The sequence below is a fragment of the Mesocricetus auratus genome, unplaced genomic scaffold (genome assembly GCF_017639785.1).
Source record: "Mesocricetus auratus isolate SY011 unplaced genomic scaffold, BCM_Maur_2.0 Super-Scaffold_100008, whole genome shotgun sequence".
Taxonomy (NCBI): domain Eukaryota; kingdom Metazoa; phylum Chordata; class Mammalia; order Rodentia; family Cricetidae; genus Mesocricetus; species Mesocricetus auratus.
The window spans coordinates 57,410,897-57,696,338 of record NW_024429192.1 but is presented as its reverse complement, the minus strand read 5'-3'; the positions used below and the strand labels follow the sequence as shown (position 1 = coordinate 57,696,338).

The 285,442-nt window shown below is 44.1% G+C and overlaps 2 protein-coding genes and 1 pseudogene across 9 annotated transcripts in view; all 3 read left to right on the top strand.

The window, feature by feature from the left end:
* The first annotated feature begins 57,952 nt into the window (after positions 1 to 57,952).
* Positions 57,953 to 179,359, top strand: Znf148 (zinc finger protein 148). Of its 6 annotated transcripts, none has more exons than XM_005071540.4 (9): positions 57,956 to 58,156; positions 100,835 to 100,916; positions 107,415 to 107,550; positions 113,678 to 114,026; positions 138,981 to 139,106; positions 149,763 to 149,886; positions 151,016 to 151,099; positions 172,369 to 172,487; positions 172,734 to 179,359. In XM_005071540.4, the coding sequence occupies exons 4-9, from the start codon at positions 113,694 to 113,696 to the stop codon at positions 174,330 to 174,332; spliced, it is 2,385 nt and encodes a 794-aa protein (XP_005071597.1). In that variant the 5' UTR covers positions 57,956 to 58,156; positions 100,835 to 100,916; positions 107,415 to 107,550; positions 113,678 to 113,693; the 3' UTR covers positions 174,333 to 179,359. The 6 variants fall into 6 exon arrangements, with proteins under 6 accessions (XP_021083691.1, XP_005071597.1, XP_040606816.1 ...); XM_040750882.1 differs by lacking the exon at positions 57,956 to 58,156 and adding an exon at positions 58,684 to 59,011; XM_040750883.1 differs by lacking the exon at positions 57,956 to 58,156 and adding an exon at positions 74,868 to 76,185.
* An 11,041-nt stretch (positions 179,360 to 190,400) lies between these two features.
* The window catches only part of Slc12a8 (solute carrier family 12 member 8), a 153,524-nt gene continuing 58,482 nt past the window's right edge, over positions 190,401 to 285,442 (top strand). The window contains exons 1-6 of one of the 3 annotated variants that reach the window (XM_040750885.1): positions 190,401 to 190,435; positions 191,205 to 191,294; positions 210,774 to 210,920; positions 215,423 to 215,614; positions 223,306 to 223,537; positions 265,648 to 265,761. In XM_040750885.1, the coding sequence (XP_040606819.1) occupies positions 191,247 to 191,294; positions 210,774 to 210,920; positions 215,423 to 215,614; positions 223,306 to 223,537; positions 265,648 to 265,761 (733 nt within the window). In that variant the 5' untranslated portion in view covers positions 190,401 to 190,435; positions 191,205 to 191,246. Of the gene's footprint in view, positions 190,436 to 190,467; positions 191,295 to 210,773; positions 210,921 to 215,422; positions 215,615 to 223,305; positions 223,538 to 265,647; positions 265,762 to 285,442 lie in introns of those variants that run through there. The other 2 variants (XM_040750887.1, XM_040750886.1) reach the window with 2 other exon arrangements.
* Positions 244,616 to 245,296, top strand: LOC121141958 (annotated as a pseudogene).

Below are 285,442 nucleotides of genomic sequence, written 5' to 3'. Positions count from 1 at the left end.
AGATAACTTTGGTAGAAGCAAAAGTTATCTGTGTGGATACACATTTTCTTCCTATGTGTTCTAACCTCTTGATTAGCAAAATACCCTTATACATGGAAGTTAAAAGTCACAAGCCTAGGTTTGGATTATAGCTCATTATAGAGTGCCCACCTTCATGTGTGCAAGGCCTTGGCTTTGGTTACTATAACACACATATGTCGCACCTGTTGTGTAGCCTGCATCCGAGAATGTAGCGAGGTGGTCGGGATAGATGACACAGAGACCGGTCGGTTGCTTTAAGAAAACTTTATGCTTCCCAAGTTGGTTTAGGAGCACCCCAAGTCCGCTTAGAAGAGAAGTCTCCCCAAGAAAAAAACGCTTCCCTTTTTAAGGACTTCTGCTATCCATCAACATACAATTCTCCAACAACTCTCCCAGACTTCTCACCCTCCTGGCTGGTGGTTTAATCTCCGCCCCAGAATCGGGGAGAAACAGCAGGGGGAACAGGAAGAAGCATCTAGCCGTAGGGGGTGTCAAAGTCATGGTGTTTCAGTGAGCCAGCCCTTATCTGAGCCCTATCAAGAGCTTTATAGCACTGAATTGTTTTCAGTAAACATTATCTCACAGCTGCCTGCTCCCAGGCCGAAGGGGAAGTGGGTCTCTGCTCAAGGTCTGGTGTCCCCACTCACATATATATATACACACACACACACACACACACACACAGAGTAGATGATCTCACTGTGGTGGCCCACACCTATAATCTCAGCACTTGGCTGGTGGGGGCAGGGAACACAAGTTTGAGGCTAGCCTGGGCTACATTGTACATTCCAGGCTAGCATGAACTACAAAGTGAAGTCTTCCCCCAGTAAGCAGTCTCTTTCCTAAACTGACTTTAACAAAATGTGATAGATTTATGGTATGTGCTTTGAAGGAATTAAAGACAGATGTGGTGGTGTGTACCTTAAATCCGAGCTGCACAAGGCTGGAACAGTAGGAGCCCTTCAGCCCAGGACTCAAGGCCAGCATAGCCAATGTACTAAGTTAAGACTCAACCTTAGTTCTTTTTAAATGTCTGTTTATATGTATGTGATGTGGGTTAGGATAAAATGTAACTTTTTCTAAAACATGCAAACACTTGATTGTATTGACTGGGGACTCTGTTACTCAATTTTACAGAACTCGTAAAAGGATTTTATGATAGAATTTATTTTATATTATCTAGAGAAAATAATTTAGGGTGGAGGATGTAAGCGTTTTGACTGATCGGATGGGACAGATATTCTGGCACTCGGTAGTCACAGAATACTGAGCGTTATACAGCAGGAGAAGGTTTTCCCAGCGAAGTTGCTACAGTTCAGCTCTGCTCCGGGGAGAGTGGACAGTGGGGTGTGACAACTCTGCTCTGCCAAGGGAAGGTTTCCTCAGCAAAAGTGTTACAGCCCCGCTTGCTCCTCCGCAAAAGATCTTCACCCAAAGCTCGTGGAAGGGTTTATTGCAAGGAAGCAGCCGGACCTGCCAAGCTGAACGCACACAGGGTTTATATAGGGATTCTTGGGGACGGGGGAAGTTTTTCCAGGGTAGGAATGAGTCAGATTTCAATGCTAAGCTCAGACTGGCTAGAGCTCCTGCTCATGGATTGGTTAGTTTTCTGCACAGGGTTAGGATCAGATTTGGCTCTAATTTTAGGGACAAATTTCTTTCATTGGCTCTGATTCCAGGGACAAAGTATGTTTCTTTGGCTCTGCTCAAGGTGTGTTTCTTTGACTGGTCATTTTTCCCTGGAGAGGAAACAGCTCAACAGGTAAAGCTGCTGCCACCAAGCCCACCAGCCTGGCTTTGATCCTGAGACCCATGTTGAGGAAGAAGAAAATGACTTGTGTAGATTGTCATCTGACCACCACATGAGTGCCATGACACACACACACACACACACACACACACACACACATGCACAAATGCATGTAAGGGTAGAAATGGTGACTTGCATTCAACAGAAGAAGTCTTCAGGAGCCATCAGGAGTGGATACATGAATTAGCGACTGCTATGAAATACTGTGTTAGTTCCCCAACATTAATGTGCTTATGAGTCATGTGATCTAGGTGAAATCTAAATTCTGATCTAGTTATTTGCAATGGGACCTGGGAGTGCTTATTAAACTGAAGATTGATTTTGCCTAGTCTGGCAGGCCGGAGGTCTTCTGGTTTCTTGGTACCTGCACACATGAGGCAGATTCACACAGAGTTTTGTTTTTAGATTTATTATTTTATTTTTTATATGAGTGTTTTGCCTGCAAACTTGTGTAGCATTTGAATGCCTGAAGCATTATTTCTGTGAATGTGCTTAATGATGTTTCTAGAAATTAACTTGGTCATTAGACGGAGCACAGAAGGGACACCCACCTCAGAGTGGGTGAGCAGCGTAGCCATATCTGTTGAGGGTCTGGGTACGACAAAAGGCTACTCTCAAAAAGTCAAACCACCAGTGTTGATGAGGGTGTAGACAGACTGGAACCTTGGGGCACCAGTACAGGAATGTGAAGTGAAACCTGACTGTAGTTTTTTTTTGTTTTGTTTGTTTTTGTTGTTGTTCTTTTCTCTGTGGGGGCCTGCCACAGAGAATAAATACACCATCTTATTCTTTTCTTACGAATGCCTGGCCTTTGCTTGACTGTTTCTAGCCAGCTTTTCTTATTTTGGGGGAGTGGGGGACAGGGGGTTTCGAGACAGGGTTTCTCTGTGACTTTGGAGGCTGTCCTGGAACTAGCTTTTGTAGACTAGGCTGGTCTCGAACTCACAGAGATCCGCCTGCCTCTGCCTCCCGAGTGCTGGGACTAAAGACTTGCACCACCACCGCCCAACCCAGCTTTTTTTTTTTTTTTTTTTTTTGGTTTTTTCGAGACAGGGTTTCTCTGTATTGTTTTCGAGGTTGTCGGTCCAGCCTGGCCTCGAACTCACAGAGATCCGCCTGCCTCTGCCTCCCGAGTGCTGGGATTAAAGGCGTACACCACCAACGCCCAGCCCAGCTTTTCTTAAGTTATCCCATCATCTACCTTTTGCCTCTGGGCTTTTATCTTTCTCTTATATAACTTCCTTCTTACTCTGTGGCTTACAGTGTGTGTAGCTGGGGGCTGGCCCCTGGTGTCCTTTTCTTGCTCTTCAGCATGCCAGTCCTGCCTGTTTCTCTCCTGCCTAGCTATTAGACCAATAAAGTGTTTCAGACAGGCAAAGTAGAACAGCTTTGCAGAGTTAAATAAATGCATCATAAAAGAATGTAGCCATCTTTGCATCATTAAACAAACATTCCACAGCATAAATGAATGTAGTACACCTTAAAATCATATTCCACGCCGGGCGGCAGAGACAGGCGGATCTCTGTGAGTTTGAGGCCGGGCCAGACCCACAGCCTCCAAAACAATACAGAGAAACACTGTCTCGTAAAAAAAAAAAAAAAAATCATATTCCACAACACCTGACCTCTGGTGTAAAACAGTGTGGCAGTTCTCTTCCAAATTAAAACTAAGCCGGGTATGTCTGCACATGCCTGTAATCATGCCCGCTAGAAGGGGGAACAGGAAGATCTGGAGTTCAGGGTCATCCTCAGTTACATAGCAAGTTCAAGGCCAGCCTGGGTAGCTTGAAGTCTCAAACCAAAACAAAAGTTTTTTTCTCTTTGTGTTTTTTTTTTGGGGGGGGTGGAGGTTTGGGACACGACAGTGTTTCTCTGTGTAGTCACAGCTGTCCTGGAACTCACTCTAGACCTGGCTGGCTTTGAACTCCTTAAGAGTTGGGATTAAAGCACTGCCCAGCCTCAAAACAAAAGTTTTAAAGTAGAGTCACCAGGCTGGGGGATGTGGCTGTGCTGACAGAGAGCTCGGAAGCTCTGAGTCGATCCCTAGCACTGAAACAGCTGACCTGGCCTGTCATCGCAAGCTTGGGAGGTGACGGCAGGAGGATCAGGAATGCAAGGCCTCTTTGGTCACTTAGTAAGTTTGAGGACAGACTGAAGTGCACAAGACGACCCTCCCTCAAGGGAAAAGAAAACTAGAACCACCATATGATCCAGTATTGCCATTTCTGAGTAAATACTTGAAAGTATGGAAAACAGGGTTTCAAAAGATGCATGTACCCATGCACATAGCAACAGTGTTTAGTAGCTCATACATGGAAGCAACATACCTACTTACTGATGGACGAATGGACTTTAAAAATGAAGCGTGTGCATATAATGGAGTGTCATATACCCTTAGGAAGGAGAGAGATTCTGACACATGCTGTGAGGTGGGAACACCTTTACTGCATTACACAGTATTAAATAAGCCACAGATAGACAAACACGGTGATCACAGTTATGTGGCATTGAGAGTATCCTAACCGCAGGAATTAGAAGGGTGCTTTCCAGGACTGGAGGCAGAATTTCAGATTAATAAAGTGGAAATAAGTAAATATTGCCATCATTATATGAATGTAAGCAATGCCACTGAGTGTACAGTAAGATGATTAAAGTGATTTATTAAAAAAAAAAAGTTGTGCATGCAGCTTGATGCTGTTGGAGGACCTAGGTTGCTAACAGGTTGTTAGGTGTGTTGTTCAGAGAGGAGTCTGTGTACATAGTCCATGCAGGTAAGAGTCTCAGGTGCCAAGTGCATTGTTAAAAGCAAAGCCCAAACCAAGTGCAGCCCCAGGTTACTGAGCTACTCCCTATGTTCTTGTTTCACTGACTTGACTACAGTTATGTGTGTATGTAAGTGTAGAGAAAGAGAAAGTTGATTTTTATATCTATATCCCTATCTAGGTTTATAGTAATTAGATTTATGTCACATATTACACCTCATTAGAGCTGTCACATCAAAAATACTGGCCAAGCACAAAGAGAACACCAGCACTGTCCCTTTGGCTGTGTCTGGGTGCAAACAACTGGAGAACAGTTGACTTCATTGCCCATATCTGGGGCAGCTCAAACAAGGGCTAATTCTTTTTGTTTTTGTTTGTTTGTTTTTTGGTTTTCAAGATGGTTTCTCCCTAGCCAGGCGTTGGTGGCGCACGCCTTTAATCCCAGCACTCGGGAGGCAGAGGCAAGCGGATCTCTATGAGTTCGACCAGTCTGGACTACCAAGCGAGTTCCAGGACAGCCTCCAAAGCCACAGAGAAACCCTGTCTCGAAAAAAGGAAAAAAAGAAAAGAAAAGAAAAGATGGTTTCTCCTGGCTTTGGAGGCTGTCCTGGAACTCGATCATTAGACCAGGCTGGCCTCAAACTCACAGAGATCTGCCTGCCTCTGTCTCCCGAGTGCTGGGATTAAAGGCGTGCACCACCAATGCCCGGCAAGGTCTATTCTTGATCTTGACTCAACAAAACCTTCCACCTCCATCGCTTTCCATTGACCAACAGATCCAAAGAGCAGTGACGGGTTAGAGCTTCAATTCAGAACTTACTGAACCCTGAGGTAGAACCACTTCTTACAGAGAAAGAAAGGATCCCAGAATCTTCAGAGGCCTAGATACAATTTCCTCTCATTCTAAAGACAACCACGACCAGGTGTGTTGTTCACACCTGTAATCTCAGCACTAGAAAGGATGGGGTGGGAGGTTCATCCAGAGTTCATGGCTAGTCTGAGCTACAGAGTTAGACCCTCTCAGTCTCAGTCAAGAGGCCAGTAGCGAGGTGCAGGACCTATTTGGATCAATAACTGGGCTGTTCATAAGACTCAGGGAGGAAGAACACTTGAGTCCAACCTAGGCAACATGGTTACATCCCTTCCCCCTCCAAAAACAAAACAAAACAAATAAAAAGCCATGAGAAACTAAGACTAGAAGGGAAATATCTTGTTTGTGGTTGCATAGCCAGTCGCACAGATTTCCAAGTTCTGGGTAGGCTGCTTCTCTCCGTCTCCTAAGCCCTCGTGGCTTTCCCGAGTGTCTGTGGTTGTGGCTTCCATTTCCTCTCAGTAACTCGGGAGGGACCTAAGAGGGATGAAGTGAGGCCCTGAGCTCGGTGGAGGTTACTCTGAGACTGCTGTATGGGAAGGACTCTGGGAAACAAGGCCTAAAAGAGGCCTGAGATGAACGCCGCTGCCCTAGTTTCCCAGTCTAAATGTTTACGGTTGCAGATTCCTCTCCAGTTTGTTCCCAAACATGAGCTGGTATATGTGACACCTGGCATATGAGCAAGGTGACGGCCTTTTACCAGGTGTCTAGAGTAGCCTGCAAGTATGGAAAGAGTTCAGTTGATGGGGGATGTCCTTCTGGAGTCTGTGAATATGTGTTTCTCTTATTGGTTGATGATAAAGCTGCTTCGGCCAATGGACAGGCAGAATTTAGCTAGGCGGGAATTCCAAATAAAGAGGCAGGGAGAGGAAAGAGAAAGGACAGATGCCATGTAACCACCGGTGAAGCAGGACCCCAGGGGATCACTTAGGTAAGCCACAGCCTCATGGAGTTACATGGATTAATAGTAATGGGATAATAATCAGGAGAGAGCTAGCCAGGAAGAAGCCTAAGCCAATGGCCAAACAATTATAAATCAATATTAAGTTTCAGAGTGGGTTTTTTTTTCTGAGACAGGGTGTCTCTGTATTGTTTTGGAGGCTGACCTCGAACTCACAGAGATTAGAGTGGTTATTTCTTAAGTGGCTGTGGGACCCAGTGGGCTGAGGAAAATTGGTCCAGTAGGACCAAGATGATGGAAAATTTCCTTCAACATTCAATGTATAACATGTCCTGTGTGTGTTTAGGTTGCTATAGGGGATCAGGGCATCCTGTAGGCCATTTCATAAGTTTCTAAACTGAGGGGTTCAAGTACTTACTGAAATTTGTTTTGTTCTACATCATCTATCAATATAGTATAGATGTATCAAAATCTCCCATGCCCCCAGATGTCGTGTACATCTGTCATCTTAGTAGGGGGTGGGTGGGTGGCTAGAACAGAAGGATCAGCAATTTGAGGCCAGCCTGGGCCACACAGTGAGACTCTGTCTCAAAAAATAATGCTCCTATCCTACATCAATCCGGGTTGCTCACTTTCCCCTCATTTTGTCAAGTTCTCTATTCTACCTTTTAACCTACCTTACATGTAGATACCTGTCCTGGTTTGCTTCCTGTTGCTGTGATAAAAAACACTGGCCAAAAAGCACCTTGGGTGTCACGCCCGCCTCGACCAGCAAGGAAGACACAACGCCCAGACTCTTCTTTAAGCAGTTTATTCAGGAACCTTGAACAATCTTCTTCTCCCGGGGAGCGCCAGGGAGCCCCAACCCACAGCTTAAAAGCCCTTGGGCGGCCAACCCCAGTATGCCACGTGGAACATGCAGATAGGTCCACGTACGCAGAAGCAAGCCTGATATCCAGCCTTAACCAAATACAGGTGTTGTTTATCACAGAGAGCACTTGCTGTCGGGCTAGCAGAAGACAGAAGCCAGCGCCATCTTAAGGGTGCGGCACTTCGCAGCTCTCTACACTTGGGGAAGGAAAGTGTTTACTTGCTTACAGGTTTCTGTCCATTGTCAAGGGACATCAGAGCAGGAACTCAAGGCAGGAACCAGCGTAGAGGCAATGGAGAAACGCTGCTTCCTGGCTTGTAGTCTCACGGTCAGCTACCTTTCCTATACAGCCCAGGCCCTACCCAGAGATGGCGCCACCCACAGTAGGCTGGGCCCTCCTACATCAATCGTCAATCAAGAAAATGCCCCCAGGCCAATATGATGGAGGCAATTCTGGAATCCGCATTCCCTCTTCCCAGGTGTGTCAAGCTCACAACTAGAGCTGTGTTCCCGTGCTGAATCTGGAGCTCACTCATTTGGCTGCATTGCTTGGTTCCTGAGCTCTGGAGTCCATCTGTCATTGCCTCCTCAGCAAGGGGACTGTTAAGTACACATTGCCATGGCAGCTTTTTGCACGCTGGTCCTTGTGTCTGTGTGGCCAACACTTTACTGACAACTACAGCCACACCCCTTGTCTTTGTCAGAGTCTTCTGTAGTCCAGATCCTCCCATCGCAGCCTTCAAGTTTACACGTATTCACAGGTGTGTGCTGCCGTGCCCAACTCATCTATGGAGTTGGTAAAATTTTAACTTTCAGTTGCCTGCTGCTGAGGTATTTGTTCTAAAAACCTTCCAGTAGTTTTACTTAGTCCTCCTGCATCATCCGGGCACCTCTCTCCCAGTGCTGTGGCCCTGGCTGATTTTCTCTGTATTTCTGCTATCACCTGTTAGACCTGCCCCGCCCTCTCGATTTCTCAATCTCTCTCACCTCAGATCCACAGAGCCTGACTAATATGGGCCTGTGCTCTGTGACATCATCAGGCAGCTCACAACTGTCTGTGACTCCAGCTCCAGGAAATCTGACACCCTCACGCAGACATACATGTATGCAAAACACCGAAGCACATAAAAGAACAAGTAAATGAAACAGCTGGAAAACATTCTAGGAGGAGAGCAAGTCTCCAAAAAGATCAATAGTTACAGCACAGTGGGCTTTGGTTGACCATTAGTTCGTTTGATTGTAACAACCTCCACCCCTGTATAGTTCCTTTTCTATTCTAAGATACTGAAATCGAGAGAGAAGACCCCTGTCTGGCTGGTTACCTTACTCTCTTGTACAGTTCCAGGATTCTAGCCAAGGCAAGGGATTCGGGTGGATGCCCCAGATGGTCAGCCCTGCACTCTAGGAATATGCCACTAGGTGGCAGGAGAGCCAACGGACTTGAGTGGACCCTCTGAAACTTTTTTTCTTTTTTCATAAAAGTAGCGCTGACTTCTATTCTGTGGCTAAAACTAGATTATTCCATAAAATAAACTTTAACCAAACAACCACATTCCTTGAAATAAAAAGATAAAGTAAACAGACCTTTAAACTTGAACCTTTCTGCCTAGATTTCAGCAATGTAATTACTCAGATTCCCCCTGTGTCCTGTACTGGCTCAACCGCAGTGACACTGGCTGTGAGATGGCCCTCCCCTGGGAGACTGCATCAGAATCTGGATACAGGATGTAGACAGCGGGGGCATGGAGGGTAGTAAAGCCTTGCCTTGCAAGAGGGTGAGGGTATGTTTGCCTGTCTTCTAAGGTGGGCTCCCAGATTCGGGAGAATCACAACTCATCACACACCCAACCACCATTTCTGTGAGGGAGTACATGAGGTCTTCTGATCTAAGCATTTGCAAGCCCCCCATTCCTTCATTCTCCCAAGTGGGGCATGTAATTCTTCTCCCTTTGAAGTAGTTGTGAAAGGGAGCCAGCGATCGTGGCATATGGGCATATTCCCAGCCGGGGCCGTGACAAGACCCCCTTCTGGGAATGATTGGAGCATGGATCAATGGTAGAGAACCTGCCTAGCATATATGAAATAGGAAATATTGGGTTTCTTACTACACGATCACACACACACACACACCACACACAGCTTTCTTCATGCCTGGTCTTTCCACCTTTATGTGGGTTCTGGGGATCAAACTCAGGTCGTCAGCCTTGTACATGAATGTTTTTACCCATTGAGCCATCGCCCTGGCCGTCCTTTCTTTTTAGCATGGGGATCTTTTTAGCATGGGTGTTTTGCCTGCAGTATCCATAGAGGCCAGAAGAGGGCATTGCATCCCCTGGAACTAGAATTACAGAAGCTTGTGAGCCAACATGAGGGCTCTGGGAGCTGAGCATGGGCCCTCTGGAAGAGCAGCCAGCACTCTTAGCAATTGAGTCATCTCTCCAGTCCACATCTAAATTCTAGAACTGCCTCATGGCCAAAGCAGAACATGGAGAGGGGGTTCCTAACGGCCCACTATACCTTTCTCCTGTCTGGACACTGTGGCCTTTAACTCCAAGCTGTTCTCTGGGCGTTCCAGGCTGTGGGAGGACTACCCAGGCCACCTGGGAAAGGGCTCTTTATCCCTGAATGGGGGTGGTCCTGAAGTGGTACCAGAGTTAGGGCTCATTTCATCTTTTGTTTGTTGTTTTGCTTTTCCAGACAGGGTTCCTCTGTGTAGTCCTGGCTGTATGGGAACTCACTCTGTAGACCAAGCTGAGAGATCCACCTGCCTCTGCCTCCCAAGTGCTGGGATTAAAGGTGTGCGCCGCCGGCGCCACCGCCACCACCACCACCACCACCACCACCACCACCACCACCACCACCACCACCACCACCACCACCACCACCACCGGGCTAGAAACACTGCTTTTTTGAGGACTTGAAAGAAATACCTCATGGTGGCCCACATAGGGCTGTTTGGAAACGCGAACCCAACCTAGGAGGCTGGTGAGTGTGGGTTCCATTTACTTGCAACTGTGAGTTGACATTAATTTGTAGATCCCCCATTTGGGGCCCTAACTAGGCATACACAAAATAAAATGATGTAATTAGTATCAATATCTGCAAGTACTCAACTAACTCAGGGAATGGGTGGGAGAGTGGTAGGGACTTGAACACTCAGTTTTTTCCCAGCATCAAGGCTGAGCTGCAAAAAGGCTTGGCCACAAATAGCTCAGGGCCTTGTGCAGTGAAGATGGTGCCACACCTGGTCACACCACAGCTTCTGCTCACCCTGGGTTGACCCCTACTTTTTAGAAAGCCCTAGGCCCCTTCCCAATGCTTCATTACCTGAGCCCTGGGACAGCTGAGAACACCAGGCTTCAAGGTGGGGACAGTGAGCCCTGGGGGGATGACTCCAGGTTGGAGTGTCTCAGAATCATGGGGTGTGGTGGGGGCATCTTTTGGAAGTTCTTCATCATGAGCCAGCAGAGAAGAATCTAGAGAAGGGGGTGTTTGGGAGGTGAGCTCCATCTTCCACTTTGATGTGTTTTGAATCTTTTAAAAAGAATTTATTTAACTGGGTGGGGTGGCTCACGCCTTTAATACCAGCACTTGGGAGGCACAGGCAAGTGGATTTCTGTAAGTTCAAGGCCAACTTGGTCTACATAGACAATTTCAGGCCAGCCAATGCTACATAGTGAGACCATATCTCAAAATTATTTATTATCATTATTTTATTGTGTGTGTGTGTGAACTACAGCACACATACAAAGATCAAAGGACAATGCTGAGAGTCAGTTTTCTCCTACCATATGGATCCCAAGGATCCAACTCAGGTTGGCATGCATGGTGGCAAGTGTCTATCCCCTGAATCATCTTGCTGAATTGTGCTTTGTTTTTGTTTTTATTTATTTATTTACTATGTATACAGTGTTACACCTGCACACCAGCAGAGGGCACCAGATCTCATTACAGATGGCTGTGAGCCACCGTGTGGTTGTAGGGAATTGAACTCAGGACCTCTGGAAGAGGAGGTGCTTCTAACCTCTGAGCCATCTCTCCAGCCCCATGCTTTGGTTTTAAATATGCCCCCAAAGGCCCATGTGCCAGAGGCTTGGCTGCCAGCCATGGCAGTCACTACCGGGGGTGGTAGAACCTCTAAGACAGCCAGCCATTCTCAACCTGTGGGTCACTTCCCCCTCGCCAACCCTCTATCTCCAAAATTATTTACATTACTATTCACAACTGACGGGGAAGTCCTGTGTTTATGTCAATAAAGCTCTGTTGGCCAATAGGGAACCAAGATAGGTGGGACTAGGAGTCGAGGAGGACTCTGGGAAGGAGAAACACAGGGAGTCACGATGTAGCCCACCAGAGAAGTAAGATGTCCAGAACTTTTCTCCGGTAAGAGAAATACTTAGATTAACAATTATGGGATAAATACTTAAGGCAGAGCTAGCCAGTAAGAAACAAGCAAGGCCAACAGCTTCATAATTGATACAGCCTCCTGTGTGTTATTTGGGGACTACAACTCGGCAGAGCCCAGGTGATTGGTGGGGAAAAACCAAAGCAGCTAGCAAGGAAAAGGCTTCACTCTACATACAACAGTGGCAAAATTACAGTTGTGAAGTAGTAACAAAGCTAATTTTCTGGTTGGAGGTCACCACAACATGAGGAGCCGAATTAAAAAAAGGGTCGCAGCATTCGGAAGGTTGAGAACCGCTGCTCTAAGAGGCGGGCCCTAGTGGGTGTGCACCCTGTAAGGGAATGTGGGGACACTAGCCCCCCACTCCTTCCTGGCTCCCAGGGGGGGACAGACCTCCTTTGGTACATGCTCTGCTGGGTGCTGTACCGTGCACGACAAGCTCACAGTGACCGGCATCCATGTGTCAGAGAACCCCTTTCCATCTGTTAGATTGTTTTCCCGGTGACGAGATGAGAGGCTGTTAACGCCCACCTGGAGGTAGTGAAGGCGAAATAATGACAACTGGACTAGCGAAGTCAGGCCAGCTGGGCCTTGTAGGGCAGCAGACCCCACCGCCCACCTCCCCACCCAACACCCTGACCCTCCTCCACGGGCTCAGGCAGCTGCAATGGTCCCAACCCTGTGCTATTCTGAGTGCCCAGGAGACTGAAGGAGGCAGCGTGTGGGGCTCTACACCAAGCCATCCTGGCATGATAGAGGTAAGTCTGTCTAACCCTTACCGGACTGGAAGTGATCTTCGATCCGGCGATGCTCAGGTCTGTTCTGTTCTCTGGAGACAGGCCCCAGGAGCTGTGCATTTGAAGAACTCCATGGTCAGGCTTGTAGTAGCATCTTGCCTTGCCAGTGAATTTGCAGTGGTGGTAACACACTTTGGGCATGGTTTCAGGTGCAGATGTGACCCATTATAAGGTAGAGGAGGGGCCGGCTCGAGCTCCCTTGGGTTGGGGAGAGCATCAGAAGGACAGAGACTGCAGGAAGACCTCATAGTTAATGGTAACTCTTATCTGTGTAAATGCTTCCTAATAAATACTGACTTCACATCTATTTTGGGTCTGGTAGACTCATTTAAACTCTGTCTTCACAGGCCGACATCAGTTGTTTCTGGCTTGCTTTCCTGAACTTTAGTTTTCTGTTCTGTTAAAAGGAGGAGAGCTGGGCGGTGGCATGCAGGCAGATCTCTGTGAGTTCGAGGCCAGCATGGTCTATAGCCCAGCATTCATAGCACATTTGCAGACACTTTCTCGGTGGGATCTGTGGCCATCCTGCATGCCCATCCACCCTGAGTGTGTGGAGGAAGGGATGCTACCCCCTGCCTGACCTTGTGGAAAGACCTCCATGGGAGAACCTAGCAAGAGCTCCAGTACAGGTTACAGCAGAGCCACTACCAAGTTGGTACCTTAAGGCAACCGTCCCCATAGACTGGCTCATGGTCACACTACAAATGGCTCACTCACATTTTGGCTAGGTCTTCCGGGATTGTTGGCAGAGGGCCTTGAACCTCCTCTATCTGGCTTCTTTGCCGTCCCCCATCATGGAGACTGTGGTTCCCCAGGGAGGAAAGGAGGCATCCAGCCCTCAGTATGTCCAGAACTTGTACTCGGTCACTCCCACCTGATGATGGTCTGGCAGCCACAGTGGAGCGCGGAGTCAAGGGGATGGCGTTGTAAACTGGATAGCTTCTCAGCTTGCCCTGCAGGGAGGGAAGGCAATGATGGCAGGTGTCTTTGCAGAAGCTCTACCCACTTCAAGACCTGTGAAGCTGGGGGCGTAGGAACCTGCGATGTGAGGCCCTTCTCCGGTGTATCACAGACAGATGAGCTGACTTGGGGCTTTGGGGAGCAGCCAGACTCTTGGGGAGACATGTCTTAGGACCACCACATACCCAGTAAGAGGAAGTGTGCTCTTTCTCACAGATCAAAAAGTGGGCCACAGCAGGCATGGCTGTTCCCATTTGTAACAGCAACATTTAGGAGGCTGAGGCAGGAGGATTGCTACAAGCCTAAGGCTAGCCTGGTCAACATGTTGAGTTCCAGGCTGGTTGGACCCAATCTCAACACCTTTATCCCTTTAAAAAAAAGTGGCCAGGAGTGGTGGCACATGCCTTTAATCCCAGAACTAGAGAGGCAGAGGTCGGTGGCATCACGGAGAGTTGGAGGCCAGGCAGAGTTGCACAGTGAGACCCTGTCTTAAAAACAAAACCAGGCCAAGCAGATGAGCAAGCCCCCAATGCTCTAACAGCAGCAAGGGGAACATAAAGATGTCACAGGGGACCATCAGAATACCAAGATCCCTAGAGCCTAGGGATGGGAGTCTCTGAGCCCTGTTTTGTTTGGTTAGGACAGGGTCTGTCTATGTAGTCCTGCTGTCCTAGAACTCACTATATAGATCAGGCTGGCCTGGAACTCACAGAGATCCACCTGTCTCTGCCTCTAAAGGACTGAGATAAAAAGGTGTGTGCTGCCATGCCCATCAGGAAGTCACCTGTAATTGTCTCCCATCATTCAAAGCCCTCCTCCCCATACAGGGTGGAAACGGCCATGGAGTGGGCGTGGTAGGGGAGAAATGGGTTGGTTTCATTGAAGTGTCCTCCTCACAGCAGCACTGACACTAGTGCTGTGTCCTGTTCCGCACGGTTCTGGAAGCCTGTGTGGTGATATTTCGTTTATACTCTAATAAATAAAGCATGCCTGAAGACTAGAGGGTGGAGCTAGCCACAGTTAACTGTAGATGGAGGTCTGCATGGACAGACAGCAAATGATATGGCTGGGTGGAGAGGGAAGAGAGAAGGCACGAGGAGACAGGAGCCCAGTCTCTGGGAAGTTACTGAGGTAAGGCATGGCTGTGGCTTGCTCCTTCGTCTCTCTGATCTTCCAGCATTTTCCCCTGTGTCTGACTCTGGGCTTTATTAATATTAAGACCTATTAGAACTCGTGCTACCAACCTGACTGGGGCAACACAGGCAGGAAGAACAGGCACAGAGAAAGGCTGGGATTGAGTGGGCTGTGCCCACTCTGATGGAGGGTACCTATTACGCAATTGGGAAACTCAGCAAGTTTATTACCTACACTGGAGGAGAGGGGAATTGACTCTATGAGGTCTCTCTAGGAAGGGAGGAGGAAACTGTGCTCATGCTTTCTGCACACACTGTCAATGTTCATACTGGGACAGAGGGAAGGCTTTGTCATGGATGTGAGACCTTAGTGTCCTTAACATGGCTGTGCGCATGTTAATAACACATTCACTCAGGAGCTCATTTGCTGCTTGTATATTCTGCTCCTCACACCTAGTGCTGGCCCCAGGAAGTGAGAAGACCTTCATTTAAACCAGACAGAAGGGTGACTTCGTTGCATGTCCACATTATGCAAGGGCAGAGGACAACTTGCAGGAGTAAGTTCTCTCCTTCTACCGTGTGGGTTTTGAGGAACAAATGGAGATCATGAGACTTGGCGCTAGGCACTTTTAACCACTGAGCCATCTCACTGACTTGGTGAAGTTCCCGACTTGGTCACTGTGCTGGCTACCGTCCTGTCAGCTTGACACAACTGAAGTCATTCGGGGAGTGGGAGCCTCAACTGAGAGAATGCTCCCACAAGACTTGCCTGTGGTGTGTGTTTTGGATTGATGATGATGTAGGAGAGTTTAGCTCACTGCGGGTGGCGCCACCCCTGGTGTGGTGGGTACTATAAGAAAGTAAACAATGGGGCTGGAGAGGTGGCTCAGAGGTTAGGAGCACTGGCTGCTTTTCCAGAGGTCCTGAGTTCAACTCCCACCAACCACATGGTGGCTCACAACCATCTGTAATGACATCTGATGCCTTCTACTGGCGTGCAGGGATACATCAGACAGAACATGATATACATAATAAATAAATCTTTAAAAAAAAACAAAGGAAGAAAGAAAGAAAGCTGAGCAGCCAGGAAAGGAGAGCCAGTAAGCAGCTCTCCTCCATGGCTCCCTGTCTCTAGGCCCTGACTTCCTCAGTGATGAACTGTCACCTGGAAGTGTAAAATGAAATAAACCCTCCTTCCCAAATTGCTTTTGGTGTTGTATTGCAGCAATAGGAACCCTAACTAAGACAGTCACAAATATGCATGTCTGTCATATAGTAAATGGATGATGCTACTGCAACCCCCAGAGTCCAAAGGCCCAGTGTGACACACCCATTGTACCAAAGCTTGAGCAGGCCATTTGTCCCTAGTTCCTTTCCCTGCTTGGTGGGGGCGGGGGTGGTCACCAGGGTGTTCATCCAGATCCCAAAGATGGAAGGACTTTTATTTCCCAGCAGAGCCGAAGAGACAGTGGATAGGAACCATTTCCAGCCCTTCTAAAGCTCCCGTCCTGGCCTGGAGATCGCTTCCGGTGCTGTGGGTCTCTTGCTGGTACCTGGAAATGGCCCATCGTAGGCTGTGATTTGGCTTCTGCTGTGTTGACTGCTGAGGGGGAGACAGGTGTGGGGAGCTGATGGTGAGGGAATGCCCACTATATGAGGGAAGTGCAATCCAGTAACTCTGTGTGCAGAGTCTCTTCATGGGGAAGGCTGGGCCGGCTGGCAGCCCTGGACTAGGATCTCACAAGTTCTGAATCCCTGGCTGGAAATCCACCACCACTAATGTAATAAGCCAATCAAACCAAATTATTAAATGCAGATTTAATGAACAGAGCAAAGCAACTCCTGGGTGACCCTCACGTGGCAAATATGGCTACCAGGTCTTAAGTAGTCCATAGACATAGTCTTGAGCAGCCCCCAGGGGAGGAGCTGACCCTTGGCAGGCTTTCTGAGGGGAGGAGCTGCTGCCCGGTGGGCTTTTGAAGAGGTGGGATTTGGAATGGGAGGAGTGAGACCTGAGTGTGGAATGGATCCCCAAGGTGGAGATCCCCAACATTTATCTCTTTAGATTTCCCCACTGCACAGGTGGGTACCACCCTGGCTGCCTCCAAGTCAGTTCAAGGTTATAACAGTGCGGCCGACAGAAAGAAGTGAATTTCTCACTGCTGTGTGTGTAGGGCTCCATTCAAAAGTTCTGTTTCCCAGCTGAAGGACTTCTTCCTCCTGTGGGACTAGCCCTGAGAATGACACCATCTCAGGGGAATCCTAGGAAGTCAGAGCAGACAGAAAGTGAGTTGAAGAGTTTAATGACAGGACCAGGTAGAAAGGTTGGTCAGGGTTAGCAGATACCAACAAGGAGCCGTGAGAGTCCTAGCACATGAATTGCCATACTTAAGCTCGCAGGGACAGGACAGGGTCAAAGTCAAGATTTGCTGAGAATTCCAGGAACAGGAGAAGGCCACCCAGCATTTGTGAAGTAATGTGACCACTAGGATGCAGATGACATGACTCTGGGTAAAATTGCCCTCTGGCAAGCCTATAGATGTGAGTCTAATCCTCAGGACTAGGTAGGAGAGAGCCAACCCCAAAATTGTCCTCACCTCCACACCCATGCTGGGATGAACATTTCCCATTAGAACATAAACATATGCAAAACAAATCACATGTAATACAAATTTGTCTTGAATTTTAATTTACACAATGCTCTGCATGTATTCCTGCATGCCAGAAGAGGGCACCAGATCTCACTGCAGATGGCTGTGAGCCACCATGGTTGCTGGGAATTGAACTCAGGACCTCTGGATCTCACTGCAGATGGCTGTGAGCCACCATGGTTGCTGGGAATTGAACTCAGGACCTCTGGAAGAGCAACCAGTACTGTTAGCCTCTAAGCCACCACTCCAGGCCCCTAGCTAGGGGAAGGCTTAAGTGACTCTTTAAAAATGGTATGGAAGAGTTCAGCTTAATCCATCTTATTATTTGGGGGTCTGATGTGTAGCTAGCACACTTATTTTCATGGCTTGCTGACGGGGAATATTTTTTAAGATAATTAGGCTACTGTGGCCATTCAGAGGCTCTGCTGGGGAAGAGGGGGCCAGCATCAGCTCTAGGCACTTTATTTTAGAGGCAGTTTGTGTTTTCATTTGCTGCACTATTTGCACTCCCAGAGTCTTGTGAAAAAGTGGCAGAGCTCTAACTTCAGGAGGGTGCATCCTCACTTTGAGTCTCGCGTCTATTCAGTGACAGACACCTGTGGACAGCCCAGGTCATCCCAAAGAGGGTCTGCTCAGCGCCCTTCCTTCCTTTCCCCTGGAGCTGTCTGCACCACGTGCATGCAGTACTGACGGAGGCCAGAAGAGGGCGCCAGATCCCCCTGGAACTGGAGTTACAGACACTCCGGAGACCCCATAAGGGCGCGGAGGAAGGGTCCTCTGCAAGAACATCCAGTGTTTCCAATCCCACAATGCTCTTTTCACACCCAAAAGTCTTAGGCAGAGAAAAGGCCCACGTGATAGGGACTGAGCAGTCTGACTCAATGACTCAGCGTGTAGAAGTCGTTAGCACATGTCTTATGCAGCGCCTGTGTCAAATGGGAAACTGCAACCCTCTCATTCAGAGCCTTGTCATTTGAGTGAGGTCAGCCCTGCCCAGTGCCACCCAGAGATTCTCCAGAGGACATCAGGTAGGTGACAACTGGTCAGAAACCCTATGGCTTAACAGCTCCTTCTTGAATAGTAACTATTGGCCATTACCCATGCTGCCACTCTGATGTTTATACCTGCACGGAGCAGGAGCTGGCTGTGCTGTCTGGGTGTGAAGTCCAGCTCACAAATGCTACTGAGGACAAAAAAAAAAAAAAAAAAAACCAAATCCACGTGGCCTGCTCCTCTAGATGTCAGGAGAATGTACAATGTTCTGTTCCAAGACAGCTAAAACCAATGGAAAAAAAGCAGTTTCGTCCCCTGGAGTCCTGGCCGAACATCAAGTTGCCATGATGCGTCTGGGGAGGTGGAGGTGGGGGACTGGAGGGGACGGTCCAACATTGCCTGCCAAGGGATGCTCAAATTGGATAAACACAGCCCAACCTCTTGGAGCATCAATTTTGGTCTAAGTTTTAAGGAAGAAAACACATTTTTGCTATAAACACATTATGAAACTGACTGTAAAACCTACATGGCTTTTTAAAATATAAATTGTAAATTTTAAAAGACATTTTTAGCTTACAGCTGGCCTTTTGGGGCTATAACCTCTCCTCCTCTGCTTCCAGTTTGGGTGCCTGTAAGGGTGCTTTCCCGGCAAAGCTGAGGGGGCAGGCTCTGGGGAAGGGCCTTGGAGGTGGAGGAACTCCAGGGTAACATTGATCTCCCACCCCAGGGGGGGCACATAAACTCTTGCCTTGCTTAGGAGCTGATGTCTCACTGTGAACTTTTGGGCGACTCCACTAAATGGGTTCAAGAGGGCTTCTTTATAAACTGTCATAGATGGTCCTTGGCGTCCCTCAATGTCCTCTCTACGAGGAGTTGTGTTATAAATTCCCCCTTGATTCCAGATCTCTGCTACAGCTGCCTCCACACCGTGAGTTAGAATTCTTTGTCTCAACTGGACAATGAAAATTATGTAACTCACTGTGTTTTCTTTCTGCTTCCTTGCCAGGCAGCTTGGAACGAAACTTCCAGTTTTAAATACGTTCAACCCTGTGCCAGAGAAACGCACACCCCTACCACCATCGGGCAGTTTGTCCCCTGCCACCATCGGGTGGTTTGTTCCCTATGTACTAGACGCGGCTCTAGTCTGTAAATTGCTGGTGGGAGGTGCGGGCGGCAGGCTTTTTAGTGTAAATACGCTTCAATGAACTTTTAAAAGAAAATGGTAAGTTTATAATAAAAATTCAGATACATGACCAAAAGCTCTTAAGGAAAGCTAAGGCAGAAGTCAAGCCTCGCCGGGCGTTGGTGGCGCACGCCTTTAATCCCAGCACTCGGGAGGCAGAGGCAGGAGGATCTCTGTGAGTTGGAGACCAGCCTGGTCTACAAGAGGTAGTTCCAGGACAGCCTCCAAAGCCACAGAGAAACCCTGTCTCGAAAAAACCAAAAAAAAAAAAAAAAAAAAAAAAAGCCAAGCCTCAGAGAATACCTTCTTGTCCCCTACCCTCACCCCATATAGTCCTGTCTGTCCTTGATGTGTAACCCTGGGTGGCTTTGAACTCGGTTCTAAATCTTTAGCTCCAAAGTACTGAGATTATAGTCCTCACGCCTGCTTTATGTGGTGCTTTATGTGAAGCCAGGGTCTTGTGTGTGTGAGGCCAGAAGCTTGCCAATCTAGTCCCTGAGTTTTTTTTCAAATGGAAAACTTGTGTAGATTTAAAAGGTTTTTTTTTGCATGTCAGGCAGTGGTGTTCCTTGCCTTTAGTCCCAGCACTTGGAAGGCAGAGGCAGGTGGATCTCTGTAAGTTTGAGACCAGCCTGGTCTACAGAGTGAGCTCCAGGACAGCCAGGGCTACACAGGGAAACCCTGTCTCAAAAAAATTTTTTTTCAATTATAGAGAGTACTGAAGCCAGGTGGCACACACCTTTAATTCCAGCACAGGCAGACAGATCTCTGTGAGTTCAAAGCCAGCCTGGTCTACAGAGCTACTTCCAGAACAACCAAGGCTACACAAAGAAATCATGTCTTTTTTTTTTTTTTGGAGGCAGGGTTTCTCTGTATTGTTTTGGAGCCTGTCTTGGAACTCGCTCCGTAGACCAGGCTGGTCTCGAACTCACAGAGATCCACCTGCCTCTGCCTCCGAGTGCTGGGATTAAAGGCGTGCGCCACCACCGCCTGGCCAAGAAATCGTGTCTTAACCCCCTCCCCAATACTTGGATGACTGCCTCTGTGTGTACCTTCCTGAGTGGTATTTTGTGGGGGCAGGGACGATGGCTCACTGGGGCACCCAGTTCCCAGACCCACACCAGAGCCTACAGTCTCCTGAACTCCAGCTCCTGGCATGTGGCGTTGCCATCTTCGGCTTCTGTGTGCTGCTCACATGTACACACGTAGACAAAACACTGGTATCCACAAAACAGGAATAATACATGTTTTCAGAACTCTTAAAGCCCATATGTTTCTGAGCTAGGGTGCAGCTCTGTCAGTAGACCATTTGATGGTATGAACACATGAATCTTTGTGTTCAGGCCCATGGCCACCTAAACCCCAGGTGGTGGTGCCTGGAACCTCTCTCAGCCCTTGTGAGGGCTTCCCCAGTTACATTCTGAGTTTGAGGACAGCCCGGAATACGTAAGACCTTGTCTCAAGAGGTGGGCAATGTTTCTAGAAGTTCACTTCATCTGGTGTTAATATTCTCTCTCTCTTATTTTTTGTTTTGTTTTTCGAGACAGGGTTTCTCTGTATTGTTTTGGAGGCTGTCCTGGAACTCACTCTGTGGACCAGGCTGGCCTCGAACTCACAGAGATCTGCCTGCCTCTGCCTCCCGAGTGCTGGGATTAAAGGGGTTCGCCACCACTGCCTGGCTAATATTTTCTTTTTAAATTTTTTTCACTTTGATTTTATGTGCATGTGTGAGTTTGCATGTATGAAGATGTACTAGTTCCATGTCTGGTGTCCATGAAGAGGCTAGAAGAGGACCCTGGATGACCTGGAACTGTAATCACAGGTGCCTCTGAACCACCATCTGGCCCAAGTTACTGTCAGGACAGTCAGTGGCTCTCACTAAGCAATTTCTCAGCCCCAGTGTCAATGTTTTCAAAGGCAGACTAGTTTGCCGTGTCTGTGAGGATCTTTGGGTTCTAAGAGACGTACAGCACATCTACATACATGTATACAGACACTCATATGTGAATATGTTTACACAGAGAGACAGACAGATAGATAGACAGACAGACAGAAGACTGGCTCTGACTGCCTTACCTTCTGCCAACTAACACTTTACCATGCAATCTGGTCACACACCCAGCTTCTTACCATTTTTGTTCTTGTTACAAAAACCCAGGTCCTGTTGTTGGCCATTATATCCAACAGAGCCTTTTAGTCTTTGTCTTTTTTTTTTTTTTTTCTTTTTTTGGTTTTTTGAGACAGGATTTCTCTGTGTAGCTCTAGCTGTCCTGGCACTGGCTCTGCACACCAGTCTGACCTCGAACTCAGAGACATCCGCCTCCCCTGCCTCTGTCTCTCCAGTGCTGGGATTAAAGGCGTGAGCCACCACTGCCCGCTGTCTTTGTCTTTCTTAATCTCTTGGGAATATTCGATTGAGTTAGTCACAAATACTTTAGGAAGTGAGAACAGTATATTCCAAGGCCTGATTGTGCCCCAGTGCAGGGAACACTCCAGAGAGCCTGTGGGCGCTCCTCGGAGTTCCCCCTGCTTGTCCCTGGCCTTGGCAGATGTGTGTCCCTGGGCTCGGTCCAACCTCTCTGGTTACTCCTTCTAAGGGCTTATTTCGTTGACTATCTCCTAACATTGGCTCCCTCCTCAGGGGTCTCTGCTTGGCTCCTTCCCTTCTCCCTCCATATGTTCTTTCTAGAAGATCTTTGCTCATTTTTCAGGGGCAGCCCTGTGAGGGCTAACATCGATTGCCAGCTTGACCGAATGTAGACTCACCTATGTGTCAAATCCCTGCACATACCTCTGAGTTTCTAAATTGGGTTGGTTGTGATGGGAAGCCCCACCTAAAGGTGGGTGACACCGTTCCACTGGCCTGGACCCTGGACCGAATGAAAAGGAGAAGGCAACCAAAGGCAGCCTTCATCTCTCTGCTTCCTCTCAGCGATGACTAAAGCAACTAATTCAAACCCATCCTGAGGGACGCCCAATGCAGGCCCCTGGCTCAGATGCCCAGCAGGGGCCCTGACCCACACACTGAACGTTCCCACTCCAATTTTGTAGGGACTTCATAGGCACATTTTGTAGGATTTCTCAGGGACCTGGAAGGCTGTATCACTCTACCCATTCATGCATCTTTCTCTTGCGTGTGCTCTTTGGTACCACTGACTACTAAAGTCAGAGGAAGGGAGCCAGCTTTGACCCCCCCATCCCTGTCCCCACACAGCATAAGACAGCTCTTCTAAGAGGAAGCTGATTCTGGCTGGCTTCTTCACACCTCACCACTCGCACGCTCTTCCAGTGCACGCTCTTCCAGTGCAACGAGCCTTATTCACCCGAGCAGTTGAATGGCTTCCCAAATAGTCTTCCTACTAATTGCGATGAACTCCAATCCAATGTGCACTGAACTCTAGATGTCTTCTTTTACATCAAGGGGAAGAATAGCTTTTGCCTTGACAGCCCTTAACCCTCTCCCTGTACCTTTGCTGTCTTAGCCTAACTTTTTATTTTCTGATCTCACAGTTCATGTCACTTTTCCAGCTTCGTCTTTGTGGTCACATACTTCCTTATCAACATAGTCTTTTCTCTAATACCTAGCACAGAAGCTTGAAACTTCATATTTAATTGTATTTTCCTGTTAGATCATAGGGTACACGAAGTTATACAATGTTTTGACTTGATTCTCTGTTAGGCACCATGCACCTCAGCACTGTGTAATAATCAACAGATGATAAGTAGGCACTGAATCCGGGACCAGGTGCATACGGGTGTGTGTACTTTGTGTTGTTCATAGTGGTGAAGAAAACAATTCTGGGTAAAGCATAACTTTCTTAGTTTTGTGTGTGTATGTGTGTGCCTGTGGCTATTTGTGTATGTGTGCTCATGTCTCTGTACGTGCCTATGTGTGTGCCTGTGTGCATTTGTGTATGTTTTTGCCTGTGTGTATATATGTGTATGTGTTTCCGTGCACATGTGTGTCTCTGTGTGTATATGTGTATGTATTTCTGTGCATGTGTGTGTATTTGTGTATGTGTGTCTGTGTATGTATGCATGTATGTGTGTGTGTTTCTGTGTGTATAATGTATATGTGTTTGTGTGCCTGTGTGTGTGTGTCTCTGTGTGTATATATGTGTATGTGTTTCTCTGTGTGTGTGAGTGTATATGGGTGTGTGAGTGTGTGTATGTGTGTGAGTGTATGTGTAAATGTGTGTTGTGTGAGTGTGTATGTGATTGTATGTGTGAGTGTGTATTTGAGTGTGTGAGTGTACATGGGTGTGTGAGTGCGTGTATTTGAGTGTGACTGTGTGTATTTGAGTGTTTGTGTATGTGCGCGCGTGCGTGCTCAGGTGTAAAGCCATATATTTAGAATTATCCAGCAGGACTGAGTTTAGATGAACTTCATTTTGTTGGCCACAGGCTCTTGTTCTCCTTTTCCTTGGCGTTTGTAGTCTCCGGTAGACACCCATTTACTTGGTCCTTTTTCTGCTCTGCCTCTTTTCATTGTGTTTTATAAAAGACACATATTTTTGCCTCTCTGACAATGATGCCAAATGATTCCCTATCGTTTTCTTCTTGTGTCTTGCCCCCCCTTTTTTGGGAGGATTTCCCTTCCTCTTATTCTTTAGGGAGAAAATGACCTAATCCTTCTTCTATTTGGTAACATTTTTCTCACAGGATCCATCCTCCTCCATTCTGTGGGATAAGCAAAACAGAGTTATCCAGCTTGGCCTCTCTTGCCTGCTTGAAGCATATACTATTCTTTCTCTAGATCAGCTGTGTAGGAGAGGCTAGTGTGACTGGTTCGCCATCAATTTCTGAATTCTACAGGACAGCAATTGAACTGCATCGCTAACATGATGTCTTTGGCTCCTTCCACCAGTCTTTGACTTCTATAATCTCATCTGCTATATAATTCAATTCCTTTTCTGTTAGGGAAAGGAACTAGGGCTTACAGGGGACAAAGGTGGTTCTGGTCCCTGTAAGAAGTAAGCAAGATAAATCTGAACATTTTTCTGCTGGCTGGTCATATGTCAACTTGACAGACAAACTAGAGTTATCTGAAAGGAGGGAGCCTCAGTTGAGAAAATGCTTCCGTAAGATCTGGCTGTAGGGCATTTTCTTAATTGATGATTGATGGGGGAGGGCGCAGATCATTGTGGGTAGTGCCATCCCTGGGCTGGTGGTGCTGGGCTCTATAAGAAAGCAGGCTGAGGAAGCTAGGGGAAGCAAGCCAGTAAGCAGCACTCTCCATGGTCTCTGCATCAGCTCCTGCCTCCAGAATCCTGCCCTATTTGAGTTCCTGTCCTGACTTCCTTCAATAATAGAAGTACTGTGGAAGTAAGCCAAATAAACTCTTTCCTCCCCAACTTTCTTGTTGGTCATGGTATTTCATCAAAGCTATAGAAATTTTAACTAAGACAGTCTTCTTACACCAGAAGGGCTCTTTTGACTAACAGTGGATAATCTTGAGGTCAAATGTAGTAGATTCGAAACATATCAGATAATTTGTCCTGCACATCTGACCCCACCCAGACAACTCTAATCAGGTGGCCAATTATATTGAGAGACAAACTTTTTTTTTTTTTGGTTTTTAAGACAGCTTTGGAGCCTGTCCTGGAACTCACTCTGTAGACCAGGCTGGCCTTGAACAGAGATGCTTGTCTCTGCCTCCTCAGTGCTGGGATTTAAGGCATGTACCACCAAAGCCCAGCTGAGAGACCAACTCTTTATATTGACAGCTGCAGATAAAGGTGAGAACCCTAGGAAACCACATACAAAGAGCGGGGAAGTTTCTCTTTAGAGCTACAGTTCCTTTGTAATGACAGATGAGTAAGGAGGACAGAATGCGATCCCCAAAGTCTTAAGGGACTTAGGTTTTGATCATCAGTAACCATCAATGTTGGGCTGGGGACAGATGGCAAAACACTTGCCTGACATGCTGAGGTTGGTCCTGGGGACTCAAGAACTACTCAAGAGCTGGGTGTTGGTGGCGCATACCTTTAATCCCAGCACTCAGGAGGCAGAAGCAGGCGGATCTCTGTGAGTTCGAGACCAGCCTGGTCTACAAGAGCGAGTTCCAGGACAGCCTCCAGAGCCACAGAGAAACCCTGTCTCGAAAAAACAAAAACGAAACAAAAAAAGACTGTAACTGCTAGGACTCTGGTTCCATAGAAACTGTGAGATGATAACTGTATTTAAACTGTGTCGTTTCATGCCACTATTAGTAGTTTCTCCTCCTCCTCCTCCTCCCCCTCCTCCTCCTCCTCCTCCTTTTTGTTTGTCAAGACAGGGTTTCTCTCTGTATCCTTGGCTGCCCTGGAACTCAATATGTAGACCAGGCTGGCTTCAAACTCACAGAGATCTGCCTACCTCTGCCTCCCAAATGCTGGAATTAGTGATATGTGCTACCACACCTGGCCAATTTTGAGGTCTAATTTCTTACACCACCATGGTTGAGTCAGACAGAGGTTGGGTGAGTGCCTGGTCTGCCTCTCCAACCCTCCAAAGGGTTGGAACAATCTGGAGGAGACTGGAATTTTCTAAACACACAAGCACTTTCCACAAAGGGCAGGGTGTACATCTCAGAGCTAGTAACAAGCTGGGTAATTGTGATCTGTAACAATGGCCCTTTGATTAGGGATCCACTACAGCACTTCCCAGAACACTAACCTGCAGTTAGCAACACAGTTATCGTGGCAGGCCAACTTGACTTACTATCTCCTCTTCTGGTCTGCCCACCTGTGGAGATGGGGTCCACCTGGAGCAGCCAGCCTTCTGTTGTAAAATGACACAGAGCAGGGACTTCTCCAGAGCCATTCCTAAGACGAGCACCTATGCACCCTTATTTTGAATCCCAGCCAGAGAAGGTGATAAACATGGGGACTGACATGTGACCATTTGCACGCACATGTCTACCGGCACATCCCCACTGAGTCACAGTGGGTTCCTTCCATCAGGAAATGAATGGAGGCTGGAAGGGAAAACTTCTTCACTGTGCTAGCCAGAGGCGCGCCTCTGCCAAGTCCTGTGCTCAGAGCCAGCTAAAGACAGAGCTAGAACACACTAAATAGAGCACTCCCTTTTATAAACAGGCCTCTCCCCTGAAGGTCACATGAGAGTCCCCAAGAAAGGTGAGAGGACAGACTCTGTTCACTGAATGTCACACTCTGTGTCCCAAGAATGGATTTCTGCTCTTTGTGGTGTGTGTTAAGCCCTGGGTCTCAGAGAATGCAGCTTGTGGGTTTTTTTTATATTTTTTCACCCAAATTTTATATTTCTCTAATGACTGAGTGCTCCCACACATGACTAGCTTTTTTTGTTTGTTTGTTTGTTTTTTTGAGACAGGGTTTCTCTGTGGCTTTTGGAGGCTGTCCTGGAACTAGCTCTTGTAGACCATGTTGACGTTGAACTCACTGAGCTCTGCCTGCCTCTGCCTCTCAAGTGCTGGGAATAAAGGTGTGCATCACCACTGCCCAGCAATTTTTTTTTAGAATAAAGTCATAAAATTCCTAAGCAGCTTTCTTTTCAGAAGAGAGAAACAGGGTGACATTTGACAGATAGACACAGCAGGGTGTTATTGGTAAAACCAGAATTATGCAAGGGTGGGGATCAGACTTGAGACCTTGGGTGAATATAAGATTTGAGAGGGGCTTTCTGGGGCAGGAAGGGAGTGAGAGTGCATTAGTCCAGCTGAGGGCCTGGAGATGTGGTTCAGTGGTTAAGCATGCTTACTGCTCTTCCAGGGGAGGTGAACAGGCTCAGTTCCCAGACAACTCGGAGGCTCACAACCATCTGTAACTCCACTTGCAGAGAGCCAAGGCCCTCTTATGGCCTCCTCGGGCACTACACTCATGTAGTTCACATACAGACATGAAAGCACATCCTCATACACATAAAACAACAGTGGCAAAAAACCCTTAAAAATAGAGTGTAAGGCCAGGTGGTGGTGGCACATGCCTTTAATCCCAGCACTCGGGAGGCAGAGGCAGGTGGATCTCTGAGAGTTTGAGGCCAGCCTGGTCTACAGAGGGAGTTCCAGGACAGCCAGAGCTATACAGGGAATAACACAAAAACAAAAAGGGGGTTGGGGTGGGGAGGAACACTAGAGTCCATCCCTCTCTTCCTGACTGGAATACAAAACGACCAGCAACCGCACACTCCTGTCACCATGACTCCCAGCCGCTGTGGCTGCATCCCTGTCTTAGTTACTTTTCTAGTTCTGTGATAAAACATCAGAGCCATGGAAGTACAGAAGGAAGGGTCCGCTTAGGGCTTACAGTTCCAGGAGAGAGTTGTCCATGGCCATCACACTGGTGGGGTGTGGCAACAGGCAGGCAACTGGAGCTGGAAACTGAGAGCTGAGGGCTCACATCTTAAACCACGAGAAGGAAGCAAAGAGAGCAAGCTCTCAAAGGCAGCCCCCAGTGACACACTTCATCCAGCAAGGCCACACCTCCTAAGCCTCCCCAAACAGTGCCACTAACTGCAAGTATTCAAATGTCAGGACCTATGGGGGACATTCACATCACCACAATCCCCCCAAAGCGTAAACAAAACCACACCTTTCCTTCAGTTGATTTAGTCAGGGTTAGGGTTACAACAATGGGAAAACGAATGTGTTTGGAAATCCTAGTTCCAGCGAAGCCTCTTTGTGAAGGGACCTGTAGTGATGCTGGGGCTGAAAGAGCCTGGAGCCCAGGGACTTCACCAGGACAGAGTCCAGACTGTTGTGGATTGACTCTGGAATGTCCCCCAGAGACTGGTGGTTGGAATGCTTGTTTCCCTTTCTCTAGAAGGCTGTGCAACTTTTAGGATATATGAACCTTGCTGGGGGAAGGAAGGAATCTTGTTGTTTGAGACAAGGTCTCTGTGGGGAGTGAGTATATGGTATACGTGTGCATTCATGACACCAGCACAGCCATGTCAAAGACCTCAATGGCTCGGGTCTGTGGTAGTGCAAGCTTCTCCCGGTCCCAGAACAGATGTTAATACGTGTGCAGAAGGGATGAACCACAACACCTCCTCCTCCCATATGATTGCAGCCTACCTGAGCTGCTCCCTACAGAGCAGCTGACATACCTCCTCATTCAGCTGTGGGTAACAAATGGGGAGAGTTTCTGGGCCCATGGCCCACCTGACCCCAGATTTTCTGTGTCTATCATTTCTTCATTTCTGGTTGCCCAGCAGGTTCAGTCCCAAAGCCATTCAGGTCTCATTATGTAATCTTTTTTGTGGGGAGGGTTGAGACAGGGTTTCTCTGTGTAGCCCTGGCTGTCATGGAACTCGCTCTGTAGATCAGGCTGGCCTCAAACTCAGACACCTGCCTTTGCCTCCTGAGTGCTGGGATTAAAGAGGTGCACAACCATGCTGAACTAAAGATGGCCTTTGAAGGTTTTGGTCCAGGGCTTGGTTCTAGCCATTTTCTGCTTCCTGGTCCACCACAGTGTGGAGCTCCCCGGCCCCATCACAGACAAAGACTCAGCTGTGCCTCTCCTACTGTGGTGATGGTATGCCCAACGTTCCCTTTGAATTGACAGCCCCGGCTCCTTAAGACTCAGGAAGGGAGGCTCGCTAAGACTCAGGAAGTTTGAAAATACAGATCCACTGAAACAACGAGCCCAAATTAATCTCTTCCTTAAGTCATGTCTCTCCTGTCTTTGGGTCACAATGATGCCAGAGTAATGAATTCAGTCTGAGTATTTAGTTAGCCATGTAAAATACTTATTTGTTTGTTCTATGTGTGCAGGTGTGTGAGTGAGTGTGTGTGTGTTTGAGACCAGCCTGGTCTACAAGAGTGAATTCCAGGACAGCCTTCAAAGCCACAGAGAAACCCTGTCTCGAAAAACAAAAACAAACAAACAAACAGAAAACCCATCTGAGGCTGAGGGCATAATTTGATGACAAAATGCTACTTAATCATGTGCGAGGCCAGGGTTCTGTCACAGCACAGAGAAAAAGGAGGAAGTGGAGGCAGATGTGAGGAGGCAGGAGCAGACGTAGCTGTGGGAAGACACAAGAAGGCCTGAAGATGTGGTTCAGTTGGCAGAGGGCTTGCCTAACAGGCACAAAGGCCCTGGGTTCAGTCTCTGGCATCACAGAAAACAGGTACGGTGGATACCTATAATCCCGGCACTCAGAGAAGTGGGGACAGGAGTCTTACAAGTTCAAGGTTTTCTGAACAGACATCTGTTCCTGAATAGTATTTTGAAATGAATGCTACTAATGTTCTAGAGCCAGGGTAAACTGGCTGGTCTGATGGGAAGTCTGAGAGGAAATGTGTCAAGCAATGACCCTGTCCCTTCTGGAGGGGACTCCCCCTCCCGTGGCTGCACACAACAAACACTCAGGGAATTTTAAGGAGTATCTATGCCTGAGCCTAAGCCAGCTCAGCTAAATTGGTTATCTGGGTAGCTGGGAATGTGTATGTGTCACCTTTTTTGAGAGCTCTTGGAGATACGGGATGGGCACTTCTGGCTTACCCTGTTCTAGAATGACCTAAGCTGCTCTAGGCAGACTAGAGATAGACCTCGTCTTCCAGAGCAAAGGCAAGTTCACAGGGATGCCTATGCATGCCAAAAGGATGACCAAGCTAGCCGGTAAGTTGGTCAGCAAAGTCTAAACTTCAAAAGTTCAAGTCACTTTCCCTATAGCTAGGAACCTTTAAGATGTTAAAAAGCAAACCTTTGTGCTCCAAAGCAGCTTTGAAGTTTAAAAATGTAAAGCAAGCGGGCCATCACCCTATGGAAGGGAACATTTGAAATTCCTGGAGAGCTTGTCAGGATTTCAAAGGATAATAATAATAGGTGAAAACTGACTGATGTCTCGAAGCAGGGAGGCAGTGAGGGCTAACAGGACAACAGTCACCCAAAACCTCCAGGTCTCACTGTCTTCTCATAGAAATAGACAGTTATAGGACTGGAAGACCAGTCTCCCACCAGACAAGAAAATTGTCCAGAATGACTCCTCTGCAGGGTAAGATGAGACATGCAGAAAAAAAATCTCATTAAAGAAACCTTTAATGTCCTCTTAAAATGGTCCACACAACTTGTGTGACAGTATTCCTGAGGAGACATGAACAAACGTCCCAGTTAGGGAACCAAGGATAGAGCAAAGTACAGATACCACCACAGACCAGCTTAGTGAACCAGTGAGTTTTACTGGGATTGCATAGAAGAACATGGGTGAGGGGTTATGGATAGAAGCAAAAATGACTCAAGAAACTGCATCATCAGAGCCCACCCCAGTGTGGATGCAGGCTCATGAAAGCTGTAGGGCTCTGTACCACCTGCAGGCAACTCAGGAGGCTGGAGAGTATCCTCCAGGTAGTTCAGTTGGTCTGAGCCTCTTCTAGACAGGTTGTCCTCTCTGAGTGTCTCTCAGCAGCCCTCACGGCTTGCATTTGCTTGGGGGTGGCTACTGAATCTAGTCAGTTTCCGGGACTTCCTGAAGCATCTAGGTGTTCACGTCCTCTGCTTAATGGGCTTCTGTGTGGGATGGAGTGCTTTCACCTTCCTGTAAACATTCTGTATCTTAGCTTCAATAGAGATGGAAGGGTTTAATCTTGGAGGAAATTGCTACACAATACCCCACAAATAGAAGTGGGTGATGTAAGAAGAGTCCTTTAGGGTGCTCTCAAAGTCCACAATTCTGCCCTCCTCCTGTGTTTTGGCACCCTTGCATCTACAAACCCTCTGTCTTCTGGTTGGCTTTTTGCTTCCTTCTTGATAAGATGGTTTACAGACTCCTTGCTTCCTGGTGTTCTGTCCAATCTGTCGGTGTGCTTCTTAAAATCTGATACCCAGAACCAAACACTGGGTATGAAATGTCAGATGCACTGGGTGATGGGACTTAGACACACGAGCATCTAAGGTTTGCTTCTCTGTAATTAGAAAGGAAGCCAACCCCAGGCTGGGTCAGCCCTGGGCCAGTGGCATGGACAGAGGCAGGCTTTGAGAAGGCCACACTCAGGGAGAGAACATAGCTATAGGGTCAGAGAAGAGTGGGAAGATTTAGCTCCAATGGGTAAGGTTGTTGCGTTCAGAAAGAAAGGAATGTTGCTATGACAGTGGACTCCTTTACTTTTCATTAGTAAACTCACTGAAAATGTGTGTCAGCTCAGGTATAGTCTATGAAGATGAATACGAGGAAGGTCATAGGAGGAAGAGAGAGAGCAAGAGAGCGAGAGAGTGCACTAAGTGAGAAAGTAACTCCTGTTTCTTGGGCACAAACAGCTCTATTGATCTTGCTATGGTGTTGGCTGAAAAGTCAGAGGCTTTGATGTCAAACCAGAAATGATACAGAGTCACTGGCTGGTCCCTAGCCAGAAACTGGTAGAATATTCTAGAAGGCAGGCAGGGACTGAGAGCAATCATGGACATTGACCTTGGTTTCCTGATCCCCTGCCTGGAACATTGGGAAGCTTGGTGTTCTGGGAGAGCAGGTCAGAGGCCAAGGTAGTATCCCCCAAATATTCACCCATGCCACGCCTCTTGGAGCAGGACGGTGGGTCTCTGCTCACTTCTTTTTGTCTTGTGCCAGAGAGTCAGGGTTCTAAAGGATGCTCTAGAGCAGTGGTTCTCAACCTTCCTAATGCTCACCCTTTAATACAGTTCCTCATGTTGTGGTGACCCCCAACCCTAAAATTATTTTTGTTGCTACCTTGTAACTGTAATTTTGCTACTGTTATGAGCCATAATATAAATACCTGTGTTTTCAGATGGTCTTAGGTGACCCCAAACGGTCGAGACTCACTGCTCTAGAGGGTGTCCTACCTGCTAGGCACAGTGCCACACACCTGTAGCCCCAGCACTTGGGAGGTGGAGGCAGAATGATCGAGGAGTTCAAAACAGCTACATAGCAAGTTCTGGGCCAGCCTGGGCTATGCAAGATTCTGCCTTGAAAAAACAAAACAAAACATAGCAAAGAAGAGAATGTCTCATTTGGACAAGAGGGAGATTTCTGAAGGCTGTGGGCCAGAGGCAGCTCTGACATCTGAAGGAAGCTGCCTGGAGAGCTGGCAGTCCCACACGAGGACAAAAGCAAAGACTCTGTCCCTGAAACGGAGGCAGACAGCAATGCAAAGGAAAGGTGATGTCATCATTTGGCTTGCTCAGAATTTCTGCCCTTTGAAAACTGAACCTGGTGTCCTGAAGATGTGCGCATCTTCAGAAAGAAGGACCAGGCTTCAGAGAGCAGCTCAGGAAACAGTCTCCAGAGGTCCCTGGGATAGGGACTGTCCCACAGGAGGGCGCCTCTGAGTCCATTAGGTAGCAGCTAACCACTCTTTGCCGTTTGGTTTATATTTAGTCTCTAACACATCGACATTTTGTCTTATTTTATCTTATCTTTTGGTTTTTCAAGACAGGGTTTCTCTGTATGACTTTGGAGCCTGTCCTGGAACTTGCTCTGTAGTCCAGGCTGGCCTCGAACTCACAGAGATCCACCTGCCTGGGATTAAAGGCATGCACCACTTTATAATATGAGCGTTCCTGGTTTTGTGAATGGCCCGTGATGGGTCAGGCAGCATTTGATACACTCTCCCTCCAGGTTCACTGCCTTCCTGGAAATAGTCTCCTAAGATGAAAAGGTACAGACGAGAAAGACATGTAAATCAAGGACAGGAGTGAACTGGCGATGAGAGGAGTTTGTTTGTTTCTGAGATACCCGAGCGTCTCAAAACCAAACAAAACAGGGTCTGTGGAGGCTTAAACCACAACGGTGGTTGCTTTCAACCCTGACAACCTGGGTTCAGTCCCCCAACCCACATGATAGGACAGAACCAGTTCCTGAAAGTTGTCCTCACACCTCCACACACATTCACATTCATGTCCACAGACACACATGCAAAATACATAAATAGACATAATAATAAAAATAGATGTAAGGGGCTGGAGAGATGGCTCCGAGGTTAAGAGCACTGGCTGCTCTTACAGAGGTCTTGAGTCCAATTCCCGGAAACCACACGGTGGCTTACAACCATCCATCGTGGGATCTGATGCCATCTTCTCTCTGATACCCTCTTCTGCCATGCAGGCATACATGCAAATTGCATATCATACATGGATAAATCTTTAAAAAATAAATAAATGTAAAATCACACAAACATCACAAAAAGGAAAAAAATACAAAGGACTTCTATCAAAGGTTGGTCACCTTTTGGAGAGGGAAAAATACTACAGCAAGCTCAGCCTATTGTTTAAATCTTCCCCCATCACCGTGGACTTGAACCAGTGCCCTTTCCAATCACTCCCACTGAACTACCGCCCTAGGTGGTACCACAGCTTTAACCGCGGGGAGTGGGCATTGGCCACACGGATCCTCACAATCTCTAAAAACACATGGTCCAAATGCTGCCCAGAAAATCCACACTGCCTCAGTAATACCAGGCTCACGTTTGAGAGAAGGAAGCAGGCTTGCAAATGGAATCCGTAGGAGACTAGTGTCAACCCAAAGGAACAGTGTGTTTGAGGAGGAATTTAAATGTGCTGAGCATGTGCGCCTGTTCAGAATCACAGAGAACGAAATGTGTTTGTTCATTCATTCATGCATGCGCTCGTTTAACAAATATTTATTGAGGGTGACTCTGTGTCCACAGAGACTGTTTGGCTATCAGGTTAGAAGCGGCTCCCCCATAGGCCTCCAGCTCTGTAGAGGAGGTCCTGGACAAAGATGGCAACCTCCATGTGAGGAAATGCAGGCAGGTGACCTCGAATGCATGACTGTGATTAGAACACCTGAATTCAGGCTGGCTCAGTGTTCCCACTCTTTAAATCCAAATGTCTCCATCTCTCTCTCTTTTTTTTAATGATTTATTTATTTACTTTTTTTTTTGAGATCAGGTTTCTGTTAGGATAAAACACGAGGGGAACCTTGGTGGATTTCATGGCAGGTTAGGGTGACTAAGGCGGAGGACAAACATGTCAGGCAGACAAAGCTTAAGTGACAAGGTTTATTAGAAAGGGGAGGGAGGGGGGAGGAAAGAGAAAAGAGGTAAAGAGACACAGAGAGAGGACAGAAGAGAAGAGGGAGACAGGAAAAGTCCTGTCTGCCCCAGGGGAACCGCAGGGAAGGTGAGGGGTGGTGGAAAGAGCTTAATTGGGGGGTCTTTCTTTTAAAGGGTCCTTTGCACCTGTGTGCAGACTAAGCAACCGTGGAACCCTGGGCCGACCAGGGAACTGCCTGAGTGCATTCTGCCAGGTGACAGGCAGGCCAGCATGATGCCTGAATCCTTACAGTTTCTCTGTGTAGCCCTGGCTGTCCTGGAACTCGCTCTGTAGACAGACAATGCTGGCCTCAAACTCAGAGATCCACCCACCTCTGCCTCCTGAGTGCTGGGATTAGAGTTTTGTGCCACCACCACCTGGCTTAAAGATTTATTTTATTTTTGCTTTGTATACCTGTGTGTGTGTCTGTGAGTGAGTGAGTGTGTGTGTGTGTGTGAGAGTGTGTGTGAGCGTGTGTGGGTTTGTGTACCTGTGAGTACAGCTGCCCTCAGAAACTAGAAGAGGGTGCCGGATGCAGTTATAGGCAGTTAGTTGGGAGTTTCGCAACATGTGTGCTGGGAACCAAACCCTTTGCAACAGCAGCGGGTTAGTTCTCTTAACCAGTGAGCCATCCCTCCAGCCCCATCCCCATCTCTAGCCTCACGAAAGGCTAACCTCTCCAAGCACATCTTCAGTCCCTTCTCATTCTGTCTTCTCTGATGCCTTTCTCTACCCTTGCTGATAGAGTCTGGTCTCTCCTCTCTCTTCATTCCTCCACTGCACTCCCCCACCGCGACCTCTGTAAACATTCCTAGTCTCCACTCCTCTTTTCTTACACAAACAGCCTCCTATTCTGCACTCTTCAAACCTCCGCCTTTTTCTACTTCCAGTGGCAGCTGGCTTGCTCTGATGTGTCTTTACTGCAGTTCACTCCATCCTTCCGGCAGACTCCGCAGACCCTCTCAGTGACACCAACATGGCTTCCAAGGAGAGAACATTTCCCGTAGCTGTCATTCTCCTCTTTTTTTGGGGGGGGTTTACGAGACAGGGTTTCTCTGTATTGTTTTGGAAGCTGTCAGTCCAGCCTGGCCTCGAACTCACAGAGATCTGCCTGCCTCTGCCTCCTGAGTGCTGGGATTAAAGGTGTGCGCCACCACTGCCAGGCACCAAAAAAAAAATAATAATAATGTTTAAAAGATGGAATATGGGATGAAAAACTTGGAGTGTGGGACAGGCATGATGGAGGATGCCTTTAATCCCAGCGCTCAGGAGTCAGGGCTGGTGGATCTCTATGAATTCAAGGTTAGCCTGGTTCACACAGCAAGTTCTATGCCAACCAGGGTTACAAAAGTGAGACCCTGACTTTGAACAATTATTAAACAAATCCTTTCTTAATGTAAGCTGTCCCCCATAGGCCATGGGTTTCAATGCTTGGTCCCCAGTTAGTGGTGGTGTTTGGGAGATTTGGGGGCTGGTGGGTGAAGGTAAGATGCTGAAAGCAGGCCTTTTTTTTTTTTTTTTTTTGGTTTTACGAGACAGGATTTCTCTGTATTGTTTTGGAGGCTGTCGGTCCAGCCCAGCCTCGAACTCACAGCGATCCGCCTGCCTCTGCCTCCCGAGTGCTGGGATTAAAGGTGTGCGCCACCACCGCCCCGTTGAAAGCAGGCCTTTGGGGCCATAGATTCCCTCTGCTGCCGGGTAGCATTCTGCCCCCGTATGAGTCACCACTGTAAGTCCCAGCCACCACAGGCTAATCCTCTCCAGCCACCATGCCTTTCCCACTGTGACAGACTGAGCCCTTTGTAGCTGAGAACCAAAACAAAGCTCTCCCCCTCACCTTCAGCTGCTCCTGTCGGACAAGAAAGCTGACCAACAACTCCTACAACATGGCCCCACCCTCAGCTCCAAACTGGCTGTCCTCCACTGTAGTGTGCGAGAAGCATACGTCCCACTGAAGAGCAGTTCAGATCTTCAGCAGCTGCAGATCTAGTCCCAGGCATTCCTCTCCCTGGGCCCCTGTAGCACTCGCCATAGACCACCTTTTCCCCCTCCTGATGCACACGCGAATGCACACGCCTGGCCTGATCACCCTCCACTTCCCTGGCTGCTACTCTTTGCTGATGTCAGTGGCTTTCCCTGTGTCATGCCCCCACCCCCACGGCCTCTCTCTGTGGACTCCCTCCTCTACATTATGTGCCCATCTGTGGGAAACTGATTCCTACTCACAACCCTAATTATTCTTTAGACTTCACTAACCCTGCCTCGTGCCTGCTCCCGGACAAGGGTAGAATACAGATCACAGTCAGGCCTGCAGGTGAGGATTTATCTGGGGTTAGAGATGGCTCAACAGTTAAGAGCACTTACTGCTTTTCAAGAGGACTGGAGTTCAGTCCCCAGCCTTCACTTCTGAGGCTCACAACCCTGTAACTCCTATAACTTGGGGGAGCTGACACTCTCCCCCGGCCTCTGAGGGCCACACATGTGGCAGACACATAAATACAAATGAATCATTTTTGGAAAGACTCTTAAATGGGGACTGGAGAGACGGCTCAGTGGTTAAGAGCACTGACCACTCATCCAGAGGACCTGGGTTCAGTTCCCAGCACCCACATGGCAGCTCACACCCGTCTGCAGCTCCAGTTCTAGGGGCTCCACACCCTCACACATATGTGCAGGCAAAACACCAATGCAATACAATATAAACAAATTTTAGAAAAGGTCTCAGCCAGGCAGTGGTGGCACATATCTTTAATCCCAGCACTCGGGAGGCAGAGGCAGGCGGATCTCTGTGAGTTTGAGGCCAGCCTGGCCTACAAAAGCTAGTTCCAGGACAGCCTCCAAAGCCACAGAAAAACCCTGTCTCGAAAAACAGAAAACAAAACAACCCCCCAAAAAAACAAAAACAAAAAAACAAAACAAAAAAGAGAGAGAGAACCTGGCCCCCAGTGCCACCACGGGACAAGGTCTCCACATACTGCATGAAACATTGCACTAAGAAATTACTGAGGTTGGGAGTCTAGTTCGGTTGGGAAGTGTATGGTTAGCATTAAACACACACACACACACACACACACACACACACACACACACACACACACACACACGCAGAGCAATACAATGCAAATGTAATGGGCATTCTATATTTTGGGGGCCAACCATAACCAGGAAGGGAGGAAAGGCAGTGAGGGTGACAGGCTCTATTCTAGAAGAGGGGGAAGCAGGGACAACCATGGGCGCCCGCTTGTGAAACAAATGAGATTTTTGTGGAGAGCCAGTTTTAGTAAGCACGGCAGCTGGAGTCCGAGGCTGGGAGCCATTCAGGGCTGGGGATTGTTTTCTCCTTTTCCTGCCTGCTTTAGCGATCGGACCTGGCAGAGGCCTCCACATCCCACTGACCTCAGAGAATGGTGCTCTGCACGCAGTCCGCATTCATTTGCTCTTTGAAGGACCTTCTGAAGAATGGACACCGAGGGGGAGAAGACACAGACATATATGCCATGAAGAGCCTAAAGTATAACCCAATCTGGGCCAAACGTAGCCCACAGGATCCTAAAAATGAGACACGTGGGCACCTCCAGCCTCTAATTACAAGGCAAGGATGACGCAGGTTGGCTGAAGCCTGGGCTGAGACACACAAAGCCTGCAGCCTCTTTCTTTAGGGGAGGCGGGGGTGCCGGCCCTCTGGAGAGCAGAGAGCCGGGCAGTGGTGGCATGCGTGTCATCCCTGTCATTGTGAGCATGGATGTCTCTACCTATCTACTGGAGTGCGTTGCTATTGTTATAAGATTTCTAAGCACTCAAAATGGCCTGTGTTTCATAAAATGAAACCAAAACAAAGGAGCTTCACATTGCTAGACATTAGGGAGAATGCAAATTAAAAGTGTATTACAAGCGGGCTGTGCTCTGATCCTGCAGTCCCAGCAACCGGAAGGGGAAGGAAGAAAGGTCACTTGGGCTGGAAGTTCAAGGTCAGTCTAGCTGACTACTTGTCTCAAAATTGAGCCAGGCTCCGGGTAACACGTCTGTAATCCCGGCCCCGGGGAAGGGGAGATAAGAGATCCCTGGGGCGTTTTGACTGGCCAGAGTAGCTGAATCACCCAGCTCCAGGCTCAGTGAGAGACCCTGTCTAAAAAACAAGGTGGAGCTGACCAGACGGCTCAGCAGGTACAATGCCAGCTACAAGCCTGGCAAGGGGCGGTCCATCCCTGGACCCACATGGTAGAAGGAGGGAACCAGCTCCCGCAGGTTGACTCTGGCCTGTTCACATCACAACCTCCCTTAGGATACCGTTCAATCCACTGTCTAGAATGACTAGCATTGGAATATAAAGTAGGCCGGGCGTTGGTGGTGCACGCCTTTAGTCCCAGCACTGGGGAGGCAGAGGCAGGCGGATCTCTGTGAGTTCGAGGCCAGCCTGGTCTACAGAGTGAGTTCAAGGACAGACTCCAAAGCCACAGAGAAACCCTGTCTCGAAAAAAAGAAAGAAAGAAAGAAAGGAAGGAAGGAAGGAAGGAAGGAAGGAAGGAAGGAAGGAAGGAAGAAAGACAAACAGAAAGAAAAAGTAATTTTCATTAAGGAAACTTCTCTTTGCAACAGATGGAGACCACTACAGAAAACCATGATCAATCAAAATGCAGAGTTGAGGAGCCCAGTCCAAATGGTTACATCTACAAAACAACTATAACACCTAAGGCCCAAGGACCATGGTGGAAGAGGAGGCAGAAAGATTGTAAGAGCAGAGATTTTGCTATACCCAGAGAGTCTCACCAGCATGACTGCCTGAACATGAGCTAAACAGGAACAACACCAATAGACATGCTAAAGTAAATGGGGGTCTCTGGGGAGAGGCCCACATCGTCTTCACCCTACACACAGACACACAGGCACCTAAGGAATGTTGAGAGCAGGAGAAATAGTCTTCCCCGTAAAGAAGCACACTGATTAGTTATCCAATACCAAATGGCCAGCCCTGAAAACTTGTGTACTAGCTAGTTTTATGTCAACTTGACACAAGTTAGAGTCACCAGAGAGGGAGCCCCAATTGAGAAAAAGCCTCCACAAGGTTGGGCTGTAGACAAGCATGTAAGGCATTTTCTTAATTAGTGATTAATGGGGAAGGGTCCAGCCCCTTGTGGGTAGAGCCATCCCTGGATGGATGATGTTGGGTTCTAAAAGAAAACAGGCTGAGCAAGTCATGGAGAGCAAGGCAGTAAGCAGCTCTCCTCCATGGCCTCTGCATCAGCTCCTGCCTCCAGGTTCCTGCCCTGCTTGAGTTCCTGTCCTGACTTCCTTCAATGATGAACAGTGATGTGGAAGTGTAAGCCTAACCCTTTCTCCCCCGGTTGCTTTTGATCATGGTGCATCATTGTAGCAACAGCAACCCTAACCAACTATGTTTGCTTGCTTGATTTAGTACGACTCCACACCCTCCTGCAGAAGTCAGGCTTTTGACCTTGCTAAAATACTTTGAACTGAGTGGTCACCTTCCCAAGACCTCAGATCTGTTTCTTACAATAGTCACAGCATTTTTTTTTAAATAAAGCTGAACATACCTTAACATAGGATTTATTCTCTATACATTAAATGTCATAAATCAACTTTAAAAGTGTATTTTATGCTTATTTTTGTTACGCACATATGTGTGTGTGTGTGTAAATGTGTGCTATGTGTACATGAGTGTCCGTGGAGGCCAGAAAAGTGTATAGATCTCCTGGGACTAGAGTTACAGGCAGTTGTGAGCTGCCAGATATGAGTGCTGAGAATTGAATTCGGACCTTTTAGAAGAGCAGGAAGCATTCTTATCCATTAGGCCAACTCTCCAGCCCTGTAAAATGGATTTTAAAAAACTCTAAGGTAGCTGGCATGGTGGTGCAGGCCTATAATCCCAGCACTCAGGAGATGGAAGCAGGAGATTCAAAAAAATCAAGAGTTTGATGGGGGATGGTTCTTCTGTATGCTGTGAATATATGTTCTCTTATTGGCTGATGAGTAAATGCTGATTGGCTAGTAGCCAGGGAGGAAGTGTATATGGGGCTACCACATAATTAATTGTAATTAATATAAGCCTCTGTGTATTTATTTGGGATTATACGGCTGTGGGACCAGGAAGGTGATAGCTACCTAGCAAGTTTGAGACTGGCTTGGGATTTATAAGATCTGTTTCAAAAAACATGTAAAAGATATAAACTTATACATTTATATATATAATTTATATATTTCTTTGACTTACATTTCTATTGAAAACTTATTCCTTTTTATATACTTTTAATGAAGTTACATAATTCTACTTAAAGCTTTATTTTTAATTGTGTGTGTGTGTGTGTGTGTGTGTGTGTGTGTGTGTGTATGTACATACATGCATTCCACAGCACATTGTAGAGCTTAGAGAACAACTTTTGGAAGTTAATTTCTTCTTCCATCATGGCTTGCAGGGCTGGAAGCCTGGTCTACAGAGTGAGTTCCAGGACAGGCTCCAAAACTACACAGAGAAAACATGTCTTGAAACCCCTCTCCCCCCAAAAAAAAACAAAAAAGAAAAGAAGAAAGTTCAATATGTCTTTAAAATATCCAGTGTTGTACCTGTGGGCTAAATTTTTTTAGTGAGTTAAATACTTCTTAATTCAAAACTGAAAAGTCAGAATATAGTTAGAGTCTTATCTGAGCAAACCAAGATCCAGTAGAGTAAAACGAAACCCCTTAACTCAGTGTCCAGCACCTTGGACTTGCTCATAATCTTCTGGCCTTCACAGGACTTGGGGTGCTCTTCTACTCCCGCTCTGCCATCCAGAACACACAGCTATGTTATCAGTTCAGGTTACCTCCACTCTGCACATGTCACTGTCCTTGGTGGTCATCCAACAGTCCTGGCATTTACAGTATCCTGGGGCCTCCATCGTAACTGAGCTGTATCTTTATCCATGGTTTCTTCTAGCTCCTCACAATGCTGAGACTCACTCACTCTCCATAACCCTTTTATTGTTTCAAAACCAGGATGTGGGAGGCTCATACATTGCCAAGTTTAGCTTCCAACTTGAGATGCAAGATTGACACCCTCTGGACTACACCTTCCATGTACTAACTCTGAGGAAGAATTTTCCCTCAACTATGTAGTTTTTTAAACAATCAGTTGTTTTTTCAGCTCCAGCTAACCAGCATCTGTTGTCCATGGCTTCGTTTCCATGGGTTTGTAATCGCCATAGCGTCTTTCTTCCCTCCAAAAGTTCACAAGCCAGGCCTCCATTGTTTGCATCTCTCTCATCGTTCCTATCTCCAAAGCTTCTACAACAGCTCCTTAAGCTCTGAGCACTCAACAGTTCTAACCCAAACTTCCAAATGCTTCCATACCCTTTCCAAAGCAACATGCCAGTCTCTATCACAGTGATACCCCACTTTTCTGGTACCCCGTGTCTGCCCTCGTTTGTTTTCTGTTGCTGTGATAAACCACCAGCAAAAGCAACTTGAGGGATGAAAAGGCTTATTTGATGTATAGGTGATAGCCCATCATTGAAGGAAGCTAAGGTAGGAGAAACTCAAGGCAGGAACGTGGACACAGAAATGAAAGCAGAAGCCATGAAGGAATGCTGCTTGCTGCCTAGTTTCCTCCAGATTGCTCAGCTACTTTCCTTACGCAGCCCAAACCAGCACCACCCACGAGGACTTGGTCCCTTGTACATCAATTACTGATTAAGAAATGCCTCAAACCAGGCGGTGGTGGCGCACGCCTTTGATCCCAGCACTTGGGAGGCAGAGGCAGGTGGATCTCTGTGAGTTCGAGGCCAGTCTGTTGTACAGAGCTAGTTTCAGTACCACCAGGACTGTCACACATAAACCCTGTGTCCAAAAACAAACAAACAAAAGCAAAAACAAAAAGCCTCAAACTGGGTGGTGGTGGAGCACACCTTTAACCTCAGCATTTTGGAAGCAGAGGCAGGTGGATTTCTGTGAGTTCAAGGCCAGTCTGATCTATAAATCTAGTTCTGAGTTCTAGAACTGCCAGGGCTACACAGAGAGTAACTCTAGACTTGTGTCAGACTGACAGCTGAAGTTGACGATGACACAGTCACTTTCCCTGAACTTTAAAAATCACCCTTCAATCTGTCCTTTTCTCCAGCCTTCATCATAACGCACCGGCCTGGCTCCCGGAGGCACTCACCTCAAGCTTCAACAAGCTTCGCCCCATCACATCCCTGGACACCCTGACACAGTGTTCTCTGGGAAACTCCACTGGAGTCTCTACCAGAGGATGGTCCCTTTGCTGTACACTCTGAGACTCCGTGGTCTAGAGGTGGATTTCAAGTTTTACCCTTATAATGGGCAGTGGTGGCAAACACGGGTGGGTTTCTGAGTTGCAGGCCAGCCTGGTCTACAGAGCAAGTTCCAGGACAGCCAGTGCTACACAGAGAAACCCCCGTCTCAATAAACAGACAAAAATAAACAGTCAAATTTCACCCTCCTTTGCTGAGTGACCTTGGGCACATTCCTTACTTTCTCTTGACCTCTTTCCTCACCTTTCACATGGTGGTGAATATTAGTTTTAAATGAGGTTATATAGGTCAAACATGCAGCACTGTTAGCTTGGGCAAGTAAGGCCCTAAGAGATGGATCCTATCCCAGATTCACCAGTGATTTCCTCCACACCTTATGAAGTAGCCATTCAAGTGATTACCTCAGAACACAGTGTCTGCAATGCTCGGCCTTCTTGCTACACTTTGTTCCTTGCGCCTGGTCTAGTTCTGTCAGGCTGTCTCCTCTGACTCCCACACCCTTACTACGGGCTGCGTGAGTGTGAAAGACCCTGTCCACTGCTTCACCTTGGCCGATGGGACCATCAGGGTTGTGGAAAGCTGCAATGTTGTAGGTTAGGAGACAAAGTCATTCTGGGCGTCATTGGACTGATGCTGGCCACTTGCCTTCACTTGTATCTGGGTTAATCTTCCTGTAGCTAATGAACAAATTTCACTAAGCTAGACAGACCTCTAACCGCTGTCATCCCCAAAGCTAAGAACAGATGAATGGTAGAGATCTTTTGCTCTACTGTAGCTCATCTTGCTGATGTCCCACAATGTAGTTGATAACTGCATTGAATTATGACTTTCTATCATGAATTCTGTGACAATAAGAGCTCATATAACCCAATTGTATGATAAAACATGTCATTCAGGGGAACTCCAATCTGTGTCCCTGGACCATGACCACTCACTCATATGTGACTTGGAATAAAGCTACTTTTTTACTTAAACAAAGTCACAATTTTATTTTATTTTCATTCTTGTTGGAGTCAGATCACTATTTTTGCATCAACACTAACTAGACCCCACAGTGTCTTTTCCTCTAGATTACCTCCTTATAACTCTTGCCCCACCCTCTTTCCCATGAAACCTTGACTTTGATTCAATGTGACTGTTCATGCCTCCCATATGACAGGAAGCCTCAGAGAGCAGCCACAGAAACAATACACAAAGACAGCTCCAAACCATGCCCTAAGAGTCATCAAAGCTCCCCTTAATTTCTCCCTCCCTCCTTCCCTCCCTCCCTCCTTCCCTCCCTCCCTTCCTTTATTTCACATGCACATAGAGATCAAAGGATAGCCTTGAGTCTCATACTTAAGAGCACCATCTACCTCCTTTGAGACAGTGTCTCTCATTGGCCAACAGCTCACCAATTAGGTTAAACTGGCCTGTCACCAAACCCCAGGGATCTCCCCATCTCTACCTTTTCAACACTGAGTCACAAGCATGGCATTTTTTTAAAATTATTTTTTTAATATTTTATTTATTAATATTATGTATCCAATCTTCTGCCTGCGTGCCAGCAGAGGGTATCAGAGCCCATTCAAGGTGGTTGTGAGCCACCATGTGGTTGCTGGGAATTGAACTCAGGACCTCTGGAAGAGCACTCAGTGCTCTTAACCGCTGAGCCATCTCTCCAGCCCATGGCATTTTTTATGTGCGTATTGAACTTGGGTCTTTGTGCTGCCGGAGTGAGCCACTCCCCCAGGCATTAATCTCTTACTTGTGTATGTTTGACTCCATTTATGCTAACTCTTGTTTAAACTCTAGAAAATTTCTGCCATATTATCTCCACTTCTCCGGCTGACCTTCTCACTGAGAGGTGAGCGAAGTTCCCATCATCCACCTACCTGCTGGCCCCTCTGCAGACTCCTGTACTCATACCATGCTCCATTCCAACCACTGGTTTGTACTTCTACGTGAACTTGTGTCCTATTTGCTTTCTTGAAGAACTTGTGTTCTAATTAATCAATTGATTAATTGATTGCAGTACTGTGCATTAGACCTAGGGTCTTGGGCTTGCTAGGCAAGCCCTTTCCTTTAAGCTAGTCCCAGCCTTCCCCCCTTTTATTTGTTTGTGTATGATACACATTTGCATGGAGAGTGTGTGTGTGAGTGTGTGCCTGTGCATGCACAGCCAGTGCTCTTAACCACTGAATCATCTCTCCAGCCAACCCTTCCCCACTTTTAAATCACACCTGAGTTTACAGGCCTAACAAACTCCCCTCCACATGGGGCTAGTCACCAGAACAAACAAACAAACAACAATAGCAAGCTTCTCTCAGTCCCAACATCCTATAAAGGGTTGGAGACTTAAATACAACAAAAACATCTTGAAATACTGATTTGATGAGTTTCTGAGTTGATAAATGCATCCATATTTGCATTCGCAAGTGGGTAGCACAATCCTGACTCCACAGAGGTTGAGTTTCCTACCATCCAGACTCTTGTAGACCTCACTTCATGGGCTGCCTGTCTGTCCCAGGAAATTCTAATCCAGGAAGACTAGACTAGCAATTGGCATCTGAAGTGGGGAGAAGGGGGAATCTCTGTGGCACTAAGCCCATGGATTGTGAGACCTGGCCGTGATAGGGTCAGAATTGAAGTTTGGAATACCTACCTGTTACCTACCAGGAATACCTACCAGGGAGAACGACTACCTGGTGTCAGAGAATTGGCTGTTGTGGGGAAAACCTTGTACAGTTAGTGTTCACAAGGTTCTGTGTATAAATGTACTGAAACAGGGTGTCTTATTAGAAAACTGGGTGACAGCCAGGCAGTGGTGGCTCACTCCTGTATTTCCAGCACTCCGGAGACAGAGGCAGGTGGATCTCTGAGTTCAAGGCCAGCTTGGTCTACAAAGTGAGTTCCAGAACAGTTAGAGCTGTTACACAGAGAAACCCTGTCTTGAAAAAGAAACCAACAAACAATCCATAAAGCCAAAAACAAAAAAACAAAACAAACTAGGTAACAAAAGTATTTGTTTTAGTTTGATTTTGTTTGTTTGCTTGTAGATGGGGATCTCTTTAACAACCCCAGCTGTCCTGGAATTTGAAACGTAGACCAGGCGGCCTCGAACTCAAGAGTTCTGCCTGCTTCTGCCTTCTAGTGCTGCCTTTCTTTCTGAAAGGGTCAGCTATGCCCCCTTGCCTTCCTAACTCCCTGTCTCCTCTTTCTTTCTGAAAGGGTCAGCTATGCCCCCTTTCCTTCCTAACTTCCTGTCTCCTCTTTCTTTCTGAAAGGGTCAGCTATGCCCCCTTGCCTTCCTAACTCCCTGTCTCCTCTTTCTTTCTGAAAGGGTCAGCTATGCCCCCTTTCCTTCCTAACTCCCTGTCTCCTCTTTCTTTCCCCTGCAGCTTTGCCTCTGCCATCTCTTACCTCTGCTGTTTCGTAAGGTTCTCTTTGTTTCCACTCTCAGATCTCTTTCCAGTCTCACCCATTCCAAGCCACATGGAAGCCAGTGACCCTAAATTTACTGCTGCATCTTTTGCTCACCAGTCCACATACTGAAGTGCCTCCCTGATGTCGCCACCTGGTCTGTCTTACAGGATCCTCAGACACAGCATGTCCTAACCTGAACTTGTACTTCCCTCACACACACTCCCACGCCATCCTCCCACATTGTCCGTCTCCACAAACCACTATTGCTTAGTTTGTTCACAACAGAAAGCTTTTTGGGCATTGCCTTTTGTTTATTCGACAGTATTTACTGCAGGGTGTTGTGGTGCATGCCTGCAATCCTAGCATGTTCCCGGGAGGCATAGGCAGTATACACATGAGCCTGGTGTATACAGTGAGACCTTATATTACACACACACACACACACACACACACACACACACACACACACACACACACAAACACTCAGATTCATCAAGCTATAAGGTGCCATGTGGTGCTCCAGGGTCAAGAAAAGTGACATTCCTGTGGGGAGGGAGACAATCAGGGAAGCTATATTGCCTGTCAGAGTCTCTGTATCCTTCCATCCATCTCCCAAGAAGGGCTATTGAGGAAAATTGAGCAGGTGCCGGGATGGGATGGAGCATTCGTTACGGCATCAGGCAGATGGTAAGAAAAGACCTCTTTAAAAACAAGAGACTTTAAAAGGCCAGGAGGACTGTTTCGGCACCAAAGGAAGAGTTCCTTCAGAGGCCTTGACCAGGACCCTAACGGGGGACTTGAGACCTGCAAGGTGGTCTGAGTGGCTGGACAGAGAGAAACTTGGTATGTCTAGATCATGCACAGCTGCAATTATTGCAAGGAGTTGGGGTTTTACTCTGAGTACTACAGGGACCTGTGGGAAGGTTCCACTCAGAGGAGTCACGTGATCACTCTGGCTACTATGTTTAGCTCAAGCTGGAGAGAGAGTGTCCCTGTTCTGTTTTTATGTCTCAGTCCTTGGTCTATTTTTCTCACCTGTTTGTTTCACCTCTTGAATATGCAGAGAACCATCTGCTTCTCCCAATTTCTGTTGTCACTTCTCAAGTCAAACCAGCCACATCTCTCTCTCTTTTTTTTTTTAATTCATTTAGGTATCACTTAGGGACCAGCTATGGTATTCCAGGCTTGGGAGCTTTGGACACAGCAATGACAAAACAGACTTTGTGGCACCTGTGTTCTACCTTGAATGTATTTATTATTGTTTCCTTTTGAGATGCAGCCCTAGATGTCCTGGAAAGTTCACTATGTAGACCAGGCTGGCCCCAAACTTGCAAGAGTTTGCCAAATGCTGGCATTAAGGCAGGTGCCACCACACCCAGCTTGAATTCACTTTTAATTTTTTGTTTTTTTGAGACATGTTTCTCTATTTAGTTTTGGATGCCCTGAAACTTACTCTTTAGACCAGGCTGGCCTCAAACTCACAAAGGTCCACCTGCCTCTGCCTGTCAGGTGCTGGGATTAAAGGTGTGCACCACCACTGCTCAGCCCCTAAATTTATTATTTTTTAGAGCTTGCCATCTCTTACATTGCTTAGGGCTTTATTTGGTCACTTGCTCAAGGTAGCTCTTCCTCACCCAAGTGGAAGCTTTAGGGCTGGGTGTAACATAGCGGGAGATCTTTGCACGTGTGAGGTCTTACTTAGTCCCCAGCACCAGAATGGGAGTACAGACCCAGCCACAGTATCTAGCTTGTTCACCATCTAGAACCTCAGGGTCTTGAACAGTACTAGCTGAATGAATAAATGAGTGAAATACTGCAACAGTCTCCTAAATGATCTGACTCTAATAACCTTAAACTTTCTTTGTGGGACCAGACAGATGGCTCAGCAGTTACATGCAGCTGTTGCCAAACCCAAGGGCCTACGTGCAATCCCTAGAACCCACATCACAGAAGAAGAGAATCAGTTCCAACAAGTTGTCTTCTGACTTCCCCATGTATACTGTGGAGATCCTCCTGCCTCTGCCTCCCGAGTGCTGGAACTAAAGGCGTGTACCACCACTGCCCAGCAAATAAATTCTTATCCCATCATTTTTAATGCACCACATATGTAACTCTTCCTACCTCTTGAATAGATTCTGAAGTATCTGCAGGTCCCCGAATACAGTGCATGTTTCTGGCTCTACGCAGGCCGTTTCTCTCCAGAACGCCACCTACCGCTCTCTTTCAGGTCTCAGCTTCAATGTCACCTTGGGGAAGCTGTTCTGGCGCTGGTCTGGCCGGTGTCCGCCCCCAGCACCCTGTGCTCATCCCTGGGTTAGAGTGTATTTCCTGGACTAAATCACATGCTCTATCCCTCCAAGTGGACACTGCCGTTTCTTCTTGTGGTAGAAGAATATTCTATTTGTCAAAGCATTTCTAGCCTCAATTACCAGACGTTCAATAACAAATTGTTCTGTAAATCAAAGAACAAATGAGTTCTTGGTGGAATTATTCTCGTTAGCACTACCACACCCCCGGCATTCAGGAGGCATTCAGGAACTACTGCTGAGCGCTTGACAGATTTGAGTCCTCACTCTCCTGCAAGCGGCCTTACGAAAATGGACGGTGGTCTCTTGTTCCGATGTATCGTGCTCTGTGGCTTGAACAGAGGTCAGGGATGGAGTAAAGTGTGGTCCTGCAGCCTGAAACCTGTAGGTTTCTCCGTGTGCGAGCCTGCCATGGCAGCGGGTGGGAAGCAGCAGCAGATGGATAGACAGTCTCTGCATACCTCTTACATTTGATTTCACAGTAAAGCCAATGCTTCCTGTGTGCACTCAAGTGCAGGGAATGTTACTGTTACCTAGAATCAGGCTTTTATACTATTGTTCCTTCTGAGGTGATTTGTGGTAATGGCGGTGATGTGCCTCGGATAGCCAGTGAAGGAAGCAGAGGTTTGTATGTTTCTTCTCTGTGGTGGTTCTACAATCCGGCATCTGGGGGGATGTGGAATAAATGATTCCACAGATAACTGACCTTTAGTTTCATAAACATTAAAATATTAAAAAAGTAAAAAAGATGGAAAGGTTCCCAGTATGCTGCACTCTTACATTGACTTTCCAAAACAAAATGTTCCAAATATTAGATTAACTATCCTTGCTGACTGGGCTATGATTGTATACTCCAGCCATTTGCAGGTCATATCAGTCTTTGCTAGAGAGGACATTCTGGATTGGACATGTGCAGTCAGATGACATGTGGCCTGAGGCCAGGTGGGTAACGATTTTAGCAGTAACACTGAAACTTGTGTCTTTACTGTTGTTCAGGACAGGCTCTCTATCGCCCAGGCTGTCCAGGAATTCATTCTGCCCCCCAGGCTGGTCTTGAGCTTCCAGGGATCCTCATGCCTCAGCTGTCAGAGTTAGGGATTCTAAGTGTGAGCCATCACACTTGCCTGACAGTTTTTCTTTCCACAAACCAAATAAAACCTCAAACCAGCTGATTTCTGAGCTTTTCTCTGTGCACCCCTCCTTTTGGTAAGGGAAGAATAAAGCTTATATAGATGCATATTTTCCAGAAAGGGTAAAATGGCTGCCTCCAGGAAGCAGCATTTATTAAATAGAAAGTGAGTCACTTCATGGGGTGTGTGAAAAGGGATTTATTTACCTTGAGGTTTAGACACTTTAAATCCTCTTTGTCTCCTGCCTCAGTCTGCGAGTTTAGTCTGTCTTCTCTGAACCCTAGCACTGGAGGACTTCCTGGCCTGGGGTTTTAGGATTTGGGGCACTGGAGTAAACCAGGCAGTGTTTGCTCTACCCCTGGGCTGCACTCCCAGCCCAGCTCTCCAGTTCTCAGTGTGGCTACAGAATTCTCTTTAGGAAGTAAGGAATGTTGCTGTTGGGAATAACCAGCCAATGAGTGAGAAGTGAAAATAGCCAGCACTTCTTCCTGAGCCCCCTCCCTGCCCATCCTTTGCCTCCACGTCTTCCTGTGTCCCTTGACATCGTGTTGCCGGCTTCAGTATAACCTAGTATGTCCTTTACCCTTTTTAAGTGTCTTTTCACTATCTTCATGTGGACTTTTACTAAATACTTAAATGGAATACTGACTGGTACAAAGTATTTTTTTTTCAAACCAACCAGCCTTTGTATTGAACTAAACAAGTTTAGTAAGGGTGGTTTTAATATGCTTTGATACTTTTTTATTTTAATGATTTATTCATTTACTATAGTGTTCTGCTTGCGCACCAGAAGAGGGCACCAGATCTCATTATAAATGGTTGTGTGATACTATGCAGTTGCTGGGAATTGAACTCAGGACCCCCAGAAGAAAGCCAGTGCTTTTAATCTTTGAGCCATCTCTCCAGCCCACTTTGATACTTTTTTAAAGACAGGGTTTCTCTGTGTAGCTCTGGTTGTCCTGGAACTTGCTTTGTAGGTCAGGATGGCCTTGAACTCAGATATCCACCTGCCTCTGCCTCCTGAGTGCTGGGATTAAAGGTGTGCACCACCATCGCTTGATAATACTTTTTAAAAATTTTATCACTGGGACCTGATGGCTACCAACCTGCTAAAGAATTTGAGCTCTAAACTGGGTGGTCTACAAAGCTACACAGAGAAACCCTGTCTGGAAAAAAAAAGATTAAAAAAATATGCTATAGGTACAGTGCAAGACACCTTGTTTATTCTCCACCTAGCTTTTCCCAATGATATAGCATAAAACTCCAGAAAGACATCAAAATTAACAAATCGACAGGAGCATATAACTGTTAATTAGTCCACAGAACTCTTCCGTATCTGTGACCTTTTAACCCATGCACTTCTACATGTGTGTTTAGAGTTTACCTCTATTCCTGTGTGTAGATCTGTGCTTCTGTCCCTACAACAAAAATACAAAACCACTCCTTGTCGGACATGGTGGTGCATGCCTTTAATCCCAACACTCAGGAGGCAGAGACAGGCAGATCTCTGTGAGTTTGAAGCTAGCCTGGTCTACAGAGCGAGTTCCAAGACAACCTCCAAAGCTACAGAAAACCCTATCTCAAAATACAAAAGCTATGCTTTGTGTCTCAACTTTTTAATGTTTTTCTTCTATCTCTGTGTATGATGGGAAGTGCCGTCCATGCCATGCCACCCGTGTGGCTGTTAACTTTTTAACTTCTTCTTCTTCTTCTTCTTCTTTTTTTTTTTTTTTTTTTTTTTTGGTTTTTCGAGACAGGGTTTCTCTGTGGCTTTGGAGGCTGTCTTGGAACTCGCTCTGTAGACCAGACTGGCCTTGAACTCACAGAGATCCTCGTGCCTCTGCCTCCCGAGTGCTGGAACTTTTTAACTTTTTCTTGTATCTGTGTGTGTAATGGGAAGTTCTGTGCTTGCCATGTTACCCTTGTGGCTGACAGATGACAACTTTGTGGAGTCCATTCTCTCTTTCCACCAACATGTGGATTCCAGGGATGAACTCAGGTCACCAAGCCAGCACAGCTAACCCCTGTACCAACTTACTAGCCCGTAAATCTCTTGTTGAGATGGTGCCAGGATCTGTCTGTTAAATGGATCAATTACTCTTGAGAGGCGGTAGAAATTCAGCTGAGGTTCAGGAGCCACACAGGCAGCAAGCCCAGCAGGTGAGGTGAACGGAGTGAGGCAGATGTGGAAACAATTGATAGTGAAAGGATGAGAAGAGGCAGGATTTGCTGAAGGAGGCAGAGGCAGGAGGCTCACGAGAAGAGGCAGCACACTCCAACTGGTCCAAAGATCACAGCCACTAGTCACTCAGCACCAGCTGAAGATGAAACTGGGAATCTGAGGGTGAATTAGTAACCTAAAAAATGTGTATCAGTGTTTTTGCCTGCATGTATGTCTGTGTGAGGGTGTCAGATCTTAAGAGTTATAGACAGTTGTGAGCAGCAATGTGGGTGTTGGGAATTGAACCTCAGTCCTCTGGAAGAGCAGTCAGTACTCTTAACCACTGACCCATCGCTCCAGGCCCAAATTAGTAACTATTTATTTCCTTTTTTTTTTTTTCTGCTGGGCTAAATGGTTCACGCCTTTAGTCCCAGCACTCGGGAGGCAGAGGCAGGTGAATCTCTGTGAGTTCCATACCAGCCTGGTCTATAAAGTTCCAGGATAGCCAGGGCTATTACACAGAGAAACCTTGTCTTGAAAAAAACTAAAACAGAAAACAAGTTCTCATGTAGTGCTGGCTGGCTTAAAACTTGCCACAAACAACAACTGACCTAGAACATTTGGTCCTCCTGCCTGCACCTCCCAGGTTCTGGGTTTATAGGTGTGCACCAGCACACTCAGCGTTTGTTTGTCTTGAGAAAGCCCCACATAGCCCAAACTGGCTATGAACGTTTGATCCTACTGCCTCCGTCCCCCAAGTGCCATGATTATAGGCATGTGTGGCTATGCCCAGCTTTCACTACACTTCTGGAGACTACAAAAACATGTCAGAGGAAATATGTCTTTGGGCTACACTCAGCCTGCTGACACCAGTGCTTTTCCCCCTCTGGTGTGGCCCAATCTGTGGAGGGTTGCATGGACCAGCAGCCCTGGCAGAGGATTGCAGAGTCTCCCACAGTCCCTCCTAGATGCTGCCTCTGGGATGTATTCTCATAGGTCTGCTCTCTGGGCCTCTTTCCCAAAGCAATATACTTTTATCCCAATCCCCAAAAGCTTCTCTAGGGCTACAGACGTAAGCTCTAAGCTTCCTGGGACCCAAGCTCAAAGCTGCGTGGACAGCTACCTTCTCCACCCATGTAGATACGGCCGGCGTTTTTCAGGGCTGGTTCGACCTGGCAGAAACCTGGCTTCTTTTTGCAGAGCCTGAAATTCAAGGCCTTATCAGAGACTGGGCTGGAGGAGTTTCCTCCACTAACCCTTGTCAGTCCCTAGCTGGTCCTGCTCCTAGGAGCCCTCTTTGCCTGAGACACTTCTCCTGGGCCCCTGTTTCAGATCTGAAGGGCAGTTCAAGGTCAGTGAAATACACTCTGCTTTCTAGACCTGTCAGTGCCGTATCAGTGGATTCAGTCACCTAGGAATAAAAATATTCAAGGAAGATACTTCCTATATTGCCATATAGATTATATTTTTCCTTGTCTTTATTCTAACCTAAACTTTACAGTGCAAGCTTTTACGTTGTATGAGATATTAGAAGAAACCAGAGATAGATTCAAATGGTATTTTATATAAGGAATTTGAACATGCATAGACTGTTTCTGTGGGGAGTCTTGGAACCACTCCCTCACAGGGCTAAGAGATGACCTCTAAAACCAAGTGAATGGCTTCCTGTCTCCCACTCAAAATTCTAAGCATGGGTCGGTTCTTGAGTTCTGGGCAATAGAAAGCCCATGGCCCTTCAGAAGCACCTCGGGGGTCTTCAGGCTGTGTGAGAAACAGAATAACCTTGGTGTTGCACAAAGGAACACACAAAGAGAAAGCTTGACAAGGCCATTGTTTTTGTGAAAAGGCTGTGCCAAATACCAGACAAGGCCAGCCACACACCCAGGCCAACATGGCTCCTGTCTTTTATCACTGACAGGAGGTGAGTGTGTCATCCCATCTGTGGAAGCTTGATTTCGCAATCCGATACCATTGGCTAATTGGTAGAGGAGCCAGAAATGTTCAGAAAACATGAGTACTTGTTGACTAACTACCTTTGATTTAAAAAAAAGTGTTTCTTACACTTAACACTGATGTTCACTGGCTATGAGACTATCATGGTTTGGAAAGCACAAGTTATCTTAGCGAGGGTGTCTACTGCTGTGTGAAACACCATGACCAAAGGCAATATGGTGACAAAACTGTTTATTTCCTCTTACAGCTTGTAGTCCATCATCCAGGGAAGTTGGGAGCAGGAGCCTGATGCAGAAGTCATGGAGGGATGCTCCTTATTGGCTTGCTCCCCATGGCTTACTCAGCCTGCTTTCTTAGAGCATCCAGGACCACCAGCCCAGGGGTGTCAACAACACAGTAAGCTGGGCCATCCCACGTGGATTATCAATCAGAAATTCACCACTGGCTTTCCCATAGGTCAGTCTGGCAGGGGCATTTTCTCAATTGAAGTTCCTTCTTCTAAAATGATTCTGGCTTGTGCCAATTAACAGGAAACTTGTCAGCACAGGAGTGAAAAGTCAAGATATGTAGAACACAAGAATGAATGAAAAGGAAGTCTTAGGCCCAGTTGGTATTAGCCAAATGGGGGTGGGGATGGGGCAAGAGAATAAGAATGCTCTCTTACAGGGCCTCGAGGATACCCTGGGGTAAAATCCATAGGCTTTGACTGAAGCCTCCTCTGTTGAAATCCTGACTCTATCACTGTGCTTGTTTAAAAGAAAATGACCCCTAAAGGGAGTGACACTATTAGGCGTGGCTTTGTTGGAGGAAGTGTGTCACTGAGGATGCAGGCTTTGAGGTCTCACATAGGTCCAGTGTCTCAGTTCACTTCCTGTTCCCTGCGGGTCAAAGATGTAGAACTCTCAGGCCTTTCTCCAGCACCATGTCTGCCTGCACACACCATGTCCCACCATGATGAACCTCTGAGCTGTAACCCCCCAATGAAATGTCTTTCTTTATAAGAGTTCCTGTGGTCATGGCATCTCTTCACAAAAAACTCAAACTAAGAGAATCACTTAGTGACTCTACTCATGTAACTCCTCTGTGGTGTGACGTAATACCAAGTACAAAACTAGGCTGATAGTCCTGTAAAGGTTGTGTTTATTAAATGCTAATACAAATAAGTATTTAGAATAATATCTAGTTACATAGTTTGTATGCATGTTGTTGGTATTATTTGTAGGAATGTGGCAGGCCCAAATTTCCTAAAACTAAAACTTATAAGTTTGGGAGGGAAAAAGTTCCCATGAGTAGATAGGGGTGAGAGAGAGGAAAAAAAACTATATAGATGCCTCTAACTCCACAAGGGGAATAAAAAAACAAAAACCAAAAAACCAAGGGAAATATGCTTTGGGTGAGAAACTAGAGAAACTATGCAGAATGTTTAGCATGGAAATCATACTTGAAGCTAAGGGCAAAATAAACAATGAAGCTGCAGAAAAAATATTGAACAGTTTTCAGAGGGTTCCTTTCTGAGCATGGTCTTGACTATACATTTGGGTAAGGCTGATGAAGTTGGCCTATGGTAAAGTTACTTGCTATGCTGTGCCAGCATGGTGGCATATGCTTTTAATCCTTGGAGGCAGGGATCTTTGTGACTTTCAGGTCAGTCTGTCTACATAGAAAGTTCCAGGTCAGCCAAGGTTACATAGTGAGACCCCGTCAGGATAGAAAGAAGGAAGGAAATCTCAGTGAATCTAGTACCTGCCAAGGGTTTAACCAGAATGAAGACAAACCGACTACTCTTTCACGCTAAGGCCGTGGGTTTCTATTAAACAGAAATAGCGTCAGTTCAAAGTTTTTATTTTTCTCATGTGTTGAGAGACTCCACTTATTTAAACCAGCTGTTGGTGGTAAGCACCTCGAGTGTTAGTCACTGGCAAGGCTAAGGCAGGGGAACAGATTGAGTCCTAGAGTTTGAGGCTAGCCTAAGCAAACAGTCTTAAAACAAAAGTAAAGTCAAACAACATTCCAAATCCTGCCCCAATAGCACGTGCCTGTAAGTCTAGTCCTTAGGAGATGGAGGCAGAGAGATTCTGATTTCAAGGTTAGCTTTACCTTCTTAGGAAGTTCAAGGCCAGCTGGGACTACAAAAGATTGTAAGTAAATAAGATTTCTGATAATAAAAAAAATGAAGATCTCACACATTTGGTTATTGCTAAGGTATATGAGTGTTGTACATATGTATATGCCTTTTGTATGTATGTGTGTGGAGGCCAGAAGGTATCCAGTGTCCTCTGTCCTTAGAGGTAGGGACTCTTCCTGAATCCAGAGCACTAATTCTTTTTTGTTGCTGTTGTTAGTTTTTTAAGAATTTTATTTATTATTAGTATGTGCACATGTGGATGTTAGGAGGACAACTTTGGAGTTGGTTCTCTCCATCTATCTTTAATGGGGCTTGCCTTTACCTGATGAGCCCTCTTGCTGGTCCTTTTGTTGTTGTTATTTTTATTCATGTGTATGGTGTGAGTCACCTGCCGTGTGTGTGTACTCGTGTGCACACACACAGGTGCTCTTGGAGGTCAGAAGAGGAAGTTTCTGGAGTAATGCAGTGGATGACAAGTGCTCTGAGATGCTGAGTTACTTCTCCAGCCTCTCTTTATTGTTTTAAGAGGGGAAAAAACCAAGAAATTAAGAAGGGAAGGAAGCAAGCTGAATGGATAGGCCTGGCAATGGGAAGGTAAGCAGCAGTAGTACAGATAACAAAGGGACCGGGAAGTATTTCTAGAGGTTTCTCCTATCAAGGGCCTACAACCACTCTTACTTTGGCTATCATGGTCTGTAGTCTTTTTCATTCTGCCCATTTCAGATGGTTGTTTCTTCATTGACTCTTAATTATATTCAGAAACAAAGAGTTAGATCTATTCCTAGTGGCAACCTTATCCACCCTTAGGGTGCAACCCTAGGCTTTCAATTCTAATTATTATCTTCTCCACAGTTTAAAACTGAAAGTCTCCTTCTTTGTTGCCAGAGGTTTTTTTTTTTAACATATGAATTTGATGCCATTGCAGTTGCTAGAAGTTGCCAGAAGGCTGTCCTCCAGATAAGTGTCCCTTGCTCTAGCTTATATCACTGTTTTGTTACAATTAGTATTCAGAATATGCACTGTCATCTTATTAAAATTTATATCCTTTAGCAGAGAAATCGAATGGAGTTTATTGCGGAGCTCTTTTGGCTCACCCTTGCATTCTTAGTTACCTGTGTCTGAATTCATCTGTACTTCTGAGCCTCAGTTATTTCAAACGGGCATCACGATAGACTAAGGTTAATGCCTGGGGGAGGGATATTAACCTTGCAGACAGTAATCTAATTCAGTGTCATCACAAGTGCATAATTCGGGAGTTTGGAGTTTTGCCAAAAAGCACTATTCAAATGAACATTCAGGGGTGGGGAGGTGGGTGTGGACAAGAACTCCAGAAATAGTTCTGCAGGTATTTTAGTGTCCTTTCCCTCTCACCTCAAAGGTTATGTTTAAGTATTGCAGAGAGGTGCTAAATCAAGCCTTGAGATTAATGAAGAAATCATAATGAAGGTGCGCCATCTCATAAAGTCCTGATAACCGTTCAACTTTCACCGAACATATTAGGTTACCTAGCTGACCTTGTACTAGTGCGTGGGTACAAAGGCGTAAGCCATCCCTCTGTAGAGGCAACTCAGGGTTCTGATGTTAGTTATATGAGGGTAGGAAGGGCACGATTTAGTGGTCATCAAAGGGTCTCTAAAAGACGGGACAAATGAGCAATCTTAGGTCTGTATAGATCACAATCACATCTTTGTTGGTACGCAGAGCGAGGTTGGGTCCAACAAAGTCCTGACTGGGATCTCTTTTTCTCGGTGCTCACATCCTGCATCACAGTTTGCAGACTCCAACAAGCCTTTCTAGTTTCAAAGATGCAGGATTGCATTTTTCGGAAAATGTGACTCTTGGGGTCTCAGATGAAAGGCTAGGCAAGAGGATAAAACAAAGATCCAAGAAATTCTGGCCAAACCTTTCATCTATGCTCCCGCCCCCTCCACTTCCCAGGGCCCGGACCACTTTTAATCCCCTTTCCTCACTTCTCGGGGCTCCAGGCATGCACCCAGCCTCAAGGGGTGGACGTTCCTCCCAGGAGCTTTCTTAGCTCCGATCTATTTCAAAGCCCATCAGGGGGACTCGCGGCGCAGGGCCAGCTTCTCCCGCCACGCTGCGCGGCTGACACGCAGGCGCCGGAATCAAAGCCACGCTGGGTCTCGCAGCCAGGTCTCCGCGCCAGGCGAGGGCGGGCGGCCCGGAGCGCTTCCTGTGTGCGGGGCTTCCCACAATGCACCGCGCAGGCAGCGGCGGCGACAGCGGCGGCGCTCTAGCCGTGCCATGTCTGCTTCTCGACTGCTCTGGGAGGAGGAAGAGAAGGAGGAAGAGGAGGAGGAGGAGGGGGAGGAAGAGGAGAAAGGCGCAGGGGTGGGAGCTGTCGCCGGAGCTGCCACAGCAAAAGTTCTCTCCCCTCCCCCTCGCCCTCCTTGCCGGGCCCGTGGGAAGGTCGGAGCCGCCGCCGCCTGCAGTCGGTGACCGCGCGCCTCGGCGCCAGCCCGCGGTAAACGCTCGGCCTGGCAGGCCCGGGCCCGGGAGGGCGGGGGAGGGGAGGGGGCGGCGCGCGGGGGGAGCGCGGCGGAGACGGCCTGACCCGCGGGAGCGGCGGGCCGGCCGGGGGCGGCCCGGGAGGCGGCGGGCGCAGGCCGCGGGAGCGCGGGGCTGGGGGACGCGAGGAAGCGGGGCGAGGATGGTGGGTCGGGGCTTGGAGAACGGAGAATGACGGGGGCGGCGGAGGCGAGCTGGCGGCCTCCGAGGCCTGCGGCCGGTGTCGGGTAGGAAGGAGGTGGGATGCTCGCGGGGAGGCCTCGGGGTGCCAGGCTGTGGGCGAGGAGGCCGGCCAGACCCCAGGGCTCTCCGCCGTCTTGGTGCAGTGTTTTATGCACCGCAGGCAGGCCTCGGTCGCCGCTGCTGCCTCGGAGTGCTCTTTGGCTGCAGGGAAGGGCAGGGGCTGGAGAAAGGGGATTGCTTGCAGGAAGCATAGTGGGAGTGCGAAAGGGGAGAAAGGGGCCGGAGGGAAGATGCCGGGTAGGTGGAGGAATGCTGGGGGTGGCGGTGGAGCAGTCTTGAGGATTCTGGGGGTGTTCATTGTGCAGATATGTTAGGTGTTTCATTATGGAAAGAACCGAAGCGTTTTCAAGGCAAGGAAAGAAGGCAAAGAGTAGTTTCTGCGGATAGAAGGGAGAGCATTTGAAGCCAGAGGAGTGCTAAATATTAGAGAAGATGCAGGGAATGCATAATAGGATAGACAGATGTAGCATAGTTATCAAATGCTGGCTCAAGGTCTAAAGAGTTATTCCAGATGGGCCAGAGTGGCCTAGTTCGGAACCTGTTTGGGCTCTTCAGTAGATGACATCCGGTAAGTGCGGGTCCCCGCTGTGGTTGGGGTCACTGAGAATTAGTCTCTTAGCCTGTAGATTGGTTTGAGACGTTTTAGTGCCGCACTACTGAACTGAAAATCTTTGAAAGAGACCTTGAGAAACCGCTTGGCCTATGGGGATTCTTGAGGCCACGGAGTTTGGAATTTTAGCAGATTTGGAATATTGTCAGGACAGTGTTGGATGAACACTGTCCTGGCAGACACTGGAATAGGAATTATTTGGCCTGGAGGTTTTCTTCTTCACTCCCTAGCTTCCATGGTTCCAGAAGAGCTAGTGCTGTTTTTCAGCCTGGGTTGCAGGACACAAGATTATAATTGCTCGTGTTGAGAGTCAGTGCATTATAGTCCCGTCTTTGCAGTTGTAGTTCCAAAGGGGACTAGACTAGTTGGATTGGTTCTATACCTCGGGTTGGCGGGAGATCCTTTTCCATTCACAATTCCGGATGTACTCTTGTCACCGAGGCATGGTGTTATTGAAGAAAATAGCATCTGCCAGCAAAATGTAGGCATGCAGAATGGAGACTCTGTACTATCTGTGTTGATCTTAGGTTATAAGGAGGTCAAGAGTCGTTAATCATGATGTCCAAGGAAACTTAAAGTGACAGGATGAGTCTAGGTCTGGTGAGGACGGACAGTTAGCATCTCTATTTATGTCAGGAAGTTCTTTCTTTTGCTTTCACTGAGTGTACATTACCTGATTTTCAAGAAGGAACACTGGGTGAGGACAATGTCTTGTCTTTTTATTTTTTTTTATCTGTTGTGTGGTGTATCCCCCGCAGGGTTTCTCTGTGTAGCTCTGGCTGTCCTGGAACTCACTTTGTAAACCAGTTTGGCCTTGAACTCAGAGATCCACCTGCCTCTGCCTCCCGAGTGCTGGGATTAAAAGCTTGCACCACTGCAAGGCTAGGTCAATGTCTTAAAGTCTACCTGAATAGTATTCACCTTTTGCTATTAAAGACGAGTTACATTTGTACTATTACTTCTACTGAATAGAAGATAATAAGTGTGTTAAATGTGACAAATATTTCTATGGAAGTTGGAGGAAAAGAGATTAATGGGGAAGATGGAGTGGGAAATTTGGGAGAGGGATGGGAAACACAGTTATCACTCCTTCCTTTAGTAAAGGTTTCATTTCTCTAGCTAAGATGGTACTTACGGTGGGGAGATTTCTTCCATTACAAATTTTCTTGTAGAAATATTTAGGATTTTTGTTTTAAAAAACTTGGAAAATTTCCTGTTAGTGCATTTAGATTTGCTCACTCTTAAAAGATTTTTTAATTTATGTTTGTGTGAACGTATGCCATGGGTGTGTGCGTACACCCAAGCAAGCTAGAAGAGACTTTTGGGTCCCCTGGAGCTGGCATGGCAGGCAGTTTTGAACTGCCTGACGTGAGTGCTGATGTGAGTGCTGGGAACCGAACTTGGATCCTTTGGAAGAAGCACTCCTTATTTATTTATTTCTATCTATCTTTCTTTCTATCTATTTTAGTTTTTTGAGACAGGGTTTCTCTGTATTGCTTTGGAGCCTGTCCTGGAATTTGCTCTGTAGACTAGGGTGGCCTCAAACTCACAAAGATCTGCCTGCCTCTCCTCCGGAGTGCTGGGATTAAAGGCGTGCACCACCAATGCCTGGCGGAAGAAGCACTCTTAAGTGATGAGTTGTTTCTCCAACCTGATTTGCTCACTTTTAAAAAGGACTTACTTGTACCAATTTTTATTATCATCATAGTGTGAGAGGTTCAGCCTCTCCCCCCACTAGTACAGTATAATGTCAATTCTTTTACTACAATGCACCTAAATATAGTAGTTTTTCCTTAAGCAAATAATATGAATATGTATGTAATTTTAAAAATTGTTCTGAGGGGACTAACAATGAAAAGCAGACCCTGTCAACTGCAGTTTTGCTTTCTAGAGACTGCTGCCTGCTGTGCTGTGCCCTCCCCCCTTTTTTTCTGAGACAGGGTATCACCTTGTGACTCTGCTTAGTGTAGGTCAGCCTGGCCTCAACTTTAGCAGAGACTCACCTGCTTCTTGTGCTACCACTCCCAACTTACTTTTCTTTTGTTCTTGAGACAGGGTCTTGTCACCTAGATTGACTGGCCTCTTAAATATGTAGGGAAGATGATCCTGACTTTCTGAACGATTTGCCTCCTTAAGCTCTGGCATTAAAGGTGTGAGTTCCTCTAGTTTATGCAGTGTTGGGAATGAAACCAGGACTTTTTTTTTAAGCTATACATTTTTCCCCACTCTTCTTCCCTCCTCCCCTTCCCCTTGCACCCCCCCTTTTTCTTTTTCTTTTTTTTTTAAATAGGGTTTCTCTGTGTAGCCCTGGCTGTCCTGGAATTTGCTCTAGGCTAGTTTGGAACTCACGGAGGTCTGTCTGTGTCTGCCCACCAGTGCTGGGATTAAATGCATGTGCCACCACTGCCTGCTGAACCCAAGATTTTGCATGCTGGGTAAATACTACCAATTGAGCTATAACTTCAACCCACTTTTTTTTTTTAACCTTGTTCTCACCTTAACACTTAAGAAAATAAACACAGCGGGGTGGTGCTGCTGGTGCTGGTGCTGCTGGTGCTGCTGGTGGTGGTGCTGCTGGTGCACACTGTTAATCTCAGCACTTGGGAGGCAGAGACAGGCAGATCACAGTGAGTTTGAGGCCAGCCTGGTCTGCAAAGTGAGTTCTAGGACAGTCAGGACTACACAGAGAAACCCTGTCTGGAAAAACAAAAACAAAAAAAGAAAATAAGCACACTTTGTACAAGACAATGGGTCACCTTATGGCATTTACACACACACACACACACACACACACACACACACACACACACACATGCACAGAACACTTTGATCATATTTATCACTGCCCTCTTAGGTTCTCCCCCTCACCTGTCCTCTATCACAGGCTGCTACTTCTAAGCATCATCATCATCATCATCATCATCATCATCATCATCATCATCATCATTTGTAGTTCATGTTTTCTCCAGCTCTCCTAAGTAGTTGGTAGGCTTATATCATTAATGTTTGGGTTATATAGCCCAGGGTGGCCTCAGACTCGTCTTGCCTTATCCTCCCAGGATTAAAGATGTGTACCATGCTCTGCTCTATCATTTCTCTTTACCAAAGTGACATCATCATTTTGGATAATGACCATAGAAGTCAGCTTTCCTTGAGTGAAATGGATGAATGAATGTCATTAACATTTTTTTCTCTTTTTTGTTCTCCATTCTGATCGTCAGTTAATTTTGTTTATTAGGTGCTTTATACTTTCAAATGATGTGCTTAAGTCTTGATATTACGATTTTTATTTTAAATTCAATTTTATTATTTTATTTAAACTGAAAAAATAATATTGCATGTGGGCACATGTGTAACAGGATGAATATGTGTGGAGGTCATAGGACAACTTTCAGGAGTTAATTTTTCTCCATCAATCCCTGGGTTCCAGGGATTAAACTCAGGTCATCATGCTAGCATCATTTTTTTTTGTTTTTGTTTTTATGAGACAGGGTTTCTCTGTATTGTTTTGGAGGCTGTTGGTCCAGCCCAGCCTCAAACTCACAGAGATCCACCTGCCTCTGCCTCCCGAGTGCTGGGATTAAAGGCTAATGCCACCACTGCCTGGTTCAGGCTAGCATCATTAAGCAGCAAAACTCATTTACCCTCTTGGCCATCTCGCTGGCCCAACTGAAGCCTTGAGTTTTAGAGGCTTGAAAACCTAAGAGGCTTTAAACCAACTATTGAAGTTGTATCTCTTGACCTCCCCACTGTGTTAGAAGTGGCTTTAAGGGGCTGGAGAGATGGCTCAGCAGTAAAAGCACTGGCTGCTTTTCTAGACGACCTGGGTTCCATTCCCAGCAACCACATGCAGCTCATAACTGTCTCTAACTTCAGTTCCAGGGGTTCCCATACCCTCACATGTGTGTCTACACATGCAGGCAGAACACCAATGCACATAAAAGAAAAATTATGAAGAGAAAAATTTTAAACTTTTTTAACTTTAAAGAACTTTGTTAAAGTAGTTAGAAGTTCTTGGTGAAATGATGAAGGGAGGTTGCAACATTAGATTTGCTGGTCAGAGATGGGGAAGAGTTGTTTTAAATAGTAATTGTTCGTCTTAGAATTACCTACCAGATTGTGTATTCTTTGACAGTCTTCTGAAGAGTTTTAGTTGATGAAATGAAGAAATATGTTAAAATGACCCTTGAATGTTCATTTCAGGTGTCTGAGGTGTTTGTTTGTTCATTCATTCATTCATTGGAGATAGGACCTTGGAGAAAGTTCCAGACTGGCCTGGAACTTTCAAAATTGTCCAGGCTTATCTAGGTCTTGGGATCCCTCTGCTTCAGTGTTTTGGATTACAGACAGGCATGCACCACTTGCTTGGCTATAACATTTTAAAAAATTGCATTTATTTCTTGTGTATGAGTGCATGCATGCATGCATGCACATACATCATGATGCAACTATGGAGGACAACTTGAATGAGTCAGTTCTACCTTGTGGGTCTGTGGGATCAAACTTGGGTCACCAGGCTTTGCAATAAACTCCTTTCCCCCTGAACCATTTCCCTGACCCCTGACTGTATAACTATTAAATTTTTATTAAATAATGGATTGGTAGGGGCATATAGTGGACAGATCTACACTGCTCATTTAGAAGAATGGAGTCATCGGGGTCTTTGAGATGACTCAGCTAATAAAAGTGCTTGCTGCCAAGTCTGATGACCTGAGTTCAATTCCCATTTCCACATGGTAGAAGGAGAAAGCTGACTCCTGCAAATTGTCCACTGACCTCTACATGCAAGTGGCACATGTGTGTGCATGCATGCACACAGAATAAATAATAAAAGAGCCTTGTGTTGGTGGTGCACGCCTTTAATCCCAGCACTTGGGAGGCAGAGGCAGGTGGATCTCTGTGAGTTAGAAACCAGCCTGGTCTACAGAGCGAGTTCCAGGACAGCCTCCAAAACCAATACAGATAAACCCTGTCTCAATACCCCCCCCCAATATGGAGTCTGTTTTCAAAATTTGTGTATGGAGCTCAGGTCAGCACGATAAACATGGGGGTTAAGAGGATTGTTCTTTTAGGAAATGCTTAAGTAATTAAACTTCCTGGAAGCCTCTCCTACTCTTAATAATGTCAAGAGTTCTTCCACATGTGCATGTGGATACTGAATATTCTAATTTCTTATGTGCAGTACTCTCTTTAGAAATTGCTTTTTGGTATTGCAGATTACATCTAGGGTCTTGTGCATGTTAGGCAAGGACTGCTCTGAGCCAACTTTATCCCCTTTGCATAGTCATTTATATTAATTCTCTCCCTTATCTTCTCTTTGAAAATACTAACTAGATTGTAACCTGTTCTAGAACTGAGACTTTATCTAAATAATCTTTGGGGAAACTGAACAGTTTATTTGTTGTTTTTTTTTAAATTGTTGATTGTTTTTTTTTCTTCCCCCTGAGACAGGGTTTTCTATGTAGCCTTAGCTGTTGTGGAACTTGCTGTGTAGACTAGGCTGGCCTTGAACTAGTAAAGATCTACTTGCCTCTGACTCCCGAGTGTTGGTATTGAAGGCGTGTGTCACCACGACCAGCTAACAGTTTGTTTTTTAGTAAATACATGTTGAATACTTGCTAGAAGTTAGTGTTGAGTTAGTAATAATAATGACACTTCATGAAATTATTGTGTGAGTGTTATAGACAAAAGTATGTACCAAATGTTTTGGTACACAGCTTTAGTCAACACTCAGGAGGCAGAGGCAGGAGGAGTTTCAGGCCAGCCAGGGCTACGTAGCAAGACCTTGTCTCAATGAACAAACCAACACAAGTGTGTGTCTAGGGATGTGAGTTTGAGAGCATGGAGAACAAAAGGGGTATTTACATTTCTGGAAGATGATGGAATGGATTAGATTGGAGCTCTAATCCTGTATAAACATCGAAGGGTTGAGATCCAAGGGTGGTTTAATCTGGTCTGGAGAAGGGTGCTGGTTTTAGTGTGTGTGTGTGTGTGTGTGTGTGTGTGTTTCCCCCTCTGTTTCAAAGATCTTGATTTAAGGGCTAGGTTAAGGATCTGAGTTTAAATCCTTTGGACCCATAGAAAAAGCTAGAGTGGTTGCACCTGTGCCTGCAAACCCAGCACTGTGTGTAGGGTAGAGGGTGGGGTTTGTGCGTAGGCAGAGACAAGAACAGCTGAGTAGTTCCAAATTCATTGAAAGACCTTGTCTCAAGGGAATAAGGCAGAGAACAGGACAACTTTTGCCTTCAAGTACATACTTGTTCACACATGGTGTGTATACACCACACATGAAGACACACACATATAACTGTGTGCACATGCACACATATAAATATAGAGTCTGATTTAGCCAGGCATAATGACACAAGTCTGTAATTTCGGTTATTCTAAGAGGTGGAGACGGAGGCAGGAAGATTTTGAGTTCTGGGTCAGCTATAACTATAGTGTAAGACTGTGTCCCTCTTTTCCCCAAGCCCCAAACAATCTGATTTAATTAATTTTGAGGGGAATAAAAAGATGAGGTGCCCCCCATTAGGTGAGAATAGGAATTGTGAAACAATTTACTAAGATTCCAGGAAATTGATTTAAATTTTTTAGAAATTTATTTTCATGTGTACATGTGTGTGAGCACACATACCTCAGTGCATGTGGAGGTTACAGGACAACTTGCAGGAGTCAGTTCCTTCAACCTTGTAGGTCCCAGGGATTGAACTCAGGCTGTCAGGCTTGGTAGCGGGTGCCTGTAGCTGTTGAGCATCTTACTAGTCTGAAGTTGATCTTTTGAAGTGTAAATAAATATCTTCAGTGAGAGTTTTAATGTTCCATAGTTGTGTTCAGACCTTTTGTGGAACACCTTTTCTGAATTACCTTTCAATCTCTATACACTTTATACAACCTATATACACCCATTACTAAGTGTCTATGTATGCTGTTGGAGGCGGTTTCTTAAAGTATACTTGAGATGTGGTCTTTATGAGGATGCTTTCAGGGTGGTACAAAGTATATTTTGAGTGCCTTCATTGTTGACAAGTTTTTAAAAAACATTTTATATTTATGTATGTTGTGCATGTAGCGTCCAGAGGACAGCCTGTGAGGTCTGTTTTCTTTTTTCCACCATGTGGATCCCAGAGATCAGACTCAGGCTTGGTGGCAAGTGTCATTACTAGATAGTCATCTTACTGGCTCCTGACAAGTCCTTTTCCAAAAGTTTTGATTTTTAAAAGTGATAAAGACCAACCAGTATCAAATAGGGGGTAGTTTAACTTACAATTTTGTTAAGCACAGGTATGGGGATGATTTTCTTGGTTGATGTAACTGGCTTTAGAAAATACTCTCAAGGAGGAAGTTGGGAATATTTTGGACAGTTGTGACCATTTTACAGCTAGGCCCTTCTAAGTAAGTGCTAGTTGAACAAATCAGATGGTTGGATGGGTACAATGAAAAAAAAAAAAGCAAGGGATACCTCTGTGTGTCTGTGTGTATCCACGTGCATTTTTTAGTCAGGGTCTCATTGTGTAGCCCTGGCTGTCTCGGAACTCTGTGTAGACCTGGCTGGCCTTGAACTCACAGAGATCCTCCTGCTTCTGCCTCCCTAAGTGCTGGGGTCAAAGGTGTGCACTACCAAGCCTGGACAAAGGAGTTTTGAAGACTGTCAGTAGCACTGAGTTCAGAGGATTGGGAATATTCGTTAAGAGTGTTGGGAAAGAACAGACGATGATACCTTAGATGTTTGTGTGACGTCTTAAGGTGTGGGTCTTGACCCCTTTGGCAACCCTCCATCTCTAAAAATATTTACATTATGATTCGTTACATGCATTTGTTAAGTAGCAATGAAATAACTTTATGTTGGGGACGTCATCACGATGTGAGGAGCTGTATTAAAAAGTCAGAGAATTGTTGCCCTAAGGGGTTTCAGAGTGGAACCAAGGGGCTCTAGTCTCTTGGACAGCCCTAGAGTGAGCCCGCCATCTGGATCTTTTGAATGCTTCCTGCCTGTTTCCTTTTACTGTTCGCACTGGTCTGCTTTTTTCTGAGTTACGTTCTGTTGGGTAGATTTTTGAACCCCCTGAAACAACTGTGGGGTCTTTTCAGTCTTTATGTAGTACAACTTTTAGTTTATTTTCTGAGTGTACCTTGCAGATTGTTTGGTTAGTGAGCGAAGAATACAAGTCTGGCATTTTCCAGCACACTTCTCTGAGCTTTTGTCTGAATTGCAAATGGGATGGATAGGACTGAGGGCTTGTGTCACATACCTGCCTGTTGAATAAATAAGTGAACTAGCTCAGGAGAGCTGAATTATCTGTTTTCTGTTTTTATTTATTTATTTATTTATAATTTGCTTTTTTTATATGAATAAGAATCAAGGGGGTTGATAAAAACCGGTTTTTCTAGAAAGGGTGAAGATAATTTGAGGAGACACAGTTGACGAAAAATGTTAACTATAAAATTGTTCAATGGAGCCGGTGACTCATGCCTGTAATCCAGGACCACAGAAGCAGAGCTTGCTGCATGTTGATGGGGCAGCCTTGACTACATAGCAAGCTCCAGGCCAGCTAGAAAGACTGCGTGAGTCGCTGCACCTACCCACCTCCTACCCCTACCTCCAAAAGAGAAACTGATTGGCTTAGATGTTGGAGAACTAGAACTGAGGCGGAAGAGAATCAGAATGGGAGAAAAGGAAGGAAATTGCTATGGTAAGTCATGTCTAGTGAGCAGCGGGGAACGATGGGAGGCAGGCAGAGAGCGTTGCTGAGGAGGAAGGTGGTAAAACTACTTGAAGCTTAAGAGTCAACAGAAAGTTTAGAATATACCAGAGGTTATTTATATAGTTTACAGATAAGGATTTCAGAAAATGGAAGGATGGTTTTTATTTAACAAGTCAGGTACATCATATACAAAAGCATTGTTAGATGCCATTAGGAATGACCCTTTGGGAGTTAAATTCTGGGGGAGCTAGACTTGTGCACAAATATACAGTGATCACAAGTGTGCCATAAATACCAAAGTGCACCATAAGAAAATACCCTCTGGTACTGGTAAGAATGTACTTGACTATGACGAACCTGGGACAGCATTGTAGTACCACAGAAGTGGGATTTAAAGTCTGGTGTAGTGCTGGTCTGGAATTCCAGCACCTGCAGGAGGATCCAGCTTTCTAGGCCAATTTGCCTACACACCCTGTCTCCAAAAAAATAAAAAGAAAAAAAGAAAACAATTTTAAAAGGATGCTTTAGCTTGAGAGATTAGAGATGAGACATCTAAGGTCTGTGGAAAATGGTGTAATATTTAAATGATAACCCACAGTAAGAGATACAAGGCATATCTCAGTTAATATGTGTGTGTATGAATATGTGTATATGTAAGACAGAAAATTCACAACACAACCAAAATCATCTTTACCAAGTTGGATGCTCTTGAATAGTATTTTCTGTTAAAAAAAAGTTATTGTAGCTGGGTGGCGGCACACGCCTTTAATCCCAGCACTTGGGAGGCAGGTGGATTTCTGTAAGTTTGAGGCCAGCCTGGTGTACAAGAGGGAGTTCCAGGACAGCCTCCAAAGCCACAGAGAAACCCCGTCTCGAAAAACCAAAAAAAAAAAAAAAAGTTTTCGTATTATTTTGTGAGTATAGGTGCTTTGCCTGCATGTATATCTGCACCTACATGCATGCAGTGCCCCTGGAGATCAGAAGAGGGCATTGGATCCCTTGGGACTGGAGTGTAGACAGTTGAGAGCTGCCCTGTGGGCGCTGGAGATCACACCCAGGTCATCTGGAAGAGCAACCAGTGCTCTTAACTGCTGAGCCATCTCTAGTACCCCGCCCTCCCCTTTAAAAAAAGAAAAAGGGTCTCGCTATGTGTAGCCTTGACTTACTATGTAGATTAGATATTAAATTCAGAGATCCACCTGCCTCTGTTTCTTGAGTGCTGTGATGAAAATCATGTGCCACTGTGCCCTGTCCAGATATTATCTAAAAGGAAAAATACTGCCTCCCCCAAGAGGCTTAGGGGGTTTGGGGTAGGAACCTAATTATCACCCATGAAAATGGGTTTCGTGAATTTCTAAATAATTACAACTTGTAGTTATAAGAGCAGAGAGGGAGCCGGGCGTTGGTGGCGCACGCCTTTAATCCCAGCACTCGGGAGGCAGAGGCAGGCGGATCTCTGTGAGTTCGAGACCAGCCTGGACTACCGAGCGAGTTCCAGGACAGCCTCCAAAGCCACAGAGAAACCCTGTCTCGAAAAACCAAAAAAAAAAAAAAAAGAGCAGAGAGGGTATTCATGAGTCAGGCGTATTACGTTTTAAAGTAGGAAGAGTTAGTTTGGGTTAGGTGCAGTATGAGTGACCAGAAAACAAGCTAAGTAAGCAGTTTGTATTTGTTATGTTAGTGTTGTGTTTCATAAGCAAATAGAAGCTGCGTTTTTGTCTTGGCCTTTGTATTTACACATTTCGTAATTGTAGAGCAGTGGTTCCCAACCTGTGGGGTCTCCACCCCTTGGGTCACATATCAGATATTTACAATTCATAACAGTAGCAAAATTGCAGTTATGAAGTAGCAATGAAATATTTTTTTTGTTTGTTTGTTTTTGTTTTTTTTGAGTCAGGGTTTCTCTATATTGTTTTGGAGGCTGTCCTGGAACTTGCTCTGTAGACCAGGCTGGCTTCGAACTCACAGAGATCTACCTGCAATTAAATAATTTTATGCTTCCACCACAACATGAGATACTGTATTAAAGGGTCACAGGGGCCGGAGAGATGGCTCAGAGGTTAAGAGCTTTCGCTGCTCTTCCAGAGGTCCTGAGTTCAATTCCCATCAACCACATGGTAGCTCACAACCATCTGTAATGAGATCTGGCATCCTCTTTTGACCTGCAGGAATACATGCAGACATAACATGTATACCTAATACATAAAAAAATATTAAAAATCAATGTCGGGGCAGTGGTGGCCCATGCCTTTAATTCCAACACTCTGGAGGCAGAGCCAGGTGAATCTATGTGAGTTCAAGGCCAGCCTGGTCTACGAAATGAGTTCTGGGACAGCCAGGACTGTTAGACATAGAAATCCTGCCTCAAAAAAACAAACAAACAAGCAAAAGGGTCACAGCATTAGGAAGGTGGAGAACTATTGTTATAGAGAAGTATTTTCTTTCCTGAACCTCTGCTTTCTTATCAGGAAATTGATAATTATTGTACCTTTCTGACCAAGGTTGTGGGGCTTTGATGATTAAACTATGTTAATACAGCAGCGGAGTATGTTAATGTATATTATTAATGTATAGCTATAGAATTTTGAGTAGAGAATTTAAGTTAAGAACTATGTATTAGACCTTCTTCATTCTTTCCCTTAGTGCTAAGGACTGAAACTGGGGCTTTGCACATGCTAGGCATGTGCTCTACCACTGAGTCTGTCCCTAGGCTTACTTATTCAGTCTGACAATAGATACACCCTTCAGCACTGGGGCACTGTGGTAGCACAATGAGGTAGGGATGAGAAGGCCGGTTAGGAGCTTCATAGGAAGCTCAGAAGGACAGGAGTTAGGTAGCAGTAGGATCCCAGATGAGAGGATGGGACGGGATTGTTGGAGTGGAGAGACTGGGTGATTAGGAAAATTCAAATGACAGCATCTGAAATTGGATTGTGTTTTTTGGTAGCATAGTGGGTGTATGTATTACAGCAGATAGTTCCTCTTATGTAGTAAGGGCTTAACCATTTTTGTATGATTAAATTTGCAAACTGGGATGGATTGTGACTAGAAATATCAATGAGTAGTATATGAGAAGGAGGGTTAGATTACAGGGTATTTTTCATGTACTAGCAGAATTTACTCAGGAATCTTTGTACACTTACACTGTACAAGGTTTTATGGTAAGCAATGGACGGATACATCTATGTTTATGAATGCATGATCCATTTTCTTCAGGAATTTATCTAGGGACAAAGTATATATATCCATCTATGACAAATTATATGACAGCTGTGATCAGGCTTTGTGAAAGAATTGGTGTGTAGATTAGAACTTGAAGGATAGGTAAAGATGATGAAGGTAATAGAAATGGCATTTATAGGTGCGTTTAGGGGCTTAAATCAGCTAAAAGTAAGATTTGTGTTGAGGAATGGAAAGAAATAAAGCTAGAAAATATTAGCAGGAAGAGCTCAAAATTCAAACCAAAATGGTTTAAAATACTTTATTTATTGAAATATGTTGAATAAGGTACTCTAAAGGCACAGGGTAATATGGTGGTTATGGTTACCTCCTCCTCCTCCTCCTCCTCCTTTTCCTCCTTTTCATGTTGGGATTAAAGGTATGTACCACCACCGCCCAGCTGAGTAGTATTTTTTTTTTTTTTTTGAGGCAGGGTTTCTCTGTATTGTTTTGGAGGCTGTGGTGGTATTTGCTCTGTAGACCAGGCTGGCCTCGAACTCACAGAGATCCGCCTGCCTCTGCCTCCTGAGTGCTGGGATTTAAGGCATGTGTCACCAACGTCTGGCGAGTAGTATGTTTTAAAACTTATTTTTATTTATGTATCCATTTACACAGCTACCTCTTAGCTTAATATATAGGAGGTTTCTAACATTTCTTACATCCCCATAAGCTCCCTTTGTGTCACCTCCAAGTATGAAGATGTCTCCTAAACCACAGTAATTATTCTAATCTCTGTCATAACAGAGTAATTCATATAAATACAATCATACCTCTGGGTCTGTTTTCTTTTGCTTAAAATTATGGTTGTGAGATTCATTTCTGTTGCATATAGCAGTAGTTTATTTTCATTCCTCCTTAGGTGTCTCCTATATTACTATTCCACAGTGTATTTATCCATTCTACAATTGTTGGATAGTTGGATAGTCTGTAATTTGGGGAACTTGTAGGAGCTTTAACTTAAGATATAGTGAGGAACAATTGATGAAATTTTGTTTTATCTGATGAGTTTTGAGTGGGGAGGTAACAAGAGGGTTTAAAAATGGAGTCTTAAGACCTTTTCTTGCGTGATGGAGGCATAACTGGAAGACATTTATAAGGCTGTCACAAAGTGTGAAGTATTGACGATGTAGGCTGGCAGTAATGGAAGTGGGATAAAGGTGATTGAGGACTGTGCACTGATAACAGATAATTTGATTACTTAGAACTGTTTCAGTGTGCTAAGACATTGGGCCAGTTGTTGGGATCACACCTGTAGTCTCTGCCTGAGAGTGACTTTGCAATAACTTTGATACCAACATGGGCTATGTAGTGAACTCAGGGACACCTTATACTATATAAAGAGATTTGGTCTCAAAACAAACAAAACCAAAACAAACTAAGTAGAAATGAGATAGGTTATCTAGCAAGAGTTAAAAGTATTGGATGTAGAGCCAAGAGGTTCAATAGTGACTTAAGAGTACAAGTGTGGGGTTGGTAATTGATACTACTACTATATTGATAGGGCACTCACTGGTGGTTATCAAATCATTTGGACTGATAATCTAAGTGTTAACTGAAGCAGTATCAGGAAGGATTGAGTTAAAAACTTAGTATATGGGGCTAGAGAGATGGCTAAGAGTCTTGACTTCTCTTCCAAAGGAAGATTCCAAGCACCCACATGGTGGCTGACAACCATCCGTTACTCCAGGTTACCCACAGTTTGGGTTAAGAGGAGTGGTCCTTCCACAAGCCAAGGCCAGCGTGGAATCATGAACCATGAATCTAGTGTAAGAATGTCATGTAAAATCATATGCTTGTGCATACCAAGACAGGTCAAGTGTCTCTGCCAAAGAGATGAGGACTGGAGTGGTGGGCCAAAGGCCTGGTACACAAGACTTTAGTTTTTCTATTGTGGTCTTCAAGAAAGCCAGTTACCAGAATGCATGGAGACGAATACAGTGAGCTAGGAGAGTATGGAAGCAGTAGATGGAGGAATTGTGTTGAGTTTACTTTAAGAAGGATGAATACCTTATTCTGAAACTGGAGGCCAGAAGTAACAGATGGATGAAGGTACTGCATTTTAGAAGCTGTAAAGAAGATTATAGGTACCAGAGGTATGGTTGAGAATTTCATGGAAGAACATGGAAGTATTTGAATAGGATTACACTTTAAGTATGGAAATGATTTAGATTAGCTGATGGGATAGTTATCTTTAGAATAAGTTGTGGAATAGAATAGCTTTCTGCTGTTTTTGTTTTTTGTTTTTTGTTTTTGTTTTTGTTTTTGTTTTTTTTTGAGACAGGCTTTCTCGGTCTAACAGTCCTGGCTGTTCTGAAACTTGCTTTGTAGACCAGGCTGGTCCAGAAATCAGAGATCAGCCTGTCTCTGCCTCCCTAGTACTAGGATTAAAAGTGTTTACCACCATTGCCCAGCTATCTGCTGATATTTTTAATACTCAATATATGAGTGGAGAAAACAGATGAGGATAGAATCATTTGAGAGCTGCCTATTAGTATAGTAAAGACAGACATTCTGAGGAGGGCAGTAATGAAGGCATTGATAGCTTCAGAGTGTGTAGGGAATAAGTGAAACTAAATGCCAGTAAAAGCAGGTGAAGCAAGGTATGATGGTGCATGCTTGTAATTCGAGCTCTCAGTTTGAAGCCAGCCTGAGCTACATAGCAAGGTCCTGTCTCAAAAAAGATGAGGTGTGTATAGACTATATGTGTTTGTAGCCAGCAGAGAGTCGTGGAGAGTATGAAAGTCACTGGTTGGTGGGTTGTTGTCATTATGTATGTGTGGATAGCTGAAGTGAGATGTGTTCTTTAGGAAATGAGGAAGTTACTGAACCAAGTTTTTGAGCATATTGTTGAAAATATTTCAGAGATTGGTGGATGGTGCAGAAGGGAAGGTTGAAGTGCATGATGGAAACTATACAGCAAGTTTTTAGTGTTAGAGTAGTAGTAGGAGAAGCAGGAAGACATTTTATCACACTGAAGGAGTAGGAGAATGGTGCTTTTATTTTAGACTCCGAGAAGCAGTTTATATAGGAGAGGGTAAGATGGAGAGAAGAGGAAGTGGTCACAGCAGTCTGGTCAAGAGGTGAAAACAAATCCCAGATTTGTTTTTGAGGTACAGGATTGAGAGAAATAGACCAGTTCTTTGACTTTCTGTACAAAATAACATTTGTAGAATTATAGCCCTTCAAATGTAATATGTAGATAAACTTAGCTGAGAGATATGTGGATTAGAAAGGAAACATAAAATGAGGTTGAAGTATATCAGAGATGAGATGAAAGGGTTGTATTTGTTGACTGTACTTTTTCCTTCTTTGAGAGATTGCCAATAGTAGTCCAGACTTTGGATTGAATTTGCTATCTGGTTTAGGATGATCTTGAATTTGTGATTCTCCTGCCCTTCCCTCCCAAATGCAGGATTTCAGGTTTGTGTGCCATATCTGGTTTTCTGTGCTGCTTGAGTCAAACCCAGAGTTTGGTGCATGCTAGAAATACACTGGCAACTGAGCCACAGCCCTGCCGGAATGTCAGCAGTATGATAAGCTGATGGCAGCTAGTCAGATGGATGGAAGTGAAGAGGAGGTCAGTGCTTCAGAAGAAGAGTGGCTTGCAGGAGAGCAAGTGTGTGCCATGCCTTTTATCTCGTTTTCAGTCTTCTTTTCCTTGGGTTTTTAAATAAGAGCCCCAGCCTCATGTTTCCTTAGGCTGGCCTGAAACTGACTTCTGTCTCAGAGCCCTCCTGTCCCCAGTGACAGAGACTGTGGGCATCCATCCCTCACTTGTCTTACACTCTTAGTTTTAGGGTTAGCTTTTCCTCCCATTAATTACCAATATATAGACACCTCTCCCACACAATTCTAAATAGGTTTTCTTGGGTTAGTTCTAGTTTTCCCTTAATTTTTTGACAAATTCTTACATGTGTATTCTAGTCTTACTTATTTAATTGAACATCTCTAAAGATATTGACTTGATAATCTTAAAGACAAAGCAGAGTTGTCTTCTATATGCTCACCATCATGGATGGTGTTTAAGCCTCAGACCTTGCTTCTTTGCTTTGCCTGACCTCTGCTCCCAAGCTTAGCCTGCCCGGTTCTGTAGTAACACTCATTTTTGTCACGTTTTACCTCCTGCCAGCTTTTCCTTTCATTATCAAGTGCCTCCTGTGTGGGTTTGGGGCATGAGTGGTTCAAATGACTTTAAGAGAACACTTTTAAAGATTTTAAAGATGTAAGTTGAAGGCAGGATGGGAGATAGTTGGAGATACAGCTCAGGGGTGGAGTGCTTGTCTAGAATTCATGCCCTGGGTTCAACTCTATCCCTAGTACTGCCAAAGGGAGAACATGGGGTGGGACACACCTAGAAAATGGATTTTTAAAATGACTCCTTTCGGGAATAGTTTCACAGAATATGAATGTGTTAGACTTGGAATTATTACCTTTAAGAGATTGAGGGAACAGACCTGGAAAACGAGTGATTGAGAAGACTATGAGTTATTTGGTAGAAACGTACAAATTATAAAAGCTAAATTTGGTGAGTTTTTGAGTAGCAAAGTGGGAGTGTTCTGGAAGAGACTTAGGAAACTTGTTAGGTAAATTCAAGAGTATTCAAGAGTAAGTGGAAAGATAGGTTAGAGAAAAATTCTTTAAGGAAAAATACAGTTCTTGTGTAAAACTAAAGGGAGGAAAGACTAGAATGAATAAATTAAGGGATGGAGAAGTATAAGGACTAAAACTATTGAAAGATTTCTTTCCTATTGAAGGCCATCTTCTGCCATATGCCTGCCTAGTAACTTGACAGGTTGCCGTTTTGTAGGGGTGCAGGTTTTTACCAAGACTCCAGAAACCTCACACTTTTTATTTTAGACACTCGGGAATAGGTAGTTCTCAAGTTCCCTGGGCTTTTGGAGCTCCGGACAGATCCGGGGAGCTGGGCCGAGCGGAGCCCAGGCAAGCCGCCAGGCCCGCGGGACCCACGCGCTTGCGGCCAAGGCCCCTTGGCGGCAGTCAAGTGAGCCGGAGGAGGAGCCTTTGTGCGGAGCGCGTGCGCCCGAGGCCTCTTTGCGCTGCTTCCGGATCGGCTCAGCAGCAGCACTGGGGCCGCTCTGCCAGTGCCTTGGTGCAGTGTCTGTGTTGCAGTGGGCTGCCGGGGCCAGGGGCTGCTGCTTCTCCTGCTGCTGGCTGCATGGTGCTTACAGCTTTATGGTTTGTAAGAAGGTCAGGCTAAACTTGTTTTACAGGACAACTTTGTTTTAAAACTTGGACTTGGGCACAGTGTTTGTGCCGCAGTCCTTATGTTGGCTGTGCTACTAAAACCTGCACAGTTAATGGTGAGAACGCTTCCCAGGCCTTTCCAGGGTTAGGCTGTGGGGCAAACTTTTGCTCTCCAAACTGCGAAGTACTTTTTATAGTGACAAAGAATGACTGCTTGTGTAGTAGACTAAAGTGAGGAAATGCAAACTGAAAGCCTTTCCCTCCCATTTGCATTTGTCTTTTATATAATAAGTATGACTTGTTATAGAACTTTGAAAAAGACTATTTTGTGGATAAAAATAACATGTTTTTGAAATTTTAAGTGGGTTAAATGTTACCATAAATGAGTTAAACAGAATTTTAGAGCTAATAAATCTAAAAATATGTTTGTAATTGTCTTTTGAGTATCTAAGACAGTCCTGGGTTTTCTCTGCCATTTCTGCATAGTGTTATCAGCATGGTTTAAGTGTAGAACCTCAACCTGAGGGAGTACTTTGTTGAGATTTCTAGTGTGTTTTGCAGCTGGGAATAGACTCTGGGTCTCTTATTCCCAGTCTGGTGACCTATCCAAGAATAGACTAATGAAACTGGCTATTTATCTGTTTGGAGGGAAATGCTGCTGAGTTGGTTTTATAGTAAGCATTAAAAAGCTAAGAAAATGAATGTAGCATTTAATTTATGGTTGAAACGAGTAACCTTAAGTATAATTTATTAGCATGGGATTTCTTTGTCCTTTTCTTTAAATCATAAAGGCCTTGAGGATATTACTCAGTGTTAATTCCTTTTATGGGATTTATGCTGCATTTGTATTTGAGTAAATGGATTGATATAGATGCTTGTGGCATTTAACTGGGTGGATGTGTTTTTCATGCGGATAGTCTCAGTGGTTACAAGTAACTTGAATGTTTAGTTTTTTCAGAATGCCAGGGAGAAGAGGACTTGCATTAATAGTCAATCTCAGTTTAAAACTGGTCTGGCTGTGGCACAGGCCTGTCAGAACTCAGGGGCTTGAGGCAGGAGGATTACCACTTCCAGGTGAATCTGGGCTACATGGCCAGACTCTCTCAAAATAAAAATGAAAATGAAGCCTTTGGACCTTTTTATTGAGGATGCTTAACAAGGTATAGCTAGAAATTTATGAATGTTTCCCACAGCTTTTAAGAATAATTGAAAGAATTTTAATTAAAAAATTAAAATTTAATGTGTATGGATATTTTGCCTGTATGCATGTCTGTGCATCACATGTGTGCAGTGACCCTAGAGACCAGAGACAAGGATGTCAGTCAGATCCTCTGAAACTGGAGTTGCAGCAATTGTGAGCTGCCCTGTGGGTGCTGGGATTCGAACCTGGGTCCTCTGGTAGGCAGTAACTGCTTTTAACTGTGGAACCACCTCTCCAGTTTCTCTCCCACAGCTTGACAATCCTGTTATTCTTGTTTCCACATTGGCCATATAATAGTATTTGGTTAATGGTCTTTTTTTTTTTTTTTTTTTTTTTGAGACAGGGTTTCTCTGTGTAGCCCTGGCTGTCCTAGTACTCCCTCTGTAGACCAGGCTGGCTTCCAACTCAATAAATCTGCCTGTCTCTGCCTCTCCAGTGCTGGGCCTAAAGGTATGTGCCACCATGCTTGGGTGATGTTTTGAATTGAGCCTCATAGTAGTTGTAATTAGGCATTTTTGTTTTGTTAGAAAATGTTCCTAGCCTTTCTTATGTATTTCCACCTATGTCACAAAAGAAAAACAATCACTATCTTTCCCATCTTCAAAAGGCCTTGTAATGTTTATATTTCATATATTGGTTCTCAAATAAGAAATGATTTTGGCAATAGCTGCAGTTTTTTTTTTTGTTGTCTTGATGGGAGTTTCTTCTAATTTTGGTGGATAGATGTTAAATATACTACAATGCACATGACAGCCTCTATAAGTAAATTGCTGAGAAATTCTTACCTAATATTGAGATTAACCATCCATCCAAATGTGTGTCTGTGAAAGGAACTTGCAGTGTGATAACCCCTTTTCAGTACCACATGAGTGACTGATCCTCCCCAGAGTTGTCCTCATGCTCATGGGTAGAGTGCATGAGAACACAAGATTTTGGAGCTGAAAGTACAATAAATGTCACTTTTATGATTTGTAGATGGCAAAATATTGTGGCTTACCTAGGGTCCCATTGAGAATGCAGAGCTTGCCTTTTGTTATTTTATATATAGTTTAGTTTTAATTAACTTGTTTTATTGAAATTAATTTTAGTCAGTCGGGCGTTGGTGGCACACACCTTTAATCCCAGCACTTGGGAGGCAGAGGCAGAGGCAGAGGCAGGCGGATCTCCGTGAGTTCGAGCCAGCCTGGTCTACGGAGTGAGTTCCAGGACAGCCTCCAAAACAATTCGAAAAACCAAAAAAAAAAAAAAAAAAAAAGAAATTACTTTTAGTCACTAAGGGAAAGAGTCTTACCATGATATAATTAATCATATTAAAAAACTTAAGCAATTGTATGACAAGAAGTATTCTTTTTCAGTAAACATTGAATTGTTACTTTTCATATTCATGTACATTTATTGAATATTTCAGCAAATTATAGTCATCGTGCAGTTTTCCAGATTTCCTTTTAATATTTTTTATGTGTGCATGCATTTGCACGTGGTGCCTTTCTTGAATGCTCTCCCTTTTTATTTTATTTATTTATTTATTTTGGTTTTCAAGACAGGGTTTCTCTGTGTAGTTCTGGCTGTCCTGGAACTCTCTCTGTAGACCAGACTGGTCTTGAACTCACAGTGATCCACCTGCCTCTGCTTCCTGAGTGCTGGGATTAAAAAAGGTGTGTGCCACCACTGCCTGGCTCTCCCTTATCTTGAGACAAGGTCTTTTATTGCATTTGGCTAGGCTGACTGGCAGTGACCTCTAGGGATCTGCCTTCCCAGTCCTGGTGTTTGTGCTCCATTGCGCCTGGGTGCTGGGTGTCCTCATGCTTACATGGCAAGTATTGTGTTCACCAAGCCCTTAATAGCTACTTAAAAAAAATGTTCAAAAAAGTAAAAAGACTGTAGACAATTTAAAAAGAATCACTTAAAGTTAATTTTAACTTAGGCAAAAATCTCTCCCTTCCCTCTCTCTGTGCTCTCTTCTCCCTTCTCTCCTTTCCTGCCTGCCTCCCTTCCTCTCTTCCTCTCTTCTTTACTTTTTGTTGGCTCTCATTTAAACAGTTTCCAGCTTGTCGGCCCAGGCAGTCCTTACTGCCTCTCTCTACCCATCTGAACGGCTGAGTTACAGGTGCATGCTAACATGCTGAGCTTAGTAGGCGACATTTCCCGTTTAAGGAGGATGGTTGGAATAATGACTGGTGCATTGATTGTAAATCTTCCCTAGCAGGGTCTCTTTGGTTAATTTTAGAAAAGAGTTTTTTTGGATCTTTAGGAATGTAGTTGGGTAGTACATAATCTGAATATTTAGACGGACTATTTTCACATTATGTAATCAGTGTAATATTAGAGGAAGAATTATCAGTAGGATTCTCTTCATGTTTAATCCCTCCACCCCTGTGATGTTGCTTATAAACAATCCCAGCAAGAATTGCCCCCCCCCACACACAGTAAAAGAAGGGCAAAATACAAGTTATTAATTGAACTTAAGCTGCTAAAAATCATTTTGTATTACTTTATTTTTAAAATTAAGAGATTATCTTGTAAGTGTACACGATGTGTGGTTACTGTGGTGTTTGTGAGGGCAGAGGACAGCTTTGTGGAGGGTTACCAGGTTGTCAAAATTTACTGTTAAGTGCCTTTACCCGCTGAGCCAGCCCAAAAATCATTGTGAAGAAACACGATTTTTACAGAATTGAAATGCATGGTAGGAAAAAAACAAACAAACAAGAGAAACTGTTCAGTTAATACTTCGGTTTGTAAGTGAAATGGCTTTCTTATATCTTTCTAGTGGGTTTTTGTTTGTTTTTCGAGACAGGGTTTCTCTGTGACTTTGGAGGCTGTCCTGGAACTCACTCTGTAGACCAGGCTGTACTCGAACTCACAGAGTTCTGCCTCCTGAGTGCTGGGATTAAAGGTGTGCGGCACCAACGCCTGACTACATCTTTATTAGTGTTTTATTATAGACAATTTTAAATAGAGGAAAGCAAAGCCTAGGAGCTCTACAGTTAACAGTTGTTGGCCATTCTTGTTTCATTACCCTTCTGCCTTTCATGTTATCTATCCTCCCATTATTTTTAAAAGATTTTATCTCTTTACTTGTGCATGTATGGGTCTCGTGCACATGAGCGTATGTGTATATATGCTGGAGTTAATAGGCATTTGAGGCTTGTTATATAGGTGCTGGGATCTGAACTCCAGTCCTAATGATGGTGCTGCAAACACCTACCTCCCTGCCTCTCCCCCCAGCATTTTGTTTATTTACTTTGTGTGCGCACACCCATGTGCCCTGGTTTACCTGTTGAGGTCAAAGGACAGCTTGTAGGAGTTGTAGGAGTCAGATCTTTCCTCCTACCACGTGGATCTCAAGGTCTGTAAAAAAAAAGTGAAAACTTGCTTTTACTTGCCTAGTGCTTTTACTTGCCAAGCCTGCTGACCCCATGGCTCCTGTTATTTTGAGGATAACTTTATTTTGAAAAAATTATAGGAAGTGGCAAAATTAGTATAGAAGGCTGGGCAATTGGGTGTGGTGGTGCACAACTTTAATTCCAGCACTAAGGAGGCAGAAGTAGATATGTGTCTGTGAGTTTGAGACCAGCTTGATCGACATAGCAATTTCCAGGCCAGCCAGGGATACATAGTGAGACCTTGAATCAAAAAGGAAAAAAGAATGCTGTGCTTTCTTCATCCTGACATCTTATGAGTCACCAAACCCAGAAAAGTGACATGGTATTTCATGATTAACAAGACTACTAAATTTACAGTTTTTACAGTTCTTAGACCCACACTAATTGTGGATATATAATTTTGTGACTTTTTTTCTCATGTGGAAATTTATATAGCTATTACAATGAAGATACAAAGTTTGAGTTACCACAGAGGCCACCCCTCTTGCCACACCCTGTGATAGTATAATCCCTTCCCAATGTTGCTCCTTGACTCCTGGCAGCCTGTTCCCTAGCTCTGTGGTTTTGACATTTCCAGAATGGTATATAGTGGTAAGTTAAGGTACTTTGTTTAACCTTTCACCTGTTGAGCTTGTTGTGTGTGGTGTATGTGAATGTGTGTACGTGAGGAGGGCAGAGAGCCGACTAGCGCTCTTGCTGCGCTTTGTCCTGTTTCGGTATGACAGGGTCTCTTGCTGAGCCTGGAGCTAGACTGGCGGCCAGCAATCCTTTCTCCACCTCTGTCACAGTGCTGGATTACAGGCACACCTGGCTCTGTGTGAGTGATGGAGACTTGAACTCAGGCCTTTGTCCTTACAGAGTCAGTGTTCTTATCTGCTGAGCCGTCACTCCAGTCCTGAGGAATGTTCATTGTCCATCATAAACCTATGCTTACTGAACATTTGTGCAGGAAGTGTGAGCTTTTGTGTAAATTAAGTTTTCCATTTTTCAAAAATGAATGTCCAAGACTGAGATTGCCGAGTTGTGTGCTGTGTGCACTTCCTGTGATGGCTGATAGCTTTAGACATCTTTCCATGCCTATTCTGCTCAGACTTTTTTTTTTTTGGTGAAATACTTGATACTTTGTTCAGTCAGAATATTTGCTTATTTACTGCTGAGTTTTGAGAGCTTGCTCTCCCTTTTGGTCTTGTAAGACAGGGTTTCTCTGTATAGCCCTGTCTATCCTTGAACCTTCCCTGTAAACCAAACTGGCCTTGAATTTAGAGATCCTCCTGCCTCCCCCCTCCCCGTGCTGGGATTAAAGGCTTGTGCCACCACCTGCCCATTTTTCTTTGAGTCAATAACAGAATAGACCAATTTTAAAAATAATCTTAAGAGTCTTCATTTTAACAAAGTTTTCAATTTTTATATGGTCTGATTTATTTTCATTTTTTATTTTTATTCATGGAGCATAGCATGTTGAATTGCCCCTTGCTTCAATTCGAAGGTTTTCTCCTGTGTTATCTTATGTAAGTTTTGTAGTTCTGTGTTTCATCTTTAAATTTATGATTGGTTTTTAACTTGAGATGTGGTTGAGTGGCTTAGAGCTTGTTTTTGTTTGCTCTCTAGGTGGAATCATAAAGTGGATGGTTTTCTGTTTAGTATGCTCTTACAAGATGTGGGATGTATCAGTAGTTGATCACTACATTTTTGTCTGTTACCTGATCAGAACTTGAGTTGTTTAGACTTTGTGTACATATTTTTAAAGAGTAATTTTTCTCTTTGTGTATGCTGTGTGTATGTGCACATTTGCATGTTAGTGGGCATGTATGTATATTGAGACCCAAGACTAATATCTGGAATCTTTCTACTTACTCTTCTACCTTAATATTTGAGGTAGGCTCTCTTAGTCAAACCCAGAGCTCATGAGTCTAATTAGCTAGCTTGTTACAGGTCTCTGTCTTACTCTTTGTTTTCTGAGGCTGAAATTACAGATGAACTGCTCTGCCCATTTACCACTCATTTACTTGTGTTGGTTCTATGAATCTGAACTCTGTAAGCACTTTGACCACAGAGTTATGTTCTCCAGGCCACCTCCTGACCCCTCCACCTTTTGTTTGTTTGTTTTTTGAGACAGGGTCTCACTGTGTATCCCTGACTGATTTGGCTATGTCATCCAGGCTGGACTTGAACTCACAGAGATCCACCTGCTTCTTCAGGGGTTAAAGGCATGCACTACCACAGTCTGCTAAAAAAGGCTTTTTTCTTTTTCTTTAATGGAGGCTAGACAGGTTCTTTACAACTGAGCTACATGTAGCCCCGGTTTTGGTGTAAGCCTTTGCTTTCAGTTCTCTTGTATATAAGCCTAGCAGTAGAATTGCTGAGTATTGTACCAACTCAGTATTTAATCAGGTAGGCTTTACTATTCTACATTTCCATAGCCATGTATGAACTCTTCAATTTCCCCACCTCTTGCCACTATCACCTGAGTGCCCTCCCCAAAGTCGTCCTTGCTCCTAATTTAGGATATTTTTACTTCTCCTTCCCTAGGCCTGGGGTGAAGACATGTACCACTATAACCAGGCTTGATTATAGCATTCTTTGATAGCGTGAAGTATTATTTAATAATGTGATATTGTGAAATGTGTGTTTGGGTTTTATCCATTTCCTGGCATGTAACTCTTAAAATGCTTGGAATCTCTAATGAGTTTCTTTTGTATTTGTTGAGTGTAGTGAGGCTTTAGGGTGAGGACTGGTCATAGAAAAGAAATAGGTTGATATGGGTATTCCAAGGAGGGAAAAACAAAGGCTGAAAAGAGTATATCATTGGACAGTGGTATAATAACTTATGCTTACTTAGTGAGACCTCCTTTTGAACCCCAAAGAATTGAGTTTGGGGAGCTTCTGGATAGCTCAGCTTGGAGGAGTTTCCTGGAGCATGTTGTGCTCAGAAGGACCAGTCTTCCCGTGTTCCTTGTGCTGTATGTCTCGTCTGATGTCTGTTGGTGTCTTTTGTGTAAACTTTGTAGTAGGGCAGTAATTGCGTTTTCCTGAGTCCTGAGAGATGCTCTAGCAAATTAATTGGGCCAAGGTGGCGTTCATGGGAACCCTGATTTATAGCAGGCTTATCAATAAACATTAAGTCCACAACCAGAGGGCGCATAATTGGCATTTTAAGGTAAAGCAGCTTATCTCCAGATTAAGTTGATTTAAAAGGTCAGTGTAACACCATGGCTGAAAACAGCTTGGGGAGGAAAGTATTTTATCTTTCAACTCTCTGGTCACACCCTATTAATGAGGGAAATCAGGACAGGAACTCACAGCAGGAATATGGAGGCAGGAACTGAATCAGAGATCATGGAGGAGTGTGGTTACTGGCTTGCTCCTCACAGCTTGCTCAGCCTGCTGTCTTACACAGTCTTGGACCAACTGCCAAGGAGGGAAGCCTCCCACTTCAGTCATTAATCAAGACAATACCCTATAGACTTGCCTACATACAGGCCAATCTATGGAGGCATTTTCTCAACTAAGATTCACTTTCCCCAGATATGTTTAAATTTGTGTCAAGTTGACAAAAGCCAACCAAAACAGATGCCCAGCTAATATCTGCCTTGGAATTTGGAGAAATCCCTCCCATACTTTTTGGTGACAGAAAGTCAGAATCTTTGTATGGTCTGGATATTGTGACATGGTTTGTACATACTTCTCTCTGTAAGGGTTGACTTCACTTTCTTGATGGTATCTTTGAAGTTCAACCAAAGATTTTTGGTTTTAAAAATACATAGTATGAGATCAGTGTCCTCCAAATTTTATTTAGAGCATGAAATTAACTAGAAGCAGTGTTGTAAAGCAGAGCCCAGAAGCTTTTCACTTTTTAGTCACTGAAATTCTAGAGCCATGCAGCGCAAGTCTTCACTTTTACCCCTTGGTCCTGGCAGCCTGCATGCACTCTGCCTCACTTCTTCCTGTGGCTGCTAGGTCCTTCATGGTGGAGTCAGACACTGTCTGACCTGTGGCTGCCTTATTTTTATGTATCATTTTGTCCATGTTGAATACCCCTTTTAAGTACCGAATTTTTCATTGTATGTTTATACACAACTATTTATATTTTAAAATGACATTATTTATTTTATGTGTGTTGTGCTCACACAGAGGTCAGAGACAAATTGCAGGAAGAGCTCTTCTATCTACTACATGGCCTCCAGGAGTGAAACTCAAGTTGTCAGGCTTGGTGGCTGATGGCCTTTACCTGCTGTTCCATTTGGAGCTGTCCTGTATCATATGTATTTTCCTTATTCATTATCTGTTGGTGTTCGTTTGGTTCATTTCCATATTTTAGCTATTGTGAAGAATGTTTTAATACCTCTTAGGAACTGATTTCAGTTCTTTTGGATAATTACCCTCAAGTAGGATTATTGTAATGTGATTTTGTTTTTGAGAAACCTCTATAAACTTTCTATAGTTGCTGTTACCATTTTGTATTCCCATTCGTAATACACAAGTTTTCAGTTCTTTCATATTCTCTCAACATTTATTTTACCTTTTTGGTCATGGCCATTCTAATAGCTGTGAGATAATAGTTGGATGTGACTTTTTTCTTAAGTTTCCCTAATGATTATGGTTGTCAAGCATCTTTTCATGGTTTTTAAAAAGGATTTATTTTTATTTTTTGTGTATGTGTGTGCATATACATGTGTGCACATATACCTGTGAGGTCCAGAAGAGAGAGTTGGATTCCCTGGAGCTGGAGTTACAGACAGTTATGAGCTGCCCAGTATGGGTGCTAGGGGCCACAAGCAAGTACTCCTAACTGTTGAGCCATCTCACCAACTCCCTTTATGGTGCCTCCCATCCCCAACCACCCAAGACAGAGTTTCTTTGTGTAGCTTTGTCTGTCCTGGAACTAGCTTTGTAGACCAGGCTGGTGTTGAACTCACAAGATCCACCTGCCTCTGCCTCCCAAGTGCTGGGATTAAACACTGCCTGACTGTTTTGTTTGTTTGTAAACCAGGTATTGACCTGTGGGAGTGTTGTGGTAGTTTCCTCTGTAGGTTGGATGTTTCCCTTCTTAGATGTGGTTTGCACATCTTTTGCTGCATTCCATAGGGTACCTTTTTTTTTTACCTGATTGTTTTCTTTGCTCAGTAGAATCTTTCAGTTTGATGTAGTTTCACTTGTCTATTTTTTGCTTTTGTTGCATATGTGTTCTTGGGGTCAATAAGCCATTGATGTGTCATGAATCTTTCCTTCTTTTTCCCCAGGAGATAGATGGCTTCAGGTCTTCTATGTAAGCCTCTAAGGGGTGGTGGTAGTGGCAGGCATGCTGGGAGTTGAATCTAGAGCCTTGCTTTGATAAGCATATGTTGTATCCCCAAGCTGCAGGGCTTTGTGTATTAGTTAGTTGCATTGAATCTGTGAATGAGTTGGTAAAGTATTCATCTTAACAGTACTAAGTTTCTCATCTGTAAATACCAGATACCTCTATTGATCTTCTTAATTGCTTTCAGTCATGCTTTGTGATTTTTTTTTTTTTTTTTTTTTTTTTTGGAGGCTGTCGGTCCAGCCCGGCCTCGAACTCACAGAGAATCTGCCTGTCTCTGGTCCCGAGTGCTGGGATTAAAGGCGTGCGCCACCACCGCCTGGCCAGTCATGCTTTGTGATTTTCACTTAAACGTATCTGTTTTATTAACTTTGGATGTAGGTTCTTTATATATTTTTTGGTAGTACAATAGTGACTTTTCATTTGAAATGTAGCCTCACTATGTAGTCCAGGCTGGCCTGTAACTTATTCTGTAATATAGGCTGGCCTTGAACTTTTGAGTCCTCCTACCTCAGCTCCTGAGTACTAGGATTACAAGTATGTTTTTGATTTGTGCCATATTCTTCTGTCCCCCCTTCCCCATGGTGGATTTGTGATAACCCTGAGCTCCATCCTTAGCCAATACAGAAATATAACAGGGTTGTTTGTTTGTTTGTTGTTGAGATAGGGTCTTGGGTATCCCAAGTTGTCCTTGAATTCACTAGGTGGCCAAGAATGATCTCGAACTTCATTCATTCATTTATTATTTAGGTTAGAAACAATCTTGTTTCACATGTCAATCCCAGCTCCCTCTCCCCCCCAGCCCTCCCCACTAGGTCCCCCAGCCCCCCACCTAATCTCCACTCCAATCACCAAGGAGAGTGAGGCCCTCTATGGTGGATCTCCAGTAATTGTCATTTCATCCAGGGCAGGGCCTAGGCCGTCCCTCAAGAGTCCTGGCTGAGAGAACCTCCCATATTGTGGCATGGGCACTCAAAGTCTATTTGTATGCCAGGGGTAAATACTACTACCCAAGGCCCCATAGATTACCTCCTCACTGACACCCACATTCAGGGGGTCTGGGTCAGTCCCATGCTTTCCACACAGCCATCAATCTGGAGTCCAAGAGCTCCCCCTTGTTCAGGTCAGCTGTTCCTGTGGGTTAAACAAGCCCACTCTTAACTCCTTTGCCCATCAGTTCTCTCTTTCTGACACTAGATTCTAGTTCAGTTCAGTGTTTGTCTGTGGGTATCTGCTTCTGCTTTCAACAGTCCCTGGATGAAGGTTCTGTTTCCTAGGCTCTCTGGCAGTGGGATTGTATGCTGGACTCCCCTGATTCATGTCTAAAATCCATAAATGAGTGAGTGCATACCATGTTTCTCTTTTTGTGACTGGGTTACCTCACTTAGTATGGTTTCTTCTAATGCCATCCATTTGCCTACAAATTTCAAGATCCTATTGTTTTTTTTTTTCTGCTGAATAGTACTCCATTGTGTAAATGTACCACATTTTCTCTATCCACTCTTCAGTTGAGGGGCATCTAGGTTGCTTCCAGGTTCTGGCTATTACAAATAATGCTGCTATGAACATAGTGGAACAGATATCTTTGTTGTATGAATGTGCATCTTTTGGGTATATGCTTAAGGGTGGAATTGCTGGGTCTTGTGGTAGACTGATTCCCATTTTCCTAAGGAATCTCCATACTGATTTCCAAAGTGGCTGTACAAGTTGGCACTCCCGCCAGCTGTGTAGGAGTGTTCCCCTCTCCCCACATCCTCTCCAGCATAAACTGTCATTGGTGGTTTTGATTTTAGCCATTCTGACAGGAGTGAGATGGTATCTCAGAGTTGTTTTGATTTGCATTTCCTGGATGTCTAGGGATGTTGAGCACTTTCTCAAGTGTCTCTCAGCCATTTTAGACTCCTCTATTGATAATTCTCTGTTTAGTTCTGTACCCTAATTTTTGATTGGATCCTTTGGTGTTTTGGAAATTTGCTTCTTGAGTTCTTTGTAAAAATTGGAGATCAGCCCTGTGTCAGATGTGGGGTTAGTGAATATCTTTTCCCATTCTGTGGACTGCCTTTTTGTCTTGTTGACTGTGTCCTTTGCCTTACAGAAGCGTCTCAGTTTCAGGAGGTCCCATTTATTAATTGTCGATCTCAGTGTCTGTGCTACTGGAGTTATGTTCAGGAAGCAGTCTCCTGTACCAATTCGTTCAACGGTACCTCCCACTTGCTCTTCTAAGAGGTTCAGTGTGGCTGGATTTATGTTGGGTTCTTTGATCCATTTGGAGTTAAGTTTTGTGCATGAAGATAGACATGGATCTATCTGCAGTCTTCTACATGCCAGCATCCAGTTATGCCAGCACCATTTGTTGAAGATGCTTTCTTTTTTCCATTGTATATTTTTAGCTTCTTTGTCGAAGATCAGATGTTTATACATGTATGGGTTAATATCAGGTGTTCAGTTCGATTCCATTGGTCTACCTGTCTTATTTTTGTGCCAATACCAAACTGTTTTCAGGACTACAGCTCTGTAATAGAGCTTGAAGTCAGGGATGGTGATGCCTCCAGATGTTGCTTTGTTGAATAATGTTGTTTTGACTATCCTGGGTCTTTTTTTTTTTCATACAAAGTTGATTATTGTTCTTTCAAGGTCTGTGAAGAATTGTGCTGGGATTTTAATGGGGATTGTGTTAAATCTGTATATTGCTTTCGGTAAGATTGTCATTTTTACTATGTTGAACCTACCTATCCAAAGCATGGGAGATCTTTCCACTTTCTGGTGTCTTCTTTAATTTCTTTAATGACCCAAAGTTTTTGCTATACAGGTCTTTCACTTGTTAGGTTAGTGTTACCTCAAGGTATTTTATGTTGTTTGTGGCTATTGTAAAGGGCGATGTTTCTCTGATTTCTTTCTCAGCCCTTTTATCGTCTGTATATAGTAGGGCTACTGATTTTCTTGAGTTGGTCTTGGATCCTGCCACTTTGCTGAAAGTATTTATCAGCTGCAGGAGTTCCCTGGTGGAGTTTTTTGGGTCACTTATGTAAACTATCATATCATTCTCTTCCTTTCCAATTTGTGTACACTTGATCTGAGGATCTAGAACTTCTTATTCTCTTGCGTCTTCTCCCCAAGTGACAGGATTACAGGCATGCACCACCATGCTTAGTTTATATGGTGCTGGAGCGCAAACCCAGGGCTTTGTGCATGCAAGGAAAGGAATCTTCCATCTGAGCTATGTCCCCAGACTGATTGTTATCGTTTTGCTGATTACGAAACCTTGTTGAATCCATCAGTCCTAGTATTTTTAGTGGGTTCCTTAGTCATGTATGTTTCCTAAGCAGGCCACCTATAGTTGTTTATTTCCTTTACAGTAGTAATGCTTTTGACTTAATTTTCTTAATCGCTGTAAATTATAACAATGCTTGCTAGAAGTAGCAAGAGCAGACATCCTTGTCTTATTCTGATCTTAAGGAGAAGTATTTGCTGTTTCAGTATTAATTATGATGCTAACTGTGACTTTCTGATAGACAGTGTTTATATGATTGTAGTAATTTGATCAGTCTGTTATCTTCCTAGTTTTTTGTGTGCATGCACACACACAAAGGTATGGAATTTTATAAAAAGTTTCTCCGTGTTTCTTGAGGTGATTTGTTAAAGGTAATGGTTTGACTTTTAGTTTTTCATTGTTTTGCTGTGGCATATGTTTTAGTTTCCTTCTGCTGTGTTAAAACATAGTTGTCAAAAGCAACTCTCAGGTCGGGGCTGGAGAGATGGCTCAGAGGTTAAGAGCACTGGCTGCTCTTCCAGAGGTCCTGAGTAGAGGTCCTGAGTTCAATTCCCAGCAACCACATGGTGGCTCACAACCATCTGTAATGAGATCTGGTGCCCTCTTCTGGCCCGCAGGGATACATGCAGACAGAACACTGCATATGTAATAAATCTTAAAAAAAAAAAAAGCAACTCTCAGGTCACCCTTCATCACTGAGGAAAGTCAGGGTGGGAAGTGTAGGTAGGAACCTAGAGGAAGACACAGGAAGCAGAAGCCCTGGAGGGATGCTTCTTCCTGTCTTACTCCTTGTGACTTGCTTGTTCTGCTTTATTAAACAACCTGCCCAGAGTGGCACCTCTCCTGTGGACTGGGCCTGCACATTAGCCATTAGTCTAGAAAATGCCCGTAGACTTGTGTCTTTGGGCAGTTTAGATGGAGACACGTTTTCAGTTGAGGTTCTTCTTCCCAGATATGCCTAGGCTTGTGTCAAGCTGACAGAAAAATAATCAGAACAGCAGATTACATTAATTTTTATAGTTTAAACCAGTCTAGCATTGCTGAAATGACTTCTGTTTGGCCGTGGCTCATAATTCTTTTATGTGTTGGTGGCTTTGGTGCACTAATATTTTGATGAAGATTTTTTTTCATCTACACTCATAAGTGAGTATAGATGTCTTTCCATGTGGTATGTTTGTCTTGTTTTGATTTCAAGTATTATTTTTTCTCCTCCCTCCCTCCCTCCCTCCCTCCCTCCCTCCCTCCCTCCCTCCCTCCCTCCCTCCCTCCCTCCCTCCCTCCCTCCCTCCCTGCCTCCCTCCCTCCCTCCCTCCCTGCCTCCCTCCCTGCCTCCCTCCCTGCCTCCCTCCCTGCCTCCCTCCCTCCCGTGAGGCAGAGTCTTTTAATGTAGCCATGGCTGTCCTGGAACTCACTGTGTAGACCGGGCTGGCCTCTAACTCACAGAGCATTCCCCTCTCTGTTTTGGGAAAAATAAGTGAACATTTAGTTTTAATTCTTCATTAACTATTAGACAGAAATAGCTAATGAATCAATCTTAGCCTAGAAATTTTGCGGAGAGAGAACAAGAGCCCAAGACTTGTCAAGACAGTATTACTTTCTTCTTGATTGAGTTTTGGTAGCAGTTCTCAGAGCTGGGGATCAAATTGAAGAGCATAAAGCTGTTTACAATATGCCCTTATCTTTAAATGCAGGATCTATATTGATAATGCCATTTTATTGTTGATATTGATATTGCTTGTGAAACTCCTTGTTTTGTTAGCTTGGTAGAGGCTTGTGTGGGAGGTGGCTAGATAGGGTTAGAGGTAACCTTGAACTACTTTTGGGTCTTAAACTGCCTTTAGGTCTTGAATTTGCTATGTGTCTTAGGAAGACAAACAGGTGATCCATCTGCAGTGCTGGGATTACAGGTGTGGCTCCCACTTGTGGTTATGCTGAGGATGGAACATTGGGCTTTGTATGTGCTGGTAAGCACTCTTCCTTTAAGTTGTATCCTCAGCTACATTTATAAAGTTTTATTTAAATTTTCTCTATTTTCTATCTCATTGATTTCTGCTCTACTTGTTTCAAGTTCACTTTGCATGAGTATGAGCACACATGTGTATATATTTGCATGCATGTGTGTGCAGTTTCAGAGGTTATCATTGGGTGCCTTCTTCATCTGCTCCCCATCTTATTTTTAAAATCTTTATAATGTTTGTTTTTTCCAAGATTTATTTTGTTGTTTTAAATTATGTGTATGTATGTGTGTTTGTATGAGGGTATGTACACATGAGTGCAGATACCTAGGGCTCTTTCCTAAGACGGGTGCTAGGAACTAAATTTGGGTACTCTACAAGAGCAGTATGTGCTCTGGACTTCTCAGCCGTCTTTACAACTTGCCATTTATTATATTATTTATTTATTTATTTATTTATTTATTTATTTATTTGTGTGTGTGTGTGTGTGTGTGTGTGTGTGTGTGTGCGCGCGCACGTGCGTGCACTCCCACACACGTATGTATACCACTCATGTTCTATACTGCACATGTGTAGGTTAAGGACAGCTTTCAAGAGTCAGTTCTCTCCTTTCATCATGTAGGTGTCAACTCATTTGCTCAGACCTAATGGCCATGCCTTTACCAGCCCAGTAATCTCACTGGTTCACCACATTTATTTGTTTATTTGTATATTTCTTTAGGCTCTTAAGATTTTTAGAGTTTTACCATTTTATGTGTGTGGGTGTTTTGCCTGTATGCATGTCTCTGTACAACTAGAGTCAGGGGGCCAGAAGAGGGTATCTTTCTGGAACAGAAGTTACAGATTGTTGTGAGCTGCTGTGTGGGTGCTGGGAATTTAACTATGGACCTCTGGAAGAATAGCCTGTGCTCTTAAAGTCTGAGCCATCTCTCCAGGCATAGGGTTTGCTTGCTTATCTACCTACCTACCTACCTGCCTATTTGTGTTTTATTTGAATGAGCTTTGCCTGCATATATGTATTTACCATATGTGTGCCTGATGTCCAAAAAAGTTAGAGGGTCTTAGATCCCCTGGAACTAGAGTCATGGATGGTTGTGCTACCATGTGTTTACTGTTTACTGGGAGTTGATCCTGGGCACTGTGCAAGAGCAACAAGTGTCTTAACTATTGAACCATCTCTCCAGCCCCCTAAGGCTTATTTTTAATTGTGTGTTGTATGTGTATATACATGTGAATGTAGGTACGGGGTGGGCAGAGGCCTCTTATCTCCTAGAATTGGAGTCAGAGGTGGTTGTGAGCTATCTGAAATGGGTGTTGGGAATCAAAGTCCAGTCTTCTGCATGAGCAATATGTGCTCTTAACACTGACCCATCTCTAGCCTTCTGTGTTAATTTTTGAGACAGGGTCTCTCAACAGCTCTGTAGCTCACTGATTTGGCTAGGTTGGCTAGCCAGTGAGGTCCCGGGATCCCCCAGTCTTCATTTGCCTGGCTTTTTATGTGTGCTCTGTGGAGCCAAACTTAGGTTCTTGTCTTGCCCTTAGCACTTCGCCAACTGAACCAGCTCCCCTGTTTTAGTTTATGTGGTAGATAAGTAATGTTGGTTTGAGATGTCTGTTTTTAATGTAAGCGTTTAGTGCTATCGAGTTTTACATTTATTTATTGCATGTTGTGTGCATGTGCCATGGTGCACATGTGGAGGACACAGAATATCTTGTGGGAGTTGTTTCTCTCCTTCAGTCCTGTGTGCTTGGGGACTGAACTCAGGTCCTCAACTTTACCTCATGAGTCATCTTATTGGCTCTATCAATTTCTTTTTCATTGTTTTTAGTTGTATCCCACATATTTTGATGCCTTCTGCTTTTTTCTAAAATTTTTCTTTGACATTAATTTGACCCATGAATTTTTTTGTGTGTGTGGGTGAATCCATGAACTTTTTAGAAATGTGCTTTATTTCTGTTTAGAGTTTTTTGTTGCTTATTAGTTATTTCTAGTCTTAGTTGACTATAATTGGAGAATAAACTCAGTTTTCAGTACATTTTTAAGGTTCACTGTGTGACCTAGTGCATGGTGTGCTTAGGTTAATGTTTCATATGTGCTTGAGAAAATGTGTGTTCTGCTTACTGGAGCATTAATTAGATCCTCTTGGTTAATTGTGTTATTGATGTAGCTACTCCTGTTTTAAAAAACAGAGCATATAGAGGCTGACAAGATGACTCTGCTGGTAAGGGAGCTTGCCTCCAATTCTCATGATCTGAGTGTGTTCCTTGGAACCCACATTGTGGAAGGAGAGGACTGTGCCGTGGTGTGTGTGCTTATGCATTTTTAAACCTTAAAAAATTACAAAGTGGTACATGCATTACATTTTCCCTTTCAACTTAAGTTGCTAATTTTGTATTTCTAATTTTTTTGTCCTCCCTCCCTCCCTCCCTCCCTCCCTCCCTCCCTCCCTCCCTCCCTCCCTCCCTCCCTCCCTCTCTCGTGCGCGCGTGCCAGGCAGACAGCCAGGCGACATATGCCACATTTGGTGTAGGTCAGAGGATGACTTTAAAGATTGGATTTTGGGCATTCTGAACTCAGGTGGTCACCTGAGGGCTAACCTTCAACTCACAGATCTGCCTACTTCTGCCTCCCAAGTGCTGGGATTAAAGATGTGCACCACCATGCTTGGCCATGGCTCCTGATTTTGAATTTCTTGAAAGTGATACAGAATCATTATATCAATAACAAAAGCCCAGTTCATCTTCAGATTAGTTTATGTTCAACCTATTTGCCTTAAAGTACTTTTTATTATGTTAACACCATTTTATTTCCTCTGCATTTTCTTCCTCTTTGTCTTCCGTCCCACATAGCCATTGTGCCCAGTTCATTTTTGGTATTTTGGGATACTGTCTGGCTACTTAGACCCTGGTGACCTTGAATTTAGACCCTCCTGCGACTGCTTCTTCAGTTAAGGAATTACAGACATGGGTTACCACATCTAGCTTCTGTTTATTTTCTTGCCTTCTTGTGGATTACTTGAGCATTTCCCAGGATTCCATCACTATAAAGTTGTGGAGTCTGTCTTCTATAGTGTTCCTAGTGATTGTTCTTATTATAACATGCGTGCCTAAAAGCTGCCTTACGTACATTAGTCTTGTTTTACCTGTATGGAAAGTATCTAAATCTCACTTCTCTATTTTTTACTTTTTCCAGTTTTAAGTTGTCTTCAGTATTAGTTAGTCTTATCTATTGTTTCAAATCATCAAACTATCTATAAAACTAATGAAGGGAAGGAAGTTTGTTTTCTTTATGCACCAGGAATTTTGTCTCCTCTCGTCTCTTCTTTCCTATGTTCCAAGCTGCAGCTTTTCCTGTTTGGGAAATTTACTTAAGCTAATCTTTTAAAAATATTTATTTTAAAGATTTATTTTTTTATGTGCATGAGTGTGTTGCCTGCATGTGTGTCTGTACACCACATGTGCCTGGTGCCAGCCAAGGTCAGAAGAGGGTGTCAGGTGCTGTAGAAATCAAGTTATGGATAGTTGTAAGCCACCATGTGGGTGCTAGAACCTCTGTGTGAACAGCAAGTGCTTTTAACCACTGAGCGATCACTCTAGTCCTCTTCTTCAGTCAGTCATGATGAACAGATCTGCTAGTCGTGTGTGATTTCAGTTGTTATCTTTACAGAGCTATTTATTTTTCTATTTCTGAAGGGTAGTTTTATTGAATATAGTATTAAATCTTCATTGGTACCGTCTTTCAGTTATTTGAAAAATAAAATGCCACTTATTTTTGGTCTCTGTTTTCAGGTAAGAAATGAATATCTGTACATGAGTCCAGTGTCTGCAGAGATCAGAAAAAGGATCCCCTGTGGAGCTGGACTTAGAAGTGGTTGTGAGCTGCTCATCATGGGTGCTGGGGACTGACCTCTGGTCTTTTGGAAGAGACGCAAGCTCTCTTAACTGCTGAGCCATTTCTCTAGCCCCCATGCCCAACTTTTTTTTTTTTTTTTGGTTTTTCAAGACAGGGTTTCTCTGTGGCTTTGGAGGCTGTCCTGGAACTCACTCTGTAGACCAGGCTGGCCTCGAACTCACAGAGATCCGCCTGCCTCTGCCTCCCAAGTGCTGGGATTAAAGGCGTGTGCCACCAACACCCGGCTCATGCCCAACTTTTAAATAAGCATATTTCATATTAAATGCAACAGTTTTAGTTTTTCTTCTTGACTTTTCATAGTTTGGTTTTGTTTTTTAGCCGGTCTTGTTACGTACTTTAAGCTCAGAAGAATTTGGGCTGCTTCTCCTATTTCAGCTTTCCAAGTGCTGAGATGATAGGTCTGCACCACCATACCCAGTTTTAGTAGTGTTGCTATTGTCATATGCCTTTTGACACATGAAGAATTGACACCTTTGGATATGTGTGTTGTACTTGTAGATATCAGAGATTTACATCAGGTGTCTTTTATTGCTTTCCTTAATTTTGAATCTTTAACAACATTACATACTTGTTTTGTTTGTGTGTGTACACACAGAGGCATGACTTGGTGCACACGTGGAGGTCAGGGAACAACTTGTGGGGCTTGGTTTTCTCCTTCCACCATATGCGTCCTAGTGACCAAACTCAGGTCATCAGGCTTGACATCAGGGTGGCCCTGTAGCTTTCTTTTCCTTTTAAAATTTTAAAAAAGATTTATTGTGTGTGTGTGTGTGTGTGTGTGTGTGTGTGTGTGTGTGTGTGTGTGTGTGTGTATACGTCCGTGTGTACATGTGCACCAAGCCTGTGGAGGACCCTGGAGCTGGAGTTAAACAGTTGGTAGTTATAAGCTGCCCATTGTGGGTACTGGGAATCAAACATGAGTCCTCTGGAAGAGCAGTTAGCACTTGTAACTGCTAAGCCATATCTCCAGTCCTTTGGCTTTACTTTTCGAGATAGTGTTGCTCATTAAGACTCATGGATTACTGATTGGCTAACCCTGACAGCCCGGAAGCCTCCTGGATCTTTTATTTCATAGTGTTGATAATGTAGGTATGCTTTTAGGTCCTTAGGGTTGTATAGCAGCAGGGTTATGGGTCACTCTGTGTCTAATGTGGATGATACTTGTGGATGTTTCTTGCTTGAAAAATATTATTTCTAGTAATAGCTTACACCATAATTTGGTAGACTTAAAATATACATAAGGTACATACAGATATACTTTGGGATTACTTTTAGCGGCAGAAGTCAATCTGATTTTCCTGGAATCAAACAAGAAGCATCTGGCGTAAAAACAAAAACAAACATCCCCAAACCCCAAACTTCCTGTAAGTTGTTAAGTTCATGCGCTTTCTAAAATTTGGCTGAAAGAGAATTTTATCAGTTGAATGCTTCAAAGATAGCCTCAGAGGCACCAGTATGTATTTGTCTCACTACGGAAAGAAAGCAAAGCACTGGGATTGGTTTGACTGAATGGAAGCCCAAGTTTGGATTCTCCACTTCTTCCCCATGTCTTCCATCTGTAGTTTATGGTTTCTGACTTGTCTATAACCTGCCTGTGTCTGTCTGTGCCTGCCTGATGTCTGACTGTCTGTCCCTAACAAAAGGCTTTGTTCTGTCTTTATTGAACAGCACAGAAAGCATCACATGGGGAAGGAATGGGACACTTTACAGAAATCTTTAACAGAGTGTTACAAAGGATGAAGTCACTCCAAATGACCCAGCTGATCCAGATAACAAACAGTACTACAAACATTCCATCATCAAGCAATGTCTGTTTCCAGCCTTTATGGATAATATTTGCTGTATAAGGTCATTTTTAATATATTTACTCTTTTCAACAAATGATTATCATGACATACACATGTATTGTTCTCTGGGTCAGTTGCCTGGAAGACTCATAATTTTTTTTTGAGACAGGGTTTCTCTGTATTGTTTTGGAGGTTGTCCTGGAACTTGCTCTGTAGACCAGGCTGTCCTCGAACTCAGAGTTCTGCCTCCCGAGTGCTGGGATTAAAGGCATGCGCCACCACCACTGGCCCTGGAAGACTCATAATTTAAGATGAAAGGTGTGCGTAAATATAGGTGGTTGAAGCTGATTGTATGGGAAATCAAGGCACGTAAGGCTGGTTGTTACATTGTTCTGTTAAAAGCAGTATAAATGAACAGGCTGAGTACACAGCAGGACAGCAGTCTTAAGTCTCAAGTGACCTCAGTGCCTGTTATTACCTGGGCGATGAGGTCCAGCAAAAAAAGTTCCAGTCCCTTTGAATGTAAGATATCTTCTCATAAAAATATTACCACAAAATCATCTGAAATTAGTTGTTCTTAAAATAAACATTGCAAAGTAAATTCTATAGTACTAAATTACTCTTCATATCAAGCGTTTAAAACATTAAGCTAAATAGGACTGAACTATTCTTTAAATAGCTAAGACTGACTAATCATAGTGTGTTTGCAGAGGCAGGTGGATCTCTTGAGTTTGAAGTCAGCCTGGTCTACAGGACAGGCAGGGCTGTTACAGTGAGACCCTGTCAAAACAAACAAGACCAGAAGCCTTTGAACACAGAGTCCTGCCACTACCTAGTTGCTAATTGTGTAGTTTTTAATAAATTATGTGAGCCTTAAGTCTTATTTGTAAAATGTGAGTTGAATTCTAGTAATGACTAGTAGTAACAGTATGGATTTGGGTATTCCTTAACTGAGGTACCTAGGAACATAAGTGTTTCGTCCATCTGTCTTTCTTTCAAATAAGAGAATATTTGCATACATGTAGTGAGCTATCTTAGGGATGACACCCACAGCTAAACATAAAATTCATTTTTCATGTACACTTAATGTACATAAACTGACAATTCTGTATAGTACTTAAAAATAATTTTGTGCATGTAATGAAGTTTTATGGTGTGGAGTTTTTTGTTTGCATCAAATTGCCACTCAGAAAGTTCTGAATTTTAGAGCATTTTGAATTTCACATCAGAGATACTCAACTTTTGTGTCAGTTACAGGTTTTTTTGGATACCTGTAAATTTCTGGAAATGTTGCTCAGCAGACTCTAAATAATGTTCTCTTCATTCTTTTTTTTAACCCCCCTTCCTTAGACAGGGTTTCTCTGTGGCTTTGGAGGCTGTCCTGGAACTTGCTCTGTAGACCAGGCTGGCCTCACACTCACAGAGATCCACCTGCCTCCCGAGTGCTGGGATTAAAGGCGTGTTATCACCAACGCCTAACTATTCTCTTCATTCTTGTATGCGAGATCATCATTTAAAAGGTCACCCCTTTTTTTCTTTTTGGTTTTGAAAAGTTAGCAAAGGTAGATTAATCACTCTCAATTTGAATTTCCTGTGATAAATTGCTTAAACTTCTCTATAAATAGGACTTAGTATTATATTACCCCAAACATCTCCTCTGTGTACTCACCACTGCAAGATCATAAACACCCCTGGACACAGTGTCTAGTCTCTTTTCTGTTATTACAACAAGGTACCAGGACAAGAGCAACTTAGGAGAGAAAGGGTTGCTTTCTGGGTCACAGTTCAAGGTGTAATCTAACAGGATAGAATAAAATAGAATAGTGAATGGCAGTATAGTATAGTGCAGATACTCTTCGTGTAGTGTTTTGAGTTTCATGCCTTCTATTTTTCTTTTCTATTACTGTAGAAATATTTAAAATAATGTTGTGTGTGACACAGTAACATGTTTCTGTAGTTTTGAATGTTTGGAGGCAGAAGTGGGAGGATTGCTTAAGGTTAGGTGTTTGGGATCAGCCTAGGTAACGTAGTAGAACTCTGTTCCAACAGTAGTAAGAAGCACAGTTGGTAGGACTGGCATACAGGCTCTTGAATGCTTGACTTTGAGGCAGGCAATGAAGAACTTACTAGAAACTTTTGTTTTGCTGGCGACAGATCTGTTGTGTGACAAAACTTGTCCTGGGGAGACACCACACACATATCTACTTACCCCAGACAGGGATCCCATGATAGACCAAAGTACACCACCAAAGCTTGATGAACCAATGAGTTTATTGGAGTTACTTATGAAGATGGGTGAGGGCTTACTTGGAGGAGCAGCAATGACTCAAAGACAGCTGCATCACTAAAGCCCGCCCCAAGCATTGGTGGCAGCTCACAAATCTGGAAACATGGAGCACACACTGCACAGCCTGCAGGCAGTTCAACAGGTGGGAGAGTGTCCTTTCCACATGCCTCAGTTGGTCTACACCTCCTCCAGGTAGCCCCACTTGTTTCTGCTTCTTACAGGCAGGTGGTCTGGTCTCAGTTTTCTCTGCAGCTTGGCTGGTCTGAGAGTCTTCTTTGCAGAGGGGCCTAGTTAATCTTGTCAGTTTCAGGGACTCCTGGAAAGTCACCCATGCTGGGGTGGGTTTTGATACGTCATAGGATCATTATCTGAGGCAGGTAGATGTGTGCATGCTATGTCTCCTAAGGAAAAGTCTTGTCACACAAGTGCTGTATTGCTCAACGTTACTGTCCCATGAAATGAATTACTTGAAAATAAATTAGGAAATACTTATAGGTAGGTAGGCAGCTGAGCTACTCACTGGGTATAGAATGATAAATTATCAGAAAAGTTATTCTTTGGAACCCTTGATAAAACTAAATTAACATAACTTTTAATTACTTGCTCATTTCCTGGATATTGTATTGGTGGCTTTTACTTATTTACAAGATACCTAGGCTTAAAAATGCCTTAGGGGAGTGGTGATATGGCTCAGTAGGTGAAATGCTTGAGGACCAAGACTTGGGGGGCAGAGACAAGAAATCCCTGGGGCAAGCTGGCTGGCTAGACTGTTCAAATTATCTGGCTCCATACATAAAGTGGAGATGAGTGAGAAAGGCACTAACATCAACTTTGACCTTTCGTTTGCACATGTACGAACAACACATGCACTGGTGGCACCCTAGCTTGAGCCGTGCGTGCATGCGAGCGAGTGATGAGTTCAGGTGCCTGTGGAGTCCAGAATAGGTTATTGGATCCCTTGGAGCTAGAGTTGCAGGCTTTCTGGTATGAATGCTGAGAATTGAACTTGGGCCCTCTTCAAGAACAACAGTTGTTCTTTTTTACCACTGAGCCATCTTTCCAGCCCCAAACTACGTTGTTAACACATTTAGCCTTTTCAACAAGAGGCAGTGTTGCTGTGGGTTTTATCAAGAAATAGCACCTTGTGAATAATCAACACATGGAGAGACAGCTTCAGGGCATATATATATTTTTTAACTTTTATTTCTTCTTGATAATTTTTCCTAAGTTTTTCCAACTTGTTTGTGATCTTCCTGTGGCAGTCTCTTTGTATCAGCACCATATCTGTTTGTTTCTTTCTCTAGTTTAAGATGATTAAAAATTATGGTCCTAACTTTCAAGATATCTTAATTCTTAACTAGAAGTTTGAAAAAGTGCAACTTATCATCTTTGACAATCAGTATTGATGGGCCATTGTAGTTGAAGCACTAGTTGTGAATTGTGTTTAGAATTTTGCTAGATTTGTTCACATTTAATTAGACCTGTTTTTATAGCTGTAAGAATATGGTTAATTCAGTTTTTTTTGGGTGACTAATTTGTATTTTCATACTTTACAGAACAGAACAGAAGACTCAGTGGCTTGAAAATTTGGCCAAGTGACCTGGCGGGATGGGCATTTGCCTGACACATTTTATAGAGGTAATCCAACATTGTTTTGTCCAGTCTGTAGTTTTGACATGAGAAGTTGTCATCATACTTGCACAGATACTCTTTATTTCCTGGGTAGTCCTGTTCTACTACTTATGCAGAGCCTAAGCTCCAGAAACTGGCATGATATTACTGTATGTCCTGCTCAGATACACACTGAAGAGAATCAGTGTACTCAGTTGACAGGTGAAACCATCGTTTTTTTTTTTTTTTTAATTTAACCAGATCTCTTTTTTACCCCCAAATTCTTTTATGTAAGAGAACAGTTGATCCTTTTCTTTCTTTGCAGCCTGTTTTGGTGCTTGTATTAAACCTGTGCCTTTCTTTATGAAAGAAAATGAAATACTTGCTGTAAAGATATTTATATATCTGCTAATAACACTTTTTTTTTGTTTTTGTTTTTTGTTTTTTTTTTGTTTTTTGAGGCAGGGTTTCTCTGTATTGTTTTGGAGCTTGTTCTGGAACTCGCTCAGTAGACCAGGCTGGTCTCGAACTCACAGAGATCCACCTGCTTCTGCCTCCCGAGTGCTGAACACTTATTTTTTAAGACAAGGTTTCACTGTGTATCCCTGGCTGTCCTGGAACTTGCTCTGTCGACCAGGCTGGCTTTCAACTCAGGTCCACTTGCCTCTGCTGGGATTAAAGGTGTGAGCCACATCTGGCTTGTAACTTGTATTCTTATGTCAGTTATTAATGGTAATAAAAATTGTAAAGTTGTATTATGAATTTTTAAATTTGTTTTGAGAATTCTTTTAGAACTTGAGGATTGAAAATAATACCTGTTTGGATGACCATATTTTAGGGTTTTCTTCTTTGTCCATGTCTTCTGGCAACTTCCTTTTGCCTAGGTTTCATTGTAAGCAGTAGAGAATGTCACAGTGTTAAAAACAAACAGAAAAATGGTCTCCTCTCCCATTCTTTGTTAATATTGTATATTCTCTCAGACATCTCTCTGGATACACAATCACCTATTTACTTAAAAATTTTTTTAATTTATTTTTTTTCCCCATGACAAAGTCTTTGCATATCCCTTGCTAGCTTCAGACTCATTTTTAGCCTGCGGTGGCCTTGATACTCCTCTCCATGTTCTACCAACCAGGCCATATTTACATTTATTTAGACAGATTTCATGTATATTGTATTTTAAATAAGCCCCCATATTTTGACATTATTCCTTCTCTTATTTCTTAATATCTTAATGTACTGTTTTGTTTTAATAAGCCACCTATTTATAGCTATTTAGGCTTTTAGAGTTTTTCATATAGTGTAAATTCTTGGACAGATCTGTACATATTTTGACTGTACCTACAGTTTAAATTCCTTTTATATGCATTTTTTTTCCATTTGGGTGTCTGTCTATGTGAGCACACTAGCCCATAGGTGCTTAAACTTCTCCTGTACACAAGCTCAGAGGCTGGAAGAGGACAATCAGTATTCCTCTTTATCACCTCCACCCTTTTCCTTTGACGTAGGGTCTCTCCTTGAACCTAGGCTTTGTTTTCTTGAGTAAGTTGCTGTCTCTGAGATCCTTGGAGCTGGAGTTGCAGGTATTTGTAGGGATGCCTGGCGTGTGTGGGCGCTAAACTCTGGCCCTCATGGTTTTGGAATAAGCACTTTTAACTGCCCAGTTATCTCTCCATCCTTGGCTGCTTAAATTTCTAAGGAAAAGAGTGTTGGGCCAAAGCATGGTGAATGATTGACAGCTTGGATGGTATGTACCTCTATAATGTGTGCCCAACACCAGTGGTTATCAGTGTGAGCATTGGTTATCTCTTTGACAATGTTAGCAAAAGATTTATTTGTGAGGATTTTTTTTTGGGGGGGGGGGAGGTCCTCTTTTTGTTTTTTTGTATATTTGTATGTTAGGGAAGAATCCTTGTCATTCTGTTAGGAAATTTATTTTTACTTAGTATTTGCTTTTTTTGTGATTTTGGTTTTGCTGCAGTTCTATAGAAGCTTATTTTGTTTTCAGATTGTTAGATATGTCTTATCCTTGGTTCTGGTAGACATGGAGTGGGGAATTCTGCATAAACTTGAAGAGCTTGTCCTCCTTGAGTATATGACTGTACTTTCCCCTCTACATTATAATTTCTGTGAGTGACTCAAATTCTGACTTATCCAAGTTTGACATACTTTTTCTCTCCTGGTGATCTAAAATTGTTGTGTATAATACTAGTAGTTTTAGATTTAGTAAACTGTGATAGTTAAAAAGTCACCAGTAGATCATAGGATCTGTGGTGAAAGGGCTACACATCATGGTGCATACCTGTGTCCCAGGACTTGTTTAAGGCTAGCTTTGGACACATGGTGAATTCCATGCCAGGCTCGCTACTTGAGACTGTGTCTGAGAAAAAGAAGAAAACTTAGTAAGTTTGATGTGTAAAACATCTAGAAAAGATATTAACAACCCACAAGGCCTCCTTGGCCGATTTATCTGTGTTTGTGGCTATGGCCATGTCTTCTCCTGATGCCTCAGCCAAGGCAAAGCTAAGGAGAAGTTGGAGGAATCAGGAGAGGAGATGGGATTTTGTCTCTTTGACTGATCCCTCTAAAGCACCCAACTCAGTCAGCTTTATTTGAGAAACATGGAAATACAGGCTCACTTCTTAAAAAACACACACACAAACAAAGAAAATGAGTAACCTGGCAAACAAGTCGGGACAGTTGGCTCATCATCTGTATTCATTGCTTATATAAAGATGTCAGTAAATTCCGATTTCATTTTTGTTTGTTTGTTTTTTCGAGACAGGTTTTCTCTGTATTGCTTTGGAACCTGTCCTGGAACTCGCTCAGTAGACCAGAGATCTGCCTGCCTCTGCCTGCCGAGTGCTGGGATTAATGTGCTACCATGGCTACCTTATAAATTCAAGTTATAAAATGTAGTAGACCGTTATTTATCTAATTAAAATTCATTATAGTTGGAGAACATTTTGTAGGAGTTGAGTCCTTTTAATTTTGCTGAGGTTGTCTTGCTGCTTAGTATAGTGTCTCTGCTGGAGAATGTCTTGTACATTAGTGGGATGGTCTGCTGCAGGTGAACAGTGTGGTGATGCTGGAGAATGTGTGTTTAGAATCGATATTTTTCTTTTACTAGCCTTTCTTTCTCTCCAGCCCCGCCTCCCCTCCAGTCTGTGATCCACCATCTTCTCTCCTCTGTTGTTATGCTTGGAAGCTAGTCACTGATCTTCTTGGTGGTGGTTGTTAGTTACTGTTCTGTTGCTGTGATAAAACAACCATGGCTAAAGCAATTTGTAAAAAAAAAAAAATTGCCGGGCGGTGGTGGCGCACGCCTTTAATCCCAGCACTCGGGAGGCAGAGACAGGCAGATCTCTGTGAGTTCGAGGCTGGGCTGGACTGACAGCCTCCAAAACAATACAGAGAAACCCTGTCTCGTTAAAAAAAAAAACAACAACAACAAAAAAACATTTAATTGGGCTTACAGTTTTATTTGTTTGTTTGTTTCTTAGTTATTTGAGACAGGGTTGCTCTGTGTAGCACTGTCACTTTGTAGACCAGGCTGACCTCAACTCACAAAGATTTGCCTGACTCTGCCCCCTGAGTGCTGGGACTAAGGGCATTTGTTGCCACCACCGCGATTACCACCACCACCCACCTGGCTTATGGTTTTAGAGGGTTAGAATACATGATGGTGGAACAAACACATGGAGCAGGAACAGCTGACATTCTCATCTCCAACAGCAAGCAGGAGGCAGAGAGTATACTGGGAAAGGCTTACTCTGAAACCTTACAGCATGCTCCTAGTGGTCATTTGTTCCAACAAGGGCCCACCTCCTAATTCTTCCCAAACAGTTCTGCCAACTGTGGCCCACGTATTCAAAACATGAGCTTTGGGCCGCCGTTGTTCTTGAGACTGCCACAGTGCTTTCCTGCTCATGTGCCTTTCCTCATGCTTCCTTTCAACGGCTCTATTTTGATGGACCCAGGAATAGGCCTTTTTGTATCTATTGCAATGGAAGTTCTTTGAGCTTGGATTTGTAAGCTTATTTTTTAAAATTAGTCAAATTTGGGGACTATTTGGCTTCTGTTTAAATTTTACTTTTTCTCTGTCATCATTATATTAAGAAATATTGGTAAACAGGGCATTGGTTCACTTATTACTAGTCTCTTTTTTCTTAATTCTTTTTCTGTATTGAGTAATTTTCTTTTCATAAGGATTAACTTACTATGTCTGTTTATTCTTGTTTGTGCAAGGGGTTGCATGTATGGAAGGCAGATGACAATGTGTAGGAGTTGGCTCTCCTTCCACTCAGCTCTCAGGCTTGGCAGCAAGCACCCTTACCTACTGAGAGATCTGGTCAACCCTAACTGGGAATTTCTATGGATGTACATTTAAGGTCACTGGTTTTTTTATTTTTATTTTTTTTGCAATTGTGAATTTGTTTTTGAATGCTTGGCATACATTTTGTATTTCAATAGCCCTATTCTTCAATCCCCAAATTTCCATTAGGGTATTTAAAATAATTTCCTTTATTGAGAATTTTATTTGTTAGCTGATTATTTTCATAGTTAAAGTTAAAACATGAGTTGAGTTTATTTAACTTAATGTTTTGTAATCTTTTTGTAAACCAACCCATGAGGGCACTTAGAAACACATTCTGTTGCCTGTTGCTTTTGATGAAAATCTGCCTGCCTGCCTTACTGCTTTTTTGAGACAGTCTTTCTATGTAGCCCTGACACTGGATATATAGACCATGCTGGCCTTGAACTCACAGAGATTTGCCTGACTCTGCCTTCCAAGTGCTGGGGTAAAGGATGTGAGCCACCACACCTGGCTCATGTTGCTACCTTTTCTGGTTCATACTAGGGACTGAATCTAGGCTTCATGCATACTTCTTGCATACTGACATAGTGGTATGAGTTATATTTTCTGGTATTTTTAAGTATCTTATGATTGTTGAAAATGGGTATTTTGCATGATGCACGTTATAAATTTGTAATATTGCAAGTTTAAATTGTTGTTGCTCCCCCCTTCTCATGTAGTTGTTATTTTTAGTATTGTTTATGTGTGGTAACAGTTCTGTTGAAAAAGAGAGCATATTTTACTTTACATGTTTTTTTAGGAAAAATAAATATCTAGGAAAATTCAGGAATGGAATCCTAAGCACGAATAGGTCTGTGTTTTAACTTTCAGATGTTTATTGAAGTTTATCTTTTTGTAACAAGCTTCACCGTAGTCCTGGCTGGGCTGGAACTCATATATATAGCCTAGGCTGGACTCAAACTCACAGAGGTCACCTGCATGTGCTTCCTGAGTTCTGGGGTATTACTGTTCTTACTTTAAGTGGCCAAGACTATTGTTGTGTTGTGCCATGGTAAACATGTACAATCATAGGTCCATGGACCCTCTAAGTTAGGAAATTTCATAGTCATTGGTTTGATACTTTGATCAGAAGTGCTTGCTGTCAGAAAGTTTTCTTGTGGATAGCTTGTACTCTCTGGTGTTAGTTACACCGCACATTTTCTGAATGATTATTTCCATATTTTTGTCAGTTTTTTTCATCTAAGGTAACCCTGATAATCAAATTTGTGTATCTAGATGCCTATGTGATTTTAAGATGGTACTCTGTCTCTTGTGAATACACATACTACTTGCTTGTTATTTTTGAGATCTGCATTAGTTTGCTTTTCTTTCACTTCCAGAGGTTTTTTTTTTTTTAAACCATGCTGGTCTAGAAATAAAAAAGATCTACCTACCTCTGCCTTTCTAGTACTGTACTAAATGTGTCCACCACTGCACCAGTCTGCAGACCTAATAAAGCAGCTATGGCTAGTGTCTTTGTGTGTTGCTTAATCTTTGTTTTTCATTTTTTTATCTTTTAGTTCTGTAGCCCTCTGAATTTTGATGCAGTATTTCTTTCTCAGAGTTGTAGATTCTTGATCTAGGCAAATTATATCTGCCTAAATCTTACCCGTCCGTCCATCTGTCCCTCCGTCCATATGTCCCTCCCTCCCTCCCTTCCTCCCTCCCTTCCTCCCTCCCTCCCTCCCTCCCTCCCTCCCTCCCTCCCTCCCTCCCTCCCTCCCTCCCTCCCTCCCTCCCTCCCTCCCTCCCTCCCTCCCTCTTTCCTTCCTTCCATGCACATAACATGTAAGGGAGAGATAACTTGTAGAGGTCAGAGGGACAACTTGATGGAATCAGTTCCTTCCTTCTTCCATGTGGGTTTCCAGGAATGAAGATCAGGTCATCAGGCTTGGCATCATGCATCTTTACCTGCTGAGCCCTCTCTCTGGCCCTGAGGCAAATTATTTCTTAAAAAGTTGGGGTTGTTGCTCATTTCATACCTAACACTATTGTGTTTTCTCAGTTTCATACCTAAAAAACAAGCCAGTATGTTCTCCTTCAGACATACATGGCTCACTAGATTTCCAGACAATCACTTCATTGTTCATACAGTTTGCACTTACTGTGTCACAGCACTTTTTCTGAATGTAATATATTTTTCTTATTGAGTATGTATTTAATTTTAGGAATTGGATGGCACAAGTGACTGAGAGGATCTTGAGAGTTTCTGGAGCCTGTGAAAGGTAGAAACTCAACCATGATTTCTTTCTCTACTCAACAGCATTCCCTTCCTTGAAGTCTTCATTTTTACTTCAGTCTCAGGTAACTTATTTCTCATGATCTTGAAAAAGCACATTTCTGTCTGTGTGTCTGTGTGTCTGTCTGTCTGTCTGTCTATCTGTCTATAAAACTATTTTAATTAAGTCATGAATAAAAACAGCACACAGTCTAAGGTAGCCATTCTAGCTGTATAGTTCACTGATGTACAGAGTTTTGGACTGGTCAAGTGTTTGGAGTGGCTCCTTAAATCCACTGTGTTAAAGAAGTTAAGCTTTTCAAATATATTTAAATTTTTTTTGTTGGATGATAGATTTCACATTGGGTTTGTTTAATAGTTTCAGTTTGGATTTTTATATCTGGAGCAGACTTTTTTTTTTTTGACAGGGTCTCACTATGTAGCTTTGATTGTCCTGGTACTCACAGTGTAGACCAGGCTGGCCTCGAACTCACAGAGATCTGCCTGCCACTACCTCCTGAGTGCTGGGATTAAAGGTGTGCACCACACCGTCCAGCTAGATTCTATCTTATTGAGTATGGTTACTATAGTGGAGAGAAAAAAAACTGGAGAACACTTTGCAATTTATTGTTTTATGTTATGTGTATGCATGTTTTACTTCTGTATATATCTGTAATCCATGTGCTTGCCTGGTTCATGCATAGGCCATAAGAGGGTGTCAGATCTTGAACTGGAGTTACAGCCAGTTGTGAGCTGATGTGTGGGTGTTGGGAATTGAAACCAGGTTTTCTGAAAGATCAGTCAGTGATTTTAACTGCTGAGCTATTTCTCCAGCTCTATTATGCTTTTTTTAAAAAAAAATTTTGTATGTATATCTGTATCTTCCATTTATATCCCATTGGCCATAGCTTTGTTATTTGACTACCATCTGTAAGGGAGGCTTAGGTAATAGGTTTTACCTTGGCAGCTATATATGTCTCATAAAATTTAGAGCTTTCTTTTGTTATTTATCATTATGGATGTTTTTGCCTTTGTGAATATATGTGCACCATGTACATGCCTGCTGCGTATAGAATTCAGAAGATTGTGTTGGAGACCCTGGAACTAGATTTACAGATGATTGTGAGTCACTATGTGGGCGATGGGAATCAAACCCTAGTCCTCCATAAGAGGAGCATGTGGTCCTATCCCCAAACCCCCCTTAGAGTTTCTCTGTGTAACAGTGCTAGCTGCCCTAGAACTCACTCTGTAGACCAGGCTGGCCTTGAACTCACAGAGATCCACCTGTTTCTGCCGCCTGAGTACTGGAATTAAAGGCAAGGGCCACCACTGCCCATAGAATCATCTGTAGCCCCATCATATAACTTATTATTAGATAGAAGACAATAGGTTTTGGGTGTGGGTATTAGGAGTTTGTGTCAGATTTAATCCTTATTAAATCTGTTCTTAGACAAATCTTGGTCAGTAATGAAACACATTAAACAAATTAATACCTAACTAATATTAGGCATTAAGCATTTCTTCATTGTACCTAGAGAAATTAAGAAGTATTTCTCACATTTGTATTATATGAAATGATAGAATTCAGTTTTCTAATGGAATCAGTAGTTTGAGTTTGTGCTGGCACCCAATGTGTTGGATGCTGTATGTAACTAGGACTCAGGGTGCTCACTTGGTGTACACTCCCCCAAACGCCTTCTCGATACAGATAAATTATACCTGTTTCTTAAACAGTTTGAGATTGCAAAAATGTAACTATTTTCTGGTTGTGTTGTTTTAGGAGACATTTTGATAAATATTTGGAATATATTATGTGCTTAGATCCTAGGTTTTCAAATTATGTAGGAATGTCTACTAATTTTTCCTTAAACATTTGCAGATTATTTTCCTATGGTTAAAAACGGCCAGTTTTATCTAATTTGTTATTTACAAAATGGAGGCCCTTATCTTGAGAAATCTCTAATTATTAATTCTATTAATATCTGTTAAAATTGTGATTATTACTTTAATATATTCTGTTGCTGCTGGCACTGATCAGAAAGATCATTTTGTCTTATTGCCATTATGAACATGGGTCTTACTAGGCTGTTTTGAAATACTAGCACTTAAAATGTAGTTTTTAAGAAAGACTTTATAATATGCAAAATGGTATTTATGCATATGTGCATCTGAGAGCTGGGCATGGTGTTATGCTTGTGATTCTTTACTGGGAAAGGATGAGGCAGGAGGATCATTATGAATTCAGGGCCTAACAGGGTTGCAGAGGAAGAGTGTCTCAAAAAAAAAAAAAAAGTAAAAGAAAAACAAAGTATATCTGAGATGTATCTGGATATAGACTATGCCTAGACAGGAAATATTTTGTTTTCCAGTGAAAAATAAACAGTTTTGAGTAGATCAAAGCTGTAATTTGAAGGAATGAAATAGAAACTTGTCAAGGTTCATTCTGGTATTGATAAGGGTTTCTTCATTTCATCAAATGTGATATCACGAGTGTGTATGTTATGTACACACATCACCCTCCACCAAGCATATCCACATACGTTTTGTTTGTCTTGCGATATTGACCAGGCTGGCACTGAACTCGTGCATCCCCTTTCCTGGCCTGCAACCATGCAGCACCACAGCATGCTGGCTGGTTGATATTTGTACTTTCAAGTTATATGTTCACAATGGATTTCTCTCTGATTTGTAAATAGAGTAGACTATGAATATTCAGATTAATGTAACTGAAATCCTCCAAATAAACAGGGATTTGGTGAAAATGTTTTGGTTCAGGAGTCATTTGTGAGGTCTGGGGATATAGCTCAGCGGTGAATGCTTACCTAGCATGCCCACGTCTCTGGGTTCTATCCCAAGCTCCTTATTGATGGGCCAGAGAAATAATTGATTTTTAGAAAACGTACCTTTGAGTGTCTGCCTAAAAAGAAGTTTGTTTTTATTTGTTTGTTTGCTTGTTTGTTTCCTCCCCATGACAGTGTTTCTCTGTTCTCTGTAGCTTTGGAGAGTGTCCTGGAACTCACTCTGTAGACCAGGCTGACCTCGAGAAGTTTCTTTTTAGAACTCATGTGTAAGGGTGGCATATTGTTGACCCTTTCCTAAGTTGGACATTATTCTATTCATAGAAAATAAAATGATATTTAGGTGCCTAAGCTTGTCGGTCGTACTCTGCTTGACTCATAATGTACATTTGAAGTTCAGTGTTACTCAGTGACAAAGAATAGGAAATGCTGTAACTATGAGGCTAAACAAACAGACAGGCAGGATCTTGAAATGAAAAAAACTTTTTTTAAATGCTTGAATGCCGGTTCTTTAAAGGTAGTTTGTGACTGGTGGAGACAGGGATAATGTTTCTCAAAGACCCAGCCCTATGGCATGCTTTTTCTAGCTAGGTCCCACCCTTTAAATTTCTATAATCTCCCCAAACCACCCCCATTGAAGTGCCAACCTTTTTAATGAATTAGTCTCTTGGGGTAGGGGAGTAATTCATTGTCAAACCAAATGTTAGGTAAAGAGTATCTACCGTTTCCTGGGTAATGACTTTAATCCCAGCACTTGAGAGGCAGAGGCAGGTGATCTCTGTGAATCTGAGGCCAGCCTGGTCTACAGAATGAGTTCTAGGATGCCAGTTTTACACAGAGAAACCCTGTGTGGGTAGGATGGTGGTGGAGGGAGACTACACACAGTTTTTCTTTTGATAAATATTTCCAAGGCTTACTTTAAAGTCTGAGCAGTGATCATTGATACCAAAGTATTTTCTGATATTGCAGGAAAACTGTGTCCAATACATTTGTAGGTATCCAGTTTAAGACTAAATACTTAATTTAATTTAGGATTGTAGGAGTAAGTAACCATGGGTGAGAAGGAAGAGTCTTGTCATCTTGGCATATAATTGTTTTCAGGAAGATATTTGAAGAGGCCAGGTCTGTTTTCTCCTTGGATTATTTCTCCTTAGTTTTACTTTACCTGCTGTATTTGAAGCATGCTATTTTCCTGTTCTAAGATCCTTACTGAAGGAAGGACTTGATGCTTCCTCCACCCCAAATATCCTTTGTCTCTAAAGTACTTCCTTAGTTCTTGTTTCAGCTTGATGCCATATTTTATTTGTTTGTTTGTCTGTCCCCCTCCCAAACTGATACAAGTACAGGAATGTAACTTTTAGTTGTTGATCCAATCTGTGGTGGTAAAGATTTTCTACTATAGGGACACTTTGGGCAGGAGTAGCATTGTCAACTGAATGCTTTTCTCTTGATGAAACACAAAAACAAAAACTGAGTTTCCCCCCAACCACTTACTTTTAGTTGATCTCCTTAAATTTCTTTTTACATCTTCCATACTGACAGCAATAGATGCAATAAAGACCTCTTGTTTATATGTAAGTTCCTGTAAGTTGGGGGCTTTCCGTCTTCTCTTTTTTGATTTTAATCATTTTATCTCAAGTATATTTTTTTGTTGTTGTTGTTGTTGTTTTTGGTTTTTTCAAGACAGGGTTGCTCTGTATTGTTTTGGAGGCTGTCAGGGAACTCACTCTGTAGACCAGGCTGGCCTAGAACTCACATAGATCCACCTGCCTCTGCCTCCCAAGTGCTGGGATTAAAGGTGTGTGCCACCAACGCCCGGCTTCAAGTATATTTTAAAAATCATCAATGGGGTTTGCAACCCAAAGCTGAAACACATATTCTCCAGAGTCTGATAGGCAGTTCCAGACCATACTTTCCAAACCCATTTTCTTGGTCATTTTTCAGATTTCTGAGGCCTAGTATTTAATCCACTCTATTCTAAATGTGCTTGACTCTGGTGCAGCTTCCCACATTCTTTAAGATAGTTTAGAAATAAATCATAGTTTGCAAGGATTTCCAAAGAATTGGCCAGAATAATCAACTTTTAGCCCTTTACAGAACATTTACTTAGTTGTAGAATAGCTTATCCTCTAAGAAAACAGAATGTAAAGATAGGAGCTGTAAACAATTGACCTTTAAGAGTTTGTTTGTTGTGTGAAGATTTTGAGAGGTAATATCAAATGCTGCTCTCTGGTCATCATGTCTTCTAGCCTGGTAATGTCTGGTACCCGGGAAGGTAAGACAAGCAAGTCTGAATTAGACTTCTGTTTGCTCTGCTGTTTATAAAGGTCTATGAACTGTTCACTTAAGAAAAGGCCATCCCTTGATGATATCCTCAGTAAATAAAAGGGCATTTTGATTTTAGTCATGATTGGATTTTAACTTAATTTTGGTGATAAACCAAAGGTGATCTTCAGCACTGTCTGTAGAGAAGAGGTCGGTAAACCAAAGCACAGGGCTTACTCCCTGTGCTCCTTCACATGGAGAGTGAGGGTTCCATTCATCCTGTGCTCTCACGTACAGCATGCAGCAGTGTGTCTGCTTCCCCTGCTGGCCTTGCAGGTGTAGGCCCTGCCCTTTTGATGTGGCACTGGGGTTTACTGAGCATGTCAGCCAAGCGCTACACTAACTGAAGCTGCAAAGCTGCAGCTCTGCCCGCTCTTTCTTTCTTTCTTTCCTTCTTTCTTTCTTTCTTCCTTCCTTCCTTCCTTCCTTCCTTCCTTCCTTCCTTCCTTCCTTCCTTCCTTCCTTCCTTCCTTCCTTCCTTCCTTCCTTCCTTCCTTCCTTCCTTCCTTCCTTCCTTCCTTCTTTCTTTGTTTGTTTTTACGAGACAGGGTTTCTCTGTATTGTTTTGGAGGCTGTTGGTCCAGCCCAGCCTCGAACTCACAGAGATCCACCTGCCTCTGCCTCCCGAGTGCTGGGATTAAAGGCGTGCGCCACCAACACCCGGCAACACTGCCCTTTCTTAGGATTTATGAGGGCTTTTGTTTGCATTAGTGGTTTGCCTGAGAGTATTTTCTGTCAGGTTAGATTTTACTGAGTTTATCCTTTTAAATTTTATTTTATGACACTATAATATGTTAAAATCTGAAGGGTTTTTTAATTGAAGCTACAAATACTTCCTTTAATCTATTTTGTGTAAAATTCATTTTCAGTAATGAAGTAGATTAGGATTAGGATTATGCCTTAATTTCAAAGTGAAAACTTGTTTTACTTTTCTAGCCTCTGGAAGTCAATCTTGATAATTATATGAATTAGATGAATAAAAAAAACTTTCTGTTTGAGTGTATACTTTTTATAATTTGAATTAAAAAACTACCAACTTAGACATATAAACTAATTTCTTATGCTTTGTTGCCAAATTTGGTCTTTCTAGGCAGTTATACTTAAGCATGAACATTGACGACAAACTGGAAGGATTGTTTCTTAAATGTGGCGGCATAGACGAAATGCAGTCTTCCAGGGCAATGGTTGTAATGGGTGGAGTGTCTGGCCAGTCTGCTGTGTCTGGAGAACTACAAGAGTCAGTACTTCAAGATCGAAGTTTGCCTCACCAGGAGATCCTTGCTGCAGATGAAGTGTTACAAGAGAGTGAAATGAGACAACAGGATATGATACCGCATGATGAACTCATGGTTCATGAGGAGACGGTGAAAAATGATGAAGAACAGATGGAGACACACGAGCGCCTCCCTCAAGGACTTCAGTATGCACTTAATGTCCCCGTAAGTACTCTCTCTAAGACACTGAGCTAAACTAGAAATGCTAATTGTGGAAGTCACAAGAAATCACAAAGTTTAAAGGCCAATCATTCTTTTAGTAAACAGACTAAGCTGTGGACAGCTATCAGATTTGAAAGACAGAATTTTGTGTCATTATTTTAGAAATCTATTCTTTCCAACATTTTTTTTTTGATCAAATTATGTGTATACTGGTTTTAAGTGCTTGCTTTTGAAAGACACTGCATTTATTAGCATTTGGGTGTTTGTTTTGATTTTTCAAGACAGGTTTCTCTGTGTAGCCCTGGCTGTCCTGGAACTGTGTAGACCAGGCTGGCTTTGAACTCACAGTGGAATTGAAGACATGTGTCACCACCACCTGGCCTAGCATCTGTGTCCATAAAGAGCGTGGAGCTCAGACGTTAAACATGTTTAGAGAAAGATCACACTCTGGGGTGTTTGTGTGTCTTATTCCTGCCTTTTCTTGTGGGCTGTTGAGACTGACCTCAGGGCTTCATGTACACTAAGAACTCACTGCTGCTTATCCTGAGCCTGCTGCTTTTTTCCATTTTCTGGATGCCCCATTGTGGTTTTGTACACACTTGGTTGAATTCTGTCTTTGGAAACAGTATCAGCCTTTTACTCTTCCCTGTCCTAGACATTAGGGTTCAGCACTGAAGATGTTCTTTTTGTTTGTTTTTGGTTGATACTTGTTTGTTTGCTTGTTTATGGCAGTCTAGTCTGGAATTTGCTGTGTGGACCAGACCTTTTTTGTTGTTGTTGTTGTTTGTTTGTTTGTTTTCCGAGACACGGTTTCTCTGTGGCTTTGGAGGCTGTCCTGGAACTCGCTCTTGTAGACCAGGTTGGCCTGCCTCTGCCTCCCAAGTGCTGGGACTAAAGGCATGTGCCACCAACACCCGGCCTGGACCAGACCATTTTTAAAGTTTGTTACAACTTCCTGCCTCTGCTTCCTTGGTGGTGGAATTTCACCCAGCCCCAAGATAATCATTTTTAGGCACCTGCGTCTTTCTTGACTTTCTTCCGCCTTTGTATTTATTTGTGTTTTGTTTGTTTTTATGAAGAGTCTTGCTGTATAGGCCAGGTTAGCTTCAAGCTCATTGACAATCCTCTTACTTTAGCTTTCCTGGTACCACCCCCTAGTACTGGCATTTATTGGCACGCCGACACCACGCCCAGTTGTCCACTTTATTTTTACTCAGTGATGAGTAAAACTAGAACCATATTCTAAGTCTTACTTCTTCCAGCGCTGGTGCTAGGTCCTGAGGATCTTACTCCCCGTTATTATGAATGCTGCACCTTTTCTTTGCTTGAAAACCCTGTCTTGAAAAACAAAATAAAGCAATATTCCTGTCTGCCAGAAAAGAAGACAGAGTTGATTCATATCCCCTTACATGTTTGCTAAAATTCATCAGGATCTGGTGCTTTCTGTTTTAGAAGATTTAGAAAAATCTTTGGCAAATTCTCTTTTATAGATTCGGGCCTATTTAGGTAATCTCTTCTGTGAATCTTGGCAATTTTTTTCAAGAAACTAGTCAGTTCTGTCAATGTTTTCCAGTTTTCAGACACAAAGCTGTTCCCAGCTGTATTATCCTTTTAATGCACACGCAGTTGCTTCTTTTCTGTTTGATATCAATAGTGCCTTTTCTTTTCTTAGCGTGGCTATAGGCACATGTTTTATTGTTTAGTGCCACCTTTACCATTCTTTACAGCTGAGTAGTGCTAAACTGTATTTGCAGAGTTGTAGAGCAGTGTCTAGAGCTTCCTTATCTTGTAAAACTGACTCTGTATCTGTTGAGTACTGTTCTGTGTGTGTCAACTCCCTCCAGAAGTGACTTAGGGATTTTATTGCTTTTTGGGGGGGAGGGTTGTTACGAGACAGGGTTTCTCTGTGGCTTTGGAGGCTTTCCTGGAACTTGCTCTGTGGACCAGGCTGGTTTTATTGCTTTTAAGAAACATTTTTATTTCATTTATTTCTGTTGATTTCTTCTTTTTTTAAAAATTCATTTTATTTTTGATTATTTGTACATCTGTGTGTGTGTGTGTGTTTGTGTTTGTGTGTGTGTGTGTGTCTGTCTGTCTGTCTGTCTGTCTGTCTTCGGTGCCCTGGAACTGGAGTTACAGGTGATGGCAAGTTGGTTGTATCCAGTAGTCTATAGACTGCAGTAACTTTGAGTGGAGAGGCTGTAGCCTGAACCTCCTTTTCTTTTAGTTTCTGCAGAGATCTTTCCAAATGAGAGAAAACTTGTTACTCCCTTAGTCAAATGTTTCATTGGCTCCTCATTGCCGAGAGCAAAAGGCTTATTTCTTTCACAGGAGGTTACCACACTCTCCCCATATTTCTTTTCTAGGAAATCAGACTATATTAGTTCACCAGGTTCACTGTGACAGTTGTTTCTTTTATATATGGTATATTTATGCCTGCAATATTCTTGTTGACTCTTAGCTTTTGAAAGCTTCCACTTTGTTATGATCTTTATTGTGGTCAGCTTGCTTTTGCATTTCTTTGCTTGTAAGATTATTGTTATTCTTTAAGACTTATTTTCTAGGTCTTGCCTTTAAATTTTCTCAATTTTGGTTATGTGTTATGTGTCTTTTTGAAACAGGGTCTCTCTCTGTTTTGTAACTCTGACTCTCCTGGAACTCACTATGTATGCCAGGCAGGCCTCAACTCACAGAAATCCACCTGCCTCTGTCTCCTGAATGCTGGGATTAAAAGTGTGTCCCACGACAGGCTGGGCGGTGGTGGTGCACGCCTTTAATCCCAGCACTCGGGAGGCAGAGACAGGCGGATCTCTGTGAGGTCGAGGCCGGGCTGGACCGATAGCCTCCAAAACAATACAGAGAACCACTGTCTCATAAAAACCAAAAAAAAAAAAAAAAAATGTGTCCCACTATCTAAGGGTGCATGTATGTTTCTGTGTGTGTATGGGGAGGCTGGAGGTGTCTTCCCTGGTTGTAAGTAGGGTGTTGGGAACTTAGTTCTGCTTCTCTGTAAGGTCACTATGAATTCTTAACCCCTGAGCCGTCTTTCCACTCTCAAATTTTGTATTCTAAATACCTGGGCTATAGGAGGTAACCCAGGCTTTTGAGTGAAGATGTGTTTTGTTTTTAATTGAGGAGAGATTTAAATTGGAAAGCTTCTATTTTCAGTTCAGAGTTCAGACAGCTGCACATATGTAATCCACAACCCATCAAGATATAGAACATTTTCATTATTCTTGAAGGTTGTTTTGTAATTATCTCCACAATTGTTAGACTTTTTTCCCTTCATAGTTTATTGTTGTCTCTCTTGGAAATTTCATGTAGTGGAATTATGTGTCTCTCTCATGTCTGGCTGCTTTGGTGAAGCATATTACTAGTTTGCCCATGTTGACTGAGTATTAATACTTTATTCTTTTTCCTTGCTGATTTATGTTATATTGCTTAAGTGTCACGTCTGCTGCGCGGCCTGTGTCCGAGAACGTGCGGAGGGTGTCGGGTATTGAAAACACAGAGACTCGTTCAATGATATAAAGAAAACTTTAAACAGGCTCCAAAAAGGTTCAAGAAAAACTTCCTAAGAAAAGTTCCCACCAGAGAAGCTTCTGCTCCCTCCTCTACCCTGGCTGGTTCTGCTCTGACACCAGAGGTGGATGTGTGTGGGTTTCTGAAGGTGCGGTTAGTCTTTGGACAAGGTCGAGGTCAGGGCGGTTTCTGTGGGAAGGCCTTTCCCAGGAACTTATTGTATCATTTTTAGTAAACATGTTTTTACTAAACATTGTCTTACAGCTGCCTACTCCCAGGCAGAAGGGGAAGTGGCCAGGAACTTATTGTATCGTTTTTAGTAAACATGTTTTTACTAAACATTGTCTTACAGCTGCCTACTCCCAGGCAGAAGGGGAAGTGGGTCTCTGCTCAAGGTCTGGTGTTCCCACAATTCACCCCTTTTTATTTTTAAATGAGGCACTCCTGGCTTAGGTCAAGTAGGTCACCCTCCCTTTCCCGTCTTTGGGGGACCTTGAACCCCTGTTTTAGGTGGGAGGGGTCTTCCCCACAGGTTGCCCGTCATCGGAGATACCCCAACCTTAAATCATCTGTAACCAACCTTCATGGCTATCGGGATTGCCATGGGCTAAGCTAAGCAATACTTGGTTACGGATCTCTTGTCTCTGGAACAAGGCACGTTTGAGCTTGGCATAAAGCCAGAATGCCTACCGCCACTGCCACCATTTCCAGGACCCCCATTGACATAGCGCCTCTCCATCACCATACCCATCACCAGATCTGGGCCATAACATTCTACCAGCCTTCATCTGTTACAAGGGTAACCCGCATGTGATTTACATTTACAATTTGATAAAGTTTCCAATCGTTTCAAGATCTGCTCAGGAAAGCATTTAGAAAGTGCACTTGCACAGATACATTAGGTATAATCATTGATGTTACACATGTAGCATTACGAAAAATATGAACAATAGTTGTCGCATTAGGACAAGTTGCATTTCTCCAGAAAAATACACTGGCCTAGTCGTGATTCCAGAAACAGGAACCATCAAGTGACCATGTCCTGTTCAAATACTGAAAAGAGGCTTTTGCCACTCATCATAGTCCATACCAATGTCCAAATGCTTTAAATGGGTCCTTTTTTCTCTGTTAGCTTCATGATGAAAACTCATGGGTCCGGAAGGTTGATGCAGCAGGTCTGTTGAGAAACTGGAAATCTCGAACCGACTGTTTTCTTTCTTTTTTTGGGCTGTAGATTCGATGACATCAAGGGTCAGGAACACTGATTTAGGAGATCTCACTCAAACTGGCTTAGGTAGGCTCCCATGGTCTCAGGTCCAGTTTTTCTCTGCTCCATGCCGAAGCTTTTATTCTTTTCCTACAAGAAAACACAAACATGCCCTCGACCCCAAATTAGGGTCTTCTCCACTGTCTAGTGTATGGATGTCTCCATTTGACCTGAGCAATGATAGCTCAGGTTCCGTCATGCCAGAATCTGTCTGAAGCTCACTGGCATTTACATTATAAAATTTTTAAATGAGGAGTGTATTATTTGATGAGTCATGTGGGGACTGGGGGCATTATTCCCCCTTTTTTATTTTCTAAAAAAAAGTTTTTTTTTGAACTGTTGAAGCTGGACCATAACAGTAGAAGGATTTGTCTACCCTCCTTGGTTAACTATCTAGGTAAATTGGGATTACTACTTAGATTATTTGTAGATGCCCATTAAACAGGACATATCCATTAAATATTTCCCAAAAACTTCTGAAAATCACTCAAAGATTGTAAACTATACTGTGTCCAAATAACTTTTGAAAATTATTTGAAGTCTGTGAGCAGTCTTTCCCAATCTAACCTGCAGAGCTCTCACTAGCTGACAAGGCCTCATTTGCATCTTAAAATTTTTTTTTAAAACATTAACAGACTGGCTGGATGTTCCTTTTGGCTATATTTAAAGCAATCTAGGTAGCTTCTTAACTATTTTTGAAGGGATTTAAGTATCCTTTTAATCATATAAGCAGTTCACACTCACGCATTCACAATCACATTTCATACATACCGGTGTGGCCACACCATACATTCAGAACATACATGCATCTTTCTGTCACCCTTTTTCCCTAGGTAATGATTAGTCTGTTGCAATGAAGCTCCCTTAATTGATATCTATGTAAAAGAACAACTCCAGCCAATCCTTGAACTAAAAGGGTTAAAAAGTCCTGTATGTTCTTTATCATTCCTCCATTTGAGCTACAGTCATGGGGTACAGCCGTACCTACTCCTTGTAACTCTGTAGATGCAAGGTGGAGAGGCCAGGCTTTTGGCCAAAAGTTTTTAGAGATGACTCACAAAGTAGAATTTAAATGTAAACAAAATTTTTTATTCCATGTATCTTTGTCCTTTTTTTTTTCTTTACTTAATACCAGTACCTCTTTACTGTTACCAAAAAAATTTTTTTTGAGTCAGGGTTTCTCTGTATTGTTTGAGGCTGTCAGTCCAGCCTGGCCTCGAAGAATAGTACTGGACCGTCCCAAGAGTAGTCCGACCGTGCCTGGGGGCAATGGCCCATGCACCCCAGTAGGGAGGGCCTGGATCCCCATTTCTGGTGTTAGGATTGCCCGGGCGGAGGGAGCGAGGTCCAATCCTGCACTCCCGAGGTGGCTCTAAGGAGGTCTGAGATATGAAGGGGTTGCTCTGGGGGAGAAAATGAGTCCTGCCACTGCCCAGAGCAGGGGTCATTGCCCCGTACACATTGGTTTTGGGGCCCTGGGGCGGGGCCCTCCTCCCGTTTCCCTGATTATTATTAGCAGAAAGGAAATTTCCCTCCCTGTCAGTTTTAGAGTAGCAGTTATTGGCCCAATGATATCCCCTTCGACAACGGGGGCATAAACCAGGTCTCTTGAGACCCGTAGTACTATTTTGAGGGCGCTCTCTACGGAAGTGTCCCTCTCTACCACAGCTGAAACATGTTTTTCTCCCTCCCAGAGTAGGTCTTTCTTTCCCCACTTGGGGCCGAATGGCAGCAGCTAACACTTGGCCCTGGATGAAGTTCCCATCAATGTCCCTACAGATCCGGATATAGTCATTTAGACTTTTATTGCGATAGGGGCGAAGGGCTTCCTTACAATATTTATTTGCATTTTCAAATGCCATCTGCTTTATGACTGGCATCGCAGGCCCAATGCCCCCAAATATTCTTTCTGCTACCTGACTGAGACGGTCTACGAAGTCTTGAAAAGGTTCGGAAGGTCCTTGAAGGACTTTGGACAGATGATCCCCTCCTCCCTTGGAAGGCAATGCTTTCCAAGCCCCTTGGGCCGCTGCTGCCACTTGGGCATAGACTGCGATGTCATATTGCATTTGCTGCTGAATGGTGGCGTATTGACCACTTCCGGTAAGCATCTCCACATTTCTCTGGGGCTGTCCGGCCTGTGCATTTCTTTGGGCTGTCTGGCTGCATCTTTCCTGAAACTCACCTCTCCAAATCAAATAATCTCCCCCCGACAGAGCTGCTCTGCAAAGCTGCTGCCAATCGCCAGGTGTCAAATTAAGAGACGCAAAAGATTCCATTAAGGAAAGTGTAAAGGGAGCCTGTGCGCCATAATTTAAAGTTGCCTCTTTAAGTTGTTTTATATCCTTAAAATTTAAAGGGTTATGACGCCTAATGACCTGTCCAGAATTGTTCAGATCTGGAACTTCCATTACTGGGGCCACCACCGGGCAGCATTGGACCCCTCCTCTGGGTCTTCCCTCCAGGTCTGAGAAGGACTGGGTTATCTCATAGGAGGAGTCCCTTTTTTCAGAGTATGGGGAAGGGTTTCTCTCCCTGTCCTGTCTTTCCTTAATTAGAATCTTTTTTAGTTCTTTTTTAAGGGCCGTGATCTCAGCAAGTAATCGTTCCTTTTCAGACTGTGACGAGTCTGAGTCTGAGCTACTTCCATTTTCTAGGTCTGATAGAGAAGGATATAACCGATTCTGACCGGAGTCCTTCTTTTTGGGTCGTGCCCGGAGATGTCTACCCGTTTTTTTGTTGTTACTAAGAGACTCCTCCTCATCCTCACTAACAATGGAGCCTCTAGTTTCAATCACGGTCTCTTCATCATCACTCTCTGCCCCTGAACTCAAGGAGGCTTGAGTCTCAGTCTCTTGTAACTCTAAAAAAGCCTCTTTTGTGTCCTGAACTACCTGGCGGTGACGAACCTTATCTGTCAAAAGTGCTCCCCTCACTAATCTCCATAAGGAGAATGTCGTAGGGGGCAAGGACTCAGATCCCTCTTTTCGTAAAAGTCTATGAAGATCACGGCGAACCTCCTCCCAATCTGGAATATTTAAGCTTCCCCCAGTAATGAACCATGGACTGGCTCGTTCGATCGATTTTAGAAAGCCTTCTAGGGTTTTAGACTTGACTGCAGTCCCATGTTCTTTAAGTAACTTTTTTAGTTGATACTGCAATGATTCTAGCTTCCCGGAACTATTCCCCATAGTTTCTTAACCCCGTCCACTTACCTCGCTTTCACGATCTCAGTGGGACCTCCAATTGTCACGTCTGCTGCGCGGCCTGTGTCCGAGAACGTGCGGAGGGTGTCGGGTATTGAAAACACAGAGACTCGTTCAATGATATAAAGAAAACTTTAAACAGGCTCCAAAAAGGTTCAAGAAAAACTTCCTAAGAAAAGCTCCCACCAGAGAAGCTTCTGCTCCCTCCTCTACCCTGGCTGGTTCTGCTCTGACACCAGAGGTGGATGTGTGTGGGTTTCTGAAGGTGCGGTTAGTCTTTGGACAAGGTCGAGGTCAGGGCGGTTTCTGTGGGAAGGCCTTTCCCAGGAACTTATTGTATCATTTTTAGTAAACATGTTTTTACTAAACATTGTCTTACAGCTGCCTACTCCCAGGCAGAAGGGGAAGTGGCCAGGAACTTATTGTATCGTTTTTAGTAAACATGTTTTTACTAAACATTGTCTTACAGCTGCCTACTCCCAGGCAGAAGGGGAAGTGGGTCTCTGCTCAAGGTCTGGTGTTCCCACACTTAAGTATCTGAACATTCATGATCTTTCTGTTCCTTGTGTGTGCTTTCTCATTTTAATATTTATATATTACTATATTTATTTTTTAAAAAAACTCTTTGTTTGTTTGTTTGTTTTTCGAGACAGGGTTTCTCTGTATTTTTTTAGAGCCTGTCCTGAAACTCACTTTGTAGACCAGGCTGGCCTCGAAGTCACAGAGATCCGATTGCCTCTACCTCCCGAGTGCTGGGATTAGAGGCGTGTGCCACCAGTGCCTGGCTAATAAAGCTGTTATTAAGTGTACTTATTGCACTTCTCTTTGTCTGCATTTTTGTATGTCTTCTCTTGAGTTTTGTTTCTGTTTGACTGGCTTAGTGTCTATCTTTAAGTCAGAGTCACTTTTCAACTCTATTCTCCATGGTAAAATTTGAAATCAGGTAGAGTAATTTCTCCAGTTTTTTTCTTTGCAAGACTGTTAGGATGGTTTAAGTCCTTGTATTCCATGTGCAGACTCAGTCTTCCTTTAGAGCCAACTGGGATTTTATTTGGATCATGTTAATTCTAGGTTTTATTATAATTAACATTTAAATATTAGTGGATTCTGATTCATCAGATGGCATACCTCTGCAGGTTTTTGGGGTTTTCCTTTATTTATCCCAGCATTGTCTGTAGTTTTCAGTGTTGTGTAATTAAACACATTTGGATGCTGTAGCAAGTAGTATTACTTAAAGTATCAATTTTTAGTTGCTTTTTCCGTTGACTCCGTTCTGTGACACTGTTAGTGTTGTCTTCAGCTCTCAGAGTTCCACTTGTTTGCCAACCAGCACACTTCCTTGAGCCTCCTTTCTTCATGGCATCTTGAAAATCATCTTTTAAGAAATATATTTGCATGCTGTAGATTGTTTCTGGCACCTCAAGCCTGCTAGGCAAACACCACCCTTGACCTGCATTGACTTACACACCCCCAGCCCTGCTTTGGCATCTTACACTGGGTGGGTTTTCCATGCAGTGCTCTAGCTAACATTGTGGGGACTGAGAGGCTCTGTGTAGTTGATAGGTGAGAGCAGAAAGGGGAAGAGACAAGAGCTCAACATTTGTAATGAATTCCTGTCCTACTGCTAATTCTATGCCCACCTCAAACCTGGTTTCCACTATGAATTTGGTCAGTTTTAAGGATGTTTTATTAATGAAAGCAACAATATGTGACCTTTTGAGACTGACTTTTTCACTTCACATATAAATGAATCAGAGCTGTCATCTGTAATCCATTCTTATTAGGTCACAGGTCTGCACTCTCTTATTGTAAGGGCATTGTGGTTGTTTCCAACTTTTAGTTAGTACAAATAAAGCTGTTGTGGACATAGGTACATGGGTGTTATATGAATACAGGTGTTGATATCTATAGAACGACTGTCCTTCCATATTCATAGTCCATCATCACCAATATATGTCCGCTCCTAACATTTTTCTGTGTCTCTTCATGTGTTTTTTTTATAGACTATCTCTTAAAGATTGTGAAGGTTTTCCCTCCCTATCAGCACATTGGAACTTTCTCAGCTCTTTATTCTTTTAAATGTCTACTTGATACTCCATTTGTATGATTACCCAAACTGGGTTGTCACTTCTCTAAGATAATGATAAGTGAAACTTAAAAATTGGTCATGCAATTGAGCAGATGGTCTGAGTATGGGATTTATGTAACATTGTTTTGTACTGGGATGTAGACATGAGGAATTTTTTCCCTTCTTAGTCATATATTGCTGTTAGTGGCAAGGGGTAGGGCTTGGGGTTTAAGTATGCATTGTTTTTCTTTGAAAGGGAGTTTCACCCAGAACGGTATGATCCTGTTCTTCAGTGTGTATAGACTTAGAGTAACAGGCTGCTCTTAACATTCTTTTTAGAGTGTGTTTTTAAAAAGTGACACTGATCATGGTTTTCTTCTGTGCTTGTTCACTACTTGGAAATAGCAAAGAACCCCTTTTCATTTTACCTCTGATTTAGAATTAATAATTGGGTTTCCTCAAATCGTTAATGACTTCAGGTTCTGTGCCCTTTAGTAAATTAATTCTCTCTAGTGTCTATTGGAAGTTACAGCTAAAAGTTCTTATTTGTGGCAGCTTTATTCTCAGGATTTATTTTGATTTTCTGCCCTGAGTCAATAGAGGCCAACTTTTTAGTGTGCAATTCATTCATTGGACATTTGTTCTCTGATATGCTACATTTAAATTAAAACTTGAGTTCTTTAATCTCACTGGGCACACTCCAGATGCTTGTCAGCTGTACAGTTTCTGTTGGGCAGTGTCCACGCAGGCTATTATCTCTGCTGTCTGTCTTACTACACAGCACTCTGTTAGAATCTTTACAACCAAAACCAAGTCCATCTTAGAAAATTAAGAAAGCTTTCATTTACCATCTTATTTCTACTAAGTTCATCAAAGAGGATTTGATGACAAGCATGTTAACAGGAAAGGTTTGTGTCTGTACACAAACTGGGGCAAATTATAATGAACAAAATTTGTCTTCTCATAAACTATTGGATTGTATCACTCGAGTGAAAATATTTTATAAATTGGGAGCTATCTAAAAGTTCATGTCCTTGTCATAGCATGGTATACAGAAACTGTTTCAGGTATATATAACCCCTGAAAGAGTCACTGCAGCATTTATGTGCCATTCTTATAGACATCTTTTCAAAGCTTTTGTGTGAAGGTCAGAAGACCGCTTGTGGGAGTGGGTTCTTACTCCACTGTGTAGGTCTGGGGAACAGACTCAGGTTTGGGATGGGTGCTTGGACCTTCTACAGCTTCTCAGTGGCTTTGTCTGACATTTGAAATCATGAGTTTCTGTGCTGTAAAGCAGTGTGATAGAATCGTAGCTATACTTTAATGTGTTTTGTTTCTTTGATTAAGTTTTTTTTTTTTTTTTTTTTTTTTTTGGTTTTACGAGACAGGGTTTCTCTGTATTGTTTTGGAGGCTGTCGGTCCAGCCTGGCCTCGAACTCACAGAGATCCGCCTGCCTCTGCCTCCCCAGTGCTGGGATTAAAGGCGTGCGCCACCACCTCCCGGCCCTTTGAATAAGTTTTTAATGGGCCTGTAAATTCAAAATATATTTGGCCAATAGAGTAAGACTTCTCTTTTGCTTTGGAGTTTAAAATTTTTCTGAAATCCTATCATTAAGGAAGATGGCACAGGCAATTATAATTATATTGTATACTTTTTCAAAGTCATTTGTAAGTTATAGTCTGTTCTTAATTATTATTGTGTATCTTTTCCAGACACATTTGGGAGATTCAGTAGTAAATTATTATGTTTGTGGGCTGTTGATTCTTGGCTTTTGTTAGGGCTATGTTCCAAGAGGATATACATTTTTAACATTCAAATACTTACTTCAGCATAGTCTGGATATAATTTTTAGAGGCAGTTGAATTAGACTCATGTTGGATAGAATAGGTCAGCTCCAGGTTTTTCATATTTTGTTCCTGTGGTACAAGCCCTTAGAAGTCTTACTTGAAGTCTTTCTAAACAAAGAAAACTTGGCTAAATGAACCTTCATACTCTTTGATGAGAGTTTATGTTATTGCTTACAATTACTGATGTCAATTCGTTTTATTAGTTAATTTATGAATTGAGACTAGGTTATACTATGTCGTCTCAATTGACCAGCAACTCACTTTATATAGTCCTGGACTGGCATCAAACTCACAGACATGCCCATCTCAGTTCAGTTTATAGTGGATGAATTAGAGTAACACTTCAACAGGTTGAGTTACTTTATCATCATGCTTGTGTCTAGAAGTATGTTAGATTTTGGCCTTTTCTTTTAGATTTTGGAAAATTTACATGTGAATAATAAGATTTTGGTGGTGGGACCCAGGTTAAAATAGGACAGTCATTTTTGTGTCATACACATTATTACACAGAGCTTGGAGAAAAATTTTATACAGTATTTTTTACTGTATATTTTGAGTATAGCCTGATACATGAAGCCAAGATTGCAAGGTTCCTTCCACTTGGGGCATCATGTCAGCACTCATGGTGGAGATCTTGGAATTTGGAGTATTTTGTGGTTGTGGATTAGGATTTGTAGTTATTTGTTTTAGTGAGTGAACCTAAAAGATTCTGCTTTCCTCTGTTTTCTTCTGGTCTGAAACAAATCTGATCCAGCTCACCATCTTTTAACCGTGAGGGTGGAGGCATAAACTGTTAGCAGAAGATTTCTCTTTGGGTGGCTTTATGAGAATTTACTAGTTTGATTTTTGTCTAGGTCAGAGTTAGAGGCTCAGCTCAGCTCTGCTGGGTCAGAGGTGTCTATTGTGCATATACTTTATTATAAAATGACCACATAGTTATTATAAATGTTAAAATACTATGATGAGAATAATGACACACACACAAAGGTAAAAGTTCTTTAGGCTTTTATATAACTCAGACAGAGTGCTTACCTAGGATGTGCAAGGTCCTGGCCAGGTTTCAGTTTCCAGACACACACTCAAGCGTGTGTGCATTTATACATTCCTGAATAGATGGCTGGCTGAGGAGTCCTTGTTTCTGTTTTGTGTCTACCCTGATCCCAAAGAGATTATTAATACTGGTATCCTAGGAAATTGTAGACAAACATTGGTATATTTGTTTCTATGTAGTTTGCTTTAAAGATTTTATATATTATGTAAATGAGAATTATATCATATCACATTTGAAATTGTGATTAATGATATTTTGTATAGATTTTCATGTCATTGTATATGAAACTACTTTGTTTATTTTAACAGCCAATAAAATGGTCTGCTATTGTTTACTTGACATCTATGTCATTGCTAGATCTGTTTGAGTTAAATAGTGGTAAAAAAGAATGCTTGTGCATGTAGCTACACACCTATTTAGATTCTTTCTGTACATGTATTACTAGATCAGAACATTCATAAAGAAAATTGGATAAATTATTAGGTACATAAATTTAAGTTTCATAAATTTAGTCAAAGTAACGGCCATGTGTCTAGATCAAGGTATAGAACATCACTAGTGACCCAGAGACATGCCACCACCACTACCACCCCCCCCAACCCCCGTTTCCATTACCCTGAGGTTTTTATCATGGTCTGTTAGCTTGCTTGAGTTTGAATTTGATATAAATGTAACCATATATTCTATGTACTCTGATTTTGTTTGTTGCTTATGAAATACAGCCATCGCATGCCTTCAGTAGGTTATTCTCATTCCTGAGTTTATTGTTCATTGTAGTATTGTAGACAATTAGACTGTTTCTAGAGTGGGCTGTAAGTGTGCTTATACTGAGATTGTTTGCTCAGCCAGCAGAAGGGGCTAGTTTCAGTTTCAGTCCCAGAACCCCCCTTCCCCCCCCAGGCTTGTTTCTAGATACTGACCACTTTGAGAAGCACTGCTTTGAGTTTCCGTGTGTATTTGTACTCATTGCTTCTGGCTGTTTCTTCAGGAGTCAGTTCTGTAGTTGGCAAGTGTCCTGCTTATTGCCAGAGTTTGTGATTGGTTCGGCAATGTATACAAATTGTTCCATATTCTTGGTATCTGGTCTTGTCATATACTAGATTTTAACTATAGCCATTTTAGTTATATAGTGGTTTTCCTTTCACTGATACCTTGTCATGTTTAGTGACAGACACTTCATGTATTATTGCTTGAATTGAGGTTTTTTTCAGGTGGTGTGAGAATCACAAAAACTTTTTAGTTACAATTTAGTTTTTGAAAACTAACCCAGAGAGATTTCTTTCAGTTTCTATTGATAGCACAGTTGGGGTATTATTGTAAGGTAAGATATGGCTAATAGAAGGTGTTTTTCCTCCTTCATGCCTTTCTTTCTCACTCATCTCTCTGTCACCTTCTTCCCTTCCTTTCATTTCCTTTCCTCTCTCCTTCCTTTCCCTCTTACTTATTTATTCTTTTATTATGTCCAGGGCATCATGTAGGTTGGTCTTGAACTCACTCTGCAGCTCGGGATGACCTTGAAGCCTTGCTTCTCTTACCTCCACCTCCCAAGCGTGAGGATTACAGCCATGTGCTACCATTCCTGGGAAGTCTTTCTTCTAATAATGAGGACATGTACTGGATTGGAATTGATGTCATTTTAGGATAATGAAATAATACACACTTAGTGAGGGGGAAAAAAGGAAAGTTTTAAATCATAAAAAGAATATAAAAATGGCCGCTGTAATCTTACTACCCTAGAATAACCACTGCTAATGTTTCTTAGATAGCTTTTTAGTATTTCTTTTTGTTGTTTTCCTGTGTGTTTGGGCAATGTTTGCCCCCCAAACCTGTTTTGTATTTCATAAAGCTATAAAAATGTCTTTTCATGCTTATTTCTATTTACCACTTCACTATGACCATTTTAATGCTAATCAAATGTGATATTGCTAATAACTGTATAATACCTGTAGTTTATTACTGAGCATTAGATTTATTGAGTATTAGTATTTGTAGTTTTTATTATCGTAAATAATATTGTGAAGTTATGTGAACATTACAATGTTTTTTGATTTCTTCAGTATGGGTTTGTTTAGGCTTTGCATATGTATTGGTTAAAATATAATTCATCCCCCCCCAAAAAAAAACTCCAATGAATCCAGGTTTTGTAATGGTATTTGAAAATTCCAACTTAGTGTCTTGTAAATGATGTAGCAAAATTTCAAAATACATATGATCTTGAGAAGGTAACAAATGTTCTCATCGGGTAGAGAACTGGAGATCAGAGAACTACTTTGTGGGAGTCAGTTCTCTCTCCTTTTTCTTTTGTGGATTCTAGGATCAAAGTCGTGTTGTCAGCCTTGTGTAGCAAGCATTTTACCCGCCAAACTGCCTTGCCCGTCTTGGAAATGGGTACTACACTGAAAGGCAGGGAAGTTGGAAAGATGCTCTTTACTTTATTTTAAGGTACACAAGGATGCTGTACCTGTATGTGGGTCTGTGCACCACATGTGTGCCCTGTGCCTACAGAAGCCAGAGAGGGGTTGGGACTGCCACTGCCTCCAAACTGGAGCTACAGACAGTTGTGAGCTGCCATGCTGGTACTGGGAATTGAACTCTGGTTCTATGGAAGCAGGAAGGCAGTGTTCTTAACCTTAATCTCTCTAGCCCTGGAAGGAGAGTTTTAAATGAAAGGAAAGATAAATGTGCATTAGCTGTATTAAATTTTAGATGGCAAGATGTATAAATGAAGCTATTTTGTAGCAGTTAGTAACCTCTCTGCAGTGTGTGGTGTTGATGAATGGCAGGTATGTTTATTTGGTTATTTGTTGCCTTAGAATTTTCAAAGTATTCTTTTTGTAATATTGTTTGGTTTGGGGGGGTAGGTAGTGGTTATTATTACTGTACCAGTAGACAGTTGAGGAGATGCTAAACTAATGAGTAGCATCATGAATCTCTTGTATATTGCTGTCAGTCCCCCCCCCCCACAGTCTTGCTCCCATTCCCCTCACACCCCTCATCAGTGCATGAGTATGTTGTGGGCCTGTCAGTTTAGTTAGGGGTATTTATACAGCATGGGTAAAGGGCAACTTACTAGTGGCTACACCACTGAAGAAAATGCTTCTTCCCTCCTCCAGCAACCACTGACTGCCTGTAAACCCTCAGGGAGGGGTGAGGCCTCTGGGCTCTCCATTCTGTGAGGGCATTGAGAGGTTCAGATGTGTTTAGGCACTGCTAGTTTGAGTTCTTGGTCCCAGTCCTAGTTTATAGCTTGGGGTGAGAGGCCTCACTGAAGTTCCTTATTAGCAACACGAATATAAGAAATAATCCACAGAAAATAGTAGTTAAGGGTCTTATGTGTCCCTGGATATATAAGGCTTGGATTTAAATTTCCACATTCTCTTTTGATTACTACAGTTTTGAGCAAGACTGAATCTTTTGGGGCCTTAGTTTTGTTTTCCAGTGGAGTTAAACCTTAACCTTAGAGTTAGCTACTTTATAAATACAGTACTGTAAGATTCTAGAGACCATGTATTCCCTACTCACTACTCGAATTCACAGTATCCTTAGTGCCCAGACAGTACCTGGTATGTGCTGCATTTTTGACAGTGCCACAGATGGGATCTTGAATCCCCCTCAGGGCATTCTACAGGGGACATATGTGGCCTGTAACTTCATCATTTGAGGTGGTGTTTGCCAGGTTTTCCTTCTGTAAGTTAATGATTTTTGTTGTAATTGTCAAATTATCTTTGAGGAGATACTGTGGCACACTATCATTTCAGTATTGATATTTACTCCATAGGATCATAATCCAGTATAGCCATTGCTTATTTGTTTGCTTATATTGTTCCAGTTTGAGCCTATAGGAATTCTTTCCATCATTTGACTCCTTTTAATATATTCTGATCACCACATACTCTGTTTTTTCCTGTCCTAGATGTGGAATCAGCTATTTCCTAAGTAGTCATTGGTTTGTTATAGTTGGATAATGATAAATAGAAACTAAGTTCTGGGTGCTGGATACAGTGAGTGTCATTCCTTCTTGGTGATCTCAGACGACAGAACTAGGAAGTACAGGTATGTCTGCTCACCCACATGTGTGTGCAGCATTTATATGTGTGCCTTTATTTTGATGGGGACAAGCATTTCTTTCTTTCTTTCTTTCTTTCTTTCTTTCTTTCTTTCTTTCTTTCTTTCTTTCTTTCTTTCTTTCTTTCTTTCTTCTTTTTCTTTTGGTTTTTTGAGACAGGGTTTCTCTGTATTGTTTTGGAGACTGTCCTGGAACTCGCTCTGTAGTCCAGGCTGGCCTCAAACTCACAGAGATCTGCCTGCCTCTGCCTCCCGGGTGCTGGGATTAAAGGAGTGTGCCACCAATGCCCGGCTGGGGACAAGCATTTCTATGAAAAGAGATTGGATGGAGGAGGAGGAAAAGAACATGATTGAGGTGTGTCTAAATCAGCTGTCATATTGGTATGGGACACTCTTCACACTCTTAAAGAAACTCGGGGCTTGGAAGAGCCTTTTGAAATTTACTCTATCAGAAATTTAAAGTTTTATCTTAATGTATAAAAACAAAAGCATTGCCAGGTAGTAGTGGCACACGCTTTTAATCCTAGCACTCAGAAGTCAGAGGCCAGCCTGGTGAGTTCAAGGCCAGCCTGGTCTACAAAGCTACACAGAGAAATCCTGTCTTGAAAAACCAAAACCAAACAAACAAAATATTGTAATAACATCTTTGTTAATAAATCTATAAACATCCTTAGATTTGTTTTTGAGTATTTTTTCCTGTATGTATGTTTTTGTGCCACATGTGTGTCTTGTATCCATGAGGTCAGAAGAGTTTGAGCCACTGTGACATTGAGACTCAAGCCCAGGTCCTCTGGAAGAGCAACACATGCTCTCAAACACTGAACTAGTTTTTCAGTTCCAGCCTTTTTGTTGTTGTTTTGGTATTTTGAGACAGGATTTGTGTTGTTGTTGTTGTTGCGTTGGTTGGTTTAGAACTTGCTATTTAGACCAGGCTGGCTTTGAACTCAAAGAGATCCACCTGCCTCTGCTTCCTAAGTTCTGGGAGTCACCACTGTGTCTGGCCTTGTTTTGTTTTAAAGATCGACTTAATATTTTTATTTATGTGTGTATATTTATCCCTGTGTAAGTTTCTGTGCACCATGTGTATGTAGCTGCTCTTGAAGGCCAGAAGTCATCTTATCTTCTGGAACTGGAGGTATAGGTCTTTGTGAGCCACCTGATATAGGTACTGGGGACCAAACCCAGAAATTTTCCAAGAGAAGTAAGTACTCTTGACTTCTCTCCAACCCTGAGAAAAGAACTTTCATAAAACAAAAAATTTAGTGAGAAGTGAATTGTGCATTTTTGTAGCTTTTGTCTGGCTCAATGAAAACTGTTTAGGTGCTGCGCTTACTATTGCATGCAGTCTCTAAAACCATCACTTGTTAAACAACCTTAAAATGAAACTGCACTGCTGAGAGTGCAAGTGAGTAAAGAAGTAGGTGTGGTGACAGCTGTTTGACCAGGAGGCCCCACACATGAGAACCACTGATGTAAATGCAGTGTATTGTTGAACCAACTTAGAGCAGTTGCCATGAGACAAAGAAGAAAACTTAAGTTCATGCAATATCGTGGAAGTTAGAAGAATAGAATTTCCAGCTAGACAGGATCAGCATTATTTCATTAAGATAACCTGATTTACTCACTATCCATTTTGTCTCTAGTTAACTATAAAATGCTGATACTGGAACAACATTTAACTTTATAGTAATAAATATACTTGATTGTCAGCCTCCTCACGATCAATAATAACTGTCCACTTCTTCACTTAACAGAAATAGTTTCTTATAAGAGTTTGCCTTTAATCGTGGGTTAGGCAAAGGAGAGAGTGTGATTCATAGCTCACAAACATCTGTCCATCAATATGTAGCTTTACCTTCCTGCCCTAATCTGTAGCTCTGGGAGCCTAGAATTTGAAGTCTTCTGTTGGCTGGTTATATCTAGTCAGCCCCTCTAGCTTTCCTTCACTTTCTCTCTCCTCCTTCCTTCTGTCTTCAACCTTAGATTTCTCCTTTTCTATATTCCATAAACATCCCAAGTAGTGCTAGCGTTCCTTCTTGAGCCCAGTATATTTGCAGTACAGGTAATTGTGTCATAGCTTTCTTTTCACACTTAATGATACTAGTGATCATCTTGTTCAGCTCTTTTTCAGGCAGTGTTTTGGGACAGGTTCCTTCTGTTCCTTTTTGCATAGTTATATACTACCTTTGCTCTCAACATAACCATTTTTCTCCCTAAATTTGGAGTCAGTTATTTGTCTGGGCATGTCAGACACAAAGTTTTGTTTTGCTTTTTTTTTCAAAATGTTGGGATTTTTTTTTTTTTTAAAAAGGATAATCTTTACAAAATTTGGGTTTGTAAAAACTTATAGCAGGCATTTATTGCATTTCTAAGAGGAAGAAAAGGAGCTGTGGAGGCAGGGATAGTGCTGTAGAGAGGTGGTGAAGCAGCAGAACCTTGGTGATAGGTGGGGGACGTCATCAGCAGAGTTAGAGGGAAGTTGAAAGGTATTTTTCTTGGTGGGTAAGACAATAAATGAGAATTCAAAGGTTGAGATTGAAATTTGAAAAGAACGAATCGTTCCAGAAGTATTTGCTTGTAGATCATACGAAGTCATGAAAGCTGAGATTAGTGCTGGTTATTAATTTAGTGCCAACAGGACAGTATTACCCTGTTTCCCATTAGAGAAACAATGTATAGTAATGTATTTGCAGGAGGCTCATAATGAGATGATGTCCCAAGTTAGCAGAGTTGGTGGCATAGCTAGAGTTGCATGTGGGATGTTGGGAATGAGAAGGATGGGCCCAAAATGACCTCAAAGAATTGGTTATCTTCCTTATGGGAGATAGGGAGAGGAGAATAAGCGAAAATTTGTAGACTTAATTAATATGTCAGCTGATATCTATGTCCGTTACATTATTAGCATTATTGGGTCTGGGGAAAGAAAGTTGGGGAGGGAGGCAAGTTTGGAAGTAAAAATTCGAAGGAATATATAATGACAGACTTGTAAATCTAATTAAGTCTCTTGTTTCATCCTTTAAACTTGTCAAGTTGTCATCTTTTTCTGATTTTCCCCCTGGCTGCTTTTCCTCTTTACTATTCATTCATTTAGTTAGAGAATGATGTGTTGTCTTGGAGTATTAGTTTTTTGTTGTACTTGAGAACTATCCATTTATACATTTAAAGACCTGGGGAGAAGAGCCCTCATTTAGAATGTGTTCTTCACATTCAGAATGGTACTTTACACATAAGAGTTCAGCAAGTTTCTGTTTTATTCTTTTAGCTTTACTGAATTTGGTACCAAACAGGCACTTAGTTGCAATCATATGAGTACAAGATAGGAAATTACAACAAAGAGTGTTTTGTGTGTGCGTGGCATCTTTAAGTGGTGAGACATACTCACTAGTAGAGAAATGAATTAAGTCTTAGAACAGAAGGTCTTTCTGAACTTGAGTTTGATTCTGGACTTGAGAATTAAGGGAAGGGTTTTTTAAAACTAGTAAGGCTCTTTATGGTCAGGCTTGCAAGAATAAAGAGGTACATTTGAGAATTGTAAGAGACCCACATGGAGTAGGGATGCGTACAACTTAGGGACTTGGACGAAGGCAAGAGCAGAGGGTATAGAGATTTAGGTGGTGAAGTATTTGGTTTTGGTTAATGGGTTTTGGAGTCACGCTGATATTTCTGGATAGAGAACCACACTGAACTTCACGCTTTGAACTAGTCTTGAGGGTGCTGTGAGGGAGACTAGTTGGCATGGCTTCTTGTTTTTATAGATTACTGTTGTAAGCATGCTTGGATCAAGGGAGGCTGAAATTATTTCATGCTGTCTATAGTGCATTCTTTCACATGTTGCACACTTCGTCCTGTGTTTGAATTTCCCAGCATCTTCGAAAAACTTACTTTATTATCTCTTTGTGTATATATTGTATGTATGTAGGCACACATGTCATGCATGTGTACAGAGGTCAGAGAACAACTTTATGGAATCAATTCTCTCATTCCTCTTTCTGGGGTTACCAGGTCTATCTGTTCCTCTCCCCTACTGTCCTCTTTGTTAATGGTTGCAGTGAGGAGGGGCTTGGCTGAAGGTAAGTTTGTGTTAGAGATGGACCACATGCTTGAGACTTCCTTCCTTCCTTCCTTCCTTCCTTCCTTCCTTCCTTCCTTCCTTCCTTCCTTCCTTCCTTCCTTCCTTCCTTTCTTCCTTCCTTCCTTCCGATTTGGAGACAGGGTTTCTCTGTATTGCTTTGGAGATTGCCTGGAACTCACTCTGCTCTGTAGACCAGGCTGGCCTCGAACTCACAGAGCCACCTGCCTCTGCCTCCCGGCTGCTGGGACTAAAGGTGTGTGCCACCAATGCCAGGCTAGTTCATTCCATTTTGAGTAACAAACTTTTTGGATCAGTCTAAAACTAATCTACTGTTTGATTGGGTTTGTGCCCTTTTCATAAGTGTGCCTAGTATTTGAAAGTGATAATATTAATATAACCACTTTTCATGTGTATGCTCGTAGACTGTAGTTTGTGAATAGCTGCTGATTGCAGAACTTATGGGCCTGTTTTAACTCTATTAAAAGAGTTTCTGTTGCTTTCTTTTTTTTTTTTTTTCTGTGTTGGTGTTTTTGAGACAGGGTCTCTGTTTAGTCCTGTCTGTCTTGAAAGTCATAGAGATCTGCCTGCCTCTACTTCTCCACAGCTGGCATTAAAGACCACTATGTCCTGCGAGTTCCTTTTTCTTGTTGCTGCAGGTTATATTTTAATGTTGTTTTCCCATTTAATTTATGAACTGAAAAATATCTTTGAATTGTCTTTTGGAACCCCTGTGAAATTGGGGCAGTTCCACAGCTGCTTTCTGTCCTTATCTCTGTCTGTTGTATACCCAGCCTGAATACATGGTTGTGTTTCAGTGAACCTCAGTATTGAGGTGGTGATTTTACCATTCTATGATGTTTTCAGATAACTGACACCAAAATAACCCCGAGTTCTGCAGCCTAGTAGACTCATCAGCTAAGTAACCATTTGCTTGTTGACCTGTGATTCCACAGTTCCTCATTTCAGGGACTCAGGATTGCTTCCATTTCGTTATTTTGCCATTCTGTCCGAAACCCCTGGCTCACAGAGGCTAAGCATTCTACTCACAAATCCCTACCAGCAACCTGTCTTCTAGTTTACACTGTGAGTCTGGAAGATGCCCTTAGTGTTTGGTGCCATAGTTTTCATAGTTTTTTTTTTTTTTTTTTTTTTTTTTGCAAATGTAGTCATGCTAACTGTTTTGAGGGCATAAGCCTGAGCCTTCGAGGCCCTAACAACTAGACTCAGTCTCCTGTTGACAGCATGCCAGCTAACAAAGAAACAGCAGTAAAAAGCACAGAAAGGAAATTCTGTTGGTGTCCTCACATTGAGAAGAGGATCCGAGAGAGGTCCAGTGACTAGCAGGTCCATTGTTGGTGTTCGTACATGTGGGTAGGTTTGAACAGAGAATAAGAGCATAACAACTTCGCCAAGCAGTCCTGGTCAAGGTATGCTCCTGCCTTGTTTGGGCTTAATCTGTCCTGAGTGCTCTGGCAATTTGTCAAAATGTGTGAAGTTCCTTCCCAGGAACCTGTTCCCCTCCTGGCTCGCACTTTGGACTTTAGGTATGCATCCCCTTCCCTAGCATGAGATTTCTGGGGAAATAGCAATTCCTTGGGGCCAGTATTTGAATGGTCTCATAGGTAGTGAGTGAGAGGCACTTTATTTTTGTTGGAACACTTAAATCATTAACACCTTTTGTTTACTTGGATGATTTTCAGAGAGTTCTATATTTTATAGCAGAATTTCAGAAATTTTGTTTTCACTTTAAGGATACATTTATAAGGTTTAGGTGAGGAGGAGGTTGACTGAGCATTCTCAATCTAATAAGAGTTGACTCCATCACTAGTGACCTTAGAACCTTGGTGTGTTAAATAAGACTCTGGAACCAAGGTTTCAAGACAGAACAACATTGTTGACTGCATATGTCTCCTGAACTCTGTTTCTATAATTACTGTATAGTAAGCATTAGGCCTTGGGTAAAACCTTTATAATTATTTATTTGGTAATGATTTGTTGAAAAGGCCAGGAAGAAAGTGACTGCTAGTTTGTAAAATATCTTGAGCATAGAAAGGGGGAAAATACTGATCATAAAAACATTGTTTTCATTATTTGATTTAGTTTTCTTTTGATATGATCAGTTTTTAGAAGTTTGTACTGTTTCTTTGATATTTAAAAGAAGACATCAAGATGTGTACATGTAGACTTTTAGTTCCTGATACTGTATCAACTTGTTGGAGCCTAACCTTTCTTTGTGTTGTATCCTCAGCATTGGTTCCTTAGTGTGCAATGAAATTGGAGTTACTGATCTCCGCTGTGTGCTGTTAGGTCTTATAAACATCCCTGTCCAAGACCTCATTCATATCTCCCCACCCCATTCAACAAAGTTCCTCATTTCATATACTCTGTTTTTGTTTCTCAACAGTCTATTAATTAGTTCTTCAGCACTTTGTTTAGTTTGGTGCACATATGCATACAGTTACTCTATGTAGATTCAGCAAAAGACGAAGAGTACAATTTTGGGGTGGGTGGTCACAAAAGACTTTCATGTGTGCACGACAAGCAGAAACAGAGAGATTTCCCAGTGTGCACACCCTGGGAAGAGAGCTGTGGAGAGGTCCAGAGCTAAGCCATGTGTTTAGAGCACTACCGTGAGCTTTAGGTGGAGGGATTGGTGTAAGGAAGGAGGTGACTAAAGGTCAACAGTTCATTGTCTTAGCTCGGGTTGATCTTGAAGAAGTCTCTTGCTTTCAGGATTGGGGTGATTACCAGGATAGGGTTACTTCTGCTCCATGGGGCTGTCCTGTGAGGATACGCTGTCCTGGGTATCCACTGTGACACAGCAGAAAGGTGAAAGACATGACTTATCTATGCTATCCATCATTAAGGAGATGAGATAAATTATACAAAGATTCCTGACAAGGTAAGCAGGTAACCCCAAATAAAGGAGACAAATAAAATCAAAGTAGAGAAGCCAGGCTTTTATCCCGAATTGAGGTAACCTTGAAGCCCAAGTAAAGAGTAGATGCTTTTTAGAAAGGTGGTTTCTATGTGCCTGTTACAACTATCCCCGTGTGTATTAATACTCTCAATCTTTAAGAGCTAGGGTATTGGCTAGTCTAACCTTACAGATTGCCAGTGCAAGTGATAAAAGAGTATCTGTGAAAGGGCAGACCCTAATGACAGAGCATGTAAGTGAACAGAGCAGGGTGTGTATGCCTCAAAATAGGAGTGCCATTGTAGAGCAGAGCCCAGGAAAATGGAGTCACACTTGTTAAAAGCACTGTGGGTGTGAATTCTAGTAAAAGGAACTTAGTGTCAGGTAACCGTGCATAAGATCCATTTTTCCATAACTTACTGGCTGTAGTTACACGTAGAAGGGTTAACACAAGTGACTTCAAGACAAGGTTTTGCTGTGTAGCCTGGGCTGGCCTCAACCTCATGATTCTTCCCTTTTAGCCTCCCAAGTGTTACCATGCCATTTTATTCTGATACCCGTCCCTACACCCCTTGTCTCTGAACCACTTTCTCTTACATTGTTGATTAACTATCATATGGTTTGGTTTTTTTCAACCCTCTTCACCAGAATGGACTTTATCTTGGTTGGCTTGATTTGGTTCCCATGTATAGGGAGAAGGGACAGATGACAACGAGTTAATACAAAACCCTTTTTGGCTAAATTCAGGCAATTTAAGTATAGAATGAGTAGACAGTGCCTACTTGGAGTACTTCCTTAAGTTTAATTGTCTGTCCTGTGGGTGATGTCCTAGCATCCCCAAAAATATACCTCAAGTGATTTTGTTAGAAGTTGTACTTTGGCACAATGCACATTGGATTTTATGCATTTCTAAAACCAGCTTTGTTTTTTTTTTTAAACAGATAAGTGTAAAGCAGGAAATTACTTTTACTGATGTATCTGAGCAACTGATGAGAGACAAAAAGCAAGTCAGAGAGCCAGTAGACTTACAGAAAAAGAAGAAGCGGAAACAACGCTCTCCTGCAAAAGTAAGAGAATATGTTAAGGTGTCGTCACTAGCCTTTTCATTTTAAACTGTTGGCTTCTCTTGTGGGCAGGAACCTGTTTGGACCTGAAGCCAGACGCAGAAGTCTTAACACGGTTTAGTACAGTTGGTGTGCTACACCAGCTCCTGCAGGAGGCATAGAGAAAAGAGATGCATACCTATGTGGATGGGGTGGGCCATGACTTTTAATCCACCCCCCCCTTTTTTATACTAAAAACGAGCTTCTGTCTTTCTATGTTTCCCTTGTATTTAAAAACTAACAGGATTTGTAGGTTCTTGCTTGTCATTCATATTTTAATACAAGTGTTAATGTTTCATGAAAGTTTACTCAAATTGATTATTCATCAGAGATATCTTTAATAGAATGTACATTCCCTGGGGGCAGAGACCTCATTTTATCACAGCTGTATCCAGGACCTGAAGGGGGAGGCTAAATGAAACCTTAAAATTTTGTGATGCAAGGAATGGATTGGTAATAAATGCTATTAGGAGTTGGTCTGCTTTTATGTTTTTTTTCCTCCTGCAGTGGCAGTGTCTTGATGTTCAGTAGTATGTATCATTGGCAATTTATCTTCATAGTTATTTCTTACAACTTTTACCCTATGTAGTAAAGAAGCTACCCCTCCACCCCCCCCTTTTTTATGCAGCTAATAAAGTTGCTTTAAAAACCTTATGGAGTTGGAATGTAGCACAATCGTATAAGGTTTTTAAAGCATTTTTATTAGCTGCATAATGTATCATTTTGACAAGATCATGTTCTAATTAATGATTGTTTTGTTGAGCATTGCTATGTTGTTGCATTCTTTTTCATTTTAAGTCAATGCTGTACATTTATCATTGTGTTATGAAGTCAAAGGGTATACACTCGCTTTTCAGAATCATTATATCTAACCATGTGTCTCTGACTGCATCCTTGAGAGTTTGAAGGATCAGGCTTGGCCTTCTATAGCTCCCACAAGAGACACTGTAGTTGGAATCCTATTTCTTCAGTTTTGGGTCATACTGAGTTCATATTTCTCATTTGTGTGACATTTGTGTTTCACATTTTATGGAATCCTTTTTTCACCCCCACCCCCTTCTTGTTTGTAGTCTTACTGTTTTTTTCGTGATTAATGTGATTTGCTTTTATTGTTACTGGTTTTTACATCAACAAATCAAATTCCTCAGAGTAATTCCATGGTCTGTGAAAAATTAATTTCTTTTTTTTTTTTCTTTTGGTTTTTCAAGACGGGGTTTCTCTGTATTGTTTTGGAGGCTATCCTGGAACTCACTCTGTAGACCAGGCTGGTCTCAAACTCACAGAGATCCTCCTGCCTCTGCCTCCCGAGTGCTGGAATTAAGGGCGTGCACCACCAACGCCCAGTGAAAAATTAATTTATAAAACTGTAATGATGGGTTGATTGTGCTACTTTGTGCTCACTGTTTACATGTGGGTAATCTATTATAAGAATTAAGGTTTATTTATTTTGTATTGTAATCATATTAGTGTTTTGCCTGCATGTATGTCTGTCTGTACACCACATGCATGCCTGGTGCCTGCATAGGCCAGAAAAGGGCATTAGAGCTGCTGAACTTGGAGTTACATGTGGTTGTGAGCCACCATGTGAACACCAAGAACTGAACCCAGGTCTTCTGGAAGAGCAGCTATTGCTCTTAACCTGAGCCATCTCTTTAGGCCTGCTGTTATATGTTTTCCTAGATATTTTATTATCATGTTTTCTGGTGCTATTCTGTAATTTATTAATTTTTTAAAAATTAGTTTAATTTATTTTTTGTGTAGGAGTGTTTTGCCTGAGTGTATGTGTGTGCATTACCTGTATGCTTGGTGTTAATGGACAGAAGAGGGCATTGAATCCGAACCATCATATGGGTCCTGGGAACCAAACCCAGGTCCTTTGCAAGAGCTGCAAGTACTGTAACTACCTAGCTATCTCTTCAGCCTATTATTATTGTTGTTGTGGTGGCTTTTTTGAGACAGGGTTTTTTTTGTAACAGCCTTGGCTAACCTAGAACTAGCTTTGTAGACCAGGCTGGTCTCAAACTCACAGAGATCCACATTCCTCTGTCTCATGAGTGTTGGAATTAAAGGGGTGCACCAGCACACCTGGCTCTGTGTGTGTGTGTGGGGGGGGGTGTGGATGTGTGGTGTGTATGCTCTTCCAGGACAGAAAAGGATATTAGATTCTCTTCCACTGGAGTTGGCTACCTGCTCACAACTGGGAATCAAACCCAGGCCCTCTGTAAGAATGGGATATGCGTTTAACTACTTAATCCTCCAGCCCCACCTTGATGCCTTCTGACGTTCTCACTGAGTCCTAGATTATTACTGTCCAGTAGAGGATTACCCAGAACCCTTTTGGTTATGTGCTCTCTAGGCATTGGTGGGTGTGAGGAGGGTGCTGAGGATCAAACCCAAGTGCTGGAATTAAAGGTGTGCACCACCACTGCCTGGTGAGGCATTTTTAATACACATCGTATATTCAGAATTTGCTTGTCTAAGTCAATTCTTTGAAGATTTCTAAAAGCACCACCAAGGTATTCTGTCCCAATCAATGTAGTGGCCAGGGAGACAATCTATTCTAAGTGCATAAGAGAGCATTTCAGGACAGGCCCTTCCGGAGTTCTTAGAGCAGCAAGGTCCTATAAATAGTATAGATAGAGCAGACACAAATGAGAAGAACAGAAGTAGCCACTTTAAGACTGTTCACAGCAGTTGGGCCATGGTAGTGCACACCTTTGATCCCTGCACTCTGGGAAGGGGGCACAAGAGTAGGTGGATCTCTGAATTCAAGGCCAGCCTGGTCCACAGAGCAAGTTCTGGTACAGCCAGGACTGTTGCACATAGAAAGTCTGTTTCAAAAAACCAAACCAAACCAACCAAACAAAACCCCCCCAAAAAAAAACAAAAAACAAACAAACAAAAAAAACCCAACTTGTTCATAGCAGGGCATGATGGCATATGACTCTAACCCCAGCACTTGGGAGTCAGAGGCAGACAGATTTCTGAGTTTGAGGCCAGCCTGGTCTATAGAGTGGGTTCAAGGACATCCAGGGCTATGTAGAGACCCTGTCTTAAGAAAAGAGCAAAAGCAAAGTTGTTCTTACATGTTAGTATAGTGGGCAGAGAGAAGTGTGGCTAATTTTTACATTGATCTACAGTTTCCTAGTTGAGTGGTTTCTTTGTGTTAGTGTGTTAGTGCCATACTTCAGATATTTCATCGAAATAACTTATTCTGCCATTTTCACATGAAGACAGATAAGGCTATCTTCGAATTATAGTTTATAAGTCAATGTGTTGATTATCTGAAGTTTTTAAAAAATTTTAAATTTCTCAAAGTTTGAGGTATAATATATGCTACGATAGTATGTAGACTTTGAGGAAAGTTGTCAAAAGGTGGAATGTTGGGGAGTAATATGTAGTAGATGGTGTGAGAACTAGAATTCATTAGCTTTGGAGGGCTAATCTCCCTCAACACCTTTTCCAGACCTCGTTCGTTGCCCATCACCAATATCTTTAGTATATGTGTTGTCAGATGGGATCTGAAGAGGAAATAGAACCAAAGTAACGTGATGGGACTCGGGTGAGCAGACAAGAGCTCCATCACACTAGCTGTGGTGGTGCATTGCACTGCAGACAGCAAACAGTATTTATGTCTGAACTTTTGTCATCTTAAAGTAGATGAAATGCTTTGTAACTGAGTTGGGGGACTATTATCTGGAATAAGGTATTTTCTCTATTGTGAAATAATTTGTTAATGAAAATTGAAGAAATTGTAGTCCCTTGTTTCTTTCAAATGTCACATTTCTTCTTTGGGTGAGGGGTGTAGAGGGCTGCTTTGATTGAAGTAGACTGGGTTGAACCCCAGAGTTTCATGTATGCCAACCAAATAAGTGTCCTACTATTGAAGCACCTACTATACTCCCAACCCAAATACAATTTCATTTTTAACCAAAATAGTACTTTTAATCATAAATCACCCTTTGATATCTCAGTGCTGACATAATAAACCTTTTAAAATTGCATGTGTAGTAAAACAGCCCCATGGGAAGACTGATCTTTCCCCTCACAGTGGAGATGTGAGCATTGGACTGGAAGTGTTCTTGTTGACTGCTTCTGATGGCTTCACTGTCTCGTTCCTAAGGACAGGCTACTCATTGTTACCTTGATGTATCAGTGGGCTACTTGCATCACTTTGTTTTGCCTCTTTAAGTCTGCCATTGTTCTGTATTATAGATAGCTAAGTTATTAGAAGCCTGTGAAGTCTGTGTAAATGGGATCCGGTCTCAGTGTATTATATCAGTGGTGGTTCTCCCACCTACCAGGCTCTGTGTTGGTTGCCTATGGTACATTTTCCAGCTGTAGACATCTAGGGTTCATCTATGAAGACTCTTACTTGCGAACATGTGTATACTTGAAAAGAACATCAGGTGACAGTGGTGCACATGTCATCTGAAGACCTTACGTCTTGATGGTGTTGCCACTAGACTTTGCCATTTCCATTGACCTTCATGAGGCATTTTCCAGCTCAAAAAGAATTTTATGATTGTTTCCTTTTAAAATTCATGAATTCTAAGAAAGTTTTTAAAAATAAAATTGAATATTCTTGTAATCAGGTAGTATATATAAACAATTGCTAGACTTTCCAAACCCTTTCGTAATCAACCAAGAAAAGACAGCGTGGTTTTAAGTCTATTCTGTAGTATTTCTCCCTTTCATTTAACAAACAAATTGAGTGCCCAGTCTCTTGATAAGAGCCAAGGAAAGGAAGTAGGTTGTTATTAGAGCCTTTTAGGAGATCTTATAAGAACTGATTGTTCAGAGTGGTGCTGAACTCTAGAAGGATGATGTATTACATACACAGATTATGAACCAAATGTCATCTCCCAGCAGTTTAGTATGTACCACTGACCCCAGAGGAGAGTTAAGATTTGGGATAAAAAAGATTTAAGATAATGATTATTAAATGAGAAAAATTATCATCACCATCATCGTCTTCTGAGATAGGGTTTCTCTTTGTAGCCCTGAATGGTCTGAAACTCAGAGATCTACCTGCCTCTGCCTCCCGAGTGCTGGGTTATAAAGCATGTGTTGCCACCACCCAGCTGAAAAAAAGTATTTTAAGAGAAGCAGAAAATGGATGTGTTAGACATTTGTCATACAATCTTCTTCATGTGCCCTTGGTTTTTGGAAGAACTATCTTTGAAAATGAACTGAGACTAGAAATGGAAGTAGGAAGACAGGCGGTGGTGGCGTGCACGCCTTTAATCCCAGCACTCGGGAGGCAGAGGCAGGCGGATCTCTGTGAGTTCGAGGCCAGGATGGACCGACAGCCTCCAAAACAATACAGAGAAACCCTGTTTCATAAAACCAAAAAAGAAAGAAAAGAAATGGAAGTAGGAAATCAAATGTAATACTAATGAGAAAATGATAGAAGAAGATTAGAAAGATAATATACTAGTAATTCATTAATCTGGTTTTCTCAGACAGTGACTGTATTATGGGGAAATTGTTTTTCATTAAAAGGATTATGATGATGAAGAAAAATCATCTTTTAGAGACTATCACCTACTTCTTTAAACTCAGAAAATATGGGAGGACCTTTCTAAAACTAATTAATGGTCAGAGGTTAGTGAGATGGCTCAGTTGGTAAAGGCACTTGCCACCAAGTCCTACCATCTTAAGTTTGACTCAGGACCCATATAGTAGAAGGAGCAAACTGACACATACAAGCTGTCTTATTTCTGGCTGCCCCTGCCAATCTGTTAAATCTTCAAGGCCAGTATAATGAATGAATCATATTCCATTCTTATGACGTGTGAGTTTCATATTCTTATTCTGACACCGTTAAAGCTTTCCACTTGAAAATAAAATTTGCTAATAAGTAAAATGGTAGTGTAGAGACATAATAAAATCCCAAAAGAGATTGTGAATGTGAGGGACTAGTCCCGACTAGTATAGTCAGAAGACTTTTACTCTGCATGACCTTGTTATATGCTTTTGGAGAAGAGAGAAAACCTTATTTGTTTCGAGACATTTTTCAATGTATCCTTGGTACTCACTTTGTAGACCAGGCTGGCCTTGAACTCAGAAATTCACCTGCCTCTGCCTCCTGAAGTGCTGGGATTAAAGGTGTGCACCACCGTCAGGCAGGAAGAAAGTCTTCAAAGTCCTTTTCCCACCCTCAGTTGTAAGCAAAACTTTTCATAATTGGTGAGGGTTTAAACCACTGATTCTCAACCTTCCTAACACCTCAACCCTTTAATACAGTTCGTCATGTTGTGTTGGCCCCCAACCATAAAATTATTTTGTTTCTACTTCATAACTATAATTTTGCTGCTGGTAGGAATTGTAATGTATATTAAAATGCAGAACATTTGGTGTGACCCCTTCAAAAAGGTCTTTCATCCCCAAAGGGGTCAAGATCCACAGGTTCAGAACCATTTGTTTAAATCATCTCTAAGTTCTCTTGGGTTTGAATGTCTTAAACGTTGATATCAGTTAATGTTGGAAGGTGTCATAAAGTCTGTAGTCATTAGATTAAAATATGAATGGATGATTTTAGTTGTATGTGCATACAATGCAAAAAACTCATTTTTGTCTTTTGAGAAGAACCCTTTCTCATGGAGAGCATGATTGATTCTGAAGTGAAGTCTGTCAGTTGAATAAGTAGAGTTTAGGCCTTGATAAAAAGAGGTGTGTTACTAAGAGAGCCCTCCTCACTCCTAAGGCTTCTCCACATTCTCCGTGTGTGTGTGTGTGTGTGTGTGTGTGTGTGTGTGTGTGTGTGTGTGTGTGTGTACGTGTACATGTGTAGACTATATACATTATACATATAATGCATATATACACATATTAGCTAGAAACAAATTTGTCTCAAAATAAAAATACACAGTGAACCACGAGATTAGGAACACAGAATAGCTAGGGAATTCCATTAGATACCAAACAGGTTTTGTTGTTGTTGTTGTTTTGCTTTTTAACCTGTAAAATCTTAACACTATTAAACAAATATGAAACTCACAAGAGTTCAATTTTTAGATTATTAATTTGTCCTCTTGGTAAAAGGAGAGCCTGACTTGCTCCATCTTTATAAAATACTGTTTATGCTGAAGTAGTAGTGACAGGAGGAAGCTAGCTCAGAGCTGCTGCTGTAAGAGTTGAGCTTGAAGGAGCAGACCTGTAATCCAGTCTTGGGGGAATTCTGAACATTCTGGCCATCAAAAACAGCACTCCCAGCTAAAACTAAAAATTGCTATGATTGCTATGTCCTATGCTCTAGGCATCAAAGCCTTAGCCTCCAGCTCCTTCTGCTGTAATGGTGATTTTATGTTGAGTGGGGGAACCTAAGCAAAAATATTTTGTGGTACTAATAGCAAATAAGACTCATAATCTCTAGAATAAATGTCTCAAACCATTTGGAATCACAATTCCAAAAGATCCTGAAAGGTGGGAAACAAGAATAAGTCAAGTCAGGCCTATAGAGTTGGCTGCTCTTCCAGAGGTCCTGAGTTCAATTCCCTGCAACCACATGACAGCTCACAACCATCTACAGTTGGGTCTGATGCCCTCTTCTGGCCTGCAGGCATACATGCAAACAGAGTACTCATAAATAAAATACATAAATACATAAAATGAAAACAAAAACAAAACTAATGCCATTGTATGCTGAGAAAGACAGTTTGGCAGAGTTACTATGCTGCTGGTCTCATGTCTGCACTGTGTCTTAGAATGCTCACTTGTGTATGGTTCCTAGGATGATCTGAAGGTCAAGAGATGGAGAAGTGCTTGTTAGCTAACCCTTTCTTGTATGTCTGTTTGTTTAAAGACTGAAGTGCTAAGTTGTGAGGACTACTTGGTATAGGCAGCAGGCAGCTGGCTCTGCAGTGATAGGTACAGAGTCCACTGTGCCCCACACTCCAGTAGTGAATGAAGCAGGCAAGCTCATGTGGATGCATTCCAAACAGATTAGAAAAGCCATTAGTGACTGTTGATGGCAAGGTGGATTTTAGTCCATTCTGTAAACAAAAATATGCATTACACTGGCCTAACAAAGGAAAAGAAAATTAAATTTAAAATATCTGAGAATCTGATATTTCTACTTGAACTTATAAATATGCTGGGCTTAGTGTATCTGTCCACAAAATAGTAGTAGTATCTGTTTCATCTATATATTTATACCTTCAATTAAAAGCTAAATGAAGATAGCACGATGACTTCTGGTGCTGAAAATAATGACCCAGAACTCTAAACTGTCCATAAAGGGCTTTGTGGGCTTTTTGTTTGTTTGTTTGTTTTTGTTTTTGTTTTTTTCAAGCCGGGGTTTTTCTGTATTGTTTTGGAGGCTGTCCTGGAACTTGCTCTCTATACCAGACTGGCCTCAAACTCTCAGAGATCCGCCTGCCTCGGCCTCCCGAGTGCTGGGATTAAAGGCGTGTGCCACCAGATCCGGCTCATAAAGGGCCTTGGATAGCCAGTTATTATATCCATTTAACAGTAGGCAACATAGGCCAGGGTTGTGCCTAACAAGACCTTTCCTTCCAGTTGCTATCCATAGAAAGCCATTGAACTGCCATGGTTTTTGGCACTCAGATCTTATTTTTATCAACCTAAGTGAAAAGAAGAAAGGTTGGTATTAATTGTCTATTTATTATATATAATACTTAGCATCATTTTCTTTTGCATGTTTTGAATCCTATTTTAAGAGGGTTTGTGCATTTTTTTTTTTTGTACAATGTTAACTTGCATTATTATTATGTGCCTGTGGAAGAACTGGGGGAAAAAACCTTAAACTTGACTGGCCAGAAATCAAACTTTTATTCTTGCTGTCTGTTCAGGAAGCTGTGACACCCACTTCCATTCTCCTGCCAAATGTGTCCCTTCTGTGTGTTGGGTGCATAGACTTGAAGCATTGTTGGCCATGTTGGCCATTTGCCCAGAACCCAAATACCCTGTATAATTTGCATACTAATTATCATTGATTTGCATGCAGTATAGGCTGAACCGTCTCCCTGAATTTAAAGTAGAAAGATACTCTAAAGCTTAAAGCCACTTATCCTTTACTACTTCTCTTTTCTAGAGTTAAAGAAGGGATCATAGCTGTGTGTTTGTAGGCCCCAGTCAGTTTCTATGGGCCTTTGAATTTCTAAGATGTTGTCCAAATTTCTCTTTCCTGTGTTAGGCAGTCTCTCAATTTGCTTTCTTTCTTTCTTTTTTTGTTTGTGTATGAGAGGTGAAGTGTTGAGACAGGGTCTGCCTATGTAGCCCTGGATGTCCTGGAACTCTCTCTGGACCTCAGGCTGGCCCTGGACTCACAGAGCTCCACTTGCCTCAGCCTTCTGATTGTTGGTTTAGTGTGTCATCAGTCATAGTTTACTTTCTATAGATATTCAACTCCAAGTTGTTTCCACCTCGAGCTCATGCCCCTCCTGCTCTGATCCTGCCTTTCCCTCTTCTTATCTTCAAATTCTTGCTATGCAGCCCAGGCTGACCTTGCACACTCTGTCCTCCTGCTTCAGACTGCTGGTCTCCACTACAGCTGACACTCTTAGTTTCTATTCTTCGTATCATGTTCTGCTCCAATTTTCTTCCCCTGGTAATGATGAGAGGAGTCATTTTCTCTTACCACTCTGCTGTGTGTCTAACGGGAAGTAGTAAATGCTGCATGCTGAGGAAGTGGATGGTGAGGGAGTTCGTGAGGCTGCGTGAAGGTGAGCTTTTACTGGTAACTGCTAGACCATACTGGCATAAGTGTTCTTATTGCCAGATGCCCAGGATGGTCAAGTTGGTTTCTTTTCTCCTGTCTTCCCACTCTGATTTATCTGACAAGTATTTTTAGGACATGTTTAGCAGTGTTCATTCTACAGTATCTTCAGAGACCCTAGATGAGACAAAGTCTAGAGTCTACTGTAGGATTACCGAGAAACTTAATTTTCTCTGTTTTAAAAAAATGAGAAAAGAATAACAAGTAAAATCTTACCTGGCTCAAAAAATGTTTAAAGTCTTTAAGGGTATCCATTATTTTATCTGTTCAGTTCATCATCCTTCACAGTCAATAAATCCTTTTGAAGTAGTTATTAAACATATACAAGTGTATATTCAGACACACACAAAAGGACACTGTATCTAGATAGATACATATGGTCAGACACTATCTCTCTAGGTACAGTGGGTTTGAACCTCTTTGTATTGAACAAATCCTGATGCTTATTCCATTCAAGCAGATAGAATTTCTCTATTTACAATCACATAAAATTAAGTTGTATTGATTCTCTGTGTTTTAACCATTCTCAGTGACTGATTGATACTTGACTTTTCTCCCTGCAAACATGAGTATTTGAAGTTGGAAATCAAACTGTGCTCACTCTAGCAGCCCCATATGGGAACAACCAGGGGCACTGGTGACCATCAGCATGACAAGGGAAGTGGCAGAGTGCTACCCCAGGGTTTTATACCGATATTACCCAATCTAAGTAAACAACACTTTCCGACATTACAGGTACCACTATTCTATCTTTTCCAGATTATTTCTGAAAAATTTACAAGCTCCAGTGATCGTTGCTTATGTTGTCCTTTTAAAAACGTAGTATTTATTTACATTTTAAAAACTTTCTTTTGTTTTTGCCTTTTTTTTAAAACTAGATCCTTACAATAAATGAGGATGGATCACTTGGTTTGAAAACCCCTAAATCTCACGTTTGTGAGCACTGCAATGCTGCCTTTAGAACGAACTATCACTTACAGAGACATGTCTTCATTCATACAGGTATTGAATAAAAATGGGCTTGCGGCCATTAAAATTATTATCATTATTTTCATCTCCGTATAAATGTAATCCAGTCTTAAGACTATAGCTAACTTGGCATTGTCAATCAGAATTTGTAGCCAGACTATCAGGAAGAAACCAAGAAAGACTTTAAATGAGCAGACAATTAGCATGGATGTATACATTTAGTAGTGATAATTGGGTGCTTACCTGGCTTAAAGCACTTTTTTAACTCAGAAACTGCTTGAAAATGTACTAAGAACCTATGGCATTCTTTCTGTGCTAGATGTATAATCAGCACAGGTAATGTTTGGACATCAAATACTAGAAATGATAGCTAACCAAAGTAGAAGTTAAAAATTGTGAAATTGTTGAAAATAGAACTAAAGATTGATTCTACACCTTTGGAAAGCAAGCTAGAAATGTTAGATGACTTGGCAGGTAAAGGAGAGGGAGTAATGAGGGAGAGTTGATGAACTAGGAAATACGGTAGCAGCCAGAAGCCAAAGGAGAGAGGATGCGAGGAGGCTGAGGAAGGGCCACACCCTCAGAGGATAGAGGGTGGTGGGAATCTGTGGATCGAACACCAACGAGATTGTCTCTGCAAGGGTCTTGCCACAGTGGGTGGGGAGGCATCTGAGACTTGAGACTCCTCTGGTAAGATGTGATGGGGCAGAGAGGGAAGGTGTCAAGGAGCGTTGTCCTATTGAAGCAAGGCTTCCCAGTGGAACAGACCCCCAGCGCTCTGAAATGAAGATGGAAGGCTTTTATATAGTTCTGAACTCTCGAAGAAGATAGGTAAAAGGGCACAGAGATAGATGGTCAGCCACAGAACAGGGTGAGCATGCCATCAGATAAGGAGAGGAACCTGTGGCTTTCCTTCTCTTTTTTCTTAGAAAAATGTAAATCATACTTTATTTTTGTGTAATTGTGAAAATATAAAATTTTAAATCCTGGAGGAAATTTTTTTTGGGAAAATAGAACTGTTAATGAAAAATGCTTTTTAAAATCCTATGGTGTTTTAGAATTTTTCAAGATTTGGGCTTCTAAGGCTTACATATCCTCAAAGTAGTGACTTAAAATGTTGTTTTATTCATTAACTAATGCATGGATGTCAAATTATTTTAAGGCGAAAAACCGTTTCAATGTAGCCAATGTGACATGCGTTTCATACAGAAGTACCTGCTTCAGAGGCACGAGAAGATCCATACCGGTGAGTGCTGGTCGCGCCCTCCTCCTTAAGCTCTGTCCCACCGAGAGAGGGAAGGTTCTAGTAAGGTGCATGGCCTTTGCCACTCTAGTCATTTTTGTTGCATAAAACCATCAAGCTCGGCCTGTCCACTTTCTCTCCTCAGTAAACCAGTGTTTTAGACCTAGGCTTCAATGTCATGTTTCAGTGGATTTTTTTTTGGGGGGGGGGCTTGATTTGAAACAGGATTCTCTGTATTGTTTTGGAGCCTGTCCTAGAAGTAGCTCTGTAGACCAGGCTGGTCTTAAACTCACAGAGATCCACTTGCCTCTGCCTCCCGAGTGCTGGGATTAAAGGCGTGCAGCGCCACTGCCTGGCTGAAGTAACTGTTTCTTGAGCTAAGTAAAAATATCACTCACACTAGTTAGCTTGTGAACTATTGCGTTGTTTGTAAACACTGGAGCAGTAGCACCCTTTATATCTCTACTTTATATGGCTTACTGTATCAAGAAAGACACAACTACCAGTGTCTCCATCAAGTAGTATGATTTACAAGCAGGTACTTTGGAAGGTCACTTTTTAGTTTATATGTCAAAATTTTAAATCTTATTTTAAAGCAAGTATATATATTTTTAAAAATATTTTAAAACCAAGTTTTATAAGTGACTTGATTTAGTAGACTGTTGACTTTTCTCCTTTGATATCCCTAAGCATTGTAAAAGATGGTTTTTTGAAATTGATTTACAGTGTTTTGGGGGTGAGTTTGTGTGTGCATGTGGGGGTGGGGAGAGAGAGAGTTGGTAAGTCAGTAGAACTGTAGGTTTTATACTTCAATGGAATTGAGAATGCTGATGAAAATACACTAACATTGAAAAGATTAAGCTCTTTATATTTTTCTGTATCACTGCTCAGTTAAGTAGTTTCATAGTATGTGCAGAATTTGTGAATGCGATTCTTAGATTCTTGGACATGGTGTCCAATTGAAACAACCTTTGTTATCAGTAACTTCCTGCATCTTTGTTGCCATCAGGAAGAAGCCTGAAGGTGACTGTTCTGATGCCACTCAGTGCCAACTGTGCAGCGTATCTGTCTGCAATTTTGGTTTCATTTTGAGACAGGGTCTTGTTCTCTATCTAAGATGGCCTGGAACTCAAATCTGTCCTTATGGCTTAGCCTCCTGAGTGCTGGTGTTATCAGCATGAGTCACTATGCCTGGTTGGATGTTCTACGCTTTCAAATACTATTTTGAATATCACTAAGTAAACACCACTTTCATATATACAGTGGAAGAACAAAATGTGCAGATTTTATGTGGCTAAATAGTTTTGAAATTTCAATGTAATAATAAAGCCATCAGATAAAAGGTGACAGTAGTTAAATATTTTCATGCGTTGATTAGATTTTGATGATTTACTCATTCAACTAGGGATTGATCCCACAATGTTTTTAGGTACTAGGAGTACACAGACTGTATGGAAGGGTCTTGTGTTTTCTTTTGTTTTGGAGATAAGAAACATATAAATAAGTATGATGTAATTAAGTGTTATAGGTTTCTTGAGAGTTACTCAGGGAAAGCCTCAGAAGAACCACTGAGGCTAATCTAAAGTAAAACCAGTGTATGAATGGGATCTGAAAAACAGGACATCATGCTTCTCCTTACGTCACTCTAATCCTAATCCTGACATTCACTGTGGTGAACTCTTAGCCCTGGTCACAGTCTTATAGCTCTGTCCTCGTTTCAGCCCAGCTCCAGGCTGCAGCCTCTCCTAGGCAAGCCAAGGCAGCAGGGAGGAGAATGCAGGCATGCTGGGTCAGCACTCTCTAGAACCAAGCCACCCAATGGTGCTCCTCACTTTTAGGCTGGGCCTTATGAAAATAATTTTAAAAATCCCCCACAGGCATGCTCACAGATCAACCTGATCTGACAGTCTCTCATTAGGGCTCTCTTCTCAGGTCGTCTAAAGTGTGTTACGTTGACTGTTAAAGCTAAGTCACACCTACCGATTGAGAAAGCACCTGTGCTAGGCTGGATTTGAGTATGACGAGTAGTTTATTGAGAAGTCACTAAGTAGCAGGGACTGTCTTGAAAGGCAGGAGGTATTCCTGTCCCCATTTTGCTGGTCCCACATTTGTATTGGGAAGTGGAGAGAAGCTGAGGACTTCCTTAACTTTCTGCAGTGTGGTCAGTGACATGGCCCAGACTACAGCTCAGGCTCCGTCCTGTCACTCAGTCAGTTATGTCTTACATTCTCTGTGTGTTTAGAAGGAGTGGAAAGCAAAGACCAGAGTCCTTGAGTTACCAAAAAGCAAAAACTAAACAAAACAAAAAACCAAACAAACACAAAACGAAACAAAAACAGCTTAGAAGAACATAAGGACTCCAGAGGAATTACAGCAAGGCAGAGTTACTAGGATTTCTTCTCAAAGAAACCCCCTCCCCCTCCCCTACATACGTGTGTGTGTGTGTGTGTGTGTGTGTGTGTGTGTGTGTGTGTGTGTGTGTGTGTCTGTCTGTCTGTCTGTCTGTCTGTCTGTCTGTCTGTCTGTGTTACAGTACATACCCGGACATTATATAGAGAACAACTTTCTAGACTTGCTTCTTACCTTCCATCTTATTTTGAGGCAGTCTCTTTTGTTTCCGCCATTGTGTTTTGTATTTTAAGCTCTTTGTTTCCGCCTCCCATCTTGCAATAGGAGGACAGGACTTACAGATATGTACTACTGCATCTGGCTTTTATGTGGGTTTGGGTAATTGAACTCAAGACAGGCTTGTACTGCAAGCACTTTTACCAACTGAGCCATCTCTCCAACTCCAGAAGTTTCTTTTGAAGGAGCACTTTCCTTTATTCTATTGTCCTTCCCTTTGCCAGTCCCCCATCACATTTCCTATCAGGAACCAATAAAAGAGGAACCAATTTTTCTTCTTTACTTAGTATTCCATTCCTTTTGTAGATTGGTTTTAAGGACAGGAAAATTTTTTTGAAATCATATTACCTATTTTTTAATACATATGAAAAGTATCTCTGCTCTGACGTTCTACTTTGCTTTCTATTGGCAAACTCCACGACCAACAGCAACCAGTAACTTAAGGCAGGAACCTGGAGTCAGGAACCAATACAGAGACCACAAAGCAATGATGTGGTCCTCTGGTTGCTTCCTTTGGTTTGTCAGCTACCTTTTTTATACAGCCCACACCTACCTGCCCAAGGATGTCACTGTCCACAGTGGGCTAGACCCTCCAGTCTTAGCAATTAAGTAAGTGCTCACTGATGTGCCCACAGGCCAAGCTAATGGAGAGTTCCTCAAGTGAGGGTCCCTCTTACTGGTTATGTTTAGGTTTGTGTCAAGTTTATAAAACTATGACATATGCTCATCTGCTTTTCACTTGTTGAATCAGAAATGAGTTACCAAAGGATAGCTGATGTGAGATAGTGCAGTGAGATGAACTGTCAGTTTTTGTTTCTGTGTAACCCTGACTATCCTGGAACTCACTTTGTGCTTTGTAGACCAGACTGGGCTCGAACTCAGATCCTCCTGCCTCTACCTCCAGAGCTGGGATTAAAGGTGTACACCGCCAAGCCTGGTTCGGAACCATTAGTTTTTAAACTCCATCTTCTTTACAGCCCTTTTGCATCCTGGTAGACTTCATTACATTGTCTCCTCCTGATCTCCTGCCGCCCAACCTATTCTCTGCTCCATTTGCAACATGAACAAAAATCATTACTGGCTTGGCTGATTGGACAAACAATATGCTATTTTCTGGGACTCTGGTAAAGCTAAGAATATAGCTAGATTTGGCTTTTCTATTTCAACATTTTAACCCACCCTGGATTGGTTATCACTTAAACCTATTCCTGATACTAGGCCTGTCTCTGCTCAGCACTGTTTTAGGGAAGAAAATACTTTGCTATCTAGACGCTAATCCCAGAGATTTTGGTCCTTCTGGACTAGAGCCCTGAAAACTCATGCTATGAGTTTCCTTGGGACAGCTGTTTTGAGCACTTCTGAGAGATGTGCTTCTCTTTAGGAATATTGCAGGCCCTTTACTGTGCATGTGTTTTTGGGGTATGAGCAAGGAGGTGAGGCCCTGAGGCTGAGGATGAAGACCGTGACTCCAGAACTCCTACTTGGGTATACGCTTCCTCGACACTGCTGCTGTCCCTACCCCTGGTGGGGTTTACTTCTGAGCAGGTGCCTTATATGAGGTACCTTTTTCTCTGCGAGTTCAAAGCTGATCTGGTCTACAGAGCAAGTTCCAGGACAGGCTCCAAAGCTACAGAGAGAGAGAGGGAAGGAGGGAGAGAGAGACAGAGACAAAGACACATTGGAAAACAGGTTGATCTTCTTCTCTTGACTATAACACATTAACAACCATGCTAAGCCCCCACCTACCTGTCCTGTACATGCACACCTATACTCCAGCAGCCTACCCTACCCAACACACAAACCTACACTCAGCTGCACCCACACAAACACCTCATCTTTACAACTAAGGAAATTTAAGTTATAAAACAATGTTAGTCATTTGCTCTAATATATGCAGCTGGTTAATGACATCAAGTAGCTCCTCTGAGTTCATGCTGTTAACCAGTTGCTATTGAAAGGGTATATCAAACTCAAAAGAAAAATTGAATTGGCAACTTTTGCTTCTAACAATAGAGGCTTTTATTTTGTTCATTCAGGAGCACTGACAGTACTGCATCTGGCCTACAGCCTATGGGTAATTGGGTATGGTTGCCTAACATGAAATCTGTGGAGCAGATTGTATCCAGAATGGAGTGGACAAAGAGAAGCAAGATGGGGAGGGTGTAAATGATCATTCTAACTAGGCAGGAAGAGTAGGTAAAGAAGGAATGATAAGGAAAATTGATTTTAGAATTATATTGACTAATCTTGATGTCAGGTTAACGAGTATCGGATTTCTTCTATGAGCATTACAAAGCATGAAACATTGAACTGCTATGTTTAGAAGAACAGTGGAAAGTATGGCAACTGCTTGGGGGTATTTTGTTATTTGTAACTAATAAGAGATTTCACTTATAATATCCAGATAATTGTAAATGCATTAACCGTATTTATCTTTAGTATTTTAACCCCTAATTTTCAGGAAAAAAAAGATGTGCAGATTTCTCAAACTTAGTAAATAGCACTTGTTTTGTAGTTACCTCTGACAATATGACAATAGAAGCTTTAGAAACCAGTGTCAGATTTTTTTTTTTTTTACGAGACAGGGTTTCTCTGTATTGTTTTGGAGGCTGTCGGTCCAGCCTGGCCTCGAACTCACAGAGATCCGCCTGCCTCTGCCTCCCGAGTGCTGGGATTAAAGGCATGCGCCACCACTGCCCAGCCACCAGTGTCAGATATGATTAATGCTTCTCCCCCCTTAAGCTCAGACATTTGGAGACCTCTTCGACTTCTGCATGTGAAGTTGCCTTTCTCATAGCTGTTGTTTTATTGTGTCAAAGCTTGGGTTAAGTAGGTTTAGATTGGCTGACGATGACTTCCTGTTTGTCAATGAAGTTTTTAATAACATTTAGCCTTAAAATTCATGTGTTATTTAAGTTTTTGACCAAAAAAAATGTACTGTCTGGTTTGTACGTAATCATGGTGAAGAAGGAGAGTTAGAATCATTGAGTAAATGTAAGCTCTTATGAGGTTGTTCCTGCTGCTCTGAATTCTTTGACAATCTTGCATATCATCTCTGCCAAGTTTCTGTTTATTTCCTAAAAATACTTTAATGCCATCATTTCAGCCCACATTTGATTTTTTTAAAATATCGTATAATTTGTTTTGCCCTTGGGTTTATTTTTGGAGAGAGTTTAACTTTTTATTCTCCTTTGTCTTAAACTCTTGTTCATAGGTGGATAGAATGGATATGAATGGCATTTAAGAGGAAGAACAAATATGGGTGAATTTTATTAACAGTTTAATGCAAAGAAAATGAAGTCTAAACATATAGGGCAGTGATTTCCAAACCCCCACCCACCCTCTGACAGCAAACTTACTTTTTGAAACATATTTTCAAGTGAAATCCAGCATTGAGAATTAACAGAGAGCAAGCCCTGACCTTGATCCCCAGCGATAACAATGAAAATAGCAAAAGGTTTAATGGTTTTCCTTAGCTCTCGATAAGTCAGTAAATGACACCAGCTACTACAATCTCTTTCTTCCTAGTGATGCCTCAAACACCAAATGTGTGTGAGGAGGCTATGGGTGTAGCTCAGTAGTAGTACAGTGTTTGTCTAGAAGCAGCATGATCCCAGGGTCAGTACCTAGACTACAAAGAAAAGGGTTCCTCACCCCACCCCACCCCACCCTACCCCACTTCATACTCCTGTAGTCAGTTTTCTCACTTCTAGGACACCATAGGTGCCCTATAATTGGATACGACTCTGACAGTACTTGAGCCACAAAAGGACCTGAACAAAACTGCCCTCTCTTCAGCTGTAGTTTTAAGTCCTGTCACCTGTGCTTATGACCCCCTACTTCAGTTTTGTAATTCACAGAACTCAGAAAAGCCCCTTTCCTTGTATTTACCACTTTGCTGTAAACAACATGGATGATCAGAAAGATGCAGGGTGAGTCTGGAAGGGTCCACAGTTGGAGCACACACTCTCAGTGTGTTGGCCACTAGAGGTGCTCTTGAGTGGTATTCAACTTCATGTGCATTGGTATGAAGGTGTCAGATCCCCTGGAACTGGAGTTATAATAGTTGTAAGCTGCCATGTGGGTGCTGGGAATTGAATCCGGGTCTTCTGAAAGAACAGTCAGTGCTCTTAACTGCTGAGCCATTTCTCCAGCCAGTTCACGTAGGAGCTTTTAAGGAGAGTTTGATGAAAATTGAAGGCTAATCAAGGCCTGATCTTTTAGATGAACAGCTTCACCTTGTCTAGAGTTTCACCAAGAGTCAGCTCAGTAAAACAGATGAGGCTTCTCTGACCCAGGAAGTTCCCAGGAACCTAAGATCTCTGCTTCAGGGACAGAAGACACTTACTACGCCCATTAGACACTGTCAGGAATCAGAGTCAAAGACTGAATATTGGGGCAAAAGATGCTGCATAATTAACAACCACTCAGAAAGATATGGGACCATCTTACACTGTACTGGGGTTGTTGGTGGTCCTTTGCAAGAAGTCAGTGCTGAGTTACTCTGGAACATATAGTCACATACTTTAAGTGAATGAATGCCATATTGAGTTAAATCTCATTGAGCTTTTTAGCTTTCTTTTAAGACTGTTGTCAAAAAGTTGTGGAAACGTTTTAGTCTAAGCGGAAGTGAATCAAGTTGTGTTATAACTGATGGTGGAACAGAGAAAAGTATTTGGTGGGTTAATACAAAGCTTGGGCAGTAGAAGCCATTTAAAGGTGGACTTTTCATTAGAAGTAGGAAAGTCAGCAATGAGATTTATTTGTTCTAGCTGTGATCCTGCCTTTTATTTTTTTATTTTTTTGGTTTTACGAGACAGGGTTTCTCTGTATTGTTTTGGAGGCTGTTGGTCCAGCCCGGCCTTGAACTCACAGAGATCCACCTGCCTCTGCCTCCCGAGTGCTGGCATTAAAGGTGATAAAATTTTAGTGGGAGGTTTTTTTTTTTTTTTGACATTTATATATGTGCGCGCGCACGCGCACACACGTGAGCGTGCCATTGAGATTTAAAGGCAGCCCTCAGGAGTGGAACCGTTCCAACATGTGGTCCTCAGCCTTTACATTATGCATACAGTATTTTCGATTACTCCTGGGATCACCAAATCTGTTTACTGTCTAGTCTTCGTAGGAAAAATTTGCTGTCTCAGTTCTACCCTTACTCTCTCAGTTCTTAGGCCTCTGCTTTGTTGATATTCTGATTAACTTTTTCTCCTTCCCTTCCTTCCTTCCTTCCTTCCTTCCTTCCTTCCTTCCTTCCTTCCTTCCTTCCTTCCTTCCTTCCTTCCTTTCGTTCATTTTATTGAAACAGCATCTCACTGTGTGCCTCTGGCTGGCATGAGACTATGTAAACAAGGGTGACTTTTGAACTCAAAAGAACCACCTGCTTCTGCCTCACAATGTTGGGGTATTACAGGTGTGCGCCACACAGACCCCTGTCTTTTATTTGGTCGCACTCATGGTCCCTCCTTACACTGATGGTTGCTTAGGTGCACTGTCCGTGACTTCTATTCCTGACATTACGTCCTGTCCTGTTTGCTCACACTGTTAGCACTTGGATTTTAAGAGTCCTTTTCTCCACTAGGATCTACAATTCAGTGATTCTGTCTCTTTTCTAACTTTTTGTTGCTGTGACCCAAAACAGCTTGGTGAGGAAAAGTGCTTCTTTTCAGCCTACAAATTATAGTCCACCATCAAGGAGAGCCAGGGTAGGAACTGAAGCAGAGACCATGGAGGCAGACTATTTCTTACTGGCTTGCTCCCCTTAGCTTTCCCATTTATTTCTGTACTGCTTGTGTCCACCTGTCCAACCGTGAAACCACCCATAGTGGACTGGGGCTTCTACATACATGAGCAGTTAATACTGTGCCCCGCAGACACGCCCACAAACCCATCTGATGGAAATAGTCCCTCGGTTGAGGTTTCCTTATCTCAGGTTTGTCACATTGAGAAGTGAAGCTAACTGACATTCTGCTTTGTCAGTTTTGACATACAAACATCACTTTAAACTGTAAGGCTTCCTTTCTTGTTCTCAAGATCTCATATTAATATGAAGTACTTTTTAAAAAGTCACTCTTTTAAAAATTCCAATGATTTGAAAGTTCAAAAATCTCTTTTAAATTTAAATATCCAAAAAGAGTTATATTTTCTTATTCCAGGAGGGAAGATCTGGAGCACAGTTAAATTCAGATCATAACAAAACCAGAGTCCAACAATGTAAATAGTGTCTGACGTCTGGGACTAACTCATGGTCTTCTAGACCCCAAAGGGACTGAATAGTCGTCCCTCTCCAGCTCTGTCATCTTCAGCACACAACAGCTTCTTAGGTAGGCTCTGGTTAGCTTTGCTCCACCCCTCCTGCTGTTGTAGTTGGTTATCCCATGGTTCTGGCATTTCCAGTATCTCAGTAGCAACTGAGGCTGTACCATCCCCAATGACCTTGGCTTTTCTTCTGACCATGCTGCACTTCAGCTTCTACATGACCCCTTCAGTACTACGGCTTTCATGCCACCGCAACCAAAATGCACGTGATACTTGTCTTTGGTCCCACTGTTTCTATACTCAGCCCCGAGGAATACTTTCCCAGAAGACTTTGCTGCAGTGGTGCTGCTGTCTTGTTACTCACAGCTGACCCAGCAAACCAGCATCCATTGTCACAGCGAGGCACAGGTTTGCTTCAATGATGCTGAGCTCTTCTAATTCTTCAGTCCCAACTGGCCAGAAATTGGTGTCATTAATTCAAAATCTAACACAAATGGCCCGACACAGACTTTGCTTCCTTCTAAAGCCAAGCCTCCTTTGTCTGACTCTCACAGGTCTTCTGAACTCCCACAAAACTCCCATAGAGTCCTGAGCGCTTGATGGCTTTTCCATCTCAGAATTCCAAGTGTTTGTTTCCTCCCATGAAACACTATGGTCAAGCCCTTCACAGCAATGCCTTACTGACTAGTAACAGTCTGTGTTCCAGCTTGCTTTTCTATTGTTGGTATTAAACGTTTTGACTAAAAGCAACTTGAGGAGACAACCCAGAACATGGTCTTCTAGGTAACAGTGCTTTGAGGGGAAGCTCCTGGCAGGGGGACCTGAAGCAGGGACCCTGGAGGAAGGCTGCTTTCTTTCTGCCTTGATTAAAGAAAAGAGCCTACCTGCCCAGGTATGACACCACCTGCAGTGCAGTGGTTTCTTCTGTTAATTAGTAAATAAGAAAATGCACTTCAGATAAATTCTGTCATTTATCATAGCTACTTCCTTGCTTATATCCATATCTGTTGCCCTTTAAAAATGCTTTTAATTCTTATTTTTTATGTATATTGGTGTTTTTGCCTACATGCATGTCTTTTCACCACTTGCAGAAGAAGGCATCAGATTACCTGGAACTGGAGTTATAGATGGTTGTGAGCCTACATGTGGGTGCTGGGAATTGAACCTGGGTCCTCTGGAAGAACAGCTAGTTCTTGTCCTTATAAGACTTTTTTTCCTTATAAGACTTTTTTTTTTATGTGTGGCTAGGGTCCCAGGGATTGAACTCATGACTGTGATCCTAGGCAAGCACTCTACTACCAAGAGCTCCGACACCACCTCTCTTGTTTATAGTACTTACTTGACTGAACTTTAATTTAAGTTCAATATAATTGTGTATTTTTGTTCATTTGACTTGGGCTAAAAAAAAAAGCTATGCCAAATTAGAGTCAATTTGCTTTACTGACATTTTGTTTTTACATGTTTCTTTTGTAAGAGGACAAGAATGGTATGTGTATGCTACAGCTCATTTGTGAAGGTCAGACAGCTTCCATGAGTAGGTTCTCATCATGAGTGGCAAATTCAGGTTGTCAGACTTGGCAACAAGCATCTTTGCCCACTCAGCCATCTTGCTGGCCCCATCAATGAGGATCATTGAACAATGGGTTCTGAATGCCTCCTGTGAATGGTTTCTATAGTTCGCTTATCTGGAATGGGTCTGTAGTTCAGTTAGTGGACCATTTCACCATCTGTTGCTGTAATGAACAGTATTTATGTATTATCCTGTATCTATTTCTTCATAGCATGCAGCAGAGCTGGGTAGTTGGACAGAGAGCGTATGACGCTTCAAAGCCATGTTTATAATGTGTGTGGTTTTGGTTTTTTAGATGTGTTGAAACTTTTGTTTTGTTTTGAGACAAGGTCTTACTATCTAGCTCTGGCTGTCATGGAACTCATTATATTACTAGGCTGGGCTCAAACTCTGAACAGAGATTTGTCTGCCTCTGCCTCCCAGGTGCTGAAATGAAAGGTGTGTGCTATCACTTCTGGCTTTACATAGTTCTGTTAAAGGGAAGTCTTACCACCTTTTTGTCTTAAACATGTTTGTTCTGGTAGAAGCTTCACCCCAGCCCCTAGCATCCATATACCTTAAGAATATGGAATGGTTCTAGTAGAAGTTCGCCCCCAAGCCCCTTCCCCATCTCTCTCCAAACCCTGCTGCATCTCAGAAAGCCTGTCAAAAGATGTCCTCTCCCCAGAGATGCTCAAGACCACTCCCACAGGGTATTTAAACTGTCCCTCAGAAAACAGAGAGGTGATTTTTTTTGGTCTTTCTTTTCCGACTCCTCTCTGGGGGGCTGGAAAGTCATCCAGGAGTGTTTTACCCATTAAACCTGGACTTTTTCTAATTCAGTGGATTTGGATTGCTGTGTCAGTGGAGAGGCTTATGGGGTACAGAAACTTTTCAGTGTTTTCAGACTTTCTCCTTTCTATAAAACCTCAGCATTCTGCCCTTTCTTACTTTTGGTTGATTGCCTACTTACTGTGTAGTGGAAAAGATTGGGTTATTCAGACATTGAGATAAATTCCTAACACTGCATGTATTCATCCACATGTTGGAATTATTTTGGTAGAAGATGAGCTAATAGCCTTCCTCTGAATGATGACAATTGAGATTAGGTAAAGTTAGCAAAGGTCTGCAAAATCAGCATGGTAAAAGGAGATAGAATCACTATGTGCAAGGTTCTGTGGAGGCAAAGGATGGTTGACATCTAGCAAGTAGTGAGTAGAATAAACAGGAATGATGAGGAAGAGTTTGGGAAGATTTATTGTATTTTACAGACCATCTGAGGCTTTTTAGTGATTTGTGTAGACATGGGTAGAAGTAGCTTATTATTATTATAAATAGTTTTTTATTTATTTGGATTTTTTCTGTGTAGCCCTGGCTGTTCTGGAACTCACTCTGTAGACTAGTCTGACCTTGAACTTAGATCCTCCTGCCTCTGTCTCCCAAGTGCTGGGATCAAAGGTGTGGACCACCACCACTAAGGCAATGGAGAGCTATTTTCATTTTAGAGGAGAATATATGTTGAGCTCAGATTTCGCAAGATTTATATAGCAAACAATGTTGCCACTTTTAGTGTCAGTTGTCCATCTTTGTAAACATGCCGTATATTGACGGGGACATTCTGTCCATTTTTACTGTCATATTTGATAGTGTGCATTCTCTGTCTCTGTGGCTTTGCCTCTTCCAGAATATTATTTAAATGAAAATGTATGGTGTGTAGCCCTAAATGTGATTTCTCTCAGCATAGTAAGTTAGAGAGTCTTTGTGTTTTTGATGAATCAATAATTTGTTCCTTTTTCTTTGCTTTCCATTTTATGGGTATAAGCACTTGTTGAGGCATATTTAGAATTTTTTCCAATTGTAAAAATTGCATGCATATAGGGTCTGGAGAGATGGCTCAGTGGTTAAGAGCACTTATTGCTCTTGCAGAGGGACCCAGGTTCAATTCCCAGCACTCACATGGTAGCTTAAAACCATCTCTAACTACAGTTTCAGGAGATTTGATACACTCTTCTGACTTCCACGGGCACCAAGTAGGCACATGGTTCATGGGTAAGCATGTAGGCAAGCACTCATATGATGAAATAAATACAATAAAATAAATATTTTAAAATTTGCATACAGCTTTTTGGTGAGTATGTGTTTCATTTTTGAAAAATATCTTACAGTGGAATAGCTGGTCTATATAGCAAATGGACATTTAATTTTATAAGAAGCCAGTAAACTATTCTAAAATGATTGTGCCATTTTACATTTTTATAGTAGCTGATGAGTTTTCAATTTGTTCTGCTTTGCTTATTTGGTTTTGAGACAGGATCTCACTATATAGCCCAAGCTGGCTTCAAGCTCATGATCTTGCCTAGCACTAAGATTACAGGTGTGTATCACCATGTCCCACTTGATCTGCATTCTTGACATTGCCATATGTATTTTGGCTATTCTAGCAAGTTTGTACTCTGTATTATTATTGTATTTTAATTTAAAATAAATTTTGCTTAATTTTATGTGTATGAGTGTTTTGCTTACAAGTATGTCTGTGCATCATGAGATGTACACCTTGTTCTTACAGAGACCAGAATGGAGAATTGGATCCCTTGAAATTAGAGTTGAAGATAGTTGTGAGCCACCTTGTAGGTTCAGGGACTCAAACTCAGATTCTATATAAAAGCAGCCAGTGTTCATTTTCATTTTCCTAAGGACCTAAAAGGTTGCTCATCCTTTTGTGTTCTTACCTTCATTGACTTAGTGAGAGCGACATGTTTGATTCTCTCACTCATTAAGGAAAATTATGTTATTTTCTTACTGTTAAGTTTTGAGATTATCAATTGCATAATTAGTGCCAGATTGATGGAAAAGACTTCATTTAGTCTTTTCCTGGATAATGTAACAATGTTATTTACTATTAGCTTTGTGTTTCTTAATGTGATATAAAAAAGGATGATAACAAATTTACATTAATATATTTTCGGAGATATATAGAAATGTAAGTCTAAAGCTGACAGATACTAGGTTTTGTTTGTCTTCCTATTGTAATTGGAACATGTAAGAAAAGGTTTAAGCCTAAGTTTTATTATTTAGTACAAAACCCAATAATTTAGGTGAGTAACTCTGGTTTAGTGTGTCTGTCCCCACCCCCCATGACTGTGTGTTGAGGCTTTTGAGGGGTCACCATCTAGTGTACTAGACTTGAAGTATGGCACTGGTCTTCTCCAGTGGCTCACTTGTGGCCCTTAAAGACCATTACCAGCACTGCCTGGACTCTGCAACTAGCAACAGCTTCTGCAATGTGCTCTACTACAGAGGGGCTCTGACTTACCTCCTCTCTGGCTGATGACAGATGGGCCTGCCTCTTCTTTGGGTAGACCACTTCACAGCCATGGCCTCAGCGTCAAAATCCCCTGAGCACTTGGCAGAATGTCCCAAGACCTCCAGCACCCAGTCAACCAGTTCAGTGCCAGGCTGGTGCCAGCCCTTGTCTTGACCTGGCAAAACTACCAGCTTAGGCTTTTGTGTTATTAGGCCAGAGCCATGCCAGAAGCCTGGCCCTGTAAAGCAGGCAGGGACAGTATTCAGTGGACACTGGGGGGTGGGGGTGATGGACAGATATGACACCTTGTCTTTCACTGTGCTGTTTTGGCCCTTTAACCTCCTTACACAAACATAAAATGAAATCCTAATGAATCTCCCCCTGCAAAAGAAACAAAATGTCATTATATTATTTTATATATAGATATGATACAAACTTACATTTGTGTATCATATATTTTTCTAGAAATGTAGTTAAGGTTTATTTTTTGTTTTGAAATCCAACTGAAGCATTAAAGATAATTTAAATTGGCCATTTAAATTGGTGGCATATTTCTGAAATCTCAATATTTAGGAGGCTGAGGCTAGAGAACTACTGCAAGTTTGAGGTCAGCATGGCCTGCATGTCATATTTTAGCCAGGGCCACAGTGTAAGACTCCATCTAAAACAATATGAATAAATAAATATGGGAAACACAATTGAATTTAAAACTTCATTGAAAAATGTTTTGTGTATGACTATTTTATACTTATAATTGTATAGAAAGATTCATGCTATATTTATAACTAAAGTGCAATTACCACTTTATATGTAATTACATTGTAATCTCAGTTAAAGACCTGAATTTGTGTTGACTAATCTGAAAGTCAATTAAAAATCATGAACATTCACTCCTCTTAGAAACAGTTCTAAAAAGTTTTACATGTACTTTTTAATACTGTTGAGCTTTGATCCCAAAGACTCTTTTTTATTGAAAATAGTTTTTTTATTCATATAGTATATTCTGATCACAGTTCTCCCTCCCATTTCTCTGATCTTCCCTTCCCTCACCACCTGTTCAACTCCCTGCCCTCCCTTTGAAACAGGGCTTCTATGTACATACATCAGGCTGACCTTGAACTCACAGAAGTTCACCTGTCTCTTGTCTCTCCTGTGCTGCGATTAAAGATATGCACCATCATGCCTAATCTTTTTCTCTTGAAAACAAAAAGCAAAGTAATATAAAACAAATGGGGGAAAATCATAGAGGCTCATACACACAGAGAGACACAAGCACACACAGAAAACCCACTTTAAAAATTGGAAACCATTAATATATAAGCAAAAGAACAATAAGGCAAAAAGTGTAAAAATCCCATCCACCATCCCTTCCCCCCCCCCCCAACCCCAGACAAGGGTCTCTCAATGTAAGCCCTGGCTGTCCTGGAACTCACTCTGTAGACCAGGCTGGCCTTGAACTCACAGAGAGCCACCTGCCTCTGCCTCCCAAGTGCTAGGGTTACAGGTGTGCGCCACCATCATGGGGCTTAAGTGATTTTCTTATCGCTGACCAGAGACTATAGAGATTTAAAAAAAATGAGGCAGGGAGCAGGATATAGAGGAGATAGAATCTAAGAACGGGAATAAAAACATACGAGGGTCTAGGCTTAGTGTGTAAAGAGCTTGCTGATAGCTGACCTACATGGTGAAGGAGAGAACCGACTGCAGTTTGTAGTAGCTGTATGTGTGCACCTATCAATGCATATGCACACATAAAAAACCCAAATAAGGTAAATACTGAAACAGCTGTGTGATAATTTATGAACCATGGTAAGCTTTGGATGTCTGAAAGTTTAAAAGAAAAAATTGAGAAAAAATAGGAAGGAATGAGTGTTTTTGGAGTACCATAGTCTTGGACTTGTGGTAATGTAATCTAGATTTAAACTGACCTGCTCTCTTGTGTGCTCTGAGGGAGATTGGTTCCTCTTCAGTAGATGAGGCAGGAGGCACGTCAGCACTCTTGGGGGGGGGTGGGCTTTTTGTTTTGTTTTGGAGAGGAGGTGCACTAGTTACTTTGTGTTACTGTGATGAAACACCATTACCAAAAGCAATTTATGGAAGATGGAGTTTATTTTAGCTTATGGTTCCTGAGGAGAGTCCATAATAGCCGTGGGGGCAGGGCAGCAGGCAGCCGAGTGAAGAGGCAGAAAGTGAACTGCAAGTGTCTTGAGGTTATAAACCAGAGGTTTCAGCCTGTGGGGCAGGGCTCCTTGGGTGTTCGAATATCAGATGTCCTGTACCTCAGAAATTTACCTTATGATTCATAACAGCAAAATTGCCGTTATGAAGTTATTTAGTGTTAATAGGCTTAGGGGCTTTATACCAGTATAGATATACTTATTGTATAGCTTGGCTAATAGAAAACTGAGGTGTAAAACCTGGTTTGGTGACATACTACTTCAGAGGCTGACAGTTTGAACCCAGACTGCACAGTGTAGTAAGACTTTATGGAGGGGGGGGGGCGGAGGGAAGGGGGGAGGGGTGGGAGAGGGATGCGAGACGATGAGAGAGAATGAGACTATGAACATGGCTGTGTTTATGTGTGACCAGTAGTTCTCATCCTGTGGTCATGACACCCATGGGGGCTCCACATGCCAGATAGTCTGCGTATCAGGTATGTACATTACTATTCATAGCAGTAGCAAAATTACAGTTAAGAAGTAGCAATAAAATAATGTTACGGTTGGAGGTCACTACAGCACGAGGAACTGTATTAAAGAGTCACAGTGTTAGGAAGGTTGAGAACCGCTGCTATAAACCCACAGCCCACCCCAAGTGGTGTACTTCTCCAGCAGGGCCACACCTCCTAAAAGTTTCATAAGCTCTCCAGACAATATCATCAGCTAGGGACCACGTGTTCAAATACCTGAGCCTCGTATCATTTCTCAAACCACTATACAGTCTTCCCAGGCTGGTCTCAGACTTGCTATATATCTGAGGATAGCATTAAATTTGTGATCTCCCTGCCTTGAGGGCTGGGCTGACAGGCATGCGCCCTTACCTGGCTCACATTTCTCAATCAGAGAGTATGGTAGCCTTTAGGTTACAGGTGGAAATAACAGCCTGGAAATTAGAGTTATCAGAAGGAAACTTTAAAATGTAAACTGTCAATAATGTATTTTAGAAAATAGATGAAAAATGAATTTTACCAAAAAATTGCATCCTATGAAAAAGAAACATGGAAATTCTAGAATTTAACAGTATAATAAGTAGCATACCATACACGCTTAATGGAGGAGTAGAGGCCATAAAAGAGATTAACAAGTTGGAAGTCACTGAGAGAAAACAGCATAGAAAACGGGAAAACAGATGAGCACTGGTGGAGAGTTATTTACTTGCGGAAGGACACCGCTGGGGAGTGGACTCCTCCCACACAACCATTAAGGGCCAATAGGTCCTCAGAGTGTGGTGGGGCCTTATGAGCTCTCCCCCATCCATAACTGAATGTTGATAGGCCTAGTTTTGTGAGAGTCCGGAGCCTGTGTCAAAGCAAAACAAAAAGAAAGAAAAAGAATAGTAGAACAAGTTACAGTCAGTATAGTCAAATAGGACAGAAAAAAAATTGATGCAGTTCAAGTGTCCTTTGCCCTAGATGCTTGGGACCCAAAGTGTTTAAAATTGAAATGGTTTAGATTTTGTAACACCTTCTTTTGCATAAGATACCTTAGGGTTAGACCCAAGTAAACCATGAAATTCATTGCCATTACACACATAGCCTAAAGGTAATGTGATAAAAACTTTGAATATGCCAGTGCTATATTGTAACATACAACGGAGGTTACGTGTGGAATTTGCTTCTAGTTTCATTTTGGCATTCAGAAAGTTTTGGATTTGGGAGCATTTCATATTTTGAAATTCTGGGTTAGAGGTGTTGAAACTGTGCCTTAGTTGCCCCTGAAGCAGTAGAGAGGAGCAAAAGAAACAGAGACCAAATGATCAGATAGTAAGCAAATAGTGTGTGATTATATTTAACCCAAAATAGTTGAGAAAGTATCCTAAATGTAAATAGCTTCAATACTGCAGAATAGAGTCAGACTATACTAAAACAAAGCCCTGTGATCAAGAAGTATATTTGATATGAAGAGTCTGAAAGAAGGAACAGGGTAGAAAAGCCAATAGTTATCAGATCAGAGAAATCGACACATTCATTTCCTCAGACATTATCTTTTCTTTGTCTGGAGAACATTCAAAATCCTCACTAATAGAAATTGACAATAAATTGATTTAGACCGTGGTTATCCTGCCCTGTTGTTGATGTTAGCCATCTTCCCTCCATCCCTGTCTCCCACACCCTTCTCCAGCTTCACTGTCTATTATGTTTCCTACTCTGAAATAAACTCTGTGTGTGTGTGTGAGAGAGAGAGAAATACAGTATAAAGTACAGTTTATATGGACAGGCAAAGGCAAGTCTTTTATTTTTTATAGCAAATTAATAAAGGAACCAGGGAATTAGCAGAAAGTCTAAAGGCCATGATTAGGAAAAACATTTAGTGATGAAGAATGTTTATATTTGAGGATGGCTTTTTATCCCTTGCTACTCTGTATAATTATTAAGGAGGAATGGCAAGAAGGCTGAGACGTCTATATACAGTCTCACATGAGGAGGAGGAAAACAGTGGAGCCAGTCATGGGCTACAACCTGTGAGAGTATGAGTCAAACGAATCTGTCTTTTAAATTATTTATTTCAGAAACTTGTTGCAGCAAGGAAAAGGTAACTAACACTAGTTAGAAGGGCATTGCATCATTTTCTAGGCCTGGAAATGTCTTAAACTTGGGTAATAACAGCCGGAGACTAAGAGGAATCAGTAGGATCTATTAATTGGGCAAATACAAAACAACAGAGTAAAGTTGTACAGGTCTCTAGCTTGCACAGCTGAGTGAATAGTAGCACCATTGTAATCTTAGCTGTAGTTGAAGATCTTAAGTTTAGTGTGAGATGTGATGTATTTGAGATGCTTAAGTATCAGTAATGTCAGGTGTGAGGAGATGGCTCAGTGGTTAAAAAGTACTGGCTGCCCTTGCAGAGAACCCAGGTTTAATTCCCAGAATACACATGGTGGTTCCCAACCACCTTTAACTCCAGTTCCAGGGGATCTGACATCTACTAATGGCCTCCCACCCCCAGGCTCACATGTGGTAAACATATGTACATGAAGGCAAGTACTCATGCATAAAATAAGGCTAAAATGAAAAAGAAAAATAGATATGTTGAATAGACAGATTGGAGATGTGGGTCTGGAGATCAGAGTTGAGCATAATTAAAGCCGTGACCGTAGATGAGCTTCCCTCTTGCCTAAGAAAAGAACATAGAATGAGAAAGGCAGAAGGCTGAGGGACGGCTTCTAGATTAGATATAAAGCATTTGCATTCAGAGGAGAGTCAGCTGGGAACAGCAGCAAGAAGGAGCAGTCAGACAAACTGAGGGAGTGTGGATGTCCTAGAAGCCAGAACAATTCAAGGACAGTGTCACCTAGCTGAGTGACAGTAAGAGGGTCAGTGAGGTAATTGAAGTGAGAGTTCTTTGAATTAACAACTTTGTGGTGATTCCCAATAGCCATTCTGGGCCTCGTGTGGTGGTACCCGCCTTAATCCTGGCATTTGGAAGACTAAGGCAGAAGGATGGTGAATTTGAGACCAGCATGGGCCTAAATAGCAAGCTTCAAGCCAGCCTGAGCTGCATATGAAGACTCTGTCTCAAACAACAAAACAATACCACATCAGAAAGAACTATTTTGATAGGATGGTGGTTAAACTTAGTTTGGAGTAAAGTGTAAAGAGGACTGTCAGACTGTCAAAAATGAGATCATTATGCCAAGCTATACAGAGTTAGATTGTGCACGAAGCCTGGGTCCTTGCAATCCTCACACATGTAACCTGCCCAATAACTTCTGTAGTAGAATGCTGAAATGAAGTGACACCGACCGTGGGTACTTCATAGAGAAGGCACCTTCTGTCAGCTTGCCACTTGGAGGCTGAAAGTCAACACTGTTGCTCTGTTACCTTGGCCTCTGGTGAGGGCCCCTAACCGTGTCATATCATGTCAGGTAGCATCATGGCAGAGTGTGGGTGATCAGAAGGCAAAACAAGAGGCCAGAACAACCAATAGTTCTCTTGAAAGAAGTAACTGTAGGGACTACCAAAAAAAAGTTCCTTTCAAGGGTGTTGTGATGGTGTAGTCGCTTCATACTAGGCTCCATTTCCTAAAGATCCCACGTTGCCTCCCAGTGCCATTACATCAGGAGCTTTGTGGGACACACTCAAGCCTTTGCAGATGCCCGTCTGTTGTGAGATTCTTACATCCTTACCCGTAGACTGCTGATGGTCTCAGTGTCATGTGGCCAGGGTGAAACACCCTAGTCACTACTCAGAAACCCCAGAGCTCGTGGTGGCACACGCCTTTAATCCCAGCACTCGGGAGGCAAAGGCAGGCAGGCATCTAGATCTCTGTGAAGAGTTCAAGGCCAGCCTGGTCTACAGAGTGAGTTCCAGGACAGGCTTCAAAAACTACACAGAGAAACCCTGTCTCGTAAAAACAACAAACAAACAAACAAATAACAAAACAAACAAAAAACCCAGAACCTTTGCACTTATAACAGGAACAGTGTTTGTGGAACATACTAGGATGATCTTTCTCATATATTGTGCTTTCCCTGAATGAGTTTTTGTTTGTTTGTTTGTTTGTTTGTTTTGGTTGTGGTTTTGTTTTGGGTTTTTTTTCTTCTTTTTCAAGACAGGGTTTCTCTGCTGATCACGCAGACATCCCCTGTATCAATACAAGCTATTTGAGCTCACAGCACACACACCACAAATGGTTTTTCCCAACCCCAACCTTACTTGGGAAATTTTGTCCCAGTAGTATTTGTGTTAGTAAACTCTGTTGTAAGAGGTACTTTCCAAGGATCCAGATTTCATTTACTCGTAAGAGCTTTTAAAGGAATTAAGGGTCAAAACAGCCCTTATTTATGACTTGAGTTCGATCCTTAGAACCCACATGGTGGGAGGAGAAAATGGATTCCCTCAAATTGTCCTGTCTACCTCCACATAAGCATAGTGATTTAAAAATTAAAAAAGAAAGAAACTAAGACTAAAACAGCTGCTCTTGGGCTTGGCAAGGTAGCTTAGCTCATGTTGGTGCTTGCCATCAAGACTGATTGAGAGCCTGAGAGTTCAAACCTAAGATCTCCATGGTAGAAGGAGAGAACCAACTCCCACCACCATATACGTGCTGTGGTGAATGGCACATGAATGAATAAATGAAGTCTCCAGGTGTGATACAATATCTTTAAAAAATCTGCACCCAAGAATTATGTTAGATTGCATTGATGACATTCTTTTAATGTGCCTGCTTTCAGCCTTTAGTTTATAGAAAACTTTTGTCATTTAAAAGGAGGAAATTATTGTGACTGTCAAAAGCTGTTTATGTTAAGAGATTCTTTTGGCAAAGCAGTCTGTGATTTGACAATGTTTTGTTTTGAATTTTTTAAATCATGTATTAGGTGAAAAACCATTTCGCTGTGATGAATGTGGTATGAGATTCATACAGAAATATCACATGGAAAGGCACAAGAGAACTCACAGTGGAGAGAAGCCTTACCAATGTGAATACTGCTTACAGGTAAGTGAGCCAGTTTGAATTTTCCTACCTAACTGTAGTGTGCAATAGATAAGTAATAGTTAGGTACCGTTAGTATTAGAACCATTTGAGATTCTCAGCTCTTTGGTTAGATTTATAATAGAAACTTGATCAGTGAATTGTTTATATTGTTATTAATTATCTTGTTTTTTTTCTTCTCTTCCTTGTTGACAAAAAAAATCATAAAAACAACAACAAAAAACTACTTCCAACCTCTGATTTCAACAGTATTTTTCCAGAACAGATCGTGTATTGAAACATAAACGTATGTGCCATGAAAACCATGACAAAAAGCTCAACAGATGTGCCATCAAAGGTGGCCTTCTCACTTCAGAGGAAGATTCTGGCTTTTCTACATCACCAAAAGATAATTCACTGCCAAAAAAGAAAAGGCAAAAAACTGAGAAGAAATCATCTGGAATGGACAAAGAGAGTGCATTGGACAAATCTGACATGAAGAAAGACAAAAATGATTACCTGCCGCTCTACTCTTCGAGCACTAAAGTAAAAGATGAGTACATGGTTGCAGAATATGCTGTTGAAATGCCACATTCTTCCGTTGGAGGTTCCCATTTGGAAGATGCATCTGGAGAAATACACCCACCCAAGTTGGTTCTCAAAAAAATCAATAGTAAGAGAAGTCTGAAACAGCCATTGGAACAAAATCAAACCATTTCACCCCTGTCCACTTACGAAGACAGCAAAGTTTCAAAGTATGCGTTTGAGCTTGTGGATAAGCAGGCTTTACTGGACTCAGAAGGCAGTGCTGACATTGATCAAGTGGATAACTTGCAGGAGGGGCCCAGCAAACCTGTACACAGCAGTACTAACTATGATGATGCCATGCAGTTTCTGAAGAAGAAGCGGTATCTTCAAGCTGCAAGTAACAACAGCAGGGAGTATGCGCTGAATGTGGGTACCATAGCTTCTCAGCCCTCTGTCACACAAGCAGCTGTGGCCAGCGTCATTGACGAGAGTACCACAGCATCCATATTGGATTCCCAAGCACTGAATGTGGAGATTAAGAGCAATCATGACAAAAGCGTTATTCCAGATGAGGTCCTGCAGACTCTGCTGGATCATTACTCCCACAAGGCTAACGGACAGCACGAGATTTCCTTCAGTGTTGCCGATACTGAAGTGACTTCTAGCATATCAATCAATTCTTCTGACGTACCTGAAGTCACTCCGTCAGAGAGTGTTGGATCAAGCTCTCAGGCATCCTCGGCAGATAAAGCTAACATGCTGCAGGAGTACTCCAAGTTCCTGCAACAGGCTTTGGACAGAACTAGCCAAAACGATGCCTATTTGAATAGCCCCAGCCTTAACTTTGTGACTGATAACCAGACCCTTCCAAATCCGCCAGCATTCTCTTCCATAGACAAGCAAGTCTATGCAGCCATGCCCATCAATAGCTTTCGATCAGGAATGAATTCTCCACTAAGAACAACTCCAGATAAGTCCCACTTTGGACTAATAGTCGGTGACTCACAGCACCCGTTTCCCTTTTCAGGTGATGAGACAAACCATGCCTCTGCCACATCAACCGCAGACTTTTTGGATCAAGTGACTTCTCAGAAGAAAGCTGAGGCACAGCCTGTCCACCAGGCTTACCAAATGAGCTCCTTTGAACAGCCCTTCCGTGCTCCATATCATGGATCCAGAGCTGGAATAGCAACTCAATTTAGCACTGCCAATGGACAGGTGAACCTTCGGGGACCAGGGACAAGTGCTGAATTTTCAGAATTTCCCTTGGTGAATGTAAATGATAATAGAGCTGGGATGACATCTTCACCAGATGCCACAACTGGCCAGACTTTTGGCTAAAAAAAAAAAAAAAAATGTAAATAATACTGGCACTTTAGAACAGATTAATCGAGAGTGGGGTTACTCTGTGTAAAATGGAGTGCTATACAGATTTAAGAGTAATGCGTTCATAGCAAGCTGATAAGAATAGCAAGATAATCCAATACCTGCATTTCGTTTGGTTAGTCCGCATTCCTTGAACTGCCTTACGTGTTGTCACCGTTATAGAGCAATGCATTACTTGTTTTAGATCAGAACCTTGCTATTGACCCACACCAAGATAAAAAGGAGAAAAGACTTTCGCACAATTGTTTCCTAACTGATAACATTGTACATTCTTAGGAGCGTAGTAATTGTGTGAAATTTCCTCATACTGTTTCTAAGTTTTCAGCATAGTATTGCACTTGAGCAGGGAATCTGAGGACACTTCACAGACAGTGAACTTAAAGTTTCCATGTCAAGAGATTATGGCTTAAAATAAGTAGTTTGTCCTATAGGGGGGAATAAAAAGAAACCACCTTAAAAATGATATGCCATATACCCTTGATTCTCATTTTGCATTATATTGACATGTGTTTTTTTTTTTGAAGAAAAAGGTAATAAAAATCTGATAGTCTAAGACTCCACTATTTAAAAGCCTAATTACTTTTAAAGTATGCATACTTTCAAAACTTTTACCAAAACACAACTGTTGAAGCATTCACTTCTCTCTGGAAGTGTGCATATTGGTGTCAGTTTCTTTGTACAGGTATACTTAGATATTTTTTATGATTTTTCATGTGCAAGTATCAAGGTTTGAAGTTTTAGTAAAAAAAGAAATATTCTGTAGATTACATTCCCAAAAAAATAATGCTTACACGCAATGTATATTCCACGTTTTGAAGCTGAGATGTATTTCACTTTACACACTTCAGTTGACATAGAGCACTTAGAATTAATCGGGTATTTTTGATTTCTCAAAGTTAAAAAAATAGATTTTTTTAAGTTTGATATGGTTGTGTCATAATCATCTCGTAATTGACAATTTTGCTTTTTGGCAATAAAAGGAAGTTGGGATATCTTTGGACTGTAAAACCTGGTCTAATTCTTCTCTTTCTGGACTCTTGATAGATTGGATAATTAAACAGTATCCCAAGAAACTAAAGAAATGGGCATTTTAATTGCTTACTTAAGTTACTTTTAAGTGAATACTGCTCATGACAGTTTTACAAAGAGGAAATGCTTACTGATTCCAGTAACTGCAATTTCTTTTTCAGCTAGATGAGTGATCGGAAGTTTTTTGTTGCATTTCAAAATCTAAATAAACTACAGACTTTATCCTTATACGAAGAATGTTTTTTTTATATATGTATACTTTGTCTTAAAATAATACAGCATGGTACAATAAATAGTGCTTTTATATACACACACACATATATATATATATATATATACACTTTTATGAAGAATGATGGTTTGAGTTACACGTTGGACAGTTTTAATTTTTGGAGACTCAACATTAGTTACACTGACTCTGCCCTCCTCTTTTATTTGTTCCACCTTTTTGGGTTTTGTACTTCAAATTTCTGCCATCTTTCTTTCTCGCAATGTACCAGTGGTAACCTGAAACTAGTACCCTTGGGAGATGAAGCTTTCGTTAACTTTCATTTTGACTTTGCTGTTGGCCCTGTAGACCTGTGTGCTTTGTTTCAGTGTTGAATATGTTATCCATTTAAATTATTTTTCTTTTATTTAATATTATCCCAAAACTGTTCTCATAAAGAAAGGGAACAAAGTAATACCCTCCTCCCCCATCCTTCACTTAGACTCATTTAAATTTTTTAATATGTTGGTCTTTTTATGACAAGGAATATAAGTTATATTTAATGTGGTTTCCTCTATACTTTGTTATGAAACTTTGCTTGAAATCATAGTTTTCCCACTTGACAGCTTAAGCTTTGCTGTCAGATCTTCAAGAACTTTAAGACTTCTTTGAAGTAAATATTTTAAGTTCTGCCATTGTTGGTCTGAAAACCGATGTGTCCGTGGCACATCACCTCAGCGCAGAAATGCTTCATCAGATGACATGTTATGGGACCATGCTCACGTCTATGAGCATTTGTATTTTTCTCATAGTACTTTTGATAAGAGTAGACCTTGATTTCCTAAGTCGAGCCTGAGTTTTAAAAATGTAGTTCCTCTGAGAACTTGATGTGCTGCTTGTACAGTGTGAGGGGTTTTGTTTACAACATCACCAGCACAGGTTTAAGAATGGAACAATTGCTGAGCGGTTCAGGTACACTTAGGAAGAAAAGCCTTGAAAAATGGAAGTTCTGTAAACAGAATTTCAGGCGTTGCATTCCTGTCCTTTCTTTAAATCTACACGATGGCAGACTTTCCTACCAGGTTATAAGCATTTGAGGTAACCGATAGCCAGCATAACTTACTGACTTACCGCTGAAGTGTAGTCATCACTTACTGTGAAGTCCTGACTCCTGCCAGGCTCAGCTAGTTTCTTCATCATGCGAGAAGCATCTCAAAAGTTTGGGTTCTCCACTTTGGTTCAGAAAGTTCTGGGCATTAGAGGAAGGAAGTGGCCTTGCGTGCTGCTTTAGACGGATCCTTGTCAGTTCACATCTCTCATCTCTCTCGGGGAGCAAAGTCTTGTAGAGGAGTAGCTTCTTCAGCTTTTGTCCACCGTGAGACAGGCAGGAGTTCTCCAGCATCTGAAACACTGTTGCGTTTTGAGTATCAGTTCTTACTGCACATTATTTCATTGGGTTTAGAATAGCCGAGCGGCTCCTAAGCTTTTTTGTTGTTGATGGTCTACAGTGCAGTGCGCATGTGCTACCTAGTCAGGTAGGAATCCACCATCTTAGTTAGCTCTGACTCAGGGTGCCAGCAATGGGTCATTTTATCTCCTGAGAGGTAGAAGAGGCCTTGTGCTCAGGGCAAGCTTTCATTCCCACAGATGAGAGACACTTGTGAAGTGCCAGTGAGGTTAAATCTTTTGCCGCTTCTTTGATTTTACTGATTTGGGTTTTTAAAGGGCTGTTTAAAAAAAAAAAAAAAAAAAAAAAGGCCGGGAGCCTTGGAGTGGGCACGCTGCCTGCTGCCCTCCCCAGGACCTGTAGAGTTCATCTTTTCCGTGTGTTTACTTGAAGAAGCACTATTAGAATCAGTGAGGGTTTATTTGAGTCTGCAATTTAATTTAAACCTTTTCCGTTTCAAATTGCTTTATTTCAGGGAAATAATTTTCCAGTTGTTTTTGCTATATTCTGCAAATAAAAACCATATGTTTCCTTTCTCCAACTAAACTTTGGTAGGAAACAAGCTAAAGCAGACAAACATTTCTTGTTGTGTTTGTTGCTTTCTTTAATCCAATGGATAAAAAAAGTAAAACCCTGTAAACATTATTTTATTTTTTTATGCAATACCATGCTGTAAATATGGTTCATCGAGTAAGGATGTACCTATGATTGAATCTTTAATTCTGCACAGTTAGAGTTTATATATAAACGTGTCTTGACAATCAAGGACTTTGATGTGAGTCTTCCTTTATGATGTTTATTAATGTTATGCATTCCATTTGTTTGAAGTGAGTACCAATGTGCTAATTTGTATTGTCTGAAAGTATGTAATGTTTTTACAGCTTGTTTTTAAGACTCTGTAAATATGTACAAACCAATCACAGTACGGCTTTATGTTAGAAGGCGTGTGATGTTGTACTGTATGTAAGCAATAATACATAGCAGTGCTAACTTTACAAGTAGCATCAGGAACGTTCTATAGAAACATTTCAGAGTTGTTAGTTATCCTTATTTCATTTAATAATGATTATCTTTAATCAGTTTTTATAAGCAAATTCCATTGTTCCTTCTGTTGGAACGTAACACTGTTTACACAGCATAATTGACGTTGCAGGGGAGACAGGCTAGACCTGGCTTCGTCTGCGATCACTCTCACTAAGCATTGAATGGCCTTACCACTCTTGTGCAAAGATGGAGGAAGACGCAGAACTTAGTGCCCATCACACTGAAGGAAGGGATGTGTTTGTTTGTTTTTGTTTATTTGGTTTTTTTTTCCTGCTTCTGTACTGCTACCTAACTTTGTGGTTTGCTTTGGGTTTTAATATGTGTTTCTGTTTTAGATTCAAGCCCGTAAGTGTTCAGGTAACTTCAGTTCAATTGTGAAGTAGATAAATTTCTTCATATTTCATAGTTACATTTCAATGATTCTAAACTTTCTACTTTGATTTTTAGATACTTATTTTTCAAGCTTGATTTCTCAGCTGACCAGATGAATTTACTCAGCTTCAATACAAAGAAAGACAAACTTATAGCTTGAAGTGAGTAGATACTATACTGTACTCTGAAACACCCGTCACTGCTTTAGAAATGAAGCCGCCAATTTATAACTGACTCTGACCTACATTTTATAGGGAAATGTTTTTAATGCTAGTCATTTATATAATGTGCTTTGAAGGATTTGCTAGTCCACTCCTGTCACTTTTTAGTACACTGGTACCTTTTCTATGTAATGTATGCTTTTTATTATTGTAGCAAAGCATTTCAGTAGAGAGACTTTTGCAACAATATGGGGGAAATTTTTCATTGTCGGGTTTGAATTATACTGGATTTTATCTGTCTAGTCTTACTTGTCTTTATTTTAATGCTGTCTGGAAGGGACCTTGGTACCCAAATAAAGCAGGTTAACCTCATTGCTTCAAGGGCATACTGTGTAGTGCTGAGTTTCACCTGGAAATCTGATGACTTTGAAAAGAAAAACACATTTATAAAAATTGTACAGAAGAAATTAAATCTGTGATGGATATCCTGATGGTGGAGCACGTTGAATTTTCTGAGACATAGTGTTATTTTCCTGGAATCCCTTATGCCTTCTTTGTATTCCAACCAATAAAAGAAAACCTTGTCATTGAAAGTGGTAGGCTGATAGGATATTCTGATTATACAGTATTACTTTTCCTGTCTTATTCTCTGACCCCTTCTCAATCACTGTAAATTTTTATTTTCTATTTCCTATTGCTAATTAAACATGTATATAATGTAGAGGCCGTTGTATAGAACTGAATGAATTGGGTTGCTATGCTTGAATGGGTAGCTACATGGAAATATTTGATGGATAAGAGTAAATTTACGTGGGAAAGGGAAGGCCATAGCAGATGGTTCCTGTACCCCCAGGGGGTCAGTGGGAGAATCAGCTGCAAACTCAGCATCAGACAAGAGGGGCTTTCCTTCCCTTTCCCCAAAACATGAGCACTAGATTTCAAAGTCTACTCAGGTGAAATCGCTTCACAGTGAAACTTAACCACATTGAAATTTTCACTGTTAAATACTATATTTGTGATATTTTTAAATACAAACTTTTACACTGCGGTCAGCAGCCTAACCATTGAAATTTAGCCAAGATGTTTTAAAATGTAATTGTCCTCCGTGTATAATTGTTTTTAAACAATTGGAGGATTTTTTTTGTTGAAAGATTTTTTAATGTCATTGTTAAAAAAAAATCTTGCTTGACCCACATTAAACCATGAGTGAATCTCACTGAGCCATTTGAATACAGTGGTGGCTTGTTTCATGCCTGGTCATGAGACATGAACTGACATTACGAGGTTTAATGAGTTCATAGCTTTTGGCACTGTCGTCATGGAATTCACCTCGCCTCTTGGAGTTTATAATACCATTTTATGTATTGTGATAACTAAAGGAAACTGTTTTACTTTATTTTAAATTGAATTATTAGATTAACTTATATTTGCAAATTCTGCATTTTAAATGTGGACACTTGGCTGTTTGAAAATAAAATACAGAATACAGTTTTATGAATAATTTTCTAGCTGAATTTTTCACAGTACTTTGAACCAAATGACTAATGGTAAATATGCAAAAAAAAATGTGGTACACAGTTATTAAGAGGAAAGGCTGTCCATGTGGAATTACTAGTTCCATGGGTTAAGTGACAGTATCAGGGCCTTTACTGGGCTTGCTATAGACTGTCACGAGTTCCAAGATCAAGTTAACTGTTAACTGTCACCAACTCTTTCAGATTGAACCTTGTTTAGCATAGAACTAAGATGATGTGTGGCTTTTCCTTTAAAGATAAGACTCCATTAACCTTTTATCAGCAGCACACATGGGATTTCTTTTTCCTCCATTAGTGTAGATAGATTTGTTTTCATTCACCAACCACCTTGCCAGGACCTTGTCCTCTGACAGTGAGGTGATTGTGAGAAAGCAGTCTGCAGTTAACAGTGCTGCTTAGTAAAGTCCTTGGGACAAACTTCAGTTAACTGGCCCTTGCAGAAGTCAGTGCTCAGACCCTGACTTATTAGCATGGTGCTGTAACCAACGGCGTAATGGTACCACTGATGGTCTACTATTGCATTTCCAAGATCCCAATTCTTGAGTGATTTGGCTTGGTGGGGAGAGGGGTGGGGAGATAACTCTACCTGACACTTCTCCCACCTTCTGAAGATTATACAAAAAAATGAAAATAAAATTGAAGTCACTTGAATTAATGTGTTGTCACCGAGTCTTACTTGATTATTCTGATTAGTGTCTGGATAGAATCTATACTTCCCACCTGTTCAGCCCTGCTTTGCTGATCCTGATGGATGCTAAGATAAACAGCATTCACTCCTGGATCAAAAAGTCAGCAGAGGTGAGAGCCTTAAGTGAAGCAAAAGTGAGGGTCCCTCCACCTGCCCTACTCTGTCACTTTAAGATAAAATAGGTAATTAAGACAGAACCTTTAATCCATGGATTTAGGCAGATATATGCATACCTATGTGTAAGGGCTGAGATGAAAAAAAACGTGTCTGTAAATAAACAACATTTTCAAATGCCTGGGAAAATGCAAGTTTTTAAAAATGGTCTTATAAAATGGAGAACATTTGAATCTTTGCCTGTTTACTCACTGACACAGATGAGTTTTTAAAGTTGTAACCTTAATGTTCCTAACTTTTCTGTTCTTAATCCTGAAGCCAGTGTTCCTGCGATGTAGGGAGGGGAGCCAAGGGAGAGGCTGGGATGGGACTTTACGATTCCTGTTGACTTATGTCTTCATTGGCTGGGGCACAGGTTCTTCATCCTACCTTCAGCACTGACCACCTACTTACCAGACACTGCTAAGTGCAAATAATAGATGGTTGAGGCTACTAGTGTCTTTTTAAAAGATTGTTTATTTTATGTGTTTTGCCTACGTGTATCTGTGCACCATTTGATTGCAATGCTGGCGGAGTGCAGAAGAGGGCATCATCCTCTAACTGGTGTGTTGGGACCTGTGAGCTGCCATGTGGGTACTGGGAATCGAGGCTGGAGCCTCTGGAATTGCAGCCAGTGCTACTAGTATATTAATCTGAAAACATTGATTGTGGTATCAACTACAGATTACATGTCACAGTGTTGTACTAAATCTGGCTGAAGCAGAAGCAAACAATTGAGTTTAAAGATGTGTCCGTACAGTGCTGCATACTTCAGGTCACTTTGCTCAATAAATGGGTAGATGGGAAAGCATGGTTATTCTTGCCTTCAGAATGATTTTCTAAGGAAAAAAAAAGTGGGATTTAATAAACCAGCTCCAGAAACTAAAGTCTGTGGAGACAATTATAGAGGAAACAATATTGTTAAAATTTACCCTCCCTCCCCATGGAAACAACCAGATTTATGGGTAGTATTCAAGCCTGGAGTGTGCAGCTGGTGAAACAGTCTGAAGGAACTGGTCCTCTTATGGTTCTGAGTAGTCAATGCTCTACGGATTTCCAAACGAGGGGAAGCTATCCAGAGGATCACCTCTTATGCTAGGATGCTGGAAGCCAGTGCCGGGGGTGCAGCTAACACAAAGACTGGTAGGCACAGCCCTGTGGGAAAGTTCTACTGTGTTCATTGTTTTGTGCTCACACTGCAGCAGTTTCTTTCAGTGTTGTGTTTACAGCACTCTCCCATTTCCTTCAAGGTCTGAGCGACTGTAAACTCAAACCTTCCTTGTGGTGGTCTCCTTTGTGTGGGGGAGCTGCAATACATCACTTAGGCATATTTCTGCCGGCGAAAAATGAGGCTTACAACGATTGCTAGAGCACTGAATAAAATGACAAAGGACCCAACAGTGAACAGGAGCAGGATAATTCAGGAGCTCTCAGATGGCAGGGAAAATGGGGAGCATGGGGGGTGGCATGTTTTGTTCAATTAGGCCTCTTGGTTTAAGAGTGGATGTTGGTGCTCAATGCATGAGGGGAATATAGAGTTTGTAAGACTTAGGCAAAAATTGTATTGCTTAGGAAAAACTTGCCAATAGCATGAGAGATGATGCTTTCAATGACATTCAGGTGTTTCTTGTTGAGGACCATGGTGAGACAATGGGATGTGATTTGGTCATGTTCTCCAGGTTGTGTGGGCAAAAGGAACTAGGGTGGGTTGTAGAGTCAAAGGTCTTGAACTGGTTGTCCTTGATCTCGTTGAATGGCCTTATTGAGGCCGTTTAGCTTTTCCAATCCTCAGTGGCTTCCAGTTACACCATTGACAATCTGTCTGTTTTGCCATCAAATTGTGGCAGAAATGTGTAAACTATAATGCAGTAAGTAGATTGGATTTATGTGTGAGAAAGGCAAGACCCTTTGGTTTTGTGATGGTGGTGGGTTTTTGGTTTTTTTTTTTTTTTTTTTTGGAGGGGGGTGTTCGAGGCCAGGTTTTTCTGTGGCTGTCGTGGAACTAGCTCTTCTAGACCAGGCTGATCTTGAACTCACAGAGATCCACCTGCCTCTGCCCCAAGTGCTGGGATTAAAGGCATGTGCTACCACTGCCGGACCAGCCTGGTCTACAAGAGAAAGGCAAGCTCCTAACTGGACAAATGCTGGTAGTCACACTTCATGTGAGCATGGCGTTAGGAAGTTGTGACTGGCAAACCTCACAAGTTGAACAACTTCAACCCATAAAGAAACATCCCCAAATCCAAGACTCTGAGCCCCAAAGTCTTAGAAATGGAAAATTTCAATACCTTCCTGATGGATTACTGACAAGATATAGGCATACTAAAAGATGTCTCATTATGGTTATAAAAATATTCCAAATACATCTTGTCCCAAGTATTTTGTATGCTCCACCTCCACATCCTTCAGAAGATTGAAGATAGAATGTCTTCAGTTGACCATTGAAAAAGGAACTAGCTGACAAGATGGGTAGGAGTGCTGTTAACTTCTGTAAAGGACAATAGTTGCAATCTGTTTGCCAGCAAGTATATTGCAGAGATGTCAGACCATAACTTCAATTCAGGAACAGATTTCAACAAGCTAGATTAAAGCAGCAATGATTCTGAGGCCAGAGAGTTCATATGCCACAATGTGTGTGTGTGTGTGTGTGTGTGTGTGTGTGTGTGTGTGTGTGTGTGTGTGTGTGTGTCGGGGGGTTGTGCACATGAGCACAGGTGCCTGTACAAGCCAGAAGGTATCAGATCCCCTTGAAACTCAAATTGCAGGGTGTTGTGAGCTGCCAGACCTGAGTCCTCTGCAAGGGCAGTGTGTGCTTTTAACTATTGAGCTGTTTCTTCAGCCCCCTTGGAGGAGGCTGAACACTGCTTTGTATTGCAACATGGAAGAAACAAAAAGCAGAAACACTATAAAAGTAAGGGAATAAATAAGTCAAAGTGGAAGTCTGCAGTTTCTCACATACGTCTCTTTGGAAGTGAGCTTTTTTTTGCTTGCTTTTTCTAATTATTAAGTTGAATGTTTCATCATTTCATACCCACCTTCCAACCCTTGCTAGTTTCTTTGTTTTCACCTTGTGAAACAACCGTATTTGTGCTGTCACAGGTACATGCTAAAGAACTGGGTTATGTTATAGGATGCCCTGCCTCATTAAGGTTAGTGTGTGTTTTTAAATAATGCTAGCAAAGAAAAATGCAAAATAGTAACTTCTCACTGAGAGAAGATCAAGGACCTGTGGGTTTGCAAGCTAGTCAAAGGTATTTAGTTCACAGCCTCAAGCTGCCTCCTACAAGCATGTATAAGTAAGTCAAGATGTGTTTTGCATGGTACAGAAGGCATTAAGGGTGCTGTTTGAATTCATCAGAAGTGGCATTATGATGAAGCCATGATTAGGTAGAAATCTGCGCTTAACACAAAGTTTCCAAACAGGATTCCCAAAGAAGATGCAAGAATCCAGGGTCAGAAAGAAGTGGACTATACCTACACTCCCAGCATTATCGAGGCTGAGGCTAGTGATGTTGTGTTCAAGGCCAGCCTGGACTACATAGTGAGACCCTGTTGCAAAAAAAGAAGACAGAATCCAAGGTTACTGGGAAATGAAGGATTTTCTTAAAAACATGTTGGAACTATTTCCCAAACCTTAATGTGAAACGGGACAGAGCTTCGGGCCTGGACAAAAAGACTAGAGGCAGTTCCTTCCCCTTGGCAACCCCAGGCTGACCAGAGCAGCATTAGAGTGGTGTGAATAGAGACTAGGATGGCCAGGACTCTCAGTGGCCTAGTGGTCCCCCAGCTGCAATGGGACAAAGACAGAAGCAGAAGCTGGGACTTGGTGGAAAACGACTGCTCTGTGCTGGATTTGGTTCAATATGCTTTGTACCCTATAGTCAGTCAGAAGGTTGGCTCATGGTGAGAGCAGGCTTGGGAATGCTACTCTAACCCTTTGGAAGTCCTCTTTCCTTTACCACCACCATAGCCTAAGTCATCCCAGGCTTTCCTGGGTTCTTGCAAGTTTCTGCATCCATACCGGTCCCCAATCCTTGCCCTAGATGGGCCATGTGAAGTCATTTCAGAAACTCTGCAGTTGTCTGGACCAACTGTGCTCCTTTCCTTGATCCTACCTACACAGACATCTTCTCTTGGCACTACCCTTCCTCAAGAAGGCCTCGGGACCTTTTGCCTCTCGACTAATTCCCAGTGCTTGGCCATGTTTCCTCATGATACAGTGCTTTCTCTCCACACTCTGCTAAAACTGCCCTCTCCACCCCATCATTGGATCCCCAGAAGTTTGCCTGATTTGAGTGATGAGATCCTTTCAACTATGTCTGAGTTCTCACCACCATGTGTGTTTTCCTAACCTGGTTTGCTATCTGCAATGTTGTGTTCATCAGTAGGAGAATTTGAGTAATGTCTGTTCAGAATGGTCCTGCTCCTGTGTGTCCAGGGTTGTCCCCAGTGGTTGGCCATGCACAGGTATTTGGTGGGTGTGCCTGAGTTAATGAGGGTGAAAAGAGATCCTGTACAAAGTGCAGTGTCCAGGAGTTTTGGGTTCTGGGATGACAGCATTAGGTGGTATGGTTTTCAAAATGAAGTGTAGAGGTACAAAAACAACAGGCCACTGCTCTGACCTTCAGTCCCCAGCAAAATGGTCCATCACTCTTGCAGGTAGGCTTGGAGGGTCTTCGTGTGAACTCTGTGTAAGATGTGAGGAGACTGGGCCTGGAATACATTGAAGACCTTGGGCACGGTCATGGCAAAAAGAGCCAGGCTCTGGTCCAGACCTGGTTTGCTCATCTGCACTCTCAAAGGTCTGCCATTAGGGCTTCCCTGTGTGACCTTTAAGGAGATAGAATGCCAATCAGTGCTGTTGCAGTCCGGAAAGGCTGCCACTGTCGTCATAAAACAAACAGGACCTCTAAGTGTGTTTTTTCAAGCTTCCAGGTCCTGGCCTGTGACAGGTGGCAGGTGGCTGATACTAGTCTTGTTGCAAGACAAACTCCCAGAGTCAACAAATGCCTTAGATCCTGAATGAGAAACCTGCTGGACAGGAGCTGGGGACACCTGAGAGGAGGGGCCCCTGCGCTCTGTACTCAGTCCCGCCCAGGAAGCCAGGCAGGATTCTGTTTTCCCTAGGGTCCTGCCTCTACTCCTGTGTCCCACTTCCCGGAATGCCCTGTCAGAAGACAGATGTCCCTCCCTTGAGCTTACTCGGGACTTTGAAGCACAATTTGAAATCCAGAAAGAAGCCAGGCAGGGTGATGCCTACCTGTCATCCCAACCAAGGCAGGAGAACTGCTGAGAGTTTTGAGGTCAATCTAGCTACATATTGAGTTCTAGGTCAACCTGACATACAAAGTAAGACCCCGACTACAAAACAAAACAAAACACCACAAATGCAGGACTAGATAGATGGCTCAGCAGTTAGAGCATGTCCTGCTCCTGCAGAGGACCTGAGTTTGGTTCCTAGCACCCATGTCAGGTGGCCCGCAATAACCTATAACTTCAGCTTCAGGGGACCCTGCACCTCTGACCTCCAGATGTACTCGCATACATATTCACACTCACACCCACAAGCACACGCATTCATGAATGCATGCACTCATAAATACATGTAAAAAAATAAACAAAACTTTAAACTTTGGAAAATATATCTCGCCTGGCATTGGTGGTGCACACCTTTAATCCCAGCACTCAGAAGGCAGAGGCAGGCGGATCTCTGTGAGTTCCAGGACAGCCTCCAAAACAATACAGAGAAACCCTGTCTCGAAAATAAAAAAATAGTATACTACCACATAGCATGTTACCTCTCTTAGGGATAGTTACACTCTTTCTTGCCATTAAAGTATCAATTAGAGGGCTGGAGAGATGGCTCACTGTGTAGAACATTTGTTGCTCTTCCAAAGGACATGAGTTCAGTTCCTAGCAACCACACAGGTGGTTCCCAACTGCCTGTAACTCTAGTTCCAGGGCATCAGATACCCCTGGCCTCTGTGGCCACCTGCCCTGGAGCACCTATGCGCATATAGACACACACCTACAGAAAATGAAAACTACTAAACCTTTTAAAATGTACCTAGAGGAAGACATCCCCCCTGTGAGATGATATTTTGGATAAAGACAAAAACTGTAGGGCTAGAAAATCCTTTCATAGATGGCTGTCCACTAGCAGTTGAGGGGTTTAAAGAAAATGTCAGTGTCCAGCTCTATCTCAGACCAGTGAAGTAATGAGGTCGGAATCCATGGGGCAGGTCCCCGGGTAGGGGTGTTTCCTGAACCCACTCCTGGATGATTGTGGAGTAAGCGCATGCCAGCCTGCCAACCCCTCCTTGAGGCCCTCAGTCCCTGGTGCTGGAGGAGGCCGGCTGTCCTGACATCACTGTTTTATGTTTTCACATTTCTTCTTGCTTTATTCTGCCCAAGCTCTGATCCTTCCCGGCTTCAGACTTTCAACAAAAGAGGTTATCTTCTAAGACAGTGGCTCCCAACCCTCCTGATGGTGTGACCCTTTAATACAGTTCCTCATGTTGTCATCTTTGTTGCTATTCCATAGCTGTAATTCTGCTACTGTTATGAATCGTAATGCAAATACCTGTGTTTTCCAATGTTCTTGGGTGACCCCTGTGAAAAGGTTGTTCGACCCCCAAAGCAGTCAAGACCCACAGGTTCAGAACCCTCTGTTCTAAGACGTGGTTTCTCTGCCAGCCTTCATACAGAGGGCAACTCTCAGCACCAACCTCTGGGAGGAAAGAAGTGAACAGGCTTCTACATGCAGCCCAGGTGGGTGAGAGGCATAGAGGAACAGCCTCACTATGGCGTCCATTCGCTGGAGCTTGCATTGTTACTAAGTTGATGAAAAAGAGTTTAATAACTCTTAAGTTTTTCACAACTGGCTATGGGTTGGAATACAGTGAATCCAAACAACAAAAATGGGTAAGAAAATGGGGGGGGCTCACTTTTATCATGGTTGGATTCTCCATGTATTTGCTGTCTATTGCTATGTGACAAATTGTTCACAAGTCTGTTGGCTTAAAGCAGCCACTCTCTCTTGTTCCATCTGTGAGTCAGGAGTTCAGAAGAGGCACAGCTTTCTCTGCAACATGGGGACCCATCTGCTGGAATTGCTTATAGACCTGTTTCATTCACACTTGGTTAATCCTGGCTGTTGCCGGAACACCTCTATACACATCTCACAATGTTGGGCCTGTATCGTGGGTAAGCCATCTAAGATCAAGGGTAAGCCCTTTATCTTTTTAGCTTGTGAAGCCGAACAGTGTTGCTTCTTCTGTTTCTTTTGTCAGCCGAGGCACTTGCAAAAGCCCACACAGGTCATGAGAACAAATGGAGATCCATCTCCTGAGGGAATCTCATTTCCTATTTTAAGAAAACCAGATGTGAGGGGATGTACTAGTGCGGCCATCTTTGGAATATAGAGTCAGCCCCACATTAGTTTTCTTTTTAGCTTTCTTACTCATTTCCCCTTCAGCTTCTAAAGTAACATGTATTTGTTGTAAGGAAAAAAATCAATAAAACAGAGATGTATCCATCAAAGTTGATTTCCTCCACTTCTCTACCTCTGCTCCAATCTGTAGAGAGAAGCACAACAGACTGATGGTGTGTGTGTGTGCAACGACACACCTATAGACGTATGGATCATAGCACGCCACTCACGCTGTCAGGCAACCTGCTGTTTTTACTCATTATGTGACGGGAAGGACTCAGTGTCAGCACACAGAGAACACCTGACATAAAACACTGGCCGTCCTCATGTGGTTCTGCCCTGAAATAACCCATCTTCTGCCTTTAGGGTCTCATGACCAGAAACTATGACAAGAAACGATGCAATGGACACCCTTCTAGAGGTCACACAGGGGGATAACTTAGAAATGGAGACGTTTTAGTCTAAGAGTATGTAAGATACTATTTTCATGGCACAGGAAGTTTTTTTGTTTTTTAGGTTGTAAATTAAGTTGACATCAAGCCTACTTTCTCTTTTTGAACAACTGAGTTTCTCTGTTTAGCCTTAAATGAAAAAGAGACACATGTGTTCAAAGGTTTAGAAGACACTTGGCAAGCTCATTTAATTAGAAAGGGTTAACCGCAGGAAGTAGTGGTTAGGAAGGGGCTGCATTTCCCTTTCTCCTGTGGTTAACTCAAGCTGATGTGAACTTGGATGTGGATCCCCCCACCATAGTTCAGGCTGATTCTCAGAAGGAGGCTCCCCCAAAGTTGGCAGCAAACAGGAACCTAGTCAAAATAAAAAAGTGTCATGCCCACCCAACAAGCGAGGAAGAAGGCTTTGCTGGCCTTGCAATGTGCCGTCCTGGCCGGCTGGCCATCCTCCTCTCCCAGACTGCCAATCTGCGCTTCATTCTGGGGGAAGGGGAGGGGGGGAGCTTGCTTCTTGCAGAGACTTGTTATTAAGACTCCCCTGCAAGCTCAGGGGTGAAAGAGAACCTAGCCCGGACAAAACTCTGGATTCCACTCCCAGCTTAGGGAAGCTGAGAATGAAAACAAAGCTGCATAAACAAATGAAAACCTGTTTTTTTTTTTTGCAGTGAAGTGCCGATGCACACAGCATCGAACGGACGTTGGGGACTTGGTGCTCAAGTGTGATGAGCCAGGAGCAAAATGAGAAATATTGTACTATCCTATTTACAGACTAGCTGTGTCCAGAGTAGACAAAAAGATATTAAGTGGATGGGGGCGGCGGAGTGTACGTTTTCTGTATGGGATGCTTAAAAAAGTTTTAGAGATAGTGATGATGGGTCGTTGCGCAACACCGTGAGCGAGATTAACCACCCTGAACTGTACAGTTAAAATGGATCAGACGGCAAACTTTACGTAAGACACTTTCGCAGGAACAACTTCGCTGGAGCAGTAGGGAGGATAGGGCCCTGCCAGCGTTCCCGGGGCTTTGCCTTCCCCTTTGTTTTAAAAGAACAGCCTCTATTTTTAGGTGTTTCACACAAAGGCTTGTGGGCGTGGGAAGTACTCCCAGCTGCCCTCCTGTTTCTCAGAAGCCCACATGGAAGCCTAGAAAGTTATTTAAGGTTCAGGAACTATGCCAGATTGAAAATGGAGATAATTTAATCTCTCTGTGTGTTAATTCCCCTCTCCCTCTACAACCCCAGGCCCTGGAAACCTTATTTTACCCCTAGGGAAGGCGGTTCAAAGGTGATGAGGGTCATCCCCCTGCCTCTCTGCGGCGCTTTCTTGCCTGTAGAGGCTCCATTCCCTGTAAGTTCGCTGTCACCTGGCTGAGCCGCTGCCCTTCAGGACAGGTGGTGCTCGGGCCTGGGTCTCAGGTCCAGGAGCTCTGCGGGGGCGCTGGGGCGGGGACGCGCGCGCAGGGCAGGTGGCCCGCAGCGAGGCCACGTGGCGGGGCGGGGTGGGGCTGGCGTGGCCGCCGGAGCCCGGACAGGAACAGGTGAGAACTCGGGAGCCGCTCTGCGGAGGGCAAGTGCGGCCGGGTCGCGAGGACCTGACCCTGGGACCCAGAGCCTCACCCCGCAGCCCCCAGCTCTTCTTGGGGTGACGCGTCCCACACCAAGCCCTTGACAGGAATCTTCTCCACTTTCTCTCCCCTCGTTCGCTGGAGTCTCTGGAATCTTCTTCCCGTGGGATGGGGAGCAGGGTCACCTCAGCCCTTCTCCCTCCCCCCTTTTCTTCTTTCAAATGTCATGGGACAAGGTCCCCGAGAAAGGCCAGGGTCGACTCCTCTGGTGGACCTGAGCTGTGCTGTCCTGTCTTTCTCACCCTCCCCGTTCTGGCCAGGCTCCTGGGGACTCTCCCCTCATCTTTCCGCCTGCTCTGCCTAGCGTAGCGTACATTTCACCTGCGCTCACCCTCAGGCGAGACCGCAAAGCCCTTTGCTCTGGACCAAGCGTTCCCAAGGCCCTGGGAAAGGAGTGTGTGGCTGTGTCTTTAAGGGCAGGGTAGCTGAACAGTCAGTTCCCCCACATTTCAGGAGTTCGGGGAGCAGAGAATTGCAGTGGTTCCTGTGGCTTCAGGACAGCAGGCAATGAGCAAGTAGACTCTGGACCATGCATGGGGTAGCAAAGGGGCCACTGGGGAGGAGTCGGGACAAGGTTTCTACCTCACCCAGGGCCTTACTTAGTGCAGAGGAACACTGGTCGGATGAGAAGCAGCAAGGGAGGGAGGAGCTAGCCTGACCAAGAGTGATATTTGCTTTACAGAGTGATCCCCACCTAGAGAATCAGGACCTCACTTCCTGGAGAATGGCCCAGAGGTCTCCACAGGAACTCTTCCACGAGGCAGCCCAGCAGGTAAGCCTGGTACAGGGGTGGCGATGGAGCTGCCAGAGGCATGTGAGGCAGGCGACATCAACGAGGAGCAGAGGGGACCCTGGCAGTGCAATGTTTTCAATGCAGTTATTTCAGAAGTTTACTTAGGCGTTGAGAAAATGCTGCGGACAACCTTTAACCGTGTGCAGGTCTCCCTTGGCATTATTTGTAATGCTCCTGGTCCTCCACCCTGCCATGGGAAGTTGTTCACAACTGGAGCAGACTCGGACGATGTGAACTCCTTTTAATATCGAATCAGACCAATGTGAGGAGGTAAGTTTATTTCTGAAAAAGCTCATCTACTGAAGCTAGGGAGGGTTCTGGACTCCCCGATGTCTGCTGGTGTTTTGTTCGTTTTTTCTTAAGCCCTTCAAGGCGGCTGTTAGTTATAGCAAGCATTGAGTGTGTAGTCGATGTGGGATTGCAGGATTAATCCCTTAAGAAAGGAAAGCCCATTCCTAGGTGCTGGTAGGATCTCTGCCAGCCGTGTTCACTCATCCTGGCGGTTCATCGCTCCTTGGATTTCATTAATGCTTTGTAGAGAGAGGCAGGGAGGTTCCCTTGCGTTATTACAGAGGGGATAAGCCCTTCAGAAGGAGAGAATCAACTCAGAGCAGCGTCATATAGCAAGAGCAGGGTCTAGAGCCAAAAGTCAGGAGGTGGTAGGAAGAGTCCAAATTGTTAAGCCTTGTGCCGCCTGGCAGGCAGTCAATGCTCAGTAAAACACGCTGTTCCCTCGCCCTCATCAGGTTCAGGACTTACTCCTCTGGCCTTGGCACTTGCTATAAATCCTCGCACTGCCCTGGGAGTGGCCAAGCTGCTTAGAAATGAATGACTAGGGGCTTACAATTGCTCCTCGAAGGGACTTTATCACAGGCTGGGGTGTAGCTTGGGTACAGCACTTGCTCAGTGTAATGCCCTGGGTTCCATGTATCATGCTGCCAAAAAACCAAAGGAAATACAAAAAGATAATTACTCTTGGCTAGAGCTATCCATTCCTGGGCTAAAGGGCTTGGGGTCATGTTCTTGGTGTGGTTGGGGGACCCTAAAAGAGCTTCTTTTTATTTTTAGATGACAATGTATTTATTTATCTATGTGTGCACATGCCGCTGCATGAGCATAGAGGGACAGCTGGCAGAAGTCTGGGCTCTTCTACTCTGTGGGCCAGGGTCGGCAGCTGCCCTTTTACCACTGAGCCGTGTTACTGGCCCACAGAGGGCTTCATTTGTCCAGTTCTCTTAACATCTGAGCCATCTCTCCAGCCCCTGTGTTGATCATGAAAAAGAACCCCAGGAGGAAAACAGGAGGCCTCAAGAGAGTCTAAAAGGAGAACAAAGAAGGCAACCTGGTTCTTCCGTATAAGGGGATACGGTGAGGCTGAGCTCTGGTCCGAGACCCACCATGAAATTGGGAGTCCTTTACTCTGGGCTGCACAGCCTGACGTGGCCTGAGTCTCTAGCATCTTCCTCTACTCTACTTGTCAGGCAGAACACTCTCCAGTGTGTGTGTCTTCCTCTGGTCTTAGCTGATTATGTCTCACTAGACTGGTTCTCTTTGGAACCTGCCCAGTGCCCAGGCAGTGCCAGGCATTTAAGTGGACAGTAAATGTTCAGTAAGTGCCAGATGAACAGCAGTTGTTTTAAGTTTCCTAAGAGAAGGTCCACTTTTAAAAGGGCGTGCAAAGGCTTGAGTCACGTCCTCTCCCTAAACATCGAGGGACTATACAGTGTCCAGCATCAATGCATTTGGTATTTGTTTTATAGGGACACCAAAATCCATCAATTTTTAAAACATTTATTTTACTTTTTTTATGGTTTTATGAGACAGGGTTTCTCTGTATTGTTTTGGAGGCTGTCGGTGCAGCCTGGCCTCGAACTCACAGAGATCCACCTGCCTCTGCCTCCCAAGTGCTGGGATTAAAGGCGTGCGGCCACCACCGCCTGGCTTATTTTCCTTTTTAAAGTATGTGTATATGCCTGTGTCTGTGTGCAGGCATCTATGCACATGAGTGCTGTGCCGGCAGAGTCCAGTAGAGGGCGTTGGATCCCCAGGAGCTGGAGTTACAGATCCTATGAGTTGCCAGTGGGTACAGGGAACCAAAGTCTTCAGCAAGAGCAATGCAAACTCTTACCCTTCATCTCAACAGCCCTCCATCCCCCCTTCTCCCTCTCTCTTACACTGTGTTGTCTAGGGTACCTTTCTTGACTGGGCTATTCATACCCTCCCTAACACCTTTCTCCTTTCTTATGAGTTGTCTCTGTCTAAAATGTTGACCGTTGCACTTGAGTCCTCTGCTGAGAGCCTCTAAGTAGCCTCTCCTACCTCAGTTTCCAGTTCAAACTTTTTGTCATGGCCCTCGGACCCACTGAGACCTGCCCAGCTGGCCCTTCCCATTGGATTTGCAGTGTAGCATGGCAATGAGCCATTTCTATGCTGTTTCCTTTGGGAGCATTCTCAGTACTCACCATTAGGCTTGGAGTGTAGATGATGCTCAGCCAGGCTGGTTGTGTGTCTGGGATTGAACACGTTGCCATTTGCCTTGGGTAGAAATAGAGCACGTGTTAAATTTGGGAAGCACATCCTAGATGAGAAAGGAAGAAAATTATGATAGTCACCAGCTAGGGAGCACTTTCTTCTTCTAAGCCGTTAATATGCTTTATCGTTACATTTTGGGATGGGTCCAGTTACTTTGCTTTGATTGACAAGGACTGGAGCACTACAAGTGCAGGCACATCACCTTTTCTGGTGTATGCCTTCTGCTCCAAAGCTATGAATAAATCCACCCAGACAATAAATCAAGGGCCTCTGTGGAAGACAGTAGCAAGATAACTAATGTCTTTGAATCTGAACTCTGGTGGTGTCTGGCCCTCAGTAAATGTCCTGTGAACCTTTTTGTAGCCTTTACAACAGCCATGGTGGTTGGGAATCCTGGGAAGAGCTTTGGAGTCTTTATGGGGTTAGGTAGGCAGAGCCCAGCAAAAGGAGAGGCGAGTGGGTGTTGTGCAAAACCCTTCAGTCTTGACCACCCTTTTCTTGATCACCAGGAGTCGGAGCCAGACCATGGCTGGGAGTTATGTAGACAAGTAGAGGACTGGATTCTTGGTTTGATTTTAAGCATTTTAGGGCCAGACGGGTGTAGGAGGGGTGAGTGTGTGTGTGTGTGTGTGTGTGTGTGTGTGATGAACTCACTGAGAAGGGGTTGTAGATCTAAGGGTTAGCAGTCTGGAAGTCAAGGTGGCACATGCAACCTGGACCCAAGTGCTGATTCCACACTCTGTGAGTTTGGGCACGTTTCTTACTTTACTGAGCCCCTGTTTCCTCACCTATGAAATCACTATAAACACTGAGTCTCCTCTAGAGGATGAAGAAAAGTAAGGAGAAAATTCATGTAAATTATCATACGGGATGTGGCTCATAGTGAGCATTCAGTAGCGCTGTCTGGTAATAAAGCTAAGGTAGGGAGGCGACATTTAGTCCTTGGGGCAGCCGACATTTAGTTCCCTTGTAATTAGCCCTGGGGTGATTTGGGTCCAAAGAAGTATTGGTTTGGTGTTCCATAGTTAGTGACTGCAGCTATAGACTCTGGTCAGCGTGCATATGAAAAGCATGTCCAGGCTCAGCCCTTGCTCGGTGACAGCCAGCAGGGTGTGATTTTACCTGCTTGTCTTGCCTTTTGGTACATTTCACCCATGGCCAGAAGCAGAGGAGAAAAGTGTTTTGTCACTGTGTGATAGATTGGGGTCTGCAAGGGGAAGTCTAGATGTTAGCGCCACTGAAGCACTATTCTTGTAATTTAAGTGAGGTGCCACTGGGTGGTCTTAGGCTCCGGTCTGACTTCCTATGGAGGCGGCTATCTGAGTTTTAGCTTGGTTTTACTTTCTCTTTTAGGAAAATTATTTATTTATGCTTATGAGTGTTCTAGGTACACCTTTATGTCAGAAGGGGGCATCAGATCCCACTAGAGATGGTTGTGAGCCACATGTGATTGCTGGGAATTGAACTCAGGACCTCTGGAGCCAGTGCTCCATTTCTCCAGTCTCCATTTTGTACTTTTCTGACCAAAATAAATCTCTTCATGAATGAAAAAAATGCTCTTGGAAGTATGGAGAAGACTTTTATTGTAGATATAAGGGGAAAGCAGGCAGAGAGAAGTCCAAGCTGAACATGGCTAGACCTGTGCCCCCCAAAAAACATGAGAGGAGAAAAGGGGAGGGAGAGTTAAGAGAGGAGCAGCAATCTAGAGAGGCAGTCCAAGCCAAGAGATCAAGAGACCAAAATGGCTGGAGGGATCAGGCTGGAGGAAGGGAAGCGAAACCCAGCTCCTGGGAGGGGTTTAGGATAAGAAGTGCTGGGAGGAGCCACAGGCGCTGAGGGATGCTGGGAGTGCTGGGAGGAGCCACAGGAGCTGAGGGATGCTGGGAGAGCTGGGAGGAGCCACAGGCGCTGAGGGATGCTGGGAGAGCTGGGAGGAGCCACAGGTGCTGAGGGATGCTGGGAGAGCTGGGAGGAGCCACAGGAGCTGAGGGATGCTGGGAGAGCTGGGAGGAGCCACAGGCACTGAGGGATGCTGGGAGAGCTGACTACCTTCCATTCTGATATGTTAATAGGCACCTACATTAGCCACTTGTTTCTGAGACCTAACACTTTAGGATAATAGTTTAAACACTATAGATCTATATTCATAGAGCAGTGTGAATCATGCTTAACAAACTCACCTATCTCAGTATAATTCAACTAAATGTCTCCTTTTGCCCATCAATAATTGTCAAGTATAATTAAATCTATTACAAATCAGTTAATTTTTTTTCTTCTGGAGTTTTCATGTCCTATTCAGAAGGTGCGGTGTGGTGGTGATGTACAGGGTAGTTTTACAGGAATAGCCTTCAGGGGCAGCACCCAGGCAGCCTGCAATGCACTTCTGAGGGGACAGTGACTTCATGTTACCATTTTCCAGGAGAAAGATCCCATTAGTCAGCGGCATGTCTCTACAAGGAACTGTGAGCTGAGTAACTTACAGAGGAAAGAGGTTTATTTAGCTCATATTTGGGAGGTTCAAAGCTTGCATCAATTTAGCACTGCCAAGGGTGTGGATGGTAATGGAGAGAGCATGTGACAGAGTGGTTCATCTTGAGCAAGAAGGGTGGGGGACGGAGGGGCAAAGAACATGGGTGTGTACAACAAAACAGATGTGTGTGGGGGGGCAGGCTTCTCTAGAGTGATGCCTTGATGGACTGGATCCATTGCAGGAGAGGACTTACAGAACTGGGGCAGAGTGCAGACCAAGCAGTCCAACCTTAGCGAGCTTGAGGACCTGGTAGCTGCTATACATCTCAACAGTTCCAATCTGGTGTCGAAGGCCCAGGCTTCCTGGAGAGCCATTGATCTTCAGTCAGTGTTGTTCTGATAGCAGCTAAGCATGCTGGCAGCAGCAACAGGAGAGATGCCCTTGCCAGCCAGAAACAAAGGCTAGAAAGCAAACAGCCCTGAGTCTTCCTCAGACCTCCTCATTCAGGCTGCCATTGGAAGGTGCTGCTTCCCCTGGGGGAGGACTTCCTCCCTCAGTTAACCGGTCCTGGAAATACTCTCCCATAGGACTGGTCCTAGATCCCATCAAGTCAGCAGTCAAGATTAACCACCACAGAGGGTGTGCCCCTCCCTAATGAGCCCAAGACCTCTCAGCAAGACTTACTTCTTTCCGAAGGGTCCATGTCATTTCGCTACTTGGAAACCAACTTTTGCAAGTGGAACTTGGTGGTGTGGGGCATCCCAGCCACAGCAGCTCTTGTGTAATCGGTTTACTTGGCGAGTGCTTTTCTTCCCCACATGCAAAGCCCAAACCAAGCAAACAAAAAAGAATGGGGGCAAGTGATTAGAAACCTCTCATTTATATGAAAATTTGGAACTACACCTACACCTGGGGTCTCCATGGTCACTGGTTGAACGGATGCAGGAACTTACAGAGCCTTCAGGGCCCGTAGAGACCTAGCCCCCTTCTATAAGCCGGAAGTAATTGTGTCCTTTCTGTAACAGGAATTCCCGTATTTACAGATTTTAACTAAAAGAAAACAATGCCATGGCTCGTTTGAGACATTTTAATTTTATGTGGCTATTGGTTAATGAATAATGGAAAACAATAGCAAATTACAATCCATTTTAAAGGCACAGAAGCCGTGGGAGCAGGCATTCATTTTACAAAGGACTTCATGCAACAAATTTAAAATGTGACCCGGAAGGAAGGGTTTGTTCTTGTGACCCAGCCACTGAATACATAAACAAATTACTGACATCAGCTCAGCAAAATCAAACTGAAAACCCTGATGTGTCTAACATATTTCTAATATGTAGTAGTTGTTTTTTCTTGAAATAAAAGCCGAGTGTTTTTGTCATTGATGTACTTCGTGTGTGCAGGAGTAAGCCCTTAAGTATATACAGGGGCATGCAGTCAAAAACCCCTTCTTCCCCACAGTTCCCCAGAGCCACCATGGAAAACGCCTTGTGGTCTCTATTTCCTCTGCGGCCACCATCACTTTAGATGAAATACTGAGACCTCAGTTTCTGGGTTATTAATTTACTTAACTGAGCATACCCCCATTTTGTGCAAAATAGTTCTTTCACTAATAGGAAACAAGTCTATCGTTACATTAAACAAATTCTTAATCATCTCAAGTTCTTAATATGGTGAACTTTGGTAGATACTAGCCCACGTAAGCAAATCTTCTGCACTCTTTGTGGTCTTCAGTAAGTGTGTCTGTGTTTGTGTGTGTGCACAGAGGCCAGAGGTCAGTGTCTGGTCTCTTTAATTTTTGCTTCCCATCTTATTTTTTGAAGCAGTCTTTCACTGAACCTGGCGCACATCAATTCAGCCAGACTGGATGGGTAGCAAGCTTGGGATCTACCTGTCAGATGCTCACCACCATGCCTGGCTTTTAGGTGGTTGCCTGGGATCTGAACTCAGGTCCTCATGCTTGCACAATGACCTAGTTTGGTTTTCCATTGCTTCGAAAAGCACCATGACCAAAAACAACTTGGGGGAGGAAAGGGTTTATTTTAGCTTACAGGTTACAGTTCATCATCAAGGGAAGCAGGGCAGGAGTTCAAGGCAGGAAGCTTGAAGCCAGTCGAGGAATACGCATACTGGCTTGCTCTGCTACCCTTCCTATTCAGCCTCACCTGCCTAGAGGAGGTACCCACTCCATAGTGGGCTGAGTCCTTTTGCATCAATTAGCAATTTTTTTTATTTTTTATTTTTATTTTGGTTTTACGAGACAGGGTTTCTCTGTATTGTTTTGGAGGCTGTGGGTCCAGCCTGGCCTCGAACTCACAGAGATCCTCCTGCCTCTGCCTCCCGAGTGCTGGGATTAAAGGCGTGTGCCACCACCACCCGGCAATTAGCAATTTTTTAAAATGCCTCGTAGACATTCACAGGCTAGTCTGACTTAGGCAACCCTGCAACTGAAATGCCATCAGATGATCTGTGTCAAAGTTGATGGCTGATAACCGTCACAAACAATAAATGTCAAAGTTGATGGCTGATAACCGTCACAAACAATAAGTGCTTTATGGCCTGAGGCATCTGTCTCCCCAGCCCTTGTAGTCTTCAGTAATTGCTTTTTATACTTATTTATTGGGGGCACACAGAGTCATGATATGCATATGGAGGTCAGAGGACAACGATCAGGAATCAGTTCTCTCCTATCAATCACACTCAGGCCAGCAGGCGTGGTGGCAGGCGTGGTGGCAGGCCAGGACACAAGGCTGAGGAAGGCACTTTTTATTTCTTGAGCTTATTATTTGTTGTCCAACATTTCACTGTGGCAAGTAATATTAACATAAAACTCACCATGGCAACCATTATTGAATATTTTATTTACAAATTTTAGTGACAGTATACATGTATATGCAGGGATTGTGTGCACATGTGTGTGGAGATGCCTGTGGAGGCCAGAGGCGGAGTTACAGGAGGTTGTGAGCCACCTGATGTGGGTGCTGGCTAGTTTAGTAGTATTATGTATGACTGTAATACTGTGAAACCTTATTGTTAAGCTGTATTTTGATAAAATTTAGAGTTTCACATTTATAGAACAGTTTGCAATAGTACACTCAGACATACAACACTCCCCTTCTACTCTCCGCTCACCAATGGCTGATGTTTGGCTTTCTTACCAGGTTTGTCTTATGCTGATGATTTCCCCCTCTCTCCTCCATGTATGAATGTGTGTGTGTGTGTGTGTGTGTGTGTGTGTGTGTGTGTGCCCGCGCGCGCTTGTGTGTACTCATCGAGAATAAGAACTTCCTTTATCTTGGAGTTGGAGAAGCATCTCAACAGCCAAGCACACTTGCTGCTGTTGTGAAGGACCTATGTTTGATTCTCAGCACCCACATCAAGAAGCTCACATTGTAATTCCAGTTCCATGGGATTCAGCGCCCTCTTCCTGTCTCCTTGAGTACCTGCACACAACGTGGTACACACACATGCATGCATGCATGCAGGCAGGCATTCACACAAACACAAAAAAATAAAAATAAACCTTCAAAAGTAATTTTTCCTGAATTTTCTCAGTAAATACTAAGTTTACTGAGACAGAAATTTTAACAGTGATATATTCTATTTTCTAATCCATAGTTCATAAGCAATGTTATCCCCACACCTCCTGGTCCAAGATTCAATACAATTTTTCTGTCCTTTCCGACCTTGATTTTTAGTTTTACTTTCCTCAAGACAGGGTTTCTTGGGGCTGGAAAGACGGCTCAGTGGTTAAGAACATTGACCACTCTTTCAGAGGACCCGGGTTCAATTCCCAGCACCCACATGGCAGCTCACAACTGTCTAACTCCAAGATCTGACACTCTCACACAGACATACATGCCTGCAAAACCAACAATGCACATAAGATAAAATAAATAAAAATAAAAAAGACAAGGTTTCTCTGTGTAGCCCTGACTGTCCTGGAACTTGCTTGCTCTGTAGACCAGGCTGGCCTCTAACTCAGAGATCAACCTGACTTTGCCTCCTGAGTGCTGGGATCAGAGGTGTGCTTAACCATGCCTGGCTGATTTTTTTTTTTTTTGGTTTTTTATTTGTTTGTTTTTTGAGATAAGTGTTCACTCTGTAGTCCCCACTGGCCTGGAACTCACTGTGAAGCCCAAACTAAGTCAATCTTCTTGCTTTGACTTCCCAAGTGCCAGGGTTACAGGAACGAGTCACCATGCCCAAATGACAATTTTTAAATATGTGCCTAGTTGTTTTGTCCAGTGTTCCAAAGTTTGTGACCTGGTCCCTCATGCTTAGGTTTGTGAGTCATACATGCTGACAGGATGATGGTGTGTGTGTGTGTGTGTGTGTGTGTGTGTGTGTGTGTGTTCTCCAGGTACCATATCAGGAGACACTCTGTTCCCCCTGGTCCCACGTGGTGATGTCACCTGTTACATCAGGTGAAGTCTAATAATGAATAAACCAGTTGTTAGGGCTGCTCAGAGACACACAGCTTAGCCCTGTTGATAGCTGGCAGTCTGCGGAGCCTGTGATTGGCTGTCCCTGCTTCTTGATTGCAGATGGTAGTTATCTGATTCCATAATTCCTTCCCCATACCTTAGTTTGTTTTTGGATGCAAAAAAGCGCTGTCTAAATCCAGCATAGCTCTCTGGAGGCTGACTGGAGGATCACATGTTCAAGGCCAGCCTCAGTTACATAAGACTCTGACAAAAAGGGGTGGGAGGCTTTTTCTTGTTTATTTCAATTTATTTATTTGTTTATATCTGCATGGATACAAGCTTCTTTCATTTTTTATTTGCAAATTTTAATTTTTTATATTCGTGTGTGTGTGTGTGTGTGTGTGTGTGTGTGTGTGTGTGTGTGTGTGTGTGTAGACATGTGCATGTCTGGAGTATGTACCAAGTGTGTATAGTGCTTGCAGAGACCAGAAGAGGGTTTTGAGTCCCCTGGAATCGAAGTCACAAGCACTGACGATGTGCCTCTCATGGATGCTGAGAACTGAGTACTGGTCCTCTACAGACACAACAAGGCTCTTAACTGTTGTGCATCTTCCCAGCCTTCAGATTTCTTTTATCTTTTCATGTGTGTTCATGTTTATGTGTATGAATGTGGCTAGGTACATGTTATAATTCACTTTGTGTGTCTCTCCCTCCCACGGGGCACTCACCGTGGCAGCACTAAGATTACAGAATTGACTGCCACCAGCCAGCTTTGTATCAGTTCTGTGGGATTTGAACTCAGATCCTCATACTTGCACAAGTATTTTAGCTGCTGAGCCATCTCCATAGTCTGGGATCCAAATTTTTATTCTATTGATATTATTCTATTTGAGTTACTATTATTTTTTGTTTATTTTGGTTGTCACTGTGCCACATATGGCTAGTGGGAGTCCCTCCAATCTGGCTCCTGTGTCCCATTAATATGTCTCTCCTTGTCTCACTCTCTCTCTCTTGCTCCCTCCCTCCCTTCCTTCCTTTTTCTATCCCCCCCCCTTTTTTTTTAGTTTTTTTTGAGACAGGGTTTCTCTGTGCAGCTCTGGCTGTGCTGGAACTCACTATGCAGATCAGGCTGGCCTCAAATTCACAGAGATCCACCTGCCTCTGCCTCCCGAGCACTGGGATTAAAGGTGTGTGTCACCACGGCCGGGCGCCTTCCTCCTTTTTTAAAAAACACCTCCTTACTTTCTGGTAGAAGCCATTGCACATTCATCCTGTAATTGTTTTCCCTCATCTTGCATCAGCAACTTCTTCAAAGATCCCTGGTTCCTTAAGAATGGTATCTAGAAATGAAGACCTGAGTTCAGGGCATGCCCTTTGCTGTGGAATGTCTTTGCTAGTAGGTCCTTTGGAAAGAGCGAAGGAAGATGATTTTATAAACATACACGTGTCCTCACTTTCTACACACACACACACACACACACACACACACACACACACACACACACACTTAAAAGCCACAAATTCAAACTGTTAGCTCTAGTTCCATTTTCTCACACAATTCATTTTTCTCTTCTTTACCTTAGTTGGAACTTGAGATGGCTATTTACTTATTATAGTGTGTAAGAGTATGTGGGTGTGCACAGTGTGAATGTGGAGGTCAGGGGACAACCCATGGAAATTGGGTTTCTCTTTCTACCTTGTGGGTTACAGGGTTCCAATTCAGGTCACGTGTCCTTATCTGGTGGAGCCCCAAGATGCTTAATTTTGACAATCAATTAGATTGCATCAAGAAATGTTTTGATTGGTAAGGCCTTCTCTGGGTACATCTGTGAGGGCATTTCCCGAACCAGATCATGAGTATTCCCAACTAATCAATTGGCTAATCCTCTGATAGAGCCATAATATGGCAATATTGAGAGGTTGTGAAAGGTAGGGCTAGGGCCTGTGAGGAAGTGGTTCAGCGGGTGTGTGTCCTTGGACTAGATCTCCCGCTCTGTATTTCTGTTTTCACTGGATGCAGATGTGAGCAGTGTCCTTCCACTACTCATCAGCTCCTGTGAGAATTTGTTCAGACACATGGGCCCAGCAAACATGGGCTGGACCCTCTGCCCATCTCTGTCTCCTGAGTGCTGGGATTAAAGGTATGTGCCACCACCACCCTCGAGGACTGAATCCTCTGAAACCATGAGCTGGCATAAATCCCTCCCTGCTTAGGTTGTCTTGGTCAGGCATTTTTGTCCTGAACCAGACAGATCTGACTGCTTCATTGGATTCTTGGTTCTCTCCTGCAAGTACATTGTACATCCGTTCTTGGTGAGGTTGAAGAAATCCTTACGTATGTTTAGACCACCTATGTTGTATGTCCCCTCTACAAAGTTTTCACAACGGTCATCTCAGAGAATTAAACTTTTCACAGTCCCCATGATGCAACTGTATTGCTATCTGTACTTGACATAGGTACCCTAGGTGGACTCCAACTCCTAAATCCTTGGTCGTATGACCCTGGTGTCCAGCTCTCTGACACTGTGATCTAGCCCATTATGCCTGTTCATCTCTGGGGTAAAGGAATTAAGTATTCCTACCAGTCCATTACATCATGAGTCAGCAGCAGCTTGGGCCTATTCTCTGATGGCCAATTAAATTGTCAGCTCCCAGAAAACAAGTTATAGGTTCCTGCAAATGAGATGTAATCCAGGGAGACCCACTCCATCTCTGCAGGAGGACACTGGGAAGATGGCAAAGGTTGTGTCCTGCTTCAGCCAACCCCTGACTGTATTTTTTCCCTCCAGTTGCCAGAAGAGCAGCAATGTATTTATTACCTCACAGTTCAGGTGTGTTCATTAAAGCCTGGCAGGTGACTGTAGGGACAAAAGGGTCAGGGGCCTGTGTTCATGTGGCTGCCTTTGGCAGGAGTGTTGTGCCTTACTTAGCTCAGCTTGCTGATACAGGAAGGAGAGTATTTTTCTGCTCCTATTGGGAGAATCTCTTTCACAGAGCCATGCCTCTTTCTCAGAACTGAAAGCCATGGTTATCTCAGTCTTGGGTGTAGAACTCAAATGCAGACACCCAGAATGTGGCTTCTTGACTAGCGGGCTTGGGAGCGACTCCATCAGGGAGCAGTCCCAGGTGTACTCGCCCAAAGACCAGACTCCCATTGGCTTCCCAGAGGGCTGAGGATCCTCAGGAGTGAGGGACCTACCCCCTTACAGTTAGCTTCAACTGTTTTCTTGACACAAACAGAGTCACCTGGGAAGAGGGAATTTCAACTGAAGAATTACCCAAATCACACAGGCCTGGGATTGTGTCTGTAAGGTGTTTTCTGAATTCATAATTGGCTTCAGAGGACACAGCCTGCCATGCGTGGTGCCATCCCTTCTCAGTTGGATCTGCGATGTATAAGAAAGGTAGTTGAGCAAGCCAGAGAAAACAAGTCAGAAAGCAGCATTCCTTTGTGATCTTCACTTGAATTCCTATATCGCTTTTCCTCTTTTGCCTGCCTGCCTGCCTTCTTTCCTTCCTCCCTTCTTCCCTCCCTCCCTCCCTCCCTCCCTCCCTCCCTCCCTCCCTCCCTCCCTCCCTTCCTTCCTTCCTTCCTTCCTTCCTTCCTTATCTTTTCTTCCACTGGGTTTTAAGGGGTCTTTCTCCCTAAGAACACTGGAATTGTAACACTTTGTAAAAAAAAAAAAAAAAGGTGGAAGCCGCTCCTCCCTGCCCCCAATATCCTGAAGCACACAGTTGTGGCTCAGTCACCAAGACACTTCACAGCAGTTCTGTTGCCTTTATCAAGGTAAAAAGTGTCCTGAAGTTTGAACCTGGCAGTAGATGTAAAGCACTCTTCAGGTTGATGTACTAGAGTGTGAGGCCAAGGCTTTCCACAGCCTTTAGAGTAGTCACATGGGCATTCACGGGGTAGACCAGATGGCCACAGTCAGGCCCAGAGTGTTAGGGCCCAACTTCAGGGAAGAAAAGGACTTGTTGCCTTAAGTGAGTATACTGTAGTGTAGAATACACATCCCACAGTCTGGGCAAGGGTTGGAGTCCCAGCTGGAGGCATAGGATAACCAGGTATCTTCTTAGCTGTAGGCAGGGCCATCCTACCTGTCTCCCAGGGCTCTGTCTCCCAGGGCTTTAATCTCTGGGAAGAGCAGATTTGGAAGTAAACTGTTAACTCTTTCCATTGCTGATGGCTACCATTATTACTGACTCTAATAACAATAGACATAAGAGGCTCTGACAGGAAGCTGGTACAAGCAGAGACAGGAAATTGGGCTGTGCTCTGAGTTTTGAGACTGGGATCCTAGTTAACAATCCTGTGTTCATCAGCCCTGCCCCTTGGTGCCGTTGTTCAAGGACAGTCTCAGGTGGCAGAGTCTTTGCTCTGAACCACATCGATTGAACTTCCGAATTTGTGGTTTGTGAAAGACAGATGAATTAGTAATGAATAAACATAGATGTCAGCAGAGCTGAGAGCCGGCAGGCAGGGCTGACCAGAGTCCCACAGGACTTTCTGCATCTCCAGCCTAATTGACTCCCCAGCTATTTCTTGAAGCCTCCCTCCCTCTCTCACTCCTTTCCTCCCTTGTACCCTCCCTGCATCTTCCTTTTCCCTTCTCTCATTGTCTACAGTTCCTACTAAGATGTCCTATTCTACCACAGTTAAAGCATTTTGCATCTTTACGCCTATTTAAATTCTTTGAGATTGCCTTCCCTACCCATGCCTCTATATCATCACAGGTAGGGTATTTGGCATCCTGGTGCCTCCTCAAACCTGTAGAAATAGCTTCACCTACCCAAGCTCCTGTATCCTGACTTTTACATTCCAGGTTCGCTGTATGCAGAACCCATTCCTCCAATGGCGCTGATCTTATTTTTAATGGCCAAATTACTTGCCTGCATTGAGGATTCGCGTTCTCATACGCCAAAGATTCTATAAGAAGACGCCTGGATTCTGGTTTCGCTACCTGTACCTCTACTGCTCTGGATAATCTCTCTAAAAATTCAGTGAACCTTTCCCTTGGGCCCTGTAATACCTTGGTGTAGGGTTGCATTATCTCTCCTGTTTCACAAACCTTATCCAAGGCATTTAAAGCAGCTGTACGGCACAAAGACAACATGTGCTCGTCATATGCAGATTGAACCTGCGTGTCAGCGTAAGGACCCTCCCCAAGAATCTTGTCTTGGGGTACTTCCTGACCGTTCTGTAATTCCTGAATTTCTATTGCTTTTGCTTCTTGCCTCCATAAAGCTCTCCATTGAATTTGGCAAGAATTTTCGAGTACTGCAGAGGCTAATTGGGCCCAGTCTTTTGGGGTTACTTTATTTACAGTAGCCCATGAGGTTAGGAGCTCTCTGACAAAGGGAGAATGAAGACCATACATGACAATGGCCTCCTTAATATTTTTTAGATCCTTCATCTGTATAGGCTCCCAGTGATAAGCAATGGGACCATTTGATTGTTTTTTCGTTGCTGGTTTTTCTGATACAGATACTGGAAAAACCATAGGGGAACGCATAGCAACCTTAGGGAAATCATTCCGGCATTTGAGAAGCTTTGGGAAACTCCTGTCCTGACCTGTTGCCTGTATTTCTGATTCTGAAGTATCAGATTGAGCGTCTTCTAAATCCTGCAGTCTATTCATCATTGTTTCTCTGAGCTCTTGAAGTTCTTGGGACAAATGATTTTCTAAGGATGTCATGGAATCTTTCATTTTTTTACATTCATCATTTACATGTGATTCCAAATTTCTAATATTCTCATCCTTAGCAAGTACCTCAATAGCATGTAAACTGCCTTCAACAAATGATATTCTATCAGTTAGTTTACCATTGCTCTCAGACATGGAACAATTCTTTTCTGCTAGCATTTCAATTTTATGTTCCAGTCTTTGTAATTTGCTAGTGAAATCATCAAACATGGAACCGTGTTTGTCGTTAAATGTTTCCACATTATGTTCCAATTTTTCAATTCTATCTATGGAACACATTTTTCCTGAAAATAATTCAATTTTGTGTTCCGTCTCTTTAAACCTGTTCGTCAGACCTACATTATCATTTTTAATATCCTGAATATTTTCTACCAACCCTTTCTTACTCTCCTGCAATGAATTTTGCATTTCCTGAATCCTTTGTATTAAGATTTCAAAACTATCCTGCGATGACTGCATGACCTGTATAAGTTTATTCCTATTTTTGAGCCATTTCATTAACAAAATTATATTGATTATGAAGCTAATAATCACCATCGTGGGTAGGAAATACCTTTCAGGTAGGTCCTCAACCCTTTCTAAAATCCCATCCATACAAAAAACAAGAAAATTCTTAACATCCTGCATCATAGTGTTAGCTGTTGACATTGTATAAAGCAGTTACGTTTGTTACCAATGGAGTAATTCAGACCGAAATCAACAGGGTGCCAGCGAAAGAGCACGTGGCCGGAGTCAGCTGGCCGCCAGTAAAACAGCACGTGGCCGCGAGAGAAACCTTGGAATACCTAACCTTACCGGCAGGTAGAAGGTGCTGGTTCCTGGCGGCAGGAATCGTGCCTTGCCGAGCGAAGTAGTGAGGAACTTAGCGAAAGGAGAGTCCACGTGTGCCTGGTCGGGCCGAGAGAAGCCCTGGGTCCCGATTCCAATCCCGCTCCGACACCAAACTGTTGGCTTTACGGACGCTGTAACGATACACCTTTAAATTTAAATTTTATTATATTATTGGGGGGAGGGGAGTACATGTGCCATTGCACATACATAGAGGTCAAAAGACAACTTCCAGGAAACAACTTCTCTCCTTTCTCGTGGGATCCAGGTATTGAACTCAAGCCATCAGGTTTGTGCAGCAAGCACTGTTAACTGTTAGCTCAAATTAATGTTTTAATTAACATAACATGTACATATGCATCAGGCACAGACCTCGAATGATCATGTAGGGGTGATTAGCACGTCCTTGTCAAACACCATTCTTTGTGCTGAGAACCTTTAGGCTCCCCTCTTTGGCCTCTGTAACAAATCTTTGCAGACTATAGTCTGCTAGTTCCTCCTCCCTGACCATGTTCCCTGAACACCTATTATCCAAACTCCCTCCATCCCCTCCCCTGACCTTCTTCCCTTGTACTGGGTGGTTTTGTGTGTCAAATTGACACAAGATAGAATCATCAGAGGAAGGAGCCTCAGCTGAGGAAATGCCTCCTTGAGATCCAGCTGTAAGGCATTTTCTCATTTAGTGATCAGTGGGGGAGGGCCCAGTCCATTGTGGGTGGGGCCATCCCTGGGCTGGTGGTCCTGGGTTCTATTAGGAAGCAGGCTGAGCAAGCCATGGGAAGCAAGGCAGTGAGCAGCACACCTCCATGACTTCTGCATCAGTTCCTGCCCTGTTTGAGTTCCTGTTCTGACTTCCTTCAGCAAACAGTGATATGGAAGTAAGTCAAATAATCCCTTTTCTCCCCAACTTGCTTTTTGGTTATGGTATTTCTTCACAGAAATAGAAACCCCCTCCCCCAACGAAGGGCATCTTTCTACCCCTCCCCTGTCCTTCCGGGCCTCTAGTAAGCAGGACTCACTTTGAGGCCCTCCCCTGGTCTGTTAGTGTGGGTTGGGAGAAGGAACATTTGGCCTCTTTTGTTTTAAGCAGTGTAGTTGTCTAGTGTTGACTGAGGTCACAACTGTGTCCATTGTTCTTGGCCATCACGAAGCCAGACCCTATTGCATCTGGATCTTAGATTGTCTATTTCTTTTTTTTCTTTTTTTGCCTTTTCTTTGGTTTATAGATAATGTAACTAGAGTTTTCCCTGATACAGTTAAAGTAGCAAGGTAGAAAGCAGAGATTTAGTCAGTTGGTACATTTGAGACAAGGGATCCAATGACCCCAAGTCCATCTTTGGGAACACTGACATGAGTCTTAGGTTTAAGCAGAGAAAGATTTGGGGGCAGAGAGGGTAAGGAGTGTGTATAAATGAACAGTCCTGGTCAGGGTGTGGCCTGCCTCTGCAGGGTGGCCTTAAAAAGTCCTTATTGCTGTCACTGGTTGAGGGGAACTGTCTGGCTCTAGAAGACGACCACCTCTGCTCCAGGGTGTACCCTCACCACGATGCATAGTTGCCTTCATCTGGTGCCCTGCAAGGGTCTGCTGTTGCTGGAATTCAAGATGGCTGGAGATTTAGGACAGTAAGTTACTTCTGTGCTTTCAGCCTTGAAGGAGCATGGGTTAGGCTAGACAGACTCCTCAAGTGCTTAACATGCCTGTGAGGTGAGCCAGTAAGGCACAGTGAGGAAAGCAGACACTCTTGCCTTCTGGGCCAAGCGAGGAGTCAACACAGCTGGTCAGAAGCAGCTTCTAAATGCCTGCTCCAGCCACCTGTGCTCACCCGCTGAACACTTTATGTGACACTGCTGAGACCTTCCTCTCTCCTGTCCTGCTGAGGATTCTTAATCATTGTCCATGGTTTTAGAGTACCAGGGACTCTGCTGATACCCAAATTTAGTGAATTACTCAGCCTGTGCAAGAGAAGTTCCCAGAATGAGTGGCTGCTTGATGTGTGTATGTTTTAGTATTCCATAGCTTTTCGTCATTATAGTAAAGGGCTTACATTTGAGGGTTTGTCTTAGTTGGATTTCTTGTATTGTTTTGTCTTTTTGTTTTTCGAGACAGGGTTTCTTTGAATAGCTTTGGAGGCTGTCCTGGAACTCGCTCTGTAGACTAAGCTGGCCTCGAACTCACAGAGATCTGCATGCCTCTGCCTCCCGAGTGTTGGGATTAAAGGCATGTGTCACCCTCGCCCGGCCTTAATTGGGTTTCTATTGCTGTGATAAAATACCATGACCAAAGAATTTGGGGGAGGAAGTGGTTTATTTTACAGTTCCACATTACAGTCCGTCACACAGGGAGGGCAGGGCAGGAACTGATGCAGAGGCCACGGAGGAACGCAGCTTGCTTACTTGCTCCAGTGGCTCCCTCAGCTTTCTTATAGCATCCCACACCATCTGCCTGTAGGGGGCTGAACCCTCCTGTGTCAATCATCACTCAAGAAAATGCTCCAAAGCCTTTCCTACAGGCTAATCTGGTGGGGAGATTTTTCTCAGTTGAGGTCCCCTCTTCCAAAGTGACTCTGGCTTGTGTCAAATTGACATAGAAACCAGCTTGCACGGAGTTTATGAATGCTTTTGTTATCTTTGAATTGGAAAAAAATGAGAACCCACTGAATGAATGGTCTATCTCTGATTGTAAGCTAAGCGGCCAAGGCATACTTTGGGACCCTAGGATCTTGGGAAGAACAGAGGTATAGGAGGTACCATATCAGTGTTCAGGCAGAGAAACAAATTACTCAGGTCTTTTAAACAGAAGAACCTGGTGACAGGGGTATGGGAAAGGCCAAGGAGTGAAAACAGTGCCCAGTGATCAGCAGGAGCCTTTGCTTAGAAGTGGTTTTCACCCTGGGGCTGGAAGATGGAAGGGAATGCAAATTGCTGGGGGCCAGAGATCCTGCCTGATCTGATGGAGTCCTGACACAGCAATTGAAAACCTGCTATTGCTTCTAAATACCTACCCCCAGTCACATGACCTCACCTGCAAAGAGGCTGGGTGTTTGAACAATTAACTACATGTGGATGCAACAACCCTGCTACTGAGAATAGGGACCCCTTAGAGAGTCATTCTACCTGCACGCACCTGTGCACGCACACACGCACGCATCCACCTGCCTGAGACAGAGGTTCCCACTGAACTAAAAGTCTGTTCTGGCTTGCCTGGCTAGTCAATGAGTTGCTGGCATCTACCTGTCTCTGCATCTACCTGTGCAGCCACATACAACTTTTCATATGAATGCTGGGGATTTGAACTCAGGTCCTCATGCTTGCACAGCAACTACTATTACCTGCTGACCCATCTTCCCAGTCCCGGGGTGTGTTTTTTGTTTTCCTTTTTAATTAGGGTCGGCTTCCTCCCTTTTCCTGGTCCACTTCAGTCTTCCCCGTCCCCCTGTTCCCCCCCACACACACCCCAGGTCCTTCTGCCTACCTGACTTCACTGTGTTCTTTGCAGGGCGTCCTAGCCCAGCCCCAGCCCTGGTGGAAGATCCAGTTGTTCATGTGGGAGCCAGTGCTGTTTGGGACCTGGGACGGTGTGTTCACATCCTGCATGATCAACATTTTTGGGGTTGTCCTTTTCTTGAGGACCGGCTGGCTGGTGGTGAGTGGTGAGCTGGTGACTCTGGAACTTCTCGTGGCCGTGTGACATGGAAAGGCGTCTTGGGTCCCACCATTTAGGGAACAGGGTCCTGAAGCACAGATTCTCCCGGGAGGAGAAGCGGGAAGCGCAGTGCATGGCTGGCGAGTGCTTAGAATTCTGGGAGCCTGGGCCTCAGAGGTCCCTGGTGAGAGCCTCAGGATGGACCTGACTACATGGGCTCAGGGTTCACTGTGAGGGGCAAGGATCAGAGAGGTGGCGATTTTGCTTTTTACTCAACTTTGTGACCCTTCTGGGCTTCCTGGTGTTTGTCACATCACTTTGTGCCCCTCTGAAACATCAGCCCCCATGCACATGGTTCCCTCTTTCACTGCTCCTGGTCCTGTTCATAGGACTGCTTGGTTAGAGGTATAAGCGCTTGCTTATTGCTCAGGATTTAGTGCTCAGGACAGTCCCTCCTGTACTAGAGCCTGATGCTTGAGTTCATCTTTAGCTCAGGGCACCTCTCCTTCATGCCACCTCTCCTTCATGCCTTGGGCAAAAATGTTCTAGTGCTTCCCTTGCGGATATGTGCCCTGAGCCAGGTTCCCAGAACCCTCACACAGTGAACTTCGGCTGCCCCGAACGAGAGACCACCCAGTTAAGAATTACACATCAGTGAAGGCCTGGTGTGTGTAGACACCAATGCTGCCCTGGGATTGTAAAGTCCAGACCTTTGTTCTCTGGTGGTGCAGACTCTCTTTAAGAGAGATCTTCCGAGCATTAAGGCCCCCAGAAGTGGAGCCCTGCCATGGATGCAAGGTGTCTGGGAAAGCTGCCTGAAGAGGAGTTGCACGAGGCTTGAAGCTGGTTTGGGTCCATAGGTGAAGGGAGAGAGCTGTTCAGAGGGACGATGTTCCCAAGTGCTTGACAGAGAAATGGGCAATGCTGTGGAGGACCTACACCCGTGAGGTACATTGTCGGGTAAGCCTCAGTGAAGGTGAGACTCTAGAAGGCATTTCTGTTGCAGTCTAGAGGCAGAATGCCCTTGGGGAAGCTTCAGGCTTAAAACTTTTTGTTTTTTTCTGAAGTTATCAGTGTCAGGAAAGAAGACAGCTCCACGTTGGTTTTTTTAGCCCTCTCTGTTTGATTTTTAAGAAATGCTATCTAAAACGAGCTCCACCCCCAGAGTGAAGGTGAAAGCTGTATTCATGTTTATTGTTGTGCATGTACTGAAGGCTCCTGGGGGGCCGCAGTTGCTGTCAATCAGGCACGTGTGGAGGCTCTACCGGGTTGCTCAGGTACCACTGGCAGACTTTGACCACGTCACATCACATGGTCTCCCTGTGGAGCTGTGTCTTCCAGGCTGCAGACTTCCACCAAGACCACAGATAGAATAGGAGAAAAGTTCCTGCCTGCAATGGCAGCCAACGTCTCTTTAATGTCCTAGCTTCAGAAATTATATCCCATCACTTGTGGGACACTGAATACAGGTCCACAGAGGGCAGGAGACCACACAGGGACAGGAACACCAAAGTCAGGGGGTCACAGGCCATCTTTGTGCTTGTCCATCCTTTTATCCTAAAATAACCCCTGCCTTTCAACTCTGCCATTGGTGTCATAATTTTGGCCATGAAAAGAGAAGATAAATATGAAATACCCCAAACGAGACAGAGTATCCAGGGAATTGTGTGAAATTGAAATAGATATAGTGCCAAAAGCATTTCTTAAATAGAAAATATTAGCCCTAACACAACTTGGAGCAGTTTATAAACTGTAGCAGCGACAGCTCTGTTCTGAAGACGACAGGATCTTTATATTCACATGCAGACTACTTTCAAGTCTGAACAAAAGGAGGAGATGGCTCCATAGGATTTCATTGGCAGGGTAACATTTGCCAAGTCGGTAGTGGCAACACTCGGATGTCGTGCTCAGGTGTACATGTTTTGGGGACATCGGCATCCGGGACCAGGCTGCACCACGAGTGGAGTAGAGGGAGCCACGCGGGCACTTGCCAGCATCCAGGACCTGGCTGCACCACGAGTGGGGTAGAGGGAGCCACGCGGGCACTTAGTTCCTGTCAGCCTTCTCCACCCTTGCTCCCACCGCTACCATCTGGCACTGCCACCACACCCAGGAGCTCAGCAGTGCCCTGTGCCATCTGGCAGTAGCCGGGCTTTGCCCACGTGGCTGTTGGCATTCTCTTTCTGAAGGGAGCTCACAGCTGTCCTTATGCACCAGCCTAGGCCTTGGGGACATTCAGAGGGTGCAGTATTTATAAGCTGTGTAACGATAGTTAATAATAATAGCGTAACATTTATAGCAAAGTAAGATGTAGCAAGTAAGACTTACGGAGCACTTATGTGACGGGTGGCAGTCAAAGTGAGGTAAATGTGTCTAAGTCTCTAAAATCGAGTGCTTCCTGACAGCTGGGAGGCAGATATGGTCTGTTCTGTGAGGAGGCAGCTCAGAGCCGTGAGGTAGCAGAAGGCACAGTTGAGCTGCGTCCAGTCTGCTCACAGTGCACACACCTGGCATGCAGAGCCCAGCTCTCTGCAGACAGGTGTCCCCTAAGGGACCCTCCTTTGCTTCGGTCTCCACACTGGGTCAGACGTGCAGAGGCCCCTCTGGCAGTGGCTACTGCTGCATTGTCACAGCTGTTTGTTCAGCTTTGGAGTGGCCCTGAGCCTCCTATGGATTTTTTGTTTTCTTTCTTTGTTGGTTTTGCTTGCTGGGCTTGAACCCAGGCCTCATAATAGGTTAGCACTCTGTCATTTCTGATCTGTTTTATTCCCTCGAGGAGCTTGACTTAGTTAACGGAGACACCTATAATGCTGTACAATAAAAATAAAAATTGCAAGACAGGGGGCTCTAGAAGGGCCTTGGCTTGCCGCCTGAGCACTTCCTGAGCACTTCCAGTTGGCAAGGTCTCGCCGGCAGGTCACTCCAGAACCTGGTGAACAGTGTGTTTCTGGGAAGGCCTCTCCCGATGACCTTAGAGGGAACAGTGGATAGAGACCCTTGCTTCTGACCTACTACGTGGCAGTGTTCAGGGTGGGGGAGGGGTGTTGCTAGAAAGAGAAAAGCAGAATGGGTCCATGTAAGGTCCACAGTTAGAAGAGTTAGGATGCAAATGTCCTCATGGCGTCTATAAAATCCCACCGATTAGCTGGGTCCTGCAATAGAAAGCCCCCCCACCCCAATCTTGCTCTCCATCCTAGACCAGCAATGTAGCCTGAGCACTCCTCACTTGCAGGGCGTCCTCCAGCTTATTGTAAGGCCCTTCTGCTGTCCCTTCCTTCTCTCTCCAACACTCAGCACATCTTCCAGGAGTCTCCATTGCCCGTGGTCTAACAAAGCAGGCAGTGTTGCAAAGGGCTCGCCCTGTGTCCTTTTCCCTTTTTTTGGTTTCCATGCTGAGATGTCCCTGTGTGTGTACATGCATGTCAGCGTGCATGTCCAGGAACGTGTGCTTATTTGCTCAGCAAGCAGTTAGCGTGTGGAGGTTGCTTAGCCCAGCGAGCGTGGGGGGTGGGATAGAAATGTGTCCTGTCTTCGCAGCTCAGACCTGGAGACAGCGACTGACCAGGGAAGAGACTTGGTAACTAGAGACTTAGCAAGTACTCTGAGAAGTAAGCACTAAGTTGGGAGTCCTGGAGGGCTCAGAGGAAGGGCGCCAATGACAGCTACTAGAGGAAGAAACCCTGGATACTGTCCTCAGGGATGCTTTGGAGTTAGCCTGGCAAGCCAGTAGAATGAGTAGGAGGGCTTTCTAGGCAGGGGACTGGTGTGGGTAAGAGGATGGCAGGGAGGCCTTTTGTGTCACGTTACCTGCAGGATAGATTTGCAGGCTCCTGGTAAATCTGTGGGTTTTTTTAAATAATTCAGTTTTACTTCATTTGCAACAGTATTTTGCATGCATGTATGTTTCTGTGAGGGTGTCACATCTTGGAGTTATAGACAGGTGGGTAATGGGAATTGAACCCGGGTCCTGAGGAAGAACAGCCACTGCTCTTAATTGCTGGGACATTTCTCCAGCATCAAATCTGTTTTAATTTTACATTTGTGTATAGGAGTGTTTGACTACATATGTGTACCACGTACATGCCTGGTGCCTGAGGGGTCAGGAGATCAGTCCCCTGGATCCCCTGGAACTGGAGTTAACAGATGGTTGTGAACAAACATGTGGGTGCTGGGAACTGAACCCTGATCTTCTCCAAGAACAAGTGCTCTCAACTGCTGAGCCATCTCATCTCTCCAGCCTGGCTGGTGAGTCTCTTGAGTTGCTGTCACTTTAGGTATAAAGTCATCAGAGTCTGAAAGGTGGACTTCCCACCTCTCCGAGACTTCTTGTACCTTAGCTTGGAAGAAGAACCAGGAGGTACTTCACACTTCTTTTCTCCTTGTTCCTCTGTGGCCCCTCTGCCCAGTGGGTAACCCAGTGGGCAGGGTACTCAGTGCTTCTATTGAGAGCAGTTCTAGTGAGATGTCTCCCAATCTGATACCCTTTCCCCATTCTGCTACAGGGAAATACAGGTGTGCTCCTGGGCTTGCTCCTGGTGTCCTTCGTCATCCTCGTGGCCCTCATCACCGTGCTGTCAGGCATTGGCGTCGCAGAGTGTGGCAGCATAGGCAGTGGTGGTGTCTACTCCATGATCTCCTCAGTCCTTGGTGGGCAGATGGGAGGCACTGTTGGGCTGTTGTACGTGTTTGGGCAGGTGAGTCTTCAGCATGGGTCAACTGCTCACCTCTACCTGTTCATTTGCATTGTCTCCTTTTCCCCTTCCTAATTTGGCCTGGGGGAGGCAAAGGTGGGGACAAGGACCCCACTTGATAGAGGACCACACTGGGCTCTCAGCACACACCAGCAATCTAGGTCAAGAGCCTGAAATCCAAAGCTCCTGTCTCCTCCTACCTCCGCCTCATGAATTCCTGGGGTGCTCAGGCCAGGGACGGGCAGTGTCTCACTTCTCCTGCCTTTCTAAGAGGGGTGTGCAGGGCAGGGGTGTGCGGGGCAGGGGTGTGCGGGGCAGGGGTGTGCGGGGCAGGGGTGTGCGGGGCAGGGGTGTGCGGGGCAGGGGTGTGCGGGGCTGGGGTGTGCGGGGCTGGGGTGTGCGGGGCTGGGGTGTGCGGGGCTGGGGTGTGCGGGGCTGGGGTGTGCGGGGCTGGGGTGTGCGGGGCTGGGGTGTGCGGGGCAGGGGTGTGCGGGGCAGGGGTGTGCGGGGCAGGGAGCCCTCTGCACTTTGCACTGTGGATGGACATTGTGCCTCTGCCAGAGGCCTTTCCTGGACGCAGCCCTTTCCTATGGAGGTAAAGCTCTGACAGGTCTGATGACTTGGGTGGCCTTAAGCAGGCCACAGGCCCTCATGTGGATGCTTAGACAGAGGTGGAGAAATGCCAAAGCTCATCTAAAGCTTAGTTAGCTGGGACACAGGGATGGGGATTTGATGCTGGGAAGGCAACACACAGACATTAAGAAGTAGCTTTTTGTAAGTGTGGCTTGGAACAAAAGGGTTTTTAATGGAAAAACAAACGGTGGCAGGTAACTGAAAAACAATAAAAAAAATGGGCTTTGTTACTTCTCATTTGAAGCAGTAAATACACCATATTCTTTAACAACACAAAGCTGAGTGTGTGCATGGGTGTGAGTGTATATGTGTATGTGATTGTGTATGTGTGTATTTTTGTGTGCATGGGTGTGAGTGGAGAATGTATTTGTGAGTATGTAGGACAGGTGCATGGGAGGTACCTCACCGCTTGCTTAGAAAAGGCAGTTGCTTCTGTTGGAGAAAGATCTAGAAATACTATATATGTTGAGCATCCTCAATTAAAACCCCCCAAATTCATAACACTCCAAAAATCTAAAGTTTTTTTGAGCATCACATCGAGCAGGGTTAAAATATTTCAGATTTTGGAGTTAGGTGTGGTGGACATGCCTGTAATCCCAGCATCCATCTGAGAGGCTAAAGCAAGGGGTTTGTGACTTGGCAAAATAGTAAGATCCTGTCTCTAAAGAAACAAAAGCACACCAAACAAAAAAAACCAAACAACAGAACACTCCTACCAAACCAAAGCAAGCCAAGCCCTCAGATGACAGGAAACAGCAAACGAAACAAAAGCCTCCAAGTTTCAGATGTTGGAGCATTTTTGAAGCTGGATTTTCACAGGAGGAAAAAGCTTAATAAAGTAAGACTTTCATAGATGTTACAAAACCCAAGAGTTCAAACCATGCATTGCCCCTGTGACAGCCGTTTGGGGATGACTGACTAGTGGTCATCACAGCCTTCTATGCTTCCCCAAGAGGTGTTTTCCTGCTGTCATGGATCCACAGGGACTGCAGTCTCACTTTCTCCACTCCCTGGGCAGACAGAAGATGAGGACAAGGGTTGGGCATCTCAAATGGGGAGAGAACACTGGAAGGAAGAGTGTTCACAAAGGTTTGCCCAGCGGAGGCAGCCATAGTGAGAAACTTCTGGGCCCAGGCCTCAGTCAGTGGTCCCTGTAGTCAGTGCTGGCGGGTCTCTGCTGTCTGAGCTCATCTGGGCAGATTCTCTGACAGCGGTGCCTGACCTTCCAGTCCTTATATTGACTTCTGGCTTTGGTTTGCTTGGATGCTGACGATGTTGGTGCACACACTTCTAGGAATGCTGATCTGCAGCTCCTGTGAGATGGGTTTGTCTGGCTTTGGTGTGGGGTAACACTGGCTTTTAGGGCTCACCTGGTAGTGGTGGGAGGGTGTTTCCTTCTACTCTTTGGAAGTTTATATAAAGGGTTGGCATTAACTCTTTAAATGCTAAGTGGAACATAGCAATGCAACCATCAGATCCTAGTTTTCTTGGTTGCCATTGTCTCAAATATTCCAATTACTAGCATACTCTGCCTGCATGGGAGTGTCCTGATTCTGTTTTGTGTAATGTTGGCAGGTCATGTCTTTTTACACATCAGTCTGCTTCATCCAGGCTATCTGTAGTGCTGACATATTATCTGTTCCCTTGTAATCCTCTTTGTTTATGTCTGGTTGTATTGTCACTTCTATCATTCCTTACTTTAAACATTGTTAAAGTTTCTTCTTGACCAATCTAGATAAAGAATTATTCACATTTTCATCTAATCTTAAATTGCAAAGAATTTGGTTTTCATTGTAACATTTTCACGAGAAATTGTCTTTGTCAATTCGTCCCTCCCCCATCTTCCTGTTTCCCTGCTTGTGTCCTTCCACCTCCTGTGGCCTTCTTATTTCATGTCACCTATCAAGCAACCAACCCTGTTGGAGATAGGGTCTTACTATGTAGCCTGGGCTGGCCTGGAACGCATTGTATAGACCATGCTGGTCTTGAACTTACAAAGATCTGTCTGTCTCCACCTTCTGAGTTCTGGGATTAAAGGTGTGGGCCACCATCACCTGGCATTATTTTTATTTTTAATTATGTGTGAGTGGTGGTGTTGAGGGGTTGTGCAGATGAGGGCAGTGCCATGGAAGCCAGTACAGGGGCTTGGATTCCTGGAGCTGGACCTAGCAGGTGGTTGGTGTTCTCTGTATTGTGTAATATATTGCTATTCGTCACTGAGCCATCTCCAGCCCCTATATTTTAAAACTGCTATTATTAGTTCTTTGAGAACTTCATACAATGTGTGTTGAGCATATTCGGACACACCCCAACTTCCTAATACACCTCTCTTTACTTACCCACCCAACTACGTGTCTTTTTCCCCCTCTGCATCCTAGGATGACCTTGACCCCCATGGTGAGCTTCTGCCTCTTAAATGCTAGAATTACAGGCCTGTATGCCTGATTAGAATCATGACTTTAAAATCTTGCCGTGGGTTCTGGAGGGATGACTCACCAATTAAGAAAGAGCACCAACTATTCTCCCGAAGACCCAGGTTCAATCCCCAGTGCCCATTGGATGGTCCACAATCACCTGTGACACCAGTGTCAGGGGATCTGACTTCCTTCTGGGCGTCAGTTACCCAAGTGGTGCACAGACATACATGTAAGCAAAGTGCCCATGCATGTAAAATAAAAATCAGTAAAATAGAAGTCCTACATGAAAAAATAAACATTAAAAAAAAGCCTTGCCATGTCTTGTACACAATCACTTCTGAGGCCTGGCTAGCCGCTCTACCCTTTGGGACCAGATCCATGGTCAGAGGACTGGACTGCAGCTAGAAACTCTCCTTCCTCCCTGTCATGCCCCTCATCTGAGGGGCCTCTTTTGGCAGCTTACTGGGATATGAAAATGTCTGGCTTTCAGCCTGTGAATGATGGTAAAATTATCTGTCATGGCCACTTTGTGCTGGGCTCCCTATGGCAAGAGCGGAGGATCAGAAAGCTTTTTTAGAGTAGACAGAGGCCTGGAGTTTTCACTGTGGGAGTGAGCACGGCCACCATCCATACTAAGTTAGGATTTGTGCCTGAAGGAGAGAGAGTGGAGGGGCGTGACTGTCTTCTACTGAGGTGTCCTGAACACCTGACTCACCGAAGCAAAGACCCCGGATGGAGGTGTTCTGAGAATACGCCTCTTCCTCTCTTTACAATGGTGAGCACCTCCCACCTTGTGTGGCAGGGAGTTATAGATGTTCCTGTGTTGAGAATGGTAAAGAGAAGGAAAAGTCCCTGATTGTGTTAGAAGGAAATGAAAACACTATCCAACTATAATGAGCTCTGGGAATGTTTACAGAGACTCAGTAATGCTTTTCAAGGAAGAGCGTGTTCCAGCCTGGATGCCTTAGGGCAGCTGGCTTGCTCAGGAAGACTTGGGGTTCAGACCCGCCCACTCTGTGTCGCTGTCTCAAGCCGGATGTGGGCTAAGGCCTTGAGTTCTGAGCCAGAAGGGACTATAGTTTCCTGCCCATGCACAGGCCCCTCGTCCCTGGAGATGGGTTCACTTTTGTACCCAGCTATTCCAGCTCCACGGTGATGGGCGAGTCTGCATGCTAGAAATGTAAAAGCAATACAGTAACTCTAATGGTGTGGTGCCTCTCCCCTCCCCCACTCAGGATCTTACTGTACAGCCTAGTCTATCTGAATGTTGCCAAGTAAAACAAGCTAGTCTTGAATTCCCAATCCTCCTGCCTCTGCCTTCTTAGTGCTTAGACAAGTGCCCTCATCCCTAGCTTGATAGTTAACCTTGACTCTCAACTTAGTGAAGCCTATTTCTTGCTGTGTCTGTGAGGATGAAGAGCTGTCCTGACTTCAGACACCACAGTCCAGTAAGCCGGGGGTCGGATGGGAAAACACAGAGGAGGAAGTCAGAGCGGATGGTGGTGGCCCTCAGCAGGTGCACACAGGCTCTACCACCACCCATTACCATCAGACTCTGGCTTTGGCAGCCTTTCAATGCAGACCCACTCCAGTGACACCCAGGGAGCTTCCATACCCTTGGCTCCAGGCTGGTACTGTGTCTTTGTCCCTCTTGTCCTGAGGTTTTCATCTCTTGGATTTAGCAGCCATTTGCTTATCTGGATTTCCAGCTTGTAAATGACCATGTGGGACCACCCAGCCTCTGACTGTGCTAGCCAACCCAGTAAATCCCCTTTTGGAATTTGCATGTGCATTCACTGAACCCTGGCCAGGAGAGAGTGCTTAGGCCTTTCTGTGTTCACCTTGGAAGAGCAGCTTACTTTTAACATTGTGCTGTGTTGTCAGAAGTTGGCCAAGTCAACCAGACTTTGCCCAGCCAGGTTTATCTGCATTAGAGGGTGATGAGGTAGTAGTGGTCACAGGTAAGGGCACTTGACTATGAAAGTTACATCCCACAGTAGGCACTGAAGGCTCATATCATGCTTAACAAATGGAGGGCACTGAAGAGGTGAAACAAACATTGAGGTTTTAAAATCTGTACCTGGTGTGTTCACTTGCCTGATTATGTGTTCACATGGTTATAGTGCATGTGTGTGTATGTGCATGTATATATGCATGCTATGGAGGCCTGAAGTAGACATTGACATTTTCCTTGGTTACTCTTTATTTATTGAGGCAGGATTTCTTGCTGAATTCAGAACTGGCTATTTCCAGCCAGGGAATCCCTTTGTGTGCCTCCAAGTGGAATGCTAGAGTTACTATCGGCCACCACACCTGACCAGCTTTTTCCACGGGTTCTGGGCATCTGAACTCTGGCCTTTAGGCTTGTGCAGCGAATGCTTTATCCGCTGAGCTATCTTCCCAGCCCAAGTATTTTGTTTTTTTTTAAAGGGTGTTTGTATTCTTGCTATAGGAGACAATAGAATCTGAGTAAAGGGACCAAGCTAAAAAGAAAGGGGATCAAGGTCAATGATTATGCAAAGTGATGCTCATGCCACCAACATTTTATTACATTGTGCATGTGTGTATCATTGTATGCAGTTGGATGGATGTGCGCATATGTGTGTATTGTATATGTATATGTATGTGTTTGTTTATGTATACGTGCATACTGTATGTATGTGGAGGTCAAAGAACAACTTGTAGGAGTCGGCTCTCTCCTTCAACCCTGTGAGTCCTGGAACTCAAACTCAGGTCACTAGGCTTGGTGACGAGTGCCTTCACCTGATTGAGCCATCTTGCTGGCCCACACGTGACATTTTTTAAAGACAGGGTCTCACTGTGTGGCTTTGTAGACCAGAATGGCCTTGGACTCAGAGACCCACCTGCCTCTGTCTTAGTGTCTCAATCAAGTGTTGGGATTACAGTGTGCACCACCACACCCAACTCATGTCATCCTTGACTACTGATATGGGCCTGCCTTTTAAATATTTCTATAAAATGTAAAATCATGACTCTGGTATATGGGTGAGTGCAGCCTACTAGTAAGATATTTAGGAACACTGAGGAGGGAGGTGTGGAGGCCAGACAGACAGAACAAATCTGTACCTCCACAGTTAGGCACTTTAGTCAGTAAATGGAAAGACAAGTTTGCTGGGCTGGACAATCCAACTATCCACCTCAAGTTTTATAGGACTGCAAATCATAATCCTTCAGACTATCTGGTCACCAGACATAAGTTATTTCTGTATCTACTATAGACTGGCAGAAAGCAATATAAATTAACGTGTAACTTTACTCAGTCTGGGATATTTAATGCTACTTTAATCAACAGTGAATAATGAACCAGACCCTGACTTCCCCTGGATAGCCTGTGGGTCCCTTTGTTACACATCACATTGAAAAGATGTGCCACCCACTCTTTTTTATTCTAGTTCTATTTTTTTGAGACAGGGTTTCTCTGTGGAGCTTTGTGAACTAGGCTGGCCTTGAACTCATAGAGATCTGACTGCCTCTGTCTCCCCAGTGTTGGGATTAAAGGTATGTGCCACCACTGCCCAGCTTCTAGCTCTACATTTTATTTATTTAAGACAGGCTCATACTGGTTGACCTATGTAGATTAGACTGACTGTAGTTTTCATTGATCCTCCTGCTTTTGCCTCCTGAGTATTGGGATTACAGCTATGTGCCACCATGCCTGGCAGCTAGATAAGTAAAAGAATAATACTGCCAGGGATTGTGGCTCGTGTCTGTAAGTTCAGCAGTCAGGAGGCTGAAGCAGAAGGCTTACTGTGAGTTTGAATCTAATTTGGGATATATAGTGAGATTCAGGTCAGTCTGGTCTACAATGTTAGACCCTGTCTTAAAGAACCAAAGCCAACTGATACAAACCAAACCAAATGGCAGGATTTATAAGCCTGGAGAAATTGTTTATTCAGTAAAATGCCTGTTTGTAAGCCTGGGGGTATGCATTTGATCCCCAGAGCCAGTGTGAAAAACAAACAAGGTGTGGCGGCACATACTAGAGAGGTGAAGATAAGAGGATTCATGGGCTGCAGTCATCAGCCGGGCATTCCTGGCCAGTCCTAGGCCACTGGGAGAGTCTGCTTCAGAAAAGAGCTGGATTTACACACACACACACACACACACACACACACACACACACACACACACTAAAGAAATGGCGTTCAGATGTCTGGGAGAGTGCTGCTGTGGCCCTGAGGACAGGCCTCTTCGTGCATGGGTTTGTTGTAGAGATTTACTTAATGAATAATGCAGGCAGAGAAAGCCAAAGACCTTTTGACCCACTGTCCCATAATCTTTTTGCCTTGGTGACCACTGGCAGCTCATTCCTCTCTTGCTCAATATGTAGATGAGCAGAAATGGGGCCCCGAGGCAGGCTCCCCTGTGGAAGAGCAGGTTTGACCTGGTGCTGACTCCCAGGTTGAGAACCACAGTGCTGGTGGAGAGAGAGTGTGTGTGTGTGTGTGTGTGAGAGAGAGAGAGAGAGAGAGAGAGAGAGAGAGAGAGAGAGAGAGAGAGAGAGAGAGAGAGAGAGAGAGAGAGAGAGAGAGAGAGAGAGAGAGAGAGAGAGAGAGCGCACAGGTCTGCAGCTGATGTGTCTCTGTTGCTGGCTGGCTCTTCCTGCCGGGAATTGCCTGGCAGTGTGTTGCAGGTGCCATGTACATCACCGGCTTCGCGGAGTCCATCTCAGATCTGCTGGGCCTTGGGAATATCTGGGCTGTGCGAGGAATTTCAGTTGCTGTGCTTCTGGCTTTGCTGGGCATCAACCTAGCTGGTGTCAAGTGGATAATCCGCCTCCAACTGCTGCTGCTGTTCCTATTGGCTGTCTCGACCCTGGATTTCGTGGTGGGTTCTTTCACCCATCTGGACCCAGGTAGGCCTTTGGAGTGTTTTGTAGATGTTGATGGGTATAATTTGTGAGGTATCTTCCCTTCCTACAGGCTATACCTACCATTCGGGTGGGCTGGGCTTCATCAGGTGCACAGCTTTGGTTCAGCTCCCTGGGCCCACAAGCCCCTCAACACACACACACACACGCACACGCACACGCACACACACAGAGGCACGCATGCACGCACTTTTACTTCATGTATTTTCCATGATTCTCTTTTGTTTCTTTCTATAAAAAAATTACAAAAAATGTAGCTAACACAACTTCCACCAAACAAAAGCACAAGCAGATGGGCAGAGACCAAACCCATAGCAATGACTGGGACACAGAACAAGAAAGAAATGTGGGGATAGAGAGGAAGACAGGCTTTGAGGTTATCTGCCAGTTTTCTTTATGTTAAGAACTTGATGTAAATATATGTTTCTGGGCATGGTGGCACCTACCTGTAAATATTTGGGAAGTTGAGGCAGGACGATTTTGAACAAAATGAGGACCTTGTCTTGAAAAACAAGCAAACTACAACAAATGTTGACGATTAGCAACCAAAATGTTTGATTAGCTGTTGTTTTATATTTGCTAAGTTATTTTTCAAAATACAATGTGCGCTCTTTACTTAAGCTTAAAAATAATCAGGTGGCCAGGTATAGTTTCTCACTCTTTGGGATGATGTAAGTGGTAAGTCTTTTTCTTCTCTTATTTTCTTTCATCGAGACAGGGCTTCTCTGTAGTTCTGGCTGTCCTGGAACTCACTTTGTAGACCAGGCTGGCCTCTAAATCACAGAGCTTTGCCTGCCTCTGTGCCCCAAGTACTGGGACTGAAGGTGTGCATCACAATGCCCATTGAATATTTTAACTATTCAATGAACCCATCACCGACTAGTCTAGCTGTTCCCTACCTGTAGGTTGAGATCCCTTTGGGTTTCACAGAGGTCATCTATGACCATGGGAAAACCACAGATATTTACATATGATTCATAACAGTAGCAAAATTACAGTTATGAAGTAGCAATGAAAATAATCTTGTGGTTAGGGAACTGTATTAGAGAGTCACAGCATTAGAAGGTGGAGAACCACAGGTTTAAACTAGCCCAAGGTTTCCTCAGCCTCCTGGGAGCCTAGCAGTGGGAATCCTACATCCCAGGGCTCTGAATAACTTTGCCACTTTCTGATTTGTGTTATTTTAGTGTCAAGGTCAACTCTGCCTGTCCTTGGAATGCACACCTGTAGATAGGCCTGACACACTCCAGAAACTCTGTGTTTATATGGCAATGGAGACCAGGCTTTAAAGAGAGGGGGAGATGGAGCCCAGACAGGAGCCTGTAATAGCGGTGATGGGAAAGTGTTCAAGCACCTGCCGTGCTGGGCACTTCCCCAAGTATCTGCCACAGCTTGCCTTACTTGGTTGGTACCAGAGCCTCTTGAGATGGGAGCACTGATACCCACTTTACAGACAAAGCAAGAGGCTGTGGTTTGTGCGAATGCATGGCAGAGCTAGGGTGTGAAACCAGACATGATGTTGCAGTGGCGCCTGTCCGGGGTGGGCAGAGGCCTGTTTTTGTGTGGCATGCTTGTCTACTCCCTTTGAGGTCGTCACCCTTGCTTTGTGTTCTTACCTTTACAAACAACAAGCAAACTTAAGATGTCGGTGCCATTATACTTTTATTTTTGATGTATTTCTAGATTTTATTTGTATTTATGTGAGTGTATGTGTGTCTTGTTTGTGTGTATGTCATGGGTGTTCAGGTGCCTTCTGCTATCAGAATCCTTAGATACAGAGTTGTACATAGTTGTAAACCGCTTGACATGGCTTCCAGGAATCGAACTCAGGTCCTGTGGAAGACCAGCCAGTGCTCTTAACTGCTGAGCCATCTCTCCAGCCCCCACTCTTGCCTTTTTAAATGTTGTTGGTTGTAGACTGTTGAGAGTTGAGTTGGTGTATGGTACTGTTTCTTCAGATGTTGTAATTCCAATGTCAGAAACTGTGTATCCTCTGATTTCCTGGATGTTCCCCACTTAAATCCAGAAGCCCCACCCCCACCCCGACTTAAGGGCTGACTCCTATACAGTAGGGATCCTCAGTACTCACTCCATGCCAAGGGCCTGGTGGTCAGCCTGGCTCACCTGAAGTGCTGCTGCCCTGCCTGGGGCTTCTGTGTGGGAGGGAAGTTGTGTTGTTTTCCTACTTTGCGCCATCCTGCCCAGTGGCTCTCACACTGGGGAGACAGACTGGACCGGCCTGTGGCCGCCAAACTGTCAACCAAGGGAGAAAAGTCTACCCAGTCCCTGACTCCCAGGGGCCCTCCCCTCCACTGACACAGTTGCTAGGAGACTATGGTTGATTGGCAGGGCAGTGCTGCTGGCTGCCTCGAGCTTCACTAGATTCATGTGTTTTCCTCCTTGACTGGAGACATTCTTGGCTGCTCTTCTAAGTGACTCCAAATGCTTGCTCTTCCTTCTGGTCAGTACTTTAGAGGGATGTAGTATGAGCTGACATTTATTTTCAATAATTCCCATAACAACTGGCCCTTCTAGTATCTGCTTTTGGCATCATTGGTTTATCAGACTGTTTTCTCTGCAGTTAAAACCCACACTGAAACCAGGCTGTAAACCTTTAGTATGGATTTAGCAGAATGACTTCAAGTATTAAGGGGAAAAAGATATATTTCTTTAAGATTTATTTATTTATTTATTTGTGTGTGTGTGTGTCTGTATGTGTGCATGTATGTGTTACCTGCATGTGTGTATATAAACTATGAACATGCCTGGTGCCCAAGGAGGCCAAAAAAGGGAATTGTAGTGATATATTATTTATGATTTATTAAAACTTGCCTGAGGTTTCAGAAAGCAAAGTCAGCCACAGGCCATAGAAGCCAGGCACACATCTTTAATCCCAGAAGCCAGAAGCTGGGAAGTGGTGTTGCACACCTTTAATCCAGCACTCTGGAGGCAGAGGCAGGCGGATCTCTGTGAGTTTGAGGCCAGCCTGGTCTACAGAGTTCCAGGACAGCTTCCAAAGCTACACAGAGGAACCCTGTCTCGAAAAACCAGAGGGGGTGGGAATCTCTGTGAGTCCAAGGCCACCCAGATCTACACAAGAGTGAATCAGTCTAAAAGAGAATTATAGTTCACACTTTTAATTCCAACATTGGGAAGTATATAAGACAGAAGCAAGGTCTCAATAAAGACATTCATTCTCCAGCCACACTGAAAAGAGAGGTGTTAGTTCTCCAGTCACACTAAGGAGAGGCAGCAGTTTGAGGCTTGGATCATCCCTTTCAGCCTGAGGTAAAGGTAAGAAGCTAGTGGCTGGCTGCTTTGCTTTTCTGATATTCAGCTTGATTGAAGCTTTTGAACACCAATTTCAGTCTCTGGGTCTTTTATTTTTTTTTATGTTACAGGGAATCAATCAGATCCCCTGGAACTGGAGTTACAGATGGTTGGGAACTGCCATGTGGGTTCTGGGAACTGAATCTGGATTCTCTGTAAGAACAGTAGAAGCTCTTAGCCACTCTCCAGACTAGCGACACTTAATGTATATATACATATACATACATATAAATACATATATATATATCTACATACACACATACACATATCTCTATACATATACACACATATACATACATACATACATACGTACAAACATACATATGCATGGGGCTGGAGAATTGGCTGCTTTGATATCCTCTTCTGGCACCAGGCACACATGTGGTACACAGACATACATGCAGATAAAACCCACATACACATGGGGCTAGAGAGATGGCTCAGAGGTTAAGAGCACTGACTGCTCTTCCAGGGGTCCTGAGTTTAATTCCCAGCAACCACATGGTGGCTCACAACCATCTGTAATGAGATCTGGTGCCCTCTTCTGTCCTACAGACATACATGCATACAGAATACTGTATGCATAATAAATAAATCTTAAAAAACACATATACACACAAAACCCTAACATTTGAAAATTAAAAAAAACATGATAAAAGTTTTTGTACTATGTTTCTCTCTTATTTGAATTTTAAAGGTAAAACAAGTCAGGTATGGCCTCACATCTATGAATTCAGGAAGCTGAGGCAGGAGGATTGGCATGAGTTCAAGGTTAGCCTGGGCTACAGAGTTAAGACCCTGTCTCAAAAAAGGAAGGAAGGGAGGAAAAGACAAAAGAAAGCAGGGAAGGAATCTTCCTTCTTTTTATGTTATGAAACCCTTAAATCCTGACACCTGTAAAAGGAAGAGCGAACTTTCCTTCCTGCTCCATGCTTTCACTCCTGTGGCCCAGGAGGAGATGAGCACTTAATGCATGTGTGCATGTGTTGAGTACACACAGGACTGCAGTGTGCTACTCTCCTGCTCCTGCTGAGAGTCACCTGGTGGGCGTTCTTCTGTTCTTATGGAATTTTAGTCACTATAAAAAAATACTTTCTTTTATTTTTTTCCTCCAAACCCTCCCCTACACACCTCACTCACTTTCAAATTCATCCTCTTTTCATTAATTGTTGTTACATGCATATATGAACATATATACTGTATAACATTCCCTATTACTGACTTAAAGGTGCCTTGAGTTTAAAGTCCTATCGCTGTAGTTTAGATTTCCCCAGTCTTGAACCATTACAGACGTGGCTGATGATCCTGTTAGGATGTGGGAATTGTTTCTGCAGGAGCAAGTCATTAGTAGAATTCACAGGAGAGAGCAAGTGTCCTTTAAATTTTGCCTGCCTCTGTCACGCTGCCTCCCAATTAGATTGTTCTGAACTCACACTAGTGGTAGGTAAGAGTTATTGATTACCAGTATCTTGGAAAATAATGGGTAGCCATAATCTTTTAAATTTCTGCTGTGTTATAGATGAAAGTGTATATTCCTTTTCTTTCAATTTGTTTTTATAACCATTGAGGATTTTTCTCATATTTTTATTGCCTCTTCTATTTCTTTTCTCTTGAATTGTTTATAATCTTCCTCTGTTCTCTGCCACTTGGTTTTCTTGTTCCCTGATGGTCTGTCTACCTCAGCAGTGAATCCAACACAGACAATGCTAGCTTACTTCTTATTCATGCTAGATGTGTGCTACAGACGTTGAGACCCCCCCATGTCATCTGTCCTTTTAAAATTATATGAAAAGAAGTAACACATACATAAATGCCCATTTTGATCCAAGTTATATACTCTGTTTATTTCCTTGTTTATTATCTTGAAACCAAATGTACTCTGTGTGTTAGGTCTCTGGGGCTGCCTTAACCTACTGCTACAACCACGAAGCTTAAAACAACAGAAATTTATTTTCCCATAGTTCTGAAAGACAGAAGTCCGGAATCAAAAGTATCTCAGAGTCACTGTCCCTCCAAGTCCCTAGAAGATACTCCATCCTGTTCTCCAGTTTCTGGAGGCCCAGGTGTCCTTAGGAGTGGCTGATCGGTGTTCTAGTTTCTACCTCTGTCTTCACATGGCCCTGCTCTGTCTTAGCAAAACAGCACTGTAGATACAGCCAACTTTATAACCCTGATGATCTCACCTGGGTGTCCTTAGGTATGCGTTTGCAAAGACACTTTTCCAATGAGGCCTCATTCACAGGTTCTTAGGTCTTGGTGAGAACACATGTCTGGAGGCCACCATTTGCACCACTACACACCGTCAATTCATTTTTATTTATTTTTCCTCCTAGGCTTTTATTTAAATTAGAAACAATCTTATTTTACATATCAATCCCAGCTCCCTCCCCCTCCCATTCTCTGATGCTCCCCAGAAACCCCCCCATCCCATCCCTCTTCTGCTCCCCAGGGAGGGTGAGGCCTTCCATGGGGGAATCATCAAAGTCTGTCACATTTGAGGCAGGGCCTAGGCCCTCCCCCTGTGTCTAGACTGAGAGAGTATCCCTCTATAGGAAACAGGCTCTCAAAGTCCTTTCGTACACTAGGGATACCACTACCAGAGGCCCCATAGACTACCCAGGTTTCCTAACTGACACCCACATTCAGGGATCCTGGTCGGTCCTACCCTGGTTTCCCAGCTGTCAGTCTGGAGACCATGATCTCCCCCTTGTTCAGGTCAGCTGTTTCTGTGGGTTTCACCAGGATGGTCTTGACCCTTTGGTCATCACTCCTCCCTCTCTACAACTAGATTCCCCAGGAGTTCGGCTTAGTGTTTAGCTGTGGGTGTCTGCTTCTGCTTCCATCAGCTATTGGATGAAGACTCTAGGATGATCAATCTCATTATAGGGAAGGACATTTAAGGTAGCCTCCTCCACTATTGCTTAGATTCTTATTCGGGGTCATCCTTGTGGATTCCTGGAGATTTCCCTAGTGCCAGATTTCTCTTTAAACCTATAATGGCTCCCTCTGCTAAGGTATCTCTTTTCTTGCTCTCCTCTATTCTTCTCCTGACTTAACCTTCCTGCTCCCTCATGTCCTCCTCTCCCTTCTCCCCTTCTCTATCTCCTAACCCCCCCCATTAGCTCAGGAGGTCTTATTCCTTTCCCCTTCACCAGGGACTCTGAATTATAGGATGAAGATTACCATTCATGGGCTAGGGGTGTTGTTGTAGGTTATTTTTATTGGGGAGAAATCACTTACATGAGAAAACCGATAACCCAGGGTCAGTGCTCCCGGCATCCAGTCTCTGCTGCTCTCCGATACCCGCCCAGAACCCCAAGAGTTCCCAGCCCTGTCTCCCTTAGGCCTGTAACCCACATGCCCCGTATGCACCTGTGGCCATGCTCAAAGGAGCATGGTCAGTGCCACAGGTACCTAGTTAGATCTCTCCCTACACTGTATGTCTCTCTAAGGGTCCTCCTTGTTTCCTAGCTTCTTTGGAGGTGTGGATTGTAGGCTGGCACTCCTTTTCTCTATGTCTAAAGTCCATATATAAGTGAGTACATACCATGTTTGTCTTTTTGTGGCTGGGTTACCTCACTCAGGATAGTTTCTTCCAGTTCCATCCATTGCCTGTGAATTTCAAGATTCCATTGTATTTTTACCGCTGAGTGGTACTCCGTTGTGTAAATGTACCACATTTTCTCCATCCATTCTTCAGTTGAGAGGCATCTAGGTTGTTTCCAGGTTCTGGCTATTACAAACAATGCTGCTATGAATATAGTTGAACAGATGTCCTTATTGTATGAATGTGCGTATTTTCACTCTATCACTTTTGGCTTGCTTTATTTTCTGTGACCAATTATTATCCAGAACATTCAGTTGCCCCTGGTGTTGACCTTGAGTTCCCCTTGTGGGAGCTTCTCTCCAGCCTTGCTTTTCCTAGGGAGGCCACTCTATGTTGGGTCCCAGCTGGTTGGGTTCCCACCTCTCTTCCCAGGACCTGGGCCCTTTCCTGTGCATCCCAGAAAATGTCACTTTTCTACTTTCAGCTATGATTGACATCGGATAAAAAATTCCAAGTTGCAAATACTTTGGAGTAGAACTGTGAAATCATTTTGCTTCACTTTCTAGCTTTCCACAGCATCAGGTGTCAGGTGCTCTTCTGACTCCCATGCCTGTTTCTTCTCCGAGTGTTAAACATCTCCTCTCTACCCACAATGCCCTATATTCTATAACAAAAATTGGTATGATTTAATTTTTTGAAATTGTATGTATGTATGTATGTGTGAAGATGCATGTGGGTTCCTATAGAATACAGGAAAGCGTGTTGGATCCCCTAGAGCTGGAGTTATAGGCAGTTGTGAGCCACCTGTGGGTGCCGAGAACAGAACTTGGGACCTCTGGAAGAGCAGCCAGTGCTCTTTACCACTGAACCATTTCTCCAGCCCCTGTAACAAAAAGATCTATTTATCAGCTTAAGCACCTTCAATTTGGGGGTTACAGCTATTTCTTTTATAGTCTTCCCCCCACATTTTTTATATTTAGTATGTGTTTAAATCATTCTTGCCACGCTGTCCTTGAACTTGAAATCCTCAAACTCCTGAGTGCTGCAATTACAGGTGTGTACCACCACACCTACCCAACTTACCCCTCTTCCCCCCCTTAAATTCTGACTGTAGCAATCCTCCTTTAAAAGCAATCTTAGTTTCTGCAGCTTAGGCTACCCACCAAAAGTATTAAATGGAAAATTCATGAATTTTTGTCAACATTACATGAGTTGTTCATAGGTTCCAAATTATTGTGCTTTTTTTGGCAGTCTCTCAGTGTGCCTAATTTATAAATTAAACTTCATTATAGGTATGTATAGGAAAACGCAGGATTTAGTGGGGTTTGCAGGTTCTGGCATTCCCTGGGATCTTGGAACTGTTCTCGGGGATAATTGATGTGTGCAACAATTGGCTATTAGAGCTCTTGGTTTGAACATTTGTCATTTAGAATGTTTTTAAATTTGAAATTATTTGTGTATATGCGTGTGTGTTCATGTATGCGGTGGCCATGTGCAGTGTGTCCTTCTGTCTCAGGATGTCTCTCTGAGTCATGTTCTTTCTTTGCCTGGGCTTTCCTCACCGCCTCGTCATGCCCTGGCTGGCAGCAAGGGTCCCTCTTTCTTTCTCTACCTCCAGCCCTGTCTTTCCCAAAGCACAAACTACTGCACTAGACACAGAGTGGCACTGTTCAAAGCTGAACAGCATGGCAGTTTAGACATGACACTTTCAAACATTTGTCTCAAAGCTCCTAAAATGCCATTTGGGGGCTCATATGTTCATTTATGTAAGACGAGTCTCAGGCCAAAATGATCTCACTGCCATGAAAGTCAGGCAAATATAGAGAAAATATATTTTGGAAAATGAAGTGACATGTGGTACATTTTAATTCTAGGTTCTACATTTTAAACAAAACTGTGAGTCTCCAAGCTTACTCCTTTGGTTATCCAGAAAGATGTTTGCCAAGGTTTCTGCAATACCCTGCATTTGGCAGCCTACATCACACACTCTGCTCTGCTTTGATCTTCTGGTGTCTCCTCTCAGTCAGTCAGTGAGCAGGACCTGGGGCAGGCTCGTCTCAAGCAGAATCCAGCAGGTGGAAATTGCTTGGTAAGGCTACCAGCTTGTTTTTGGCTAAGTGAAGGCCAAAGTCACTGCTTGGGGGCTGTAAAGAGGGTGCAGAAGCTTGCCTGTCCTCCTCCCCCTGCTGAAATGGCTGTTCGTGAGGTCCTGGATGGACCTTTGCTCAACTCTGATTCCTTTCTGTTTTTTGTTTCTTGTAGGGTCTCACTGTAGTCCAGGCTGGCCTGGAACTCACTCTGTAGCTAAGGGTCATCTTGAACTTCTGATCTCCTGCCCCCGCCTCTCAAGTGCTGGTATTAAAGACATGCCCAGCTCATCTGTGATTCCTAACTCGTTTTGTACATTGGCTGTATGTACTGGTTTAAGTAGTGTTTCCCCCTTTATTCTGTGATGCAGTGCCGTGGCTGTCCACTTGGTCTTCCTCTTCTTCATATGGTCAGGGGAGCGTGGGGCTCACTTCTCTGCTGTCAGTGGGTACCCTGTGCCTTCCTCCTCATCATTCCTGCTGCCCTGGTTCATCAGCTTCCCAGGATTTCTCCAACCCAGCTCCCATATGGCCAATTCCTGTGGTCCCTATACCACCCTGAATTAAAGTCAAGCAAACTCATACCTTCCATTCATTATTTTTAAACGTTACGATAAATCATATCTTTTAAAGGAAGGATTACCTTTTATTTATGGACAACTTCATACATATAAATAATGTGTCTTGATCATATCCATCCCGGTACCCCTTTGTATATCCCCTAAGCACCCTCTTGCCACCTTCTGGTCTGGTTTTGTTGTTGCTTTGGAAACCCACCAGAGCCAATTGGTACCTTCTGTTGAATGTCAACTGCTGGTTTTGTTGATGAGTCTTCTGTAGGTAACCATAGCTACAGTGAGTTTGTGAGTGCAGCGACCATGCTATGTCCACAGCACTCCTCTCCACACCTTGGCTCTTGCAGTCTTTCTGCCTCTCTTCTGAGATGGGTTCTGAGCCTTGAGCTTGGGATGGAGCACTCAATAGTCACTTAATGTTAGCACTTTGACCCATTGTGATGAGTCCGTGGCCAAGGCTGAGGGCAGCACAAATCTGTGGGTATATATACATCGCTATTTAGAAGGCAGTCTGACAACACAGTCACTTAGTAAAACCACAATGTGACAGAGGCTGGGCCAGGGTTACTGCTGTACTTCAGAGATGCAGAGGGGAAGTAATTTCTAGGGACCTAGGCCTCCATGTTCAGCTCCTTGCTGGTTCAGCATCCGAGAGGGGCAAAATCTGGGTGTTGGACAGACTTAGGTTCCTGCCTAAGGTCTATGCCCCAAGCCATGGACTTTTGAGCAGTTTTTTGGGGGGGGTTGAGACAGAGTTTCTCTGTATTATTTTTTGGAGGCTGTCCTGGAACTAGCTCTGTAGACCAGGCTGGACTCAAACTCACAGAGATCCGCCTGCCTCTGCCTCCCGAGTGCTGGGATTAAAGGCGTGCGCCACCAACACCTGGTGAGCAGGTTTATAGTATAGGCATGAGCTACATCCTGTGGAGCAAGGTGAACACAAACCTTTTGGCTGCTTGTCTAGAGCTTAGAGCCAGCCTGTGTGGTGGCTAAGAAGGGCAAGGCTTGGGTCTTCCAGAATTGCTCAATGCTGGTTTATGGAGTTAGGCAGTAAATACTGGTATGTAGAGAGAGGTCACTGAGTGGAAGACAGCCAACCTGCAAGGCCTTTTCCATCGCTGCAGGTGCAGTTGGCTAGTCTGTGGCGAGCATGAGGGATGCTCCCATGCCCTTATTGCCCACATGCTTACTTGTCTTGTACCCCATCTCTAGTACCCTGCTTCACTCTTGGAATAGAAACGGGGGCCAGGTTACCACTGTGGCATTACCTTCCCAGTCTGGTGCCTTCCCATCTGGCTGGCCCCTTGTGGTAGACATCAGCTCTGTGTGCTTTGTTTCCAAGTGTTTCCTGGGCTGTGGGTAGGCCTGCCCGAAGGGCTTTGCAGTGCCCTCAGTGGCCTCTGTGTGGAGTTGTTGTCTGTTTGTTCTCCGGCCTCTGGGCTGGAGGCCTTATCCCAGGGCAGCTCACTTAAGCCTTTTCCGTCCCTAGTCCTAGGAGGAAATGCTCACTCTTGTGTGTGGACTGCTTCTCCCAGCTGGTGTTTACATTTTGCGCTGGGACCAGAGATGGATTGTGCTATTCATCAAGTACTGTCACACACAAGCTCGCAAGTGACCCTCATAAACAACACTGGGCAGGGGCTGAGCAAGGTTAATTCAGAGAGGCAGAAGCAGCAGCCTGGAGAGGGGAAGTGGTTTCTGAGAACTCAGGCCTCTGTGTGCAGCTAGCTCCTTGCTGGTCCAGCAGAGAGAGGCTGAGTCTGGGAGTAGACAAAGAACGCTTTCAGTGAGGGGCCCAACTTTCACTCCAGCCTTGGTCCCCAGGGCCCTGAACCCTGCCTGTACCCAAAAGCACCCGTATAGAGCCTGAGGGAAACCAGGGAGAATCCCAAGCCCTGGGTCAGTCCCGGGCCTCTGGGTGGAGACTCCGTCTGTATTTCCAAACTGCTTGGGGTGGGAGATCCCTGCCCAGTGTCCTCTGCTTGCACAGGCCTTTGCCCTGCCGCCTTCAGAGATGGGCAGTGAGGTACAGTGGGAACAAAGACCATGGCTGTCAGTGCTTGGGCTCACAGAGACCTGGAGTCAAGAGTGGCCTAGAATGTGCTGAGAGTAGGGGGCTGATCTTTGTTTCAAACTTCTCAAGTGACTGACACCCAGCCAAGAGTTATACTCACACATCCTTGCTCTGTGTGTGTGTGTGTGTGTGTGTGAGAGAGAGAGAGAGAGAGAGAGAGAGAGAGAGAGAGAGAGAGAGAGAGAGAGAGAGAGAGAGAGAGAGAGAGAGCGCACATGTGAGGACACAGGAAGCAACACCAGCTGCAGGCTCTCTGCATGTATTACCCTAGTCACCCTTGAAACAACCAGTGGGAGGGTGATGTTAACATGACAATGTCCACTTTATAGACAAGGGAACTGAAGTTCCAAAGCGCTTGTAAAATTCCCTGAGGTTACATAGCATGTGGCTTGGCCAGTGTGATCTCAGAAGTACCCGCTACCACCGTGTGCCATTGGATGAAGGTGGAATCCCTATACATTCTTTCAGATCCAGAGGACCTGAGACCCCGAGGTCTTCTCTTGCATGGTCAGGTGGTCAGAGCTGAGCCCCTTGATGGGGAGACAAGAGATGAGATGGAGGGCTGTGAACACCAGGCGGGGTTGTGACAAAGCGTGCTTCCTCTCAGTGCCACCAGGAACAGAGATCATGGACAAACTTAGCCAAGGGATGCTAAGCTCGGGTTCTAAATCAGGCGGAGTTAGTGTCAGGCCATCCAGGCCACTCCTGTGCAGCCTGCCTCTCACCTCTGGGGTCTCCAGCAGCAGCCTCCTGGGGCATGGTGGTGAGGCAAATCTAGGCACTGGATGTCCCCACGCTAGTCCTCTGCATTGCAGGCCAGAAGCTGTAGGTAAGTATTTCCACCATTTCCTAGGATTCCCTAACAAGGTATGCCATCTTAGAAACAGACAAGGATTGCAACTGCTGGTGGGGAGCAAACCTTCAAGATTTGAGGTCGTAGTATAAAAGGTAAGAGGAAGTGACAAATAGCATTTCTTTGGTTTTGAGACAGGGTCTCACCAGGTAACCCTAGATGGTCTAGAACATGCTGTGTAGATCAAGCTGGCTTTAAACTCGGAGATCTGCCTGCCTATACCTCTGAGAGTAAAGGGAGTGCCACCATGATGTTTTATTATTACTTCTGTTCCTATCTTCTGCTTCTCCCCCATCTGTCCTCATACCCGATTCCTCTCTTTCTGGTTTGCTTTCCTTCTGTTTCTATGGCTGGGTCGTTGGAATGAGCAGTGTATGGGGGTTTCTGACTTGGCCCAGATCATTTCTGTTGCTGTCCTAAGCTCTCTTGGTATACTAAAATTTTTACCACTAATTGTATGTTAGTTTATCTAGCTAAAGACTTGATGCCTTGTGGACATAGACATAGAGAATGTACAAGTGTTTGGATGAGTTGAAAGCAGGCATCATGGACATTTTAGTCTTGAAGAGTTTGTTCATTCATCTATATTGGAGCTCAGTATATGCCACTCACCACAGAGGGCCTGTGTGACAAGTTCTTGTTAGATACTGGGCCAGAATCCGGAAGCTCTACGATGCCGGTGCTGAGGGAGAGGTGAATTTGGGCCTGCCTGAATCCCCACGCCTGGTCCCTGGCTTCACACCCGACATGTGCTTTGGCAGTGATCTGGGGCACACTGCTGGGGTGTCACAGTGGGCCCGAGAGGGTGGGGCTCCAGAGGAGGCCCAGTTGCTGGAGTTGTCCCTTTGGTGGCTTGTCCCGACAACAGGAATGCTCTGGGGACAAGGATAGGCCTCAAGCACCTGCGTCCCCCAGCGACAGTCTGGGGCCTAGGCAGGGTTTGTTAACTGAGCAAATGAAGGAACCAGAGTGATGAGGACTCTATAGAAAGGTCCTAGAACCTCAGCAGAGGTAGAGGACTGTCACCCTTGGCCCCTGGTCTGCAGACGTACGTGGCTGATCCTCCTCAGGCTCCCCCGGAGAGGCGCCGGCCTTCCTGTTTTGGCAGCGTTCTCAGGTACTCCGTCTGCACAGGCTCAGCTGGCAGGGTCTCACAAGGGTCTCACAGTGCCTTCACAGAGGGCCGGCCCTGGGCGGGGTCCTGCTACACGTTCAGTCAGACCTTCTTGGGCAGAAGGAAGGAAGACGGGTTACAGCTGTGAGAAACTGTGGCTTTGAAAGTCTTCCTCCTGAATTTTCTTGTTTGCAAGGAGTGGAGGCACTTAGAGAAGAGTAGGGGTGAGTCGGGGAAACCAGGCTGTATGTTACATTTCATAGAAGAGTAGGGGTGAGTCATGGGGAGAACAGGCTGTATGTTACATTTCATGACAGAGTAGGGGTGAGTCACAGGGAGAACAGGCTCTATATCTCACCTACCCCAGGTCACAGCACAGCATCTGCGTCACAGCCTCAGGAACAGCGGTGTCTCTTCCTCCTCCCTCTTTCCTCCCCTTTTAGTACACATGTGTTGTATTACCCATATCCACATGTAAGTAAATTAAACCGGAATCTAGACATCTGGGACGGGGGGGGGGCTCCTGATTTGTTCTTTCCAGCCACGCAGGGATCTGGGATGTTGGCCAGACACTCCCATAGATGAGCCGGAGTCTGGCTGGGGATCAGTGCATGTAGGACATGAGTAGTCAGTTCACACACCAACCTGAGGGGACGAAGACTAAAGCCAGCCTGACCCAAGCAGACCCTCCTTTGCTCGGGACCAGACACCCGGCAAGGCAAATGGAGGATGATGGGATGTAAATTGCCATTTGTTAGCCGATAGCCCGTTGTTTCTCATCAGGCTACTCCAGTGACAGCACATTGGGTTTCGGTGATGTCATTTTTGACCAATGGCCAATGCATTCAGCTGTCTGGTGAAATAATCTATTAACTGGGCACCTGCCAATTGTCTGGAAAAGGAACGAGTTCAGGCATATGTTTTAAAAAGTGATAACATTGTTACAGGTCCTGCCTAGACAAGGAGATGGGAAACATACGCCAGCAAGCACTAGCCCTGAAGTTAGATGAAGCGATGTGTTCCGAGTAGACTTGATACCCCATAACTGGCCTCTTTCCTCTGTATAATTCTATGGCAGGGGTTCTGAACCTGTGAGTTGTGACCCTTTGGGGGGGTGGAACAACTTTTTCATGGGCCTGTCTAAGACCATAGGAAAACACAGATATTTGTAATTCATAACAATAGCAAAATTACAGCTATATGGTAGCAACGCAAATAATTTTATGGTTGGGAGAGAATTACTACCCATGAGGAACTATACTAAAGGATCACAGTATTAGGAGAGCTGAGAACCACTGCTCTATGGAACCTAAGGGCGTACCACCAGAATGTACCCACACAGTACCTCGAGTGAGGAACTGGGCACAGGGAGCTGGAAGGCCATTTTCTGGGTCTCACAGCTGCCATTGGAACCCACGTCTCCCAGCTCCTCATCCTGTGGCTGTGTGAGCATTGCTCACAGCTGTGTGTTCACACTTCTGCCCAGGACCCGGCCTGATGCTGGCTGGTGATGAAGGTAACATCACAGCCTACCACAAGCTCAGTGTGCAATGTTGGGGGACCCACGCCTTAATCCTAGTTGTGGAAAATTTAGACAAGTTGTTACAGATATCATTTGTTTCATCCAAACTCTGCAGCTAGGGGAAGATGGGAAAGCTGTGGCCATCAGACACCTGTATGAGGACTGAGCACAGCTAGACCCTTTGGATAGAAAAAGTTTGCAAAATAGGGTCATGTGTGGCTACCACTTACTTGTAGTGATCATGACAACAGTTGTTCTTTACCAAGCACTACACAGGCCAATAATAATAATAATAATAATAGTAATGATAATGATGATGATGATAATGATGTTTATTATTATTGTTTGCTTTATTTGTGCCTGTTTAATTCTTACACAGTAAGTGTATGCTTTGATTATTCCTATTTTGTAGATGGGAAAATTGAGGCAGTGAGTGGTAAATACTTTCCCAATCAGAAGGACAGATGAGACTCAAATAATGTAAGCTCTTACCCACAATACCTTGCTATGGAGTCTGGGTTGAGGAGGAGGGCTGGGTGGCTTTTACTTTCATGGTACAGTAAAAAAAAGGCCATCTCTTTCCAAAGCAGCCTCTAGACTTGTGGTTCTTTTGGGTTGTACCAGCTGCTTGGTGACAGCGGTATCTTCTCCAGGTCTTTTTTTATTGTAGCCTGCCATCTCTCAGCCTTCCACACGGAGTCTGTTAGAGTCCCGAGGTCTGTGTGCATCCTCTCAGATGGACTATGCTGGCTCTCAGCTTCTTCCTTAGCTAACTTGATCTTCAGTCAGCACCAGCGCTCACATGTCTACTTTTTAGCTTCCAAAATGTTATTGCTATCTTATATAAATCTTACGGATTTATATCCTTAAAAAAGCACAACCAAAAAGCCTTTGCTGTGTATCAATTCAATTTAGAGAGGAAATAAAACCTTGCACGTGTGTTTAATCTGTTGTCTTGATTCAGGAATTCTGTGTTAATTTCATATGACAAACTGACCACATTTTAAAAATATGTAATTCTATTTACTTCATGCCTTCAAACTGTCATTTTTCCATCTGGGGGTGGGGCATCTTTCTGGAGAGTGTGCTATTTCCTTTCTCTAGCAAAGCCAAAAGTCTTGTGTTCTGGACTGTCGCTATTGTGTGGATTATGTCCCTGATTCCAAGGGTGGGAGGGGCATTTGTGAAAACCCGAGTAAAATGATAAACAAAAGATTTCAGGGCCTTCTAGAAACCATTTGGGATAACAATGCAGAAGGATAACAGTGTTTTCTCTTGGTTGGTTGCTGGAGTGTGATTTCTGACAGTGTCAAAATAAACATTAAAGAACCCCCTCGCTATCTTTGGAGGGGTAGCTTTCTGGGCTGGCCGTTAGTTGCAGTAGTCAGAAGGTGTGAATTAGCATTGTGAACATATTCCAAGAAGACTGAAAGGGTCCCAGATGCATACACTGTAGAATATTCGCAGGCTATAGAGAAAGGAGTGTCAGGTGTTTCTCTGGGAAAACAGTGACTTCATGATTACAATACCTGGAAATAGTACCAAGAGAAAGGCTCATGTCCAAAGAGCATCCTGCAATCATTGGCTATACTAAAAATTACAACCAGGACTCCCCAGGGCTGAAAGTAAACGGAGAAAGGCAGGGAAACCCTGGGGCCAGGTAAGTTGGTGCATTCTTGCAGCCCCAGCACTGGGGGTCTGAAGCAGGTCAGAGTTTGGGGTCAGCCTAGCCTACACCATGAAGCCTTTCTCAGAACAACCCTGCCATCACCCCCAAAGGGGAACAAAATGAACATTTAGCTTTAATGGGAAAATGTGTTTGTTTTCCTAAAAAAATATTTTGTCATGGTGAATTTTAAGGCTTATCTAACTGACACTCTTTCCTGGGCTCCTTTATTTCCTGTCCTTCCTTGATCCCATCTGTCCCTGTCTCCAGTGTCGTCCCCCCCCCCAGCCTGCCTTTATTTCTTTCTCCTTCACTTGATCAGTTGACCAAAACACCTTTGCTTGAGTTCCACTATGTGCTCAGTTTTTATAAGACACAAGAATAAGGCCCCACCTCCCCTTACCTAGGCAGCTATTATGCCCTGGGGAAGTTATGAGGGAAAATCTCTGACTTCTGGGAGCAGTGTGCAATGACCTTGACCTGAGGTTCTCACTACCTAAAGCATGTGCAGCTTAGAGGTTGCACAGGACTTCACCTGATAGTGAGCCTGGAAGGGCAAGCGAACTCTGTGAATGCAGACTCAGAAGTGAGAATGTGCATGGAAAATTCCAGAAGTGCAGAGTTAGCTGTGTGGTGCTTAGGCCCTGGTGTAGGACGGCGAGTGACAGGGGGCTAGAAGGAAGTGCTGCCAGCCTAAGGAGAGTCACACCCACTGTTTCCTGATGTGGCTTTCGCCTGAGCACAGCTCAGGAGGCCCTGTGACTCCCCAGGCTTCCAGAGGGGTTTGTATCGTAGACCTTGGAGACAGCATTCTTTGTCCTCAAAGGGTAGCATTTTCCCATGGATGTGGAGGTGTTTGGGGTTGTGTGTGGGGGTATTGTGTGGGTATGTATCGGGGGTATGGGGTGTGGGGTATTGGAGTATGGAGTGTGGGGGTATGGGGTGTGGAGGTGTGGGGGTATGGAGGTATCCTGTGTGGGTGATATGGTACTAGCTTTTTTTTTTGGTTTTATGAGACAGGGTTTCTCTGTATTGTTTTGGAGGCTGTCGGTCCAGCCTGGCCTCGAACTCACAGAGATCCGCCTGCCTCTGCCTCCCGAGTGCTGGGACTAAAGGCTTGTGCCACCACCGCCCGGCCTGATACTAGCTCTTCTTTTGGCGCAATGTGCACTCTTTTTTTTTCTGGCAAACTCCAAAGTCTTATATTTAGGACAGTTACCACCATGTGGGTTACGTCCTGATTCCGGGGGCCATTTGTGGAAATCTTTTTAATAAAACTCTGTGAATAAGAGGTTTCAGAGGCTTTTAGAAGTCATTTGGGATGACAGTGTAGAAGAAATGGTAGTGTTTTCTTCTGATGGACTGCTGGAGAAGGAAGACCATAAATCATAAAAGTTAGTGTCTGCATTGGTCGGGATACAAAAACAAAAAACAAAAAAATGAAGCAACAAAAAAATCAGCATCCTTTCAGCTCACAGCTGTGCTGTCACCTGCCATCCTTTTGTGCCTTTGCTAAGGGTCCCCCTCCCTCGCTACCAAAGATGGATCTCCCAGGACAGGACCTCGTGGGAAACCTGTGAGCCAGCAGGCTCCCTGGGGACCTGGCTCTGCATGCCCATCTCTGTCCAGAGATTGTGTCCATAGGGCACAGGGAGATGTTGAACTAGAAACGTTCTCATGGCTGTGTCCTCAAAAGACATGGCAAGCATGGAGAGCATCAAAGACCTCCTTGATCGTGTGGGATGGTACAGACAGGTGAGGGGTCAGCCTGTCCAGGCAGATCTGGCCAACATGGAAAAATGAAATCGTTTTTTCTCAAAGCAATACATTCCCCTCTCAGAGAGTCTGAAGGATGAAAGCAAACAGAGGGGAAAATCACTCAGAACCCTGCCATTCAGAGAAATAAAGGATAACTAGTCTCGTCGTTTCCATATTTTTATCTCATGTTTGTATTCATTAGATACTGAACATAAGTTACAATTTTATATTTGGAACAATGCATGCTTATTTTAATTGTTTTTATATTTCTCTCTGGGTGTGGAGAGGCGTGTGTACCACAGTCCACCTGTGGAGATCAGAGGACAACCCATGGTTCTCTCTTCCCACGGTGTAGGTCCTGGTATTGAACTCACGTCATCAGGCTTGGTTACTTTACCCTCTGAGCCACCTCACTAGCCCACGTTTCATTTAAAAATATGCAGCATAAAAGTGTCTTTTCTGCTCTTGAAAACATAACCACATTTATGTCATATATTATGTTCAGAGGTAAAATTGAGCGATAGTGTTTAGAGGTCTCAGACAGCTTTGAGCTCAGCAGAAACTGACTTTCCTCTTGTTAGTTTATGATCTAAAAAATAACTTTTTTTGTTTTGTTTTTTTTTTTTTGTTTTACGAGATAGGGTTTCTCTGTATTGTTTTGGAGGCTGTCAGACCAGCCTGGCCTCGAACTCACAGAGATCCGCCTGCCTCTGCCTCCCGAGTGCTGGGATTAAAGGCGTGCGCCACCACCGCCCGGCAAAAAATAACTTTTAAAAGGTTCCAAGATCCTGTATGGGACTTGTGGCTAGGCACACAAGTAATCCCCAACCCCGACTCCTGTCCAGTCACAAGCACTTGGGGCCCAACCCCCTCATATGCTGTAGAGGAAGAAAGCAGCCAGCAGTGTCAGAACTTCAGCGTTTCTCTCCCCCAGAGAACTCTGGCCAGCTCGGCCTGTGGTGTGGTGGCCGTGCCGCTTACATTGGCAGGGTTTCCAGGGTGCCTCTCCCATCACACACCCTGCAAAGTTCCCTTGTCTCGGGGCCGTAGGTCACTCACAGGCTGGATCAGCAGCACAAATGGACAGCTGGGGTCTCTGCCTAGCCCGGAGCCTGGATTATCTGTGCATGTGGCCATGCTTTGCATGAGAAAATAATGTCTGTCTCAGAAGTCTTCAGCCCAAACAGAATGTAGAGATGTGAAGGGAAATCTCACATTTCTCTGAAAAAAAAAATGTATCACTTAAACATTCTGCATGAATAGTGTGCATGGGTGTGTACCATTCCTCCACTCTTAATGTTGCCAAGTTCATTTCTAGTAGACCCTCAGGTATTTGTCTACATTAATTGGCACATCAGAATCTCACAGAGCCCTGGTTAGGCATTGCTTACCAAATGGCCCAGATAAAACTATTCTTTGAAACAGTAAATATTGTATATTTCTCTTTATAAGGAGCAGGGGTGGGAGGTGATTATTGAAAATAAGATGTTATGTAGCCTAGGCTGCTGCTGCTGCTCCTCCTCCTCCTCCTCCTCCTCCTCCTCCTCCTTCTTTCCTCCTCCTCCTTCCTCTCTCTCTCTCTCTCTCTCTCTCTCTCTCTCTCTCTCTCTCTCTCTCTCTCTCTCTCTCTTTCTCTCTCTCTCTCGTCATCCTATATAGCCCTAGCTGACCTGAAACTCACTATGTATAACAGACTGGTGTCAAATCCTCTGGGACCCATCTGCTTCTGACTCCAGTCCTGGGGTTAAAGCCATGTGCCACCATGCCCAGCTGGCTCCAAACTCTGGATCCTCCTGCTTCTGCCTCCCAGCATGTCTTGAGTTGCAGATTTGGAGGTGAAGCTGAAGTCAGATTTGTTTCCCTTTGAGTGCTGGGGATGAACTCAAGGCCTTACACATGCTAGGCAAGCACTCTCCCACTGAGCAATATCCCTAACCTGGCCCTTTCCTCATGCTATTCCTGACAGTTACAAAATAATTATCATTGTGTTGCAATGCCTTTCAAGGGTTGGGGAGATGGCTCAGCGCTCCCCTTGAAAGGTTGAAGATGTGTTCAAACCCCAGAACCCATACTAAAAGGGGGGCATGGTGCCTGCTTGTAATCCCAGGGCTGGGGAGGCAAAGCCAAGCAGATTCTAGTGCTTTCTGGCTAGCTAGCCTTCACTATTAAGGTTTATTATTTTGATGAGAAATTCTTCAGTTAATTTGTTCTTTATTTTAAAAAAGGTATGGTGGCTCACAGCTTTAATCCCTGCTTGGTCAGGAGAATTGACCAAATTCAGGGCTAACCTGGGCAATATAGGCAGACCTCGAATCATACAAACCAACAAATAAAACCGATAAAACACCAAAAAGGCAAAGCAGAAGCAAAGAAACAAAATGAAAAAAGAAGACTGCTTCTTCGGGAAAACACCAAATTTGGCAGATGACTCCTTAGATTCAGCGGAAGGGCTGGGAGGGTGCAGGCGCCCAGGGCTAAGAGGCATCTCAGGAGGATTCAGTAGTGGCTTTAGGGGCCCCAGTTATGGCAGTGGTCGTGGCTGCCTGGCTCGTGGAGGTAAAGCTGAAGGCAAGGAGTGGATCCCTGTCATCAAGCTGGGCCGCCTGGTCAAGGCATGAAGATCAAGCCCCTGGAGGAGAGCTACCTGTTCTCCCTCTCCAAGATTATTGATTTTTTTTCCCTAAAGAGTGAGGGTCTAAAGATCATGCCAGTGCAGACGCAGACTCAGGATGGCCAGCAGACAAGGTTCAAGGCTTTTGTCTCTATTGGAGACTACAATGGTCATGTTGGTCTTGGCGTTAAGTGCTCTAAGGAAGTAGCCAAGCTTTCCATTGTCCCTGTAGGAAGAGGCTACCGGGGAACAAGACTGGCAAGTCCCACACTGTTCTGTGTAAGGTGACAGGCTGCTGTGGTTCTGTGTTGGTGTGTCTCATTCCTGCCCCCATAGGCACTGGCCTTATCTCTGCTCCTGTGCCCAAGAAGCTGTTGATGATGGGCAGTGTTGATGACTGCTACACATCAGCCAGGGGCTGCACTGTCACCCTGGGCAACTTTGCCAAGGCCACCTTTGACCTACAGCTACTTGATCTCTAACTTGATCTGGAACTATGAACTGTGTTCACCAGTCTCCTTATCAGGAAGTCACTGACCATCTTGTGTAAACCCTCAGCAGAGGCCCTTTTCAGAAGACCCAGAATCCAGCTGTGGCTACCACATAAGGGTTTTTACACAAGAAAAAGTGAATTAGGTCTGAAAGAGAGAGAGAGAGAGAGAGAGAGAGAGAGAGAGAGAGAGAGAGAAGAGAGAGAAATCTCACTATATAACCCAGCCAGGCTCCACACACATGCCCCTTCTACCTCAGCCTGCTGAGTGTTGGGATTACAGATGTGTATCACCATACCTTGTAGGGAGAGATCTTAGGTATCTGTGCTGCTGACCACACCCACTTTGGGTGTGGCTACAGGTGCATATGGTTGTGGGAAATAAAGAGCTGTGCAGGGGAGACACTCACTCTCTCTTGGGGTTCCGGTTGGGTCTTGGAGAGCATCAGGAGCTCTGACTTTAGTTTCTAGGCTTCTCATGTAAGTGACTTCTCCCCAATAAAATATCATATGACATCCCTACCTTGTATAGCCTAGTATTCCTCAAAAATACCTGGCTTCCCCTGTTAGACCCCACCAGATCATCTTAAAACTACAAGAAACACATGCTAGATCCCAATGTGATCCAACTGTAAGAAATTAAGACAATCCAAAGTAAATAGAAGAATAAATTCTGGCAGTAAATCTACTTGCAGTCTGAGTGAGCACTGTAAGTCCAGATGGACGTTGTCTGTATGTGCTCTAGTTCCTAAAGTAATGAGGAACATTAGTTATAACCAAAACCAAACACACACATAAATAAATAAATAAATAAATAAATAAATAAATAAATAAATAAATGCAGCGGTATCCAGAGAAACCCATCAAGCATGCATCTCTTCACCCAGTTTCTACTCAAAGTGAGGGAAGCTGTAGAGACTCAGAGTGGAAGCGACTTCATCACAGAGCAGTCAATCCGTAGGCCCAAGTCCCTGATCTATGAGGGAATCTGCCCATGCAACATCAGGGGAGAAGCAGTGGGACCTAGACTTTGGTCCAGCTGTGCTATTTCCTCACCCTGTGACCCTGAGGAAATCACCTGTCTGCATAGCAGCTTCCGAATCTGGGAAACAGAGTAACCCACCTCTCAGAGCGCCCAGAGATGAATGGATGCGATAGACCTTACTTCCTCACGTCTAGACCGCTGTCAGTTTTAATCCACTCAAAAATTTTCAAGTGGGAAATACCTTTCATACAAAGTGTGTTCACTGTAAAATACTCAAATTTTATCAAATCAGAGTGTAAAAGATACTTGGTCAGGGATGCTCTAAAGGTCCCCAGTTCAATTCCCAGCCCTGAGTGGGGGCGGGGGAGAGAAAGTCATACTCATATTGAGGAAGTAGGATAAATGAGAGTGCTTTGGCTAAGAGGATTCTAGACAGAAATCACTGTGGATGGCCTTCCGGGTGGAGGATCTGTAGTGTGTGCAGGAGTTCTCGTGTCACTGTCCAGCAGTCAGAAACAAGGTTGCCTCTCCAGGGTGTCCCTTGGACCCCATCCCATAGTTAGGTGCCGCATCCAGTGTGAACAGGGCCGATTGTGGTATCTTTGCCGTGTGGGTGTTCCTCCTGTTCTAGAAGATCGCAGGGCATCTCCTCATGTGCTCTGGGCTGAGTGGCTCCCTGCTTTCCATAGGTTTCTTCATCCCTGGCCTGTGCCTTCCAACGAGCTCCGTGTCACTGCACAGTCAGGGGTAGATTGCATTGGTCCAGTGTCCCAGGGCGAGGGAGGGACAGTGAGCCAAGAGGCCACTGTCTTTACCTTCTCCACTCAGTCGCTTCAGAGAAGAGAGTGAAGACCCTGCAGGGTGTATGTAGCTCAGGGGCAGATCATGTGCTAGTGTGTGAGAGGCCCAGGCTTCCAACCCCAGCACCACAGATGACAGCAAACAGACAGACCCAAGCTCCGGCAATGTCTACTGATTTTTGTTGAATTCTAAGAACGTTTTGAATTTTTGAAAGCATTCTTTTTTTTTTTTTTTTGGTTTTATGAGACAGGGTTTCTCTGTATTGTTTTGGAGGCTGTTGGTCTAGCCTGGCCTCGAATTCACAGCAATCTGCCTGCCTCTGCCTCCCCAGTGCTGGGATTAATTTGAAGGCGTGCGCCACCACCGCCCGGCGAAAGCATTCTTATAATAAACCCAGTACCTTCATGTGGGTACTGTAACAAAATAAGGCTATCCTGCCCCATATCCTGCTTTGGCTGGTCTTCTATTTGTTATGTAGCACAGGCTGGCCTCAAAATTTTAGTTGTGCCTCAGCTTCCCAAGTGCTGGGTTTCTAGGTGTGAGCCACCAAGCCCCACAAGTCCTGAAAACTGCCTCAGTGTCAGAATCACCAGACATACGTGTGTGTGTGTGTGTGTGTGTGTGTGTGATCCTTAGCAGCCTGTGACCTAGGAATTTGGATTATGGGAAATACTCCTGGTAATTTTTAAAATTTTATTTCAGGTGAGCATACAAAGTAGCAGGTTCTTTATGGCATTTTCACTCCTGTGACATTGTGCTTTGTGTGCATAGCCAGAGATGGGAAACATTGTCCTCCAGGACCCTGTAGGGTTTCACCTTTTTACAGCGCAGGATCTGAAGCTAGTCGGGTAGTATCCTTGCACACATGCCTAGTCCTGCCTCAACACGAGCAGCATGAATCAGCTAACAGGCTCAGAAGCTTAGCCTCCCAAGGCTTATGATTTCCTGCAAGGATGTCACCTGAAAACCCACAGGAATAGACTCAAAATTTAAGTTGCCGTCTGCATTTTAAACAAACACACTGGTGATTCTTAAGCACAGTCAGATTTTAGAACCACTGTTATCTACCAGTTCCGTGGATATGTAAAGGGTGAATTCACAAGCATATAGTGCTGCCTGTGCCAGCAACGGGCCTTTTACTGTTCCATACTGTCTGCCCGTGCACGGCCCTGGGTCTCCTCCTTCACCTGGCAGGCTTCGAGTGCCCTTAATAATGCTGGTGTTAACCCTGAGCCACATCCCACCTCCCTTTTTAGGGGGCTGGGAGCCTTGAAACTCGCTCTGTAGACCAGACCAGCTTTGAACTTACAGAGATCCACCTGCCCCCGCCTCCCAAGTGCCGACATTCCAGCACACCTGGCCTCTCCTGCCTTTCTCTAATCTAACTTAGTTTAATTGAAATGTTTTTATTTGGTCCATGGAGAGTTTCCTAATGCGATTGGTTCCCAATATGGAGCCCGGGAGCCACTGAAGTTTCGAGAAGCCTTGTAAGTGGATAACGACGTTTTTCTGGGAGAGAGTCCAGAGCTGCTGCCAGTTCCCAAAGGCATCCCAAAAGAGACTGAGGACCGGGGAGCACAGGAGTTGTAGGGGCGAGACAGTGAAGTAATAGGCAAAGGCCTGGGGCTGGTGGGATGTCTGAATGACTGAGTCAAAGCAAAGCTTGGTCCACACATGCCCGGAGGTTAGCCCCTCCCACTTCTCTGTGTCTCCCTTCCTTTCTTCCTCTCTTGTTCTGTGTCTTTCGTCTTTGTCCTCATCTCTCTATCCTTCCTCCCATCCCCACAGTATCTTCCTTGTTAACTCCAGTCAGAGGCAAATTGTACACTCAGCTTGTTCCACCTGTGGAATATCATTTTATGTGGGCAATTCTTGTTTTTTTAAGACTGTGTTGGACTTTTATTATTTCCCTGTTAGAAGGGGGGAAACAGGGCTTCAGGTGCCCCGGATCCCTGCTTTGCAGACCTGGTCCCTGTTAGGAGGTTTTCCATGGGCAGAACGGCTGGGGGCGAGCGCCATGCCTGCATGTCTCGCTGTCCCATTTTGTCCTGCGTTTGATTGCAGTAAAGAGTGACTGACTAGAGCCGGGTGGTGGTGGCGCACGCCTTTAGTCCCAGCACTGGAGAGGCAGAGGCAGGCGGATCTCTGTGAGTTCGAGGCCAGGCTGGAGACAGCCTCCAAAACAATACAGAGAAACCCTGTCTTGTAAAAACCAAAAAAAAAAAAAAAAAAAAAAAAAAAAAAAAGAATGACTGACTAGAATGCTAGCCCCTGGCCCCCTTCCCCACCCTACAACTGAGACATCTCCTCTGGACTGTTTCCATTTGATTGATGCTGCAGGGCAGAGAATGGAACCACAGGTTGAAGAGGCCGTGGGGCTTAATGAATGCTGCCGAGCAAGTGAGAGTGAGGGCTACCCAGTTTCTGCTGTGCGTGCGTGTGCGTGTGCGTGTGCGTGTGTGTGTGTGTGTGTGTGTGTGTGTGTGTGTGTGTGTGTGTGTGTGTGTGTTTGTGTGTGATCCAACTCTGGGGCAGGAGTCAGGGCTGGCCGGCCAGCCTGGCCAGAGTTCTGGGGATGCATGCCTGGTGTATGAAGTCACTAGTTTGGGAGGCTTCTTTAACATCACTGAGCTTCCAAAAAAGCTGGGAGTTCCACGGAAGTAGCGGTGGAGCTCTGAGGGGTGGGCTGGCACACCAAGCCTGTGACATCCCCCTCCCAACAATGCTTAGCCAAGTTTGTGCTCCTCTCAGTACAGGGGCAGAGTTAGGTGGCCTGTGGGTGGCACTGAGTGTTCTCCTGTGACTGTGGGAGGGCAAATCATGGCACTGCAGGAACACTGACTGTGTGGGGAAGCATCTGACGTGTGTCTGCGTGCCGTGCCTCAGATCACTCACGATTGGTTGAGGAATGGGCTGTAAGTGGCTGGTGCAGAGCACCCTTCCAAAGTTGACTGAAAATCCAGGAGGCTGGCCAGGTGGAGCTGGCAGAACCATGCTTCCTCAGGGGGTTGGCATCATAAATTAGTGAATTATACAATAATAAGGGGGATTAGAGTGGCTCTCGCCCTGCTTTCTTCCCTTGTGCCCTGAGTTCTGGGCTCCAGAGCTGAGATTTATTTCTGAACTTAGGGTGAAGTGGTTCCCAGGCCTGCAGGTGCACATGCCAGCCCCTCCTGGTGGACAAGTTCCCAAAAGATACCAAAGCCTTCTGCTTCCAGCTTAGCCCAGCCATAGCAGGCCAGGCCCAGGTAGCCTCTGGAACACCTCCTGGGGAATACATCCACAAGCAAATTTCTGGGCCGTACTGGGAGTTGGCAAGAGGCTGTAGTCTGGCCCAGTATGGAAGGTTCTATCACTGTTACTGTAGTTGTCAGGGTTAGGAATACAGAGTAAGGGCGTGGGACCTTGGGTGGCAGGCCTAGCACTGGTCCTGAGGCACAGTGGGAGATGAATGGCGGGTGGATGGGAACCAGACCTGGAGACTCATATTGAATGTGTCATTGAGAGAGACAACAAAACAAGGGAAGGAAGGAGAAGAGAGGTAAAGAGAGAACAGAAGAGAAGGAGGGAGGAACAGCAGGAGGGGGGAAAGAGAGCAGAAGTGGGCGGAGCCTTTCTTTTAAAGAGCCAGGATGCGTACACCCACCATGCCCAGGTGGGTGAGAGGTGGGGCCAGGTTCATCTGAATTGCAGCAGTCAGAGCCTTGCTTTTAGAGTTAGACCCTTCAAAAGAAATCCCAGCTTGGCTACAACTTGCCAACTGCTCTCCTTTGAACTGCTCTCCTCATGTCCGAAAACAGGCGGTGGTGCCTGCCTTGCTGGACTGTCAAAGAATGAAGTAAGATACCATCTGTATGAGGCCTACTGTGGGACCTGGCATGGAGTATGTGCTCCACAGAGAATTATCATAACTATCATTGCTTAACCTAGAGGAAGTCCCTAGAAGTCACTGGGTTATGTGCCAAGACAGTGTTTCTCAGGCCTCAAGATCTTATGAAAATGAAGATTCTTGTGCTGCAGGTTGGGCGTGAGGAAGAACAAAGCCACTTTAAACAGCGCTCAGGCCTTGATGCTTTCCGGGATTGGGCTCTGCCCTGTGAGGCAGGCACCTGGATACTTTAATCCAGTCCAGCTGGATGAGACCCTCAGTCCTCTGTGTTCCTTTATGCCATCTGTCATTAGAACACTTCCTACCCGATTAACAGACACTACAGGTACCACATCCCAATGATGACATCCTGTCAGCTGAGGAATCAATGCCGAAGGAGGAGGGAACTTGTCATCGACCTCGAGGCGTCCTCTTCTGATAGCCATGCTCTGGCAGCGCCTGGCTCTGTATGTACCCTTGCAGCAAAGGCGCAGGAAGGCTTGCAGAGGAAATCAGTACAGGCAGGTGCACCCCCAGCTGCTTCCTCTTAGCATCTGAAGGTTGTGGGTCTCTAGAGCACTGAGCCCTGCCAACCCCTGTGAGAACACGGGAGCAGCATGAAGCTTTAGACCGAGCCCAGCATGCTGCCACTGTCACAGCTGTGGATAGCATACTCCCCCAAGGTAGCTCTGGCTCATGGAGACCCCGGTTAAATGTTGCTGGAGGACCACAAGTCACCATGAGATTCTTGGAAGTGGGAACATGCAGGGCAAGTACAGCTGGGGCAGGGGACCCCAGGACTGCACCACAGTGTAAAGTGTGAGTTGGAAGCCACTTGCACTGAGACACCCACATCTCAGGTTCTTGATGACTTGTCGCCGATGCTGTCACCTCCATTGCTGATACGCCGTGGTTTCTAGGTGTCAGCAAAGGGTTGCCAGACCTCCATCTGAACTCATGAACACACAGGACTCTGCCCACATCTGCTGCTGACAGACAGCCTCACACTGGTCTTTTCCCTGCTGGGCTCCCCCTGGCCCTGCTGGGGGAATAGCCATGTCTGGGAGGCTATAGCTTTATAGCTGGTTTCCCATTGGCCTTGACCGAGAAGTGCCCTTTATTCACTGGGTCAACATGTGTAAAGCAGGCAGCTGCTGGATCTAAATCAAGCTTTAGGCTGTGATCCCTGGGGGTGTGTGCAAAGAAATGGGTTCTTTTTTATTGTGATAAAATATCTCCGAGGTGCAAGTTGATGTTAAAACTGTTTTTAGGTATGCCATTCAGTGGGGTGAATCAGTCACCCTGTATATAGCGGTAACCGCTATCTGCTCCCCAAAGATTCCCCCACCCCAAAGGTCCCCCCACCCCAAATAGATACCAAGTCCCTGGGCCCCGGGGAACTTCCCTTCTACTGTGTGTCTGAATTTATCTCGTCTGGCTGGATATTTCACATAGATGGACTCATATGACATTTGCCCTTTCTCTTGGCATAGTTTTTTGTTTTGTTTTTTGTTTTCGAGACAGGGTTTCTCTGTGGAATAGTCCTTGCTGTCCTGGAACTCGCTTTGTAGACCAGACTAGTCTTGAACTTACAGAGATCTGCCTGCCTCTGCCTTTCGAGTGCTGCGATTAAAGGCAATCATCACCACTGCCCAGCCTGGCCTGGCATGGTGTTTTAATTTTTTTAACTTTTTTTATTTAACTTTTTACCCGTTTCTCCCAGATTCCTTTCCCTCCCCTCCTCCCCTGGCCCCCGAATCCCCCCAGTCCCCCACTGTACTATATCACTCCTCCGCTCCCCAGAGAGGATAAGGCCTTCCATGAGGGATTTTCAGAGTCTGTCATATTATCCCAGGCAGGGCCTAGGTCCTCCCCCATGTGTCCAGGCTGAGAGAACATCCCTCCATGTGGAATGGGCTCCCAGAGTCCATTTGTATGCCAGGAATTGCCAAGGCCTCCTCTTTAACATCTAGGTTGTGGGGTGGGGCTGGGGGAGGTCTGGATCAGTCCCATGTTGGCCTCTCAGTCATCAGTCTGGGGTCCATGCATTCCCCTTGTTTAAGTTAGCTGCTTCTGTGGGTTTCACCAGCCGGATCTTGATTCCTTTGCTCATCACTCCTCTTTGCAACTGGGTTCCAGGAGTTCAGATTGGTTTTTAGCTGTGGGTGTCTGCCTCTGCTTCCGTCAGCCACTGGATGAGGGTTCTAGGATGCCATATAAAGTATGATAATGAGTCATCAATCTCATTATCAGGGGAGGGCATTTAAGGTAGCCTTAATGCCAGTTGGTGTCATTCTTGTAGATCTGTGAAGATCTCACTAGTGCCAGATCTCTCTTCGAACCTATAATGGCTCCCTCTATTATGGTATCTCTCATCCTGCTCTCCTCTATTCTTACCCTGACGTAACCTTCCTGCTCCCCATGTCCTCCTCTCCCTCCTCTTCTCCTCCTTTCTTTCTCCCATCTTCTCCCCCTCTTCTCCCCCCATGCTCCCAATCTTGTCAGGAGATCTTGTCTTATTCCCCTTCTCCAGGTTACCATGCATATCTCTTTTAGGGTTCTCCCTGTTTCCCAGACTCTCTGGCGGTGGGATTGTAGGCTGGCAATCCCCTGGTCCATGTTTAAAATCTACATATGAGTGAGTATACCATGCTTGTCTTTTTGTGACTGGGTTACCTCACTTGGGATGGTTTCTTCCAGTGCCATCCATTTGGGCATGGTGTTTTTAAAGTCCACCTATGTTGTATCGTGTCCAGTATTTCATTCCTATTGTGTGTGGTGTGTTATGGTGTGTGTGTCTGTGTATGTGTGTGTATCTGTCCATGTCTGTCTGCTTCTGTCTGTCCATGAGTCTGTGCATGCAGAGGCCAGAGGACAATCTAGAGTGTTTTTCCTCAGGTGCTGCCCACCTTGCTTTTGAGGCAGGGTCTCTCACTGGCCTGGACTCAGCAAGCAGGTAAGACTGATTGTCCAGTGAGCCCCAGGGTTTTATCTGCTTGTCTCTGTCTCTCCAATGTTATAAGCATGTGTTACCACGCCCTGCTTTTAGGAATATTTGGTTAGTGGGGCTGGAGAGATGGCCCAGTGGTTAAAAGCATCGGCTGCTCTTGCGTTCGACCTGGGTTTGGTTCCCAGCCCCCACAAACATCTGTAACTCCAGTTCCAGGAGATCTGACATCCCTTCTGTCCTCTGCTGGCACCAGACATACAAGCAGACCACACACCCATACACATTTGCTTACTTAACTAATGTGTGTTCTCACCTGTGTGCGGTTAGCATGTGCAGAGGCTAGAAGAGGGCACCAAGTGTCCTCTCCTTTCACTCTCGGCCTTTTTCTTTGAGGCAGAGTCTCTCTGTAAGCCTACTACTTCCGTTTTCTCAGTGAGGCTATAGATACCTGAAGGGATACCCAACTTGTTACATGGGTGCTGGGATCTGAGTTCCTGTCCTCCTGACTGTGGAACAAGTTTCCCTGACCTCTGAGTCATTTCTTTGGCTCTCTGACTTTTTTTTTGTGGTTTTACGAGACAGGGTTTCTCTGTATTGTTTTGGAGGCTGTCGGACTCACAGAGATCCGCCTGCCTCTGCCTCCCAAGTGCTGGGATTAAAGGCGTGCGTCACCACCACCCAGCCTGGCTCTCTGACTTTTAAAATGTGGGTTCTGGGATGTTGAACTCTGGTCCTCATGTTTGCAAGACAAGTACTTTACCAAATATACTTTCTTTCTAACCCCTGCTTTATTCCTTTTTATGGGTGAATAATATTCCATTGCCTAAGTATACATTTTACTTATGCCTTCATCTGTTGATGGACATTTGGCTTGTTCCCGGTGTTATTATTAACAATATTTTATATTTTTGCATGTTCCATGGGGCTAGGCACTGGAGTCGTCCTAGGAAAATAGCTGCCAGGTGCGTAGTCTAATTAGACAAGTGGCTACACAGTAACTACATACATGGTTGCTGCCACCCGGCCTGTGAGGACACACAGGGCATGTTGAGTAGAGGCTTAGACTCCATGGGTCCTGCACTTTGCCTGACCAGCTGCCAACTTTGTGGTAAAGGAGTCTCTTCTCCTGGTCCTCAACACCTCCGTTTGTAAAATGAATTTCAGGTTAAAGACTTCTGGGATATCCTCAGGCTCTGTGATGCCGAGTCTTATCAATGGCTGTGGTTCTCACCCTCCCTACATACTAAGACCAGGCTGAGACCCTTAATCCAGTTCCTCATGTTGTGGTGACCCCCCACCATGAAATTATTTTCCTTGCTACTTTATGTCTGTAATTTTGTTACTGTTGCAAATTATAACGTAAATATTTTTTGGAGACAGAGTTTTGCCAAGGGGTCGTGATCCACAGGTTGAGAACCTCTTATCTTTGGGATTCTTTGTTGTTGCTGTTGTTTCTGTGTTGCTGGGAATGGAGCCCAGGGTCTTGTGAGTGCTAAGCACATACTCTGCCACTGATCCATACCCCCAGCTCTAGGCATGACATTCTAAGAAGGCTTCTGTTGTGTTTCCTGGGTGGAATTGGGTTGGAGACTTTTGGGGCAGGAGTTGTGTGTTTCAGTGTTGTCAGCCTGGTGCTGGGCAGGAGTGTAGCTCTGAGCCCTGCGCTATGGTCCTGTGCTCTGTAAGGTCCCCGGCATCCTCAGCTGTCTGCCTAGGTAGTGTATCCACAGAGTGGGGTAAGGGATGAACTTCAGAGTCTGAGTTCCTCATCAGCATGGAGCTGTGAGTGGTAGCTAAGTGGAGGGGGCCCAAACAGGCTTAGAATTCTGTTGGGGCTGTCGGGTCAGAAGTTTAAGCCTGGGAAGTGGATGCCAGAGGCAGGGACAGCCAGAAGGAGTGAGTGGTGCCTGGGAGGAACTCACAGCTAGGGTGGAGACTTCCTGTCAAACAGCCCCTTGTCCTGGCAGGAGAGCACATTCCTTTCCCCCAGGAGATAAGAGGCCAGATTTTCCTTTCTCAGGGGCTCCTTCAGGCTGAGAGTTACACAGGCCAGGTCTCTTGGGGGGAATCTGGGGCCACAGTGGGTGGGGTCCCTCTAGTCTCCTGTGCAGGGCCCCGGTTGACCCTGGAGCTAGAGCTCCCTTGCACTGCTGTCCTTGGAGGAGTTGCAGGTCCTGAAGGGGGAGCACAGACTTAGACTCTGCCTGGGGTTCCTGTCTCTGTGACAACACTTCACCTAAGAAAGTGAACCAGGGTGCTGGTAGCTTAAATAACCAGCCTGGGAAAGTTCCACACAGTGTTGGGCACAACCTTTTCTGCCCCATTGCTGTATTCACCTCAAGATCCTGTTTGTGTCTTGGGGCCCAAGTCAGACTCAGACCCCGTTCCTGGCATTTGACATTTCCTTTTGACCATCCTCTCTGGGTGAAATCTCTTCTCATTTCACCTTATTGCCTCCAAGACCACTGAAAGGGAAAGCTCAGTGAATTAAAAACAATTAAAATTTTTATTTATGATTATTATTGTTGTTGTTGTTGTTTTGGTTTTTCGAGACAGGGTTTCTCTGTATAGCCCTGGTTGTCCTCGAACTCATTCAGTAGACCAGGTTGGTCTTGAACTCAGATTCCCTCATGCTGGGATTAAAGGCATGTGCCACTTCCCCACCCCCACCCCTTCCTGGCTAAAATGTTTACTTTATGTTGGAGCTGGAGAAGTGGCTCAGAGGCTAAGAGTGCTCGCTGAGTACAGGAGTTCAGTTCCCAGCACCTGCAACTTCAGCTCCATGGGATCACTCTGGCCCCCACAGGCAACTGAACACATGCAGTATACACATACAGACAGACATACACATGCATACATATAAATACAAAATAGAAAATGTGTATGTGTAGGTGTACCAAATGTGTCCCTGGTGCCTGCAGAGGGCAGAAGAGAGTGTGGGATCCCCTAGAACTGGAGTTACTGATGGTTGTGAACTGCCTTGTAGGTGTTGAGAATTGAACCCAGGGCCTCTGGAAGAGCAGCCAGCTGTACTCTTGTGTGCTGGGCCGTCTCTCCAGCTCCAAGCACTTTTTGAAATAGAGGCCATGGTCACAGATGGAGTGGCTTGTTGGCTGTTAGAAACTGTCTTGCGATAGGAAATGTTCACCTTCCCTTTCACAAGGAAGAATGCTGGCTCAGAGGAGACCGGGCTGCTCTTTTAAAGTGTAGAGGTGGCAAGGGTCCAGTCACTGTACATTAGTCACTCCCGCCAAAGCAGAGCTGCCACTCGGACACCCCTCCCCTCTCCGGCCCTTCATCCCCTTGGTTGCCAGTGCTGGGAGGGGAGATGACTTTTTTGCTGCTTCCTGGCAGCCTGCCCTGCTCAGGGTGGAGGCCCTCTCCAGGGCCAGAGGAGGCTGCAGGGCTCCAGGCTGCCTTCCTTGGACAGTCTGGGTGGACCCCACAGGCCCAGCCCCATTTCACATTTCCCTTCTGGCCCCATGCTGAATGCCCGGCCCTCTCTGTGTTTTCTCTCAGGGTGGGGGCTCAGGCCTGGAGCCCTGGCTCATTCCTCTCCCCACCCTCTCCGGGAGACCAAAGTTACCAGGGCTGAGGCCAGAGAATGGTTTGAGGGCTGCTCCCAGCTCCCAGCCCAGAATTCCTTGAGGGCCCCTGCCAAGCCTGTCATATTTCCCCTTCCTTCTCTGCAGGCCATGAGCTGTACACCCAGGTTATGTTCCATTCTTTTCAGGGTTTTCTGAGACAGACTCTTGATCTGAGGCTCAGGCCGGCCTCGAACCCTTCCTGCATCAGTGTGAGATTACGGGCAAGCACCACCATAGCACTTTTATCGGACGCCTATAATTGTGCCGAGTGGGCGAACCCCTCCTATGGGGACATGGCAGTATCCACTCTCACTGTGCACGCCGGTGTCCCTGCAGACATCTCAGTCTCTGCAAGTTCACATGGGCGTCACTCCTGCTGTGTCTGGAACGCTCTTTCCTAGACGTTATCCCCCATTCCCGGCTCTCCCAGCCTTCTCACCTCCTCTCCTCATAGACCTCTGAGCCTTGGAGATAAAGATATCCCATTTAGGACTGAGTGTTCCAGAGCCTTCCACGCTCTGAACACTGTCCAGCTGTGGGTCTCTTTGTTAGTTCCCATCTACTGCAAGAAGAGCAATGTACTAGACATCTATAGATATACATTCATTTAATATAGAATATATCACACATAACATAATTATATGAGTTTATATAATATATTACATATATGAGATATATATCCACATGTCATTTTATTTCTTTTTTTTTTCTTTTTCTTTTTTTTTTTGGTTTTTTCGAGACAGGGTTTCTCTGTGACTTTGGAGATTGTCCTAGAACTAGCTCTTGTAGACCAGGCTGGTCTTGAACTCACAGAGATCCACCTGCCTATGCCTCCCAAATTCTGGGATTAAAGGCGTGTGCAACCAATTTCCGGCTTTTATTGCTGTTTCTTTAGCAGAATAATAGCAGTAGGTTTTCGTCTAGGGGCCGTGACCTATGTCCTCAGGTTCTTGGGCATTTTAGCAGTGTCATTTTAACACAGGCTCAAACCAGACAAAATTCTGCACTGAGAAGGGGAAGTGGGCATGAGGTCCCACCCCTAACTAAGAAGTTATTTGTAATTGATATCTTCTGGGAAAGGACGAATCCAATGGTATGTCACTGAATATATCAAGCATACTCCAGGGCAGGCCCCAAGCCCAGGAATTGTTGGCCAACACAAAACAGCTCTGTGTTTTTGGTGTGTGTGTGTGTGTGTGTGTGTGTGTGTGTGTGTGTGTGTGTGTGGGTGTGTGTGTGTATGCTTTCTATTTGGTTTTGGTATTTTTTTGTGTGTGTTACTGATTTTCTTCATCTGTTTTGATTTTGTGGTTTTGTTTGTTTTTCCTATTTTTTGTATGTGTGTGTATGTGTGTGTGTGAGAGTGAGACAGAGACAGAGAGACAGAGAGAAAACATGAAGCTGGTTGTGTAGGGAGATGGGGAGGAATTAGAAGAGGGGGGAAGAATATTATTGAAATATATTGTATGGGATTTTTTTTAAATACAACTTTTTAAAAATGACTCAGTCAATCAGACTGTAGTTCCCTTCTCTCCTCCTTTTTCATCTCTCATTATCTGCACTCATGAAAGCCACCAATGTCACTGGTAATTCAAAACAGTAGAAAATGAAAAGCACACAAGGCCAGTGGCAGAGACTGGTTACAGCTTCTTTGTCAGTGTTGGTTTTATCTGCTGGTTGCTGGTTCCCGGGGAGGGTTGGGGAGGAGGCAGCCAGCTTGGGTTTTGCAGCTGGCACAGGAATTCAGCCTTGTGTTTGGATGCTGTGTGCTGGAGTCCTGAGAATGAGACAGCTTTCAGAGGGAGGAATCTGAAGAAATCCTCTCCTGTACCCCTCCCTCTGAGAGTGTGGCCTGCAGGCCTGGCTTGAGGGCTTGACATTGCCTGGGAATGCAGGACCCCTGGGAAGGAAGGGCTCATGGGCACTCCCACAGTGACTCTGTGGCAGGACCAGGGTATCCGGACTCGCCACAGTTCTTGCCTTCTCCTCAGAGGTCTTTGGCAGTCTTACGCCGGGAAAAGACCCTCACACTCCATGCCAGGCAAGAGGAACCCAGCTGGGACCTTTCCCAAGGCCGTGCTTCTGTGTGATCACCCTACCTGGTGGCCTGCAGTCCCATTATTGCCTGCCGTTCTGGGGGCTAATGCCAAAGCCCGGGCCAGAGTCCGTGAGTCTAAATGCCCACTTGTTCTTTGTTGCCTTTCTGGGCTTGGGCAGGGGCTCAGCATCTGGCCCCTGAAAGCCTGCACAGCGAGATGGGGCCTTTGAACGCTCGCTTTCCTCACCCCTTTCTGTCAGGCTGTTTCAGATCTGCCTGGATCTCTGTCCCCACAGTGTGGCAGGTAGTGAAGACACTGGATCCTCCTGGATTTCAGTCTGACGCCACAGCTGAGTGTGGGGGTGGGGCTCAGGAGGAGCCACGTGGCTTGAGCAGTACTTCCTGCTGTGGCTGTACTGTACTTCCTTCTTCTTTGAGGATCCCAACATGCTGAGCCCTAGTGGCCTTCCCTTGCCCTGCCTGCATCCCTCCCGCCCCTCCCTTCAGGGCTGTTTTGGTGCCTGTGCTTTCCCAGAACCGTGACCTCGCCTTTCCTTTTCCTTGCATAGTTACTCTTCCTGTGATCTCTCAGGCCCCACCCTCCGCACCGTCTGGGGGGCGCCCGCCTCCCTCCCTTCCTCTCTCCAAGCCCTTCCTCCACTCTTTCTATTCCTGGTTGGACCAGCCGCCCCCATTGTCCGTTCCCAGGAAAGGGATGTCTGGCTGGTCACTGGTCACTGGTTGGTGATTGCAGGGTGGGGGACCTGAGCCCCAAAGAAAGCCAGTGCTACTGGAAACTCTGCCCACAGTCCACAGTCAACAGCACCAGCAGCGGTTTTAGAAACCTGTTTTTCTAAGTCCATCCGTAGTCGCAACTGGACACCCACACGAGGCTCAGCTGCCTCTGCTAATTTCACCATGGGCTGTGTGTGTAGGGAGCTGGGCGGGTACTCACCAGGCCATACGGTGTTTCCTAGCTGCCACTGCACCTGGCTGACTAGATCTGTGAGCCTGGACAACTAACATGGAGACCCAGAGCTGCTCTTTGTCACTATTTGTGACCAGACCTGAAGACATTTGCAGAAGGATGAGGAGGGCTTCCATGAGCACACCTGAGAGGCAGCAGGAGGCCTCCAAGGACTGTAGTCTAGTGACAGCGTTGTGGAATTGACCCAATTCTGGGGATATGTAGTGTCTGCACACAGGCCTTCAAGGGCACCCCTTTGCCTCTTCCTGCCTGAGCTTGTGACGATTTGTTCTCTCTTCCCCTGCGCTTTCTGTTTTTGGTTTTCCTAAAAAGTACACAGCTCAGGGGGCCCAGAGTATTTTTACTCAGTGGATACAGAAGCAGATGTTCAGGTCAAGCCCAGACGCATTCACACACAGCAGTTGCAGGTCCTCAGCATCCCAGGCCCTTCGGGGTTGGAGACACAGCTGACAGGACCCAGTTTTTGCAGCAAGCAAATGACATTTGGGCTTCAGGAAGCATGTTTAGGCTGGAGCTGTAGCTCAAGACTAGGGTACTTGCCTAGCACTCTAGTCCTGCAAAACAGAGCCCCAAAGCTCCCTAGGGTAAAGTACAGAGAGACAACATAGTGATGTGGGAACCGATGCAAGCAGACCTGGAGTCCCAACAGCATTGCGCATGCTCCCAACAGCATTGCGCATGCTCCCAGCTGTACCTCTGTCAGCCCCCAGTCCCCTAGGTGTCTCTGACCTGCGGTGCTGCACAGGATCTGCCTGTCTTTCCCAGGTGAAGGAGACACCGGCTTCTGAACTGAAGAGGAGTCCGTGTCACCAGCATCTCTCTGCGAGGGAGGCAGTGTGGCAGCCTCTGGAGCAGCTGGCCCAGGATTTGGAGCCGTAGGAGAAAAAGGAGGGGGACTAGCATGGGCAAGAGTCACAAAGGCCTGGGAGATGGGGGTGTGGGAAATGAGGCCAGCCCCAGACATTCCTTCTCATATGAGAGACAGCGGCCTATATGGGGGCCAAGCCACCGGGCCTAGTGTCCTGCCCCTGTGGGCTTAGTCAAAGAAATCTCAGTTCATCTCCTTAGGCCCCGAATTCTAGTCTCTAGGACATTGCTGCGGATCCACTTCCAAGCCTATGGAGCCCCTCCTTTTTAAATGCTGTTTGTTCTAACTTGCTTATGATCTCAGATCGTTCTGAGAAGCAGGACACGGATGTGTGGTGAACAAGGAAAGAAAGAAGGTGGCATGTCTGGGCTGTCCCAGCAGACACTCGGCCTTCACGGGGATCATTTATTTCCTAAAAGATCCAGGGTTTTGATAAGTAGGTTACTCTTATTTTTTAAAGTGTGGAAATGTTATGGGACATTTTTGAACAAAAAGAATCACTGGATACAATGGTGAGTGCCAGTGTTCTGAGCACCGGGGAGGCTGGGACAGATAGATGTGGAATTCCAGGCCACCCTAAGCTATATAATGAAATCTATTTGGGGAAGGAAAAGACAGACTAAGGAAGAAAGGGAGGGGAGGAGGGAGAAAGAGAGAGAGACCTCAAGGAAAATGGGAAGGACAGAGAGAATGAGAATTGCTATAATTATTTGTATAGACAACCACAGCATTTGGATGTTTCCATATATATATATATTGGGTTTTTGAAACAGTGTTTCTCTGTATAGCACTGGCTGTCTTGGAACTCTCTCTGTAGACCAGGCTGGCCTCAAACTCAGTGATCCACCTGCCCCTACCTCCTGAGTACTAGGATTAAAGGTGTGTACCACTAGGCCTGGCATAGATATTTCTTATATGTATGTATAAATTTATTTTTAGTATTTATAACATGGGAAGTTTTATTTAAATTAGCATGATAGAAACCATTATGGCATGTGTCTTAGTTAGGGTTTACTATTTGTGAGGAGGCACCATGACCACGGCAATGCTTATAAACAAACAAAAAAAAACCCATTTAATTGAGGGGGCTGGCTTACAGTTCAGAGGTTCAGTCCATTATCATCATGATGGAGAGCATGGTGGTGGGCAGGCAGACAGGGTGCTGGAGCCGAGAGACCTACATCTTGCAGGCAACAGGAAGTCACCTGACTGTCACACTGAGTGAAGCTTGAGAAAAAGACCTCAAAGTCTGCCCCCACAGTGACACACTTCCTCCAACAAGACCATACCTCCTAGTAGTGCCCCTCCTGTGGGGGCCATTTTCTTTCAAACCACCACAGCACGTCAGTTTTCTATGCTACCAAGTACTATGGTGTTTGGCTCTGATGCCTGTCCTCATGCATGCTGGGCAAGAGTATAATACTGATCTCTATGCTCAGCCCACAGTTATTTGTTTGTTTGTTTGTTTTTATGTTGAGACATGGTTTCATTCTGTAACCCTTGAATTTTTTTTTCCAAGACAGGGTTTCTCTGTATGGTTTTGGAGGCTGTCCTGGAACTCACTCTGTAGACCAGGCTGGCCTCGAACTCACAGAGATCCACGTGCCTCTGCTTCCTGAGAACTGGGATTAAAGGCATGCGCCACCAACGTCCGGCAACCCTTGAATTTTTAATCCTGTGTCTCAGCTTCCTGGAGTTACATGTTTGTAAAAAACATTGACAATTATCTTTGTTCATTGAGTTCTTTTCAAAGGTAAGATTATTTCCCCAAGGAAGACTAAGAACTAGATTTAGCCCAGAGCAGAGGGTCAGGGTAGCAGGATTTTGAGTGTGTCAGTGTGAGTGTGTACCAGTGCTTGTGTTTGTGGGTGTGTTGTGCGAGTGTGCCTATGCATGCTCATGTGCACGTGTAGGTGTATATGTGAATGGGCCAGTGAGAATGTGCACTTGGGAAATATCCTTATGTGTAGGTATGAGTATGTACTTGTGCATGTGTGTATGCAGATGTAACGTATACTTGTGAGCGTGTCAATGTCTGTGTTGGGGAGTTGTGTGTTAGTGTATGCTTCTAAGTGTGTCACTATGAGTGTGTGCTTATGGATGTGTCATTGGCCCCAAGAGAGGCAGCATCTGAGGCTTCCTCCTGCCCCATAGATATTGTGAAGGGGAGAGGTGAGAAGATTTTCCCACTGACACCACCAAGGGACTAAAATGCCTTAGAGCCTGCAGGCTGACCAGGCAAAGCCCTCAGGCCAGGGGACAAAACCTTTCCTGTCACCTCCTTTGAGGCTGTGGAGGTGAACAGTATGGAGAGGTGTTTACTGCTGTGGGCTGGCCTGCTCAGGATGCACAGCTCTGGAGCAGATGACCGTCATCCAGCCTGCTGAACTGAGCTCCAAGGCAGGCTGCCTGGTTTTCTCCTCAGGAAGACTAGTCAATGGGGTCAGCCAGCGGATAAGCTGAAGTTAACTTAGCTTGCTATTGCTTTTTGTTGATGACGGGAGGACCAGCTGCAAGGAGGCCAAGCCATTCAGAAACCTGGTGCGGTACTTGGGATTTAATATTCCAGAACAAAGTCTGTATTCAGCCAAGAGAAAGCAACGGACAATGATTTCAAAGTCCAGACTGGACTCCCCGAGGCTCTCTGTGCTTCTCTGAGCGTCCACGTTGTTATTTTCTTGAAGAATATTTTTCCTATGAAGTTATGACTCTTGGAAGCTGAGGAAGTGCATGGCCTCCTGGGAGCCATCAGAGACCAGGGAGCTCTCTTTATAGGGGGAGCTTTGAGGTAGATGGGGGTGGGGCAAGGCTCCTGGAGGTGTCTGTCCCCAAGTTGTGGGGAACTGTGGTGTGTTTTGCAGGGGAGGGGCAGCAGTTCGTAAACACATGCTAGCTAGTTCTGGGGGACAAGACTGAAGTCAAATATTCTGGGTGTCCCTGAGCCAAGATCTTTTCTACTTGAGTCTCGGAATTCCATGGCCTGCTAGTACATCAACATATGCTGCTCAAAGTGACCTCTTTTGACAAGCAAAATGGATTGAAGGCACTTAAGAAGCTTTGTTAAGGTCAATGTGCCAAAGGTATTTAAATTACTTTGAAGAATTCAGATGTTAGATGTTTTTTGTTACAAAGTAGCTTGTGAACCGAGAGTAGCAGGAAGCCTGGGAGGGTAGTGTGCCCATGTGCTAAGAGATCTAAGAGAAGATGGCAATGAGGCCTATTTACAACCTACCTATTGTGTGCCAGGGAAAGTAGAGGTATGCCAGAGTGGATTTCTCACCTCAAGAACTGTGGGTGAGGGGCTGGAGAGACGACTTGTGATTAAGAGTAAGTACTGCTGCCACAGAGGACCTGAGTTTGGTTCCCAGCACCCACATCAGGTGGCTCACGACTACCTGTAACTCTAACTCCAGGGGACCCTATACCTTCTTCTGGCCTCATGGGCACATACAGATGAATCCACATAAATAAAATTGAAACAAGTGTTTTTAAAACAAGGACTGTGGTTGAGGCTGGGAACAAAGCTTAGTTGATAGCCTTGGACATGGCAGTACTGGGCTCCAGATGAGATCAGAGCCAGCTTGAGCAACTTAGAGAGATCTGTCTCAAGATTTAAAAAAACAAAAACAAACTAGTGACATGTGATAGACTGATTAGCATGCATGGGTTCCTGGCTTCAACCCCACCAAAAAATGTGAAAAAGTGATCATAATATTGCTTCTTGGAGAGAGGGGTAGTAGGGCAGGGAACATGACCCCGCTGGGCACACAGGAGAGGTAAAGGGTGAAGGGGACATGGCAGACCGTTTCCAGGTTGTGGGGGACTTTGATGTTCAATGTAAGGAGTCTGGACTTGATTCTTTGGCTCCCAGGAACCCAATGGGAGGATTTCAAGCAGGTATTTGTTTTTATGGAAAGCAATCACATAAATATACCCTCATTGAAAGATGCTGTCGCTATTCCGAAATCTATAAAGCAAAGATGAAATCTTCCCTCCCCTGAGCTAACCACTGCTCTCCATGCCATGCCATCCCTTTATAGCTGTAGGTACAGATACACAAGGCAGTCTTCCAAGTCTCTCTCTCTCTGTTGCACACACCCTGCCTTTGAGTGTTCAGCATGACATACCTGCACCCGACCATGGTGGCTTATGCCTACAATCCCAGCAACTCAGGAGGCTGAGGCAGGAGAATCACAGTAAATTTGGGGCTAGCCCAGACTACACGGTATGTTCTAGGCCGGCGTGGGCTACAGAGTGTGTCACTATCTCAGAAAGAAAGAAAGAAAGAAAGAAATATTTACCATGCTAAAACAATACTATCTTCTTGGGCACTGTACGGTACCTGACCACTCAGCTCTGTCTGAATCCTTCGTGTCATTTCAGAACATGGTTTTGTTGGATACTCCCCAGAACTGCTAGAGAGCAACACTCTGCCCGAGTACAGCCCCGGGGAGTCTTTCTTTACTGTGTTTGGGGTGTTCTTCCCAGCAGCTACAGGTAGGTGCTCTTGGCTCTTTCTTACTCTTGCCATAGGGGTGTAAATGCTTGATTCCCCAAGCTTGGCATCACGGTCCGCCTGCATTCTCTCTTGGAGTGTGTGGCTGACTTTGGCGATGGTGTTAGCACTGACTAAAAGTCCATTATTTTCACAATGGATTTGCCTGCTCCTAATTTCTGGAGGCCTCCGCCTGATTTCAACAGTCTTCACTCCTTTATACAAGTTACATATCTTGACCAAATTAGTAGGAGGACCTTATTTCTCTTCGGGCAGGACAGGATGGATTCCTCAGTGGAACAAACTGCCTCTCTTATTTCTAGAATGAGTTTGGACTGTGCCCCCGCCCTGTGCCCCAGGGATCAGAGAAATAAGGCCCCTAGGCAGGGAGTGTACCTGCTTATCCTGCCTTCCCTGCTTTCTGCTCTGCAAGGCTGTAGAGGAGACAATAGAAGAACTCCTGCCTTGTGTGGATCCCTGGCCTAGAAGGCAAGAAGCGAACATGTGACAAGCGGCCCATGGGAAATGCTCAGGGCAGGGCTGTCTCCAGAGCACAGACCAGAAAAGTATCTCTGTCGCTGATCTGGAGCCAGCTGTCTCCTGTCCTCTGCTTCCTACGTGCTCATGCCACGTCCTTACTTGGTACCCTTTCTCCAGGTAGGCAAAGGGTGGTCAAAGGAGAAGCTCCTGTGATATCTAGCATGAAAGAGATGTTAGAGAGATGTGCAGAATCCATACTCACCTGTCTTACTGATGGTAACGCAAAATGGTCACCACTTTAGAAAAGTTGGACTGTTTCTTAAAAATTCCATATACCCAGCTGCTCTACCTCTAATTATTTGGAAGCAAGTGAAGACTTGTACGTGAAAACTCAAAGCAACTTAATGTGGGCTAGAGATGGCTCAGTGGTTAGGAGCACCTACTGCTCTTACAAAAAAGATGAGAGTTTGGCTCCCAGCTCCTACATGGCTCACAACTGCCCGTAACCCCAATTCCAGGGGGTCAGATGCCCTCTTCCGATCTCTACAGGCACTGCACTCAGTGCACACACATACACACACACACACACAAAATAAATACTTAAAATATTCAGAGCAGCTTAATTTGCACAGTCCCCAGTGGACTGCTCATCAACAGGTGATTAGAAAAGTTGTGGTGTAGCCACACAGCAGGAAGAGCAGTCTTTGATATGTGCAACAAATATATATGAGCCTGAGCATAACTATGCTGAGCAAGTCAGACAGAAAAAGATGCAAAACATTAGAAAAGCAAAATCACATAAACCCTAATTGTGTAACATTATAGAAGAAGCAGGCTTTAGTTTGCAGACAGCAGGAGGATGCCTGGGGATGGAGGTGAGGGGATTAGAGGGAGAGGCCTGCTGGGCACAGGACACTTCAGGATGAAGAATATGTTCTGGGTTATGCTGGTAGCTTCATGGTGTATCTGACTGTCTCCTTGAAAACATGCAGTTTACTGAGTCTGAGTTATGCTTGAATAAAGCTGCTTAGATGAAAGGAACACTTAACCTTAACCATCTTGCCCAACCCCACCCTCTTCTCTGGTAAAGGCCCAAGGTGAGGTGGCTTCTATCTGTATTTCCTGCTGTGTCCCTCTCACCTCTGCCACACTCTACTGAGTGTCTCCCCAAATGAAAGGGATCCTTCAGGTCATGGGTGACTTCCGTGGTACTAAGCAGTGAGCATGTCTGATTTCCTGCTTTGTTTGACCTCCCAGCAGCCACTGCTTCCCTTTCCATTTGAATGCCTGTCACACACCAGCAGTGCCTCCCTACCCTGCTGTCACCTGCTTCTCTGTGTCTGCTGTCACCTGCTTCTCTGTGTCCTCTGTCACCTGCTTCTCTGTGTCCGCTGTCACCTGCTTCTGTGTGTCCGCTGTCACCTGCTTCTGTGTGTCTGCTGTCACCTGCTTCTGTGTGTCTGCTGTCACCTGCTTCTCTGTGTCCGCTGTCACCTGCTTCTGTGTGTCTGCTGTCACCTGCTTCTGTGTGTCTGCTGTCACCTGCTTCTCTGTGTCTGCTGTCACTTACCTGCTTCTCTGTGTCTGCTGTCACCTGCTTCTCTGTGTCCGCTGTCACTCACCTGCTTCTCTGTGTCCACTGTCACCTGCTTCTCTGTGTCCGCTGTCACCTGCTTCTCTGTGTCTGCTGTCACCTGCTTCTCTGTGTCTGCTGTCACCTGCTTCTCTGTGTCTGCTGTCACCTGCTTCTCTGTGTCTGCTGTCACTCACCTGCTTCTCTGTGTCCGCTGTCACCTGCTTCTGTGTGTCTGCTGTCACCTGCTTCTCTGTGTCTGCTGTCACCTGCTTCTCTGTGTCTGCTGTCACCTGCTTCTCTGTGTCTGCTGGTCAGCGTGTGGCTTTCTCAAGCTTTGCCTAGCCCTTCTCTTCTTTCCTTTATTTTTGTTTGCGAGTGCATGTGTATGAATGGAGGCTGAGGACAACCTCAGTGTTACTCCCCAGGTTCCAGCCACCTTGGTTGCTAAGACAAGGTCTCTTGCCAGCTTAGAACTTGCCAAGTTGGCCAGGCTGGCTGGCCAGTGAATTCCAAGGACCTGCTTGCCCCTGACTCTCCAGTACTGGGACGACAAGCACATGGACCACACCGGGCTTTGTCACACGGATTTTAGGGATTGCGTCAGGTCCTCCGCTTACACAGCGAGCACTTTACCAATGGAACCATTTCCCCAGCCCTGTTTCCTTAATCTTTCCCAATCCCCTTAATTAGTGATCACCCACAAAGCTGAGGACTCCCACATTCACCCCACTAGCCCAGGCTTCTCTTCAGCACATCCCTTAATTTCTTCAGTGGCCTGTATAACATCTGGGATGCTAGCCCTGCTCCTCCCATCTTCCTCCTAGAATTCTGCAAGTCTGAGAAGTTTACCTCCCAGATAGCACTGGGTTCTCTTCAGTTCCTCTCACCTCTACCCCCTGGCCACCCTGTTCTGAGACACACCCCTCGATGTGATCATTGCCCACCCCCACCCCCACCCCGTCCCAACCTTGGAAATGAGCCTGAAACTGGGCCTGAGTAGGTTCAGATTGGGCAGAACAATATATCTCTTTCATTTTCTGAAACAATAAGAGAATCTATCTCTGACTCAAGCTTGCACCCAGCAGAATGACTTAAGACTCATTCCTACCCGTATAACTTAAAACCAGTGTCGGTCATTCAGGACGCCACTACCCAGTACCGCCATGGTCCCATCAGTTCTAGTTTTTGGGGCTCTAACCAGTGCATCTGTGTACAGACCCAGGTCTTCCCAGGTCCTCTGTGCAGGGCCTTCATCTTTCTACTGCCTTCAAGCTGCCTTGGGAGATAAGAAACCTGCTGAATTTGAGAGCTCTGCATTTAGGGCCTAAGCATTTCCCAGACCCTTGGTTCTCTTGGGTCCTACCACTACTGCCAGGGCGTGGGCCCAGCCGGGGTCCTTATAGTCTCAGATCCTGTGGGCCTGCCTTTTCCTACTCCTAACCCTATGGCCAGTCTTCTTTGTGAATGGGATGGGGAGTTCTCCTGCCCAGGCTCATCTGCTCCCACTCAGAGAAGGGCCTTCCCTTGGCATTATGTTTTGCTTTTGCTAAAATTCTTCATCAGTTTTGAACAAGGGACCCCTGTAATTTTATTTGATTGGTCCCCACGAATGATGTAGTTCCTGTTCTGGTTCCCCATGCTGTCACCAGCCATCTGCCCGATTCTCTTCCACTGCTTTGAATCTGTGAAGCGTCATAAGGACCCAGGCTGTGGAGAAACAAACCTGAACAATAGTTGGGCGAATTCTGCACGTCTTCCCCAAAGCCATCAATCAAATCTAGCTGAGCTTCCTCTTGAATGGACAGAAAAAGAATGAGGGAAGAGGGAAGGAAAAAAAAAGGATTAACATTTAAAACTGTTCACCGGTCCCTCCTGCCCCGCCCCTCCAAGACACTAATGAGCACACAGACAAGGGGTTCCATGAGTTTCCTGGGCCTGGCAGGGAGTTCTCACCAGGTGAAGACTCTGACCCAGAGAGGCCAGGTAGCAGCTCGCCTCTCCGTGGCTGCTCATGCTGCTGTTCTCCCAGAATGTCACTGGGTCCCCAGGAGGCTGTTTTTAGAGCATGGTCCTGATGCTCTCCTAGTTGGTGACTATAATAGGGGAGCAGTGCCTGGTCTTAGTGGCATGGTGGTGAGCCTCCTCTCCAGATGAGAATCAGTGGTGGCTTGGGGATGCCACTGGGCAGGGAGAGCCGAGCTGGATTAACGTGAGATCAGTTGCCAGGCCAGCCACTCAACTTGCCCCCTTTTCTTTCATGTGTGTGTGTGTGTGTGTGTGTGTGTGTGTGTGTGTGTGTCTCTAGGAACAGAACCTATGGCCTGCCATATGCTAACTGAGTACTCTACCATTAAGATACATCCCAGACTCCTTGACCGTCTTTTAAATCACTTTTACCTCTTGTGCTTTATGAAAGCATTATTTTGTAACAGTCCACATGTAAAATTATCACACTGAACAGAGTGTCTGCCACACAGGCTTCTCTGTGCCAACTTAGATCCTGGCTTTTCTGAGTCTCCGCTCCATGGCAGCTCTCAATCAGGCTGAGAACCTCTGATCAGAGTTTGTTTCCCTGGCTGTGGAAGAAAGGGTGCATAAAGGCTTGGGAAGGACCCGATGAAGACCATACAGCTAATTAGGAAGCAGAGAGGGGCCAGGCTACTCTCCCCTGGCTCTGTTTACTAGGGCCCCAAAGTAAACATGGAGGCAGGGTGAACGATTCTTACCACTTGCTTTCCCCCTGGCAGATGTTTGGTTGAGCTATGAAAAGCATGGATGATTGGCGGTTTCCATGGAGATAGATTTGCCAGGGATTAGCTGTGAGTCATGGCTGGGCTTCCCTCCGCACCATCCTCTTCCTGGCTGTGGAGAGGGGAGTTTTGAAGAATGAACATTTTTTGCTGCGTCCCCACCCCAAGAGCCATGTCACTTTCGTAACCTAGATGATTTATCCAAGGTGGGGGTGACTTCAGAGGAGCAGCAGAGGTTAGGTGTGGCGGTCCCACACACCCTGAGGTAGGGGTTGCAGGGGTGGGAATGGGGCAGTTTCCTTCTCTGAGCTGCACCACCAAACTCTCCAGCTCCAAACATCCCTCCCTGTGGGTTTTCCCAAACACACCTTACAGAGGCAGCCACTCCAGGAACCCAGGACCACAGTTCCTGGAGGAGACGGGAGCTCTCTGAGAAAAATACCGGTTGGATGAAGTCATTGAAACCTTGTCCTCAAATCCCAAACCCTTACTGGAAAGGGTAGGAGGCTCTTTGGCCACAGTCAGCACTGGGAGCTGTGGGTGACCACACCCAGCATAAAGAACTTGGTGGGAAACCAACAGCTTTTACCAGAAAGTCCACAGCCGTTGTCTTTGTCAAGGTCTATTTCTGTGATGCCCTTGACTCTTGAGCCCGACTTCCTGTTTACACACGTACCCTGGGAAGCTGTCTGTCTACAGGAACCTAAGTCCTAGTTGCCCCTTGCTTACGGCCTAGTCACTCCCTTCCCTGACCCATGCTATTAGTGCTGACCCTACTAGCCATCCGTCCTCCAAGCTATTTCCCTACCCCCTTGCACGTTGTCTGTTGTGAATGAGAACAAGCACCTGTTGGACTAGAGGGGAGACTCCAGGCTTAAGGACTAGATAGGACCAAGAAGGGATGGGGCAGATGCCACTTCATTCTGATGGACTGTGGGCAGGAAAAGGGGTTGATAATTTTATAGACATTATAATTTTAGCAAATTATTGTAAGTATAATTGTTATTGCCATAGCCGATTATGTGACACACTGCTGAGCTCTTGATATACAAGCCTTTCATCTAAACCCTCCCTGGGTCTGTGAGAAACAGGGTTGTCACCTTTGTCTATTTTCTATTGCTGTCACAAAGTACCTGAGACTGGGTAATTATAAGAAACAGAAGTTTAGTGGACTCATGATTCTGAAGGCTGGAAAGCTCAAGAACACGGTGCTCACATCTGGTCAGCATCTGGTAAAAGCCTAGTGACTTAGAACATGCTGGAGGACGCCACATGGGAGACATAGCAAAGCATGCCAGGTCAGATCCCCCCATTATCATCCCCCCATTATCATCCCTCCCCCCATTGTCATCCCCCCATTATCATCCCCCCTCCCCATTATCATTCCTCCCTCCATTGTCATCCCCCCATTGTCATCCCCCCATTATCATCCCTCCTCCCATTGTCATCCTCCCATTATCATCCCTCCCCATTATCATCCCTCCCCCCATTATCATCCCTCCCCATTATCATCCCCCCTCCCCATTATCATTCCCTCCATTATCATCCCTCCTCCACCTTCCTAGTGTTGGAATTATAGGCATGTTCCACCGGGCTGGGCTAGGCAGTTGTGCTTTGCTGTTCTTAGTGTTGTATGATGCAAAGAGTAGAGCCCAGGACTTCATACATGTTGAGTAAGTAAGTGCTTTAACATCCGGCCACACTCTTAGTGTTTTCTTCTTATAAAGCCACCTATGTCACCATGTGGTCCCGTTCTTATGGCTTCTTATCCTAATTACCTTTCAAAAGTTCCATCTCCAAATGCCATGAGCACAACCCCCCCCCCGGCCCCCGGCCCAACATAGCCCAGGTTAGCCCGGAATTTGCTGTATAGCTGGTCTTCCTGCCTTTGTCCTACAAATGCTAGGATTACAGAAGGGCACCACCATGCTCAGCTGTGGCACCTTTCATGAAGTCAAGGTCCCTCATTTTGCACAAATTCCTGCTAAGGTCCCACCCTTATTTCATATTCATAGCATTGTATGTCTACATCTGTAAGTTTAGGTTCCATGTAACCTAGATCTTTACTTGAGGAATACGGTCGTTCACCCAGATGTTAAGCAGTGAACACCATTGCTTCTCAAGCACTCAAGAGAGGACCCTTCAGAAAAGGACCCATGATGTCCTCTGGGTCTATCCCTGTGCAGAAGAGGACTCTGCAGGAGAGGACCCATGCTGTCCGGGGATATCCCTGTGCTAAAGCCAGCAAACCTTGCTTGAGCCCTGACATTTGCAAGGCTCTTACAGCTTTGAGGAGGTGGAGGACTACAGAGTCACGCTTGGCCCAGCAGGCATCACCCCATGATTCCCTTCTGGGACACCATCTTTGGGTCTGTCTCTTTCTTGTCTGGTTTGTGAGTGTCCATCCTTTCTCTTCCCACTGAGCGGGAGCCCAGCTCTTTCCCCAAGGACCAATGGGCATTGATACAGAACCTGTCTGGAGCTAGAGGAGAGTGAGCATGAATCAATCATCACTTATTCGGGGTTCTCAAGGGCCCCCAGGCATTAGCTTCTGTCAGCGATCTGAAGGAACGGGTGACAGTGACACAGCAAACCATAGGAGTACAAAGTGGGCAGGGAAAGGATAGTGTGTAGTCTCCCAAAGCTGAGTGAGTGACCAGCCATGCTGGGGACTTGGGAGCAGAATGCAGTCCTTGCAGAGGAAGGAGGCAACATGGTAACCAGTGAGACCTAGCAGCTAGTCAGCTGGTGATGGTGGGGGCCTTGCCAAAGGGCCCTGATTTAGGAGGACCATGGTAGGCGTGGTAAATATTTGAGGTGGAGCTGGAGCTTGGGAAATGCAGCCCTTGACATCAGATTGAGCCATGGGGCTCAGCTCTCTAGCTGAGCTGCAGCAATGGGACTTGGCCCCAGGAGGCAATATTACCTGCATATGATTAACTATGTATATACATTGTGTGTGTGTGTGTATGAGAGAGAGAGAGAGAGAGAGAGAGAGAGAGAGAGAGAGAGAGAGAGAGAGAGAGAGAGAGAGAGAGAGAGAGAGAACAGTCCTCTGGTGCTTATAAAACAGTGCTCTCCAGCTCTCCTCTTACTCCTCCAAATACCCCTTCATAGAGGCAGCCCATCATACATTAACAGTTTGGTATTTTTTTAACTGTGTGTCACAAAATGTATCATGAAATGTAACTTGATTAATCAAAGCAGACTTTAGACACTAACTTCATGCTGAAAAATACAAATTTATATTACTTATACCATCCCCTACCTACTTTCCCAATTTTGATAAAGTTTTAATATATATTAACTAATATATATTAAGATTTATTTATTACATAGTCAGTGTTCTACCTACATGCCAGAAGAGGACACCAGATTGAATTGTAGATGGTTTTGAGCCACCATGTGGTTGCTGGGAACTGAACTCAGGACCCCTGGAAGAGCAGTCAGTGCTCTTAACCTCTGAGTCATCTCTCCAGCCCTTGTCATATATATTATGCATAAAATATTTATAAGGAATACTTTAATTACTGTCCCTATTTTAAGGGGACTCTGTATTCTTTTATATTTGAGGTTTTTAGAGCAATACCAGGAACTCTATAGTAAATTGATTATACTTGGTGAATGGATCAAATCTCATGAATAATTAAACTTTCAATGAATATACAGTGTGACCCCCCTCACCCTGCCACTCACCAGACATTTTTCAGTTATGGTTATGGATGAACAGTCATTGGAACTATGAAATCAGACTGCTCCATATTACACGACATTCCTTGTCTTTTTCTTATTTTATGAGTGTGTTTTATCTATACACCGTATGCATGTAGTACACTTGGATGCCAGAAGGGGGCATCTGGGACTAGGGTTACTGATGGTGTGAACTACCAATGTGGGTGCTGGGAATTGAACCCAGGTCCTCTGGGAGAGCAGTCAGTGCTCTTAACCTCTGAGCTATCTTTCCACCCACTGTTTGTTCTTCTCTAGTAAGCATTTAGAAACATAATTTCCTGATGACAAAATAAATTTAGTTAGAATTTATTTCAGCTGCTATATTAGTATTTTCCTAACCTTCCCCTTATCTGCCTTAATGGATAACCCAAAATGCACGCTTGAATTACCTTTCATGTTTTCTCAGGGAACCCTTTAGAGCTGAGGAAATTATAACCACTGACTCTGAGTGAGACATAGTTCTTTGTGTTCTACACAACGGTGGTGATTTTAGTGATTTTCTCTATTCTTTTAACTTAGGGGGGTTTTGTTGTTACTGTTGTTGTTTTGTGTTTTAGTTTTTTGAGACAGGGCTTCTCTGTGTAGCTCTGTAGACCAGGCTGGCCTTGAACTCCCAGAGATCTGCCTGCCTCTGCCTCCCAAGTGCTGGGATTAAAGGCGTGCGCCACCACCTGGCACTTACGTTTTACTTTACTCTTTATTACTGTGTGTATCTGTGCCAGGGGCACATGAGCCACGGCACACATGGAGGGCAGGGAGCAACTCTGTGCAGACAGCTCTGTGCTTCCACCCTTAGGTGGGTTTGGAGGTCACACTCGTGTGGCTGTGGTTGTTCAGCAAGAACAATGTCAGTGAGCTGTAGCCTGACTTCTACATTGCCAAAGTGTGTAATATTCACCTTCTGCTTTGTGATTACAGTGTTCTCTCTGTCTTCATCTTTAAAGTTTAAAAACCAATGAACAGGTGTCTGTGACTTTACATTAGCTGTTTGCTGAAGAACAAATTAGTGGCTAGAATTCTGTATCTGCTGCAATTCCAAAATGGTCCTTGTGCCATGTATGGAATATTCTTTTTTATTTGGGGGGGGGAGGGTTCGAGACAGGGTTTCTCTGTTTTTTTGGTTTTTTTTTTGGAGCCTGTCCTGGAACTTGCTCTGTAGACTAGGCTGACCTCGAACTTACAGAGATCCATTTGCCTCTGCCTCTAAAGTGCTAGGATTAGAGGTGTGAACCACCAACGCCCAGCTGGAATATTCTTAATAAGGCTAGATGAATTAACTTTCTTACCTCCAGTTAGTTAAGCTCGAGTCACATCTTAGTTTTCTTCATATTTAGACCTTGGATTTTTTGTTGCTTTTCCTAGATTTTCAATAACATTTTCTTTTCACACTACCAAACAAGCAATCTACACATCCCTTAGAACTTATTGTGTGTGTCCATGCACCGTACCTATTGCTTCATACATTTCCTACTCAGGACTTCTATTCTTCTACTTTAGCCTGGCTCCTCTCCTTGTTATTCTGGGGCTTCACGTCATCCCTGAGTTATTACTGCTGCTTTGTTTCCCTTTGTGACTGACATTTTCATTTTGCTGGAGTACATACTTTAGTAGCTTTCTCGGAAATGATATGGGAAGTTTCTGAGCTCTTGTTGGCTTAACTTTACTTCCCCTTAATTGATAACCTGGCAAAACTCTAGTTTAAAAACAATCTTCCCTATAAATTTAAAATTAGTAAGATTAGTGTTTTTAGAATTCGGTGTTGATGAGAGGCCTGATGCTGGTTGGCTTTTAGTTCTCATATTAATGTCCAGGTGTCCCCGCCCCCGGCAGCACTTGGATTTCTCTGAAAATAGCACAATGATGTATTTAGGTGCTGGGAAGTAGTGGGAATGAAGACATTTGGGGAAGCTGCTATTTCTTAACCTGGAATTTTCTTTTATCTTCTGTTTCTGTTCTCTCTATGTTCTCTGGCTGCTATAATCTCAAGTTTCTCTCTGATGTCCTGAATTTTCCTCGTCTATTTCTACCCTACATGCTAAGGGCACACTTAATTTTATTTTTCAGATCTATGACATTTACAATTTATTGTAAAATAAATTATAAAATTAGTTAATTAATTCATTGTTCCCCCATGTGGGTCTCAGGGATCAAACTCAGGTTGTCAAACTTGGTGGCAAATGCCTTAACCCACAGAACCATCTCACCAGGCCAGATCTATGGCATATTTAACTTGAATGATCACATTTTAAACTTCTAATTATTCTTTCTTTTCGCAATTTTTTTCCTCAGCATTTTATTTTGCTGGAAGGATATTCCTCTTGGATATATTCAGAACTGTTAATTAGGGTTTTACTCCAAAGTTCTCTCAGCCACAATTTATACGTTTCTTCCCTTGGGGCTGCTCCATGTTTATTCAGGTTTTTGTTTATTGGTTGTGGTTCTCAATCCTCACCTGGTGAGCTCTGATCGCTGTGTGGGTTCTTGTGCTGTAGGTTGTTCAGTACTGTTTTCTTGCTGGATGGGAGGGTAAGTGCAACACATTTGTGTGCCTGGCCAATCCATGGGCAGGGCTTCCGTTGAGGGGCAGCATCCAAAGCGGCAGCCTGGCAGTCCTCAGGCAATGTACTGAGACTCCCCAGAAGCCTTCCAAAGCCGCCCTTCCCATCCTTTTCATGCTGTTGTTTTTAATTGTCTATATGTCCCATACAAGAGTCGCTTTATCTTCTTAGAGTAAGATGCATTCTCTCTGCATAGAGGCACTTTTTAATCCCATCAACACCTTTTTTATTAATTCCTTTAAGGAGAAGTGGAATTAATAGAAAGAAAACATGGATGGCCTGCCACATCATTTCCAACCTTATTTTCCCAATAGTGGAAAATTGTCTTGAGCTTAGATGTAGCTCAATTGACAGTGTTTGCCTTGCAGGCACGGGGCCCCAGGTTGGAGCACTTCCTGGCACTTGGAAGGTACATAGAGTCCGAGATCAGCCTGGGCAGGAGACCCTGTCAGAAACAAAGCTAAAAGAGCAAAAATGGTCACTGTTGACTCTGGGATCTCCTGACCTGGGGACTGCAGGCAGGTCGACTGGACCCCAGCAGACCTGAGCAATCACAAATCTGCTGAGATCTCTCCCTCCAGCCGCCCCCTGGGGCCTGATTTCTGCTTGCCCACTCTGGGATTTCCTGGCCTGGGAATTGCAAGCAGGTTGACCTGTACCCGGTGCACCAAGCAACCGCAAGTCTGCTGGTGGCATTGTGCTAGTCCAGCTCCCAACCACTGGGAGAGGGGGTGCCTCAGACCCTCCTGCATCTACTGTGAGACCCATCAGAGCATTGGACCTGCTTGCACCCACCAGAAGAGAACCTTGGACCACCAGGAGAAGAAGAGACCCCACCTGCACACACGGGAATAAGGGATGGGAAGACAACAATAGAAGAACACATTCAACAACATAAAAACCAGTATGATGCCACCAGAGTCTAGGGACTCCACACCAGCAAGAGCTGAACATCCCAACACAAATGAAGCAGAAGAGAATGACCTTAAAAGCAACTTCATGAAGATGATAGAGACCATAGAAGAGGAAATGAGAAAATCCTTTAAAGAAATGCAAGAAAAAACAAAGAAAAAATACAAGAAATGGAGGAAAAGACAAATCAAAAATTCCAAGAAACAATTCAAACAGTGCAAGGCTTGAAAGCTGAAATAAAGACAATTAAAAAAAACACAGTCTGAGGGAATGCTGGAATTAGAAAAAATGGGTAAACAATCAGGAACTACAGATGCAAGTAAAACCAACAGAATACAAAAGATGGAAGAGAGAATCTCAGGTGTTGAAGATACACTAGGAGAAATAGATTCATCAACCAAAGAAAAATCTTAGGTCCAACAAATCCCTAACACAAAATGTCCAGGAAATATGAGACATCATGAAGAGGCCAAACCTAAGAATAATAGATATAGAAGAAGGTGAAGAAACCCAACTCAAAGGTACAGAAAACATATTCAACAGAATCATAGAAGAAAACTTTCCTAACCTAAAGAAAGACTTGACAATGAAAGTACAATAAGCCTACGAAACACCAAATAGAGTGAATCAAAAAATAAAGTCCCCTGTTACATAATAATTAAAACACCAAACATACAGAGTAAAGAAAGAATATTAAGAGCAGCAAAGGAAAAAGGCAAAGTAACATATAAAGGCAAACCTATCAGAATCACACCTGACTTCTCCATGGAAACTCTGAAAGCCAGAAGGTCCTGGATAGATATTCTACCAACACTAAGAGACCACAGCTGCCAGCCAAGACTACTATATCCAGCAGTTTTCAATCACTATAGATGGAGAAAACAAGATATTCCACAACAAAATCAGATTTAAACAATACATATCCACTAATCCAGCCCTATAGAAAGTACTGGAAGGAAACTCTAACCTAAGGAAGTTAAATACACTCACAAAAACATAGGCAATAGGTAATCCCATTTTACCGAAAGCCAAAAGAAAAATTGGGTAAATCCACACATAATATAACCACCAACAACAAATCAAAAACAAACAAGAATTAACACTCAATGGTCCTTAATTTCTCTCAATATTAATGGTCTTAACTTGTCTATAAAAAGACACAGGCTGACAGAATGAATACAAAGACAGAATCCATCCTTCTGCTGCATACAAGAAACACACTTGAACTTCAAAGACAGACATTACCTCAGAGTAAAGAGTCGGGATAAGATTTTCCAATCAAATGGACCCAAGAAACAAGCTGCTGTAACTATCCTAGTATCTAACAAATTAGACTTCAAACTAAAATCAATCAAAAAGAGATGAAGAAGGTCATTTCATATTCAGCACAGAAGAAATCCACCAAGATAAAGTCTCAATTCTGAACATCTATGTCCCAAATACAAAGGCACCGACATTTGTAAAAGAAATACTACCAAAACTCAAATCACACATAAGACTTCACACAATTATAGTGGGAGACTTCAACACACCACTCTTACCACTAGACAGGACCATCAGACAAAAATTTCACAATGAAACAAAGGAACTAACAGAAGTTATGACCCAATTGGGCTTAACAGACATCTATAGAACATTCCATCCAAACACAAAGGAATACACCTTCTTCTCAGTGCCACATGGGACCGTCTCTAAAATCAACCACATACTTGGCAACATAGCAAACCTCCACAGGTACAAAAAAATTGGAATAACCCCCTGTCTCTTATCAGACTACCATGCTTTAAAGTTAGAATTCAACAACAACACAAATTGCAGAAACCCTACAAACTCATTGGAAACTGAACAATGCACAATTGCACCATTCCTGGGTCAAGGAAGAAATAAAGAAAGAAATTAAAGTCTTCCTATAATTTAACAAAAATGAAGACATAACATACCCAAACTTTGAAAGCAGTACTTGGTTCTTCGAGAAAATCAACAAGAGAGACAAACCCTTCTCCAGACTAACCAAAAGGCAGAGAGAGAACATGCAAATTAACAAAATCAGAAATGAAAAGGGGGACACAACAACGGACACTGAGGAAATCCAGAGAATCTTCAGGTCATACTTTGAAAACCTGTATACCACAAAATATGAAAATTTAAAGGAAATGGACAAGTTTTTGGATAGATATCACTTACCAAAATTAAACCAAGAACAGACCTATAACCCCTAATGAAATAGAAGCAGTCATCAAAAGTCTCCCAACCAAAAAAAGCCCAGGCCCAGATGGCTTCAGTGCAGAATTCTGCCAGAAATTTAAAGAAGAGCTAGCACCAATACTCTTCAAAGTGTTCCACACAATAGAAGCAGAAGATTCATTGCCAAACTCTTTTTACGAGGATACAATTACTTTGGTACCCAAGCCACACAAAAGCACAACTAAGAAAGAGAACTACAGACCAATATTGCTCATGAACATTGATGCAAAAATACTCAGTAAAATACTGGCAAATTGAATCCAAGAACACATCAGAAGAATCATCTACCGTGATCAAGTAGGCTTCATCCCAAGGATGCAGGGATGGTTCAACATACAAAAATCTATGCAATTCACTGTATAAACAAACTGCAAAAGAAAAACCACATGTTCATCTCACTAGATGCTGAAAAAGCCTTTGACAAACTCCCAACACCCCTTCATGATAAAGGTCCTAGAGAGATTGGGGATAACTGGAACATCCCTGAACATAACAAAAGCAATATACAGTAAACCAACAGCCAACATCAAACTAAATGGAGAGAAACTCAACGCAATTCCTCTAAGATCAGGAACAAGACAAGTTGCCCACTCTTTCCATATCTCTTCAATATTGTACTTGAAGTTCTCTAGAGTGATAAGACAACAAAAGGAGATCAAGGGGATACTAATTGGAATGGAAGAAGTCAAACTTTCACTATTTGCAGGTGATATGATAGTTTACATAAGTAACCAGAAAAGCTCTACCAGGGAATTCCTACAGCTGATAAACATCTTCAGCAAAGTGGCAGGATTCAAGATCAATTCCAGAAAAATCAGTAGCCCTACCATATACAGACAATAAAAGGGCTGTGAAAGAAATCAGAGAAACATCACCCTTTACAATAGCCATAAACAACATAAAATATCTTGGGGGTAATGTTAACCAAATAAATTAAAGACCTGTATAGCAAGAACTTTGAGTCTTTAAAGAAAGAAATTAAAGAAGATACCAGAAAATGAAAGGATCTCCTATGTTCTTGGATAGATAGAATCAACACAGTAAAAATGGCAATCTTGTCAAAAGCAATCTACATATTCAATGCAATTCCCATCAAAATACCAGCACAATTCTTCATAGACCTTGAAAGAACAATAATCAACTTTATATGGAAAAACAAAAGACCCAAGATAACCAAAACAACCCTGTACAATAAAGGAACTTCTGGAGGCATCACCATCCCTGACTTCAAGCTCTATTATAGAGCTATAGTCCTGAAAACAGCTTGGTATTGGCACAAAAATAGACAGGTAGACCAATGGAATAGAATTGAAAACCCTGATATTAACCCACACACCTATGAACACCTGATTTTTGACAAAGAAGCTAAACTTATAAAATGGAAAAAAGGAAGCATCTTCAACAAATTGTGCTGGCATAACTGGATACTGGCATGTAGAAGACTGCAGATAGATCCATATCTATCATCATGCACAAAACTTAAGTCCAAATGGATCAAATAACCCAACATAAATCCAGCCACACTGAACCTCTTAGAAGAGAAAGTGGGAGGCACCCTTGAACGAATTGGTACAGGAGACCTCTTCCTGAACATAACACCAGTAGCAGAGGCACTGAGATTGACAATTAATAAAGGGGACCTCCTGAAACTGAGAAGCTTCTGTAAAGCAAAGGACACAGTCAACAAGACAAAAAGGCAGCCCACAGAAAGGGAAAAGATATTCACCAACCCCACATCTGACAGAGGGCTGATATCCAAAATTTACAAAGAACTCAAGAAGCAAGTCTCCAAAACACCAAAGGATCCAATTAAAAAGTGGGGTACAGAACTAAATAGAGAATTCTCAATAGAGGGGTCTAAAATGATTGATAGACACTTAAGAAAGTGCTCAACATTCTTATCCATCAGGGAAATGCAGATCAAAACAACTCTGAGATACAGCTTACTCCTTTCAGAATGACTAAAATCAAAAATTCCAACAATAGTTTATGCTGCTGAGGATGTGGAGAAAGAGGAACACTCCTCCATTGCTGGTGGGAGTGCCAACTTGTACAGCCACTTTGGAAATCAGTATGGAGATTCCTCAGGAAAATGGGAATCAGTCTACCATAAGATCTGGCAATTCCATTCTTAGGCATATACCCAAAAGATGCACATTCATACAACAAGGATGTCTGTTTCACTATGTTCATAGCAGCGTTATTTGTAATAGCCAGAGCCTGGAAGCAACCTAGATGCCCCTCAACTGAAGAGTGGATAGAGAAAATGTGGTACATTTACACAGTGGAGTACTACTCAGTGGAAAAAAACAATGGAATTTTGAAATTTGCAGGCAAATGGATGGAATTAGAAGAAACCATCCTGAGTGACGTAACTCAGTCACAAAAAAACCAACATGGTATGTACTCACTCATATATAGATTTTAGAAATAAAGCAAAGAATTACTAGTCTACAATCCACACTGCCAGAGAAACTAGGAAACAAGAAGGACCTTAAGAGAGACATACATGTTCCCCTGGAGAAGGGGAAAGGGGCAAAATCTTCTGAGCAAATTGGGAACATGGTGGGGATGGGAGTGGGAGCTAGGAGAAAGAGAAGGGAGAAGAGGAGGGAAGAGGAGAACATGAGGGAGCAGGAAGATTGAGTTGGGGGAAGAATAGAGCAAGAAAAGAGATATCATAATAGAGTGTGCCATTATAGGTTTAAAGAGAAATCTGGCACTATGGAAATATCCAGAGATCTACAAGGATGACCCCAACTAACAATCTAAGCAATAGTAGAGAGGCTACCTTAGATGCCCTTCCCCAATAATGAGATTGAAGACTACCTTATAAGCCACCCTAGAGCCTTCATCCAGTAGCTGATGGGAGCAGAAGCAGACACCCATAGCTAAACACTGAACTGAACTCCTGGAATCCAGTTGCAGAGAGGGAGGAGTGATGAGCAAAGGGGTCAAGACCAGGCTGGTGAAACACAGAAACAGCTGACCTGAACAAGGGGGAGCTCATGGACCTCAGACTGATAGCTGGGAAATCAGCATGGGACTGATTCAGACCCCCTGAAAGTGGGTGTCAGTGAGGAAGCCTCAGCAATCTATCGGGCCTCTGGTAGTAGATCAGTATTTATCCCTAGCAAAAGAATGGACTTTGGGAGCCCATTCCACATAGAGGGATACTCTCTCAGCCCAGACACACAGGGGAGGGCCTAGGCCCTGCTCCAAAGGATATGATAGACTTTGAAGATCCCCCATGGAAGGCCTCACCCTCCCTGGGGAGCAGAAAGGGAATAGGATAGGGGCCTAGAAGGGGACAGGGAAGGAGGAGATGGAGAGGGAACTGGGATTGACACGTAAAACAAGCTTGATTTTACTTTAAATTAAAAAAATAGAGAAGGAAAAATGCTTGATGAAGCCATCAGGGGGAAATACAAAAACAATGACTAAAACACTGGGAAAACATCAACAAATTGTAAAAAAATATTCTTCCGAGCCAGGACATTGGTGGCACACACCTTTAATCCCAGCACTCGGGAGGCAGAGGCAGGCGGATCTCTGAGTTCCAGGCCATCCTAGTCTACTGAGCAAGTTCCAGGACAGCCTCCAAACAATACAGAGAAACCCTGTCTCAAAAAAGCAAAAAAAAAAATCTTCCATCATGCAGAAATAATATGATTAATATTTGTAAACATGTTCTAGCTCCATGTGTATGTGAATGCGTGTGTGTGTGTGTGTGTGTGTGTGTGTGAGAGAGAGAGAGTGTGTGTAAGTGTGTGTATGTGTGTGTGTAGAAGGGTGTAGATGTCTACATTGTGTGTCTTCCTCTGTCGTTCTCCATCCTGTTTTCTGGGATGAGATTTCCTCACTGAACCTGGACCTTGACCATTCAGATAGACTGTCTGGCCACAAGCCCTAGGGGTGCTGTCTTGACCTTCCCAGGGCTGGGATCTTAGGCATATGCTACCATTTCCTGTTTATGTGAGTGCTGGGGCCTCCAACTCAGGTCCTATTCTTTGTGTGACAAGAACTTCATGGACTGAGCCTCCCCACCTCTCTCTCTCTCTCTCTCTCTCTCTCTCTCTCTCTCTCTCTCTCTCTCTCTCTCTCTCCTCTCCCTCTCCCTCTCCCCACCCCCAGGTAACAATGGGAATATGCCGTATGTTCTGTTTCTGATAACCCTCTTTAAACAATAGCTGTATCTGCCCTTCTACCTCACAGCATATCCCACACTGAATCTGAGACCTGGTAGTTACTGAAGGCCTATCATCATCATTTACTTAGCCAACCCTCTAGCTTTAGACATGCGATAGTTGCTAATTTTCACTGCTTAAATAAGTATTTCTATATAGTGATATGTTGTTTGTAATTTAACAAATAAAGCTGGCCTGAAGATCAGAAGAACAAAGCGTTCAGCCACTAGCTCTGACCTCTACCTCGGACCGAAAGGGGTGATCCTGTCTGATCTTCAGGCAAGCTTTATTAGATCACACACACAAAAAATATCACCTTGTTTATAAACCTGTTGGTTGCACCTTTATTTATAGGTGTTCTGGTTTGCTGTGATAAAACAGCCCAACCAAAAGAAATTTGGAAGAGAAAAGGGTTAATTTGGTGTCCTAGTTAGGGTTTCTATTGCTGTGACAAAACAGCATGACCAAAAAGCAAGTTGGAGAGGGAAGGATGTATTTGGCTTACACTTCCATATCTCTGTTTATCATTGAAGGGAGTCAGGGCAGGAACTCAAACAGGGCAGGAACCTGGAGGCAGGAGCTGATGCAGAGACCTTGGAGGGGGTGCTGCTTACTGCCTTGCTTCCCATGGCTTGCTCAGCCTGCTTTCTTACAGAACCCAGAACCACCAGCCCAGAGGTGGCCCCACCCACAATGGGCTGGGCCTTCTCCCATCAATCAGCTTGCCTAAGGCCTGGTCTTGAAGCATTTTCTTTCTTTTTTTTCTTTCCTGTTTTTTTTTTTTTTTTTTTGGTATTTCGAGACAGGGTTTCTCTGTATTGTTTTGGAGGCTGTCGGTCCAGCCCGGCCTCAAACTCACAGAGATCTGCCTGCCTCTGTCTCCCAAGTGCTGGGATTAAAGGTGTGCGCCGCCACTGCCGGGCTTGAAGCATTTTCTTAACTTGAGGTTCCTCCTGTCGGATGAGTCTAGCTTGTGTCAAGTTAACAGAGACTTGACCAGTGCACTTGGGTTATACTTCCTAGTAGCAAGCCATCACTGAGGGAAGTCAAGGAAGGAACCTGGAGGGAGAAACAGAATCAGAGACCACGGAGGAATGTTGCTGCTGACTGGCTTGCTAGCTTTGTTACGTAGCCCAGGGGTGACCTGCATAGGGATGATGCCTCCCACCGTGGACTAGGCTCTCCCACATCACTCATCAATCAGGATAATTCCTCACAGACATGTCCACAGGCCAGTCTGATTG

Excerpts from the sequence above, each read along its gene's own strand:
- Znf148 (XM_005071540.4), top strand. The coding sequence starts at position 113,694 with ATGAACATTGACGACAAACTGGAAGGATTGTTTCTTAAATGTGGCGGC. Across the intron at positions 114,027-138,980 it reads AGTATGCACTTAATGTCCCC|ATAAGTGTAAAGCAGGAAAT; the intron begins GTAAGTACTCTC and ends TTTTTTAAACAG. Across the intron at positions 139,107-149,762 it reads AACAACGCTCTCCTGCAAAA|ATCCTTACAATAAATGAGGA; the intron begins GTAAGAGAATAT and ends TTTTAAAACTAG.